The following is a 223920-nucleotide window of genomic DNA, read 5'->3' as shown; positions in this document are numbered from 1 at the left end:
TTATTTTTGGCTGCACTGGATCTTCGTTGCTGCGCGCGGGCTTTCTCTAGTTGTGGCGAGCGGGGGCTACTCTTCATTGTGGTGCGCAGGCTTTTCGTTGCGATGGCTTCTCTTGTTGCAGAGCAGGGGCTCTAGGCGTGTGGGCTTCAGTAGTTGCGGCACATGGGCTCAGTAGTTGCGGCTCGCGGGCTCTAGAGCACAGCTCAGTAGTTGTGGTGCGTGGGCTTTGTTGCTCTGTGGCATGTGGGATCTTCCCGGACCAGAGCTCGAACCCGTGTCCCCTGCATTGGCAGGCGGATTCTTAACCACTGAACCACCAGGGAAGTCCTCAAACTGTATACTTTAAATGTGTGTAGCTTATTTATTGTATGTCAATTGTACCTCAATAAAACTGTCTTATTTATTTTGGCTGCATTGGGTCTTCATTGCTGCGCGCAGGCTTTCTCTAGTTGCAGTGAGTGGGGGCTACTCTTTGTTGCGGTGCGCAGGCTTCTCATTGTGGTGGCTCCTCTTGTGGAGCACAGGCTCTCGGTGCGCGGGCTTCAGTTGTTGCAGCATGTGGGCTCAGTAGTTGTGGCATGCGGGCACTACAGCACGCAGGCTTCAGTAGCTGTGGTGCATGGGCTCAGTAGTTGTGGCGCATGGGTCTAGTTGCTCCATGCCATGTGGGATCTTCCCAGACCAGGGATCGAACCGTGTCTCCTGCATTGGCAGGTGGATTCTTAACCACTTTAACCACTGCGCCACCAGGGAAGTCCAAAGCTGTTTATTTTATTTTATTTTTTATTTTTTTGCCGTGGGGCTTGTGTGATCTTAGTTCCCCGACAGGGATCGAAGCCAGGCCCTCAGCAGTGTAAGTGCAGAGTGCTAACCACCGTATTGCCTGGGAATTCCCTAAAGCTGTTATGAAAGAAAGGAAGGAGAGAAGTAAGGGAGGGAGGGAGGAAGGGGAGAGAGACAGAGAGAGAGAGAGAGAGAGAGAGAGAGAGAAGAAATTTAGGGATGTTAATCTGGCAGAAAATATGGGGCAGATGGGGGTGGAGTGTCCCAATTATCTACTGCTGTGCAACAAATGACCCCAAAATTTAGTGGCTTATAACAACAAGCATTTTATTATATTTCACAATTTTGTGGGTCAGGAATTTAGACTGGCTCAGTTGCGTGAAGTCTTGTGGAACCAACTGGGTTATATTCAGGCTGGGATTGTCTAGGGGATCCAAGGTGGCTTCACCCACATGCCTGGTACCTTGATGGGGATGCCTGGGAGGCTGGGCTAAATTGGGCCCCTTTCCCTTTCCATATAGACTCAGGACCCCCCCACGGGGTCTCTCCAGAGGGAATGAGAAGCTGGTCGGGCTTAACGGTATGTACCGATTTATGTATCTTTTGATTTTCTGCTATATTTATTTAAAAACAACTTTTATAGTTTTTTTGCCCTTTATTATGAAAGATACACATTTCACTTTAGAAAATGTAGGCTGAGGGACTTCCCTGGCAGTCCAGAGGTTAAGACTCTGCACTTCCAATGCAGGGAGCACAGGTTCAATCCCTGGTAGGGGAACTAAGATCCCACATGCCACATGGTGAGGCCAAAAAAAAAAAAAATGTAGGCTGAGAGCTTAGCTTTAACGTGGCAGGCCACAGGCAGCCACTACGAGGTCTTGAGCTGTGAGTGACAGGAGATGAGACCACAACTCTCTATTATGGAGGGGAAAGAGGACATGATTGGTTGCCTGAAATGCTGAGGTCCAGGGGAGGGTAGTGATTAGGCAATGACAAATTTAAGGGGTAGGCAGGCAGTAAACCACTCTGCTGAATAACCATAACGAAAACAAAAAGCTAATATTTAACTGTGTGCTTGAGCACTTACACGTGATCTGTACTATATTAAGCCCTGTACATTTAGTAGCTCATTTAACCCTGATTGGCTAGGTACTTGCACCAGTCCCCTGCTATACGCATGAGAAATCGGAGGCACAGAGAGGTTAAGTAACTTGCCCAAGGTCACACAGTTAAGAGTGTTGAGCTGGGATATAAGCCTGGCTGAGCTCTGAACTAATTTAACTAACCAAGCTGGATGTTGACTTTTACCACTCCTATGTGCAATTCAAGCTTCTTTACTATAGTCTCTGAAGTTCTAGGTGACTAGAGCTTATATGATATCCTCTTACTTGTTGCTATTCTGAACTCTGGGTTGTTGAAAGCAGCTGACACACTTCTCATAATGACCCCAAGGCCGGAGTCAGGGCAGAGTTAAGAGTTGGCCTGGTGTGTCGAATGCCATTCCCCTTCAGCTGGCAGAATGCAGACAATGATTCACGGGTAGTCTATTCGGCTGGTACCCCCCCCCACCCCCGGCCCTAACCCCCACTGGTTTAAAAGAGTTATTGTGGTGTAATGTTTGTTTAATGTTTAAAAGGAATACTCTGGTGATTTATGTATTTAAAAATTATGTGAAAGCACCCTTAGGATGGTGGTGAAAGGTGCAACTTTGACATCAAAACAAGCGGGTGCATCAAATATTTAATTAAAGGATCAGATGCAAAAAGCAGATGCAGATTGACTTCGATGGAAATGTGGTGGAACCTCAACCCCAGGCCTGAGAGAGCAGCAGGGGCCAGTGTCATCTTTGAAAACAAAATATGGTTATGGATGAATTCGAGAAAGACTGCAAATTCACTGCCTACATCATTTTAGGGCTGGTTTCTTTTAATAAGTAGTTACTGATTAAAATACAAATGATTTATTTTCAGGATTAGGAAAGATATACACATACTCTCTTTCTAATGTTAGGGAAAACTGGACGGCTGCTTGCTCCTCCCTTTGCTAAAAATGGGTGTTTATTAGCTAGGATGGCAGTGAAAAATTTAATACTAGTTTACAGCAGGGGACTGTCTTTGGCCTTACATTTGGATATACGGCTCCTGTTCCTCTCATGGATAAGCTATAGTCTTATTGAAATCTCATCCTAATTTGTTCTTTATCACTATACCATATTTTAAAAAATCATAACTGTATTTCTATACAATTGGGATTAAATTAGTTGCTTTAAAAATTTCCCTCTTTCCCGCCTATGGTAAATTAAGTCTTAATGGAAATTAGAAAAGTGCTAATTTAACAATTTACACTGCAGCCCTGTTTCCTGGCAATGTCCTGTCAATTCAAGAAAGGAAGGGGAAGCTACTTCATGAATAGAAATCAAGAACTTTTTTTCTCCTCCTCTTTCTTTTTTTCTTTTCTTTTTGGCTTATTCTGAGCAATTGTCCCCAGGAAACTAACCCACCAACTGCTGTCGAGTTTGATTCCTCTTTCTGGAGTTACAGCCTTCCTGCTCCTCCACAATGTCTCAGCTGACTTTCCATCTCTGCCATCCACTTGCAAGATATTTAGAGTCATGGGACCAGGAGGACTGCTAATTCTCCCCTCCCCCTCTCTGGTCATCTTTTTTAAACCTTTTTAGATGCTGGTGGGTGGGGCCAACCATGAGGGAGACAGCAGGTCTGGCCCATCCCTTTTCTGACCCTCTGGGGCCATCTTCCTTCTGGCAATTCTCTTCCCCCATCTGTTTTCCTCTTGTTTTTGTTTAAAAAAAAAAAAAAAGAAAGAAAGAAAGAAAGAAAAGGAAAGAAATTAAAAACAATCAAAGAAAGGAAAAGAAACAAAACCAAAGAATACATACAACACCTCTGCTGAAGCAAGGCCAGCACCGTACAAAATTCTATAGGAAAATTCATGTGTGAGCATGTACCTGTTTACACGCTGGTCTCAAACTATGGAATAAACACAAACACATATTGGCAATAGATAGTTGCGTGAAAAGCTCCTAATATTTATTTAAATTTTAATTTTGGAGTACAGTTGACGTACAATGTTGTGTTAGTTCTAATATTTAAAGTATAAAGTGTTTACTTCTCTTTCATTGGTCAAAGAAGGAAATCTGTTCTTTTTCCCCCCAGTTTTATTGAGATACAATTGCCATGTTCTGGGTTTATTTGATAATAATTTTTGCACTCCTCACACATTTCGGTGAATGTTCACTGAGCTTAGATTTGCTCCAGGTGCTGAGGAGAGCCCTCCTGACAGCAGCTGAGGACTTTGGCTGCTAGCTTGTCCTAGAATTCTTCCCATCTCAGGACAGCACCGGGCCCCACAATGGCTTTCTCCCTTTAGGGTGGTGTTTCTGCAGCCTGCGGCCTTCAGCATGTTTGTCCAGCAGGTTGATCTAAGAGTTCTTTCCCGGTTGATATTTCCCCCAGAAACCTCCCTGAATTCTGGTGAGCAAGTTCAGAGAAGGAGCTGGAATTGTGTATAAAGTGTTTTTTCTTTTTTATTTCACTTTTATGATACAGGCATGATTATTAGGTTGGACACCAAATTATTTTTTTTTCAATTTAAGTATAATTTACATAGTGAAATTTTGCACAGCTCTTAAATGGCAGATCTATAAGTTTTGACAAATGTACACACAAACATATTTCTACTTCACGACCCTAGAAGATTCTCTCCTATTCCCCTTCCCAGTCAATACTCCCTCACCCGCAAGGGTTCTTTTCCTATCCTCAAAGCTTAGTTTTGCCTGTTCTAGAATTTCCTGTATCTGGAATCACACACTACGAACTTGTGTTTGGCTTCTTTCTTCTAACATGATGTTTTTGAGATTCATCCAGGTTGTTGCTTGTAGAAGTGGGACCCAAGATGTCAGTCACAGCTTGACGGTGTTAAGACAGGGACAATTGTTCCACCCGCTGGCCTCCACACCAAATACCCTCTAAATCCTGGTATGTGGCCCTTTCCACTCCTCCAAGTTAGTCTCTCTCCAGGGCCCAGCGAGTTCCTTTCCCAGAACCGCCCAGGCAGCCTCGGGCACCACCCAGATGGCCGCGGGGCCTTCACCGGGAACCTCCCCAGAACAGCTGCCCTCTGCCCCCCACTTCCCCCCAGTAAAACTCAAAAAAGAAACCGGCCCCTCCGCAGATCAAAATTCAGATTCGTTTAATTCCAACTGCGTGATGTTTTGGTGTTGATCACAGATATGCAGTCTTTAAGAAAACGTAAAAAGGAAAAAAAAAAAAAAAAAGGTCTTGGTGGGGGGACCCCAGATCTCACGGGCAGCCTCTGCAGAACCGGGATTCAGAATGAAATCTTTTCTTTTTTAAATAAACGGAAGAGTCGCTCTCCACTCCTCGCTCGGAAGGTTTCAAAGGTCGCCACACTGAAGCCCGGGGGCGTTCATCTCCCCTGCGGCCCGGAGAAGGGAGGAGGTTGGAGGGAGGAGGGAGGGAGCACACAAAAGCGAGCCGTGCCGAGAGGGCTAATGTTTCCTGTTTGCCTGGAACCCCCTCCCCTGTGTCCCCTCCCCCAGCCCCCTCCCAGCACTCGGGCGGAAGTGAGTTTGCTCCTTTGGAGATTAAAAGGATTCCGAATTCCGATCAGTCCCAATATCCAGCGTACTGAGAGGAGGAGGAGGAAGAGGCGGCAAAGCAGAGAAAGAGGGGGCACGCGCGCGCGTGCACGCAGGCAACCCGAATTGGGGAGTTGTTCAAAGCCCCAGGAGGCCAGGGCGCAAGGCGCGAGCAAAGCCCGGTAGGCGCAGCAGCGCTGCCGGGGCCACCCGAGTCTTGCTCGGCGACTCGTTTCAGAAAGAAGATGACGCGGGAGCGGGCCGGCGGCGTTGACCACGCGGCTCCCGAGCTCACCGCGCTGGGCCATTGCCGGTTCCACTGATTCCGGCGCGCCCCGGTGGAGGCTCCGTCCCCGCGGCTCGGGATCGGAGGGGGGGACCAACGCGAGGGCGAAATGGCCCGATGACAAAGGAAATGTGATCCCCCTTCGCTGCCAAGGTTTCAGAGAGGACGGACGCGAGGAGGAGGAGGGGCGCGGGGCGCGCGCGGAGCTCGGATAGCATTGCACGACGGCTCGCGCGGAGCGGGCAGCGGGTACATCTAATATCTTCCTGCCGATGAATAATTCACGACGGCCCGCGGGGACCTGTGGTCCCGCGTTACGGCGCGGCTAAACCGGAGAAGGAGCTCGCTGGAGGCGCCCAGGCCCGGCGAGGCGGGGGCAAGAGGGCCCAGGGCCGCGTGGGGCGCGCGTGCGTGTTAAGCGCCGGCAGCGCGGCCGGGCTCGGCGGGCGCGCGGGAGACTCGAGGCGCGTGGGGCGCGCGTGCGTACTACACGCGTGCGGCCGCAGCGGGCTCCCACTAGCTGCAGCTGCGGCGGGGCCGACCGCCCTGCAGGGAGGCCGCGCCGGGCCGTGCGCAAGCCCGGAGCGCCGCACGCCGGGCCACCCAGGAGCCCCTGGCCGCCGCGTCATGCGGCGGGGCGGTCGGCGTCGCGCGGGGGGACACGGGCTCGGCATCGCGCCGCTCCCGCCTTTACTAGTTTGGGGAGCTTTCCTGTCCCAAGAAGAGACTAAATCCGTTTAAAGAAAAGCCACGCACCAAATACTCGTCGAACCAAATTCTGCTTCTCCCGCCGGGACTGGGATTGTACAGCGGACTCGACTTGGGGGGGACTCCCCTCGGCTGGCGAGAAGCTAAGCTACAGCTGCTCCAGGGAGTCCTCTGACCTCCCTGCCCCCGCTCGCCCCTCGCGTGTCGGGACTTGTTCCGGCGCTCCCGCTTCGGGAAAGCACGCGGCCCCCGCGTCCTTTTCCGGGAGGAATCTGTGTCGCCTCCGGAGAGTGGCATTTAATGCCCGCAGCGTCGGGGGTGGCAGCGCGCGGGCCGGACGCGGCGAGGCCGAGCGGGCCGCGCCGCTCTGGTGCCGGCTCCTGGATCGCAGGCCTAATTGATGCCTTTTTCTGAGTGAGTCGGCGGCTCCCCCACCCTCCTTGTCCGCGCTCTCCTCTCCTCCTCCTCTTCCTCTCTGGTCTCCTCCCTCCTCCGGGCTTGGTTGCAAATGGCTTCGTTCTCCGAGACCGACTTCCAGATCTGCCTGCTGTGCAAGGAGATGTGCGGCTCGCCGGCGCCGCTCTCCTCCAACTCGTCGGCGTCGTCGTCGTCCTCGCAGACGTCCACGTCGTCGGGGGGCGGCGGCGGGGGCCCCGGGGCTGCGGCGCGCCGCCTACACGTCCTGCCCTGCCTGCACGCCTTTTGCCGCCCGTGCCTCGAGGCGCACCGGCTGCCGGCGGCGGGCGGCGGCGCGCCGGGAGAGCCGCTCAAGTTGCGCTGCCCTGTGTGCGACCAGAAGGTCGTGCTGGCCGAGGCGGCGGGCATGGACGCGCTGCCCTCGTCCGCCTTCCTGCTCAGTAACTTGCTCGACGCCGTGGTGGCCACGGCTGACGAGCCGCCGCCCAAGAACGGGCGGGCCGGCGCCGCGGCGGGCGCGGGCGGCCACAGCAACCACCGACACCACGCGCACCACGCGCACCCGCGCGCTTCTGCCTCGGCGCCGCCGCCGCTCCCGCCAGCGCCGCAGCCGCCCGCGCCGCCCCGCTCAGCGCCCGGCGGCCCCGCGGCCTCCCCGTCGGCGCTGCTGCTGCGCCGGCCTCACGGCTGCAGCTCCTGCGACGAGGGCAACGCGGCCTCGTCGCGCTGCCTCGACTGCCAGGAGCACCTGTGCGACAACTGCGTCCGCGCGCACCAGCGCGTGCGCCTTACCAAGGACCACTACATCGAACGCGGCCCGCCCGGCCCCACAGCCGCCGCCGCCGCCGCGGCGCAGCAGCTCGGGCTCGGGCCGCCCTTCCCCGGCGCGCCCTTCTCCATCCTCTCGGTCTTCCCCGAGCGCCTCGGCTTCTGCCAGCACCACGACGACGAGGTGAGTTCGGGGGCCGCTCCCGCGGGGGCTGCGGCCGGGCGGCGTGGGGCGCGGGTCTGGTACCCGGGGAGCCGCGTGGGTGCTCGTGCGGGCATCCGGGCAGGCCCCCCAGCAAGGGGAGGGGGTCCTCTCCCTTCCGGATTTCTCGTTTTTCTTTTGGCTACGCGGCAAGCGCTGCCCGAAGCAGATCCTGACCCGGAAAGTGTGTGTGGAGAAGACCTGGCCTCTGTGCGAGCTGCGAGGGGTCCCAAAACGCAGAGTCCCCCGCTTCCGTATCCAATTTTCTGTTCGGCAAAATGTGGCAGCCGCTGTCTCCAGTTAGGCATGAGCTGGGAAGAGGTAGTTGTGTGCGACTGTGTAGACCTGGCCTCCGTGTGCGAGGGTCCCTCCTCTGCCCTCCGACGGCTCCCGAGGTTGGAGACACCCCCTCTTCTTTAGGGACTTTGATTTCCTCATTCCTGTTTGACAAAGCGTGCAGGCTATTGTTTTAAGTAAGACATGAGATGGAAACGTGTGTATGTGTAGACGTGGTCTCCTTGTGCGGGCACACCAGAGGCCTCCCAGCATGCTGAGGGTTCTCCTTTAGTTTTTTTCCCCCAACCTTATTTTTGTTTGTAAAACTCGTCGATTGTTGCTTTTAAGTAGGGCATGAGCCAGGAGGAGATGGTCGTGTGGGTGAGTGTGGGGTGCGCTTGCGCGTGTAGACCTGGTTTCCACGTGCGCGCTTGTGAGGGGACGACTGTGCTTTTTGTTGGGACACCGTGGCAGTTGTTGCCTCCTTGTATGGAGTAAGAACAGCCTTCCGCGGTTCTATTCCCGCACCGTGGAAAAAGCGTGTTCTGGCCCCTGAACCTCCCTTGTATGGAATCGCCCTTCGGCCTCGTGGGCCCACCGCTGCACCGGGAGCAGCGGAATCGGGGGGCCTTGCCCATTGCCCTCACCCAGCTGGAAGTCCTTGGGCCGCCCCCGCCTGCCCCGGCTTCGATCTCTGCGGGAACCGGTTTCCCTGGTTGGGAGGTGTTCCCACCCCGTTCAACCTGGGGCTCGACTTTTCATGGAAAACAAGCCGACCCAAGCTGCACGCGGCTCGAACCGGGTGCGCAGAGTTCGCGGGCTGCACAGCAGCCTTTGAGCTTATTTGGCTCTTTTGGCTGTTTGTTGAATAAACCGTTCTTGATTATTTTTCACATCTTGTGCCACCTTCCACTCACCCGAACCCACTGGGGGACGGGGCCAGAAGCTTTGAGGCGCAGCCTCTGCTGAGAGGGTCGGTGACTTAATGCGATCTACCTGTAGCCCCTTTGTGAGACTTGGTGCTAGCCTTGCCCTGGGCGCGGGCAGGAGACGGCTCCTGGTGCGAGTTGGCTGCGTGCTAGGTGGAGTGGGCGTGCTGGTTCCGAACGCGGCTGAGGCTTGCCGAGCGCAGCCTTTTCCACGCCTAACCTGTTATTTGGGGAGGAGGGCGGAGCTATTGCCTGCTGGCCTTAAGCCGGCTTCTCCTATTGGAAAAAAGTTGAAATTCTAATCTACTTGTTGTGGACGCCTCATTTTAAAAGTTTCTTTCTCGGTATGAAGCCTAAGGGGCAGCTATTCTTTTCCTTCCTTTTTTAAGCTTTGAATGGACTCATCTTTAAAGTTTTCCCACATTCATGGCTGAATGTGTCTAGTAGGTTCTTTCAAAAATGGATTGAGTTAAATACTGATCCGAATCCCGGGGATGGAAAGAGGGAGCCAATTCGCCGGGAAGATTAGCGTCGAGGGGGAGGGGAAAGGGGGGAGGGAGAGGGCGGCTTGAATCCGCCACAATTTCCCTCCTGGCAGGGGCGTTGATTGAACCCTCCCTCCCAGCAGTTGAGTTTAAATGTCAGGTTTTATTTATATTCCCAGTTAAAGATCCACATACGTTTTATTTGGGTTAAAACAGTAGATGCTCAGTGTTGCCACACTTGTAAAAGGTTTATACACTTTTTAAATTATTAAACCATTCAAACGGTATGGGAGCGTGTGAAGTGTCGCACCCCTCACCCTGGGAGGTGCCTGGATGCCCTGAACATTTAGATTTTTTTTAACGTGTGCAATACTAGGTTGAAGTTGTTTGGCAAAGGCACTAAGATATTACACTGTTAGACCAACTATCCTTTTAAAACATGACATTTGCTCAGTTTTGAGCAAAATTCTACTTCCCCTTCTTGGTTTTTCATTAAAAGAAGAAAACTTGGAAAACAGTTGTTAGATCTCTTTAATCGTTCCTGCATTTGGAATGTTAGGGAATTTAAGTTTAAAGGGACAAACCAATGCTGTGAATGGAGAAGTCAGGTGTTGGGAGGGAAAGCACCAGGTTCACAGAAGTGATCCCACCCACGGCCTAAATTCTTCGTTTCCTTCCAAGGGAGTGATCCTTCACAGTTTAGTAATATTGTTCCTTTAAAAAACCATTCTTCGGATTGGGAAAAGGAGACTGAGGGCAATGTGGAGGACTATCGTCCTGTCCTCTATTCGATTGTGACGGACTGGATGCCTAAATCCATGTGTTTTACAGTAGGTACACTCTACTTCAGTTTTTGAAACGTGCTCCTTCACTGAGTTGCCTCCCGGGTCAACAGGCTCAATTAAATAATTCAGGGAGCCCTTGCCTGATGGTGACTAATGCCACCTGACCTTGGGAAGAGGGCCCCGACGCCTGGCTCTTCCCCTTTAATTTTAAGGAGGGTGCCTCCGACAGTTGGCCACCTAGGGGTGCGGGAAGCAGCCGGTAGGGTCTCTTCCCAGACTGCTTTCCTAAGCATTCCCCGCACCCCCCCGGAAATGGCCCCTCAGGACTGACAAGGTGGTGTTCTGAGCACTGGTTTAAAACTTAATTTTAAAATCTAAAAGGAGGGTTTTCCAACGGAATGGTGAGGGTTGTTTGCTGCCACTCTGTATTTGGTCCATTTAAAAAACAGAGTTTGGGTTTTTCGCTTTGGTGGTCAGTCCGAAAGGCCTGCAGGCGCCGAGGCCGGCGGTTAGCCAGGCCGGGAATTGGGGGCCCGCGCTCCTGACCGCTGGCCGCGCGCCTCCCGCGGGGCCTGGGAGAGGCGGACGGAGGCGCCGCGGCGGTGGGTCAGCCCCAGCCCGGCCGGCCCGGAGCCGGCCTCGGCGAGCGGGAGGCGGCGGGGCTGGGACGGGGTCTGCACGCATCTGGGGGGGAGAGTTAGGTAGTTGAGTGGGACTGGAGCGCGCTGCTCCCACCTTCACGATTTAATGTGTTAATTGCACGTGGGATGTGAGCCCTTGGCTGCCTTGGAGGCGACACTGGAAGCAGAAAGGGTGTGTGAGTGTGTTTAGAGGTCGGGCGGTAGGATTCTGTAAATGGCGAGAAGCCGAGTGGGGTCTGAGCCTGTTCCGGTCCCCGGGAAAGGCCCTGTCAACTGGCGGGGGTGGCCGAGGGGGGCGGTGGTGACCCAGTTGCCATCTTGAGCCGAGGGATATTTTGTAGCTCGAGGATGGCAGTATTGTTCCCCGTTATGAAGGCGGGGGTGGGGGTGGATTTTCCTGAGTGTCCTGTATGGAAAATGGGGTGTAGGTGCTGATACAATTTTCACTCCCTGGAAATATAGGTTCTAGAATTCCAATCCAGTGTGACCCTAAGTATTGAGCCATCCTAGGCTTGTGGGGGAGACTATCTTTCCCCAGAAAACCACTCTCAAAAAATCAGCCTCAAACCACTGAGGAAGACGGTTTGCTGCCTAAAATAATTGGTTGTGGAATGAATTCTTGTATCTTATTTTGAATAAGTTCCTGTAAATGGGGATTGTACCAGTATTGGCACCAATGTATTTTATTTTGCATTCCCAGAGTCTAAGCTTTTTCGGGCATGCATACTCAGTGTATGTTTTAAAATAATAGGTGTGTGTTTTGTACATTGTAAAATTTATAGCAAGAGCCTTTTTTTTTTTAAGGACAAGAGAGAAAAAGTGAGTAGAAATGTGCATTCTAGTTGTTTCTGTGCCGCATCTTCAACCCGTTCTATAGGACTAGGTAGATGTGTGTCTGCAAAGCACACACATCTCACCTATTCACCAGAAAACCAAATTTTCCATACCTTGGAAATAATTGGAGGTTCCTGCTTTGAATCTAGTTCAGCAGGTGGATGTTTGTAGATTGAAATCTGTTGAATTAAGAAAATGCTTGATGAATGGGGAATTCCCTGGCAGTCCAGTGGTTAGGACTCCATGCTCTCACTGTTGAGGGCCCAGGTTGAATCCCTGGTTGGGGAACTAAGATCCCACAAGCTGCGAGGCATAGCCAATTAAAAAAAAAGAAGAAAATGCACACGTATGTAATTTTAAAACGTATTTCAGGTCACTAAAACCAACATTAAAATGTGTAGTTTTCTAATTTCTCCTAACATGTAAAATTTTGAACACAGCTGTTTGGCTTTTTATGTTTTCATTTAAAAAATTCTGTGCATATATAGAAAGGGAGTTAGTTTTGGAGGAAGCCTTAAATGAGGAGGTGAAATGGTTAAAATGCTTTTGTTGTTGAGGTAGTTTGCCAGAAGAAAGGGTTTTATAAGTTTTTCTGATTATGAGGAATTTTAATTTACTTGATAATTCTATATAGCTCTGAAATTTAATCCCCTCCAAATTTTATTTCCTTTGGTGCTAACTGAAGTCACATGGGTTGCTTACTCGCCAGCTCCTCACACAGGGCAAGGTTTATTTCAGACGTATTCATTCTTAGCTAATAAAGGACCATTTCGATGTCATTCTTCTTGACACTTAAGCGAAAGGTTGAGAAGAATTCTACCATGCAGGCGGTTTCAAAGTAGCGTTTCCTCCCCCTTTTCCCCATAACACTGACAAAGAGTTGAAGGCTTGACTCACTAAGGCTGTTTGTGCCATCTCTCTTATTTTGGAAGAGAGCGGATGAAGAATTACAGTTGCCTGAAGGGAGCAAAAGGTGCCACCACTGCAGCCCACTCTGTTCCTCGTTCTTTGACCTTTCAAGCTTTGTGACTTACAGGATGAGGCTTGAGCCATCTTTCCTCTTCAGTTGATGTGACCTCCTGCTTCTTCAATACTAAATTATTCTTCTTCCTTTGAGGTTTTGTCTGTACCCACAAACCTAGTTGACTGAAACCAGATTGACTGTTTTGATTGACAAGACTCTGGCTTGTTAACAGAAAAATTGGGAGGGGTGGGGGGGTGAGCCTGGGCAATTTACATCTGAAACTTCGGCTTAAACCCTATTCCAGTGTAATTCCTTGCCTCTTCAGATTGCATCTCCAGTTTCCTTCATGTTTTAGATAGTTGGCTTACAGTTGGCTTTGAAGGTATGGTGGAATGAAACAGGGGAAGACCCCTAATGCCTGGGTTTAATCTCCCACTAACACCCACCTGAAATTTTGAGAGATTCATGTTTAATCCGAAGACATCAGGCCAATTTTTAAAAATTAATTAATTAATTTATTTTTGGCTGCGTTGGGTCTTCCGTGCTGCGAGTGGGCTTTTTCTAGTTGTGGTGAGCGGGGGCTACTCTGTTGCGGTGCGTGGGCTTCTCATTGCAGTGGCTTCTCTTGTTGCAAGCATGGGCTCTAGGTGCGTGGGCTTCAGTAGTTGTGTCATGTGGCCTCAGTAGTTGTGACTCGCGGGCTCTAGAGCGGCAGACTCAGTAGTTGTGGCGCACGGGTTTAGTTGCTCCGTGGCATTTGGGATCTTCCCGAACCAGGGCTTGAACCCGTGTCCCTGCATTGGCAGGCAGATTCTTAACCACTGCGCCACCAGGGAAGTCCCAAGGGTGCAATTCTTGATTGTGATTATTTATCTGACAGGCTTTTCTTGATTGTGATTGTTTATCCAACAGGCTTGTGCAAAATTGCACATTCTGTCATCGTTAATGGGATTTTTATATATATATATATATATATATTAATGGGATTTGAATGAAACCGAGCAGTGGGCACAAGACAGTGAAGTGGGTCAGGTCAGTTGTGTCAACTGAGGGCTCCCCTCATGGCTCCCACATCTTGTGAATTTTGAGGGTCCCTGTGTGGGCTTTGGAAACCCCCCTGCCCAGCCTCTGTCAAACATCTGTCAGCAACTGTATCCTTAGTTGTTATTGTTGCTTCTGGAAAGTTCGGGCAGCCATTTCCTTCTATCTAGCCTTGTTGAAATGCCAGTGGAGTTTGCAGATTTCTTTAATGTCTTTGGCTAATTGGGATAGTTATAAAGATGTTCTTCTACTAAAAAGTCTGCACATGGAGATTTTGCTGCTGAATATGGATCTGATAGAACATCTTCAGCACAGGTGTTTAAAAAATGAGAATTGTGAATAGGTTGTGTCAACACTCCTGATTATGGTGTGTTTATATAGAGCACATCCGCAGATTTTGTTCTGTGCCATCAGCCTCTCTTTGAGATCAATGTCAGAGGGAGATCTTTCTCTTAGGATCATCTGTAGGCTTGTACTGGGTAAGTGTTGAGCAGAAAAGTGGATATGGTAAAGGAAGTTTTAGTAGGAGTTGGGATAATGTTTTTGTGATATTTCTTATTAAAGCTGTCTGTTTATATAGCTTTATTTTTACTTAAGCATTTAGGCAGTGTGGTTTTAGGTTGAGATTTCTTGCTCTGCGTTAGTTTTCTCATCTGTAACACTTTGCATTGTTAAGGATTCCAGTTAACATATTTAAAGAGTCTGTAGCACAGTAGAAGCCAATTGTAAGCACTTATAATAGCTTTGCTTTGTTTTATTATAAATTTATTTATTTATCTTTGGCTGTGTTGGGCTCTCGTTGCATCGAGCAGGGGCTACTCTTTGTTGTGGTGTGCAATTTTCTCATTGCGGTGGCTTCTCTTGTTGCGGAGCACAGGCTCTAGGTGCACCGGCTTCAGTAGTTGTGGCGCACGGGCTTAGTTGCTCCGTGGCATGTGACATCTTCCGGGACCAGGTCTTGAACCCGTGTCTCCTACATTGGCAGGCGGATTCTTAACCACTGCGGCACCAGGGAAGTCCCAGGTTTTTTTTTTTTTTTAATTAAGAATTTTTAAAATTGAAGTATAGTTGATTTACAACGTGCTAATTTTTGCTGTACAGCCAAGTGATTCAGTTATACATATATATATTCTTTTTAAAATATATTTTCCATTATGGTTTATCATAGGATACTGAATATGGTTCTCTGTGCTATACAGTAGGACCTTGTGGTTTGTAATAGCTTTTATTAATAAACTGTTGAGTATTGCAGCAGACTCCTCACCCCACCCCTCTTCCCTCCAGAGGGGATGCTGTAGAAGAAAACTAATGTCAGTGTTGGAAATTGTGGCTTCTGTCAGTTTACTATGATCTAAACGGAAGGATGTAGTGATTCTTTCAGGTGATGCAAAGTGAACTGGAGAAACATGCATAAAACTTGTTTCACCTTAGAAAAACTGGACCTCAACTTTAACTTCTGGTCTAGACCATCTTAGGGTTATAGGGCTCCCCGAGCCTATGGGAAAAGATGGGCACAACTGTGTTTAGAGGCTACATCAATGCCCTCAGCTTTTTTTTTTTTTTTAGAGATGGAAGGCCACTGTTTCTGTTCACATTTTATATGATGTATTTGACAACCATTAATCTTTAAAGACTTGATCTTTTTTGGCACCATGACATTTCAAGGAAATGGATCAACTTGCTCAAGGGAACAGTCTGATTTCAGGGACTGGAATATTTTATAAGCTTTAATTTCACGGTGTTGTCAGGTGTGTGTTTAGGTGTTCCTGAAGAGGAAACTTCAGTTATCACAAGAAAGGCCTTAAATCATCATAGAAAAACTGCTACTTTACAAATGGGGAGACAGGCTGGGATGATGAAATGACTTAAGCAGGAACTTGCCTAGTCTAGCACTCTTTTCACACTGTTAGTTATTTTTTATTTTTTAAAATTTTTAATTAAAACAAAAAATTTTTTTTTGGCTGTGCTGTGCAGCTTGTGGAATCTCAGTTCCCCGACCAGGGATTGAACCCAGGCCATGGCAGTGAAAGCCTGGAATCCTAATCACTAGAGCACCAGGGAACTCCCCACACTACTATTTATGTACAATATTTGGCAAATTTATTATTTTTTTTGAAACTAGTTCATAGAAGTCTGATTTTAAAAAATTAATTAATTAATTTATTTATTTTTGGTTGCGTTGGGTCTTCCTTGCTGCACGCAGGCTTTCTCTAGTTGCGGCGAGTGGGGGCTACACTTCATTGCGGTGCGCGGGCTTCTCGTTGTGGAGCACGGACTCTAGTCACGCGGACTTCAGTAGTTGTGGTGCACAGGCTTTGTTGCTCTGCGGCATGTGGGAACTTCCCGGACCAGGGCTTGAAGCTGTGTCCCTTGCATTGGCAGGCAGATTCTTAACCACCGCGCCACCACGGAAGCCCAAGTCTGATGTTTAATATTAAATTTCTTGCTTGAATCTTTAGCTTCTTGTGTTTTATCTTGTTTTTGGTCTTTTTAAGTTATTAAGGAGAAAATTAAATAGCACACAGGTAATTACAAATGGACCACAGTATGGTCTCTTGGCAAAAGTGAGTGTGACCGTCATTACCGTGACTGCTTCTCCTTCCAGAATGAACTTAATGCGAAGTATTATCAGAACAATGATTTAGCAAGGAAGAGGCCTTGAGGTTTGTTTTTTTTTTTTTGGATATATATATATTTATTTATTTGGCTGCATTAGGTCTTTGTTGCTGCGTGCGGGCTTTCTCTGGTTGTGAGCAGGGGCTACTCTTTGTTGCGGTGCACGGGCTTCTTATTGTGGTGGCTTCTCTTGTTGCAGAGCATGGGCTCCCGGGGCGCTGGCTTCAGTAGTTGTGGCTCACGGGCTCTAGAGCACAGGCTCAGTAGTTGCGGCTCATGGGCTTAGTTGCTCCATGGCATGTGGGATCTTCCCGGACCAGGGCTTGAACCTGTGTCCCCTGCATCGGCAGGTGGATTCTTCACCACTGCGCCACCAGGGAGAAGTCCAAGGCTTTGAGTTTTAATTAGTCTCTTGAAATAATGTCTGTCTCATAGCAGATCCCTACAGTATCAAAGTGAGAAGGGTACTTCCTCTGTCAGCCAACCTCTAACGTAGGCCTGTTCTTCCGTGATCTCAGGCAGTGGAGACTCCCATCCGCCCTTGCCCCAGTACTCTTGCCCTGTGGCCCCAGCACTTCAGAGAAGCTACTCTGGCACTGGTGGGGCTCTTACACCAGATCTGGCCTTGGTTGATGTTAGTGGACTTAAGGACCAATTCGAGAAAGATGTTGCCAGGTTGCTGGTTCTCAGTGGTGAGGCAAGTTGGGTTTAATTAGAACATGCTCAGTGATGCTGCCTTGATCCCTTTGGCAGAAACAAAGGAGATCTCTTCCTTTTCGAGCCACAGAATGCCCCGAAAATGTTCTCTCTCACATTATGTAGTTGGGGGATTAAAAGGGGAACAGTAAGTGGGAAAATGCTTGTAGCTTCTTGATGTAAAGACAAGAGCATGAGCTTTAGAGTAAGAAGACCTGGGTTCACAGCCTGGTGTTACGCGGAAGTAGCTGTGTGACCTTGGACAAGTCACTTAACCTTTCAGGTGGAAATGGTAGGAGTAGTATTAGAGACCTATTTGTGGAGGGGAGTTATGATTTATACGAAGATGCTTGGAAGAAGGAGTTAGAAAAATTTGTTTCAATATACGTGTACATAACTGTGTGAGTCTCCTGAAAAAAAAATTTGGCTTCAATTTTTCCCGCAAGTTGCAGCCAAACGGGTAAAATTCCTTCTTCCTGAAATTAAATATGTTGCTTATCCTTCTTAAAAAAATACTTCCTGGTTGATGGCCAAGCGATATTTGATACCATGAAATAATTTGGGCGGTTTCTCATTGCTGACAGGACTTGATGTGTTAAGATTTGTCATCAAAATATTTGAATGTCTGTTTTCTGCTAGGAATTATGCTCCTTGCTGAGGATGCTGGAGCCTTGTGGTTAGCCTACTGGGAAGACAGAACTGGAAGAAAGTAGTTGATGGGGAAGGGGGATTCTTACCTTCCTGGGTGGCTACTTTATATATGGTCGCATTTACATTACCAGAGGAAATATAAGTGTTAAAAGCTTGTGGCATCTGAACAGAGGTTCTGACTGGGAGATGAGTTTGGGTTGAAAGAGAGGAGTTTAAGATGAATCTTGGAGAATGGTGGGATTTTAGGTAGAAGATGGAAGAAAGGCAGGAGTGGTTTCAAGGAGCCTGCATTGGATTGACTCTAGAGGAGGGTGTGCAGTCTTGATCTTTTATCTAGTTTTTCCTTTCAGCACCCCTAAGAAAGGTGTTAGGGTCCCCTCACCCCCTTTTAAATTGAAGGATAGTTGATTTACAATATTATATTAGTTTCAGGTGTATAGCATAGTGATTCAGTATTTTAGGTTATATTCCATTAAAAGTTATTGCAAAATAAAGGCTATAATTCTCTCTACTGTACAGTATATCCTTGTTGCTTATCTATTTTATACATAGTACTTTGTACCTCTTAATCCCATGCCCCTATCTTGCCCCTACCCACTTCCCTCTCCCCACAGGTAACCACTAGTTTGTGTTCTTTTTTTTTTTTTTTTTGCCTCACTGCTGTGGGAGGGATCTTAGTTGCCCCACCAGGGATCGAACTTGTGCCCCCTGCAGTGGAAGCATGAAGTCTCTAACCATTGGACTGGCCAGGGAAGTCCCTAGTTTGTGTTCTATGTCTGTAAGTCTGTTTCTGTTTTGCTATTCACTTGTTTTATATTTTAGATTCCACGAATAACGGATGTCTTTTACTTATTTCACTAAGCATAGTATTCTCTAGGTCCATCTACATTGCTGCAAGTGGCAAAATTTCCTTTTTTGCGGCAGAGTAGTATTCCATTGTATATTTATTCCACATCTTTATCCATTCATCTGTTCACAGACACTTAGGTTGCTTCCATATCTTGGGTATTGTAAATAGTGCTGCTGTGAACATAAGGGTGGACATATCTTTTCGAATTAGCATTTTCATTTTTTCCAAATATCTACCCAGGAGTGGAATTGCTGGGTCATTTCGTAGTTCTGTTTTTTAGGGATCCCCTTCTTTTTTATCCTCCTTAGCGGGGGTGGTTACTGATACATAGAAGAAATAAATATCAGTCTGGAGCCAGAGCCACTTTAGTTACTTTAACAGGTCATTTAATGTAAAGAATTGTCAGTGTTATTTGAGTTAACTGAGAAGCTGCAGTGCAAGGAGAGAGCAGAGCACTCGGGTACCTGGGAAGTAGCAGCTGTGGGAAGCGGCTACCACCCAAGGGCTGGGAGATCGGAAGAGAAAAGGTTGGAGTTGTTAAGACATAGGAGGGTACCTGTGGGTCTGGCCAGGGACCCATGACGCTGGAGTAAGAAGTCTGTTGAGGGTACCACCCAGGAAGCAGGACAGCAGAGAGCGAAGCCTTTCTCCCCCTCACATCCCCTATTGTCTGAGTCACAGGGATTCAGCGGGCAAAGCAGAGATGTGGTTTACTCGGGAGGGTGGGTTCGAGCTGAGAGACAATAAGAATTCAGTAAGCAGCACAGCTGGGAAGATGGAATCGCACTTGGGCCACTCCTCCGGCAGCACCACTTGGTGCTTGATTCCATTTGAAAATTTCATGAAAATACGGGGGGAGACCTCAGGCTAAGGAGGACCAGAACGTGTCCAAAGTTAGCAGTGCCGTTCCTGTCAGTGTGTTTCCAGTCTTCGACTAACCCAGCTTGCTGTTGACTTGCCAGCAGGCTGCACCAGCCATGGATAGCCCACGCCCTGCTTCCAGCTCTCTGAGTCATGTATGTGCTTACCAAGAGAGGCTGCTGCTTTTGTTCCCAGACCTATGTATGTTCTTCGTACTTGTTTGTGTAATTAACACAGTTTAAATAAAAATGAAACAAGTGCAGAGAATTTCTAGGTAAGCAGACCTGAATTTCTATGAAATCGGATTTGGTGTAAAGCAGGAGGCCCTGGGGAAAGAGCAGTGAGCAAAATAGCCCCGAATCCCTTTCTTTGTGGAGCTTACACAACCAGTTTGGGATTGGGGGATTCTCCTTGCCTTCCCCAAAGGCTGGTGCACCGGGGCATCCGTGGGTACCTCCCTGGTGTGAGCTAGACCCGTGCAGCCCATTATGGTTATAATCTTGAGTGAGGGGAGGAGCCTCGGCCCTGCAGGAAGGAGCTCCGTTCCCTGCTTCCCCTTCCTCTCCTCGGCCTTTGGGACGACCTGCCCCCACCCCACCCCCCTGGCTTTGTCCTGCAGTTCAGGGGGCAGTTTGTGCTGCAGAACCTTAGGCCGAGAGGGAAGGCCTCACTTCTTACTAAGTCTGGTGATTTCCTATTTTGATTTTTTGGTATTCGTTTTTGTGTATTGAGGTAGATAACGCACATTGTAAGATTCACCTTTTTCTCATGTACAATTCTGCACCTTTTGACAAGAGCATAGAGTGCAGTCACCACCATGCTCAGTACAGAGCATCCCATCACCTCAAATGCTCCGACCCCCAGCCTCAGGTAGCCCTCTACCTGTTCTCCAGCCCTATGGTTTTGTCTTCTCCAGAAGATCATGAATCTGACAGTGTTGACTCCTTGAGTCGGGCTTTTTCCACTTGCCAAGCTGCATTCGCTGGAATCAGTGGTGCCTCCCTATTTGTTGCTGAGTAGTTTTCCATTGTATAAATGTACAACAGTTTATACATTCGCCAGTTGGAGGGCACTCGTGTTTCCTGTTTTTGGCGATGGTGACTGTTTATGTTAATGCCTGGAATATGAGCAGTGCAGTGTTGAGTGTTGGCGGTCACTGTCTTCTGCTGGAGCCTCCATTTTGATCAGGAACATTTGTCAGCAAAAGTGTGTGGCTTTGTGCCTCCTGTTTCCTCATCACTCTATAGGATGGTAACATGTGCATTCATCTGCCTAGGGCTGTCTTTTTTTGAGAATCAAATGAGGTATTTTCTGATGAAAAATTGCAATGTGTGCTATATATAAATATAAGTGAACAAGGACCTACTGTATAGCACTCAATATTTTGTAATAACCTATAAGGGAAAAGAATCTGAAAAGGAGTATATATACATATATAACTGAATCCTTGCGCTGAATACCTGAAACTAACATGATACTGTAAATCAACTCCACTTCAATAAAAGAATTTCTAAAGTAATAAATATAAGTGAAGACAGAAATTCAAAGGGAAGGAATTGCTTTGGGGACAGTGCTGCAGGGGGCAGTGGAAGCACCTGCCAGCCACCCACCAGTCTTGCCCTTTATTTTTAATAACTTCTCAGAAAAATTCCCTTTGGTTTTTTCTTTCTTTTATAAATTTATTTATTGACATTTATTTTTGGCTGCGTTGGGTCTTCGTTGCTGCGCGTGGGCCTTCTCTAGTTGCGGTGAGGGGGGGCTCGTCTTCGTTGCGGTGCGCGGGCTTATTGCGGCAGCCTCCCCTGTTGCTGAGCATGGGCTCTAGGCGCACAGGCTTCAGTAGTTGTGGTGCGCAGACTCCGCAGTTGTGGCGCACGGGCTTAGTTGCTCCGCAGCATGTGGGATCCTTGCAGACCAGGGCTCGAAACCGTGTCCCCTGCACTGGCAGGTGGATTCTTAACCAACCACTGTGCCACCAAGGAAGCCCCCCTTTGGTTTTTATTTCCCTTTTTGTTGTTGTTGTTAGCTTTATCAGAGCTTTCAGAGATTTAGAGGAATATGCGAAGAGGAAAATTTATTTTACCAATTTAACCAGATTTTTAAAAAGCCACATGGGTGCAAATAAAAAAAGCATAGCTCTCATCAGCGATGGACCAACCCAAATATCTGGAACTTTGAGGGAATTTTGGAAAGAATCGCCTCCAGGGAGTGTAAATGAAGTTAGGTTTGTGTCTCCACTTTAAACTGAAGGTTAGTTGGGGAAAAGGGGGTTTTGTGTTTAAGTTTATATTTATGGTGATGAGTGGAAACCAAGTTATGAAGGCATAGCAAAATCCTCTCTTAGCAAGAGATAGCGGTTAATTGTGGACAACATTTGGGGTTCACAACATCTATTAATTTTGTAATCTTATTCATCCTTAAGTATATTGTGCAGTAAAAAGACAGACGTACCTTGAGATCCAAGAACTGAGGTATAGTTGTTAATTGTATTGAAATGTTAGTAACTAACATACAGAAACATGCAAAGAAAAGCACTGAATATATCTGGGCATCTCAGACTGTGAAAATGCTTCTAGTGCAGCTAGTTTTGAAGTTGGAGAGCAAACATTTTGCTTGCTCATAAAAGGACGGATGGTGTTTCACATTTGCTGTTTTCAGCATTCATATCAGTGGTCCTTTTTTTTTTTTTTCCTGTATTGGTTGTATCGTGTTTACTGCAGAACCAAGCACAGAATTTGTCTGAAGTTAATGTTCATCAGTGCCTATTTGTTCTAGCCCCACAGAATTTATTTTCAAGGTTTTTTCCATTTCTTTGCTTGTTGGGATGCAAAACCAATTCTCTTCTTCTCCACCAGAAACAAAACAAAACAACAACAACAAAAAAAAAAGCATGAAAAGCAATAGATAAATAAATGGGAATAAAATCTAAAAGCATGTAAGATCAGATGATGAAGATGAGGAGGGGATATTGGGCCTTAGTTTGGGAGAAAGGATTGAGTTTCAGGCTCTGTTGAGTCCTCGATGTTGGCTTGTATAACATGATGGAGGGGGTGTTGCATGGGGGGAGCCAGAGTATCCAAGGCATAACATTCTATGGTTTCAGCAGATGAGGGGGTGTTGCATGGGGGGAGCCCAGAGTATCCAGAGCATAACATTCTGTGGTTTCAGCAGATTAAGAAAAAAAAAATCTAAAAAACTAACTGGGGGAGGTATCCCTGTCCTGTCTGCCTGGTCCTTCTTATTTCAGCTCCTCGACTTTCAGTTGGCACTTGTAAATGTTGTCACTCACTGTGGGAGGGTCTCACCCCTTCTTGGTGCTAAATGCGGATAGGTTTGCCACAGTGAACACAAAAGAGGAACACGGATGAATGAGTGCTTAATACAAACCATAGAACATTTGCAAACACTTGACAGGGGCTATAAAGGGGGAAGAGGTAGCAATTTTGTTTTAAATTTGTGTTCTTTTAACAACATTGAGAAGTTTTTTTTTCCTTAACTGACTTTTGTTTTTTTCCTTAACTGACTTGTTTAGACTTCACAGCACTTGTCATTTTGGGTGGTAATTTTTCTGAATATGTATGTCTCTGTGACTTTATTTATTTGACCTTTCCTTCCTTCCTTCACCATCTTCAGTTTGTAGTTGCTGGATGAATGGAAAATTGAGATTTTTCTCAGGGCTACCTGTATTCCCTCCCAGGAAGTAACTTGGACCACTTAACTCTAATCCTTATTTAATTATGCAAGTAATAAATATCTTTGTTCAGATTATCTGTAAAAAGATTTTTAAAGTGTACCCCCAGTCCTACTTCTTCCCAAAGTGTGTGATCTGAGTGTGTTTTCTTCCAAACCATAACAGCCATTCACACACACACAGAGTATAGACATACAGTCTTTAAAAACATGTAGTACTTTTTCCTGTACTTACTTTGCTAGTCATTACTGCTGCAAACTTGGCATTCATGGTGTGAAATTAATTTAGCTGTTCCCTTATGTGGGATTTTCTCTACATCGGCCATTGCCATCAATTTGTGTACTTGTTGCTTCCGGAGGGAAGATCCCCCTGGCTCCCCCTTCTCCCCCCGCCGGGGACTTGCTAAGATGCTGGAGAGGCACATTTGAAATGTTAATTTGCCTCCTCGCCAGCCACATTTCCTCCCACCCCACCCGGCCTTGTTGCCATCAATCTAATGGGAGAAAAATGGCTCGTCCTGTTGGCTTACTTTGCATTTCTGCGATGACTGTGGGGTGGGCGTCTTTTTGTTTATTGACCATTTGGGTTTCCTCCTCAAATTGCCTTGGTTCCCGGGCCTCTCCCTCCTGGTTTTTATTTTTTTTTGCGGTACGCGGGCCTCTCACTGCTGTGGCCTCTCCCGTTGCAGAGCACAGGCTCCGGACGCGCAGGCTCAGCGGCCATGGCTCACGGGCCCAGCCGCTCTGCGGCATGTGGGATCCTCCCGGACAGGGGCACGAACCCGTGTCTCCTGCATCGGCAGGCAGACTCTCAACCACTGCGCCACCAGGGAAGCCCCCTCCTGGGTTTTTAAAAAATCAATTTGTAGGCATTTTATCCAAAATATTGAGTACTGGCTCTTTGTTGCAGTGGATTTCTAAGAGTCCTGGGCTTGCCTCAGTTTAGTTTAACTTGTTATACATTTTAAATTTTACTGCCACTTATGATCGTCTTCTACTGTCTCTACATATTTTGTCTTTAATCCTACCTTAGAATACATTCTTAGTGTATTATAGGAGGTGGGGTCTAATTTTATCTAGAACAAATGATGAGCCTGGTGTCCTGACTGTTAGTGAATGGTCTCATTTCCCCTTTTTCTCTGAACCCGTACAATTCTGGGAAACAGTTATGAATATAGCTGTTAGCTGGGGGTGAAGAGAAGGGTGTGTTAAGGCCTGTACTCAGTGAACGCCGACTGGGTTGCAGTTTAATGTATGTATATTGAGTGTTCATGCTTTGTGGTCGTATACCGGTGATCTCTGAAAAATCTCTTTGATGTTTGGTGGCTACTAAGGAAATAGATAACAGATAAGTGGCAATGCTTGATTTGGTGTAGGCCTGTTACACATCAGTCAGTGTTTAAGCATGTGTTGCTCTGTTGCCTACTGTGTACCAATTACTGGGCAGGGCCCTACAGACCTGCCGTTTCTCCGCTTGGTTTTTATCTTCATTGGGCTTTTTAACTGGAAGAGAAGTAAGTAGTCATTTTAACACAGGCAAGTGCTAAGTAGCTAAAAATACACAACTTGCTGATTCCACTCCCCAGATGTAACTACTGGTAAGAGGTTGGAGTGTATCATTGGTCTCATTTCCTATGCTTCTGCAACATTACCTTTATGACTGTATTTATCATTTAATAATCTTTTTTTTTACATTAAAAAAATATTTATTTGGCTGCACCAGGTCTTAGTTGTGGCACGTGGGGTCTTCATTGCTGCGTGCGGGATCTAGTTCCCTGACCAGGGATTGGACCCAGGTCCCCTGCATTGGGAGCGCGGAGTCTTAGCCACTGGACCACCAGGGAAGTCCCTATTATTTAATCTTTAATTGTGCACACACTGATGTTAATGAACTTGTTGGGAAAATATTTGTATACTGCATCTGTAGTTCTACATCTTGCTTTGTTTTTTTAGATCTAATAGTCTAGCACATCCTTGCATGACAATATACAGTTTGTTCATTCATTATCATCTTTATTGCAGTGTAGTGTAGGCACAACCAAATGCACTCATTTTTATGCATGCATTTTGATGGTGACTTCTGACAAAGTTATACATCTATACTACCACCATCATAATCAAGACACCCTAGAAAGTTCCCTTGCAGTAGTACCTTTCAGTGCTAATCTCTGGAGAATTTGGTCTGCTGCTCTGGTCATGGGTGTTGGGGAGGATTTATGGAAACTAGAGTGAGACATGGGCCTTTGGATGTGAATGAGTCTCTGATGACGGAAAGTTGCCATGTCTGATGTCCTGGTTTATTGCTGAGGTGGAGGTAGCTGTAAAACGCCCTAAAATCTTTACCTTTGAGGCATTTTGGCCTCTGCAAAGGCCCAGATTTCACCAGCCCCCCCCCCTTTCTTTTCCTGTTTTAAACATTTGCTGTTTCAGGGCCACAATGCAAATGGTCAGGGAACATTGTTTTCCAGCAAGCACTTGCCTGCTGGGAGGCAAATTCCTCAAGGATTGCTCGGAAAATGTGGAAGTGAATTCCGTTCAATCAACACACTTCTCATTGAACACCGGCCATGTGCCTGCTCTCTCCGGGTGTTTGAGGACACAAAGGACCAGAACAGAGGTTGCCTTCTGGGGACCCTTACATCACTATACAGGGAAATAGAGTGCCCGGGGATTTGGGGGTATTCTGGTGAATGATGTACATGTAAAGTACTAAATTGTTTTTGATTAGGTATTACATGCTTATGTGTAAAAAAAAAAAAAATTTCCAGGGCTCAGGAAAGGGTAACTCGGTAGAGGAGTGAAGTCCTACGAGCAGAGTGCCAGCGTCCTGGGTGTCCTTCAGAGGGTTCTTATCCTTGAGTCTAGGCTTGTGGTCCTGAGCGTTTCTGAGAAACTTCATAGCTTCCCAGGTCTGCCAACTCAACTGGAGGTGACAGGTTGGTGGCTTCCATTCCCAAAGACCCTTCCTTTTCAGAAAATTTTGGTTTTGAGCTTCTTAGAAACTTTTGAGTTGTTACCAGAGGATGCTTCACTTAGGGGTTAGGGGTGGGGGCAGTTCCTTGCCCTGAACCAGCTGTTTTAAGTGTCATTCAGAACCACCTTCCCCTGGTTTTAAGGCTGTATCCCGTGTGCAGAACTGTTGAGTCCTTTGATCATTGAGTGCTGCTGTGGGGGGAGGGGTCCTCAACTGCCCTGACTCTGTCAGGATCCAGAGTTGGTTTCTGCCCTCTTCCTCCTCTTTCCTGGTGTTTGGCGTCTGCCCCCAGTGAGAACTGGGCTGCTGAAGGAAGTAGTAGGTTGCCGAGCTGGGACGGAGTAAGGATAGGATACTGCGAGAACCGGCTACAAGGCGTGAAAATGATTTTTTTTTTCTTTTTTGCAGCGAGAGTGAAGTGAGGGTGGGGAGGGGACTCAGGTGGAGGGCAAGGACTGGTCGTGGTCTCCAGGAAGAAAGGCCTGGGAGCGTTTGAGGGCATCTGAAAAACTGGAAAGCACTTTGCTGAGGACCCCTTGGTGATTAGAACTTTATCTGCAAAGCAAATGTTCAACCAATGTTTACGGAGTTAATTCAGACAGGCTCCAGGGAGCTGTTGGGCCCCCTTTAAAACCTGTGGTTGGGGATGGTGAAAGGGGACTTCCACGGGAGCGGTGTCACCCTTGGAAAACCTCTGCCCTCAAAGCAAAAGAGAACCTCGCAGTCGTCAGTCTGTCCTCAGACTTCGTTACCGAGGCCCTGGAGTGCCCAAGTCTCTCATCTCCCCTCAAGCTGTTTGAAGATTCTGTCCACAGGGGTCCCCAGAGGTGGGTGCCCCCCGTACGTGGGTCAGAGACAAGGCTGATTCCCCCAGTTCTCACCCACACCTGCTCCCCTCCTTCCGAAGTTCCTTTGTGCTGGGGATCTGCGATTAGAATCTGCCTGGGAGATCATCTGTGGTGACGCGGGAGCTGTAGTTTAAAAAACAAGCCCGCGAATCCCACCCTCTCTGAAGGACAGTGAAATGTGCGCATTGGTTACTTTAAGTAAAAGCCAGCCGGTAGCAAGAATACAAAGAAGACCCTCAAGGTAAAGTTAATGATTAAATTCCGAACTTTTGGCCTGTTTCCTTTAGATTTTTTTCTCTCTTGAACTTTACTCCATCGCGGATAGAGACTTAGCCCCCAGATTGCATTTCGTGTTTGTAGGGCTGAATTTTAATATCCGTGCTGGAGGCTTTCCTTGGACCTTCTCATTCCTCTTGGAGGGAATGGGCTTCTTCCTAGCGCCTCTTGCTGGGGGTACTCTTTTCTGCCCAGTTTTCTTTGGATACTACCCCACCCCCATGCTTGGGGCAGCAGGAATTCCTCCCCAGGCCCTTTGTTCCTCCTGAAGGGCGGGAATGCTGCCTCCTGGAATGTTGATGCTTTGGCTGAGTGGCCAGCACCATTGAAGCCTCTGTCTCTGCTCTTGGGCGGGGGGTGGGGTGGGGTGAGGTTTGCATCTCCCAGCTTAGTCACCCCTGGGCTGGATTAAGTGCCCCAGCTTTAGTCCTGACCACAGTCACACTAAAGACCCCTCCCCTCATTAAAAAATAAAATAAAATAAAAACAAACCAACAAACCTTGTCACAAAGCCAATGAGGAGTAATCTCAAAAGTTCTGGCAAGAGATTTGCCTCACTCCACTGGAACCCCCCCCCCATAACTCAGCAGGAAGCCTCCTGACCAGGATTGCCAGCTCTAGCTCCCTCCTAGACCCCCCCACAGGATGCCTAGTTCATAAACAGTAAGCAATTTTTTAGTACAAGTATGTCTCATACAATATTTGGGACACACTTATACAAAAAATTGTCTGTTAGAATTTAAAATTTAACTGGGCTGTAGTGCTGTAGTATATATGGCAGTTCTCCTGCCACTCCTTAAAGCTATTGGACGGGCTGAAATCCCCAAGCTGAAAGGCTCCCCCCACCCCCTGCAGGATCCACCCCTCCCCCACTCTGCATTTGGGTCCTACAGACCCTTTTGTTGCAGAGTTCCTCGTAGGTGACTAGTTTTTCACAGGACAGAATACCTAGAACAGGACCCCTCTGACCTCCTCACCCCCACCCCAATCACTGCAGGTTCTGGCAAAGGAAGGGGGTCCTGGAGATGGAAAGTTAGCTTGGAAACCAAATGCCAGCTCAGAGGTGGGAAAAAGCTTAGCTCTTTCCCGCACTCCTGGTCCATTGCTGCCAAACACTCTGGGGTCAGTGACCGCCCCCCTAGGCCCTCATGGGGGTGGGGTAGATTGCACTGCTGTTTGAAGGGTTAGGGCAGTAGTTTGGGAAGAGTAGTTTTTGAGATTTCTAGAAGAGGATTTTTGGGGAAGCTCTCCTGTACCTACTTTTCTCTAGCAAGAAAAAGAAAGACTGTCCCTGGAGGATTTCAGCAGGGATTTCTGTAACTCGGGAAGGGAAGCCCAGAGAGCAGGTTACACGAGTGTGTTTCCAGCTGTGTATTTGTTTCACGTACAGACCTTAAAGTGTTTCCCAGAGGAGGGGATTTACAGGTTCGCTGCTGTGTCTGAATCTGCTGCCAGGAGAACTATTGGTCCTCTCAAGCGGATGGTTTGACAATGACATAGTTGTGGCGTATTGCCCGTTTTGCTCTGACTGCCAGGAAGCTCAGAGCCAAACTCCTGGTTTCAGTCCAGGACGGCTCATTGACATGCTTCTCCTTTGCTGACTCAAGCTTGGTTCTGCATGTTGTTGGCTTTCTTTGTAAGCTGCTCTTCTTAGATTTGGGTAAGAGCTGCTGAAATAAGTTTCAATAAAAATTGAGTGAAAGATGAGGGGGTTGTAAACTGCCCAGGATAGGGACAGTTTTCAACCCAATAAATCTGGCTGATGCGTATGTAAAAGAATTAAGCCATTGTACCAGCATAGTACTTGTCAAATAAACATGTAATCCTCGTGTACGCCCTGTCCCTCCCTGGACAGAGTCCAGACCCGTGCCAGGGGCGGTGAGGAGACTTGCTAGACTGTGCCCCACTGAACTGCAGGGGCAACAGGACCCCAGAAGCCCTCATCTGTAAAAATCAAAGCAACTTGAGAGACCCCAGGGTTAGTCGTGTCCCCTGGTAGAGGCCGTGGCCCGGGTATGGGATCTTTTGACCCACGTCCCCCGTTTCTCCTGCCCTGGGAACCCTTCTATTCTGCAATTTGGTAGAGCTTGGAACCCCTTCTTGAGGGGTGGGAGGAAGTGGTTAATCCCCACTTCCTCCCCTGGGAGTTTTATGGGCCTCTGGGAGCCTGCCTTACTCTGGGCTTAATGCTCATAAATGACCCTCTCCCAGGGCAGGGGCCAGGCTCCTGTGCATCTTTGCCCGGGCTTTAGGCAGTTAGGTGCTTAATTGATGGTGATGCCCTTGGTTTTCTGTAATTGGGAGGTGGAGTGGAGAACCTTTTAGGATTACTGGGGTGGTGGCTTGAGCCCTTCCCAGCGGGGCCTGGGCTGGAAAGTTTGTGACCGAGCAAGGGCCCCCTGGGTGCTGGAGCTAGGTGTGACTGGCCGGGACAGCAGGGGAATCCTGGTGGGCGGGACAGGGTGGGGCGGGGAGAGATGGGAAGGGCTGAGTGATTATTGCACTTGAGAGGATCCTTCCCCACCTAGTTTCCTCCCTTATTTTCATTCTTCCGCATTTTAAGATAAAGCAGTAAACTCCTCAGTAAGCTTCATTTTTAATGAAGAAGGCATTTGAGGTTGTCCAGCTCTTGGGACAGGCTTTACAGAGTGGCCCTTAAGTAAGGGATGCTGGGTCTTGTCAAATGGAGTGATGGCTGGTGGGGTGCACATTGGATCTTGATTAGGGAGAGAGCTCTGGGTAGGCAGGCATCACCTCTCCTGCTAGCAGGCCCCCCCCTTTCCCCCTACGAACTAATCCCCTGCCTCCCTAATCCCCTGCCTCCCATTCTGCAGGGTTTTAATTAACTGTGTTTAAACTTCCCCGGGAAGCAGGCTACCGCCTGCATGTTTATTCTGTTACCTGCTGGATTTTCTGTTCCAGCCTAGCCAAGGACAAGTAACATTCAGGGAAGGAGTCCTTTTTCCCAAGGGCGGTTAGAACCTCCCTGAAAACTGTCTTGCTCCCTCTTGGGAAGGTGCAGAGCCAAACCAGAAAGCAACCAGGGTGTGGGCTCTGCCCACAGAACACCAGCCCTCCTTTGTGGAGGAGCTCCTGAATTTAATGTTATGCAAATAACATCAGATAATGTACTTTTTCTGTTAAGGTGCCTGGAGGTGAAATAAAGTGTCCTAAACTATTGGAGCAGAAGAATTAAAATATTTTATGCAAAGAGCATTTTTAGTGAGTGCCTACTATGAGCTCGCTTATATTTTTCATTTCATTCTTGTTTAAATCAGCCTTTTCCAGTTTAACAACGACTGGAGTTGATTAACCCCAGGGCTCCCTACCTACCCCACAGAGATTCTGATTCTTTAAAACTGGGGTGGGGTTCCAATTTGCATTTTTAGCTAGCACCTTGGGGTTCTCATGCAGGTGGCCCCTTTGAGAGAGAGGTTTTAAGTGGTGCCCTAGGAGAGGAGATTTAAGGTCACAGCAGAGCCCCAGGTACACTTTTGTTTTTTGCATTAGCATTTTAACCCCAATTGTCAATACACCTGTTTATCAAAGGATGCCCTGATTTCAGCAGCCCTTGGTAAAAATGATGCTTTAACATACTATTTGGTGTTTCACTTCAAGCTATAACATTATTGTCCCCTCCTCTGAGCCACTTTTGAAAAGAGGGTCAAGGGGTCCATTACTTCATATCCCCAAAGTTCTCCAGTCTTACTGACACCGGGATGAAAATCCAATTTCAGCAGGTTAACGAAGTGCTTTGGCCTGTGTTGGAGTGAAATGCCCCACAGTTGCTGCCCGCGGAACTGCGGAACTGCTACGGACAAAAGCAGCTGGAACTAGGTTAGCCCCTCTGGGACGGGGCGCCAGGGCCAGAGTCCCGGTGTCCGCGCAGCTGTCCGGGGCGAGGCTGCGTCTGTTGCCAGGTCTTCAGCTGCTGCTCCTGCTGCCAGTTGGCACCTCCTCTGTCTAAATAGAGCCACATGGGAGCCACCTGGAGGCCTTCCAGGTACCTGTCTGACAGGCACGGGGCCCGCGGGGCCTGGCAGGCACTTAGGCTGCGAGGAGGCCGCAGGAGCATCTCAGGGTGGCTTGTCAGGGAGAGTAAGGGCCATCACACCATGCCCAGTCGGGGAGACCATGTAGCAGCCCCGAGGAAGCCCGGGCCTCCCCCCTCCCCGCCCCCCTTGGGGGGGGTGCTGCACATTCAGCTTTCATTTTGGGTTAAGAAATAATCATTCTTTTAGAGCTGCACTGCTCTTCCTTGGGAAATTGATCTGTTAATATTATACTATATCCCAATTTTTAAAAATTCCATGTTTCGTTGAAAGACTAAGTCAGTAAGTAAAGCTCTTTCTCTTTTTTCCCTCCTCTGTCTAGTTGTTTCATCCAGACTCTTTACAGTGGCGAAGGCCACCTTGAATTCATCCACTGCCGCCCACCCCCAGGAGAGGAGTCTTAGACGAATGCAGGGAGGAATGTGCCAAACAGGACACATCTTCCCCAAGTGTCCCTTTCATTTGAAGATTGTATTAAAGCAGCCACCGCTATGTCATGGAGGGGGTACAGTGATTTTTAAGGCAAGGCTGAAACAGTGAGCTTGTGGATGTGTCCCCCAGACCCGCCCCCAGGGCTGCCATTTATTGCCCACGGTGAATTCCACTGCTTGGGTGGAGACTCGGAGATAGTGGCCCATACCCTGCTCCTGATACAGAACTAGACCTACAAAGACCTTGCGAAAAACCTGGGATTCCCTAGGGGCACAGAGGATGGAAGAATGCAGCTGCTGGCTGCTCTGCTCACAGCTAGTTTTCCGTCCCCATGTCCTTCATCTGGCTGAGCAGCTCCTGCTACTACTCCAGGGGTGGCTCCCTCCCTCCCTCCCTCCTTCATTTCATCATTCCTTTCTTTTTAAGTCTTGCCTACAAAGCAGTTAGCTCTTTTATAAACCGATATTTGTGCCTCTGGCACACTCTAGCAGTGTTGTAGGCACTAGTTTAGGGATAGACATACAGACCTTGAAGCAGTGGGCACTAGGTAACTTGAGCTTTACATGCCATCACAAACGAGTTGTGCATGTTGTGGATTAATAATATTAACATGCCTAGCCCCGTGAGGGAATAAAAATAAAGCCCCTTGGTGTCTTTCATGCAATTTCTGGGTCACATTGCGTACCAGCCCTCTGACCCGGGCCAAACGTCAGTTTCCACCATCTGTAAAATGGAGATGGGGCTATGGCTCATGAGTTGTGCTTTTTTTTTTTTGAGTTGTGCTTTTTAAACCTGTTGAGGCAGGGCAGCATCCAGCCCACAGCCTGACTTATAATGTCCATCGAGTTGGCAAGTATCCACCGAGTATCTGTGCTCCGTTAAATGCAGCCCCTTCCTCATGTGGCAGAGGAATGTTTTAATAACCAGACAGATCTGACTTAGGGTCTGCCCCTTCCCCACAGCCTCTTGAGTCTCAGCTCAGGTGGCTCTCCATATGGGGCTCTGGTCTTTTCTTTTTCGTTGTGATAGGACACATTGTGAAAGGAATGTGTTGGGGTGTCCTTTATGCGCCACCTACAGCTGTGTGACCTTGTGCAGGGTCGTTCCTCTCTCCTCTTGCCCCGGTTTCCTTATTTGTTGAGTAGGGATCAGGGTAGGTGCATTCCTATATGCACACTCCGAAATGTTTGAGTTTTGACAGTTGTGCACCTCGGGGTAGGGTGCATTTCTCTCTGCCCTCTTGGTCTTACAGGGCGAGGAATCCTGCCAAGGGAGTTCCACAGGTCTGGCCCAAGTCAGCTGGTTTCCTCACTGCTATCCTGGTACTACCCCTCTGCCCCGGGGGGGGCATGGGGCCCTGAGTCATCGGGGCATCGGATTGTTGGAAATGTCTCTCTGAAGACACACGGAGGTGGTTTTTGCTGGTGCTTTGCCCCCTCTTCATCATTTCATATTCCTAAGGATTGCTTCTTTTCATGCTCCTTCTGGGAAATGAGGCTCAGGAATACACTACACTGCATCCGTGAACAGGAGTATGAGGTTACTTTCCCTTTGCCGGGCATTTAAACAATGCTGTGTGTTCTTCATTTTTACCCTTTGGCCACCAGTGTTGGCAGCTGGCTGAAGCCTGGGCCAGTAGCCAGGCTGCGGTGGAGCCAGTGGAGGAGCAGCTGGGACCCAAGGTGGCAGGAAGACCCAGGAAGCCAAGCAAAGCCTCCTGTGGCTGCAGCTCGCATTGGTGGATGGGTTGCTTTTCCTTCCCTGACCCTGGCCGACCTCCCTCCGGCCCCTGCCACCCGGGACCCACACCCCCCAACGCCCCCCACCTCCACCTCAGCCAGCGGGCTCCCTGCAGCCTCGGTGTCTGGGGTTGGGGGAGGGTTAAGACACTTTTAAAAATTTCAAGGATTCTCTTGTTTTAGGAAATGGGATCCTGGGGATCCTGGCCCTGGGAGGTCAGGGGGGACCTTAAGCAGAGAGCTGGGGGGATGGGCACAGTGACTGCAATTTAAAGTTAAAAGCTGTGCTTTGGGAAATGGGCCTCAGTTTGGACGGATAAGGTCAGAAGGGAGCAAGCAGATCTTTTCTTGTGGGGCTGAGGGAAGGTAGAGCTGAGTCCTCTGGTTGGCTTTGGACTATAAACCTGGCATTGGGATCCCCTACTAGGACGGATTTGTAAACATCCTGGCTAGAGAAAGGAGCCTGGATCGCGGGCCCTGGAGGACCGAGTTCTGATCCTTATTCCTATATTAGCCACGCTTGTTTACCTGGATAAACAAGCCTCCTTCCACTCCGCTCTTTTTGTCTCATGGAAGGGGCAGAGTTGAGCGCATTAACTGGATTCTTTACCTTTTTCTATAAATTTATTTATATTTTTGGCTGCATTGGCTCTTCGTTGCTGCGCACGGGCTTTCTCTAGTTGCAGCGAGCGGGGGCTACTCTTCATTGCGGTGCGCAGGCTTCTCATTGCGGTGGCTTCTCGTGTTGCGGAGCATGGGCTCTAGTAGTTGTGGCACGAGGGCTCAGTAGTTGTGGCTCGCAGGCTCAGTAGTTGTGGTGCACGGGCTTAGTTGCTCCGCTGCATATATGATCTTCCCAGATCAGGGCTCGAGTCTGTGCCCCCTGTGTTGGCAGGCCGATTCTTAATTAACCACTGCGCCACCAGGGGAATCCTACCTTTTTCTTTTTAATAGTCGAGGACTTCTGAGAATCTGACACCCATGCACCCTCACAATTGTGGATGCAAATTGAGGGCTCCTCTCCTGTAATGTGTAAGATTTTGTGGCTCAGGGACTTCCCTGGTGGTCCAGTGGTTAAGACTCTGTGCTGCCAATGCAGGGGGTGAGGGTTCGATCCCTAGTCGGGGAACTAAGATCCCACATGCCACGCGGCCAGAAACAAAACAAAACAAACCAAAAAAAAAAAAAAGATTTTGTGGCTCAAAGCATTCTTGGGGGATGTCTTGAGTGCCTTTCAATCGAGATAGTCATCTGTTATCATGAAATTTTAAAAGTGGAACAGAACCCCACCCAGCCTGGACAGTGTCAAGATTGAGCCCCTGAGGCCCTTGGTGAGGAAGCCTTCCAGTCTCTGGGTTCTTTGGGGGATGAGGTAGGTAAAGGGAGCAGAAGAGTGTTGAGGCCAGACTGAGCTTGTTTACAGTGCCAGCCCTGTGGCCAATCTGGGGTTTGTTTGAACAGGAGAATGTGGTGATTAGAGCGGGAAAATGTGCATCATTAATTAGAAATATGAATTTTTGCATGTGATGCTCTAAAAGCAAAAAAGCATTAGGGAGGGTGAAAAAAGCTAAGAGGAAAATTGTCTCCCAGAGGATTTTTGTAAGGCATTTCCCTCCCCACTCCTTGTGTTTGACCTATTTATGTACTTTCAGAGTGTTGATGTCATAGCATTTCAAAGGGATATTGTATGTCTGGACTGCTAACTTCTTTTAAGTAGGCCTGAAATATCCCCGTCTCCATTAATGACAGCATGGTTCTCTCCAGTAATGGAAATTGTCATAGAGTGTCTAGTCATCCAGATGACTGGGGTTATTCTCCCCCGATTCTGGACCCCCTTTGGCAACAGCTGGAATGTAATCAGCCAATAAAAATAACCCGAAGGAAAACTGGCTTGTGTCGACTAATGTTCTTTGGATTCTAGAAACTATTTTAGGATGAACTGCTGAGTCTGGGTTGGGGAGGAAACCTTGCTCACCAGAGGTTTTTTTTTTTTTTTTTTTTTAAATCTTTTGACCTATTTATTAGTGAGGCTTTTGTAGGGGAGCCATTCCCTGCCCCATCCGCCTGTTTCTCTTGTGGGATTAATCATTTCCTTTTGACCTTGTGCTCTGCCCCTAACATGTTGCATTGATCAAATCCCGAAATCTCAAGTCATTTCTCCACCCCCACCAGCAACCCCATTCACATTAGAAAACCTGAGGGGGAGAGAGGGGCAGGGGTTTGAGTAGAAAAAGTTACTTGTCAAAATACACAAGATGAGAAAAACATTATTAGTTTTTTAAAACAACCTTCTCCACCTTCCTGTTGTTTTAGGACTTTCATGAACGGGCCATTAAAAAAGCTCCCTTTCCCGAAATGTGACTGGAAAAGTCCCTAATTCAACTACTGCATTTTAAAACCTGTTTGACAGTGTTAATTCAGGGGAATTGGGAAAAGTGTGTTCTCTTTTTGATAGGCGTTGGTTTTAATTCCATCCCCACCCCCGCTCCTACTTTAAAAAAAATTCCCAAATCCTGAAATTTAAATTTCAGCCTACAGTGAGCAAAGAAAGTGAATTCAGTTGATAGGTGAACGCAGTCGGTACTAAGTTGAATGCAAACAATTAGCAGAAGAGCTGAGTCCATAAATAAGAAGCGTGTGCAGAGTTGACTTTGTAGGCCTTCCTCCTCCTCAACTGAATTCACTCGGCCAGCAGAGAGTTGTTTGAATTCTCTTAGTCGCTCTTACCTACACCTTTTCTTCTGACTGGTAATGATGTTAGAGCTGGCAGCTTTGAGAGGGATGGGGCGATTCGGGTTTAAAAGTAATTACCTCCTGTGGGACAATCCTAGAAATTCCCTTTTTGGAGCTTAACGATTTCAGGGTGGCAAGTACTGAAGTTGCAAAAGAGAAAGAAAGGAAACCTCGTTTCACCATCCAGGCATAAACAACTGTCTCTTGGGGGGGAGGTGGGGAAGGAATTTTCTGTCAACTTCCCTCTTGCAGGGCGGGAGGGAGATTGTGACGCGGAGGGAGTCGCTAGGAACAAAGGCTCCGTATTGGACCAGCCGCCATCTTGGACCCAGCTATTTTATGATTGGCCGTAAGCCTTGGACCAAATTGATCACAGATCCCCTTGGGGGCTGGGTAGCCTTTTGGATTGTGGGGCCTGAGTGAAATTAGGGGCAGTGTTGTGGCCTGAACTGGAGCCCTGGGGCACATCCTGGAGAAGGACGTTGAGCCGTGCTCCTTCCCTCGGACCACAGGGCTGTGAGGGCTGGGAGATAGATAAATAGGTTCTTCCAGCACTGCCGCCTGTTCACTAGGTTATGCGTGGCGGGGGGGGGGCGGTGTTGCGTAGCAATTTGATGAGTGGTTGGGATAAACCCTCTGTAGAGGGTAAGGGGCTCCATTACCCAGAGGCGAGCGGTTAGGAGCAGAGGCCAAAGCAAGACAAAAACCTGCCCAGAGAGGTTTCATCATCCTGAGTTCATTTTAGGGTGCCTGGGGAATATGCTCTTAAAGTAAGACGTGTTCAACTTGAGTTTATTCTTGACCCATAGGCAGTGTGGAGCCATCGAGGGTTTTGTTGAGTTGGGGATTCATGAAAAAAAAAAAAAATTGAGTCGGAGGATTGATGTTAGCAGTGGTTGTTGGCATGCAGGTTGCCTGTGCCACAGTATTACTAAACCCTAGATGGGTGGTGGGAGATTACAGAGGTGAGTTTTCCAAGGCTGTGGGGGAGGGAGTGTTGTCGCCGTTAATAGAGGTGGCAAACCCCTGTGGTTTCTACATTGACTCTGGAGCCAGGCTCTGCCACTTTCTACTTGTGTCCTTGGGCAAGTCACTATCTACGCCTCAGTTTCTTCATCTGTAAAATGGATACTAATAATACTCGCTAACCAATAAGGCTGTGATGAGGCTTAAACAAGTTTATGTGTGTACAGCATCTGGTCTAGGGACTGACCCCAGTAAGCACTTCGAGACGTGTTTGCCATTATTAAATTCCTTCTGGCTCTGACGGTGCTTGGGTAAATGAACCTCAGGGGAGGAGCCCTATGCTTCATTCGAGCCCCCTAATAGATGCCCTATGTGGAAACAAAAAAATATAGTAAACTAAGTGGCTGGTCATCCTAACCCATAGTTAGCAGTTTGGTTTATATCATTCTTTCTCTGCCATGCCGTGTGGCTTGTGGGATCTTAGTTCCCTGACCAGGGATTGAACCCGGGCCCACGGCGGTGACAGTACCGCGTCTTCACCACTGGACCACTAGGGAATTCCCTGGTTTATATCATTCTTGATTTCATGGCTTAAAAGAAAGTGGGCACCCTTCCATTCCCCTATGAAGATCATACTGTGCATACGATTTGTATTCTGTTTTTCACTTCACATTGTATCATGTTAATATCTGATATTGGTTATTTATTTAGTGTAAACAGTAATTAAACATGTAGCTTATCTCAGCAAATATTTTAGGAATGTGAGGGAATAGCAAAAAGTATTTACAATTTCATTAGGTTCTAAATAACTACATTGGGACTTCCCTGGTGGCACAGTGTAGTTAAGCGTCCACCTGCCAATGCAGGGGACACAGGTTCAAGCCCTGGTCCGGGAAGATCTCACATGCCGCTGAGCAACTAAGCCTGTGTGCCACAGCTAGTGACCCTGCATGCCACAGGCTACGGAAGCCTGCGTGCCTAGAGCCAGTGCTCTGCAACAAGAGAAGCCACTGCAATGCGAATCCTGTGCACTGCATCAAAGAGTAGCCCCCGCTCACGGCAACTAGAGAAAGCCCACGTGCAACAACGAGATCCAACGCAGCCAAAAATAAATAAATTAATTAAAAATAAATAACTACATCAACACACTGCAGTTGGGCGTGGGGTGAAAAATACTACACAATAGTATCCTATGGCATCTAAGCACATTCAGGTACTCCTGAATTCTTGAACCTATTTTCTACCTTTGCTCGAATAGTAGCACACTACTCCTTCCTTATTTTCTCCTCGGTAGTGTATTTTGGAGTTCATTCCATGGATCATATTCTTTTTCATGGTTGCCCCAGTAATCAGTCTATATAACAGTTGTTTAACTAGTCTCCTATTGGTGGACATTTAGCTTGCTTCCAATCACAAACATGGTGCTATAAATCATCTTTTTTTTCAAGGAAGTGCCGAATTCCTAGCTGGATGGCTTGAATATAAAGCTTGTAAAGGTTCTTATTGCTGGAGGGGTGATAAGTATGCCCTCTCTTTTTCCTGAGAAGAAATGGAGATTAAGGCTTTTCCTGAGATCCACAGTGGGCTGGGGTTGAGAAATAGGATTATAGATCTAGACCCACAGGAGTGTCAGATCTGGAGTTTGGTTTTGTCAGAAGTGTGTGGGAGACAGTGGCTTAGGGATGACCCCTGGAAAGACATCATTTTGGAAGCTTACTGGGGATTTACACTCTTCTTCCCCCCACTTTAATGGTTTTCTACCACGTTCTGGGTAGTTATTTCTGGAGAACGACCTGTTCATAGACCTGGTCTCGGACATGGAAAGATGCTTATGCGTGGGCTTAGTAGGCTGTTGTGGCTCTGAGAGGTTGTGACCAGCTCTTGGGGTTTTAAGAATCTGCATTTTCCTCAGGCTCTCCGTCTGTGGTTGCTGCCTGATCAGGGTCTGCGGTGGAACCCACGAATTGAATTTTGATGGAATTAGCTGTGGGCAGAGCTGGGAAAGAACCTTGACTATCTTATTCTAACCCTAGGCCTTACTCGAGAAGGGAAGAAGGCGTTATTTTCAGTGAAAAACTGTTCTATCTTTTCTCATGGATAAGATTGAAATGGTGTTTTGATTATTGATTGTTTCTCATGACTCCGCAGTGTGCCTTTTGGCCTTGTTATTGAAGGTGGAAAGTCAGCTGGTCTGAAAGGTCTGCGGGGGCTGGCTCCCCTGGCTGGTGGTCCGCTAGGGCTGGCAGCCTGGGGTGCCTGGGTTCTCTCTGTGGCCTGGGTTTCTCAGGGCACGGCTGCTGGGCTCTGAGAGTGAGTGCTCCAACCAAGCACATCAAGGCTTATAGCGTGACCACCACGCCTTTGACTGGGCAAGGGAAGTTGCAAGACCAGCTGCAATTCAAGCAGAGGGGAAGTAGATTTTATATTTTGATGAGAGGTATAGCAAAATATGTGCAACCATCTGCAGTTGCACACGAGTGGCTTTTCCTGGAAAAGTTCATAAATTCACCCAGATACTACCTGCTAGTGATGGGAGCTGGATTTCCCTATCATAACCTAGATTTCTGTTCACATTTTAGACCTGCACACCTTGGAACAAATCTCCCACCGTCTCCTTCCCCTTCCACTTTCCTTGTTTTTTGCTTTGTTTTTGTTTTGAAGTGGGGTGTTTTTCATCAGCAGTTAGTGAGATGGTTAAACAAGGTCAAACAGGTGGCCAGAACATCTCAGTTTATCTGGGGACCTGCTGCAGAAGTGCTGGCCGTCACCCCTTTTCTGTGTGTTCTGGTGGATATAGTGCCAACCCCTCACCTAAGTAGAGTTACTCGATTGTTCACTGAGCATCCATGTGCCAGACATGTAGGGACTGGGAAGGAAGTGTTGAACAAGACAGAATTCGCAGCGTTTGCAGTGCGTAAATTCCAGTGAGGAGACAGACCATGAACCAGTGAATAGATACTTTCAGGTAGTGAAAAGTGCTACAAAGAAAATTCAGCAGGGGAAGCCAGTGGTCAGGGGAAGTGTCTTCCTGAGGAAGTGATACTGAGACTTGAATGAACTGGGGAAGGGAACCTTATATGGATGGGCGGCGGGGTGGTGGTGGTGGGCACAGTTCTCAGGCAGAGGGAACAGCAGGTGGAGTCCAGGATAGGTGGCGTCCAGGATGACCCATCCAAACAGTGGCACGATGGGAGCCACTGGAGGGCTTCAAGGAGGGGGTGCTGTCTCTGACTTTAAAAGGTGCTCTCCCCGTGGAGAAGAGACTGTAGGGCAGCAACGGTGGAATCTCAGGCAGAGTGAGAAGGTGTCTTGCGTTTCCCTGCCAGAGTCTTCCTTGTCTGGACCTTTTATCCCACCCATTCCTGTTTGCACTTTTAGACTAAACTCGGGCTTCCCTTCCTCCAGGAAATGTGCTGAGATTTACATCGAAGCTCCAGTGTTAGCTTTCTTCCCTCAGCCCTGAACTTGTTGGCCTTACTCATCATCCTTCCTGGTGGACTGTCACCTCTTAGAGGGGAAGGGCCTGGTGCCCGGAGCGGGTGCAGTAAGGAAATGTGCCTGCCTCGGGGATTCATGTTGAACATATGACATCTGTTGGGAGGGCCTGAAAGGCTGATCTGACTGATGAGAGTGGAGGAGCAGGCAGGGTGGCTGCATAGGAAGTTGGAGACATGTGCAAGTCAGAGGTGGTCTTCCAGTATGCCTTTTCCAAGCGTATTTATGGAATCTCTCAACATTCCATTCAGTGGGCAAAGAAAGTCACAGCTCTGGTGAACAACGGCCCCAAAGGCCATTGGAGTGGCTTTACAGCCCTTATCAGTCCTGCCTTGCAAACATATCCAGCCCTGCAAACAGGTTCCTGGAGTTGATTTAACTTGCCTGGCCACTTACCAAGCTGGAGCCCTCACAGGCAGGCCGCCACCCTGCTCTTTGCTGCTGGAACTGCCGGTCAGCATTTGCATTTCACGCACTTCTCTTATGAATTCTTCACCACCGCCCACGAGATGGAGTGTATTCTCCCCATTTTATGGGTGGAAACAGCTCAGTGAGCCCACTTAACCAAAAGAGCTGGAGAAGGAAGGACCACATCAATATGTGAACCCAGGTTTTTTGACTTAACAAAAAAGGTGACCCCAGGCTGTGCCCTGGCCTCCTTCCATGTTGTCCCCGTGAGGCCACCTACCCCCAACTCCCTCACCCCCCCGCCCCACCCCCCCGCCCTTGAGCTCCCAGCTAACTTTCCCCTCCAGTCTACTCCAGATTCTTCCCTGCACTTGGACCAAGAACAGTGTGCTTCTCTGCTAGAGGTGTTCCTTTTGTTTGGACTTGTAAATCTTCCATCCCATCCTTTAAAAAAAAAAAAAAAAAATCCCGTTATCCCATTCTTTCTAAGAAGCCATTTCTAACTTGTCTGCCCCACCCCCAGGCCATGCAACCACAGTAAGTCCTATGAAGGGATTTGGTACTTCTCTGGGTGGCAGTTTTTCCTATCTGCCCTCATGTATTTTGGTTAGTTCCCCATTTGTCTTACTGATCCTGTCCAGTGGGTTTCCAAACTGGGTCATTTTTGAGAGTGAAGGAGGGTGTTGTTAATAATTATGCTTAGACAACACAAACAGACTGGACTTCCCCAAACTGACCACCCAAGACTTGTAGGAGATTGGAAACTTGAGTTGTTTTTTAAACCTCCCAAGGCTCTTAGCTGAAAGCCTTGAGTCCAGTGTAAATGGTTTAAAAAAAAATCAGCAAATGTTGCAATGTATCTTTACTAGGACAGCTTTCCCTCTATGTTGGTTTTTTTGTTGTTGAAGTGTGGTTGATGTACAGTTTTATGCTGATTTCTGCTGTGCAGCAAAGTGACTCGGTTATACACATATATACATTCTTTTTTTATATTCTTTTCCATTATGGTTTATTCTCTATGTTTTATCAATAGATCTACAAGTGCCTAAGGAAAACAAGTTTCTGAAAATAAAGGAAAATGTTGTTCAAAAAATCTGCAAACACCGCATACTTGTTAGGGACATCATGGCCTCAGAGACTACAACCTGTATTAAAGCTGTCTCTAAAATAGATGAAGTTAACATCCAGGAGGCAAAGGTTGGGAGAGCCAGGAGGGCCCCACGGCTGACCCAGAAGTGGACAGGCCAGCCGGAGACTCCCAGTGGGCCTCTTGTTTGGGGAAGGCCCTTGGAGTTCGAGGTGCAGTGGGTTCCTGTGTAGAGGGGCTGAGGAAGAGCCACCTGGGGCCAGAACTTCAAAATACAGCAATTTGAGGATCCATCACAGACAAACGTCTGCATCTCCCTGGCCTTGCATCTCACCATTCCTGGTTAGGTGCCAGCCAAAGTTAAGGGCGACTCCCCGCTCGCTCTCCCACAGAGAGCCAAACGAAGCAGGTCAGAAGTTAAAAAACCCAAGGAGAGACCAATTTAAGGGCTGTTCCTTTATCATCCGCCTTGAACTTTAGCTTACATAACACTCCACCTGATTGTTTCCCACCTGATTGTTTCCCAGCTCAGGTGGGGATTTTCTTTCCCCACCCAGTCAGGTCTAGCCTTTGAACTGGAGTTTATCCTTGAGTATCTGCTTGGGGGGTGCTGGGGAGGTTCTGCCCCTCCCCTCCTGTGTCTCCTGGTTGCATTACCTGCTGGGTCAGGGTCAGCGGGCTGTCAAGTTCTATTGAACAGCACGCAGGTGCAGTGCAAAGAGGTGAAGCTCAGGCTTCCTTCGTTGGAATGAAGTGGGATTTCTGACGAAGCTCCATCCGTATCTGAGACCTGAATTTTTTCTCATTACCATTATTTTCTCATTACAACTTCGTTCATGCATGATGAGTGGTCCTGGGAATTCAGGCTTCTCTAAACAGGAGTTTGACTCCAGTGGTTTTACCTGTAGTGTCCCCAGATGTTGATCTTTTTTCAGATTGTATCTTATTCCTGGTTAGTTGGCATTTCCCTGCCTGAAATCGCGCTGCTGGCCTGGTGTTGGGGTTCCCTGACTCCTTGCCAAATCCTGCTGTAATTAGTGCTTTAGGACCGCAGCTATCAGGATCTGTGCACACTGGTGGGAAGAGGGGTGGGTGAACTCCAAGGGTTCAGGGCTTCATTGCTAGCCTGAGGTCTCCACTGCTCGCTGCAGTTTGGATTTTTTCCCCTTGCGATGGGGGAGGGATTAAGACCCACCCTGTAGACTGCCTGGACCACAGAACCGGCCCCGGGGCTCCTATTCCTCCCCGTGTCGCCCAGCCCAGCATGGGTGACAGGTGACTCTTTAAATAAAGCTGGTCTCCCGGCCTGGCCTGGCTCTGTTTCATTTGTAGGGGTGTCCGAGGGATTAAGTTTCCTGTTGTTGGAGTTAAAGGAGGGTGTGATTTAAATTAATTGCCTAACAAAGTGCTAACTTGAAAAGGGTTTTAAAAAGAAATCCATTTCTTGATAAGACTGAGGCTTTTCCGTTCACCCTCAGCTGCTGCACTGGAGCTGTGGTTTGAGGCCCCTCTGCTCTTGGTCACAGAGGAAACTGTTGAGAAAGCCTCTGGTGATTCCTCAGGTGTCACAGGGGATAGAGGAGTGTGTCTGTCTGCTCTCTATTTGATGCTCTCCTTGATGGGAGCAGTTTTGAGGAGTGCCGCCAAAGAGCCTAGGCTTAGGGCTCCACAGACACACGGGGAGCCCTCGCCCCAGCCCCACGTCGAGGGGCGGCCCTTAATGGCATTGAGAGAATTCACAGAGTCCATCTACTGCTTTCTTGATGGGGCCCCCCTCCCCAATTTAAATCATTCCTGCCTGTGAATAAGATTCCTACAGCATTAAATATTCGGTTAACCTCCTGATTTTTTTTTTTTCCCCGGTACACGGGCCTCTCACTGTTGTGGCCTCTCCCGAGGAGCACAGGCTCCAGAAGTGCAGGCTCAGCGGCCATGGCTCACGGGTCTAGCCGCTCCGCGGCATGTGGGATCTTCCCAGACCGGGGCATGAACCCGTGTCTCCTGCATCGGCAGGCAGACTCTCAACCACTGCGCCACCAGGGAAGCCCTAACCTCCTGATTTGGAGGCAGTGCTTGGTGTGAAGTTAGCTGGCTCTTAAAATTGTCACCGGGGGTGACAGTGTCACACGGGGCCGTCGGGAAGACCAGTGTTGGACCTGTGTTGCCCAAGGCAGCGGACAACTGAGTAACAGGCGCCCAGCTACTCCGGATTATAGAACTTGCCGAATTGGGGAGAGAAAGGAACAGTTATATTGGGTTGTTATCCCTTATTGGAGGGATAAGATACGGCTAGTAATATTTCAAAACCTTTTTTGTTATGAATTTTCTTTTCTTACCTGAGTCTTTATTTCTGCTTCCCTTCTCGAGGTGAGTGCTTTCCTTTGCTTTACATCCACCTGTCCACATGATCTCAGCCATGCAGGCCATTGAGACCCTTTTTGCTACTTCAGGGGGGGTGGTGGTGAAAGGTTTCGGGTGCATGGCGTTGCCCACTGTTTAAGAGGTGAGGACTGAGTTACGTGGCCACCTACAGTCTGGCCATTTTTTACAGTCAGCCTCCCAGTACCACCGATTCTGGTCTAGAACAAAACAGATTAAAACTGGGCCTTGCTTTTGCGACAGGAAACAGGAAAACTGTGTATCTGTGTCAAAATCCATCTTTTCGTGCCTGATTTGAAAGTCTATAATTTACGTGGGCGGTGATCTCCGTGTTGGAACAAATCTCTTTTATTTGCTGCTGGAAGCTGCCTGGACCACTCATTAGTACATCAGAGGTCAGGTGCAAGCCTGGGCGGCAGCTGGCACACTAATGATTTCGTAGGGCTTTGTGTGACCGCTGGCCGCCTGTGGGGCTGTAAATCGGACTCGGGGTTCTAATTTTTATCAAAACCTCCAGGGAGTTAGTCCGACTTGCCTCTTGTGAGATTAAACTTAAGATAATATTTATAGTGGAGGGCAAAGGAAAAATAATACCTAATGGGAACATTGTGGGAAGAATGGTAGTGACCTATTAGAAGTAAATTATGTGGGGCCATTGGAGTAACTCATTTATGGGCTCAAAGAGTATTTATTAGGTCTTTAGCTGTGAGGAGCCCATGCTGAGGCTGGGCTCCAAGCTTCACCCCACCACCGCTAGGTGGTCGCTGGGAGGGTTTCCCCCTCACTTATTATTTTTTAGGTATAATTTACATAAATAAAAAGTATACATTTTGACAGTTCTTTTTAAATTTTTTGGTCACGCTGCACATCTTGCGGAATCTTAGTTCCCCCACCAGGGATCGAACCTGAGATCCCTGCTGCCGCCATGGAAGCGCTGAGTCTTAACCACTGGACCGCCAGGGAGTTCCCCATTTTAACAATTCTATACACCTGTGTACCTACTCCTTCTACCAAGACGACATAACGACACATCCATGGCTCCAGAACATCTCCCTTGAGTTCCTTCCAGTCACACCTGTTTCCACTTGCAACTTCTTTGATTTTTCTCACCTTAGTTTTCCCTTCATAGAAATAGAATTATGCAGTATATGTTTTTTTGATTCTTATTTTTCCATCAGGCATCTGTGTGATAGCACAAAATCAGTAATTAGTTCTCATTGCTAAAAGTATTCTACTGTGTGGACATATACCTGTCTGTTTCTCTGTTGATAGGGAAGTTTGGTTTTTATTTTTGAACTGGAAGAATCCCCACCCCCCCGTACGCGGGCCTCTCACTGTTGTGGCCTCTCCCGTCGCAGAGCACAGGCTCCAGAAGTGCAGGCTCCGGACGCGCAGGCTCAGTGGCCATGGCTCACAGGCCCAGCCGCTCCGCGGCATGTGGGATCTTCTTGGACCGGAGCATGAACCTGTGTCCCCTGCATCGGCAGGCGGACTCTCAACCACTGCGCGCCACCAAGGAAGCCCCCGGAAGAATTTTTAAACACCCACGTATTATTTAAGTCAACAAGTTTATCTGTGAAAAACCGTTTGGTAGGCAGTAACCCCAAACACAGTTCTGGTATGTTCCAGAGTGTCACTGAATGTCATGTAACTTGGATCTGTTGGAGGAAACCCCCCAGCACAGGGGTGTCACCTGCTCTTTTGTGTGGGCCATTGTTAAAGCCTTCCAGGAAGGAGAGAGACTGCAGGCTGTGGGCAGTCAACCCTGCTGGCCTTGGTGGTGGCGGCCAGCCATGACTGTGCCTCAGAGCTCTGTGGTTGGGCAAAGATACCAAGACTCCAGCCTGAAAACCAGAATCGGACCAGCAGGCAAATGAATAGTCCAAAGAGCGAAGGAGCTCTTGCAGGTTGGGTCCCCCCAGAGGTTTGGATGGAGAACTTGTTTATCAGCATCTGGGGAGGAAGCAGGATGGATACAGGCCCACGAGGAGGCTCTCAGTGATACCAGCGTGGCTGCCGGGGGCCTGAGTATAGCTGGGCTGGCATAGGGAGGGCACTCCGGGTACTCGAAGTGAAGGGACAGAGGCATAGCTTATCTCTGGAGTTCCCATGTGTATTGTCCCACACTGAGTATTTTGTGACATCCTGATTATACCTTTATAAAACATGCTTCTTTGGGGGACTTTACAAAGGCTCTAAGAAGTGCTGACTGTAGCTCCACGTGGGAAGCGCTGTCTTCTGCCTGCTTTTTTTCTTACCCTCCTTGTCACCTGGACCTCTGCCCTTAGAGCTCCCTTGGAGGATTCTCCTGCCCCGAAAACCCAGCTGCACAGTTCCCGAGTATCGTCAGGATCCCAGAAAAACACACACACCTCGGTTATATGTCCTTCTTCGCCTCCTAAAGGCCCTATTTGAGTCAGATTTACTGCTGCAGCCTCAGTTTTGGAAAGAGAGCTATGGTAAGAAATATTTGTAAGGCTCTTTTGTCTATGACTCTGGCAACACTGGAGGCAGGCGGTGTGTGTCATTGTTCTGTGGGGCTTCAGTGCTACAGGGGAAGTGGTTTCCTTTCTAGGATGAACTCATTTTCATACTTTTTAATAATTCTGACAGTTTTCTGAGCCAAAAATGGAGGTATTTTTTCTCTCTCTCTCTCTCTCTCTCTTTTTTTTTTTTTTACCAAATCTGCAAGTGAGCTCAGCCAAATTCAGTCATTTAACTGTAGAAACAGAACTTACTCCTTCAATTACCTGTGGCTTTTTATAAAAAGGCAATGGTTCTGCTTTTTGCACATGTTAATATTAGAAGCTGTGTGCCCAGGGAGGGTTCTTCCTGGAGGAGGGCCCTGAGACGGGGAATATAAAGTATAAGATATAAATACTGCTGAAATATAAAGTGGGGATCCCGTGTGCCTGGCTCTGGGGTGTTGGGACCTGGTCCCACAAGCAGGGGAGCAGGTGATAGGGAGGAACAGGAGCCTGGAGAAAGCCTCATGGGTTGAGGCACTGGAGGAGCTGGGTCTTGCTGGGTGGTACGTGGTGGTTGGTCGGTGTTGGGAAGCAGTGGTCATTGGGAGTGTGAAAATTTTCTTCTGAAAAATAGGAAAGGGATCATGATGTGGCTTTTGCAGTGGCACAAAAACCTCCGGGGAACAGCATGGGACGTTCAGTCATCATTGAACTATGCCTTCCCTTGGTACCAGCAACCACATTGAGTATAAAGTTGTTAAGAGCTGGGAGTTCCCTGGTGGTCCAGTGGTTAGGACTTGGCGCTGTCACTGCTGTGGCCCAGGGTCGATCCCTGGTCGGGGAACTAAAATCCTGCAAGCCGTGCGGTGCAGCGCAGCCAAAAACAAGAAAAGTTGTTCGAGCTGATGGCATTCCTGTTTCCAACCCTTCCTTTTCAAATTTGCCTTGTCCACAGGAGCCAAAAAATTTGGCCTAGAACTGCTCTGACCCCACTTGTACACCCCCATCCCACTCTACCACCTGGTAGTCTTAACTCCTTCTCTTGCCTGTTGAGCCCAGGAATGACTCTTGTTCAGCTAGCTGGCCTGGCAGGTCTTTTACCCTAGCCCTTGGGATTAGATGTGCCTTGACATTCAACATTTATGGTTTTGGAAAGTTTATACTGTGAAACAGCACCACAAAGTAATGAATATTAGCAGTTCTTCAGTGAAATATATGAGAACTCACACTAAATGGTATAGATAAAAATCTGAGATCATTTTCACACCAGTTCAGGTTTTGCTGCCAAACAGCTTGTGTAAAAACTTTTGCTTTCCAGATCTGTTGAATTTGGGGATTGCAGAAGGGGGTTCTGGGCTTGTATGGGGCTACCCATGTTTGTTTCACCGGGTGTTTGAATGATACCCACTGGGACTGCCCTCTTCCTTTACACTGCCTGAGACCACCCTCACTGCCCACCTCGGGAATCATCCCAACAAGCGGCCCCACTCGCCTCTACCCTTGTGTTTTGGAAAATCTAGCAGCCAATCCCGAGCACACAAAACACAAGCCTTGCTTTCTTGCTGCTCCTCTGGGGCTTCTTTTCAGTCTCAGCCTCCACCTTCCACCTTCCAGCCACGCAGAGTGGACCTGGACTCCCAGTCCCACATTGCCTGGCTCCCTGGTGTCCCCATGCCGGCCTTTCATGTAGGTCTGATCTTGTTTGGGAACAGAAATTGGCACTTGACAAACTTTGTTCTTCACATGAATGGAGGTTGACCTGACATCAAGTTATTAAATTTGAGAAGCCTTACTGTCCACACATGCAAGTAGATTTTTTTCTTCTGATTTGTCAAATGATGTAGCAGTTGAATATATTATCAAATTGACAATTCTGGGCTTTGTAAAGAACAATATAAAAGGATATTCACTGTGGCATTGCTTGTGAGTTTTCAAAAATCAGGAAACGACACTAAAATCCTGTCATCTGCAGGCGACATACCATGCAGCCATTCATAAAACAGGCAGCCCAACTCAAAACATTCTCCCAGTTAATATAATTAAGTGAAAAGGTCTAGTATAATGCTCTCCTATTTGTGTCTTTAAAAAGTTCACCTATGCATAGAATATAGCATTTTTTGGATGATTATGTAAAAAAGTAGAAACAACTGAAAAATTGGGTCAGATTTTTTAAAAATTTATTTATGGCTGTGTTGGGTGTTCGTTGCTGCACGCGGTCTTTGTCTAGTTGCAGCGAGTGGGGGCTACTCTTCCGCGGGCTTCTCATTGCCGTAGCCTCTCTCGTTGCGGAAAATGGGCTCTAGGCACAGGGGCTTCAGTAGTTGCAGCACCTGGGCTCAGTAGTTGTGGCGCACGGGCTTAGTTGATCCGAGGCATGTGGGATCTTTCTGGACCAGGGATAGAGCCTGTGTCCCCTGCATTGGCAGGCGGATTCTTGACCACTGTGCCACCAGGGAAGTCCCTGGGGCAGATTTTTAAAAAACGACTTGCACCTGTGTATCTTCTTGCATTAAAAATGCATATGTGTTCCCTAACTTGTCTTAAAAAGTTTCCGACTCCTTTCCCCCAGAAAGAAGTAACTTGTCCACAGCTGGACTCTGCTGTCTTGAGCTGGTGGTGATTGTGTAAGAAGGAGGGTCCAGATTCCTTTCTTTCACCTCTTCGCAGGCCCGCCAAGACCACAGCTCTGGCCAGAGATGTAGGAGGGCTTCTGCGAGTTTGAGAACACTGGCATTCAATGTATTTTCCCTAAATCAAGTAAAGCTTGGTTTTGGTGTTGTTGGATAGACTTAGTTGCGTGGCTGGACTTTACTCCTTGAATTTGGTTTACCATTTTTTCATAGGAGAGCCTGCCGAGTGTTACATACAGATAAGGCTTCTGGTTGTCACCAGCCCACCTCCCCTTCGTGTCTGTAGTGGTGGGTGGAGACCTCCTTGTGTCTAGGCCTGAGTTTGTGGGAGGCCGCATGTCCCCAGTCATTTTAAGGGATGTCAAAGAAACCTCAAAAAGTAAGTTTATAGCAGTTAATATTTATTATCTCAGTTGGGGGATCTTGACAATGAGAGGCCCCCTCCATACTTTTCTGTTTACACTTCTCACTGATGTGGATAGTTGTATTTTAACCTGGTGCTCCAACGTGAGTGAGTGTGTGTGTGTGTGTGTGTGTGTTCCTTGTTGGATCACATGTATCAGTAATATAAAATGTAGAACATTCTTGTTCGTTAACAGAGCACTTTATTTAAGCCCTGGCTAAGGTAAACCTGCCTGCTTGGTATTTTTTTTTATTTATTTATTTCCTCCAACCCCCGCCCCCCCACCCCCATTCCTCTCCTGCTGGGCTCACATTCCTAGGTCTTTGTCTCCGCTGGTATTTTAGAAATTTTGGGAGAGGAAGGCAGTGGGTGGGGCGTGTTCTGGAAGCTGGGGGCAGGGGAGAGGGTGGTCACTTGCAAGGTCAGAGGTCAGGCCTGCCGCATTCAGCTGGGCAGCCAGATTGTCGCCGTGTGGGGGGGGAGGGGGGGGCGTGTCCACACATCTGCCCGGGAAGCCCCGAACAGGCAGCCTCAGGCCTTGGAATTCCTGCCGCCAGAGGACCGCTCCTTCCCAGAGCCACAGTTCATGGCCTCTGCCACATTTCTTTCTGGCGGTGGGCCCTCTGAACAGTCATCCAGTTTATTCTTTTAAAGTAACCTTAAGTAAGCTGGTTCAGAGAGAGTTGCACCCATGCACACCCGTGTGCACCTTTGCCTATTCACTGAGTTTCATAAGCTATAAAATTGTAAGTTTTTGACCTTAGAAATTGCCAGGTGAGTGAGATGTGGAGCTTCTAAATGGAGTGTGACATCTTCCCAAAGTTTTACTCTGATATTTCACTAGAAAGTTTCCAAAATGTGGGACTTCCCTGGTGGTCCAGTGGTTAAAACTCCATGCTTCCACTGCAAGGGGCCCAGGTTTGATCCCTGGTCGGGGAAACTAAAGTCCCACGTGCTGAATGGTGTGGCCAAAAAAAAATTTTTACAAAATGTGATCGCATTTTCAGGTTTTAGACAGTGTGTTCTTTTTTAAAAAAAATCAACAGTTAATTAAAAGCACCACTGAGGCTCTACTTTTACCCGCTTATACTGTCACCCCCAGCCCCACCCCGTGGTCCTACAGTCAGCCTGGAACTGCAGAAGCAGTGGCGCTTCCAAGATCACAGGGTGTTCTAGGCGATTAGAGCTGTGTCAATCCCACGTGAAACACTGTCAGGTGGGGTCACATCCAAGCACCCCCGTTTGCCCATTTTAGAGGTACCTGGGCTCTCAAGCCTGGACATGCGGGGGCCTGCAGCCTAAGGTTCTTCCCCACTCGCAGGAGCCCCACAGACTCCTAAAGCAGGGGGACACTAGTCAGTCCACACAGTTGTCCAAGAAAAGGTAGCTCCTGAGCAGAGGTAAAGAGAAGATTGCTTAGCTGTTTGGTAAGAACAGGGAGCCTTGTGGCAGGAGATTTTCACACTTCACATTAGCAGGAGTGATCCCTTTATTCCCGTGACAAATGGAGGGAGCAGAGGGGAGGGATGTGGTTGAGTCGTGGAAACTGGCCGGAGAATTGCTTTAGCACCATGTCGTAAAATCCCCACATTTACCCAGTTTAGCATTTTTCGGTTAGTATCTAAGGCTGGCTTGGGAATTTTAGATTTATCAAACGAGAAAGATTAGATAGTCTCTAAATGGTGGACCTTCTTCAAAAAGTGATTAGCCTTCACAAAGGAAGGCAGATGCCTCCTGGGTTCCGTCTCCCACGGTACAGCACGGGACAAAAATCGGCACTAAAGTTACAAACCCGATCACGTTTCCCTCCTGTAAAAGAGGGTCCAGAAAACTTGCCGTATCACAGCCATTTCTTCAAAGTAGGAACGTGATATCCTAAGTCTTTACTTTTTCCATTCCTGGATCCCAGAGTTCCCAGAGAAGCAACCTAACCCCTGCTGGATCACACACCCCCGACGTGGAGCAGCCTGTTTGGCTGACTGTCATTTCCTCGTGGACACGCACTACGCCGAGACTTTGGTTGGAATAAAATAAATAACCTGGAGAATGAGAGGAGCCGCGTTCTCGCTCTGCCCCAGGCCCTTTCTGTGTGGGACTTGCAGCCTAATAGGAACTTTCTGGGTCTCTGTGCTTTGTGCTTTGGACAGGGTAACCATCTTCCGTGCGTTGGGACCAGCCCTTGTTCCCTGTGCAGCCTCCTCCCCTGGAGATTGAGTGCTTGTGTATGTGAAAGACACCCCCCCCCACACACACACACACATGGCCCCTTCCCTGCCTGTCGAGTGTTGGCTCGCTTTCCTTCACCCCAGGTGTACCAGAGGCAAACTGAAGCTCTGCTCTTGAAAGCAAGCCAGCAAACATTTATAGACAGCGGCCCTACGTGCCGGCTCTGGGGAGGGATGCAACGGGACTGGCCCCGTTCTGTGCCAAGGAGCTTTGGCTCCTGAGAGCTCGGCTCTCAGGCAGGTTTATCAGCAGGTGGAGGTGGTGCCAAGCCGCTCCCCCCCACCAGCACGCAGGGCCCCAGGGAGGCACAGAGCATCGTATAAACAGCGCTGTCAGCACCGGCTGCCTCCCAGGGTCAGCTCCTTGGAACAACTTGGCAGGAAGAAGAAAGACAAGAAGCTGGCTGACTTTACCATTAGCCTTTGGCCTCTGTTCCAGAAGCTTAAGCCCGCACCTTGCTTGAGTGCCTTGGGTGTGCTTGTGTCCTTGATGGGGGGACGGTGGCAGCCAACTGCCGTGTGAGGGGGATTGATCCTGGCCCCCAGCCTGGTTTCCACCCCAGAGCGTGGGGTGGCAAGAGGAACTTGTCGATTTATCCTTTCATTCCGGCCACCAATCTCAGACCAGGGAGACAATCTTGGAACCTTTCTGGGTAATTAATCTCAGATACAGGGAAATCTCTTATGGAGGATGATTGTTTTCTTTTGTTTTAAATAGTTTTATTCGTATGACTGTATAATTATTGTCATTTACTAAGGTCAATTGATGAGCAGCACATTTTATTTTTTTAATCTGTTTTTTTCCGGCCACACTGAGCGGCATGCGGAATCTTAGCTCCCCAAGCAGGGATCGAACCCATGCCCCCTGTAGTGGAAGCGCAGAGTCTTAAGCACTGGACCCCCAGGGAAGTCCTTGGAGGATCATTTTGTTTCATCTTTGCCTTTGCGGTGTCTCAGTTGTGGTTGTGAATGGAACTGGAGTAGAACGAGTGTGTTGGTTGTTTTTCTTTGGGTGGGGATGGGGGGAGCAAGTTGTCCTCACAGTCGCCTGCGGGTATCCTGCTCCCTATGCAGTGTGCTTGTTTATTGTGGGGTCCTGAGATCCAGAGCACCCCGCCACCCACCCCCTTGTCATTAACACCTGGCCCTCTCTGGTCCCCAGGTGCTGCACCTGTACTGTGACACGTGCTCAGTGCCCATCTGCCGAGAGTGTACTGTGGGCCGGCACGGCGGCCACAGCTTCGTCTACCTCCAGGAGGCGCTGCAGGACTCACGGGCGCTCACCATCCAGCTGCTGGCTGATGCCCAGCAGGGCCGCCAGGCCATCCAGGTCAGTCCCTCCCCACCCTTCACCTGTTTCCCTGGTTCTTTCTTGCGTATAAAACCTTTACCACTCCCTTTCAGATGGCATGTGTAGATTATTGGGCAGACTCCAGTGTCTGGAGGTCATGGGACAACGACCCACATGAGCTCATGTGACACCCATGCAGCAGCAGTCACATGGGGGTGGGCAGTGCACGGAGACCTCACAGTATGGTGAAGATGACAGTGATGTGGCTGGAGTTACTGGCCGGTCAGGGCTTCTTCCAGATACCCTGGCTGGACCCCTTCACATCAGCTGCCTGTTTGCCATCCAGTCGCCTCCCCAAATCCAAGTGGATATTAGGGTGTTCAGTCAGGACTCTAGAAAGACTGGGTGCTCACCTTGCTACTCAGATTTGTTTATAGGTGAGAAATAAGTGAGCTTGGGAAATTTTATTTAAGGTTGAATCTCAGACTCTTTCTTGGGTGATAAATAAAGGTCATGCCATGGTTATTTACTTATTTATTTTTAATTTAGTTTTATTGGAAGCATTAGCTATTGCTGTGCTATGCCATGCTATTTTATTCTATTCTATTGGAAGCATTAGACGTCCTGGTAATTTAGACCCTTGTTTCTGTTGAATTTCCATCACTTTGGGGCTAGGAAGGGACACGTGTAACTCTGAGATATAGTGAAGTTCTCTTACATAGGCAGGTAATAGTGTGCCTTAATTTTTGAATCTTCTTGCCTGATCCAGGTGACAAGGTTTTAGGAAGACAAAAAAATCATAGGTTGTTTCCCTCATCTGGTAGGATAAGCTTAAAAGTCAAGAAACATTGCTAGGACTTCCCTGGTGGCGCAATGGTTAAGAATCCACCTGCCAGTACAGGGGACACGGGTTCAAGCCCTGGTCCGGGAAGATCCCACATACCGCAGAACAGCTAAGCCCGTGCATCATAACTACTGAGCCTGCGCTCTAGAGCCTGCGAGCCACAACTACTGAAGTCTGCACACCTAGAGCCTGTGCTCTGCAACAAGAGAAGCCACTGCAATGAGAAGCCCGCACACCACAGTCAAGAGTAGCCCCTGCTCGCTGCAACTAGAGAAAGCCCGCGCGCAGCATTGAAAACCCACCACAGCCAATAATAAATAAATAAATTTATGGGGGAAGAAAAAGAAACATTGCTAATCTTCGAGTGGCAATTGAATAGGAGGACTTCCCTGGTGGTGCAGTAGTTAAGAATCCTCCTGCCAGTATAGGGGACACGGGTTCGATCCCTGGTCTGGGAAGATCCCACATGCTGTGGAGCAACTGAGCCCGCAAGCCATAAATACTGAGCCCACGTGCCACAACTGCTGAAGCCCGTGCTCTGCAAAAAGAGAAGCCACTGCAATGAGAAGCCTGCGCACTGCAATGAAGTATAGCCCCCACTCGCCGCAACTAGAGAAAGCCTGCGCACAGCAACGAAGATCCAACACAGCCATAAATAGATAGATAGATAGAAAAATATTTTAAAAAGTAATCGAGTAGGAAACTGTTTAGAACGAGTATTTGAATACATGAATTATTTTTAACATAAGACTTCTTGGAAATGGTAAAGAATCAATCGTGTGTTCTAGGGTGGGCAGGTGGTTTAGGATTTTAATAAGTTTCTCAGCAGCTATCAGCATTCCTATGTGTGATACTGAAGTGATCTTTCTGATGAGTCAAGTAATCTGATACCAAGTCACTTTCACTCTTGACGAAAATACAACATTTTGGTCACTTATGTAATTAGAGGATTTCATAAAGGTGCACAGATTCCCCGGGGGACATCCAGAGTTTGGGTCAGGAATATAGTTGCTCTCCATGTAAGACAGCCTTGATTCGTTACTTGTATTTCTTTCATCACATTTAAGATGCCATTAACTGTAAGATATGCACATTTATTTTATATACAGCTAACAAAGGGAAAAAGCCCACTGACAGTGTTAAGATGAATCACAGTTTCAAAGATATTAAATGTGATAAAAATTACATTTTAGAGTGAACTACAGTAATTCCCCCATCTGGTACCGGTATGGTGGCCTTTGAGCTTATGGGTGACACTTGCATTCTCTAGTATCTTCTATCAGGACACTTTAAATACCTGTCATCAGGCCACCACTGTTCTCCATGGCAGACATCACTAATCACTTTCTGCACCCTTCCCTGTGAAACCCAGATTTGGCCTCAGACTCCTCCTCAGTACTAAGTGGCCACCACTCAGCAGTCAAATGGCATCACTGACTTGCCTCAACTTCGAGTGTTTGATTGAATCTGTTAACATTTGAAGTTAACATTTTTTCTCAAGCCCCCATGCTTGTTAGGTGACCCACCCTCCCTTCCTCCCTTTTTGCTTCCTTTCTTTCCTTCTCCTTCTTTCTTGCAAATGTTTCTGTTTTCAGAGTTTCCCCAGCCCTTTTACCCACTGCCGTTTTCCCCCAACCCACCTGCCTCTTGGCGTCCTTCAAATGCCCTGCTTAGATAATGGGAACTAGTTAAGCAGGTCCTGGTCTGCATGTCTTGGAATGCAGTGCTTGCCGGGGTGTTGTGTAGGATTTGGAGAGGAAAGCTCCATTTGGTCTCTTCACATAGGACTTTTATGACTCTAGGAATGGGAATGACTCAAATTATAGCCAGAGCTTTGCTCCCCTTTGACCTATTTGGAAAATGGAAGAAATAGTTCCTGTCATAGGATGGGAGTTAACACAAGGGCCTGCTAGGGACCTAGGAGGAAACAGTAGGAGCAGCCTGGCTACGCCTGGCTAGGAGGGTAGGCGGCGAGCAGACACTGGCTATGCATGCAGAGGGGATGGTCATTGCTCTCCGGCCAGTTCTTGCCCTGTAGGAATGTGTACCTGTTATTTCCATATCTTCTGATTTTAATGGAAATTCAGTTTGGTCAAGTAATATGATGTTAATATAAATAGAAGGCAGTTTGTGGCCTTTGCTTTCCATCGAGGAAGCGTTAAAGAAATGTTGTGGACGTAGGCTTGGTTGCCTCAGTCAGGCACTGATGTGGATACCAGCTCTGTGCTAATTAATAACCAACACATCTGAAAACAGGGTGTACCGGTTAATAACCTACCAACCTACCCTTTCACAGTCGTGCAGTGTGAGGCTGGGGCTGCAGTGTTCATTTCAAACCACGTGCCTGGAAGTGGGGAGAAGGGACTTGCTTCTTCCTTTTGACTTCCTGTTCTTATCAGCAGTATTTTTTTACCCTGGCAGCAGAAGTTGGTTCCAGTTTCTAGCTTTTGCCACTCCCAGAATGAGCCGGGCCTGGGGTGCCCCTCCCCCATACTTCTGGGTCCTGGTAACCCCTACTTTCTTTGTTCTCTGAGCCCAAGGGGTAGTAGCTACTGACTGCAGTTATTGCAGTCTGTCTTAATCATCAGTGTGCCCTTTGCATTAGCAGTTCCCCGCTTCCCGTTTAACCAAATTCCCTGTATTAAATCGTCTCTGCTTAAATGTCTAGTGAGGTTTCTCTTCTTCTGAATTAATCCTGACAGACAGCCCGAGACACCCTGTTATGGTATCTGCTTACATGCACACTTATTTGATCCGTCAGTCTAACTTTTTTTTTTTTTTTTTTCCGGTACGCGGGCCTCTCACTGTCGTGGCCTCTCCCGTTGCGGAGCACAGGCTCTGGACGCACAGGCTCAGCGGCCATGGCTCACGGGCCCAGCCGCTCCGCGGCATGTGGGATCTTCCCGGACCGGGGCACGAACCCGTGTCCCCTGCATCGGCAGGCGGGCTTTCCACCACTGCGCCACCAGGGAAGCCCGTCAGTCTAACTTTTTTGTGTTTCGGGTAATTTGGATACAGCCATCTATTTCAACTTGTTGGCTACTGTATTAGTTTCCTAGGGCTGCTATAAACTGGGTAACTTAAAACAATAGGAATTTGTTTTCTCACGATTCTGGAGGATAGAAGTCAGAAATCAAGGTGTCAGCAGGGCTGTGCTCCACGTGAAGCCTCTAAGGAAGAACCTTTCCTCGCTTCTTCTTGCAGGTCGTGGTCTGCACGTCTTGGCTTGTACTTGCCTTACTTCCATTTTCTGCCTCCATCCTCACATGGCCCTATGGGATATCAGTCACTGCATTTAGGACTTACCCTAGTCCAATATGACCTCATCTTAACCACGTTCTGAAGTTGCAGGCACGCCTGAAGTTTGGCAGGACGATATTTAACCCAGTGCAGTTATGTAGTGCTTTGATAGGACACGGTTTATGGCCGTAGACACGAGCAAGTATAAAATGTATAGATTGTTCCTGTTAGAACCCAGTGCTAAGTACCGTGCACTGTGTACCTGGCCCACCTTAGTTCAGTCTGTAATGACACTTGGGACAGGATAGTAAAGATGGAACAGAAACACTGTGGATAGATGTCCTTTACTTCTGATTTTAGAGAAGAAGTGGCATCTGAGCTAGGTTTTGAGATTTTAGGGTGACTTTGGAAGAGAAAGCATCCCAGGCCAAACTGTGAGCCACCCAGATCGGCCAGGTGCCAGCTCCTATCCGCTCAGTGGATCCTTAGGCCTCACGGGGATGGGGGCAGGGAGTGCAGTGAGCAGGTGTCATCAGACTGAGAGCGAGAAAGGTGGTCAGTTAGGGGTCCCAGTTGTAAGTGACTGAATGAGTCATAGCTGATTAGCCGGGAGCATATTCATGAAAATAAGGCTGGTCGTGTATTGTTTGATTCCATTTGTGTGAAATATCCAGGATAGACACGTCTGTAGAGACTGTAGGTTATGCATGCCGTGGGGGAGAGGGAGGGGAGATGGAGAGTGACTGCTTCACAGGCGTGGGAAGCTTCGTTTTGGGTAGAGGTGTTCTGGAGCCAGATGGTGGTGACTGCACCACATTGCATGTGCTGAATGTCACTCATGGGACATTTTATGCTGCCTGTATTATATTACTACAATTTAAAAACAAAACAAGGTAGGAAGTGTGAATAGGCCTATCTGTATGATGCGAGCTAAGTAGGATGAGGGGAGAGGATGACCAGGGGCTGGACTCAGCTCTTCCCATATATTGTCCTGCATTTTTCTCACTTTCACTCCGAAGTTGGAGAAGGGCAGGAGCTTGTCTGAACTGGTAGGAGGTGGAGCTAGGATTTGAACCTGGGTTTCCTGAGCCCTAGGATGACCATCCGGCCTGGCTTGTCCAGGACTGTGCCCGCCTTAGATGTGTTTCGTGTCCCAGAAATCGTTCTCTGCAGGGCACACAGAAGACTGGTCACCTGTAGCTGATTCCTGAACCCAGGCAGGTTCTAAACCCTTGAGGCTTCCCTGGGTCCCTCCTGATCTGGGACACCTGCTCTGAAGCCTGTTGCAGCATTAGCAATCAGTTTGAACTCCCTGATTTAATACCTCAGTGTCTCCAATCCTTGTGGCTTTTCAAGGCACATCATGTAATATTCATGAAAACACCAGGCCTCTGTCTGGATTAATTTTTTATGAACAATCATACGTCTGATTAAACGGGCTGATTTACGGGGGCTGATGGTACAGGGTTGGGCCCTGGGGGTGCAGAGGTGGTCTCTGGCCATAGGCAGGGCTTCTCAGGTGCATCAGACACTGTTTCCCAGTTTGCACTTGGTGTTAGTTCTGAGCTGGGCTGCAGCCTGTTGCACACCTTCTCCCGAGGGATGTGCCCAGCCTGCGAGATTTCCCCCAGGTGGGGAGCCTGGCCGGAAAGTCTGTGGAAAGTTGCTCGTGCATCTGCAGTAGAACATTTCACATCTGATCCCCAGTCTGTTTTGGGCTGTGACCCAGCTACACTGGTTTCACTGTGTCAGACTATCTCTTAATAGTCCTGACATTCACTTTGTAGGTGCCATTTCTTATACAAAGAAATGCAGCCCTTGCCAAGCAGCTCCTTCAGTTACATGTCAAACAGATGCCCTTCTCTCCCCCAGTGCCTGCTTTCTTTCCAAGGACGTGGACCTCGAGGTCTGGGTTGGGGGCCTAAAGCGTTAGTTTTTCGGGGCTGAAGAAAGCAGCCTTAAGTGTTGCGTGTGAGGAGGGAAGGTACTTCTCTTGCTCTGAGATTGTTTTTGGTTTTCCAGCTGAGCATCGAGCAGGCCCAGACGGTGGCAGAGCAGGTGGAGATGAAGGCAAAAGTGGTACAGTCGGAGGTCAAAGCCGTGACTGCGAGACACAAGAAGGCCCTGGAGGAGCGGGAGTGTGAGCTGCTGTGGAAGGTAACGTGGGGGGGGGGTGTTGCACGCCCACCCCACCCTTGGGCTCCTCGGTGGCCGGCACGGCCTCTGAACTACAGCAGGGTGACAGCATGCTGATGTCACACCCTGGATCCCGGCTCTGAGTTTAGAACACTTGGTAGTTTTCTCCTAAGTTTGTCTGCAGAAAGATGCAGGGGTCCCCCTCCGAGCAGTAAGACGACAAGAAGCCTTTTCAGAAGCAGTCAGGTCCCCGAGACTGGACAGAGTCTCAAGTTTTCTATTGCAGGCACTCAGGTGGAAGCAGAAAGAAGGGAGTACAATGGAGACTGCTGTTAGGAAAGCAGACTGCTAACACACGTCCTTAGTTTTGGTGTCCCGGCTGTTTGGACTTCCTGACCCCTTGTGGAAAACCAGTTTTCCACTTGTGGGGGCAGTGAGCGAGTGCCCTTTCTTCCTGTTGGAGCCGGAAAGAGCGCTGAGCGCGCTGGTGTGCTGTTTAGATAAAATCAGCTGGAGGGATGACTCGCCCCGCCCACATCCCCCGCAGCATTTTCTTCTCTGATCTTGCGCTCTCACTCAGGTAGAAGAGGGCAGCGTGCCTAAGAGGGGCCAGTACCTCACGCCAGTTCAACTGGGATCACCTTCTCTGAACCCAGAAGCAAGACTATACAGAGCTGATGTGAACGGGTGTGTTTGAGTGTGTGGTGCTTGTTTGGCTCACTGCAAACTATATGATGGTGGGGACCGCATGTCGATTTCTGAAAGTGATCCTCGCCAATTTCCTGTCCCCTAAAAGAGTAAATTGTATTGGCCTTTGGGAAGGCTGTGTGGGCTTTTGCATTGCCTCTTCCTTTGAGTTAGCTCTGTATCTAGCTGCTTTCTGCTTCTTCTGACTCTCTACTGCCTTTTGACAGAAGAGAAGAGTCCTTGGATGGAAACAGTCCAAGATTTAATTCACATGATTTGTTCAGGCAGCTTTGTGGGCCTGACACAGTTTTCAGACCCTCCGATGTCCCCAAGGTCTGCCAGTCCCATGCCACCCACGAATGTTAATTATAACTGAAAGGGGCCCCCTCCTTGCAACCTGAGAGCTCTGTGGTGAACTCTGCCACAAACTTGCTCTGCTGGATCTGCTGATGAAAAGGCCTTTGTGTGCAGGGGTTTCTGCAGATCTCACCTTAGTTACCCTCCCTCCGGTGGGGCTGAGGACCTCTCTCAAGGCAGTTCTCTTTCAGGAGGAATAGAGAGCACGTTTTTTTTTTACCGTAGGAGAAGCAAATTGGGAAGGACAGTCAGTCTCTTATTCATGTTATCAATTTTGTTTTTACTTGCCTAAAAACTCATTCTTGGATAAATCCAAAATCAGCCTGCTCATTCTGGACACGCCTTAGTCCCATTTGTGCTTGCTTTTTTTGCTGGGGTACCACGCCCCAGATCCTGTGGGAGTCCCCCTTCTTCTTCACTAATCACTGATTTTTCTGCTCCCTCTTGCCTGGCTCTGTCTGGGCACCTCCTTGTTACACAGTGGCGTTGTTTTTTTTCTTGCATCCTGGTTATTGGAGATAACTTGAGTGCTGGGTGACCTAGTTATAGGTATCTGGATGCATGTCCTTTCTTGTAGCTTGTGCATTTCCAGTGGACATGGCTGCCTCTTGGCGGGTAGCTGCAACTATCCGGTTGAGGGATCAGAATCGAGGCCGAGAGGTTTGGCCCAGTGCAAAACCAAACGACAGAGCTTCTCTTTGATCTGTCCCCACACGGGCTTCTCTGCACACACACATCCTTCCAGAGTGGACAGATGAATACACATGAATCAGGTCCAGAATCATGTTATCCACCCGCCACGGGAAAATCGGATTAAAATCCAGCCCTTCCAACAGTGGACCCTTATTCTGAAGTAGACTTTCTGTGGCTTTCAGATCGGTCAAGGACTCAGAAGTCATGGTCCTCTCTGCAGAACAGCACGCACTGGCTGGGCGACTGATCTGTTCTTTTCAGAGGAAACCACTTAAACTTAGAGGACTGAGTTATTTCCTGCAAAAGAATGGAGAACTGACTGATCAGGCAGACAAAAATCCCACGTTCCCTAATAGTGTGATCTGAGTCCGAAGCAGGTCAGAACCCGTGTTTACACATCACGGTGTTTTGAATTTAGAGGCCCCTTTGGAAATAATACAGGCCAACAGTTGCTAAAAAGTTGGTATCTCCAAATTTGGGGTGTGGGACCTCTCAGGCTCCCTGATGAAGATTTCTAACCCCTGTGAAGAGAGAAAACGGGACAAGGAAAGAGCCAGGTTTGTGATCCTCGCCAAATCCTTCATTTTATTCTCTCCACACACAGGCTTTCTGTCTCTGATTACGTGTGTGTGTGTGTGTGTGTGTGTGTGTGTGTGTGTGTGTGTGTGTGTGTGTGTGTGTGTGTGTGTGTGTGTGTTATGCTGAGAGAGAGGCTGAAAGAGAAATATCCTTCAGGAGACTTTAGGCCCTCTGTACGTAGGAGCATTTTCGATTCAGTGTGTTGGGAGTGCATGACCAGCCTTGTAGTACAGTCCGTTGGTCTATCCTTCCTCTGGTCCCCTTTCTGCCACTTTTCTCTCCACGTTCAAGGCCACCTGTCCCTGACAACCCTCTGTCTAAATCAGGCCTCCCTCGTCACTGTCTGTCACACTCTTTTTCTACCCTCTAACCCCAGCACTGTCTGAAATTGTCTTGCAGTATTTCTTTGCTTGCTTAGTATCTGTTGCTTTAAACTCTAAGCTCAGTGGGGCGGGGCCCATGTTTTCTATGGGCCACATGTATCTCCAGCACCTGGCACAGTGTAGGTGCTCAGTAAACGTTTCTTTGTTACACAGCTGTTTCTAACTTCTATTTAATTTCTAACTGAGAGAAAATTTGCAGGAATAATAAAAGAGCCCCTTGTATCCTTTACCCAGATTCACTGATTATTTACATCTTGTCCCATTTTCATCATTCTCTTTCAATAGGTGAGTGTGTGTGTGTGTGATTTGACAGTAAGTTGGAGTGTTGGAGACACTGCCCCTTTACACCTAAATGTTTCAGTTTATTTCCTCTGAGCAAGGATATTCTCTTAATCACAGTTAATCAAAACCAGGAAGTCGAATCTTGATACAACACCAGTACCTAATCCTGAGTCTGTAGTCACATTTCACCAATAGTGGGTTGGTGTTTTTGTTTGTTTGGTTGGTTGGTTGGTTTGGTTTGCTTTGGTTTGGTTTGCTTTGAGTTTTTTTTGGCCATGCACGGCTTGTAAGATCTTAGTTCCCTGACCAGGGATCGAACCCACACCCCCTGCAGTGGAAGCACAGAGTCCTAACCACTGGACCATCAGGGACATCCCACCAATAGTGTGTTTAATGGCAGTGTCCTCCCAATCCAGGATCAGTTGTTGGCGTTTAGTTGTCAGGTCTCTGTAGTCATCTCCTGTGATCAGGGACAGTTCCCCAGCCTCCTCTGTCTTTGGATTTTGCCACTTTGGGGGAATGCAGACCAGACGTTTCTGCAGACCCTCCCTCGGTGTGAGGTTTCCCTCAGTTATGAGTATGTCAGCCGATGTGTTGTTTTCTGTCTTGGTTCTAAGCCTCTGTGTCCTCTCTCCTGGCTCTCACCTTTCCCTCCAGGTAGAGAAAATCCGCCAGGTGAAAGCCAAGTCCCTGTACCTGCAGGTGGAGAAGCTGCGGCAAAACCTCAACAAGCTGGAGAGCACCATCAGCGCCGTGCAGCAGGTCCTGGAGGAGGGGCGGGCGCTGGACATCCTGCTGGCCCGAGACCGCATGCTGGCGCAGGTGCAGGAGCTCAAGACCGTGCGCAGCCTCCTGCAGCCCCAGGAGGACGACCGGGTCATGTTCACACCCCCTGACCAGGCCCTCTACCTCGCCATCAAGTCCTTCGGCTTTGTCAGCAGCGGGGCCTTCGCGCCGCTCACCAAGGCCACGGGCGACGGCCTCAAGCGGGCCCTCCAGGGCAAGGTGGCCTCCTTCACTGTCATCGGCTACGACCATGACGGGGAGCCCCGCCTCTCAGGAGGCGACCTCATGTCGGCTGTGGTCCTGGGCCCTGATGGCAACCTGTTTGGTGCGGAGGTGAGCGACCAGCAGAACGGGACATACGTCGTGAGCTACCGGCCGCAGCTGGAGGGCGAGCACCTGGTATCGGTCACCCTGTGCAACCAGCACATCGAGAACAGCCCCTTCAAGGTGGTGGTCAAGTCCGGCCGCAGCTACGTGGGCATCGGGCTCCCGGGCCTGAGCTTCGGCAGTGAGGGCGACAGCGATGGCAAGCTGTGCCGGCCCTGGGGCGTGAGCGTGGACAAGGAGGGCTACATCGTGGTCGCTGACCGCAGCAACAATCGCATCCAGGTGTTCAAGCCCTGCGGCGCCTTCCACCACAAGTTCGGCACTCTGGGCTCCCGGCCCGGGCAGTTTGACCGGCCTGCCGGCGTAGCCTGTGACACCTCCCGCAGGATCGTGGTGGCCGACAAGGACAATCATCGCATCCAGATCTTCACCTTTGAGGGCCAGTTCCTCCTCAAGTTCGGTGAGAAGGGCACCAAAAACGGGCAATTTAACTACCCTTGGGATGTGGCGGTGAATTCCGAGGGCAAGATCCTGGTCTCCGACACGCGGAACCACCGGATCCAGCTGTTCGGGCCCGATGGGGTCTTCCTGAATAAGTATGGCTTCGAGGGGGCTCTCTGGAAGCACTTTGACTCCCCGAGGGGGGTGGCTTTCAACCACGAGGGCCACTTGGTGGTCACCGACTTCAACAACCACCGGCTCCTGGTCATTCACCCAGACTGCCAGTCGGCCCGCTTCCTGGGCTCAGAGGGCACTGCCAATGGGCAATTCCTGCGCCCACAGGGCGTGGCCGTGGACCAGGAGGGGCGCATCATCGTGGCCGATTCCAGGAACCACCGGGTGCAGATGTTCGAGTCCAACGGCAGCTTCCTGTGCAAGTTTGGCGCTCAGGGCAGTGGCTTTGGGCAGATGGACCGGCCCTCCGGCATCGCTGTCACGCCGGATGGGATGATTGTCGTGGTGGACTTTGGCAACAATCGAATCCTCATCTTCTAATCACATTCCTAGGCTTCTGTGTTTGGGGTGCGCGTGTGTACGTCTCTCTCTCTCTCCCCCTTTTGAAATTCAAAGAAGAAACCGTCTCAGGGAAATTCCTTTTTTTTTTTTTTTTTTTAATTTTGTTTAAAGACAACAAGAAAAGTACAACATTGCTTATGTCCTACCTCATCTTTATTTTTTTACAGATGAATGTACGTATCTTTTCTGCAGGGATTGAGCCTGTGAAGTGATGATCTCTATCTACCTCAGAAACCTTTACATTTCCTTCTCCAACAGGCCCTCTGCCCTCCCACCCTCGCTCAGTGGAGTTCACGTTTCCTCTCCCCTCCGTGGGGCGTGACATGCACAAGCCTAGCATCTCTGTGGCTGGGAGGGTGCTGGATGTGTGCGGTGGGTGCATTCTGTAGATTGAGCCAAGCAAACACGAGAAAACTACTAAGTTAAAAAGAAAAAAAACTATAAAACGTGGAAAAATGGGATTTAAGATGCTTAATTGTAGAGTATTTGTGTTCTTGAGAATACTGTGTTTATGGGGTTAGGCTGTGTGGTGATCTTGACCTTTTTGGGAAAAATCTTTTTTTTTTTTTTTTAATGCTGCAACAGTGAACTTCCTGTGTTCTTTTATACCTCAGTGTGTTTCTCAACCCGTTCAACATCAGCATCTTTTCTTATTCCTAGAAGAAGTGGCTGTGGCTTGCTAGCCAAGAAAAGCAGACCATTCCTATCTTAGGGTATGCAATCTTTGTTTCTTCTAAGGGAGTGTGTGTGTGTGTGTGCGCGTGTGTATGTATGTGTGGGTGTGAAGCCACCTTACACCAAAATAGTAAAAATGCTATACCACCTCCCAAAGAACTTTTTCTTTTCACACTTTGGTTTCTGAAAAATAAATGTAGTTCAGGATTTTTGATTAAAAGTATTCTCAGAAGTTGTGTTTTTAGTTTGCTGTTGGTTATAAAGAATTAAGTAGAAGAAGAAAATTACCCTCCTTCTCAGAAAGAGGATTTTCAGGCATGTGGCATGTGGACATTGAGTGGGTGGATGGGCACGCGTGTGCTGAGTTGGTCAGCAGAGAGCATGAGACACAGGCAAGGGACCCCCAGACTGCAGTTGAATGTTGTTCTCTTAATGTTAGGCATTTCTTTTCCTAAGAAGAGTAGGCAAAGGAATGAACTTTTGTTTTAAAAGCACAATTTTTTCCTGCTTTGGAAGTTCAGGGAAATAGAATGTTTTAAAGTCAAGTTTATGGGAACAGCCCATCCCCACACCCTCTTCTCGGGTCACTTTTACAGAGTGGTCTGCTCCCAAGCCACGGAGCACGGTAAACGTGAATTTTCCCCCTAAAGGCCTTTGAATGTAAAGGATTTGTAAACCACGTTGCCCCAACTGGAAAAACGTATAGGAACTGAAACCTCTTGTTCAACCTGTATCTTGGTACCAAAGAATGAAAATTTATTAAGCCAGGCTCCCACTGCAGAAACATGGGATGGCATCCGTCACTTTACAGGGTGGGTTTGTCGTAAGCTGGACTTGGGTGCAGAACCTTGTGCTTCTGGGTGTTAACTGTCTTTCAAATACTGAAATGAGAACCAAATTCCAGAGCACCACAGGAGAAAGAGGTGCTCTCAGATGGCAGTGGCTTCCAGGACACTTCTTGTTTAAACTGGAAGACTAACAGATCAGTTTCTATCCCTGTATTTAAGAGAAATTCCTCTTGCAATATGGATAGAGTTTTTAACGAACAGACTAACAAGTGGATAGATTGTTTTTGTCATCCCCCCCCCAAAAAAGAAGGAGATGATGGGGACCAGTGTAGCAAGCCAATCAAACTGCTTTTCCCATCCAGCTCTTTTGGACATTTAATTTACCACTTCATGGTCCCCTGTGTCTTCCCATTGCTTTAGTTCTGGGGTTTCTGATTGACCAAGATGGGGGAAACCTTGTTGCATAAAGGAGAACCACATGCAATAAAGGATCCAAAAACTGGAAAGTAGTTTCAAACTGCTGTTGCCCAGCTGCTGTGTTTCAGGGTGGGAAGGTGTCAGGGGATCTTGTTATGGAAAAGCATTTCTTCTTTTATTGAAGAATTTAATAGTCATTCCCTCTCTAATAGTGAAACCATCTCTAATTCCTATTCAGTTGCCTTTTATGTTGCCCCTAAGTTCGAAGTTCTTTGACTGGTAAAGAGATCACGTAATTAAACATTTTTAATTGTTTTTTATTTTGGAATAACTTGGTGCTGAACCTCCTCCTCTCAATCCCCCTGCCCCCTAAATAATCCCCCTTTAAACACCAAAGACAACTGGTTTTAAATGATTAAAAATTTTTTTAATTGAAAAAAAAAGTATCTTAAATTCTTTAAAATGTTCTCAGAAACTCAGGTCATGATTATGGCTAAGCTATTTCCAGTAGTCAATACCTTTGATTATTCTGTCTTCATTTTCATCACCTTCACTCTTAACCTTTCCTTCCCAGTTTCCCCATATGTGGGGAAATATTGGAACCTGAGTGAGAAATTTCCTTGGTGAGTAGCAGCAACCAGAGCTGCTTATTTAACATTTTTTTGTGGATCTGGTTGTAAAGCCAGGGTTTCCACATGTGGCTAAAATGATTAGGGCTTAATAGACTCTTCAATTTGCCTGCTTAAGGCAACCAGGTCCCCTCCTTGAAATGAACGTGTCTCTGGGTGATAACTGCCGCTTTACTCTCTGTAAAAGGTACGTCTCCTTACGTTTTCTGCACCCAAAGTTGTGCATCGCTGCCATTTGAGAAACATGGTCACACTTGGGAAGCTTTTGTTTTTAAAATATTGCCATCTGTGGCTGCCCCAGATTGACTCCTGACCCACAGGGATTGGTGCAAAGCACCTCCAGAGTGTGCTTCTTGTACAGTGTGGAAGAGAGATGAGAAAAGCCAGCATTTGGACCTCCCTAGTGTGAGAGATAACAAGTGTTTATCAATGCGTGTCTCCTGCCCATTATGGGGTGATGCTAGGGTAGCAGGAATTGGGTCAAAGAGGGTGTCTTTAACGTGGTGAAAAGATAAGGTCCTGGGTGCTGTGAGGGAGGAGGATAAAATGTTTCTCTTGAGGAAATGTGATATTGAGACAATAGTCCCCAGGTATGTCTGATCTGGTCAGGGGGTGGGGTGAGGTGTAAGGTCAGTATATGGTTTGAGATGCCAATTGGATTTGGATGTATAGGTTTGGATATTGAGATGGCTAAAGGGAATCTAAATAACCCACAGATACAAGCCACTTTTGGTTGATACCAACTTAACGTTTCAGAAGTGTTACTGTTTTTCGTTGTGGTGGTTTTGTTTTTGTTTTTGAAATAATTCCTCTGTGAAATTGGTCACGAGAAGCAATGCTGTCTGAGAACCTGTGCTGTGTGGTGGCTGGCAGGTGGCATGCAAGTTGGCTGGAGCCCAGTGGCCCAAACAGTACCCCCAAGTGCACTAACTCTTTGATTGATGGATGCCCTTTTAAGTCTAACTTATTTGGGGAGTCGGGGAAACACATACAAGGGTACCATAAACAGAATCTAAATTACACGCTGGGCCAAAAAAAAGTTGCCAGATGGAAGGCACTTTGTAATGGGGCTGTAAGAGAATAGCATGAGATTGGCTCAGTCTGCTTTATTCTAGTTAAGCCAAAGCTTAATGATCGGAGGCAGGAGGTCTTCTGGGCTTGAAGCAGCAGAATACTGTTGTATGTGTGTCGTCTTCCTCTTTGGAAGATTCTAAGATTGCTGTGTTCTGGTAGATAGTGAAAGATATGCCAAAGTTATAGGCTTGTTTTTCTGTTTAAAAAAAGAAGAAGAAGAAATCCAATGGTGCCAAAAAGTATTTATTTAAAACATCACTCTTACTGAGTTTCCAACAGTCTGGGGCTGTATAAAAGTCATAGTCTTGTACTTGCGTGTGATGGAATCGTGGAGCCTGGCCCTCTTGAGGCGCTCTGGCCTCCCTGGGCCGGGCTGCCTGTGGGCCAGGGCACAGGACACACACACCAACCACTCCATCCCACACCATCTGCTTTTGTTTAGTTTCTACCTCACTTTTGGTGAAAGTCATCTACCTCATGTTAGTATCTGACGGGTCTCTGAATAGTATTAATCCACCGGGGAGTGGGTAGGAGTGGAGAGCTACCTCGAGAAGAAAATGTTTTCATAAATCCAGAACTGACTTCTCACAGGAGAAGCGTCTGATTGACCTTGGAAAAGAAACTTTGAAACCAAATAGTCCTTTACAGACAAATGTAGTCATAAATCCAAGTATTTCTTACCAATCTGGCTTTTTTCCCCCACCAGGAGTTATGCACACCGTTACCACGTTGTTCAGTGTTCTGAAACCACGGGTTCATCTGACCTTTTTGAGGACTTATCTGCAAATGAAGACCTTTAGGTCTTTTTTTTTTTTTTCTCTTCAAGAGAAAAAATATCTGTATTTTGAATGTCTGAAAATACACCCTTTTAGGAGCAATTCTAAGGGTCTAGTTGGGAACATCACCTATTGGAAAGGAATGAACATCCTTGAGACCTCGTGATTGTATTTGTACCCTTTCTGGACCCAGCAGGATGTCCCTCACCATGGCATTGCAGCAATCACTGTCTTACTGAGCAGTGATGGTGAAGTGTGTGTGTTGCTCTTTTGTGTTTGATTTTTTTTTTCCCCCTACCAAAGGTAACATGTTCTTTGACGGGTTATTCTTTTCCTTTGCTTGTTTATTAAATACTTGATAAAGTTGAGAAGCACATTACCATGATATACTGTATTGCCTCTCCACCTCTCTTCCCCCCTCGCTTAATTTTTGTTTTGGTTGGAAGAGAGCATCCTTAAGACCACTGTCATTATTGTGAATTTGGTTTATAAATGTCATGGTGAAGAAATACCTCAATGATGCCTATTTTAAAAACCGATCTTACGGGTTAACAAGCCAGCCTGGTGGGATGTTTTCCATCATCATTTAACCAGTAATGGTTCTAAAAGTTTTGTGTATCCACATGGTCGTAGACCTCCTTTTAATGATTGTATTAACTTACAAGCTCAGGTAGTATTTTTCTTAAGACTCTATCTCAGAGCACACTGACTGAATGTTAATGTGTGTAGCAAAGTGTTTACTTTCTTTAAATAACCAGCTCTGGAATAGTTCTTTGTGTTTCTAGCAGTCTGTGTAGTTGTCTTTTCAGAGGAGGATTTTTCACATTTCTGGGGTGTTCTTGTTTCTAGGACAGTAAGATTTCTTTCTTTTCTTCTTTTCCCCTAAATTCAATGCAGGTGAGAGGGTGGGAGGGTAAGGGCTGTTGTTTTTAACTAGCATGTTAGGTATATTCGGGTGGGTGGGAAGGTCGTTTGTATTTTTTTAAATGAATCTTGCTTAATACTGTCCATTAGCTGTCATGCCCAGTCAGCAAAATGTTTTAATTTTAAAGCGTAGAATACATGGCTTGGTTGAGGGTTTTTTGTTTTTGTGAGAAAAGTAAATGCAAAAATTGGAGAAATTAACATGGGCATGTTGCCTTCATGTTAGAATGACTAAGGTCAGAGTTTTTTTTTTTTTTTAATTTGTCCAAGGCAGACATGTAAGGGATATGCACCACCAGACTAATTGCCCGGGCCACAGAAACCATGCTGCAAGCCCACCTGGGTGCTGACTGCCTCTTGACACTTTTAAAAATGGGCATCGCGGTGGTGGTGCGGATCCCGTCAATTAAGTGGAGAATGGGGAAACAAAGGTTTTTCCCCCAAACCTTTAAGGTAGGTTTTTGTTTGGGGTGGGTTTTTTTTTTTTTTTCTCCTACCCTCTGGATTTTTACTTTTAAATCTTAAGTGATATACTGCAGGCCTCAGGCATGACAGGCAATGAGCAGGTGAAGAACCAGTGGAAAAGTGTTCAAAAACTCCTGTGTTAGCTAACAGGCTTCTGAATGTATCGCTCTGGTCCACAGAGAAGGCTGGAGAAGGTAGCAAGGAGATGCTGTATCAGCTACTGCAGCCTTAAAACAAAGTTGGTGTCTCTTTGGACTTTAAAATTGTTCCTATGCAGCTTATTTTATTTTTGTTTAATCAAATAAACAAGAGGGTTTTTCCATGGAAAGAGTGTGTCTGTGTCATCCTTTAATTGAGAATAAATAAGGGTGTGTACACTGCCCATCATGAAAGGGAGTCTCTGATGCATGGCCTAGAGGTTGTACCCTGGTCAGTGGGTCAGATTGGGTCCATGCAGTGTTTTCAGAACAGGTGGATACCAGCATTTTAAACGAGGACGTGTTAGAGCTTAAATGCTTAAAATCTGGACTTTTGGATTCTTGGGAAGTTTCAGATCTGGCAGCCACAGGCCTGTCTTCTCCCAAGAAGCTGAGTAGCAGATGTCCCTTTAGAGGGACAAGTATGTGATTTCCCAATTACCACAGCCCCCCACCCTGTTTTCCCACAGATGCCACCCCCCAGGTGGGCACTGGCCTAATAACTATTACCCTGTCTGGGTTGGGAGGAACTACTTGGATGTGAACTCCAGCCAAGGGGACGTGAGCAACTTGCCCAAGTGCCTCTTTGCTGGCAGGGTACCATAGATGCCAGGAGGATGAAGAAGACTCTTCTCTTGCGCTCTATGTGTTCACAACTTACTAGGAGACCTCATTTTTCCCTGGAAAATTCATTTTTCACTGGGAAATTTTCCCCAACTTTGCTCATCTGCTTTCTGTGTCTGATCAGTCTTAGGTTTAACCTCTGAATGGAGCGTCTGGCAAGCCACCACACTGGATTCCACTCTCCACCCCCGGCACGTTTTCCCCTGTTGTATGTCCCTTCCCAGCTGTGATACCGTGTACAGAAGTTCCAGTGGTGGTAGGTCCTACCCCTGCTGTACAGGACCCTCCTTCCTAAAGTGCCAGGTGTCAGCACCTGGCATAGGGAACCTCTCCACTTCAGCCCATGTTGGCATTGAGCATTTAAAGTGCTTTGTGCCCACTGGTCGCTTCAGCTTCAAAATTGTGACCCATCCTGAGTAGCAGTTTCCTCAGAGACTCAAGATAGGGGTGTATGACTTAATGAACTCTGGACTCCATTCCCCATTTCCTTTTTCAGGCCTCTCGCTTTTATTTCCCTTTTACTCCTAGCTGAACACAATGGGAGACTTTTGAACATAGAAAGCTGGATGGACGCACTTTTGTGTTTTTTTTAACGGAAGAAATCTTTAATCCTCTGAAAGCCCCAGGAGAAGCTGCCAATAAAATGAGGCAGGGCTTCCCTGGTGGCACAATGGTTAAGAATCCGCCTGCCAATGCAGGGGACATGGGTTCGAGCCCTGGTCCGGGAAGATCCCACATGCCACGGAGCAACTCAGCCCATGCGCCACACCTACTGAGCCTGCGCTCTAGAGCCCACGTTCCACAACTACTGAAGCCCACATGCCTAGAGCCTGTGCTCTGCAACAAGAGAAGCCACCACAATGAGAAGCCCACGCACTGCAATAAAGAGTAGCCCCTGCTCACCGCAGCTGGAGAAGGCCTGTACACAGCAGCGAAGACCCAATACAGCCAAAAATAAAAACAAATTTAAAAAAAAAATGAGGCAGAACCCACTTAGGGAAGTGCAGAGAAGGAAAATTCTAGAAAGAATCGGTGCTTGATCTTCAGCCCTCCCTGGTTCCTCCAGTCTCTTCCAGGAGATTCAGGTGAGTTTTGAGGGACCTAAACCTTCTAAGGGTGACTACAGCCCTCTGCAGCTGGCCGTGGGGCTGCCAGTAATCAGAATATATGGAGTAACGGGAACCCTCATACATTGCTGGTACTACGAACACTTTGAAACACAATTTGGCAGTTCTTCAAGGCTCCTCAGGACACAGCAATGCCATTTCAAGGTATATATCCACAAAAACTGAAGACAGGAAAAAAAAAAAAAAAAAAAACTGAAGACATGTCCTCACAAAAACTAGTACAGGAATGTTCATAGTAACAATAATAGCCAAAAAGTGGAAACAACCCTTTAAATGTCCCTCAACTGATGACTAAACAAAATGAAATATTATTATTACTGTGGAATATTATTCAGCCTCAAAAAGGAATGGAATAGTGATACATGTGAACCTTGAAAACGTAAGTGAAAGAAGCCAGGTACCATACATGATTTCATATACATGAAAGATTCAAAGCAGGCAAATACATAGAGTCAGGAAGTTGTTGCCAAGGGCTGGGAGGTTGGGGGAAATTGGCAATGACTGCTATTAAGTTTACTTTTTCTGGTAAGACTTTTTGTTTTTGTTTTATTCTTGGCCGCACTGTGTGGCTTGCAGGATCTTAGTTCCCCAACCAGGGATCGAAACTGGGCCCCAGCAATGAGCGTGCTGAGTCCTAACCACTGGACCGCCACGGAATCCCCAAGAGTTTTTTTTCTTTTTAAGAGCAGTTTTAAGTTCACAGCAAAATTGAGAGGAAGGTACAGAGATTTCCCATAGGCCTCCTACCTCCACAGGCAAGCATAACCGTCCCCCGTGATCCACATCCTCCTGGGATTTCTTTTGGGGATGCTGGAAATGTTCTAGAATTAGGCAGTGGGGGGATGGTTTTACAACTATGTGGGTGAATTCTATGGTATATGAATAATCTCAATATGAAAAGGCACAGGAAACCAATCAATACATCTGACTACATTGAAAACCTGTTTAAGGCATTCCCTGGCGGTCCAGTGGTTAGGACTCAGTTCTTTCACTGCCAGGGACCGGGTTCTATCCCTGCTCTGGGAACTAAGGTACCACAAGATGCGCGGTGAGGCCAAAAAAAAAAAGAAAAAGAAAAGCTTAAAAAAAAAAAAAAAACAACCAAAAAAACCCTTCTGTTTAAATGAAAAGGTCTGATTGCCTTTTCTGTACTTGCATTGGGAAGGTCATGTGACTAGCCTGTCCCAAAGGTTGTGAGTGGCAGTGATATGGTGCCACTTCCTAAGGGGAGTATTTCGTCAGTAGGGTGAGCCCTTGCTGAGCTCTGGTCCCTCTCCCAGGGCCACAGGCAATATCCTAAGGAAGGCAGCATCACCAGCCAGTATCTGGGAGTGAGGCAGACACATCCAGTGAACAACCATGGATGTACATGTGATCAAAATGTGTACAGTTGTTATTTTAAAAATCTTTTTAAAAAATCTGTCCAGGATTGATCCCTGGTTGGGAACTGAAGATCCTACATACTGCATGGCACGCCCAAAAAAAAAAAAAAAAAAAAATCTATCCAATGAACAACATAAAAAATTGAAAGCATTTTCTTCTGGGAGAAGATATCTATAATGGTATAAGAGGGTATAGGACTTACCCGGTGGCACAGTGGTTAAGAATCCACCTGCCAATGCAGGGGACACACATTCGAATCCTGGTCCGGGAAGATCCCACATGCCGTGGAGCAACTAAGCCTGTGTGCCACAACTACTGAGCCTGCACTCTAGAGCCCATGTGCCACAACTACTGAGCCCACATGCAACAACTACTGAAGCCCATGTGCCTAGAGCCCGTGCTCTGCAATGAGAGACGCCACCACAATGAGAAGCCTGAGCACTGCAATAAAGAGTAGCCCCCGCTCGCTGCAACTAGAGAAAGCCAGCGTGCAGCAACAAAGACCCAACGCAGCCAAAAATAAATAATAATTAATTAATTAATTAATAAAAGAAGGTATAAGTAACAAATAATATCCAGAATATTTAAAGAACTACAATAAGGAAAATATAGCCCAATTAAAAAAAACAGGCAAAGGATGTGATTAAGTAATTAAGTAATGTACAGGGTTCAGGGACTTCCCTGGTGGTGCAGTGGTTAAGACTCTGCACTCCGAATGCAGAGGGCCACGGTTCAATCCCTGGTTAGGAAACTAGATCCCACATGTGTTCCGCAACTAAGAGTTTGCATGCCGCAGCTAAGGAGCCCACTTGCCAAACTAAGTCCCGGCAGAACCGAATAAATAAATAAATTTTTTTAAAAAAGTAATTTACAGAGTTCAACTGCAGTAGAGCTCAGACAAATAACAAACTAAACAAAAATAAGATACCATTTCACACCCATAACTTTGATAAAAATGTAAAAGTCTCATAGCAAGTGTTGGTGAGAAATAAGAACTACATAGCTGGTGGGAGTGTACAACCCTTACTTAGTAGGGGAATTTGTCAGTATCTAGTAAAATGGGAGATGTGGGTGTGCACTAAGACCCAGTACTTTCACCTGCAAGAGTGTGTTGTGGAGAGATTCTAGCACAGAACATGAGAAGAGTATATGCGATATATTTATTCAATGGAAGCCAAAATGAATGACCAGGAGCTAACTGTGGGTATGTTTAAAAGTCAAAGGAGCTAGTTCCAGGGTGACTTTACAGTACACCTTTTACATGTTTGAAAAAAGCTCAAAACAATACTGCATATTTGTTATAGATCTGGTTTTTGTTCAGGCAGCATTATGTGGCTTGGTGGGTTACAACAGGGGCCGCCAACCACCGGGTGTGGACCGGTACTGGTCTGCAGCCTGTTAGGAACCGGGCTGCACAGCAGGAAGTGAGTGGTGGGCGAGTGATCGAAGCTTCATCTGCTTCTCCCCATCTTTTGCATTACCGCCTGAACCACATCCCACCCCTCCCCCACCCCGGTCCCTGGAAAAGTTGTCTTCCACGAAACTGGTCCCTGGTGCCAAAAATATTGGAGACCGCTGGGTTACAAGATGGATTTCTTGCTGGATGAGCAAGTTGTAAAATTGAAAGCAACTAATCCGATGTAGGGGACACGGGTTCGTGCCCCGGTCTGGGAAGATCCCACATGCCACGGAGCGGCTGGGCCCGTGAGCCATGGCCGCTGAGCCTGCGCGTCAGAGCCTGTGCTCCGCAACGGGAGAGGCCACAACAGTGAGAGGCCCACGTACTGCAGAAAAAAAAAAAATTTAAGTTATGTTTCTCTAGAGCATCACATGACCCTTAGGGCCTAAAAATTAAAGAAAATCCTTTGAAATACTAAATTCACTTATTATTCTCTTAAAAGGTGCCTCTGTCCTGGGTCCCACACTTCAGCAGTCTCCACTCTGGCTCTCCTCCAGCTGTGTCCCACACCACTGGGCAAGGAGTCCCAGTGGCCAAGGGCTGTCCCTTCTAGACCATGCTGCAAGACCTGGGGCCGCAGCTCAAATTACCTTAATGCTGCTTCTAAGGCCTGCACAGGTCCCTTCCCTAGAACTGCCTTCCTAGGGCAGACGGAGCCAGGTGTGGCCAAGGCATGGCTGTTTGCAGGACTGGGGGATAGGGAGCTAGGATGTGGGCTGAAGCACCCATATATTGTAAGAATATGGCTCATTTAAAAAATATATTTATTTATTTGGCTGTGCTGGGTTTTAGTTGCGGCACGTAGGATCTTCGTTGTCACGTGTGGAATCTTTAGTTGTGGCATGAGGGATTTTTAGTTGCAGCATGTGGGATCTAGTTCCCTGACCAGGGATCCAACCCGGGCCCCCTGCATTGGGAGTGCAGAGTCTTAACCACTGGACCACAGGGCAGTCCCACAATATGGCTCACTATGGTGGGGACAGCCATTTCTCCAAGAAACCCTGGTTCCTTGTATTGCAAACTGGTATTTAGAAACAAAAATCTGGGTGCAGAGTGGACTCACTTCTGCTGGAGTGTCATTGCTCTTAGGCCTTCTCGGCAGACAGCACTAGGACATATATTTATGTACATAGATGCACCTACACACATATCTATCTGTAATATACTAAAAACCTTGAGTTCATACTGATACTTCTGATTCTAGCCCAACATCACAGGCTTTATTCCAGTCTCCTTCCTTTCATTATTTGTAAGTTTCTTCACAGAGAGAGACCTGGGACTCATTATCTAAAATATACTTACTTATTTGCCCAGTCCTAGAATACATATATACTAGTTTCAGAAATGCTTCACTCATAGTCTTATGTAAAACAAATTTGCTACCTAAAATACCATATTGGTGTACAATTCTTTTCATCTTTAGCCTTACAACTAAGGACCATGTTCCCTTCTACAAAAGGATTTGGGCTGTGTTGCCTCATTCCTTCTAATTCTTCATATCCAGGGAGTGGTCGTTTAGTTTGGGCATTGTCTAGGATGACTTAAAACCAGTTACAGGGAATTCCCTGGCGGTCCAGTGGTTAGGATTCCACTTCTACTGCAGGGGGCACAGTTTTGATCCCTGGTCGGGGAACTAAAATCCCGCAAGCTGTGTGGCGCAGCCAATAATAAATAAATTTTTTAAATGTGTTGTCTTAAAAAAAAATGACAGTCTTCTCAGTTAGCTCACCATTTCCATTGTTGATCTTTTTTTCCCCCCAACAAGACTGATTTTGGGACTTCCCTGGTGGTTCAGTGGTTAAGAATCCGCCTTCCAATGCAGGAGATGTGGGTTCGATCCCTGGTTGGGGAACTAAGATCCCATATGTCATGGGGCAACTAAGCCCATGCACCACAACTACTGAGCCCACACGCTCTGGAGCCCACGCACCACAACAAAAGATCCCGTGTGCCACAACTAAGACCCAACGCAGCCAAAAAAAAGAAAGAAAAAAAAAGACTTTTTTTTTCTTTTTTTGTTTTAAGGTTGTGTTATGACTTACACTTACTCTTGATCCCCCATGCCTAGTCTAGTGCTGGAATGAAGTCTTTCCTAGAAGAAATGAGGAGGTGGGGAATGTAACCCTTTGGTGGGGAAGAAGATGTGTGGGTTTTGGAACTGGGTTTGGAGGTGAATATTCCTGCAACACTGACTGACAAATGTGAACATGACCTTGTTAGTCCAGTCAGACAGATGCATGATTTTGGCTGGGTATTCACCCACTTTTACCTCGTGGGTTCCATGACGTGAATGTACTTTCTGCTCAACCAAGCCCTTCTAGGGACTGCTGGGACAGGTGGCCTGACAACAACTTTGTTTCCTTGGGTGGGGTAATTTCCTAGTGTTTTACTCAAAAGATGTCAACTTTGATTTTAGTGACTGGAGACTTATCTTGGCAAATTTTACAGTCAAGCATTCCCAACTTTTTTTAAAAAATGTTATTGAAGTGTAGTTGATAACATGTTTTAAGAAGGCTATCATATATAACACTCAGAATTCTATTTCTAGTAATATGTGCTATCCTTGCTACAAAAGGCTAAAGACAGAGTATTTTCCCTGGACCGAGCTAACTATCATTGAATTGGAAACTTTTAACTTTTTTTTTTTTTTTTTTGGCCGCGCCGCTCAGCATGTGGGATCTTATTCCCCGACCAAGGATCAAACCCGTGCCCCTTGCAGTGGAAGTGTGCAGTCCTAACAACTGGACCACCAGGGAATTCCCAAAACTTTTAATTTTTTACACTGTGTTCTCAGTTAGCTCACCATTTCCAGGGAGAGACCCTACTGCCTGAGGAGAGTTCAGCAGCAGCCTGGACCACCTTCTCCCAGATGAGCCAGGGTTATCTTCGAGGAGCTGGCACCAGGACAAATTCTTAGCAAGAATAGGGTGGGCTGGGGACTGCAATACAGTCTCTAATTGGACTGAGAGATCTCATCAGGTTTGGGAACTCAGTTTAGGAATGTGCCTGTAACATTAAGGTCTGGGATGAGAATGAGGAGAGAAAGGGGGAGGGATCCACCCAGAACACGCTGTCCCACTGCCCTCATGCGGGGAGGGCTGGGCAGGTGCCAGAATGTCAAGGTTCCCAGCCAAGTCCGGCAGAATCCCCAGGAAACAGGCTCTGTCGTGACTCCAGCACCACTAGTATTGCTGCACCTTCCACATAGCAACATACTCTCTCCCAACAAGATCTCCCTCCAGGACGTTTTTTCTAAAACAAGAGAGACCGAGATGCAGGCAGAAGCCTACTTTGGAGGAGTAGGAAACCACTGGAGACAGAGGAATGGCCTTTTCTGGGTGGGGCAGTTTGCCCATTTGTGACAGAGGCCAGGTAGCACTCTCCAGTGTTAAGGAGCCACTCCTTACTCATTTGGGTTCCTTTCTGCTTTAAATATTTTTATTCTTTTTTTCTTTGTATATATTTTTAAAATATTTTTATTCTTTCTTTTTTTCTTTATATGTATATATTTTTTTCTTAAATCTTTTTATTCTTGATCGTATCAGATATGCAGGTGTGTGTATGTGTGTGTGTGTGTGTGTGTATAGGTATGACTATGAACCGAAGAGTTCATTTTCATATTTGTCAGTTCTCCAGGAATCTCTGCCAACGCCACCCATAACAAGCTGTGAAACTGAGCCCATCTTGTGTCTTCCCTGCCAGCTGGCTTCCTTCACCAACTTCCTCACACCTGCCAGGAGGACCTCCGTTGTCACACTCTCAGACTAGAGTTCTGGCAATGCCCTTTCGTTTATTCATTAGTATATTCTATAGTCAAATATTCAAATATTTCAACTCTCTTTGTTTTCTTTCTCATTTTTTACTAGCATTTATGACTAGCTTATTTTACCTTGTTTATTTATTTATTTTTTTTTGCGGTACTTGGGCCTCTCACTGTTGTGGCCTCTGCCGTTGCGGATCACAGGCTCTGGACACACAGGCTCAGTGGCCATGGCTCACGGGCCCAGCTGCTCCGCGGCATGTGGGATCTTCCCGGACCGGGGCACAAACCCATGTCCCCTGCATCGGCAGGCGGACTCTCAACCACTATGCCACCAGGGAAGCCCTTACCTTGTTTATTGATTTGTCATTTTTATCCCCTCCCTATCTGTTTAGCTCACCTGCTGTTGTATTCCCAGGGCCTAGATAGTGTCCAGCATGGAATAAACACTCAATACATATTTGAAAAATGAATGGGGGACTTGCCTGGTGGCGCAGTGGTTAAGAGTCCGCCTGCCAATGCAGGGGACATGGGTTCGAGCCCTGGTCTGGGAAGATCCCACATGCCACGGAGCAACTAAGCCTGTGCACCACAACTACTGAGCCTGCGCTCTAGAGCCCGCGAGCCACAACTACTGAAGCCTGGGTGCCTAGAGCCCGTGCTCCTCAACGAGAGAAGCCAGGAGTGACGCCACTACAATGAGAAGCTCGTGCACCGCAACGAATAGTAGCCCCCACTCGCCACAACTAGAGAAAGCCTGCGCGCAGCAAAGAAGACCTAATACAGCCATAAATAAATAAATACATAAATACATTAAAAAAAAGAAAAAGAATGGGGACTTCCCTGGTGGTCCAGTGGTTAGGACTCCGTGCTCCCACTGCCAGGGGCCTGGGTTCGATCTCTGGTCAGGGAGCTAAGATCCCACAAGCCCTACGGTGCGGCAAAAAAAAAAAAAAAAAAAAGAATGACAGATCTATGTAAGGTATTTAGAATTTTGTAAGCAGTATTAATTCTAACTAATTATGTTTTTTGTTTCATCAGTCATCACTTCACTCTATGAATCATCTGCTCTGGAACACATATTTCTTGGACGCCTCTATGACCCAGGCACTGTTCCAGGTGCTGGGGATACTGCAGTGAACAATGTGGACCAAAGTCCTGCCCTCGTGCAGCTCACATACTGCATGCCCTGCTTCCAATCTCTCACTAGTTCCTGTCATTTCTCCTGAAATGATCCCATTCCTCTTTATTTCCTCTCTCACTGTGCTTCTCCCTTTATATGTAGAACCACAGCTTCTTTGCTCCCTGCTCTCTCTACTCTCCTGGCCTCACAGTCCCAGTGCCCACTTCCTCCTGTGTCCTATTGCCACACTGCCCAGAGGGGAGAGGGGCCTTGGAGCTCAGCTCGGTGGTTTGGCTTTGGTGGGCAGGATGATATGGGTGTAAGGATGGCTGAGACTTGGGGGGCTGGTTCTATGGCAGGTGCAGGAGGCCAGGGGGAGGGATGAGAAGCAAGAGACAAGCCCAGAGTGGGGACTGGAAATAGGTGGGAAGAGCTGAAGCGAAGAAAACTTGAGGGAAAACATGTTAGTGGAGACCTGGAAGGCTTGGTGACAGGTGGGATTGGAGGTTCATTCAGAGGTTCAGTGCCTTCTCCTGTGTCAGACAGGAGCCCAAACCCAGTGAGTGGTTCCAACCCCAGGCTCAAGACCTTTCTATATTTCGGTTCTGGTGAGTAAAGGGAGAGCTTCTCTCTCTTCTCCCCCAGATTTTGTCATCCAGACTTGGGGAAAGACCTTTGTGGGCACCAGACCAGAAATCCCAGATTTCAGAGGCCCCTAATTCAGGCACTGCTGCCTCCTCACAAGTGAAGCTGTCTTACCTTTGGGCTCACATTTCTCATCTCCTCCGTGCTAGGACACTGCACCTTCTTGATCTTTTTCTCCTCCAAATCTTTTTAGAACCAGGAGTGTTTGAGAAAGAGCAGCTGCTCTAGAGAACGTTAGAGAAAAATCAGTGTCCTCAGGGGACGACCAGATTTTAGTATTTAGTACTTAGTATGTTGAACGTGGAGGAAACACTGTGAGAGATGGTAGAGGATATTGGAGTGGTGTGGGAGAAGGCATTCCTGATGAAAGGCCATGAGGTCAAGGATGTACAGTGGAAGGGTTTGGGGGTGGTGGGCTTTTTTCCAAGGTTGAGCTGCCCTCCCTAACCCTAGAGATGTTCAGCCCAGTCCTCTCATTTTTAATTTATTTTAATTTATATTATTTATTTTTGGCTGTGTTGGGTCTTCGTTGCTGCGCACGGGCTTTCTCTAGTTGCTGTGAGCGGGGGCTACTCTTCATTGCGGTGCGCGGGCTTCTCATTGTGGTGGCTTCTCTAGTTGCGGAGCACGGGCTCTAGGTGCATGGGCTTCAGTAGTTGTGGCGCATGGGCTTCAGTAGTTTTGGCACATGGGCTCAGTAGTTGTGGCTCGCAGGCTCTAGATCACAGGCTCGGTAGTTGTGGCGCACAGGTTTGGTTGCTCCGCGGCATGTGGGATCCTCCCGGACCAGGGCTTGAACCATTGTCCCCTGCACTGGCAGGCGGATTCTTAACCACTCTCCACCAGGGAAGTCCCAGTCCTCTCATGTTAAAGGCAAGGAGGCTTGGGGTCCAGAGGGGAAAATGCTGCCAAACTTCTTCCTTTCTCAGTCATAGGTTCCAAGGCTGGGGTAAAGTTTGAGGGGTCTTTTGGTCCAGCTCCAGACACAGCCTCTTCCCTCTGGACCCCTCCTTGCAGGGGGACCTCACCCCTAGCCAAGCCATTTTCCTGGGGCTTCCAACTGTTGGACCCAGTTCTGCCGATGTCATCCTGAGGGGCCTCCAATCTAGAAATGCCTTTTCCTAAAGAAGCCTAAATTTAGATACCAGAAGGTGCTACTAATCCCCCTTCCACTCCTCAGCCCCTGAACTCCTCACATTCTTCAGACAACTAGTTAGGGAAATGACGAGAGCCTGCGCTAGGTTTATCTGTCCCTTTACTTACAGTTCTAGTCATCCAACAATTTAAAGGGAGGCTTTTCCATCTTCCTCCCTTTCGTAGATGAGAAAGCTGATCTCAGAGGGGTTAATTCCCTTCCCTGAGGCCACAAAGCTTGGCGGTTGTGAAACCTGCTGTGAGTGAAGTTTGGCCTCGGACTCAGCCCTTGCAAGTTGTTAGTATGCAATCTGCCTCCACTTCCCGGGGCGAGACAAGCTCCTAGTCTGATGGGGTGGGGTGCGGGGTGGGCGGCACAAAGGCAGGGCAGTCTCAGTGCAGGATGACCAGGGCTGGTCTGCCTGAGTAAGATTCTCCCAGGTTGGAGGAAGCTTAGAGGAGAAGATGGCATTGCGTCGGCCTCTGAAGGAAGAACCGGAGTCAACTGGGAAGGAAAGCGAGAAGGGCATTTATGGCAGAGGAACCAGTGTGAATTCAGGCTTGGATATGCAGTAGCTCTCAGTCTCCTATTACTCACAGCGCTGAGCCTTGACAGCGCAACAGTGAGACGTCTAGATGTTCCCGTGGATCTCGCCCCATAGGAACCCACAAGACATGAGTCCTTTTGTTTGCCTTGACTGGCCGAGAGGCAGCCTCCCCTAGATGGGTTACTCCTACCGGGCTCTTGAGGCCGCCTGGGCGTGGATACACTTTGAGCGTGGAAGGAAAGAACACACTCCTTGGAGCCACAGCCTCTGGGCTCATTTGGCTCTGATTGGCTGCGAGACTCGCGCCTCCAGGCTAGCCACTCAGAGGCGCCCGCCAGTTCCCCCTTGCCTCTGATTGGCTGGGAGAAGCGCATGCTCAGACACGCCCTGGGCCACAACCTCAGAGCTGGGGCGGCCGTTAACCGCTCTGCGCTGCCCTGTCGTTTCTTCACAGACTTGCTGGTCCCTGACAGGTAATTTGACTGGGGAGCGGGGGAGGGACCGGGCGCCAGGAAGTGGGGAAGGGGAGGCTGTGGAACCAGGGAAGCAGCTCCCACCCACCTTGGAGCACTGGAAGGCGGGGGAGCCGCCCAGGTGAGGGCCAGGCTGTGGGGTGACTGGGCCCCATCTCCCCACAAATCTGCCTCAGGGCATAGCAGTCCCCCTGGCCGGCGACCCTGGGCCGTTTCCTCCCCTCAGTGAGCCTCTGTGACATGGGGACAGACTGGGGGGTGAGGACAGGCCATTGGGGCCAAGGTCTTACTTGGTGTCGAAGGCTCGCGAGGGGCCGGGAGGACGAAAATGATTCATCAACTGTCAGTCCCCTTTGCAGTGACTGGATTTGCTCTTTGATGAACATGTTGGCCTCTTCTTGACTTCACGCTGATACATTTGTTCATAATTAGAAAATAATGCATACTTCGTTCTTTGGAGTTTTCAAAAAAGAGAAAACTAGCTGGTGGCTCCAATCCTCACTTGATTGGAAGGAAGAATTGTCAGGGCTAAGCCTTAGGAAGGAGCTATAGCAGTTGTAGTGAGCTTGAAAGAAAAGGAAGACTGGTCTTCGGGGTGCAAAACAAAGCAAGGAGATGGGAATTGACCACCTCATGGGGGTATTCCTAAGGTTTACCTATGAGATAAAGCCTTGCACCCAATACCTAGCAACCACTAATCTGTTCTCAATCTCTATAATTTTGTCGAGAATGTTATAAAAATGGAATCTTACAGTTTGTAACCTTTTGAGATTGCATTTTTCATTCAGCATAATTACCTTGCAATCCATCCAAGTTCTTTTTTTTTTTTTAATATTTATTTATTTGGCGGCACTGGGTCTTAGTTGCGGCACGTGGGATCTTCGTTGCCGCATGCAGGATCTTCGCTGTGGCATGCGGACTCTCAGTTGCAGCATGCATGTGGGATCTAGTTCCCTGACCAGGGACCAAACCCAGGCCCCCTGCATTGGGAGCACAGAGTCTTAGCCACTGGACCACCAGGGAAATCCCCATCCAAGTTCTTGTGTGTAGTTTGACACTTGTTTTTAGGAAAGGTTGGGGTTCTTGGTGGACCCATGAAGTGATATGGGCTGACTCCTCTTAGCCAGATCTAATGTCAAGAAAAGATGGCTCAGAGCTCTAACACTGGATGTTAATCTAGGCTCCATCACTTACCAACTTTATGATGTTGGCATGGCTACTAATGTGTGTGTATCTCAATTTCCTCATCCACATATGGAAGATAATGAAAAAACCTACTTCATAGAGTAATTGTGAGGATTTAAATGGATAGATATATATTCAGTAGAGTGTATATTACAAAGTAAACATTCAGTAGTTCATCTTTTAGAGTTCTCTTATTATCCATTTTACTCATGTCCATGTGAGAGAATAAGATTGATTGAATTATGGCTTTTCATATTTGAAAAGGCCCGTGATTACTTCAGCCTATGTCTAATATCCATTACCATTAATATTATGATCTACCACACTAAACCTTTTACCATCTTCAGACAGCTGGTGGTATAATCCTCCTAGACTTCAGACTATACTACTAAGGTACAGTAATCAAAACAGTGTGGTGCTGGCACAAAAACAGACTCATGGGTCAATGGAACAGAATAGAGAGTCCAGAAATGAACCCATACACCTATGTTCAATTGTCTATGACAAAGGAATCAAGAATATACAATGGAGAAAAGACAGTCTCTTCAAAAAGTGGTGCTGTGAAAACTGGATAGCTATATGTAAAACAATGAGATTAGAATAGTCCCTCATACCGTATACAAAAATAAACTCGAAATGATTTAAAGGCCTACATGTAAGACCAGAAACTATAAAACTCCTAGAAGAAAACATAGAACACTCTTTGACATAAGTCATAGCAATATTTTTTTGGATCAGTCTTCTAAGGCAAAAGAAATAAAAGCAAAAATAAATGAATGAGACCTGATTAAACTTAAAAGCTTTTGCACAGCAAAGGAAACCATTGACAAAACTAAAAAAAACCTACGGAATGGGAGAAAATATTTGCAAATGATGTAACAAGGGGTTAATATTCAAAATATATAAATAGCTCATACAACTCAATATCAAAAAACAAACAACCCAATCAAAAATGAACAGAAGACCTAAACAGACATTTTTCCAAAGAAGATGGCTAACGGGTACATGAAAAGGCACATGAAAAGATGCTCAACTTTGCTAATCATCAGAGAAATGCAAATCAAAACCACAACAAGATATCACCTCACATCTGTCAGACTGGCTGTCATCAAAAAGTCTACAAATAACAAATGTTGGAGAGGATGTGGTGAAAAGAGAACCCTTGTACAGTGTTGGTAGGAATGTAAATTGGCACAGTCACTGGAAAACAGTATGGAGGTTCCAAAAAAACTAAAAATTGCACTCTTGGCTATATATCCAGAAAAAACAAAAAGGCTAAATCAAAAAGATACATGCACCCCAATGTTCACAGCCACACTATTTACAATAGCCAAGACATGGAAGCAATCCAAGTGCCCATTAACAGACAATGGATTAGTAAGATGTGGCATATATACACAATGGAATATTATACAGCCATTAAAAAAGAATGAAATTCTGCCATTTGCAGCAATATGGATGGACCTGGAGAATATTATGCTTAGCAAAATGTCAGACAAAGACAAATACTGTATGATATCACTTATATGTGGAATCTAAAAAATAATACCAATGTTTTCAGACTCATAGAAAACAAACTTGTGGTTACCAAACGGGGGAGGAAGGGGAGAAGGGACAAATTAGGGGTACAGGATTAACAGATACGAACTACTATGTATAAAATAGATAAACAACAATGATATACTGTATAGCAAGGGAATTATAGCCATTATCTTATAATAACTTTTAATGGAGTATAATCTTGAAAAATGCTGAATCACTGTGCTGTACACCTGAAACTAATATAATATTGTAAATCAACTTTTGGAATAAAAAATAATAAAGATATAAGAAAAGAAACAAGAAAATAGAATATTTGTTATTTTAGGTAATAGGAAATGCTAGGGAGAAAAAAGCAGAATGGGGATTAAAAGAATATGTCAGAGAGTGTTGAAATTTTCATTTGGATAACAATTGAAGACCTCATTCAGAAAGCAATTTTTTTGGTAAAAACTTGGAAGGAATGGGAGAATTTACTGTACATATCTGAAAGAAGAATATTCGAAGCAGAGGAAAAACCAAATGTAAATGACCTGAGGTGGCAGCATGCCTGGTGGCATCTCTGAGGCAAAGGCTAGTGTTGAGGGAGAAAGGAAGAGATGGTAGGAAATGAGGTTAGAATATTAAGAATATTAAGATCATGTAGTGTCTTAAAGTCATAATAAGGGCACTGACTTATGTATACATGTAACAGTTTCATTTAGATATAATTCGCATACCATAAAATTCACCTTTTTAAAGGGTACAATCCAGTGGCTTTTTGTATATTCACAGAGTTTTGCAACCATTATCATAATCAATTTTAGAACATTTTCATCACCCCAAAAAGAAACCCCATACTCATTAGTAGTCACTCACCATTCCATTCTCTCATCCTCCTCTCCCCCAGCCCTATGTAACCATTAATCTACGTTCTATCTTTATAGATTTGCCTATTCAGAGCATCTCATGTAAATGAAATAATATCTGTTCTTTGTGACTGGTTTCTTTCACTTACCATAATGTTTCCTAGGTTTATACATGATGTAGCATGTACTAGTACTTCATTCCTTCTTATAGCTGAATAATAGTTCATTGTATGGCTATATTACATTTTACCCAGTCATCAGTCTTCCAAAGTGGCTGCACCACTTTGGAAAACTGTTTTCCAAAGTGGCTGCACCATTTTACATTCCCACAGTGATGTGTGAGGGTTCCAGTTTCTTTATGTTCCTGTCAACACTTGTTACTATCTGTCCTTTGGGTTATAGCCATCCTAGTGGATGTGAAGTTGTATATCATTGGGGTTTTGATTTACATTTCCCTGATAGTTAATGATGTTCACCATTTTTACATGTGCTTATTAGCTGTTTGTATCTCTTCTTTGAAGAAATGTCTATTCAGCTCCTTTCTTCATTTTAAATTTGGTTATTTGTCTTATTAAGTTGTAAGCGTTTTTATATATTCTGGATACAAGTCACTTATCAGATATATATATATTTTTCCCCCATTTTGTGGGTTGTCTTTTTACTTGATGGTATCCTTTGAAGCATAAAAGTTTTTGTAAGTCTAATTTACTTTTTTGGTTGTTGTTGTGCTTTTGTTATATATCTAAGAAGGCTTTGCCTAATCCTGGATTACATTTGATAACTCACAATATCTTAACTTGTGGCTAGGATTAATTTGAAGATACTAAACTATACCTTCTGTCACCTGTTGGCAAGATTCATTACCCTAATACTGCAGTTTTCAAAGTGTGGAATGTGGAGCCCTCTGGTGGAAACCAGAGATTCTTTTAGAGTGTTTGCAAGTCCAAAACTATTTTCATAATAATAAGATGTTATTTGCCTTTTTCACTGTGTTGATATTTGCACTAATGGTGCAAAAGCATTGGCAGGTAAAACCACTGGCAGCATCATGACATTGTAGCCTCTGGGAAATTTCATTGTACATTCTTTATTTATTTACAAAAAAGAAAAAAATATATATATATGTATTTATTTATTTGGTTGCACCGGGCCTTAGTTGTGGCACGTGGGCTCCTTAGTTGCAGCATACATGTGCGATCTAGTTCCCTGACCAGGGATCAAATCCGGGCCCCCTGCATTGGGAGTGCGGAGTCGTAACCAGTGTGCCACCAGGGAAGTCCCCTCTTTGTACATTCTTTAGGATATAGAAGAAAAAAGTTAAAAACAGATATATAGTTGACCCTTGAACAACATGGGTTTGAACTGCATGGGTCCACTTATAGGTGGATTTTTTTCAATAGTAAATACTACATCACTACACGATCTGATCCGTGGTTGGTTGAATCCACGGACATGGAACTGCATACTTGGAGGGCCAACTTAATTTATAGTCGGATTTTTGACCACATGGACGGTGGGTGTCTCTAACCTCGACGTTGTTCAAGGGTCAACTGTAATTCTAGAAATTCTTTAGAAGTTAAAATTATTTACTTTGGTATTAGTAGTAGTATTACAAAAATAGTTTTGACCTCATAGGCCCCTTGAAACAATCCTGAAGCCCCTTTAGGGGTCCAAGGACAACACTCCAAGAACCACTGTATTGCCATAATAGATCCTTTGATGGAAGAATTATTTGAAATGCACTTTAAATTTCTACCAGTATCACTTATATATTGAGGAATCTTTGATCTAATTAAATATTAATTTGGGGGGGGTTGGGGAGAAGGAAGGATTCTCCTTGCAGCAAGTAAGGAGAATACTGGGGATCTTTTCCCAAAGAGGTGTCTCCCCGAACTGCAAAACTGGGGAAGTTTTAAACTAAGGGTACATGCATATTCAGGAGGGGGCTTGAGCTGAGGAGAATTCAGCATAGAATTGGGGCAAAGGTCGACAGTCCAAGCTTTAGTTTGTTGAAGTCAGGAGGGTCAACATCATCATTCCATCCTCCACCTGAGTGGGGGTCTTATTAGTTCCTGCAGAACTGGTGTCAGGACTTACTGAAGCTCAGGTTCTTTATGCCTTGTCACAGAAAGAATCCACTGAGAGACAAAGTGATCGGTAAGAAGTGGCTTTATTTAGAGAGGTACACATTCCATAGACAGAATGCGGTCCATCTCAAAAAGTGAGAGCGGCCCTGGGAAAAACACACTCCACGGACAGAGTGTGGGCCATCTCAGAAAGCAAGAGTCTAAATATTAATATTTAATTTAGTTTTTGTATGTGACTGTAAGTATATTTTAAATTAGTGCATTATTTCTGTTCTTAACTTTTTTTTTCTAAATTCTGTGATGAAAAGGCTGCACATGCATATAATCAGATTGTGGCCCTTAAAATAACTGCCAAAATGAAGCATTGAATCCTAGTTTGGGTGCAAGAACAATAGTCAAGATCTGTCATATGACATAACAGCTGGGGTAATATCTTTATCATTAAACTAATTATGTGAATTTTTCTAGGTTTTAGCCTACAGTAATATTTCTCCCCAACTATTCCAAGCTCTGTAATAAACTATGACTGCTAAACCATAAGGTGGGTGGGAATGATATTGTTGATGATCGTCTTGAGCACATTCATAGGTAAGAGTTCTGAAACTTAACTCTCAATTTCTTGAGAAGGGATATTTTTTCACATGTAAATTTTCCACATGTTTAAGAATGATAATATTCTTTGGATCCTCCAAATTAATTCTGAGCTGAATTTAAATGTTAGCTGTAAAATTAGATTGAATTGAAAAGCTGGTTACATTACTTCATAGCACATGACCCATGAGAGACCCTAGTATGCAGATGAGGATGTGACAGTGAATTTGGAGTGGCATTCAACTCTGGAGGTAATAGAAGCATCAAGCAGAAACTCTTAGAGAAGCTGAAAGAAGCTAAAGCATTTAAAAACATACTAAATGGGTGAGTTTAAATACTATAGTTATTCCCTTAGTTGCAAAACTTAGTTGATTAGAAGATTTTGCTCATGAATAAATGATGTAAGTTACACTCAACATGGAAAATGCATTTCTTTGTTTCACTCTCATAATTCTAAAATCAGTTTTGTATGTTAAAATATGTTTAATGTAGCTTGGCTGACACTTTTGACCAAGTCAGTCCCACTTCTCAATTATATGCAAGAATGATCCTTTTCCAGCTCTCAGTTATTGATCACAACATCTCTTCCTTTTTTCCTTAAATAAACCAAGACATTCAAATAAATATATCTTGGAACTGCTAACAATGTGTGCCTGTCCCATAAAGTAAAATGAGCCCCGTTTCAAAAAAAGTATGAGGGAGGAGGGCTTTTGTAATGCAGATATACCATTGTACCGTGGATACATTTTAGTACATGAGCTTTTTATTACATCATGTCATTGTGTAGGTGTGAGTACTGCTTATATAATATTTGCACCCAAAAGTGTATGTATACAGGGACACACACACACAAGCTTACACACACACACATTCTTGTTTGATAACATATTCACAGTATCATTTTGTGTTTTATTATATAAACTTTAAATATTTTCAGAAAAGAGCAAAAGTTAATTTTCTCTACATGACATTTTTAAGTACCATAGATCATATATAAAAAATGTTTTCTGATTAAAAATACATTTTATTTTATATTAAGTATCACTTCTTATCTTGGAATGTTCTCAAATATCATAGCATGAGAGAATCACAATGGCTATGTGGATATAAGGTAAATATTCAGTCTTTCCTACTTGATCTCCCTCTCCACATTGACTTCTGGCACTTAGGAAGGCTTGGTATATCCCAGCTCTTTAACCCTTGGTGCTAATGTTTAAGCAGCTTCTGGGACTAAGTGTTGACGCGGGAGTGTCAGGGAAATGGCAGGGCCGGAGGAGGCCAGAGGAAAGAGAAGAGGGAGGATAGGGATATCTATTCCTAAGAGATGGGAGAGACAGTGTCTGACACCTGGGAACACTGAGGAGGGAGTAACCCCTAAGGGAATATGGCCCAGGGTTTCTCCCAACTGCTTCTAAGCAGTTTTGTTTTTCTTTGTTGAAAGCCCTGGGTCTTGCAGTCCATGGCTTCATTATTTAGCACATCATGGAGCCATCATTTTCCGAGAGATTTTTCTCCTCTTTTTACCCTAGACCAAAAAAAGATGGCAGCAACAGACCATGGTGTACCTCTGCAGTCTGTTTTCCAGTCTCCACAGCCACCTTCTGCCTCCACAGGTCCCACCCAAGGATTCTCAGAGCTGCAGGAATGAGATTTTTTTCCAACTTCTTTCCTCATGGTGACTCCTCATGTACCCTCTTGAGGGCTGTGGTAAACTGTTTCTCTGTAGTAAAAATGCCTGTGATACTCTTCTCTACTGCCTCTCTCACATATAAGATGGCAGTATTAAAATTCCTCATATTGAATGTACTGTCATATTTCCAAAATTATTTACATGGTAAAATAAAAATATATTCTTTGAATATGCAGAGCTGTATTTTATATTTTGTGTCTTCAACTGTGTTTAACAAGGAAGGAATAGAACCTTGGGTTAAGATGGGAGGAAGAACCTCACAGGGCTGATTTACAGGTAGAAAGTCAGGATTGGAGGCAGTTGGTTATTCCAGAGACAGGATCTGGTGGATTGTAGGTGTGTTGGGTGGTAGTTGCTCTGGAGGAGGAAAGGTGGTTGTTGCTCTGTGTGGAGTATATGTCCTGAAGAACTGATGGAACATGTTGGTATCTAGCAGTGTGGAAGGGACCTCTCTAGGGTCTAGGCGCTGTTCCCTGGAGACTCTGCTGCCCATCAACAGTCTCCGATTGTTTTTTTCATACTATTTCTCAGGGTCAAACAACTGCAATTTCACCAGTGGGCTATAGTTGCCGGGGGGTGGGGGGGTGGTAGACAATATTCGGGGGGCTTCCTAATAATGTAAAAAGTCTATCTCTGGAAGAAAGTCATTGAAATTGGCCTCCATAACTGAGGAATGATTCAGCAAATAAACTCATAAATCATATGGTTATGTATATGTTTCTTTTGATTAGGTACAGCAAAGATGAAAAGGCAGGAGTGTTGCCCCAGCCTGCCAGTGTTTGGCATTCTTTATTGTGTGAATTTGAGGAAAGAGATGAGCAAGGTTTTTAGATCAACCATACAGCTTCTTGCAGCCTCTCCCAAGCAGAAGTAAAGGGAATGGGTTGAGGAGCTGTGCTGCCGAAGCGGCTGCTGGGAGTGGCAGTAGGTGTTTGGTGTCTCCTGCTGGTCAGTGTTGAGCAGTTAGGGGGCAGGTAGCCATGACCAACTCCTCTGAAGCCATGCCCCCATGCTGCTCCCTTGGCTGGTAGGCTGTGAGGCACTACCCCTCCTTGTGCCCTACAGACAAGACCCTTGTGAGCCTGAGCCAGGCTGGAGCGAAGCCTTTCAGGCTTTATCCTCTGCCTACCATATTTCTCTCACTTTCTCCTCTCTGGGCCACTGGTGGGTTTTGTATAGGGGTAGGGGTGTCGGAAGTTAGGGTTCAGAAGCTCTGAGGTTGGTGGGAGGGCTGGGCCCCACTCTCCTCAGAGCACGAGGGCCCGCACTGGGGGGCAGGCTCTGAGGTGTCCGAGCCTCACCCAGAAAAAAATCCACCTCAGGGGATCGAAATACCCTCTGGCCAATGACCCTGAGCAGTTTTTTCCCCTCAGTGAGTAACTGTAACATGGGGACCGGCTGGGTGGGAATGAGGTCGTTGGACTCTGGGCTCCAGCTCCCTTCTGGCGTCAAGCATGACCCCTGGGAGGAGTAAGGTGTGTAATCAACCATCGATCTGTTTGAGATGATTGGATTTGTTCCTTCATGAACGCTGGCCTCCACTTGACTTCACACTAATACATTTGTTCATAAAAGGAGAATAATGCATATTTTATTATTCAGAATTTGGCAGTACTTGTGTGTTATATTTAGTTCCTTGGATGCAAAGAGGAAATTAGCTGTTGTCTCCTATCCTCACCTAATGGGAAGGAAAATTGTCAGGGTTAAATCCAAAGAAGGGGTGCTGCACACTGGATAAGCTGGCCCTGGTGTGCTTTGGGGCAGAAGAAAACGATCAGGAGCTCAAAAGAAAGCAAGGAAGTGGAAGGTGACTATCCCATGGGGTGTTCCCAAGAGCTACCTACTGGATGAAGCCTACGACACATCCGCATCACTGTGCTCAGAGGTAGAGCTAACGTTCGATTACAAAGAAGAGCATTGATGAGATTATGGTTTCTCTTATTTCAGAGAATGCTGATGCCAGTGATGACGTCAGCCTGTGTCTGATCTCAGTTACCATTAGTGTCCCTCCCTGCCTACTACACTGAGCATCACCATCCCAAACAGGTTTCCTGCCCTTTCTCTATTCCTTGCCTCTGACCCCACTATTTCCTTAGCCTTGCCAGTCAGTCCTTACATCATGCCTTCATTTGGCAAATATGGTTGGCAAGTATCAACTCTTCTTAGGAGCCTTCCTTCATTCTAACAAGCAGAGCCAGGTATGATTTCTGTTCTGTTATAGAATTGTGCTCATATCTCACTTACTCAATATTATACTTTATAAAATTATCTCTTTATTTTATTATACAGTTCTGTTCAATCTTATTTTACATAATATTCTATCATAACTATCTTCTTATATTGTCATCTCCTCCACTTGATTGTGAACTGGTGCCCTGAAACATGGACACTTCCTCCTGAAATCACCATTGTCCAGTATGTAGGAGATGTTCAGGAAATCTTGTTGAATCATTGAATTAATTTTCACCTAGGAGAATTGGTCACAACTTAAATTCTTAGGAAAAAGTCTCTTGCTTTTGTTGTTGTTGTTTGCTAGGAAGATTGCACATTATTCCATTATCATTTATTACTAATTGTATTTTCTATTTGGTGAATTGTTACTTTTATACTTTTTGCCCATTACTGAAGTCTTAAGTTTCTTGGTTATGTCATATAAAGTAATTTGTATAAGATATTCATTCAGTGAATAATTTTGAGCATATCCCATGTGTGACATTGTTTTAGGTGCTAGAGATATGTAGTTAGCAAAGAAACAAAAATTCTTGCATGGCAACCTAAATGTCCATCAACAGGGGAATAGATAAAGAAGATGTGGTACATATATACAATGGAATATTACACAGCCATAAAAAAGAATGAAAGAATGCTATTTTCAGCAACATGGATGGACCTAGAGGTTACCATACTAACTGAAGTAAGTCAGAGAAAAACAGATGTTATATATTAATGCATATATGTGAAATTTAGAAAAATGGTACAGATAGATCTACTTGCAAAGCAGAAATAGAGACACGTAGAGAACAAACGTATGGATACTAAGGGGGGAAAGGGGTGGGAGTGGGATGAATTGGGAGATTGGGGTTGACATATATACACTACTATGTATAAAATAGATAACTAATGAGAACCTAAAATAGATAACTAATGAGAACCTACTGTATAGCACAGGGAACTCTACTCAGTGCTCTGTGGTGACCTAAATGTAAAGGAAATCCAAAAAGGAGGGGATATATGTATGTGTGTAACTGATTCACCTTGCTGTACAGCAGAAACTAACACAACATTGTAAAGCAGCTATATGCCAATAAAAAAAAAAAATCCTTGCATGTTTGGTAGAATTTTCCTATAAAACCATTCTGAGGGTTTTTTTTTTTTTTAACTTTGTTTTTGTGCAAAGCATTTAAACTACTGATTCAAATTTTGAAAGATTATGTCAATTTTTATTTAATTTTTGACTGATTTATACTTCTTTTTGAGACAATTTTGGTAGGTAGATTTTTCTAGGAATTTATCCATTTCATTTAAGTTTTCAAATTCATTGTAATAAAATCATTCATAATATTTATTATCTTTTAAGTCTCTGCTCTGTATTTATTTCTCCCTTTACATTCCCAAGATTCTTTCCTATTTTTTCTTTACTTATCTTCCTAGAGGTTTGTGAATTTTGTTATTGTTTTCAAATACTTTTATGGGTCTATTTTACTTTCAATTTCTTTTTTTTTATACATTTATTAATTAATTTATTTATTTATGTTTGGCTGCATTGGGTCTTCGTCGCTGCCCTCGGGCTTTCTCTAGTTGCAACACGTGGGGGCTACTTTTTTTTTTTTTTCGGTACGCAGGCCTCTCACTGTTGTGGCCTCTCCCCTTGCGGAGCACAGGCTCTGGACGCACAGGCTCAGCAGCCATGGCTCACGGTCCTCGCCGCTCCGCGGCATGTGGGATCTTCCCGGACCGGGCACGAACCCGTGTCCCCTGCATCGGCAGGCGGATTCTTAACCACTGCGCCACCATGGAAGCCCCACTTTCAATTTCTGTTTAACTAATTTCTCTCTTATGTTTATTATTTTTTCCTTAAACTCTTTTTTTTCTTCTTCTTCTTCTTTTTTTTTTTTTTTTTTGCCACACCGCACAGCTTGCGGGATCTTCCCCGACCAGGGATTGAATCTGGGCCACCTCAGGGAAAGCCTGGAATCCTAACCACTAGGCCACCAGAAAAGTCCTTCCTTATACCCTTTTTGAGTTTCTTCTACTCTTCCTTTTTCTGCAGTTTCTTTTTCAAGTTAAACACTTCTTACCAATTTGTAGCCTTTCTTCTTTTCTGGTATAAACATTTAAGGTCTAAATTATCCTCTAAGAGCCTCTTTAGCTGCCGACCACAATTTTTGTTGTTGTTGTTGTTTGTTTTTTTCGGCCGCACTGCACAGCATGTTAGGATCTTAGTTCCCCCACCCACACTCCCTGTAGTGTAAGCTTGGAGTCTTAATCATTGGACTGCCAGAGAAGTCCCAGACCACAATATTGGATAAATGATATTTTATTATCATTCAGTTATAAGTGTTTTCTATTTTCTATAGTATTTTCTTTGACATCCAGGTTACATGAAAATGTGTTTTCTAGTTTTCAAATGTGCAGTAATTTTTAGTTATTGTCAAAAAACAAAACGAAACAGCCCATTTGTAATTTAACTGTTTGCAATCTTTTGTTTCCTTTCCAAAGTTTTTTCTGTTTCTTCAGACCTCCCCTGTAATATAGTTTGTTCAAATGCTTTCTTGACCCAGTTTTGAGGACCGGTCAGTTCCCCTTTTTGAGGAGTTAGGTCCATACCCCAGTCACTTCCCCCATTAGCCTCTTGTGTGTACTCTGGGATCACTAGGAACCAGCCCTAATTGTCCTGGGGACTGGGAATAGATGACTAGGGACAGCTCCTCTGCTCCAAGCCTACAAAGTTTTTCAACTTAGCCAATCAACAGAGAACTCTTGAAAACTAATTAACCCCACCCTGCTTGCCATACATAAGTTGCCCCCTACAGCTCTCGCTTGCTGTTACTGTCCTTGGGTGCAACCCCTGTGTGGCCTGCCTCACAGCCTTCTCTCATTTTAAGCTGTAAGTAACAGGTCTGACACCAAATTCTGGATGCTTTATCACCTCTGCTCTGCAGCAGAGGTCCATGGAGCTCCTCCTGTAGGCCTTGGGAGTTTTTGCCTTCCAGTGTCAGACACGCTGGGTGGCTACGGTACCTGTGGCCTGGGGATTGTATTTTGATGTCTTTGGTCGTGAAATAAGGTTTGGTCCACTAGGGGGCGCTGTAGGCTCACGCTATCGCTTTGTTTCTTGCTGAAGGTCTGTGCTGTGCAGCATATGACATACCACCTTGCTTTGGGGGTGGGTTTGCTCTGGGTATTTTTTTGTTGGTCACCTTCTCTCTGGTCAGGTTTCAGAAACTTAGCTCAATAAAAGATATTGTCCATGAAAATGTCAGGAGGGTAGGCGTTAGCCCTGACTGTGTCTCTGGCTGTGTCGCCTTGAGTGCACCACCTCCCTTCTCTGGATTCTTTTTTTTTTTTTTTAAACCACTGTTAATCTTTTAGTAGACACAGCTTTCCGAGTTTTTTCTGTACATGGATCACTAGGTAAGTATCTTTGTAGTTTTACAAAAATGGACTGATGCCGTATATATGGTTCTGAAAACTGGTTTTTAAAACATTTTACAATGCACCATAAACATTTTTCCATGCAATGGATGAAAATCTGCTACTGAAACACACAGGGCTGCAGTTGGATAAAGAGAGTGACACCTAAAGCATAGTATTAGCATAAGGTTAAATAAAGCATAGGGCCTTGCAAATGCCTGCCAGGGGCACTACACAAAAGGAATGTCTTCAAAGCCCCTTTGTGGGGCCCTGCAGCCACCCCTGAGTTCCCTTGGGCCCTTCGGGTGGAAGGGGTCCTGTAAACTTTTTTGCATCCAATTTCTGTCTGGTTTTCTACACCTCATCCTCCACCCTGGCCATCTCGTCAAATTCTCTTATCATCGCTTCATTGCTCAAATGCATATCATGTATGGCCTCCTTGTATTCCTTGAGACACTGAGCCAGCCCCTTGTTGGTTTTTCTTTTGGCCTTCCTGGGTACATCATCCCCAGCTGGGCACTTTCCTGCAGCCCTTGGTTTGCTGGCTGGCTTTTCTTCTTTTGGCTTTCCCTCGCTCACTGGCTTTCCCTCACTTACGGGCTTTCCCTCGCTCACTGGCTTTCCCTCACTCTCTGGATTTCCTTCTTTTGGCTTTGCCTCACTCTCTGGCTTTTCCTTATCCTTTAGTACTTCCTCATCTTCTGTCTTTCCCCTGAGATCTGCCCTTCCCTTGTTTTCTAACTTTTCCTTGTCTTCCACAGGACAAGCTACTCCCGGCTTTCCCGCAACCAGTGGCTGTTCTTTGTTTTCCATCTTGCCTTGGTTCTCAGGCTTTCCTTCATTTTCACTGCGAGGATTCAGGACAGGTTCCTCCTCTTTCTCTAGCCCAGTAGAGCACTGGGAACAACAGACACGTACACCTGAAAGAACCTGGAGCAACAATTAGGGGCTCCCAGACGGCGCTGGATCTGACAGCAGGCTTCTCTGGATTCTTAAAATTTCATCCTTTATTCTTTTTTTTTTTTTTTTTTGGTGGGTGGGGATATTGTTTAGTTTTGAATCCCTTACTGGAGGGAAAACCTATTTAGTGTTTCTCCAGGACACTATCATTATTACTTTGCAAACCTGAAGACTGACTTTCTCCAGGGCAGTAACCTTTGCAACTTGGAAATCTGAAACCTGCTTTTTTTTTAAAAAATTAATTAATTAATTTTTGGCTGTGTTGGGTCTTCGTTGCTGTGCACGAGCTTTCTTTAGTTGCAGTGAGCAGAGGTTACTCTTCGTTGCGGTGCGCCGGCTTCTCATTGTTGTGGCTTCTCTTGTTGCAGAGCACAGGCTCTAGGTGTGCGGGCTTCAGTAGTTGTGGCACGTGGGCTCAGTAGTTGTGGCTTGCGGGCTCTAGAGCTCAGGCTCAGTAGTTGTGGCTCACAGGCTTAGTTGCTCCACGGCATGTGTGATCTTCCTGGACCAGGGCTCGAACCCGTGTCCCCTGCATTGGCAGGCGGATTCTTAACCACTGCACCATCAGGGAAGCCCTGAAACCTGCTTTTAACCTGAACAGCAACTCAGAAATTGATTGTGGCCCGCTGCGTCTAAATCAAAATATTTCCTGGATTCCTAGTTATGGCTAAGGGCAACATACCAGGCTCACCCATTTCAAGAGAGAAAGCTATTCCTGTGTGTTTTATTTATCCTACTAATTTTCACAGCTGGTGCCATTTTGAGCACATATCTGTACCAGACACCATGCTAAGTGTTTTACAAACATTAGGTCATTAATCCTCCCACAATCCTCAGGCTTTATCACCCTTTTTTACAGATGAGAAAATTGAGGTTCGTATAGCTGGTACATGGTGGCCCTGAGATCCAAACCCAGACTGAGCAGGTCTCAAAAAGCAAGTGCCCTTAGCTAACATGGACCCTGGAGCTTGGGCTTATCCCCACTCATGGGGCCAGGTGTCTGTCACATGGCCAGTCAGTCAAGGGAGCACCAACTAGCTTTAAGGGACCATCTCCAGACCCACAATGACCAACTACCACTGATGACAATTTGGACATCCAGATATCATCTGTTCTAGACCTTACCACTTCTCCCCCCTCCATGGAGGGTCCATGGAGACTTACACAACATGCTCAGATGGCCTTGCCCAGGGTAACTGGTCCCTCAAGGCTTCTAATTCCACGGTGGAACCTTCCTCAGGCTCTGCATTTCTAAAAAATAAGTTACTCTGTACAATGGGCATGGATTTACTGGTCAAATTGTTACCGAATCAGGTCGTATGGACCCCTGCTCGGGCCCTAGCCCAGCCGAGGCCCCCTGCCTCAGCAGGGAAGTTTCAGGTTCGTGCAGCCAGAAACAAAAACGAAGCTGAGATTGATGCAGTGCAAGCTTTATTAAATGGCCTGAGAATGGAGAAGCGGGAACTTTGTTTACGGATGAGCTTCTCGCACACGTGGATCAACTTTGGGTCATAGCCTACAGCAGGGGTGTCATTTAGTAGCTGAAGTAGTGAAATCAGCATAGAATGAGGCTCAGGGGTTGCTGGAGGTCAGATTCATCTTGGTTCCAGCTGGTTCTATCTGGGCTTTTGTTTTTCTCTTCCTATAACTCTGCTTTTTTGTCTCCAGACCCTGTGACTTAAAGATACATGTTCCTGTCCAAGGGAGGGGTTGGCGGGTTTTGAGCAAGGATATGGTGTCAGCTCTGGCAACAAAATATATCTGGGACATTTTTACTCTACATCTGCTTCCAGAGTTCATGATACTATTAGCACTGGAAAGCACTGCAGTAAGGAACTGTATTTAACCTGAATCCAAGCCCAGCATTCCCTAGGGTTATTTGTCTATTTCCTTTTCACTGGATTTCTATGAATCTGGTTCCACAGTTCACAGGTGGGAATATTACTCTAGCTGAGGAGTCCTCAGCCTCAGCACTGCTGGCCTTCTGGGCTGGATGACTGTATTGTGGAGGGCTGGCCTGTGTGCGGTAGGATTTTAAGCAGCATTTCTGGTCTTTTCCCATTAGAAGCCAGAAGCAACTCCCCCCACCCTAAACAAACCTTACTCTTTTATATATATATAAAGCATATATATTTGCATATATATATGAAACATAAGCAGATTTGCTATTTATCTGTGGTATTATTATTATTATTAATTTGGCTGCACCGAGCAGCTTGTGGGATCTCAGTACCCAGACGAGAGATCGAACCCGGACCACTGAATCATAACCACTAGACCACCAGGGAACTTCCCTATTTATCTGTGGTATTAAAATATATCATGGGGAGGTGACTAGGAAAAAAAAATCCAAAAAGACTCCTTGGGAGGGGTGATAATGGGAAAAAAAAGGTTGATAAACACCACTCTAGCTCAATTTTTCAGTTCTTATTTATGCAAATTCCTCAGGAAAAATGACATTTGTGGCTCTTGTAAGCTGAACCAAAGAGCCGAGCAACTGTGGACACATAGAAGGAAATGGCTGGGAGCTGGCAGAAGCTGGCAGGATACCATATAGAAAAGACTCAGGACTGATGTCAGCTCCTTGGCTACGATGGGTACGTGAACCTGAAGAAGCTCTCAGCCAGGAGCACTGTCAGGGGAAGCTCTGCTGTTTCTCAGTGGAAGGGGCTTGGGGGAGGGCTCTTCCTGTTGGGAAAAGGGCTTAGAGCTTTGTTGTCATGTCACTTTACACCAGGCTGAGGATGTTTATTGAATGTGGTTGACTAGGGCCTCCACGTCACTGCCAGACATTTGGATACACTTTTCTCTCCTCCTGACTATCCTTATTCTTAAATAAATCTGGCCTCTCACTCCGACCTCCTCAGATCCCACTGTTTAGAGAACACTGAATATCTTGATTGCTGGCCACTGTACATCCATGATGGGGAAATAACAAACAGCCCACTGATCCAGAGTATAAAGATCACTTCTACAGCACATAGCCAGCTAAAATGAAAAAATTTAAATTAAAAATCCAACAAATAAATTTTAAAACATTTAAAAGTTTCTCTCTTGAAAAACTTAACTTCCCTCATCTTGCAGAGAGCAAACCTTCCCAGCTTTCAGTTTGGGGAAATGAGTGACTAAGAGTTTAACCTGAACCCAAGCTAAGAGTCACTCATTTTCTGCTTCTTACTTCTATCAAAAAACCCCACTTGAACTCAGCATAGATGGATGAGGAACAGAGCTGGTGCTCACAGGAAGCCACGAGCCCTTCAAAGGCTCCTGTCGTTCTTAGCGCCGTGCTTCTTGAGCAAACCAGGCACTGCCTCGCAGACCTGCCTTGGAGCTACTTTCAGAAACACAAGGTAAGGGGCCGGCGTGGCCGGGGTGGGGGGGGTAGGGGGGTGCGGGTGAGGGGACACGTTCCCAGGGCCTCAGGCCCTGCATTGCTTTGTCCACAAGTGTGTGGACTTTGGAAGCGCTGAAAGCTGCCCAGCCACACAGCTAACCCTATCACTCAGGCATCCTGGTCATCCTGCTGGTCGTTCTGTTGGCACCTGTCCTGCAGCTCACACACAACCCACCCTCCCAGCCCTCATCTGACTGGCTCTCACATACATACAGGGCTCTCCTCCTGCACACATGTGGCCTAAGCCACAGGCTCAGAACACACAGCTAATTTTCATTCAGCATATACACTTTTCCGCTTCTGGCTTCTATCAAGACTCCCAGGTCAAGAAACACCTGCCAAATAAGGCCTGCAGAATAATTCCAGACATTTACCAGCTGTGTTGACTTTCGTTTCTTCTCCTGATAATTTCCTAACACCTCAGTCTCTCTTACTCCTTTCATTTTCACTGGTAAAATTATGGAGGAAGGCTAGAATTGTTATTCATTTAACTAGACTTGATAATCATTTAACACAGTTTTTTTTTTTTTTTTTTGAGACCCTGAGATGCCCCAGGTCTTCAGCATCTGTTTGCAGGAATAAACCAAAACCTCTCTCTTGAGAAACACGTAGCTTGGGTGTTTGGGTGTGTGGAGGTCAGGGTGGGAGATGGGGAATAGATGTGAATTATCGAACAATGTGAAAGGGTTTTGATAAGGAATATCAGGGTGCCACTAAGAAGGATGCAAGAGGAGGTGGCCTTGAGTTGGAAAGCCTCCTGCATTGCTCCGATTCACATGTGGACGTGTGAATAACTTTAAGAAGGTAACCTCTTCATCTGCCAATTTAGATAAGAAATGAGGGTGGTTGGCGAGGTAGAGATTTTATTTCTGGCTATGATGTGCCTTTTCTAGATCTGTCCTGCTAATTCCCACTCTGATAGGATTCAGTGTGTAAGATTGATTTTTTTTTTTTTTTTTTTTTTTTTTTTGCGCTACGCGGGCCTCTCACTGCTGTGGCCTCTCCCGTTGGGGAGCACAGGCTCCGGACGCGCAGGCTCAGCGGCCATGGTGCACGGGCCCAGCCGCTCCGCGGCACGTGGGATCTTCCCGGACTGGGGAACGAACCCGTGTCCCCTGCATCGGCAGGCGGACTCTCAACCACTGCGCCACCAGGGAAGTCCCTAGAATTTTTAAAAAGAAATATTTTCTTGGTCCTTGCCCCCTTTTCTTTTATTCTTTTTTAAAAAAATATTTATTTATTTGGCTGCATTGGGTCTTAGTTGTAGCATGCAGGAGCTTCATTGTGGCATGTGGGCAATCTAGTTGTGGCGCACAGGCTCAGTTGCCCAGCGGCATATGGAATCTCAGTTCCCTGACCAGGGATCGAACCCACATCCCCTGCATCGGAAGGTGGATTCTTAACCACTGGACCACCAGGGAAGTCCCAGAATTTTTTTTTTTAAATAGATTTATTTATTAATTTATTTATTTTTGGCTGCGTTGGGTCTTCGTTGCTGCCCGCGGGCTTCCTCTAGTTGCAGCCAGCGGGGGCTGCTCTTCATTGCGGTGCGCGGGCTTCTCATTGCGGTGGCCTCTCGTTGCGGAGCACGGGCTGTAGGCGCGCGGGCTTCAGTAGCGGTGGCGCGTGGGCTCAGTAGTTGTGGCTCTTGGGCTCTAGAGCGCAGGCTCAGTAGTTGTGGCACACGGGCTTAGTTGCTCCGCGGCATGTGCGATCTTCCTGGACCAGGGCTCGTACCCGTGCCCCCTTTATTGGCAGGCGGATTCTTAACCACTGTGCCACCAGGGAAGCCCCCAGAATTTTTATATAAAGGCAAGAGGCCAACCTGGTTCCCTTCTAGCCTGATGATTTACCTAAGTCATCACTGAATTTTTGGTGTTACAGTCTGAAGGGGAAACATGCATAGATTTTTAAATCTTTTTTTAATTTTTTGTTTTTGGCTTTCATGTTAGAAAGGCCCTGGATAAAGTTCTGTTGGGCACGTCAGCTAGTCTTGTCATTCTTGCGAGTGATTTCAGTAATGCCAGACTAACTTTCAGAAATATATTTTTGAAAAACACCTCATCATTGGGACTTCCCTGGCAGTCCAGTGGTTAAGACTTCGCCTTCTGGTGCAGGGGATGCGGGTTCAATCTCTGGTCGGGGAGCTAATATCCCACATGCCTCACGGCCAAAAAACATAAAACAGAAGCAATATTGTAACAAAATTCAATAAAGACTTTAAAAATGGTCCCTGTATTGAAAAAAAAATCTTCAAAAAAAAAAAAAAGAAAAACCTCTTGTTGATAAAGAGGTTTTACTACCCCCGCTTACAAACAGGAGAACCAGAGCTCCCAGCAGAGGGGTAGAAAAAGTGGCAGAGCTGTAATTTGGAATCTGCCTCCAAAGGGCAGGATTATTTCACTTCGGCTGCACTGCCCTTCAGTTCAAGGACCTGAGCCCTTCAATGTGGGAAGATTGGGAAGAGTGTATGGTGATCTGGGCAAAATACGAAGCAGTTGTGCTCTGTACGCAGCACCGTTCTGATTTGCTTTTGTTCTGATAGAAATCTTGTTGGCTTTTCCACTCATTAGGTTCTTCTGGTTGGGCTCAGACCTGCCGTGAGAAGCCTGTAAATCTGAAAATGAACCCCACGGGTATAGCAGACAACACCCTGGATGAAAGCATCTATAACAATTATTATCTTGATGAAAGCATCCCCAAACCTTGCACCAAGGAAGGTATCAAGGCATTTGGGGAGCTCTTCCTGCCCCCCCTCTACTCCTTGGTCTTTCTGTTTGGTCTGCTTGGAAATTCTGTGGTGGTTCTGGTCCTGTTCAAGTACAAGCGGCTCAAGTCCATGACCGACGTGTACCTGCTCAACCTTGCCATCTCGGACCTGCTCTTTGTGCTCTCGCTCCCTTTCTGGGGCTACTATGCCGCAGACCAGTGGGTGTTCGGGCTCGGCCTCTGCAAGCTAGTTTCCTGGATGTACCTGGTGGGCTTCTACAGTGGCATATTCTTCATCACACTCATGAGCATCGACAGGTACCTGGCCATTGTGCACGCGGTCTTCTCCCTGAGAGCAAGGACCTTGACTTACGGGGTCATCACCAGCGTGGCCACGTGGGCAGTGGCTGTGCTCGCCTCCCTCCCAGGCCTTGTGTTCAGCACGTGTTATACTGAGCACAACCACACCTACTGCAAAACCAAGTATTCTTTCAACTCCACGAGGTGGAAGGTTCTGAGCTCCCTGGAGATCAACGTTCTAGGGCTGGTGATCCCCTTGGGGATCATGCTGTTCTGCTACTCCATGATCATTAGGACCTTGCAGCATTGCAAAAATGAGAAGAAGAACAAGGCAGTGAAGATGATCTTTGCCGTGGTGGTCCTCTTCCTGGGGTTCTGGACCCCTTACAACGTGGTGCTCTTCCTGGACACCCTGGTGGAGCTGGAGGTCCTTCAAGACTGCACCTTTGAGAGGCACCTAGACTATGCCATTCAGGCCACAGAGACATTGGCTTTTGTTCACTGCTGCCTTAATCCGGTCATCTACTTTTTCCTGGGGCAGAAATTTCGCAAGTACATCGTACAGCTCTTCAAAACCTGCCGGGGCACTTTGGTGCTCTGCCAGTACTGTAGGTTCCTCCCGATTTACCCCGACACCCCCAGCTCATCTTACACACAGTCCACGGTGGACCACGATCTCCACGATGCTCTGTAAAAGATGAAAATGCGAAAAGCAGAGTTAATAAGCTTCTCAAATTAAGAGCTTATTTAAAATTGTATTGTAGTAAGAGTTTCCTGAACAAGTACCGGGAAGAATTATATCCACTGCAAAAAGTAGGGCTTCTCACCCTGCAGTCAGCTTTTCTTCCTGCCAAGTACAAGTTCAGTGTGACCAGAGTTCACCCGGACCAAGGTGTCCTTCCTCGCACCAGGCTTTCCTGCAGGGATGAGTAAACCCGAGGAGGATTCTGAGCAGTGTTTCAATGAGGAATTGGATGATTTTGGAAAGGGAAGACCAGTCCCTTCTAACCTGAACTCATGGGATTCTCTAGAGGGGACTGTAGAGAATTGACTGGGGGAGTAAATCTCTACTTCTTGTTGTGAAAATGAGCCCTTTCATTAACTTCTAGCTTTTTGTGAAACAATATAGAAAACTTCAGCATGCTGTCCCAGTGTTTTCCTAAGAATATATCTGAAGCATGGTATACTCCATGTAGCCAGGTGTCTGCAGAAACGAATAGTAAAGTAATGAACTTAGATCTTGATTCTTTTATTGTAAAGGCTTATCTGTTAATGGAAGCCAAGCTTTCAATGCTGATTACAATCATAAGGAGAAAAAGGCATTAGCATGGTCTGATTTCCAAACATGAAATACAAGGCATTAACAAATCTAAACATACTTGTGGAAATCCAAACACAGCTTCATATGCTTGTGGACATGTTTTGTTTTAATTATAACAGATGAATATTCAAATTAAAAAAATAATACATAGGCCCAGACACATTTATTTGGGGTCTTTTACTCATTTACAAACATTTCCTTCAAAACCAAAAATGATGAGGACTAATCAAGTATGACAATTTTTCCTTAATCATTTTGAAGTGCCTGCCGTCAAGTGAGGCAAGAATAATCCACTAAAAGTTATCGCTGGTGTGGCATAAAAATGACTTTCCAAGATGTCATCCTCTCTTTTAAAATACTGGCCCTGCTTTTTAACTTTTGGATGACTCAAAAGTTCTTACAGGTCATTTTAATTATGTAATTAATCATTTTACACCATTAAGATAAATCTCTGTTCGTACAGCCTTAATCAGAATTAAGTAAAGACTTTAAGAAAGTCTAGGGATACCTGTACTATCTCCAGAAACAAAACCTATTTTACAGACTATTACCTGACTTAACCAGTTTAAAATGTTTCTGTAAATTTACACATTATTGCACGCTTTACATTTATAAAGAATGCATTTCCAGAAAATTTATTTTCAGAAGTGATTTTAACAGGGTAAGTTGATGTTGCCTTTGTAGAAATACAATAAAATAAACCTGTGTATGGTTTCTCCTTGGTATGTGTGTGTTTGGTCTCCCGATGGGGATGAGAATCTGAGCCACTAATATTCCAATTGTCTCGATTAATCATCTTTGCTACATGTCATAGATGAGATGGATGTCCCCGAGAGGAAGAATTAAAGGGTTCACTGTTAAAATCACCACTTGGGATGGGGAAAGGAGTCGCTACGTGTTGTCACAACAACGCTTGGAGGTTAGAATGGATAAGGAGTGGGGGTGGGCCGGGTTCCTAAGCAGTGTTTCCTTAGAAAACCTCTGCACCATATGGCAGGGTCTGCAAATCCTACCTCTGTGTTTCCTTGTGAGTCTGACCACATTACTTTCCTCTCTTAGCCTCAGTTTCCTCGCATCTGTAAAGCAGAATATAGTTCAGAGTGATTGAAAAAAAGAAATAAGATGATTACTGAAAGCATCTATGTTCCTTAGTCATAGATAAAGTGTGGTTTTGAACTTCCCCACCAGTGACTGCCTCCCCTTTCCTGAGGGAGCTTGTAATTTCATTCATTTAATCACAAGGAGACAGAAATTTAAGGACACCGAGGGAGTTCCCTGGCAGTCCAGTGGTTAAGACTCCGAGCTTTCACTGCAGGGGGCACGGGTTCGATCCCTGGTTGGGGAACTAAGATCCCACATGGCACACAGCATGGCCAAAACAAAAAAAACCCCAAAACCCCAGTAAGGACACCAAAAGACAAAGACTGGCCAAAGGGGTTTTACTGTCCCTTCCTTGTCCATCGCATACAATGCTAAGCAAGGCTGCGGTGCAGACCACACAGCTACCACCCCTCCACCTGAGGGTAGGGTCAATTATCACCCCCAGTCACTCAGGGCCTCCCTTGTTCCAAAGTTGGGGGGTGTCCCCTCAGGATGGGAATTTAAAACCTCTGGTGATACCCAAACATAATCCTCTCAGAACACTGAAAAGAAAGTTCCTTCTTCCCCTTCAGTAACAGAAACATAGAAAGCAAGCCAGCTTGATTTCTACACAAAGGTTTTTTTTTGAGGGCATCAGGACCAATGATCACCAGCTGCCCAAGTACCAAAAAATTATGCTTCCAAAATCTCTTGATGTCGATTCCGCACAAAGAACAAGCAAGCTGCCCTATGTGTGCCATTCACAACAGAAGCCCTTTTTAAGGTGGGTTTAACAATAAGTTTTCAGACGTTAGACCCATCCTTTTCTTGTTGCAATATGCCTCGCTTCTGGGGAACACAGGCTAGGTGTAATTTCTTTAAGAACAAAAGAAGCAGGTTTGCTTTGGAGGTGATGTAAATGTTTTGGAACTAGATAGAGGTGATGGCTGCACAGCATTGTGAATGTACTAAATGCTACTGAATTGCACATTTTTAAATGATTAGTTTTATAGTATGTGAATTTTACCTCAACAACAACAACAAAAAGAATAATAAGAAATAGCCCTGTCAGGATCTGTCCCGTAGTTGGTACTCAAATTCTATTAAATAGATGTGTTACCTGCTTCCCATGAGAAGGAAGAATACAGGGTGATGGCAAAAGGTCTTCAGATCTTTAGGTAGGTTATTCCTAAGAAACTCTCATAACACTTTGGGACATTTGATGCAATTAATTCCTATTTGTTGAGAGTCTGTTTTGTGCCAAACCGGAGGCTAGGTAATGGATAGAATATAGGATAAAGGAGTGAGCTCTGTATGTATGGAATTTATAATCTGAGAAGGGAAAACACAAGCACAAGATCGACTATAGTGCAAGCAGGACAGATAGGATAACAAAGTCACAAACAAAATGCTTCAGGACCCCAAATGAAGGAGAAATCGATTCAATGTCAAATTTTATAATACAAGTAGCTTTTGAAGTCGGCTTTATAAGAAGAGCATGATTTGGATGAATGGAAGGGAGGAAGGACATTCTATGCTGATGAAATCACACATGAAAAGGCAGGTGTGGTGTCAAGAGCACACTGTGTGGTCAGGTAGTGGTGGGGAGGTTTTTGTAGTTACAGTGAACGTTGCAGGTGGGGGAGAGGAGCAAAGTAGGAAAAGATGAGACAAAAGAAAAATTATAGACCTAAGAGGCAGCAGTTTTGAGCTCCTGAGCCAGTGGCCATCCTGCATTGGGCTGGAGGAGACTGTTAGTGGGTGCTGTGGGATGCCGTCCACACACCCCATGCAGGACGGAGGGCCGCTCACTGCACCATCTACCAGGAGGCCGGACATCTGGGGCTCTCAGCTGGTCTCCTTTCAGGACTGTCCTTCCTGGGCCAGCTCATATCCAGCGCCTGGATACTGAGGAGAAAGAAACACTTGCCCCCTTGCTTTAATTTGGGACAACGCTGATAGGCCATTACAACTGCAGAGCTCCCCATAAGATTAGCTGGGGCCTCTGCTGCAGCTACATTGTGGACCAACTTTTCCTACTGCCCACTCCTGCTTCCTTCATGCCCTTACAGGTGTTGTTCCCAAGAGGACTCCCCATTAAGTCTCCTGTATGCTAATCTTAGGATTTCAGAGTCTGTTTCCAGGAACTCAGGTCTAAAATGGGGACTTCTGGATCAGCACCTAATATAAATGGAAATTGACCCCATTTCCACTGTGGGAAAATGAGGAAGCACTGAGTTTGCATCAGGGCTGTCCATTCATTGCCTTCCGGCCCTCATTTGACTCTTGGTTCATGCAATTCCATTAGTCAACCTCACCTTTGCTGCCATAATTTGCCTGCCTTAAGCCCTGAGGCATTGTCCCTACACTCTGTTTCTATTATAGTCATAGGCCAACTCTACCCTTGGCCGTGTTGCGGCCACCTGACGTCCTGTGTTCTGTACCGGTCAGTGGCTTCCTGCGCTCAAAGGAACCAGACACAAGCTCCACCCATTTCTGTGATCACAATACTTTACTCCTGAATGGCCATCATCAAAAAGTCTACAAATAATAAATGCTGAAGGGAATTCCCTGGAGGTCCAGTGGTTAGGACTCCATGCTTTCACTGCCAAGGACCTGGGTTCAATCCCTGGTCAAGGAACTAAGATCCCACAAGCCATGTGGCCCAGCCAACAGCAACAACAAATCAAAAACAAACAAAAAAAAATGCTAGGGAGGTCGTGGAGAAAAGGGAACCCTCCTACACTGTTGGTGGGAATGTAAATTGGTGCAGCCACTATGGAAAATAGTATGGAGGTTCTTTGAAAAACTAAAAATAGAGCTACCATATGATCCAGCAATCCCACTCCTGAGCATATATCTGGAGAAAACTCTAACTCAAAAAGACACATGCAGCCCAATGTTCACAGCAGCACTATTTACAATAGCCAAGACATGGAAGCAACCTAAGTGTCCATCAACAGATGAATGGATAAAGAAGGTGTGGTACATATGTACAATGGAATATTAATCAGCCACCAAAAAAAAAAAAAAAAAAGAAAGAATGCCATCGGCAGCAACATGGATGGACCTAGAGATTATCTTATTAAGTGAAGTAGGTCAGACAGAGAAAGACAAATATCATATGATATCACTTACACGTGGAATCTAAAAAAAATGATACAAATGAACTTATTTATAGAACAGAAATAGACTCACAGACATAGAAGACAAACTTACGTTTACCAAAGAGGAAGGGTGGAAGGGATAAATTAGGAGCTTGGGATCAAAATATACACACTACTATATATAAAATAGATAACCAACAAGGACCTACTCTGTAGCACAGGGAACTATGTTCAATACCTTGTAATAACCTATAATGGAAAAGAATCAGAACAAGTATAGATACATATATGTATAACTGAATCACTTTGCTGTACACCAGAAACCAGGACAACATTGTAAACCAACTAATTTCAATAAAAATAAAATACTTCACTCCTTAAAAGCTTATAATGGCTCCAAATTCCCCTTTCAGTATACCAGAACTCCACCAACTGTTTTCACATATTGAAACTCATTTCAGCCTCTTCTTAAAGTAGATAAGGTTGGTTTTATTATCCCCAAGCAACTGAGTTCAGGGGAAACAATATTCTAATAATGAATTAGACAAACCCTACCAACAATAATCATCACCTCACTGCTTAGTAAAATGCCTAGCGCAGAACAGTTGTTCGATTATTTTTTCGTGAATGAGTGAGTTTCCTTATCTCTTAATTAAGTACTCTATGCTGGCAATTCAAGTTTCTATTTCACTACACAAAGGTCACCAGTCCTCTCTCCAAAATCCCCATTATGTTTCTAATAAAACTTTGTGTGACAGAGCTCAAAGGTTGATTGAATTGCCTCCTAGTTCCAGAAATTGTGGTCCTTGGGTCAAAAATGACTTCATTAAGACTTCTGGTATGAACAGAGCTGCAGAAGTCTGCATTTTCATCTTCTCTGGGAAATTGTAAAATAACAGCAAGAAGAAAGACTGAAAAAACCCACGAACTCCATTTTCTATCAAACTTGGAGAGAGAGATACTTTTCAGACTCCAAAATATATGAAAGGTCTGCTAAAAGCAGCCAACGTCAGGCGCAAATTGTGGGGAAAGGTGAAGAGAAGGGTGGGGAGAGGGTGCAGCAGTGACGGACCTCACAAAGCACTGAAAGAATCCACTTCCCAAAGGGAGGGGCACACCTCCAGGAGAAAGGCTTCAGTCAGAAGCCCTCCAAGTCCCAGTTCGGTTCAGAAGAGCAGACGAGGCAGATTTGTTAAATTTCAGATTTGCAGGAGGCAATCTCTCTCTGAGGCAGTAGAAGAGAGTCACTGGGTTGTGAAAACAGCTTGCCTCCTGGAAAATTACCGACACCCTGCCCCAAACACACACACAGACACACACAAATACAAATATAATCATATTTAACAATTCAAAGATAGGGTTTTCCTGGTGGCGCAGTGGTTAAGAATCCGCCGGCCAATGAAGGGGACACAGGTTCAAGGCCTGGTCCGGGAAGATCCCACATGCCGCGGAGTAACTCAGTCCGTGCGCCACAACTACTGAGCCTGTACTCAAGAGCCCGCAAGCCACAAATACTGAGCCCACGTGCCACAACTACTGAAGCCTGCGCTCCGCAACAAGAGAAGCCACAACGATGAGAAGCTCAACCCAAAACAGCTCAAAATAAAAACAAACAATAAACTAATCAATTGAAAAAAAAAACAATTCAAAGATAGACACCAAGAAAAATAATATTGACTATAACCAGGATAGGAATATGACAGAAGTATAGGAATATAATATTTTATTATCATGATCAAATATATTTATCTCAGTTCAAAATGCTTAACAGGGCACTCTTGAGGTATTTTGGCTAAAAGCAAAAGACGACAAGAATGCCTGCTATCATCACTGCTACACGCCCTCGTGCTGGAGATACTAGTTCCTTGCTGTAAGCGGAATAAACTAGAGCTATAAAAACTGGAAAAGAGGGACATTCTACAAAGTATCTGACCAGTACCTCTCAAAACTGTGAACATCAGCAAAAACAAGGAAAGTCTGAGAAACTGTCCCAGGAGGAGCCTGAGGAGACATGACAATTAAATGTAGTTAGTTGTGGAACAGAAAAGGACATTAGCTAAAAACTAAGGTCATCTGAATAAAATGTGGACATTAGTTGATAATAATGCATCAATATTGGTTCATCAAGTATAACAAATGCATCATGCTAAGGTAAGATATTAGTAATAGGGGAAATGGAATATATAGGAACTCTCTGTACTTTCTTCATAATTTTATTTTTTTTCCTCTTCCAGTTTTATTGACGTATAATTGGCATATAGCACTGTATAAGTTTAAGGTGTACAGCATAATGATTTGACTTATATACATCATGAAATGATCATCACGTAAGTTTAGTGAACATCCATCATCTCATATAGATATGAAATAAAAGAAAAAGAAAAAATGTCACCAAAGATATTACATAATTATTGGATATATTTCCCACCCTGTACATTTCATACCTGTTACTCATTTATTTTGTAACTAGAAAGATGTACCTCTTAAACTCCCTCACCTATGTTACTCATCCGCCACCCCCTCCCTTCTGATACCCACCTGTTTGCTCTCTGTATCTATGACTGTTTCTGTTTTTCTTTTTACGTTTGTTCATTTATTTTGTTTTTTAGATTCCACATATAAGTGATAACATGCAGTATTTGTCCTTCTATGTCTGACTTATTTCACTTAGCATAATGCCTTCTAGCTTCATCCATGTTGTCACAAATGACAAGATTTCATTCTTTTTTGTGGCTAATATCACATTATATATATATAATACATATATACCACGTCTTCTAAAAAAGAATGCTTATATATATATAACTGAATCACTTTGCTGTACACCTGAAACTAACAATATCAACTATACTTCAATTAAAAAAATAAAGATGGCATCTTAAATCAAAGGAGGGACACAATGAATTGTTTATTGAAGGAGGAGACCAAAATGGACCATCATCTGGGAAAAAAATGAAGTTTGATTCATACCTCACACCATACATGGTTAAATTACAAATAGATAAAATATTTAAATGTAAAAGTTGGAGCAATCAAAATTCTAAATGGAAACATGGGAGAATTTCTTCAGAATTTTGGCACAGGCAAGAACATTCTCAAAATTCAGAAGCCATAAAAGAAATGAGTAATAAATTCATCTATGTGAATACAAAAATATGCATGATGAAACATCACCAAAAGAAAAATCAGAAGACAAATGACAAACTGGAGAAAATATGTATACATGACTGAACTTTTTTTCTGATGATTAAATGGCACATGGATGTTTATTACATTATTCTTAGTACTCTTCTGTATGGTTAAAACATTTAATAATAAAAATTAATTAATGTATATCCATATTATGGAATATGCCATTAAAAAGAATCATGTCCAGCTATAAACTTACTACCATGCAGAAATGTTCATGATGTATATTAAGTGCTTCTATTTTTTTGTTGTTGTTTTTGGCTGCATGGCTTGCGGGATGGAACCTGGGCCCCGGCAGGGATAGCTTTGAGTCCTAACCACTAACTACTGGACCACCAGGGAATTCCCTTAAGTGCATTTTAAAAACCTGGAAAGATAAACCTCAAACTTCAACCCCAAACTATTAGTCATTTAAAATGTTTCCAGATTTATTGAGATATTATTGATGTTAGCCATTTTTATAGAGGGAAGAATTATGCTTTATAATTTCAGGGCTTCTTTATTTCTTTAAACAAACATGCATTATTTTCATATTCTGCCAAAACAATCAATATCCTCCATTTTAGAAAAATAAAAAGAGGGAGACCTTGTGATTAAGGAAAACTGACTAATGAACCGCAGAGAGAGAATCTAAAAAGCAGGGCTCGCAAGTGAGGTGAGCAGGTGATTGCTCATCCTGATATACCTGCCTATGGAGATGCGCGGTGCTTTGAAGAAGATGCTGTCAGTCCTGGGATGGGAAGCAGAGTTTGCGGTATGAGATGGTTACAAGATAGCATGTGGGAGCCTGCAGAATGTTTGCATTCTTTTGATCACACAGGAGATAAGACAAGCCTATAACTGGAGCCCTGCCAGGCAGGAAAAAGATCTGCACCAAGACTGGACTGTACAACCACCTCTCCATGGTTGCCTTGGTTAGAGGGATTCCTCCTAATTGTAATGACATTGCCACAAAAACATCACATGCAAATAAAGTGAATGGTGGTTCAAGCGGCAGGTTTTGTGGTCTAGCTGGGCTTCTCTTGGGGGAATGACTAAGGAGGAGTTTGAGAGGGTTTGTACAGTCGACAAAGAGTGAGCTTATGAGGGAATGGATTTAAGTTGAAAATAAAAGAACTGTCCTTAAAGTTTATTTATTTATTTGTTTTTGGCTGCGTTGGGTCTTCGTTGTTGCATGCAGCCTTCTTCTAGTTGAGGCGAGCAGGGGCTACTCTTTGCTGAGGTACGTGGGCTTCTCATTGCGGTGGCTTCTCTTGTTGTGGAGCACGGGCTCTAGGCGCGTGGGCTTCAGTAGTTGTGGCTCATGGGCTCTAGAGCTCAGGCTCAATAGTTGTGGCACATGGGCTTAGTTGCTCCGTGGCATGTTGGATCTTCCCGGACCAGGGCTCGAATACGTGTCCCCTGCATTGGCAGGTGGATTCTTAACCACTGCGCCACCAGGGAAGTCCCCCCTTGGAAACTTCTTGAGGGTTGCAGATGTGTTGAGTCTATCACTGAGAAGACTTCCAATTAAGGTGCAACAAGAAGCCCACAGTTTGGGGGCCTTCCTGTTTTCCAAAACTCACTGAGATGATACATAACATGTAACAAGAAAAATTTAAAAGATGGTTGGATACAGGGCTTCCCTGGTGGTACAGTGGTTGACAGTCCGCCTGCCGATGCAGGGGACACGGGTTCATGCCCCGGTCCGGGAAGATCCCACATGCCGCGGAGCGGCTGGGCCCGTGGGCCATGGCCGATGAGCCTGCGCGACTGGAGCCTGTGCTCCGCAACGGGAGAGGCCACAACAGTGAGAGGCCTGCGTACCGCCAAAAAAGCAAACAAGAAACCCCAAACCTATTCTTTGTAAAAAAAAAAAAAAAAAGATGGTTGGATACAAAAGCCACTTTGGAAAATAGCTTGACAATTCTTTGTAAAGTTGAATGTATACGTACCCTGTGATCCAGGAGTTCTAGTCCGAGGTATTTACTCAATACAAATGAAGACCTCAGTTCTTAAAAAACTTGTTCAAGAATGTTCACCACATCATACTTGATGGTGAAAGACTGAATGCTTTCCCCTTAAGATCAGGAACAAGACAAGGATGTCTGCTCTCGCCATTTCTATCATAGTGGAGGTTCTGGTCAGGAAAAAATAAAAAAGGCAAGAAAAAGAAATAAAATGCATCCAGATTCAGATTGGAAAGGAACAAGTAAAACTACATCTCTCTGCAGACAATATGATCTTTTATGTGGAAAATTCTAAGGAATCCATAAGGAACACTCTTAGAGCTAATAAATGAGTTCAGCAGATTACAGGATACAAGATCAATATAAAGAAATCAGTTATATTTCTATTCAAATTTAATCTCATCCAGAAACCCTCACGGACACACCCAGAATAATGTTTAACCAAATGTCTGTGGCTTAGCCAAGTTGACACATAAAATTAACCATTACAAGTTGGCTGCATTGGCTTGATTTCACAGGGGCTCTGGGGCATGAATTGTTTCACAGAATTAAGCCCATTTTGAGGCAAAGAGTATGGCCTTTTGTATTCTCACGTTAGTGAGGCATCTTCCTAATTAAGCCAGGAGTAGTTCTCTGGGGTAAAGAACAACCAGGGCTTCCCTGGTGGCGCAGTGGTTGAGGGTCCACCTGCCGATGCAGGGGACGCGGGTTTGTGCCCCGGTCCGGGAGAATCCCACGTGCCGCGGAGCGGCTGGGCCCGTGAGCCATGGCCGCTGAGCCTGCGCGTCCGGAGCCTGTGCTCCGCAACGGGAGAGGCCACAACAGTGAGAGGCCCGCATACTGCAAAAAAACAAACAAACAAACAAAAACAAAAAACAAAAAAAAAGAACAACCAACGCTCACAGCAGGTAAAGGAGGGGTGCAGCAGTGGGCAAAGGCTTCTGGGTAGGGTACCAACAGCCTCCAATACAGAGGCAACCTCAAAATTCCTATATAGGGATGGAGGAGCAGAGAGAGAGAGAGAAACAAATCTTTATAAACAAATAGGAAATCTCCCATTCAAAATGAGCCTGCAATCCAACACCCCTTAGTCCAAGGAAGAAATATAATTCTACAACAATGAACAAGATCAACAATCCAAACGAGCTCACTTGAGATGAACTCAATATAATAAAGTAGAGGAGGAAATACTTCTAAATAAATATGCTGATCCATTCTGAGGAAGTAATAACACCTACTAACAAAGAACAAACGATTCTAAAACATTTACCGGCACCAGATAGGGCTGATCCTACCCAAAGGTGTTAGGAGAGATGTATGTGGGTGTCAACACTAAACTTCCATCTATAACTGAACTTAACTTCTGTTTTGAGACCCCTGTTCCTCCAAAAGGCGGAGACTTAATCTTAGTCAATTCAGCATTTAACCCACCCCCCCTTCCTTCAGTGGCATTCAGTGTCAACAATTTTGGGAAAGGGACTCTGGTCTTTGTCATCTGTTGCTGTCAGCACCCGCTGAAATGCACCTCATCCTGTCTGGGCCTCAACCATCAACCCATGAACTGACCTCCTGAGTTGATCCACTGATCCTTTGGCATTCCTCTTGCAACACTGGAAATGCTCCATTTTCTCCTTTATTCCTCTGTGGCCTCAGAAGACTTAGCAGGGATTTCTGGAGGCTTTGCTACTTCATGCTGCTCTGGCTGGCATGAGACCATCCTTCTGCTCTCCACTGCATGTCTTGCTCATAGGAACCCTTGAAGGGGCCTTGGTCCACGTGCAGACACCCATGCCATGCTGCCTCCACACTTGAGCCATGATGGGGAGCTCAGGGATCTTGCTTCCTCCCCGCAAAGCCCCATTTGCTCAGATCTCAAAACTTTGGTGGGGCTTCTCTTGTGGTTTCCAACTCCAAGGGCTTGGCCATGGGAGGTGGCCATGCCAGAACCCTTCCCGGGAATGCTCCCTGGCATCTGACTTGGCTTTCCTTTTGACTCCTCTCTCTTAGTGCATGGAAGCCTTCTCAGGGGCCCTACCTAAGAAACTGGACCTGAAGGAGAAAGGTGAGAATGTGTCATTTCAGGAATACAGATGGGACATGTGTAATTTTTAAGTTATTAGAAACTCAGAGGTGGGAGTGGACAGAGAAGAGAAGCGAAGATAAACAAGGATGGCCAAGGAATATGGAGCATGGTAGAATGTCTTGTAAAAACTGGAGTGTCTGATATTCAGTACTATCAAGCTTATGCTGTTGCTCTGTAGACTGTCCCTCACCCACATCTCTTAAAACTTCTGTAAAGTTCTAAAGATGAAAGGCCCAATGTGGGTGAGGTTTTGGTGAAACTCAAGGGACTCAGTTCCACATTTGAGTCAAGATACTGCAAAAGACTGTGTGGGATGATGAGCTCGTTCATGAATTGAACTAATTCAGTGGAAGCACAATGTGTAGCCAGAGGAAACCATGAGAAAGGAAGCTCTCCTGGGGTTCACAGAAATCTTGGGAAGGTTTTAAAGACAAATCTCATCTAAATTTTTTAAAGAGAAGGACACCTCAGCTAGCATCTGTGTTAGACACGGCTAAAGGAACACTGAAAACACATGGACTCACTCCCAGTCTGTGAATGTAGACACAGAAGTATTTTTTCACCCAGGAAGCATTGATTGAGGGCTAGATGTGCTGTACTGGGTACCAAGGATACAAGAATGAAAGTCACATGGTACTTGTCATGAAGGCTCTCGGGTCAGCAGTAAACAAATAACAATATTATGAGCTAAGTCCCACAGAAGGAGATGTAACCTGAGCAAGGATTAACAGTCCCTCCACTAATAATTATCAGGGCAACCTAGCTCTTCCATTTCCTTGTCTGCCCCCAAGGCTCACAGAATGTTTGCCAGCCTGGTCCTAATCCGCAAGTCTGAATTTCTGACACAGTGCCCAGGATATTTACTTATGTGTCCTTTGCCTAATTAAATGATGGAAATTCCTCTTCTTCTGTGATTGTTTTTATCATTGGCTATTGCTTCATGAGCATAAGACTACTCTGCAGAAGCTCCATGATAACCACATATTGCAGTTAAGGTGATGGGAGAGTACAGTATTAACAGCAAGTGTCAACAAAACAGGAAATCGCCCATTATCTCAAAAACCTTTGGGTGAGATAATTGCCTCAATGTCCATACTTAGCACGGAAAACAAAAGGCTCTTTTTGGAGGTGGGCATTTGTCCCAAAGAGACAGATGAGATTCTTAGCACATTTAGTGTGAAGATAGATTTTACGAGACATGATGGAGACGGAGGGATTGTGTGGGACATGTTTTCTTCAAGTGTGAGTCGAAAAGAAAAATTCTCCCCTACCATTTTCCATAATAACAGCAATCAAGAAAAGAAAGAAGAAAGAAAGAAAACAAATTATCTAAGTTTCAAGAGTTGAGGAGGAAAATAAGTTCTTGTACTGCAGACTCCTGCAACAGAAGAATTCACCGGACCATGAACCAAGAGCTTTAACCAAAATTTTTAGAAACTGAGACCCGACTGAAATAAAAAGGTGTTTATTTGGGGGTTGTTAGGACTGTAGCCTGGGAGACACAGACTCAAGAAGCACCTGAATTTGTTCCGCCGGACTACAAAATGGGGGAGGCTGATAAAGGCAAAACCCACAAGGTTACCGTCAGTTACGAGAGTTGTTTATCGAGAATTAGAATTGGAGCTAGTGAGAAGTAAGGGTGCTTGTTAAGATTGGTTGGGGTCTGAATATTTCTGGAATTCTCTATTGTCTGTCTAGACGTTGGATCTTTGTAGTTGCTGCTTCCCCCCTGAAGTACCTTCTGTTCTCTTCATTTCTATTCCTTTCTCCTTCTCTTATTCTCCACATGGCTCCACTCCAGGAGGCTTACCCTGACCAATCCCAGCTCCGCAACAGGTCCAGGACTAGATCCGGAATGTTCACAGCACGCTTGTCTTGTCCTTCGAATTGTCTTCCCCACAAACACTGCATCGTCCATTCACACATCTGTGTGCTCCTTGAGGGGCAAGAAATACGTCCTACTCAGTAGCATGGGGTTCAGAGTAAGTACTGAATGAACATTTATTGTATAAATGAAAACACTCCACTCATAGTTAAAGGTGAAGGGCACACCCACCCTAAAAGGGACACGACCTGAACCCCCGGGGAGTCCTCCCTGACACTTCTTGGGACACTTCATGACTTCAAAGGCCATGGAAAAGAGGACAGATGATCCAGAACGGCCCAATTACCTAGATAAAAATCCCATTGCTTAGTAAAAATTAAAGCCAAAGTGAAGTAAATTGGACAGAGTGCACGTCTTGCTCAGGAATCTAAATCCAAAGATAACAAAGAAGGAAACCAGACTTTAAGTGCAGTATACACTCCCATCACCTCACCCTGCCATATACTCTTGCCGGTGGAGGGTCCCACAGTGGATTTCTAGTCTATGTTCAGAGTCACAATTCCCCTTTCGGTAATACCTGGTGGGACCCCTAAAGGCCAGTAATCTGCAAAAGAGACAAAAGAATCCAACTCATGAACACAGGCTAAACATACCCACTCTGGAGCAAGCACAGTGCTTTGCCAACGGGACCTCGGACCAAGGGTGAAGGGATTCAATTCATGCTCACCGGCTTCTCAGACTTTAGTGGGATGGACGTAAATCCACAAAAAGGACGCTCTAGAATTCCTTCCTGGAACACGCCCTCTCGGAACCTGGCTACTGAAGGCATAGAGAAGGCCATGGATGGAAGCTTTGGTTGACAATCCTAGCTGAGCTCAGCCTTCAGACATCCCAGCCCAAATGCCGTCTGGAGTGAAGGAACCTCCAGACGATTCCAGGACCCAGCAGAGGTCGCAGATGTCATGGAAGAGACAAGCCATCCTGCTGTGCCTGTCCCAATTCCTGATCCATGGAATCATGTACATCACAAAATAGTTTTTTATGCCACTTATGCAAATGTATTGAAGCAGTTTGATGTGTAGCAACAGACCACGACCAGTGTGGCATGCAGTGATGGGAAATGCCCTTTGGATTAGGAATTCAAGGTGTTGGCACCAGAAAGTTGCTTAAGTTTTGAGAACAGGTGAACAGAGGCCTTAAGGAAGTGGAGGACCCTGAGGTCTACACTGAGGTTTCTGAAGTCCATGCTGGATTTCAAGTGTTTTCTGTAGGCACAGGCTTCTCCCAGCAAGGCCAGGCTAGTGCTGGAGGGTCCTGATGGATGAAGCACCTTCATCCTTTCTGTGGAGCCTCCCCCCTCTTTTCTGGTCTGGGTCCATGTTTGATACTAGACTGTCTCCTTGGCTTTGCGTCCTTCAGCCAAGCACGGCGCCCGGTCAGAAGAGCCAAGCTGTTGAACTGAACACAAGGAGCTCCAGGGAAAGGATGGTGTCTCCTGGTGGCTTTTCTTCCCTGCCCATCCCTCAGGTTTCCAGATGATCGGTTACCTGCTTCTGTGGAGGAATGTGGTGGCAAAGAATGCAATTAGCCTTCAGGAAGCCCCTGCTCCATGGCAAGTGCCCTATGAGGCGCTTTTATGATTATTGCCTTTGATGTAAAAACTCCACAAGTGGGGACCCCACATAGGAGGTGAGGAAATGGGGGCTTAATAAGCGAATCACTTCCTTGAGACCACGTCGATGGTGAGTGATGGCGCGGGCGCACGCACCTGCGTTTCTGCCCCCAGCCTGTCCTGTTTCACTGGGGCGGGGGTGGGGTGGGACAGTGCTGCCGGCCTGAGGGCTCAGAGGCCTGGGCTTCTGGGCGGTTCCTCACATGTGGAAAACCCCTGGGGGTACAGAGCAGCTGTCTGCTGAGGAATCAGTTGAGAATCTTCCCTGGGCTTTTATAGACAACAGAGGGCTGCAGGGTGTCTAGTTAGCAAAACTCAGGACCCGAAGGCTGAAGGGCAGGGGACAACCTGGGAGGTTCCCTCCTGGGAACGTGCTCAGTCAGACCAAGAGCAGAGGCTGGGCTTAACCCAGAACTGCCTCAGCCTGTATCTGGACACCGACTGGACTTTCCTCACAGCCCACGAGCTACTAGGCCACCCGAGCCGTCTCTTCTGCCACAGACCAGACAGACTCCCTCAGAGCATTGACTGAAAAAGTGATTTCAGGAAATGACTTTTATGCTCATAAGGCAAGAAACAAAGACCACACAAGATCATTTCCTATGTGTGTCATCTGACAGAAGACCTATCGCTTGTTGGGGAAACAATGAAAAAAACCCAAACCCGGATGAACACGAAACAATTTCATTCTGAATAAACTGGATTTGCTGAGAAATAACAATGGACTGACTGAAAGACAAAAAGAGAGAGACACTGAGTAGCCTGACACAGAGCAGGATAAAGAGACAGAGGGCACAAACTCCAGTGCCACAGCGCTCCACCCAGGGGGACTCTGTCCCTTCTTCATCCCTTCCTTGCCTCAGACGAGATCTTCTGAAATTGTTTAGCAGTTTCTTAAAAAGTTGGACATACATTTATCATGTGACTAAACAATTCTACCCCTAGGTGCCTACCCAAGGGAAAGGAAAACAGTTGACCACACGAAGAGCTGTGCATGGAAGCTCAGGTCAGCATTATTCATGAGAGCCCCGAACTGGAAACAATCCAAATGCCCATAACCGACAAATGGATGTCCATACATGGAATGCTCCTCAGCAGAAAAAAGGAAGAAATTTCTGATCACGCTACAACATGGGCAAACCTCAAACACATCATGCTGAGGGAAAGGAGTCAGACGCGGAAGACTTCATATTGTGATCCCAGTTCCATGAAATCCTGACAAACGGCAAAATGACAGTGATGGAAAACAGATTCGCGGTTCCCTGAAGTAGGGTGGAAATGAAGATCTTCTGCACTAGAGAACCTTCTGGGGTGAAAGAAGTGTTCTAAAACTGGATTGTGATGGTGGTTTACACCTGTGTAAGTTTAGTAAAACTCATCAAACTGAGTGAATTTTACGGTATGTAAATCACACTTCAATAACTCTGTTCAAAACAAGAGGTTCTGCAGGTTGTGCAGATCGGGGGAACATCTAAGCCAGGGGTACCAAGGAAAAGGCCACGATGTTCACAAGGATGGCTGAAAATATGGTAACGTTCCAGGAACGTCAGTGTTATGGTTGGGTTAGCTCAGGCCTGCTCAGAAAGCTTTGACATATTAAAACCAGCTTAAGATACATTTAATATAAAAGGTTTACACAGCAGGCAATAAAGGTGCTGCCCTTATTATTTTCAGAGGTAGCACCCTTCCACAGAGTTAAGAAATCAGGAATGATGGAAGGGGCATTGTATTTTAAGAACAACATTATAGAAGATGAAATGTATGCCCCTGAGAGGCAGTACAGAGAGTCGGATAGGTTTGGGTAAGAGTCCACGGTGGGACCATTTGTGTGTATCAAGATTCTGTTTTCTAGAACATGACATCCCGGACAAGGGTGAGAACCCTAAAAGATTCCCTCACATGAACCAGACAAAACACTCTGGCTTTGGACAGAGACAGACCAGATTGGAATCCAACTCCAGCTCTCGCTGACGTTTAAATGTTTTCATCTGTGAAGCGGGTTTACCGCTGCCTATCGTAGGGTGCAGTTCTGAATATCGGATGAGAGAATGGAAGGGAAATGTACGCTCTGACGCGGTGGTTTCACTCCACTGCCTGAGCCTCTGGAGACTCCACGACAGGGAATCTCTGGGAAGGGGACGTGAAATGTACCAATGTACGTAAGGCTTTAAAAGGAATGGTCTCACATCTTCCCAAAACGTGTCACTAGGCACAGTTCTTGAGTATCGTTTTCTAAGTTTTCAGTAACTTAGTAGTGGAAGAAAGAGTGATGCAGTGAGGCTGTGTGTGCAGGTAGCAACCCCTTCACCCTGTGGTCTGCCCAGTATCCAAAGGATGCAGGACATCCAGCAGAAGATGCTATGGAAGACAGTCCTGAGTTAAGTTCTGGTCTGTCTCAACTCATACTTGCCTCTGGCAGTGGCTCAACCAGAGTTTCCAAACTCCCTGTTGAATCCCAGACAGTCATCACTGATGTCTAGGAGACCGAGAAAAACACACTCCCGTAAAAGGTGTTGTAGATGAGCATCAGAAATTTTTCCTTTCTTCCTCCCTTCAAAAAATGTACATCTTCTCTGTACAGGATTTAAAATACAGGTAAGCAAAAAAGAAAAGGTAAACAATCTCTCAAACACCCACCACCCAGATATGCTCATACTGACAATTCTGTTTATGTTGCTGTGGTCCTCTCCTGTGGGAACATGAGCATGTGTCGATATATGACGAATGCAATGTGTGTCTAGACACCAGAGCCAGACCACCGGGGTTCAAACCGTATCTCTACCACTTGTAGACGTGTGACCTGGTAAATCGGGGAAGAGGACAATACGTTCCTCTGAGTCCTTGTGGGGGAGGAGTGGATTGAATATACAGTATGCTCAGAACTGGGCGTAGTGGAGGACAGTGACCAAGGACTGAGAGCAGGATGCCCCGGGCAGGACATGCATCTCACACAACGCCTGGTCTCTGCATGTCCACGTGTGTTCACGTGTCTACTGACGTTGAACAGGCCTGGGCTGAATGTGTGCATACATGCAGCTCTTATGTCTAAACACACAAAATGGGATCCAACTGAAGGCAACCTGCTTTTTTAACACCACTTACCATGATCTGCATCACCACTTTAGTGGCTCTGGGGTCTCCTACTGTACAGATGCACCATCCTATCTACGCTCTCCAACTGTCAATCCTTTGCATAATTATTTGGAGTTGTGTTTAAAGGCTCACCTAGTAGATATCACAGAGATTTGAAAGGAAGTCAAATAAAGATCAGAAAAGCAACAGTCCACTAGATCAAAACAAGACTATTTTCTACTCCTTTGAACCAACCTCAAGTTAGTGAAGTGGCTTATTCAGCCCACTCAAGTCTAGTTATGATTTAAATCAGAACCTATAATTTAATACCTGCTCAACATTAAAAACAGTAAGATCATTTGAATACAAATTTTATTTAATAAAAAGACTACATGATTTGTACAAAATAAAAATCGGGAACACCTTGAACGCTTCCATTCCAACTCTGCAAATGCCTCTGTGTGTTGCTGGGCTACCACCCTCACCCTACGTCCACGCAGCCAGACAGGGGTGCGTCAGGCACCGCCAGGCTGTAGGGAAACCTCAGGTGAGAACACACCTAACCTATTTTCCAGTCAAACTCTCCAGTGAATGCTGACCTTCCAAGGGGCATGTGAGGTATGAGCAAGGCTAGAATTCCGAAGGGTCACAGTCCTTATCATCACACATGGTCCAGTCACGAGTCTTAGTGTTGGTCTGCAGGGACACGGCTGTGGGTCTTGGCTGCCCCGAGCACCGGCCTGTCCACGAACTCCACAGTGCACAGTTCTGGGCCACCGTCCCCACAGGGCGCACGCTCTAGCTCCAGCACGATGACGGTGTTTGGGGCCGAGGTCACCAGGATGTGCTGCGGCACGAACAAGGTCATCTGGGGGCCCCGTGCTGGCCAGTAGCGGCCAAGGTTAAAGCCATTAATCCACACCTGACCCTGGAGAGAGAGAAAACCATCAACCCAGCTGCACTGACCACCCTGGGGAGTGCGAGAGCCTTGGTGCGAGGGGGCCAGGGCGGGGAGGCAGGCAGTGTCCCCAGAAAGGAATTCTCCTGCCACAGGTCAGGCCCAGAGCCAGGCCAGGCCAGCGTGGGGTCCAGCATCCTGCTGAGATGTCCAGCCAAGTCGGGCAGGGGCTGGGTGGGAGAAGCCACAAAAGCTGCCCCTGGTACCCACCCTGCTTCAGGAAGAGATGTGTCTGGTCTCTTTGACTGGCTTCAGCACCACACATGTCATCACTGGATGACACTGGATGACAAATCCAAGTTACTGGATTTCGTCCTGGGTCCAGGGCGGGGTAGGGGTCAGGTGCCTGTCGGCACACACCAGCCTCTGCCTGGCGCCTCTGTAGGCAGCTGCCTCCCTGCCTCCTCAAGGAGACGAGCTTTCTCTCTTTATTCTCCCCTCCTCCAGGCAGGTGGTGACCTCGCTGCCTCTGTGCACGAGATAAGCACGGGGCCTGCAGCCTGGGACACACAGGTCCTCTAGAAGGATGTGAAGGTCGCGGAGGGAGAGATGGGGGCCGCCCAGGCGGGTGTCTGTGTTCCTGCTGTGTTTTGGCAGTTTTCACACCAGCATCAGAGTGAGAGTGGGGACTTGCTTCAAGGAGCAGAGGGGATCCTACATGCTGCAAAGACGACTTCCGTGAGTAGGAGAAGCTGCTTCCACCACAAAACTGAGAGGGAGGAGAAAGTCCTCAGGAATAGGGACCAGGCGCAGGTGTGTCTGCACAGCCTCTAGGCAGGAGCTAGGATTTGCTCACAGGTGGGACTTAGCAGTTGGATGAATAGATGGCACCTTCTGTTACACAGAAAGAGAGCAAAGGAGGGGAGATCTCACACACACGACAGAGCAAGTGGGGAGAGACAGAATACGTGGGAGAGGATGGGAGAGGGAAGGAAGAAGGAAGGGAGGGAGGGAGAAGTATAAAAATCGCTCCCACGGTGGCCCACATGTATTGGGGGACACCCTGGAGGAGGCCCAGTCCTGGCTGCCACCTGCAGCCCCGACCCAGCTGCAGAGCTACTCAGTTCTCACCTGGTTAACCCCAGGTGTCCCCTCAATGTCAGCTTCCTACCTGGGTTCAAACCTTACTCCTGCCACTTGCTGGCTGTGTGACATTGGGCGGGTCCCCACTCTGGTACTCGGGGACAGTGAGGGTGGGAGGAGGCAGTGCCTGGCCCGTGGTCAGCGTGGCATGGCAGCACCCCTCACACCAGCACAGTGAAAAGACCTTGGCCTCCACAGGTCCACGAAAGGAGGCCAGTGATGGAAAGCCACCTGTCTGTTGGGATAAGTCATTTAGAAAAAAGGGTGACAGATTCACAATTCTCAGAATTATTTTACTCTTGTTTTTACCACGGGATATGCTATCTCGATCCATCCTGAAGGTACACGCAACGACAGCCTCACCAGGTTTTATCAGTTGAAGATCTGGCAGCGCCCTGTTTCCGCAGTATTAGAGAACAGCAGAACTTGACTTTTGCGGTCGAGGGGGAACGATGGGCTCCAAGGGGGAGTGCGAGAGGGCTCGGTGAGTAGCACACAAGGGCTGGCCTGGACGACAGGGGCTCCACACTGCATCCCAGCCACGGCCATGCTGAGGGTCAGTCCCTTCTAAGATGCTACCCCCTCACATCCCTCGTGCTGCACCGGGCATGTCCACCTGGAAGCTGGGGACCGGGTCCCGAGTCCCCTGTGTCGGTTATTGGGACCTGGGAGCGCAGGGTGGAAATAGGCTCCCCTGGCTCCCTCCAGGGTTAGGGGATGCAACTCACCCGGGCAAGGAGACAGGGTGCAGCGAGCAGGGGCCCTGGGAGCAGAACGCTCCCCGAGCAAGGAGTAACTTGCTTGACACTGGAAGGTGGAAGGGAGCCGGGACACTGCTGGGGGTTTGCACGGTTAAACGAGGAACTGACAGAACCAGGCACCTGTGGGCTCAGCTCACCCTTGGTCCAGGTCCAGCTCATCCTCCTAAACGCTGCCCTGCCAACCAACAGTGCAGTAACTGCACAGACAACAGCCCCAAAGGCCTCCCGTGAGCTTCCCAGGGTACCACTTGCTTCTGGGAGTCCCCAGAGAAGCCGACTGGACCAAATCGGGAGGGTGATGAGCGTTTCTGCCTTTGATTGTCTGGTCCTTCTTCCAACTTTCACTTCTCCAGCTACCCCCATGTTTCTGGAAGGTTCAACTCCCACTAGCGAACACTCGTGGTGGCCCCACTTCCCAGACTACTCTGTGACCGAGGGATGTAACCCGCAATTGTCACTCCTAGCTGCACATCAAAGGTGATACAATTTTTCTCCTGATTCTCCTTCATTTGCGCGATCTGTTCTAGTTATTCTTTTTTTTTTTTTTTTTTTGCGGTATACGGTCCTCTCACTGTTGTGGCCTCTCCCGTTGCGGAGCGGGCGCGCAGGCTCAGCGGCCATGGCTCACGGGCCCAGCCGCTCTGTGGCATGTGGGATCCCCCCGGACCGGGGCACGAACCCGCGTCCCCTGCATCGGCAGGCGGACTCTCAACCACGGCGCCACCAGGGAAGCCCTGTTCTAGTTATTCTTTTCTCCAGCAAATTATCACCTGTGGCCTATTTTAAGCCTTCAGCTCCCACGTGGACTCTTTTATTGGCTGCGTGCCACACCGTGTGGGATCTTAGTTCCCTGACCAGGGATCAATTTCGTGCCCTCTGCAGTGAAAGCGTGGAGTCTTAATCACTGGACTGCCAGGGAAGTCCCTGGACTCTGTCTTTTAACTTGCCCAAGTGACTCCAACACGTAGGCATCCTGCCTGGCACCTTCCCCCCAACTTTCCCAAAACCCAGGGTTACACTGTCTTTGGTTTTGGTTAATTCTCCAAAGCTATGAAAGTCTTCAGGACAAACTTCCCCTCTACTCTCAGTCCTTAACAGAATGGACATTCGATGAAGCCTGTGATGGCTTGGTTGCCCTTCCAAGAGAGAGGAATGAAGGATTGGGAAAGCACAGGTCGTGGTACACAGCTCCGAGGCATCGCTGGTCAACGGAACTGTCTGCAGAGATGGAGAGCTCGGCGACGCCGTGTGCCCTGACAGCGGCTCCTGAGCACCTGCGGTGTGGCTGGTGTAAGGAACTGAACCTTCACTTTGCATTAATTCAAATGTAAGCGTAAAAGAGCCACACGTGGTCAGTGGCTGCCGTGCTGGGCAGCACAGCTGAGCTGAGCGAACGGCCGTCACTCCATCATCAGTCCGGTGTCCCCGCTCCTCTCCACCCTCATGGCCAGAGCTCCAGAGCACGTCCCAGGCAGCGCTGACCCAGCCTCCTGCAGCTGCCCCCCCAGGTTGGCCCCCGGACTTCCTCTAACTCTAGATACCAGGCTGCACACAGCAGCCACATAAAAATAAGACAATTTTCACATGTTTCTGCTTCTAATCTCCTGAGTGGCCAACAGGCACATCCTCTCACCCTTGCTCCCAGCTCCCCACTTCCCCACTCCGCACGCCAAGCTTGCTCACCTGTGCACCAAGCATCCCCTGCGCCTGCAAGAGTGTCCCTCACACCTGAAGCCTTCAGATCCCTCAAGTCTCCACCCCATCATCACCTCCTCGGAGAGAAGGAGCATGTCATCCCCTCCTCGATTCTGGGCCTTCCATTCCATCACTCACTCTCCCTTTAATTTCTTTCTTCTAGTTACTGTCAGTGTTTGAAATTTTGGTCATTTGTCTCATTACTGGTTTATCAGCTATTTCCAGCAGAGACTCTATGAAGGAAAAGGTTGAGTCTGTCTTGTTCAGAGAGAGCTTCTCAGCACCTAGCAGAGAGACATTCAATATACACCAGTGTTGACTCAGTAAATAACACTGGAGGATAATTCTGCCTGGGGAGAGACTCAGCCCTACTCAAAGATACTTCATGCCCCTCCACTCTCAGCTTAAGAATTTTAGAGAATACCGCTTACTGGAAGAACAATGCAATATTTGCTTTCCCCTTGATTAACACTTTAAAAGAGTCAAACTTAAAAAAAATCGATTTTAAAAAACATATACACTCTGGGACTTCCCTGGTGGCACAGTGGTTAAGAATCCACCTACCAATGTAGAGGACACGGGTTTGAGCCCTGGTCCAGGAAGATCCCACATGCCCCGGAACAACTAAGTCCGTGTGCCACAACTCCTGAGCCTGCGCTCTACAGCCCACAAGCCACAACTACTGAGCCCACATGCCTAGAGCCCATGCTCCGCAACAAGAGAAGCCACTGCAATGAGAAGCCAGTGCACCGCAATGAAGTGTACCCCTGCTCGCATAACTAGAGAAAGCCGTGCACATCAACGAAGACCCAACGCAGCCAAAAACAAATAAATGAAATAAATGAACTTATAAAACAAACAAACAAACATATACACTCTGATATTTATTTATTTATTTTTTGCAGTATGCGGGCCTCTCACTGTTGTGGCCTCTCCCATTGTGGAGCACAGGCTCCGGACACGCAGGCTCAGCGACCACGGTTCACGGGCCCAGCCACTCCGCGGCATGTGGGATCTTCCCGGACTGGGGCACGAACTCATGTCCCCTGCATTGGTAGGTGGACTCTCAACCACTGAGCCACCAGAGAAGCCCTACACTCTGATTTTTGTTTCTCTTTTAAAAGTAATGCTGAAATTATTGGTGGAGGGGAGAGTAGGCACATGTGATCTAGAAGTAGACACACTCTTTTTTTTTTTTTCTTTTGGCCGCTCCGTGCAGCTTGTAGGATCCTAGTTCCCCGACCAGGGATCAAATCCATGCCCCCTGCAGTGGACGCACGGAGTCCTAACCACTGGACTGCCAGGGGAGTCCCTAAAAGTAGACATACTCTTAATTAATACAGGGAGCCTCACTGAGGTGGAGCATCTGTAGAGTGAACCCAGTGGCTTCTGGGGCTTCCTGTGGTTGTCCCAGCCGAAATATCTCCATGACAAAGGCTGACTTTCTCTGACCACGGCTTGACCCCTGGCTGACTCCAGCTCTCTGCTATTATCACCAAGGTGGTAATAGTTCCAATGACGGATAGGAAGTGCCTGACCTACTCTGTGTTGTCAGACAGACATGTGTCTGCTTGTCTGTTTTAAATTCTCTAGATTAATAGAACCCTTTGATAAGAACGCAAAGCAAAAGAGTCAATCCTGGGGCTTCCCTGGTGGCGCAGTGGTTGAGAATCTGCCTGCCAATGCAGGGGACACGGGTGTGAGCCCTGGTCTGGGAGGATCCCACATGCCGCGGACCAACCAGGCCCGTGCGCCACAGCTGCTGAGCCTGCGTGTCTGGAGCCTGGGCTCCGCAACAGGGGGCCGCGACAGTGAGAGGCCCGTGCACCGCGATGAAGAATGGCCCCCGCTCACCGCAACTAGAGAAAGCCCTCGCACAGAAACGAAGACCCAACACAGCCAAAAATAAATAAATAAATAAAAGAGTCAATCCTGGTTTAAGTCATAGCTTTAAAGTTTTCAGATGTGGTCAGGAGTTCCTTTAGCAACACCAAACTTGGGTTGAATGTCGACTCTGTCCTACTCTGGAAAAAGATATTTAGACACTTGGAGGACTTAACATGGAAAAGACAAAGTTTCATTTCTCAAGGTTAGAAGGCTCTCACCACACACAATTCATGAGTATTTATGGTGCCAACTTGGGAGGGAAAAAAAACGGGAAAAAAAGGGTAAAATAGTGAGAGATAAGACATTAAATAAACCTCCATGAAGTACACAGGGGAAAAACAAAATCTCCCCTTCCTTCAGACCCCAAGGGGGTCTGTAGTTGATGCAAATCCTTTGCTTCCTCCTTGGTCTTAAGAGTAAAAATGTTAAAGAACTTTATGGTTTCTCTGTATTTTGGGACGGACCCAGATAGAATCGAAGCCATGAAAACACAGAATATTAGCCTAAAAGATGAGTCACTTCCTCCTCTCAGCAAACCCCAGAGATAAATTCCTTCCTTCTCAACTCCCCCAGAGTGCCACCATTGCTTGATCTTTTTACGGAGCATCTCACCTAACGACAGTCATCACGCGTTCTCACGCGCCTGGAATGAGGCTAGGAACTGGGGAGTGAAAACCACCTCCAGGCAGCCGTATACTATTTGTCACAAAGTCCATGCACTAAAATTTGTAGGAGACCCTCCTTCACTCAGAGCCTATTTACTCCTGTTTACACACAATTCTTACAAGTTTTGTTACTAAATTAATATATATTTGTGCAAAGGAGTCTGATTATGTAGTTTCCAAGTTCACAGGACTTGTGACTAGAAACAACGAATGAGGTGGAAATAGTAGATTTTGTCGGGGGTAAGAATAACTGTAAATCAGGCCAAAAAAAGTTGGAAAAAATCATCAAATTCAGAATGAAAGTAGGGTCAAACCTTGCTAAGACTTTACGGCAGACTGCAGAAATAGCCACAATTCTGTGCAGCTTCTCCTATCAGGAGGTAGAGTCTGTTTCTCCATCCCTTGGATGGGGCTGGCCTAGTGACTTGTTCTGGGCAAAGAACATGGAAGAAGTGACATGTGAATTCTGACTTGGGTCTTAAGAAACCCTGCACATCTGCCTTCTTTCTTTGAACCCTGCCAGTCACCGTATGAACAAGCCAGGGCTGGCTTGGTGGGTGATGAGAGAGATGTGGACCAATCTCTGTGGCCTCAGCAGACGGCCAGCCAGCCCCCAGGAGGAGGGCCTCCTCCCTGACTAGAAGGCCCTGCCCATCTGAGACCAGCAGAAGAACCACCACCCAGTCTACCAACACTCCAAATCAGGACCTAAATAAATGGTTTTGGTTTGAAACCACTAAGTTTGGGGTGGTTTGTTAAGCAGCAAAAGCTAACTGATACACAGCTCCACGGCCTCAAGGTACAGTAGCATGCTGCTTTTTAGTAAAGTAAATGATGTCACTGAACCCGATTTAGCAAGAGTAGGATCATCCTCTACTAGTCAGTTCCTCTTTCACTGATCAGTCACCAAATCCCGTTAGGGCTACCTCTGTCGTGTCCGTGCCTCTCTCAGGGTTGTTGTTAAGTCATAGTGAGAGGACACAGGTGAGCACTCAGCACAGTGGCTGGTGTGCAGGGAGTGCTCCACGATGAGTCGGCTGGTATTATTTCCCACAGCTGGGCCCCCTCTCCATCCCCCCCCGCCACCCACCACTGCTGCACTAAAGTCCAGCTTCCTTCCTTGTCCTTGGACCACTTCTCCTGCAGAAGAGTAGGTTTCAGGGGAATGAGGAGGAAGGGTCTGTCTTATATGTATCGGGTGGGAGGTGCCTCTGAGGCCTCCGGTAGCTGGTCCACCCTGGTGCTTGGATGTGGTGTTCCCGGTCCTCAAAAGTGGTGAGTTGGAGCTGAAAATTTGGGTGTTACCAGCACATCTGAGGATGACCTCCCACGAAAATGTAAGAAGAGGGCTCAGGATCAAGTCCTGAGAACTGAAACACAAACACAGAAAGAGAAGCCTGAGGAGGAATGAAGATGGGGAGGGAAACCAGAAGTTTGGTCACAGACGTCAGGATAGCTTCAAGGGAGGGAGTGGTTACCTATGTCAGATGTTACTTGCCAAGATGTTAAGTGAGAAATGTCTGGGGTGTCACCATGTGCGTGTTGGTGGCCTCGGCGGGGACAGTTTCCGAGGAGTGTGGGAGCAGAGTTCCTCCCCATCGTCCTCCACTCAGAGTCAGTTCTACAGGTTGGGTCCTTTCCTAACAGCCCCAAGCCTGGGACAGGCACCAAAAGCACACCTTTAACTTACATTGTACCCCACCTCCCCATCTGTACAGAATTATCCGTATAGACTCAAGACTGACAGGTCTTCTAGAGTATGGCCATCGGGTCTGGAAACAGAGATGACAATATTGCATTGTACTGAGTGAAGCTTTCCTTTTTGCTGTGTTGCGGGCTTTGGTGGCCAAGAGCAGACAGCTCCTCTTGGATGAACAGGAAGTACTTGAGACTGAACATGCTCAACATAGGGCCTCCGGTCCCCACCTGTGCTGCTCAGTCACCCCTCTCAGAGGCTGACAGCTCCATCCCTCCAGTTGTGTAGGCTCCAAACTCTGGAATCCTGCTTCTGAACAACCAGCTGTAAGCTGGGGGTTCCCACGCACCCCTCCTCAGGTTCAATAGTTTGCTAGAATGGCTCACAGAACACAGAAAAACATTTTACAGATATTTATGGGCTTATTATAAAGGCTACAACTCAGGAATGGCCAGATGGAAAAGATTCATAGGGCAAGGTAGGAGGGTGGCTGAGCTCCCAGCCCTCTCCAGGTGCACCTCCTGTCCAGGTGTACCTCCCACCCAGGTGTACCAACCAGCACTTGAATGTTTTCACCAACCAAGGAGCTCCCCGAATCTTGTTGTTCTAGAGTTTTTATAGAATTCCATCTCCAGTCCCCCATGTTGGCTTTAGAGATTGGGGGTGGGGCTGAAAGTTCCAACCCTCTAATCACATCATCTTTCTGGTGACCAGGCCTCCGGATAGGCCTGGTCACCAGAAAGACCAATTGATTAGAGAGCTGGAAATTTCAAAGGCAAGATGCAAAAAAAGAGTCTCAAAATAGAAGGGATTTCTGTCAGCTCTTTGTTATAAATTCTTTTATTTCGTGATTTTTTTTTACATCTTCAAAGAGGGAATGTTTGCCTTTAAAGAATAAAATTGCTTTTTGTCCGTATTCTATGTTGATTCTTAACATTCAAAGTTTAATTCTGGTAGAGGAAAAGCGGGAAGTTATCCCACCCCTCTCATTGCCAGGCTTTGCTAGGCACCCAGATGTACTGCGAGTGGTAAAAAAATGCAGGAAGGCTACACAGGATATTCACGTGAGATTATCCACACGCATCTGAAGGAGAGATAAACAGCACACACGTCACTGCAGCGGCAGAGCATGACATCTTAGGTCTGGCACATCTGACCCAGCTGGAGCACTGAAGAACAGTGCCTACTGTGGGGAGTTTGCATCAGACGAGAGCTCTGTGCGGACAAAGCGCTGGCCTGTGTCTCTGGGATGGAGCAAAACATGCCTGACCGCTTCCCACTGAAATCCCAGTTGACATTCGGGCATTTAACGAGAAAGCCACATCTGACTTAAGAAAGGCTGAGTAATCAGAAGTGATTTTTTTAATCTCCTGAATCACCCTTATCAGTGACTTCATTCACTCCACCAAGGTAGTTTCTCTACAGCAAGTGAATAGCAAAGTCAAGAGGCTGGGACAGGGGCCTGACAGGGCCTCCCTGCTGGAGATGGATGGAGCGGGGTTAGTGCCTGGAGGCAGAGCCTTGGAAACGGCCCAGGGTTCAGGCAGTCCATCCCCAACGCACCCCCAGATCTGCCAAAGTGCTCATTCTCCCCAAGTCAGAACTCTATGCCCTGTCGGGAGTGGGATCTGTCTGCTCTGCATCTGCTGATCATTCAGAACCTCAGGAGCTGGTCCAGGACTGTCCTTGGCAACAGGGACCACTGCTCGCTGGAAAATAACAGAAAACACACATGCTCTGTCCTATGTATGATACACGTATGTCCTCTGACCTTCAGACCCGTGCAACCCAGGTCCACAAAGCCTGTGGATGGGCCTTTTTGCAGGTGTGTGTGTAAAGCTTTATTGAGTTATAATTCACATATCATACAATTCCCTCATTTCAAGTGTACAATTCAGTGGTTATTAGCTTACTACAGAGCTACGCAACTATCACTCCGAAGAGAAATGCTGCACTCTTTAGTATTTACTCCCCATCTCCCCCCAATACCCCCTTCTCCCTGCTCTAGGCAACCACTGATCTTCCCATATCTAGAGATCTGCCTGTTCTGGACATTTCTTTTTTTCTTTTCTTTTTTTTTTTGGCTGTGTTGTGCGGCATGCAGGATCTTAGTTCTGCGACCAGGGATGGAACCTGTGCCCCCTGCCATGGAAGCGTGGAGTCCTGACCACTGAACCTCCAGGAAAGTCCCTGTTCTGGACATTTCATATACATGCAATTATACTGTATGTATGGTTTGTGACTAGCTTTTTTCACTGCACATGTTTTCAAGGCTCATCCATGTTGTAACATCAATAAGTATTTTATTTATTTATTTTCATTGCCAAATAATTTTCCATTATGTGAGTAGACCAGATTTTGTTTATGCATTCATTAGCTGATGGGCATTTGGGTTTTTTGACCTTTTGGTTGATTTTGGATAATTTTGGATACTACTGCTGCGAACATTTGTGTACTCATTTTTTTTTTTTTTTGCGGTACGCGGGCCTCTCACTGCTGTGGCCTCTCCCGCTGCAGGGCGCAGGCTCCGGACACTCAGGCTCAGCGGCCATGACTCACGGGCCCAGCCGCTCTGCGGCATGTGGGATCTTCCCGGACCGGGGCACGAACCCGCGTCCCCGGCATCGGCAGGCGGACCCTCAACCACTGTGCCACCAGGGAAGCCCTGTGTACTCATTTTTGATCGGACATATAAATTAGATGGGCTTCTGGGGTTCCAAACCCCTTGACACATTCATAAATATTGTGTGTACACGTACTTTTCAAGCATGACGGTGCAGAAAATCCATCAGACTGACTAAGTAAGTAAAGAGCTTCTGCCTGGATAATTAGCACAATCTCCCAGCTGGCCCTCGAGGCCCCGTACATGCTGCCTACCTTTTCGTGTGGGCCTTCAGGTCAGACAGACCTGGGGCTGGGGAGCCTTTCCACCACCATGTCTGTACCTCACACACGATACTGAGGTCTCTGAGGCTCTACCTGCTCATCTGCAAACTGGAGACACTATCAGGACATCCTACCACAGGGGCCTCCTTTGATGATTAGGAAGATAGTGTCTCTTAAGTGCCGAGCAAAACTCCTGGGTCAGTAACTCCTGGGTGTGACACTTCTATGACCTGGCCAAGGCAAAAGCCCTTGACCTCAAAAACATCCTATGCTTCTCCATTTCTTCATTTTTAAATTTTTTTAATTAAAAATTTTTTTTTTTTTTTGTGGTATGTGGGCCTCTCACCGCTGTGGCCTCTCCTGCTGCGGAGCACAGGCTCCGGATGTGCAGGCCCAGCGGCCATGGCGCGCAGGCCCAGCGGCCATGGCTCACGGGCCCAGCCGCTCCGCGGCACGTGGGATCCTCCCAGACCGGGGCACGAACCCGTGTCCCCTGCATCGGCAGGTGGACTCTCAACCATTGTGCCACCAGGGAGGCCCCATTTCTTCATTTTTGCATCTACTATTCTTTCACCTGAAATTCCCTCCTTGACAAAGCCTCCCATTCCGATGAAGGACCATCCATCCTTCAGGTGTGTTTCAAGCTCCATCTGAGCCCCCTAGCCCTGTTCATAACCCCTGTGACAGATAATGTTCTCTTTCTACTTTGCATCTCCTGAAGGTTGTTTCTCTTAAGGCACTAAACTGACACCACCTGGTGAGCAATGGTTTGTGCTGGGTCTTCTCATTGGCCTTGGCCCTGTACCCAGAGCGCCAGCCAAGCCCCTCTTCACCAACAGGACCACCCAAGGGCCTACACTCCTCTCACGTGCTTTCTTTCAAGGGACCCAGCAACACAGGCAATTCCCCCTTTCCACCTGAAAGCAGTTACAGAGCAGCCAGGCCCAGGGAGGACACAGAATAAACTGGGCACTTAAAGAAATGCCCCTCGTGAAACTTATGACTCAGTGGGTGAAACCAGGGTGCCAGTCTGAGTGACGAAACGTCACGGAGCTGAGTCCAGGCGGGGCACGAGGTGGATCAAGGGGGACTAAGGGTCTAGGAAGGTTTCAGAGAGGAGTTAATGCCAGTCCTGACGTTGTGAAGACCCGGTGGGCAGAGGGAGGGAATGAAAAAGCGTGAACAGAGGACACCAAGAGGAAAAGGGGGGAAGGACCGGGGGTGGGCAGGGAGCAAGAGAACAGGAACGAGCCTGCTTGTGCTCCAGTGGGAAGATCCGGGGAGGGCTTTGTGTTGTTTCTGGGTCGCAGAGCCCTGGATATCGCTTCTGGGCTGCAACACGAGAGTTGGCAGAGAAGACAGAAAGGCTGACAAAATGCAGCAGGAGAAAGAGAACAGGACCTCGGCTTGGAGGAAAGAGGTGGGAGGGGGATTTGGAGCTTAGACTTCCTCCTAGAGGCCACTGGGCAGGAAGCGAGGGTGGAGGCAGAGAGGTAAGTCTGACAGGAAGCTGAGGAACAAAGGAGCCCCACCTGATAGTGTCAAGGAGGGTGAGTCCTCAGCGGAGGGGGTGGGGAAGAGGAAGGTGGTTTAAGGGGGATGATGAGGGTCATAAAGGCCAGCTGGGGACAGGGAAGAGAGAGGCCCAGGACTGCTGGGCAACTTGGGACCTCCAGAGTTTGGAGAGAGTGAGGGGAACGTGGCCCTGGCAAATGTGCCAGAGTGGCTCCCCCAGGGCTGCTCAGTTACTGGTGAACCAGCGGAGGCCAATGGTGGACCCACTCCCAGTGGAGGATGATCAAGGAGACAGAGTGGAAGGGCAAGGGGGTCAGTGCATTGATGGCCCTTAAAAAAATGGTGGTTGGGCTTCCCTGGTGGCGCAGTGGTTAAGAATCCGCCTGCCAATGCAGGGGACGCGGGTTCGAGCCCTGGTCCGGGAAGATCCCACATGCCATGGAGCAACTAAGCCCGTGTGCCACAACTACTGAGCCTGCGCTCTAGAGCCCGTGAGCCACAACTACTGAGCCTGTGTGCCACAGCTACTGAAGCCCACGCTCCTAGAGCCTGTGCTCTGCAACAAGAGAAGCCACCGCAGTGAGAAGCCGGCACACTGCAATGAAGAGTAGCCCCCGCTCACCGCAACTAGAGAAAGCCCGTGCACAGCAACAAAGACCCAACACAGCCATAAATAAATAAATTAATTAAAAAAAAAAAAAAAGAAATACAATATGCTTCAGCCATAAACCAAGTCTCAATAAACTTAAGAAGATTTTGCAACCATCACCACAATTTAATTTTGGGACATTTCCATCACCCCAAAAAGAAATCCCATACCCATCTGCAGTCATTCTCTATTCCCACCCTCAGTCGTAGGTGACCATTCACTTACTTTCTGTCTCTACAGATTTGCCTTTTCTGAACCGATTCATGCAAATGGGATCATACAATATGTGGCCTTCTATGATGACTTCTTTTACTTAGCATAATGTTTTTCAGATTCATCCATGTTGTAGCCTGTATCAGTAGTCTGCTCCTTGTTACTGTGGAATACCATTCCATTGTATGAATATTGCACAGTTTATTTATCCATTCATCGGTTGATGGACATTTTGAATTATTTCCAATTCTTGGTTATTTTGATAATGCTACTATGAATATTTGCATGTAAGTCTTTGTGTGCACATATGTTTTATGTCTCTACCTAGGAGCAGAATTGATGAATCCTATGGTAGTTTTATATTTAACCCTTGAAGAAGCTGTCACACTGTGTTCCAAAGTGTTTGTACCATTTTACATTTCCACTAGCAATGTAGGAGGTTTCCCATTTCTCTACATCCTTGTCAACATTTGTTCTTGTCCATCTTTCATTATTATAGCAATTCTAGTGGGTATAAAGTGGTATTTCATTGTGGTTGATTTGTACTTCCTTAATGATGTTGAATATTAAGCATCTTTTCATGTACTTATCAGCCATTTGTATATCTTCTTTGTTGAACTATCCATGCAAGTCCTTTGCCCATTTTTTGATTGGGTTGGTTGTCTTCCTATTATTGAGTTATACGAATTTTTATATATTCTAAAATCAAGTCCTTTGTCAGATATATGATTTGAAAACATTTTCTGCCAGTCTGTGGCTTGGATTTTCATTTTCTTAATAATGTTTTTTGAAGGCAAAACATTTTCAATTTTTTTTTTTTTTTGCGGTACGCAGGCCTCTCACTGTTGTGGCCTCTCCCGTTGCGGAGCACAGGCTCCGGACGCGCAGGCTCAGCGGCCATGGCTCAGGAGCCCAGCCGCTCCGTGGCATGTGGGATCTTCCCGGACCAGGGCACGAAACCGCGTCCTCTGCATCGGCAGGCGGACTCTCAACCACTGCGCCACCAGGGAAGCCCAACATTTTCAATTTTGATGAAGTCCAATTTATCCATTTTTTCCTTTAAGGATCATGTATTAGGTGTCAAATATAAGACATCTTTGCCTCACCCAAGATCATGAAGATTTTCCTCCTTCTTCCAGAAGTTTTATAGAGGAATTAAATTAGAAATCAAAAATAAGATATGCTTTAAAAAATGCACAAATATATGAAAATTAAACAACACACTTCTAAATAATCCATGGTTCAAAGAGATAATAAGGGAAATTAGAAAATATTTCAAACATAATGAAAATATATGTCCATAAACATGTAAAAAGCAAACATTATAAAAGGGCATTTATTAAACACATGCCATGTGCCTCGTCTCTTCCAGCTTTTTTTCCAGTATTTTTTTCTTCTTCTCCTTCAGAGTTAAACTTCTCAAGAAGAATGTTTATCTTCAAGTATCCGTATTTATTCATGTGTTCATGTCCTCCCCCTACACTCCTCAGTAGAAGGCCATCTGGCTTGCAATGCTTCACTCTGCTGGCTTAGCCCTTACTGAGGGTCCCCATGACCCCCTGGTGCTAAATCCAGCAGAGATGCTTCTGTCTTCATCTCACTTGTCCTCTTGGCAGCATAAATGTTGTTCTCCTCTCATTTTTTGGTCTCTCCTCCTCACTTCCTGTCATGCTTGTGTCTCTCAAAGATCAGTCTGAGGTCTTGCTTTCTTCCTTCTTCATCCTCTCTCCTTATTCCATGTCTTCAACAACCATCCATACACAAATGATCTCATATGTATGTTCCCAGCCCAGATCCCTCCTCTGAATCCCCACCCATAAATCCAACAGCCTCCTTGTGTACCTTCTCTCCACTGTTCTCCAAGGCATCTCTAACTCAGCTGTCCACATCCAGACTCATGATTTTGCTCTTCCAGCCCAAGTCCTCTTCTGAAATTTCTTCTTTCAGTAAATGGTACCATCTGCCCAGCTGCAAGCCTAGAACCTCAGAGTCATCTGATACATCCTTCTTTTTAAATCCCTATATCCGATCTGTCATTACATCTTATTGATTTAACTTTAGTCTCTCAATGAAACTATGGTCCAGCCTCCTAGACAGTTTCCCTGAATCCACATGCACCCTCAACCAACCTATCCTGGGGTCACAGAGGCTCATCACATCACAATCGTGCCATGTCTCTCTGCTGCTTCAGTGATTCTCAACAGAAAGACCAAACCTTAATATGGTTTAATTGGCCTGTCCTGATCTGGTCTCTACCCGCTTTCTAGCCTCTTCTCTGAACCACACTCCCTTTTCTCTGTGTTCCATACATTTCAGTCTTTATCAGTTCCTCACACTGGCCACTTTCCCCTCTAACCACATGGCCTTTGCACATGCTGTCTCCTCTGCCTGGAGCATGTTTCCCTCCCCTTTCTGCCACGTTAATTCCTATTCAACACTCCTACCTCTGTCAAGCATCATGATCCCAGGTAAGGCTTCCCTGACCTCCCTGACAAGGTCAAATGCCCAATTATTATCAACCTCCATATTTCTTCTTAGCACCCATTGCAGCTGCAGTTCTATCATTTAATTTGGGTGATTATATGATTTGGGTTGGCTGCCCCAACAAGACTTTAAGTTCCATGAGGGCAAGAACCATATCTGGTTCTATTCATTATTGTATAATTAGCACCTGGCACAAAGTTTGGGCACACAGTAGTGAAATGGAGCAAGACCCTATGGTCCTTCCCCACCATGTCCTCAGCCTGCCTTTTGTCTCTAGAAAAATTTTAGCCAAAGGATAAGGTTAATCAGAGAAGTGAGAAAAATACAGAAGCAAAGGAAAACAATCAAATAGGACAAAACAATAATAGTTTAGTCATTAAGCAAAATCAAGGACCTTTAGTTTGGGACTTCCCTGGTGGTCTAACGGTAAAGAATCCGCCTTACAATGCAGGGGAAGCGGGTTCGATATCTGTCAGGGAACTAAAATCCCACATGCCACAGGGCAAATAAGCCCACGCGCCACAACTACTGAGCTCACTTGCCTCAACTAGAGAGCCTGTGTGCCACAAACTACAGAGCCCACGTGCCTTGGAGCCTGCGCGCCACAACTAGACAGAAGCCCACGTGCAGCAAGGAAGAGCCTGTGCACTGCAACTAAGACCCAACACAAGCCAAAAATAAATTAAAAAATAATAAATAAATCTTAAAAAAATGTTAAAAAAAGGACCTTTAGTTCCTCCTCAAGGGCTATAGATAATATTCTAAGCCATGTCCTGTGAGCTGTCTTATAGATACTGAAATCTCCACCAGGTGGAAGAGGTTAACTACACGAGGACCAGACTGTAGCCATCACATAAGCTGCCACAATTCAGAGAATTGGCCTCAAGGAAATGGTTACAAACCGACCCTGGAGCTGAAGATTAACTGTACTTAAAACAATCAAGATGATGGTGGTCAGACCACCACAGGACCAATTTCAAGACAACTGTCAGAGCTGACTGTGCTGTTTCTATATGTAGCCCCCTCCGTCCACCTATAAAAGCTCTTGCCCCCTGATTGTCAGTTGGAGTGTGGGGGAAGTCGGCTTTGGACAGGAGTCTGCCCTCCCCACCACTTGCCAGCCTTGGAAATAAAGTAAACTTTCCTTTCCACCAACCTTGCCTCTTTATTGGCTTTTGAGCAGTGAGCAGCTGGGCCCACCTTTGCTAACAGATTTTGGCTCCCAATGTGAAGCTGCACTCTCACAATATCTGGCTCCTTGGAGTTTTCTCCAGCACAGCTGCCACCATGACGATGCACTGGGATGGCTGCAAGGAGCCCACTGCTCATGGTTCGCTGGCCCTGAGAGGGGGATTTCGGGGTGTTCCTAGCAGCTGCCAAAACCATTTGTTTCGGGGCTCCTCCCTGTTTCTCCCCTGCTCGCCGCTGGCTGCCAACGTACGCTTTTCCTTGGTGGAACAGAAAGATGCCTCTGGACAAGCTGACGAGCTCCAAGACCAAGGTAAGTTCACTGGTGTGCACCTGGGCAAACTTCTCTTTTGAGCATGAGGTGCTATTTGGGCATTTTGCCAATTGGTTCTGATGTGTGTCTGATGTTGAGAACCATATGTGAGCACTGAGTGTCATTTGGGCATTTTGTCAATTGGTTCTGATGTGTGTCTACCATTGAAGACCGTTTGTGTTGGAAAGTGTTTGTTTGGGACTCCGTATTGGGCATTCTCTCAGAGGATCTGTGACAGTTCTGTCTTCTGGTGTGTGAGTGTGTATTCCATTTGTGTCTTTGGTATTCTTGTTGCCTTTTGTAAAATGAGAAATTCAGGTTCAGTTCATTAGAAAGATTTTAGCTATGACACTGTGACTAAATAAAAAGAAAGATGATTTCTTAAAACACCGTGTGGCCACCAACAGTATTCTTCAAACTCCGAAAAAAATTGGTTAAGATGAAATTCTTTTGAAATTCCAAAACTGGTTATTTTTGTATATGTAGTTAGAGAAAGCTAGCTTGATAAATACTTTTTTTTTTTCTCAGAATTCTGACCCTGAGAGAACAAAAATATGCTTAGGAGAAAGTTTGAAGTTAACTCTTAACACATCCTTGAAATACAAACACAGCTCACTTTGCCTGAGACTTCAGCCTTGGGTTAATTAATAGAACTTCAAGCCAAAAAAGAAAAAAAAAAGGAGAGGAAAGAGGACTTAGGTGTATTAAACATACATCTGGTACCACATTAAAGAGAAATTGTGCATGAAAAAAATGTATGTTTTTAGAGGTTATGGAATACGTTCTTAAGTTTGCCAATCAGAAAATGCTGGTATAACAGTTCAATTACTTGTTTCTTAGTTTTATTAAGGTTTTAAAGGGTTAAAAATTGTAATATGTAAAAATGATAAGGGAAACATTTCAGTATGTAAAGCAAGTAGGATGTGTGTTGTTGGCAAGAGAAAATATAAAAAATGGAGATATTTTTGTTTTCTGTTTTTTTTTTTCCTTTGGCCATGCCATGTGGCACGCAGGATCTTAGTTCCCCAACCAGGGATCGAACCTATGCCCCCCGCAGTGGAAGTGTGGAGTCCTAATCACTGGACTGCCAGGGAATTCCCTGGAGATATCTTTGTTGAGGGATAAGAGGAGAATAATTTTGTCCTAAAGCTGGTTGCTTCTGGATGGGAAAAAAATAAGGGACAAATTAATATGGATACAGAAAGTATCCTGTTTTTGTAAAAGAAGGTATTTTGAGAAAAGAATTTTGTACGTTGTTAAGATCGATTAAGATTAGATTGAATTTAATTATGTAAATGAATTTTGTTATTAACAGTAAGCTGGTACAAGGTGGGAATCTGGTTTTCTCTCTGTTAAGAGAACAAAGTTTTCCTGGAATATTGAGCTGCTTTTGAAAACAGATTGTAAGTTTCTTTATCTATCTAATTTTGAGTTTTCCAGAGGGCCCCTGAGGAAACTCAGAGAGAAATATTGATAAGGAATTTGAAGAATTCTAATGGAAAGCTACTGTTTTTCTTCTAACTATACTTCTGACCCCAATGTTCAGGATGGAAAAAAAAGTTTAATGAAGTTGTCACAGAGTATAACTACTAACGATGTGTATCACTGCTGGCTTTAAGTTTACTGCTTAAAGCACGTGTACAATGTTTGTGTGACGACTGGGTATAACTGACAAAATGTATAGCCTATAAACTGTTTCCCCATCAACAGACTTTTCTGTACTTGTTTGTTATGTCTGATTAGTTTTCCCCCAATGTAGATGACTAGACAAATATATAAACAAAAAGTGGGTCTAGCACTGAGGGACATGAATGGACCCAGAGTAGGCAACTGAGCCACTATGGCAACTGAGCCACTATGGCAACTTGGAAAAATACATTGATTATCAATGTTTTCTATTTACAATTGAAAGGGGAAAATGATAGAAGAAATTTCACATATTGAGGTATGGGGAAGTCATTCTGTCTTATACCTGATTTAATTTGAACTTCAGGCTAACCAAACAGCCTGTTTATGGCCTATTAAACATACACTGTACATCCACTTTAACCATTAAGGAAAAAAATACATTCAGAGAATAGTACAAAAATACGTTTTGGGGCTTCCCTGGTGGTGCAGTGGTTAAGAATCTGCCTGCCAATGCAGGGGACACAGGTTCGAGCCCTGGTCTGGGAAGATCCCACATGCCGCGGAGCAACTAAGCCCGTGGGTCACAACTACTGAGCCTGTGCTCTGGAGCCTGTGAGCCACAACTACTGAGCCCGCATGCCACAACTACTGAAGCCTGCACGCTTAGAGCCCGTGCTCTGCCACAAGAGAAGCCACCGCAATAAGAAACCTGCGCACCGCAACGAAGAGCAGCCCCCACTTGCTGCAACTAGAGAAAGCCGTGCACAGCAACAAAGAACCAAAGCAGCCAAAAGTAAATAAATAAAATGAATAAATTTATTTAAAAAGCTGATCTTTAAAAAAAAAACATTTTGATTATTATCCTCATTGCAATATGTCTACTAATTTTCAAATGTTTGTCCAGGTACTATGACAAGGCAATCAAAGACAGAGGCAATGTTTTCATAATACAAAATATTGATGCTAAGCTTGGAACACGAAATTATTTCCAACTCTGTGTCCACTCCCCAAATTAGGCAGGGCTAGGCCCCATTTCAGCAGGAAGTAGCCAGAACAGTTGTCACCCCATTCCCTCAAAGATTTGGGGGAAATTGGAACAGAAATGGAACTAAAACCAAGTTCCTCTGCCAAGTTTATGATTAATCTCTCTATCCAAAACTTTATTCCCTTTCTTGTTCTATACCTGTCCCTCATCAAGATTGGGGAGTATCAAAGGAAAGGGAGGATTGAAATGGAGCAGGACCCTATTGTCCTTTCCCACCCCCTCCCATGTCCTCCACCTGCCTTTTGTCTTGTAGAAAAACTTTAGCCAAAGGATAGGTTTAACGAGAGAAGTGGGAAAATACAGAAGCAAAGGAAAACAATCAAATAGAACAAAACATTAATAGTTTAGTCATTAAGCAAAGTCAAGGACTTTAATTCCTCCTCAAGGGCTATAGATAATATTCTGAGCCGTGTTCTGTGAGCTGTCTTATAGATACTGAAACCCCCACCAGGTGGAAGAAGTTAACTACACGAGGACCAGACTGTAGCCATCACATAAGCTGCCACAATTCAGAGAATTGGCCTCAAGGAAATGGTAACAAACTGACCCTGGAGCTGAAGATTAACTGTACTTAAAACAATCAAGATGAAGGTGGTCAGACCACCGCAGGACCAATTTCAATATGACTGTCAGGCTGACTGTGCTGTTTCTATATGTAGCCCCCTCCGTCCACCTATAAAAGCTCTTGCCTGCCGATTGGGGGCAGGGGGGAGTCAGCCTTTGGGCAGGAGTCTGTCCTCCCCACCCCCAATTGCTGGCAACCAAAATAAAGCAAACTATCCTTTCCACCAACCTTGCCTCTTTATTTGGCTTTAGAGCAGCAAGCAACTGGACCCACTCTTGGTAACAGTGGCCACTAGATATTTGTTGAACGAATAACTGAGTCATGATAAGGGCATCTAGGATGAAAACAGGACTTGGAAGTGGAGAAGACAATGGTGAAAGAAGACATGCTGATGTCTTCAAAGAATAAAGGAGAGTGAGCAGGCAGTAAAGTGGCCAAGGGAGAGCTGAGGATCGTACAAACAGTGGTGGATGCCCCCAGGGCACAGGGGCACTTTCACACGGAGGTGGGGGTGTTCTGAGAGTATAGAGTTAGGCATGAACAAGAGAAAGCAGGTGCCCCAGATATTCACCCCTTTGCCTGGGCCAGATTTTCTTCAGGATAAAGAAGAAGGGCTCCTCCTAGGCACTTTCCAAGGGGACTATGATTTTTCTTAGAGGAAGGAGGAAGTTTCTAAAGGAAGTTGTCAGTCAATGAAAATGGGGTAGATGGTGTACCTTCATGCTGACCATTGCATCTTCAAAGATCTGCCATGGTCCTGCTCCTGAGAAATGGGTAAACTTCCAAAGAAAACCCTCTACTCTCAGACTCACACAGCATCCCATTAGCAGCTCTTTTTGATTCTCAATCAGAGACTGAAAAGCAGATGTCTGAGGCCTGAATTCAAACACTTCCCATGAAGACACATACCTTGGTCCATCCGGAAAACTGGATAAAGGTGTCCTGGGGCAAGTCTGGGATCCCACTGGGAATAGAGAAATTAGCCACATAAAAGGCCGGGAGTGTGTAGTCAGATGGGCTGTGGGCACAGCCGCTGTCATGGCCATTCCAGGTCCCCAGGTGGCTGCGTACTGCATCCTCCATGTCCAGTGGGAAGATCTCCCAGTTGGTGAGGATATTGGAATCAAGAGTCAGGTTAGAAATAAGACCCTGTAAAGGAGAAACAGAGCAATGAGCTGGGGGTGGGGGTGGAGGTTGGCTTGAAGTGACTCTGTGTTCCAGCCCTGAATTCCTGGGAAAAGCAAACTGGGATATGAAACACAAACAGTATATGCAGACTCAAACGGTGTGTACATCAAAGGGACAGATCTGGCTTGAGGTCAGAGCTTTTGATCCCAAATCCCCAATCTTCAGTGTTTGGTTCAGAGACACTGCTAGAATGGAGGAAATGATGGAATTTGAGGATGAGAGAGTGAGTGGAGGGGGGGATGCAAAAGAACATCCAGCCCACTGTAAAAGGATAGAAAGGGCCGTGATGATGATAGGGAGCCTCAGACTCACATTCTGAAGTTGCTCTATTTGTCCAGCAGGGGCAGGGGCCTGGGGTGTCCAAGACACCAGCCACTGCATCGAAGCCTTTGCTCATGGTTTATCTGGCTTTCTCTTCCCAGCCTTTTAAAAAATTAATTAATTATTGGCTGTGTTGGGTCTTCATTGCTGTGCACAGGCTCTCTCTAGTTGCAGGGAGCGGGGGCTACTTTTCATTGTGGTGTGCAGGCTTCTCACTGTGGTGGCTTCTCTTATTGCGAAGCACGGGCCCTAGGTGCACGGGCTTCAGTAGTTGTGGCACGTGGGCTCAGTAGTTGTGGCACGTGGGCTCAGTAGTTGTGGCTCGCGGGCTCTAGAGCGCAGGCTCAGCAGTTGTGGTGCACGGGTAAGTTGGTCCACAGCATGTGGGATCTTCCCGGATCAGGGCTCGAACCTGTGTCCTCTGCATTGGCAGGCAGGTTCTTAAACACTGTGCCACCAGGGAAGTCCCTCTTCCCAGCCTTTTATGAGGGGAACTTCTCCAACCCAGTGGGATCCCAAATTAGTCCCAGGACACTTCTCAATATCAAGCCTCAATTGTCCAATTAGTAATTCAATAGGTATTAACAAGGCAGCTGGGTGCCAGGTCCTGGGGACTTAGACACCTCATAAGAGTCCCCATCACTCTATAGGTCAGCATGGCCTGTGACAGCCAAGCAGGAAGGCCACTAATTACAGCCTGAGCACAAGGACTGTAACAGGGACATTTCTACTGGAGACAAAAGTGGCCCCTGTATAGCTATTCCCTAAGAGTGTCACTGCCTTGCCTCCGAGGTGTCACCAGGAGGGTCAGGAAATAGCCCCAGACACCTGTCCTCTCCTAGAGTGGGTGGTACCATCATTCCCTCAGTGAAGACTTCCCTCCTCTAGCAGATGGTGAGCTACCCACGGGGTCGTCCATATCTCAACATCCTTGCATCCCCCAAAGCGCCTCACGGAGCATGTGCACAGACTATGAACTGCACAAATGTTTGCTGAATAATGCTCTCAAAATGTACATTAGAAAAATGTATTTGCACTAGACACCTAGGCACAGACTAACCAACAGAAGTGAGAGGCAGTGCACCAAGGGGAAGGTTCTCTGCAATTCAAGAGTTTGTCCTGGTTCATCCACATCCATAAAACAGAGCAGACCGAATGCTAAGCTGGCTTTGTTGGCAAGGGAGTGCCTTTTGCGACCTCAGTGGGTTTTTTAAGCAAAGGAAAAGCATGGTGCAGTGGCTTTCTCCTCCTGTTTCTTACTAAAGGATGACTGAATTCAAACGCAAAGGAAGGCTTCTGTTTGCAAAGCTCAACTTTCTCATCACCTGCAGAGGAAAACAGTTCTTCAAAATAACCCAACTTCTAGGTTGCAAAACAAATCAGGGTAGGTTCACTCATCAAATACGGAAAGGTGGGTGTGCTTTTAAAAATTACTTCTATGTGAACAGGGCTGGAGGTAAAGAGTGTATGTGGGAGAGTTTTTAAATGCATTTACAGAAACTTCCCTAGTGGCTTAGGCACAGGTCAACCTTTGAACCTCACTCCTACAGGGAAGCTACGCCTACCTTAAAATCGTTGATAGAATTGCCGTAGTTCACACGCCCCATGTTCTCCACCAGGAGGTCCAGGGTGGCTCCAGCTTTCCCTGTTATGTTCAGGGTGATCACAATATTTCGCTCAAGGACTCCGTGGGGGACCTGTCAGTTCAATGCCAAATGAGAGTTAACTAGGGTGGGAGGGTCAGCAGAGAGGCAGCCCGCTCAGTTAGTTCAGCACTCGTTTTCCTGCCTGGAAGTGTCACCAGACTTGGGAGGAAATGCTCTGATGGCTCCTTTGCCCAAGTTACTGGCCAGATGCCCACGTTCCAGAAATCACTGCTTTCTACACAAGAAGGTCAGCAGACTCAGCTCCCAGCAAGGAAGGGGCAAGGCTGGTTTCCTTAGCTCTGGGATGTTTTGTTGTGCATCTATTTCTATTTTTAAATTTTGTATTTATTATTATTTTTTATTTTTATCTTATTATTATTTTTTTAATATTTTGGCCCCACTGCACGGCATGTGGGATCTTGGTTCCCTGACCAGGGATCGAACCTGCGCCCGCTGCAGTGGAAGCTCGGAGTCCTAACCACTGGACCACCAGGAAAGTCCTTTATTTTTTAAATTAAATTTTTATTTTGTATTGGGGTGTAGTTGATTTACAACATTGTGTTCGTTTTAGGTGTACAGCAAAGTGGTTCAGTTATACATACAAACGTATGTATTCTTTTTCATATTCTTTTCCCATATAGGTTATAACAGAGTGTTGAGTAGCCCGTGTATGTATTTTTAACAGAAAGGGGATAGAGGTAAAAATTCCAGGGGAAGATTCCTAGTACAGGAACCTCTTCACGTTCTCACAGCAAAAAGGCAGTCACAAAAAGTAGCTTCTAAACAACATGGAGAGAGGAGACAAAATCAGACAAACGAGATAAAATCAGTGAGTTAGGTGGAATAGTCTCACTTCAAAATACCTGACATGATGCATTAACCACAAAGATGAAATAATAAAATGAGGGGAAACAACAGGTATTTTAGCAGCAACATATTCCTAGTTTTGTTAAATGCAAGATTAAAAAAAAAAAAATGACCGTAATTCACTAAGACAACCCCCAGATTGAAATTTTAGGAACTGCTGCCAGTATACACATAATGTCTTAGACACTTGCTGCCGCTGAAATTAAAGCCGCGAATGACAACAGAATGGAAATACTTTCATTTAAAATTTTCTGAACAAGTTTTCTTGGTTAGGAAAAATCTCTTCGTGTGTTTTTTTTCACATGATTGTTTCAGTGAGAGGAAGGGAAATCCTAAAATGTTATCTTTACTTTGCTACAAAATCAAAGCCTTTGTGTCTTTTTGCTCTAATTATCAGGAACAAGCCGACAGAATATAATTTCTCATGTAATGAAGACCCACAGTTACATGAGTCATCCGGGGTGTACAAACGGACCCTGCCCTCCAGGAGCAAAGAAGACATGGGTGACACACATGGTCAATCAGAGGGGATGGCCCTGGATTTGGGGCAACCAGGAAGCTTTCCGAGGAGGTGGGGCCTTAAGCACAGTCCTGCGGTTCGGATGGGTGAGGGGGTGTATCTCAGGTAGACAGAGCACAGGTGAGGCTACCTCAGCAAGCAAGGGGCGGAGCTAAGGGGCATCACGAGGAGGGGTAGAGCCTGAGGATGGAAAGGCAGCAACGGCCTTGACTGTCATGTTACCAAGTGCAACCCACAAACCCCCTCTCCCGTGGGGGCAGACCCACAAGTACAGAGAGAATTCTTACCCCATCCACAGAGACGTAGGCCCGATCATGGACGCCATTGAAGGGCGAAGAGAGGGGTGTTGGGTCGCTGCAGTCTTGAGGAAGTGTTGTTCGGTACAGCACAAACCCAAAGTACTGGTTAGAGAAGGATGCAAGAAAAAGACATCACTCTTGCCATTCACGTTAGGAGAACTTGGTCACCCTCGATCTGTGTGAAAGTGACATTTCTAAAACCAGAGGAATGAAATGCTTCCCCAGCCTCGGCAAAAATTCCATCTGAGAGAAGGGAACCGGCTTCATCTTCGGGTCATAGAATAAAACTATCACAGCAGCGAACTGCAAGGAAGCCTGAAGAGTGTTTTGTCAAACGTCACCTCCCCTCCCACAAGAGGGAACTGGGCCCTGGAATGTGTTAAGTGATTTGCCCAGAATCACTCAGGGGGATCCCATCCTATATATCCCAAAGTTATTTCTGTTACCTCAAAAACCAGAACCGCGGGCTTCCCTGGTGGCGCAGTGGTTGAGAGTCCGCCTGCCGATGCAGGGGACACGGGTTCGCGCCCCGGTCTGGGCCGCGGAGCGGCTGGGCCCGTGAGCCATGGCTGCTGAGCCTGCGCGTCCGGAGCCTGTGCTCCGCAACGGGAGAGGCCACAACAGTGAGAGGCCCGCGTACCGCAAAAAAAAAAAAAACAAAAAAACCAGAACCAAAGACAACAACAACAAAAGGCAAATGGCAACAGAATGCTCGGTAAAACATTCTCCAGATCCTTGGGCCAAATCCGCTCTAACATACAAAACAAGAGTCAATCAGAAACTGTTTAAAGTGGAGGCACGAGGGAAACAGACAGGGATGGGGGTGTAACCTGTCGCTAAGTCAGTAAGTACTTTGAGAGCTGGGATCCCTGGTCCGAAAGGAAGGCCCCAACCGTCAGCCTCGGTTCGTGGCTTCCTGCTGTGGCCATTAGCTGGGGGAGGTGGATAAATCCTGAGTCATACAAGAGAGCCCAAATGGAAATCCAGCAGGGAACAGAGACAAAGTTCCCTACTCCTCGGGCCCCAAAAGAAAGTGCACCCCAGGTAAGTGGAGAGATGCCTTGCAGGAGTGGAAGGAAAACGCTAACACACGTTCCTGTGTTGCAGGAAAGTGCTGAACTCAAGAAATGCTATTGCTGTCGCCAGCCAAACCTTCAAGTGCAAGGATGCCTCCCTCCCAGACTCCAAATCTCCATCTCTCTCTTGTTTTTATCTTTTGAAAGTACCAAAGTGGTGAGTCCTAACTCAGAGGCCGAGGAAGACTTAGCCAGGGGTTTCCAGGAGGGGAGCAGAAGCTGAGATGCTCCCTGCAAAGGCAAAGCTGAGGCCTCTGGGGATGGGGTGGGGGGCAGCTGCAGGGGTACCAGGGCTGCACCCCAATCCCTGCAGCTGTGCCCGCCAAAGGGTTTGCTGGAAATAAATCTTCTATGGGCTTGTCTCAGATCTGAAACAGCCAGGGCCCAGGAGCCCCACCCGATCTGAGAGCACTGCCTTGGCCAAAGATGAGAGAGCAGAAGGGGTCTGAGGAAGAACAAGGGCTGCCGGTGTCTACACGTGAACCTGGGATTCACTTCCCAGGTTCCTACTGCTCTGTGTCGTGTCTTGTCTGATGTGCTCAGACCCTACTAGGTGGAGAAGACAGGTAGATGAAGACGTGGACGTACAGTCAGTGTGTGTTAGAACCAGAGAAAGAACCTACCCAACCCTAATGAAAAAGTGTGGGGTGCGGAGCTTAATTATTCATTTTTATTTATCACAAAGCAGTGCAGTTGGAGTGAAATCACAAGTATAACAATAGTAACTGGAGGCAAAATACGTTAAAGTGAGATCAGATGTGCTATTATTCCCTCGAGAAGGTGATCTCTCCGGGAAGTCAGAAAGGAGGGCCGAGATAACTTTCCATTTCAAAAAACAGGGCTGAGATCCTAAGTGATCAAACTGAACATTGAACCAAAGGCAAATGGGCATGGGCATCCTGAAATGGTGCCCTGAGAAGAACACATCACCGCTGTCACATTTGCGCCAAAAATGTTTCACTGAATCTAACCAGTGAGGGGCCGTATACAAAACTGGGCTGACCTCTTCAGACATGTCCATGTCATGAGAGAAAGAAAAAAAGACTCAGGAACCGTTTCAGATGAAAGAAGACAATGTGTGATCATGAACTGGAAACTGGACTGAAAGAAGACAATGTGTGATCATGAACTGGAAACTGGACTGAAAAAAAGTTAAGCTATAAAGGACACCATTGTAATGACCAGGGCTACCTGACTTTGGAATGTGTATTAGATAATAAGATTGTATCAATGCTCAATTTCTTTCTTTTTTTAAAAATAAATTTATTTATTTATTTATTTAAAAATTTTGGCTGCGTTGGGTCTTCGTTGCTGCACGGGCTTTCTCTAGTTGTGGTGAGCTGGGGCTACTCTCTGTTGCAGTGCGCGGACTTCTCGTTGCGGTGGCTTCTCGTTGCGGAGCACAGGCTCTAGACACACGGGCTCAGTAGTTGTGGCTCACGGGCTTAGTTGCTCCGTGGCACGTGGGATCTTCCCGGACCAGGGCTAGAACCCGTGTCCCCTGCATTGGCAGGCGGATTCTTAACCGCTGTGCCACCAGGGAAGTCCCAATGTTAAATTTCTTAAGGGTGATCATTATTTATGGTCGTGTAGGATAATGTCCTTTTTAAAAATATATGCTGTAATATTTAAAGGTGAAGTGTCATGATGTTGACAACTACCTCAAACTGCTGAAAAAAAAAAGCAGTTGACTGCGTATACACACAGAGAAAGATAAAGCAAGTGAAGTAACTGTTAACACTTGGTGAATCCAGGTGAAAGCTCTACGGGTGTTGTACTATTCTGGCAAGTTTTCCAAAATAAAAAGTTGGGGAAAACTTTTACAATAAAGATGGGGCTGTGGCCTGGAGATTAAACACACACACAGACACACACACACACACGATGTACTGTTCTTGTTCTCTTCAAAAGCAGGAAAAAGAATCTCTAATAACCTAATCTATTAAGAACACAGTCCTTCTACCTTTGAGCTAAGGACAAATAATTGTCTTTTTTGAGTAATAAAATAGTGGTTTTCCTCTGATACCTTATACGAAAGATTAATTATGTCCTAAATATACTCAATTTATAGCTTGTACAGAATTATGCTGAAGCAGGTTGAGCTACGACCTATCTGATAATAAGAAATGGGGGGAAAACACAGGAAAGATCAGCTCACCATGTAGTACTTAGAACTAAAGAGAGCGTGGAGATCCATGGTTAATTTATGTGGGGTCTGATTTATCTACTTACCGTTTTGGTCTCTGTGTTCAGAACAGGCAGTGCAGAAAGCACATTTTTGCAAGTAGAAAAAAGGTGAAGCATTACCTTTGAAGGCCTACCTGTTTCACCTGGATAAATGTCAAGGGATAAACGCTTTTTACGGGTCCAGAGGGACACAGAATGTCGAGAGCTTCCTCCACTGTCTTTAACTGAAAAGAAACAAAAGCGGCATTCACTCACTGTCACCCCTCCCTGGTAATCACAGTAGAGAATAACGTCATCGACCAACCCCTAAATAAATTGAAATGGTTCAAATTCTACTTAGTGCTGTCCCCCAGTCACCTTCAATCAATTCCATCTATTCCTTAACTCTGGATGAAAATTAACAGATGATAAACTTAAAAATGGTTTCAAACATACCTATCTGCAAACACAACCTCCTGTATATGAAAGGCCCTTAAAATGCATGAAAACCAAAGCTCCGTAAAGCCTTCCCACCACTCCCAATGAAGTAGCTCCGACTGTGCCCTCCTCTGAATTGGTCTGCAGCATGTTTCCCACGCCTGTATCACTTTCCAGTTGTTTTTACCACTGCTGTCCTTGCTGACCGTCAGCTCCTTAAGGGCAGGGTCTGTACTGAGCTTACCTCCAATGCCAGCACAAGGTAGACACTCAATTCATACTTATGATTGTGTATTCTTGCAGCTCATGGTGTTTATTCTGATGCAATAACAACAATGATAATGGCTATAAGCTCTGGCTGCCTCACCAAACTCCAAGGGAGAGACATCACTTTACCCGCATACCTCACTGAATCCTCACAACACCGGGAAAAGCAGGCATTATGGTCCCCTTTTAGTAAAGAAGAAATGGGGCTCAGAGCAGCTCACTTGAATCAAGGCGCAGACAGGATTTGCAGTTAGGTTTGGCTCCAAACCCAGGGCTTTCCCTAATACGATACTGGTCAGGAATTTTTTTTTTTTTTTTGCGGTACGCAGGCCTCTCACTGTTGTGGCCTCTCCCGTCGCGGAGCACAGGCTCTTGACGTGCAGGCTCAGCGGCCGTGGCTCAAGGACCCAGCCGCTCCGCAGCATGTGGGATCTTCCCAGACCGGGGCACGAACCCACGTCCCCTGCATCGACAGGCGGACTCTCAACCACTGCGCCACCAGGGAAGGCCTCGTCAGGAATCCATCAATTCAGCTGAGTGGGTGCTCTCCCACTTGGACAACTAAAGGAACTCAACTCATGGTGAAAGCTTTTATCCTATATAACTATGTTCTACTTAAACTTCATTTAGTTATATGCCGATTTGCTATCTTCAATTGTATATATTTAGTTTCTGGTCTCACAATTTTCCTTCCTGGTAAATAAAATGTGCTCTGGTACTAAGGTAGCTATGTTTTAGCAATGTTGTTGTTTGAAACATTTGCAGTTATTTTCTGTTGCATAAAAATAAAATTTTCACAGCTCTGTAAAGACATAAACTGGGACTTCCCTGGTGGCACAGTGGTTAAGAATCACCTGCCACGGGCTTCCCTGGTGGCGCAGTGGTTGAGAGTCCACCTGCCGATGCAGGGGACACGGGTTCGTGCCCCAGTCTGGGAAGATCCCACGTGCTGCAGAGCGGTTAGGCCCGTGAGCCATGGCCGCTGAGCCTGCGCGTCCGGAGCCTGTGCTCTGCAACGGGAGAGGCCACAACAGTGAGAGGCCCGCGTACCTCAAAAAAAAAAAAAAGAATCGCCTGCTAATGCAGGGGACACAGGTCTGATCCCTGGTCCGGGAAGATCCCACATGCCGCAGAGCAACTAAGCCCATGCGCCACAACTACTGAAGCCCATGCACCCTAGAGCCCGTGCTCCGCAACAAAAGAAGCCACCACAATGAGAAGGTCATGCTCCGCAACGAAGAGTAGCCCCTGCTCGCCACAACTAGAGAAAGCTCACGCGCATCAATGAAGACCCAGCACAGCCAAAAATTAAAAAAATTTTTAAAAAGACTCAAACCAACCCTTTCCTTAAGTAGTAGTAGCAATGAAGAAGTAGAAGATACTCCCTTTACAAGTGTGATTAAAGTTTGGTTAATCTAAAGCAAGATTCCTATCAGGCAGAGAGACCACATTCTTTGTAGATCATAACACACCTATCCGACACTAGGTGGAAAATGTTACAAGAGCTCAACCAACCAATGATACATCAAAGGGCTTCATGAATGGAAAAATTATACAATCATGTTTGGTATTTTGCTTAAAGATAAAAACTTATGATGCTATTTTAGAATTATCAAGATTCTTAAGAAATATGTAACTTTTTTTTCCTTGTGAGTTAACCCATGTAGGAGTTAGGGATTATCAGAGGGGAAAACCTGAAGACACAGATGGTCAAAACAAATTGATTTGGGCTACGTCACTCCTATCAAATGAAACCTCGCTTCTTTGTCTCTTTCCCTAGAATAAAATGGTCTTCACTCATATTTATGATTCATTTCTAGCTTTCCCCCCTGATGTCCCAATTACCATATAAGCCACAAGCCACGAGGACATAATTTTGAGATGGAGGGGAGTGTATAATTGAGGGTTAATGCCTGTGCCTTTTGAGAACCCCCTTTGAGAAAGGTGAATTATAGAAAAGAACATCACCAGCCATAACAATAAGGTGCACGTTATTCCCACAAGGGCTCCTAGTACTGCTTTTGACATGGATAATGGAACCAAAATGATCTAAGAATGCCCGCTCGTGCCCCATGTGCTCACCCTGTCAACATGCACACAGAGTCTCTCACCTCCCGTGTCCCTGTTTTCCCAGAAACATCATCCACCCCATCAGTCTCACAGAAAACAAGTTCACAGAAAAATAACGAACCGATTCCCCAGCATAACACTTTCACTCACGATTGCTGAATTCCACTTCCTCACTCTCAATGTTTCTGTCATTTTGTTTTTCCTTACCTTTTTCAGACCAACTTTTCCATACGCAAACTTCGGTGTGGATGGAGGGATAGGGCCTTCCGGTACTTTTTCAAACTATAAACCAGAGTGGAAAAAGACAGAAAAGAAAAACAGCTGTTAAACTCTCAGAAACATATCTATACAATTCATGTTTCAAAAGGAGGGTCAAAGAGTCAAACAACAGTGCCAGTGATTTTTGGAAAGGCAAAGGAACCAAAAACTCTCCCCAAAACAGAATCTAAGTGTATATCTTTGTCCGTTCTTTAAGCTCCAGGAATCATTCAAATAATTATAGAACAAAAGACTTCAAACCGAAAGCAAAAACAAGTAGAGAGAATATAGGTGACAGCAGAAGATTGAAGTGGAGGAGAAAAGGAAAAAGGTACATGGTAAAACGGACTCTGAAGGGAGGGAGTTTACAGTAGGAAAAGATGGTATTTGCAGATTAAATCTCATTGGTAGATTAAAGTTTTGTGCCAATGTTAAATTTGCTGTGGTTATATAAGAGCATATTCCTGCCTATTCTTACAAAATACACACTCAAGTATTTAGGTGTAAAGGGTCCGGATGTCTGCAACCCTCCAGAGGTTTAGGGAACACACGGGCTTGGCGAGGGGCAAATGAAGACGCAAATAGAGTGAAATGTTGACAGGGGTGAATCTGGGTGTGGAATATACAAGTGTTCTTTGTAATATTCTTAGTCTTGAAACTTTTCTGTAAGCTTGAAATTATTTTTCAATAAAAAATTTAGAAAATAAAAATATTTTATTTTCTAAATAAAATATTAAATATGTACACACACAGAGTCACACACACAATTTATATTAACATCAGAAGGTATGGGTGTAATTCCCAGGTCTTAAAAACGTCTATGTCCATCTGGAATCTCCCAGTAGGTTGTATTATGATCTGTCAGGATCCTTACAGTTCTTTCTTTCCTCCTTTCTCCCTTCTTTCCTTCCTTCCTTCTTCTCTCTTGCTCTCTCTGCTTCCCTTTTTAAAAGTAATAAAAAAGAAGAGGATAAAACACTGCTATAGTAAAAAGCAATAGTCTCCTGACTCACTATTCTCTTAGTTCTGTTCTTCAGAGGAAACCATTTTAAAATCATTTAATTCTTCCAATTTTTTGCTTCTTTTAGTCTCTAAATAATATACTCATCTGCTATTTCTTGTTCAATCAATTTAAAGCATGATTATTGATTTCTTTAATACATGGGATTTAGCTCAGCTGTACTCTTCTGGGTATCTCCCTTTCTTACCAATGTGGTTATACCATTTTCACTTTCTCTACTGGTTAAATTTGTAGCTTTAAATAATATCATATACTTATATCTCAGTTCTAACCAACTAAGACATTCCTTGTGTCCACACATTTAAAGATAAGGCTATTTGCACGCTTTGCTGAGCTCTCCTCTCCACTCCCACCTCCAAACCATCAACTTTACTTTTTACATTGTCAAGGTTAAAGGTCTAGTCTATAGCCATAAGTCCTCCCTTCAAGTGTACATTGACTCTAAATTAAAAATCAGGGCTTCCCTGGCGGTGCAGTGTTAAGAATCCGCCTGCCAATGCAGGGGACACGGGTTCAAGCCCTGGTCCAGGAAGATCCCACATGCCGCGGAGCAACTAAGCTCATGTGCCACAACTACTGAGCCTGTGCTCTAGAGCCCGCGAGCCACAACTACTGAGCCCATGGGCCACAACTACTGAAGCCCTCGCACCTAGAGCCTGTGCTCTGAAACAAGAGAAGCCACCTTAATGAGAGGCCTGTGCACCACAACAAAGAGTAGCCCCCACTCGCTGCAACTAAAAAGAAAGCCTGCATGTAGCAACGAAGACCCAACACAGCCAAAAAAAAAAAAAATCACCAATGCTCACATTATTACAATTATATAAATATTGCTCTCTGCACAGCTAAGTGGCGGATATGTACTGGGATGGCATGTTCTCTCTCCTTGTAGATGATTTTTTTGTCTTCTTTTCCCTGGGGTTTCTAATTGCTTTCTTTTTTCTTGTCTGCCGTTAGGTTAACACCTCTTTAGGTTGTTCCAAATTTCCAGAGATGGTATCAAGTTTCTCCCACCACTCTTTTCCCCCCCTAGAAAACTTCCTACTGGAACCCTCAGTCTTCCTGCTCCAAGGCTTGACAGTCAAGGATTTTTTTTAAACTTTTATATTTTATTTATTTATTTATTGTCCCGCCGCATGGCTTGTGGTATCTTGATTCCCTGACCAGGGATTGAACCTGGGCCCACAGCAGTGAAAGCGCCGAGTCCTAACCACTGGACCACCAGCAAATTCCCTGAGAGTCCAGGATTCACCCTCATTATTCTTCTGGCTTTTCCCTCCTGTTTCTAGACTCTCATGACTTCCTCATTTCACTAGAGAAATCTCAAGTAACTTCCTAAGGACTGGTACATGGGAGGTAAACTTCCTGAATCTTTGCAATGTCTGAATATGTCACATTTAATTAATAATTTGGATGAGTATAGAATTCTATATTGAAAATCATTTTCCCTTAGAATGACAAGGGTACTGTTCTGTGTCCTCACCTGCTGTGGCTCATGCCAGGCTCATTCCTGAGAAAGGTGACCAGCTTTTTCTCTCTAGAAGCTTGTAGGCTGTTTATCCTCGATGTCTTACATTTTTATAAGGATGTGTCTGGATACATATATTTTTTACATTCATTATGCTAGGCAACTCAGATATCCTTTTCTGTTTTGGAAAAAAATTCTGTACTGTTTCTTTGATGTTTTCTTTTTCTCCATTTTTTTCCCCTTCCTTGTAAGTAACCTGCACATCCTAGATTCTTCCTCTGTATGTCTCATATATTCTCTCTTGTTTCCATCTCTGTCTTCTGGTTCTAATTTCTAGGATATCATTTTTAATTTCCAATAACTTTTTCTTGGTCTCCTTTATCCAAGTATCCTGTTCTTATTTTATGGATGCAATATCTTCTCAAATCTCTCTAAAGGATATAAATTTGAGAAAGTTTGCTTTGTTTTGTTTAAGATCTCTCCTGTCTCCTGAATTCTCTGTTGCCTTTAGGGTTATTTTTCTGTTTATTTCATCTTGGTCTTTCTCTTTCCCTTTGCAGGTTTTACGGATGTGCTCAAACGTCTGGCCATCATCCTTCGTTGTCTATTCATATTTAACGGTAATGCAGATGAATGCGCTAGCATTTGCACACTCAGCTTCTCTCTGCCAGTCTTGCTCTGGGTACAGGAGCCAGGCTTGTGCAGTTGGGAGCTTTGTTTTAGGGTGACTTGGCAGGGAGTCAGACATAATATATGGGGTCTTTGCTCTGGGGCTGTTTTTTTTTTTTTTTTTTTCAAAAAAAAAAATCCTCTGATTTTCTAACTGATAGAAAGATGCTTCCCTGATGGATAGTCTATTTCAAAGTGGGGTGAAGAAATGAAGGACATGACAGGAACTATGTAGAGTTTCATCAGCCGTCCCATTTTCAGCTTTCATTTTCATCCTTTTCATTTCCATGCCTGCATTTCCAGGGCCCTGGCTCTCCAGGGTTCTTTAGGGCCGATCTCTCCCTGTTCCCTGTTCCTATAACCAACTCCCTTTCCATCATCACTGGGAACCTAGATTTTCTCATCCTACTTCTTCAGTCACCATTGCTCCACCTATTTTTGTTTCCCAGAAATCCGCTGAAATCTCTCATGCATGGACAGCTCCCCTCTTGTTGGCTTCATCAGAAAAAAAAAAAAATCCTTTTTTATCATTTTGGAAGGGAGAAGAGACAAATATGTAGACAGACAGCCATCTTGAACTGGGAACCCTTTGTAGTTCTAATATTCTATGAGTCTATATTTCTGTGAAAAATTTTTTGAAAGATCATATTAAAAATGATCTTCATGACTCATAGTAACACGAATGTGAGGCCAGAGTTACTGCTAATCTTAGAGTAAGATGTAAGATCTCTCTTCCCAGCTTTCCCTGAAGTCTAGACCATATTCTTTCTTCTTTGTAAGCTGACCCACTCCATTCCCCCCCACCCCCATTCTGGTCAGTAAAATAAGTAAATACAAATCCACAGAGGAGACCTGACAGCTGTACAATTCGTTTTCTGAGGTCCCCTATTCACTGCACATGGGAGTGACCATGGCACATCTAACTCCTGAGCCAGGACTGCAATCCCTCTACCACATTGGAAGAAAGAGTCACCGCACAGACACCTTTATTCAACCTACATTCAGCCAGTTCTCTCATCTTATTTACTACTCACAAAGACCTTCATGGCTAGTTATTATATTTCCTTTTTAGAGCTGAGACTGAGGAACTTGCTCAAGATTTTAAAGAGGGCAAGGGAGGGAGCTGGGACTTTGACTCCAAGTCTAGTGTTGTTTCTACAGCTCCATCTTGACTCCTTTTTTGCTGAACAATAATAGAGTAGAAAGTGTCTTACCCCATAATTCCAAAACCAAAAAATCCCACAAAACCTTCCCTCTTCTAGTTTTCCTCCTACACCCCCTCCCCACTTAAGCACACATAAAGATAGGACGTAATTTTGTAATTTGCTACTGCCACTTACCAAAAGCACTTTTTTTTTTTTTTTGGCGGTACGCGGGCCTCTCGCTGTTGTGGCCTCTCCCGTTGCGGAGCACAGGCTCCGGACGCGCAGACTCAGCGGCCATGGCTCACGGGCCTAGCCGCCCCGCGGCACGTGGGATCTTCCCGGACCGGGACATGAACCCGTGTCCTCTGCATCGGCAGGAGGACTCTCAACCACAGCGCCACCAGGGAAGCCCCCAAAGCACTTTTGACATGACCAAATAGTAACAATAATTTTATTTACTTGCATATTACAGTCAAACGAATATGACAGAATTTACCTATGGTTATGTATGGTTTACATAACCATAACCTTTCAATATTAGGAGTTGAATTATTTCCAATTTTTGATGTTATAAATAATATTGCAATGAACAACTTCATGTCTATAGCATTTTCCATGTTCAGAATGTTTTTTAATAAAGTTCCAAGTGAGGGGTCATTAGGTCAAATGATATAAGCATTTTATATGATTCTTTTTTTTTTTTTTTGCGGTACGCGGGCCTCTCATTGTTGTGGCCTCTCCCGTTGTGGAGCACAGGCTCCAGACACGCAGGCTCAGAGGCCATGGCTCACGGGCCCAGCCGCTCCGCGGCATGTGGGATCCTCCTAGACCGGGGCACGAACCCGTGTCCCTTGCATCGGCAGGCGGACCCCCAACCACTGCGCCACCAGGGAAAGCCCTATATGATTCTTAATATAGTGTATGCCAAAGCTTTCACCAAATGTCTATACTTGTTTATGTCTTTTGCCCAATTATCTAATTGGATCTTGAATTTTTAATCAGTGGTATGAGCTCATTATATTCTCATTATTAAGCCTCCATGTGACTATTCCACTTGCCACAATCTTCTGTCTTTAAAAAAAAAATTATAGTGAATTTTCATTGATTATCATACAGTAAAATTCTAATCTTCTGTCCAACTAATTAATATGTCAGAAAAGAAATAGACAAATATGCCAAAATATTATACTTCTGAACCTTTATTTCTCCATAGTAATCTGTACTTTAATCATAGTTTTAAGAGCAGTCATAAATACTGCTTCTTATCCTACCTGTTTAGATGGACCAATTCAACATGGGAAGCAGCTCTTTTCCCAGTGTAATCCAATAGATTCAATGGTGACCAACTTTTCTTTTCCCAAGATCTCTAATGTTTTCATTCATTCATCTAACAAGCTCTTAGGAAGTACTTTGGGAAATTCCCTGGCCAGAGTTTAGGACTCCATGCTTTTACTGCCAGGGCCCGGGTTCAGTCCCTGGTCAGGGAACTAAGATCCCACAAGCCGTGGCAAAAAAAAGGAAAGTACTTTGTGTCCGGTTTTACACTTGGTACTAAGGATAATAACAGCCCCTAGTCCAGAGTGAGAATGTATAAACAAGTTATATTAGCAAACTAGGAGAAGTTGTGTCTTCAAGATTTCCACAGTATAATGTGGTGACAGAAAACAAAGTGTGACTAAATCTTTAGAGAGATGAATCAAAGACAAACCCCAGAGAAGGTAAAGAAATGTGTCCTCATTTTCCAGATGGATAAGGGCAGAGGGACCAGTTTGTGCAGAGGCCAGGAGCTGTAAACTGCACCTCCTGTAAAATTCTAGAATTTTATGTACCTTCATTTTAAGGCTAGAGACTCACATATAAGAAAGTGAGAACTGAATAGCACAGGGAACTATATTCAATATCTTGTAATAACCTATAATGGAAAAGAATCTGAAAAAGAATGAAAAAGTACTGAATCACTTTGCTGTACACCCCGAACCTGACACAACATTGTAAATTAACCACACTTCAATATTTTTAAAGTGGTACCAAAAAAAAAGGGGGAGAATTGAAAGATGAGGCTTGATGAAAACAGGGGCAGAGTCATGGAAGGCATCCTGACCAGATCAGCATTTCAGAGAAACCACTCTGGAAGACAGACTAGAAAAGCCAGGTCTGTAGGAAATGAATAGACTAATGCCACAAGAGTACAGGTGACGCTTTAAAAGACTATCTATTTGGATTAGCAGATGCAAACTATTATATATAGGAAGGATAAACAACAAGGTCCTACTGTATAGCACAGGGAACTATATTCAATATCTTGTGATAAACCGTAATGGAAAAGAATATGAAAAAGAATATATATATATATATGTATAACCGAGCCACTTCTGCTGTAGCAGAAATTAACACAACGTTGTAAATCAACTATACTTCAATAAATTTTTTTAAAAAAGACTAACATTCATTAAGTAATATTCACATCGAAATCCTTAATTATCAGACGTAAACACTGTGTCCACCAGCAACATGGATCATCAAGAGACAGCTGTGTCTACCCATTGAGCTAATGTCATTCCAGCCATAAATCAAGAAGGACTATCAATCAGCCAGTGTAGACTGGTCCTGGGTCAAGTTTCAAACTTCATTAAGCTTCTGAGGTACTGAAAATCACTATGGCCATTCTCTCATGTCCAGTCCCCGCCCAGCTTCACTACCACCCTCATGGAATTCTGAGATCCCCTCCAGTCATCAAGGTCCTCAACTACAACTTAATTTCTGCAGAATGACCCAACTTCAGAAAGTCAGCTGGACTCATCTTTGATGGAATCCCTATAAAGAATTGGAACAAAACTCTTTAAAAAATCGGTCTGAAATTCATTCAAAAGCATACAAAAATAAACTCACCACTGCCCCTCTCAGGAATTGCTACCAAGGAGGAGGTCGCTACCCTATAGTATTACGCTTCATCCTCGAGGTCAAGGTGTTAACCACGTTTGGTTGAGTTTTACCCACACCAAAGAGAATACATTTAAAAATGCAAATGTCACGAACTTTGTCACGCCTTGAAGAGTCCTGTGTAAGGGCTGCCTGGAGTCTTCACCGCTGAGCACAAGCTTATGCAGTCTGCTGGGAAATTCCCATCTCTGGGAGTCCATGTCAGTGAAAGAGACTGTCCATCTCCACCCAGCTTACTCTTGAGATGAACTAAAGAAGAGACCCATTCGACTTTTTAAGTCTTTGGTGAAGGAAAGAGGCAGGAAGAGCTATATATGGGAGTATTTATGATCCCATTTCTTTTCCTCGATGCAGACAAATACTTTGAATACCATCTAACAAACCATCGAAGTGAACATCTACAAAGGCTCATAAGAAAGAGCTCACTTTTAAAGTCGTTCATTTCTCTCTTCCAAACCTGAAATATCAAAAAAGAGAAGTGGGGAAAGATGACCACATCTTAAGCTGCAATGTATCATAAGCTACTGAATTACATTAATTTCTGAAGACTCTGTCTCCTTCATGGGTTCATTTTACTGTGGCCACTGGTTAAATGCTTGGGATCCTCTGGGTTTGTCTTTTGCTTGGCCCGCTGCCCTTCTCACTCAGCTTCTGCGTGCAATCTCAACCTCTCCTGGACTTCAGCCTCCACCTCCACAATGAGTGCAGAATCCGTGCCAAACGGATTCTTCCTGGAGCTTCTCATTCTTAAGTGAGGTGCTTGCCAGACAGACACCTCCACCTGGATGTCCTCAGAGGCATCCTGAGCTCAACTTGCTTCTCCCTCCCCCTTCCCACCTGTGCCTTCTCTGCAACCCTCAATGTTAGCTGCTGACCCCAATACCAATCTAGCTATCCAACCAAGGTTGTAACCTGGACAAATCAATGACTCCTCATTCTTCCTCACACCGGCATTCAGCCAGTTGCCAAATTCCACCAGTTTTACCTCCTGAATATTTTTCAAATCAACTGCTTCCTCTCCACTCCCCGTTGGCCCTGCCATCATCTAACTCCTAGGTTACTGCAGCAGCTGCTGAACTCATCTTCTGCATCCAGAAGTGCCCCAAGGGAGGGTCCTAGCAGTGCGTTCTCATGGTCATAGGTTTTTGTAAAATTTGCAGAAGTAATGCAATTTAACCACAAAAGGCTAAGACCCTCGCCTCTTTCTGCTCCAGCTTTCCTGTGTTAAACATCCTCTTGGGTCAGGAGGCTTTAGAGTGGCTACAGGCATCTTTGAGATTCAACCAAAGGAGAGCTGAGGTGGGGATTTATTTAATTTGGGCACAGAATATATTTACAAGGTTCACTGTCACTCCTATGAGGAGGTAAATTATTGCTAACAGATTATGCTGACTCGCAATATGATTGTGCTCTAAGGCATCCAGCTCCAGAAATATGTGGGTTGTGGAGGGGAAACAGGGTTTAAAATGTTATGGGGCCAGATCATCAAAAAATCTACAAACAATAAATGCTGGAAAGAGTGTGGAGAAAAGGGAACCCTCTTGCACTGTTGGTGGGAATGTAAATTGATACAGCCACTATGGAGAACAGTATGGAGGTTCCTTCAAAAACTAAAAATAGGACTACCATACGACCCAGCAATCCCACTACTGGGCATATACCCTGAGAAAACCATAATTCAAAAAGAGTCATGTACCACAATGTTCACTGCAGCTCTATTTACCATAGCCAGGTCATGGAAGCAACCTAAGTGTCCATCGACAGATGAATGGATAAAGAAGATGTGGCACATATATACAATGGAATATTACTCAGCCATAAAAAGAAACGAAATTGAGTTATTTGTAGTGAGGTGGATGGACCTAGAGTCTGTCATACAGAGTGAAGTAAGTTAGAAAGAGAAAAACAAATACCGTATGCTAACACATATATATGGAATCTAAAAAACAAACAAACAAAAATGGTCATGAAGAACCTAGGGGCAAGACGGGAATAAAGACGCAGACCTACTAGAGAATGGACTTGAGGACATGGGGAGGGGGAAGGGTAAGATGGGACAAAGTGAGAGAGTGGCATGGACATATATACACTACCAAATGTAAAATAGATAGCTAGTGGGAAGCAGCCGCATAGCACAGGGTGATCAGCTCGGTGCTTTGTGACCACCTAGAGGGGTGGGATAGGGAGGGTGGGAGGGAGGGAGATGCAAGAGGGAAGAGATATGGGGATATATATATATATGTATAACTGATTCACTTTGTTATAAAGCAGAAACTAACACACCATTGTAAAGCAGTTATACTCCAATAAAGATGTTAAAAAAAAAATGTTATGGGGCCAGGACCTGTCTACAGAAATTTCTTCCAAATATTACAGCTCACGCATGAAAGAATTGAGAGAGATCTCCCCAGTTTAGATAACAATCCTAAATATTCATATAACGCTATCAGTAACAAAATGTGAAGCTTTCCTGTTTTTCTAAACTATCAATACTAAAAAACAAATTTCAATCAGTCACATTTGAGAGAGATTGCCAGTCTCTCTAGAGAAGAAGATTACAAACATTGTTATCATCCGAAGAGACAATAAAACAGCATGCAGCCAAAAGAATATAAGGGAAGAAGGATGGCAGAGGTGTTTCAGTTAATAAAGCCAAAATATGTTCTTAAGTTTTGTGATGTTTGCAATTATTTTAATTTAAAAAATTTAAAACTTGTAATGATTTTTAAACAATTTTTGTTGGGGTATAGTTGATTAATATTGTGTTAATTTCAGGTGTACAGCAAAGTGAATCAGTTATACATATACATATATCCACTCTTTTTTCTTTTTAGATTCTTTTCCCATATAGGCCATTACAGAGTATTGAGTAGAGCTCCCTGTGCCATACAGCAGGTTCTTATTAGTTACCTATTTTATATACAGTAGTGTGTATATGTCAATCCCAATCTCCCAATTTATCCCTCCCCTCACTTATCCCCTGGTAACGGTAAGTTTGTAATGATTTTTTTTTTTTACTCATTTAAATATACATTCGCTTTTGGTGCCTCACTCAGTATCCTTTCTGAAATGTATATCTGACTATGTCACATGGTGTATTCAGCAGCATTAATGTTCTTGGTGAAGGAGGAGATAGCATCACCTATACGTTAAGGAGAAAGCATGGCAGTGCTGGTTCCCACTAGATGGGGAGAAGAGACCAGGATGTAAATAGAGAAGTGCAGATAATTAAAGGTCCAGTTGAGGTTGGAAGTACAAATCCCTGTTCCAGCCAGTCCACACTGAAGTTCACAGTCCTCCTGCCTGGTTTCAGGGCCAGAGTGTGACAGCAGAATGGTCCAGGCCGGTGGATTGTGGAGCAGGCGCCCTTGAACAGCAGCAGAGAGGGCTATGGAGGGTGATGGTGAAAGACTCTAACAGCCATCAATCCTAAGAGCCAGGGAAGATCAAGAAGATGTGAGGGGTTGCAGGGGTTGGGGGAGGGGGCAGAAAGAAGTAGCTAAATATATGGGAGAATAAAAACGTGAGGTTATGATGAGGCCAAAGATTAGATGATGTTTTGTGCAAGAAAAGCACATTATCTGCTTTTAAATTTGACTTGGATTGTTTTTCTATGTTAAGCATAGAAAAGCTCATTATTTCAGAAGGCAAATGATTCTAAAAATAAACCTGCCACGGGCTTCCCTGGTGGCGCAGTGGTTGAGAGTCCGCCTGCCGATGCAGGGGACACGGGTTCGTGCCCCGGTCCGGGAAGATCCCACATGCCGCGGAGCGGCTGGGCCCGTGAGCCACGGCCGCTGAGCCTGCGCGTCCGGAGCCTGTGCTCCGCAACGGGAGAGGCCACAACAGTGAGAGGCCGGCGTAGCGCAAAAAATAAAAAAAATTAAAAAAATAAACCTGCCAGCAACACCACTGAGAGGTATATACCCAAAGGAATCGAAAGCAGGGACTTGAACAGATACTTGTGCCCCAATGTTCAATGTAGTATCATTCAAAATAGCCAAAAGATGGAAACAACCCAAGTGTTCATCAAGAGATGAATGGGGTGGATAAACAAACTGTGGTATACAAGTCATCCCTCTGTATCTGCAGAGTATTGATTTCAGGACCCCCACAGATACCAACATTCCAGGAAGCTCAAGGGACTTGAGTACATCTGCATATGTTCCGTGCACATTCTCTCATATATTTCACATCAGCTCTGCATTACTTATAATACCTAATACAGTGTAAATGCTATGTAAATAGTCGTAAATACAATGTAAATGTTATGTGAAAAATTGCCCGCGTGCAACAGACTCAAGTTTTGCTTTTTGGAACTTCCTGTAATTTTTTTTTTTTTTAAATATTTTCAATCTGTAGTGGGTTGAGTCTGCGGATGTGGGATCCACAGATATGGAGGGCTGTCTGTATGTATACAATGAAGTATTATTCACCCATGAAAAGAAATGAACTTCTGATACATGCTATAACATGAACCTTGAAAACATTATGCTAAGTGAAATAAGTCAGACACAAAAGGAAAATATTGTATGGTTCCACTTTTGTGAAACATCTACAATATGCAAATTCACAGAGGCAGAAAGTAGACTAGCGCTTTCCGGTGGCTGAAAGGAGGGGGAAATGGGGAGTTATTGCATAATAGTTAGCGTTTCTGTCTGGGTGGATGAAAAGATTTTGTAAATAGATAATGGCGACGGTTACACAACATTATGAATGTAATTAATGCCACTGAATTGTACACTTAAAAATGGTTAAAATGACAAATTTTGTTATATATATTTTATCACAATTTAAAAAAATTAACATACAAAACCCACTGAATTGTGTACTTTAAATGGATGAAGTCTATGGTATGTGATTTATATCTAAATAAATCTGTTTAAAAATAAACAAACCTGAAGTGGTTTGTGAGATGAGGCAACAGACTGTAAAAGAAATAAGTCCACAGGCACTACAATAAAATCAAAGAAATCAGTAACTTAAAAAGGGAAGTACAATGGAATATTCATGTACAATTTAAAGAGACAAAAAAATTAAATATAGTGTATGTGGATGCATGCATTTGTGGTAAAAAAATCCCAAAAATGTGTGTGAAAGATAAATACTATTCCTCCTCCTCCCTCTGAGGAGGGAGGAGAAGAAACAGGAAATAAACCCAGCTTTATCTGTGATGTATTATTTTCTTAAAAAATCAGAAGCAAAGATTTCATAATAACCTGTGTTAAATCTAGGTACCAGGTACATGGATGTGTGTGACTTTATTTTATATATTTAACATTTTTTAAGTAGGTTATATTTTAAAGACAAATATATATCATAATATTTCTCACAAGAAAATAAAAGACTCCTTTTATAATGATATTAGTATTAGAAACATAGAATATTTGGGAATAAACATATTAAGAAATGGACAGGGACTATTTTAATAAAACTTTAAAACAAGAAGGACATCAGAGAAGACTTGAATAGATAGAAAGGCATTTTCTTAGCTAAGACTCAATATTGTAAATATCACCCCTAATTTGATGTATAAACTTAAAACATCAACAGGTATCTCGAGTTTTTGTTTTGTTTTGAAATTGATAGAATAATATGGAAGTTTACATAGAAAAGTAAACTTGCAGGAATAGCCGGGGAAATACTGAAAGACTAAAGATGGAAGACTAATCCTACCAGATAATAAAACATTGTAAAGGTAACAATTAAAACAGTTTGGTATTAATAAAAGAGAAAAAAACCCAATAACGTTGGGCATCCCTGGTGGCGCAGTGGCTGGGAGTCTGCCTGCCGATGCAGGGGACACGGGTTCGTGCCCCGGTCTGGGAGGATCCCACATGCCGCGGAGCGGCTGGGCCCGTGAGCCATGGCCACTGAGCCTGCGCGTCAGGAGCCTGTGCTCCGCAACGGGAGAGGCCACAACAGTGAGAGCCCCGCATACCGCAAAAAAAGAACAAGCACAGCTAACCTATGGTGATAGGGGTCAATGGGAGGTCAATGACCAGAAGGAGCATGAGGGGAGCTTCTGGGGGGCTGTGTGTTGGTTCCAGGGGTTCACATTGTTCTATACTGAGTTGTATTTTTCGGGGGGTACATATTTCACACTTCAATAGGTAACCACTAAAAGAATAAAAATATAGTGAATAACATCCAAACTAGGGTGGGAGGGAGATGAAATAAGGAAACAAAAATAAACAGTTCAAAAGAAAGTAATAAGGGAAGACAAAACAGAAGAGCTGGACAAATAGATTATTATAAGATGGTTGAAATGAACTGATGTGTATCAAGAATTATAATGAATGACAATGAACAAGTGCACCAGTTAAAAGACAAAAATGTTCAAACTAGATTTTTTAAAAATCCAGCTATATCCTGTTTACAAGGGACATGTTTTTAATTTTTTTTTAATTGAAGTAACGTTGATTTACAATGTAGTGTTAAGTTCTGCTGTACAGCAAAGTGATTCAGTTATACATATACATTCTTTTTTATATTCATTTCCATTATGGATTATCACAGGATATTGAATACAGTTCCCCGTGCTATACAGCAGGACCTTGTTGTTTATCCATTCTGTATATAACAGTTTGCATCTGCTAATCTCAAACTCCCAATCTATCCCTCCCTCCCCCTTGGCAACCATAAGTCTGTTCTCTACGTCCGTTGAGTCTGTTTCGGGACACGTGTTTTTCTAAAAAGGATATAAAAAGGTTGAAATTAAAGCATTGTGAAAGGTATACGAGATAAATACTAACCAAAAGAATGCAGGTAGTATTAGTATCAGACAAAACAGACTTTAAGGCAAAAAGCATTATCAGAGATAGATGACTTCCATATAATGATACTAAAAGACCTAATTCTCAATCTACATACTAATAACATGGCCTCAAAAACTGACAGAACTACAAGAAGAAATACATAAACACAACTCTCTCAATAACTAATACAATAAACTGACCAAAAAATTTAGGAAGGATATCAAAGATATCAGCAGAACCATTAATAAGCTTAATCTAATGAACACATATACAGATTATAGCCAACAATTATAAAACATGAAGTCTTTTCGAGAATACACAGTATATTTGTTCATATTGGTATAGGCCAGGCTCTACCGAGAGGTTCAAGAAACTTCAAGGGATTGGTATCATGCACACTACATTCTCCAACCACAATGCAAATATGTGAGAAACCAACAGACTAGAAAAATATTTATGTTTAATAATTTAAAAACTCACTTCTGAACGTCTGAAGGGTCAAAGAGAAATCAAAATAGGCATGTTTAAAAGCAAACAATAATAAATATATTACATATCAAAACTTATGATATGGTACCATAGCAGTACTTGAAGGAAATGTATAGACTTGAGTATTTATATTAGAAAAGAAAAGAAAGCCCAGTTTAAAAAGCTAAGCTTCAAATAAAGGAAGGAAATAATAAAGATAGGAATAGAGAGCTCTGAAACAGAGAACAAACATACAAGACAGAACTTGGGAGTCATCGCTCTAAATTCTACAGAGATTAAACCCACAATAAAAATCGCATGCGCAACATTTTAACCACACATCTGGAAACGTAGATCAAAGGGACAAACTCTAAGAGTAGTTAAGTATAGATCATATTTTTCAATATGTTTAAAATTTTTCATAATATAACTAACACTTAGGCTTAAACGGAGACTACAGCATACTTAAAACTAACAGAAAAAAAAAAGTCCATACCATTTATAGGCAGAAAATCTTTGTTTTTTAACTTCAAAACTCAGGTGACTGAGCAGAAAAACTGTGGGTTTTTTTTTAAAGCCACACAGAGACAGGAAACCCCACCTGGGTGCGTTAGATGCCTCAAAGGTCACAACGTTAGCAAGGACTAAGCATTCAGGTGTCAGGCCCGGAGGAAACAGCAATCACTTGCCCCAAATAGAAAAATGAAGCATTGCTGACAGCTCACATTTGTACTGTGTTCAGAATGCCCACAGATTTTCTTTCCTGCGTACTTCAGCTACTTATGTGGACACACATTTTCTTCTGTTTAGTATGAATAATAGTATAAATGGCCACCGCTTACTGGACAACAGATGTGTCAGGGCTGTACCGGAGGCCTTACCTGTGTTCTTTTTAATCCTTACAACGTACTGTGGAGCACCTTGCTGACAGGCTCACTTTTTTTTTTTTTTTTTTTGCCATACGCGGGCCTCTCACTGTTGTGGCCTCTCCCGTTGCAGAGCACAGGCTCCAGAAGTGCAGGCTCAGTGGCCATGGCTCACGGGCCCAGCCGCTCCGCGGCATGTGGGATCCTCCCGGACCAGGGCACGAACCCGTGTCCCCTGCGTCGGCAGGCGGCCTCTCAACCACTGCGCCACCGGGGAAGCCCTCAGGCTCACTCTTAATCGGGTGGGACAAAGACTCAAGGCCAAGTCTTGCTCATGCTTCCCTTCATCCGTCCTTTTAAACACAAAGGCTCCAGGAAGTTGTCTACAGCGCACTGTGAGTCCCGGGCAGGCTCTGGCCCAGGCCAGCCCCTGCAGCCCGTACAAAGTACTCACCTGCTGAATAACATCCCGCACAGCAAAATACTTCTCACTGAGGTCCCCGGCCTCGCTCAGGGGGGCATCGTAGTCGTAGCTGGTGGGCTGTGCTTGGTAGGGCGTGTTGGCCCCTGCAAGACAAAACCGTGCCACTAACTACTACGGAAGGCCTTCCCCTGGGAAAAGTTCTTTGGGATTCATGGCTTGGCATTGTGTAGGGAGAAAATAAGGAACACATTAGAGTCAACTGTTAAGTGACACAGAGGTGGCCCTCAGGAGGCAAGGTTTAGAGAAACGAGTTTCTTCCTGCAAGTGGCCCTCGCCAAGCTCTTAGAGCCTACAGAGCACCTTCCCCATCCACTCTCTCAGCGACCCCAGCAGACAGCCCTGTCACTGGACAAGCAGGGCCTCTGAAGCTCCCCACAACCCCCCTGGACATCTCACAACCAGCAACAGCAAGACTTATGGCATGACTCACACGTCTGACCGTTAACCCTGCAGCCGTGATCTTGTTCATCACCTCACGTGTGGCTGAGAAAAGGTCCATGGTGGACACACAGTTTTCTGGGCCCAGGATCAGCAGCAAACAACTAAGGGGCTATCAGACCAAACAAACTGGGAGATGACTGCAGACACACATCAGCCCACTGAAAGTCAAGTGTAACCTTGGGCGTTTGTAATGTCTGCAAAGAGTTGGGGGGGTGCTGTGGTGTGCCTCTCACATTGACTCACTCATTCCCCCAGTTACCGGGAGTGCTTGCTGAAGACGGCTCTCAGATGTGCCCCTCTCTGGTCCTTGACATCTGCTGGGCCGCCTTGCCCAAGATTACACCCCTTCTGGGATTGCCCACATCCAAAGATTGACCAGTGCAGGGATATAAAAGCCCAGTCCCCTTGCCTCAAAGGGCCATCCCAGATCCAGAGCTTCCTCTAGCATCAGCTGAGCCACTTTTGAGACTGCATCACTGCCCAGCTTCTCCTTCTGCCCAATCCTGACTCTGGTGTTGCCGCTGGGAGCACACCCCAATAAACTTGTGCCAGGCAGTCTCAGAGTCCGTTTCCCAGGGAACGTGACCCGCCACAGAGACTAATAAATAATGGCAATACTGTGGATGCAAAAAGCAAACAGCGTTGCAATTATTGTCCAAGGGGCACAGTCTAGACCAGTGGGCCCCAGCCTTGTCACAGGTGATATTCACAGATAGGAGACTCTGCAAATTTGGGCAGTGACCCTGTGTCAGTACAACTTGCCCTGGCCTGAGAGTCACGTGGAGAGCTCGTTAAAACACACTCCTTAGCCCAACCTGGGATTCTGACTCAGTAGGGATAGGGTCAGACCTGAGACTCTGCATTTCTAAGCAAGCCTCCCAGGTGAAACTGACGCTGCCTTTTGCAGACCAGCAAGGCTCCATGCCACCCCTTTCTCTTCTACTCCAGAGAGCGTTTTGCAGTGCAAGTGTGTGAAAGAATAAAGTTATTTTAGGATAATCTTACATCCAATCTAATTTTTAAGTAAATGAGGCACAAAATCTGACAGTTCACTATGATTTAGTTAACAAATTCCTTGGAGTGATCCCACAGCTCACGAATGATGGAGCCGCCCTGGGTGATCCTACTGGTGGCGGGGTTGACAGATGAGGGAGGCCAAGGATCAGGTCATCCCCCAAAGACTGTCTAATCTGTTCAATGCACAGAATCTACATTTTGAAAGACCTGGGCCACTCCACCAATTGAATTGATCCAGTCATATTACTTTTACTCTCCTGCCTCTGGGAACACCTATGTTAAAACACATCCTTTGCTGTGAGATGCAAAGAAAAGAAAAACCACATCCCTTGCTGCAAGGAGCTCACCTTCTCCTTTATGGTCCCTCCTCTCGCTCAGTGTGGCAGCGACCTCGCTCGACTAGACCAAGGGCATCCTAGTGGTAGGCATGGCCTTGTTTACCCAAGGCCCCTGCAGAGCCATGCATGAGAAGGAGCTCTGTGAAAGAGTGTCAACAAGCGTGAACACCCAGAAACATACTTTACGGGCCAAGGGAACCCAGGCTGGGAAGTTGGCCAACGGGTTACAGGACAGACTGGAAAACTAAGTGTGTGCAGTTCTACCAGCAGAATCTTCCTCTGGATGTTTCAGATCCCCACAGGGCAGTGTCCTAGGGAAACAGTGCTGACTTCAGCCTCCTCTGGCCACGCTGGGGAGTGTGAGGTAGGAAGACAAGAGAACTGGCAGGATGTACCGCTCCTCAGCTTTGCAGGGTGTGTGAGGAGGAGAGGACAGCCTGGCTCCCGTGCGGATACATGAGCACAGAGTGGGCGCCTATCTGCACAGCATGGGCAGCTATTGTGGGCAGGAACGCAGTGAGCACCTAAGCCAGAAAACCTGAAGTTTTCTCCCATGCTGTCCTCTGGGAAGCTGGCCCGAAGAACTGCAGCCAAAAGCACAGACTGCTCACCCCCTCGCCCAACTCCTGCAAAGAGACCGGGCAACAGGGCAGGAGAGAGAGGCCGGCAAACACAGAGGGACTGGTTTGGGGGTTGGAAACACAGGCTTCAGGCTGCAAGGAGTTATCCAAAGAGCAGTGACCAGCTTTCCAAGGCCTGAGTTTGAGCCTAGGCTCTACTCTCTGCCAACTGAATGGGAATCTTGTGGACTTTTTTGGTACCCTGCTTTTCTTATCTGTAAAGTGGGTCCATAATCCCCAGCCCAGATGAGACTGCTATGAGGACTAAATGGGAAAACAGAGGCAGAAAAGAGCCTTGTATTGTTTATGGCAGGGTCAGGGGCAAGGGACAGGATTAAGGACAACTTCTCAGTGGTAGTTTTATACATGTAAATTTTATTTATTTATTTTAAAAATTTTTATTGGAGTATAGTTGATTTACAATGTTGTATTAGCTTCAGGTGTACAGCAAAGTGAATCAGTTATTATACGTAAATTTTAAAAAAGAATGTATTGGGACTTCCCTGGTGGCGCAGTGGTTGAGAATCTGCCTGCCAATGCAGGGGACACCGGTTTGATCCCTGGTCTGGGAAGATCCCACATGCCGTGGAGCAACTAAGCTAGTGTGCCACAACTACTGGACCTGCGCCCTACAGCCCACGAGCCACAACTACTGAGTCTGCATGCCACAACTACTGAAGCCCACACGCCTAGAGCTCAAGGTCTGCAGCGGGAGAGGCCACCACAATGAGAAGTCCGTGCACCGCAACAAAGAGTAGGCCCCGCTTGCCGCAACTGGGGAAAGCCCGTGCGCAGCAACTAAGACCCAACGACGAAGACCCAATGCAGCCAAAAATAAATAAATAAATATAAAAAAAAAGAATGTATTGTTTTCAATAAAATAATAGGATACAGAAAATTGTTTCATGAACTGTAAAGTTTCAAACAATATCAGCCTTTATTCCTGGATTGGTGACTGGTCTTGGTTCCATGGATGGAAGCTAGGAGGAATCCCTACTTTCTGAATGCAAAAGGCATCACAAAATCTGAAGTGTTTCTAAGGGGAAGACAGACACAGGGCTGATCTAACTTCAATTACCAACCTTGGCACTCTACTATCTTTTAAGAAATGACATTTGAACTTTGCATTATCTCCATTTTTTGGCTCTAAAAATAATATTAATAATACTTTAACCAAAGTCTTCTCCTTGACCATCCTGCCCTGCACAAAAGATAGCAGTTTGAAGAAGAAACTTCATTAAGAGCTGATAGTGTCCAATTACTAACACCAGGAGACTGAGGTCCAATTAGGCTTCCAAAACTCAACTGTAAAGCATCCTCAATGACTCCTAGAGGAAAATGCAGATGTGGAGAGATGTGGGGAATGAGGTTTAGAGAAAAGCAATATAGGATGGTTTGTCTTGGCAAAAGTCAATGGCAATGAAGAGAATTTTACCATAATTTTTCCTACTAAAAAAAAAATGACCATATAGACCATATAGGAATGTAAAATGGTGCAGCTGCTTTAGAAAACACTGTGGCAGTTCCTCTAACTCTAAGTATAGAGTTAGTTACCATATGAACCAGCAATCCCACTCCTAGGTGTACAGCCAAAAGAACTGAAACAGGGGTTCAAACAAATACTTACACATAGGTAATATTACACATAGGTAATAACGTTCACAGGAACATTATGCATAATGGCCCAAAAGAGGGAACATCCCAAATGTCCATCAGTTGATGAATGGATAAACAAAATGTGGTATATCCACACAATAGAATATTATTCAGCAATAAAAAGGAACGAAGTCCTTATACACAGTACAATATAGATGAACCTTGAGAAGAGTATGTTGAATGAAAGAAGTCAAACACAAAACACCACAAACTGTATGGTTCCCTTTGTATGAAATGTCCAGAATAAGCAAATCCACAAAGACAGAGAGTAGACTAGTGGTTGCCAGGGGCTGGGAGGAGGGAGAGTGGGGCGTTTCTTGGGTACGAGGTTTCTTTTCGGGGTAATGAAAATGTTCTGGAATTAGACGGTGATAATGGTTGCACAAGTTTGTGATAAACTAAACACCACTGAATCGTGTACTTTAAAATCATGAATTTATTTATTTTTTTTTTGGGCCACACCATGTGGCTTGTGGGGTCTTAGTTTCCCGACCAAGGATCAAACCCAGGCCTTAGGCAGTGAAAGCGCGGAGTCCTAACCACTGGACAGCCAGGAAATTCCCCAAATCATGAATCTTATGGTATGTGAATGATATCTCAACAAAACAAAGTGTTTTTTTTAAAAAAAAAGAGAAGAAAAAGACCAGAATATACGAACAAGTAAGTTATAGCCAGAGACTATGACCTGCCCGACTAGCTTGATTTAAAACAATAGCTTCTAAATGTACAAGTTATGTCTCTTAAATTTTTTTTTAAGGAAGAATGATTTTTTGACCTACTGTATAGCCAGAGAACTATACTCAATATTTTACAATAACCTATTAGGGAAAAGAATCTGAAAAACAATACATATCTATATATTTATATCTATCTATATCTGAATCACTTTGCTGTACATCTGAAACTACCACAACACTGTAAATCAACTATACTTCAATAAAATAAAAAAAGAAAACTTTGAAAGATTCGTATTTACATAAGAAAAATATTCCATTTCTATGATTCTATAACACTTTTGTAAATTAAATGAAAATTCTGAATTAAATTTTAAAAGAACAAGTAATTTGTGAGCATCTCAAACAAGTATAGAAGGGTAATTTATAATCATCAAATGCAGTTCCTCATTTATATAACATTGATTATTTCATAACACCTGGATACTCAATTTTTTTAAATCAGTTCTCAATAGAAAAGTAAATTCAACATTTCTCTCTTCTTCTTAATAAATAAAAGAAAAATTATTTTTTAAATTATATACGCAATTCTTATATATTAGAAAATTTGGGAGAAAGCAAGCAAAAATAGAAAATAACAATTGTCCATAGGCACACCCCTCCAAAAATCAAGCACCAAAAACATTTTAGGATTAGATTCTACAAACAGATGTTAAATTGCTCTTACCATTCCAATAGGCAAAATTCGTGCCACCTATAAACATGTACCTACAAGGAAACAAGAGAACAGACAGTACTTCACCATGAGCCCACAGCTACGGAGAACAGCCTCCCCTCTGAAAAGTAACACTCACATGTTCACACTGGCCCCTCGGGAAAGAATATCGTGAAGGGAGGAAGCCACCGTTTTAGTCTTGACTGTTGAGTGAGGTTGGCCCCAATGGTCTAACCAGCCAGTGTAGAATTCAGAATTGACCTGAAAAGAGAAGGGAATATGGAGCTTAGGATAGACTTAAGACCTTTACATGCTGGGCTTCTCAGTAACTACTGCCCTAGGTTCTCTACCGAGGAACAGGTGGGGAGAGGAGCTGACATTCACTCCTTTACCTGGAGCTGGAGGACCAATGAGGACATCCCATATAGCATTGCCTAAACTCAGGTCTCAGGTGTGGACAATACAGGTGTCCCTGAAAAGCTGTACCTGCATCAAAATCTTGTTTACCAATCCTCAGTTTGAATATGGTAGGGAAGTTTGTTGGGCAAAAGAATCAGATGACAAAATGTTTATAAAATAACTAGCTCCAAATTCACCCTTTGTGTGAATCTAGATTTTCAGATCTCAGGTTGACTTAAAGTGAGGTAGACTTGTCCAAATATTCTGCCAGGCAGGCCCCAAGCGCTTCATGTTTCTGTTGGACATGACCCTGCCAAGCCCTTGATCTACAGAAGGAAAGAGAAATCTGGACGTGTTCTGGGGACTTCTTGTCTCAGACTCCAGGAAATAGCTCCACCCGGAGTCTGGGAACTCGGGTTCTGCATGGCTCACGAAGCAGAGACCAGGTTCAGAAAAGGCTGCTTTGTACAAAGGTGGGTACACAGGCGGGGCAGCCTGACTTGCTGCACGGAAGGCACAGGATATTCCCCCTTACACGGGGCCAAGTGACAAGGACAACTGCCACAACTGCAAGGAGAAGGGAAGCACAGAGAGGGCTGCATCACTGATGGGCTGAGCACACCTGCCAGGACCTGGCCTCTGTCTCCACCTCCCAGGTGCCTACACAGCATGTCACAGAGCCCTGCGGCTCCCAGAGTGGTCAGCAACCCTACCTCCCCGAGTCACCTGGTTGCTTGTCAGAAATGCAGAATCTCAATCCCCTCCCAGACCCAACAGATCAACGTTTGCGTTTTAGCAAGAGTCCCACGTGATTTGTAAGCACACTAAAGGTGGAGAAGCTCTGTCACAAAGAGCTTTCAAGAAACACAGACCTGAACACAGATCCTGGCCCTGCCACTCACCAGCTGTACGACCCTGGGCAAGTGACATGGCCTCTGAGTTTCACTGAAAATGGAGACAATGATACTACCTATGAGAGCTGGCACGATGACCAAATACGATGAGGTATGCAAAAGCGCAGAGCCTGATGGAGGCGGGATGTTCACTTCGGTCCCCATTCTGCCCCCCTCCAGTGCAGGGCCTCAGTGTCAAGTAGCAGCACTGCTTCTGCTGTTTCCCATGTGTCCAGAAGGGGGTCTCTACACTCCCATCAGCTGCTGACCTCAGACTCAGAGAAACCAAGGATCCATTCCCACCCTCCGCAGCAGTTAATCGCTCTCTCCCAGCAGCGGTAATGAAGTTAGTACAAGCAAACAGTCTCCCCAGGCCTCACGCCTGATTCTTACCAAGGGTCCTTTGGGTTCACTCTTCCTCTGGATTAGGAAAGCAGCTGTGACGTTGACACCTGAAAAATGAGAGGGAGAAGAACGGTCAGCCATGGGAATGACAAGAAGTTAAATAAAAAGATTCCTTCGTAGGACTTGCACCTGAGGCCCCCGCCCTTCCCCACACCCCCAGGGGCTTGCACACCTCCAAGCTAGCTTTAGGTGGGGACTCAGGCCATCCATTTGACGGACCATGGGGACCACAGAATGATGCTTCCTCTGTGAACAGTGCTAGGGCCTCTCCTGACTGCTTTCCTTTGGGAGATCACGGCACAGGCTTTGAGCTTTCTCTGTGTCCCCGGCACCTGGACACACGGCTGGTCTCTCTCTCTCTCTCTCTCTCTCTGTCATTCCAGACCACTCGTAAACTCAATTTTTTCTTCTGAAATATTCCATTAGGATGCCTGTATCTCATCTGGCTTCCCATGACTCTGTTCTCCCCTCCACCTCTAAAGAGAGAAGGGGTTTCTCCCCAGAGAGGTAATGGGCTGCTTTACATCAGTGAACACGCACAGTGCTTCCCAGCCAGAGCAGAGGACACCCTGACCCCACACTGCACAGTCCAGTTCCCTCAGTCGGTGTCCCAGCGTGAAAGGGACACCAGCCAAGTCTCCAAAACCCCCCTGCTCTTGGACAAGCCTTGGGCTTCTCTGTAAGGCCAGCTTTCAGGAGGGAATGTGCTGATCAAGAAAGAATGGAATCTCATTTATTTTATGGCTGTAAATTTCTCACTATTAAGCATTCAGTAGCTTCCAGATCTTTAAATGCTGCTCTCAGGCGCCTCTCCTGGGATCTGACCCCAGGCACTGCCCCTCTTGCACACAAATGAATAAAGCTACCACAGCCCCACCTGCCTCAGGCACACTGGTCTTGAGTGTCTGTCCTTGAACCCACAGAAGAAGCATTATTTGTATGTGCTGTCACCCTACATACAAATAATGCTTACAACTAACTCATAATAATCTTCAATTTGTTCCTCCCAACAGAAGAATACTGTGCTTTTTCATCACTGTGTTGGGAAGTGTGCCAAAGCAGGACGAAACCAGCATGCCACTTCCTGTGCAGCTCTTTGTAGATGAGTTATTTCATCGCCAAATGCTCTGAGCAACGTACCATGTTTCTAGAAACACTCAATTCACTCAGAGCCAGTTACTTCCTTGTTGGTAGGGTAGAAGAATCTTTTTAAAAATGCAACTTCAGTTTTCTGTACATCCTTCTCAAAAGAAGGCAACGCTGGGTATGTGTCTCATCCGTCAGATGGGAGAACAGCGGGATCCTTATGCTACTTGAAGAGCTGGTCTTTTTGGGCGGGGCAGTAACTTTTCATTTTGAAATAATTTCAAATTTACAGAAAAGCTGTGAGAATAGTACAAAGAACTCATCTTCCCTTCACCCAGGTTCCCCAATTGTTAACATTTTCCCACATTCATCAGGTTTTCCCTCTCTATATGAATATACATTTTTTTTTTCTGAGCCGTTTGAGAATAATTTGCAGACAGAATGGCCCCTTACCCCTAGATACTTCAGTGTGTATCCCCTAAGGGCAAGGGCATTCTTTAAATAAACAGAATACAATGATAAAAAACAGGAAATTAACATGGATAGAATACTATTATCTAATCTAAAGGCTTTATTCAAAGACTTCAATTGTCTCAATAATGTCCTTCGTAACAACAACAAAGGAAAAAAAAAAAACCACGAAAAAAAAAGTCCAGGATCACACACTGCATTTAGCTGCCATGCCTTTTATGAAAGCTGCTCTCAACCTACATGAAGATTTCTTAATGTCATACAGCCCGAAGCATCCCAGCCCTCCTTTCATGTGTGGAACCTCAGCAGCTTACACAGCACTAATGCATCAGGAAGACAATTTTTCGTAGCATCCGCCAAACCACCTCCGGCCCATCACAGTTCCCAGCCTTATGAGTTTATGTAGAAAGAAAACGGAAGTACCAGGTAAGTTCCCCGAAACCCAGGACCGGCCTCAGAGTTCACGATGGCCACGACCCAGCCTGAGCATCCAGCCACAACTCGGGGGACAGGGGGAGCAGGGAAGAGCAGCACATCCCAGACAGAGCCTGAAAGGTGGAGCTCCTCAACCTGGAACTGCTCCTGGCAGGCAGCCCCTAAGAGAACAGGACTCCAGGCTGCAGCCAGCTCTGCCAGGGCTGGAAATGGAGCTCCTGACCTAAGGGCCAGCTCAGCTGACACAAAATGATCTCTGCAATGGAGGGGTGCAATATCAGGTGTTCTATTTTACCCGTTACCAGATACAGGAAAATCTGGGAAATCTCACTCGATATGCCCTTGCCACTTGAACAACAGCTGTCTAGAATGACCGATGGAGTAAAAAGCCCGAACCTGCCTGCTCAGCTGGGTTTCTGTGACTGTAGACACCAACCTGCTCCGAAGTCCACGGTGGCATAGAGCCCCTGCAGTGCCCCGCACTGCAGGAAGCTCTCATGCGCCCCGTCGGTGGTGAACAGAAGCACGTCCTCACCCAAGTGGTAGTGGAAACGCTTCTGCAGGAAACGCAGGTAGTTGTAATCACAGGTATAGTAGCTGCCATATTCATTTTCAACCTGCAAATTTAAAAAGAGGAGGGGAAAGAAATCAGGAGACTCCAACGTCCGAAGGCAAGCTTTTGTTTAGAGAAACTACCTGCACATCTCTGAGATGACAAGGCTTAGTAATATCCCCAAATATCTCCTACACTCAGTCCTCAAAACTCATCTTCCAAAAAGCAACTCAGCATAAAAACCTACCTTCTAATACCTCCCAGAAATAAGGAAAACAACCAATGTGTTAGTTTTCAGATTGTAGTGATATTGTCCCCTATAATACGTAACCGATACTTTACACATTACATAAATAATAATTTTCCATGGCAGAAATATTAAAAAATGAAGAAAAATCATCTGTTAATTCAGTGGGTAGAGGCCAAAGGATGTTGCTAGAGATCCTGCATTGTCAGCCTCCACAACAAAGAATTACTGGGTACAATGACAATAGTGCTGAAGTGTCCATTCTCAATGAGGTGGAGAGCATCCCCAAGGAGGTGGGAGCTGATTTTTATAGGATTTTAAAAAAAAAAAACCTTATTTTTCATATAAAGTATAGATATATGTACAATTACACAGTATATCTCAGGTATTAAAATTTCATGGGGGGCAATTAGAAAAATATGTCTAGAGAGGATCTTTAATGGGCAACAATGAAAAAAAGGTTAAGCAACATTGCTCTAAAGCAATAAAATGAATGACCTTCATTTATTTCCAATACACCAGATACACCAGAAAATCCAATACACCAAAGAATCTTAGAGGTATAGAGGTTGGTGAAAGAAGCATGACACTGAAAAATACACACGATACAATTTCCCGAATAGAAAATCGAAATCAGTCAAAACCAAACTATCAAGTCTTGGTGTGCACATAATTGGTAAAAGTGTAAAGAAAAGCAAGAAGCTGATGGCTACGAAAGTCAGAACAGTGAGAAGAAGTGGGGTGTGATGAAGAAGGACACCTGGGAAGCTTCCAGGGTCCTGGCCACGTACCATTTTCCATCTTGGGTGGTCATTCTGTAGCTGTTTTCATCATAATGCTTCATTATTGCACATTAATGTGTGTGTGGTATACGTCACAATTTTACAAAAATTTAAAAATTTCCCACACATAACAATTTCTACCTGCACACAACGCAAAACAAATTTTTGTGATCCTAGGGATACGTGGCCTTTGAACATGAGCATAAGAAACTGTGAGCCTCCAGAAAAGAGGTGCCCAGTCTGAGAGTGGTTGGAAGAGATGGTTAAGGAAGCTTCCCCACAGGGATTGCCCGAGGCAGCTCTAGAAAGAAAGGCACTCGCTGGTCAGGGAAGCGGGAGAGGTAGAGAGTATTCCTGCAAGGAGTATGCTGTTGGCAAAATTGCTAGTAGCTCCATGAAGCCTATGGACAGAGTCGGGGAGTGGGAAGGGAGTAGGGAGTGATGTAGAAGAACTAGACACCACCATCATCATCTGCAAAGCACCTCCTCCCAAATGGTTTAACGCACAATGGTTTTCTCAGCGAGAATCCCTCTGACTATACTCTCATGTTATGGGTTCAAGAAGCAAAACAGGGCTTCCCTGGTGGCGCGGTGGTTAAGAATCTGCCTGCCAATGCAGGGGACACGGGTTCAAGCCCTGGTCCGGGAAGATCCCACATGTCGCGGAGCAACTAAGCCCATGTGCCTGTACTGAGCCTGTGCTCTAGAACCCGCAAGCCACAACTACTGAAGCCTGTGCACCTAGAGCCTATGCTCTGCAACGAAGGGTAGCCCCTGCTCGCCGCAACTAGACAAAGCCTATGTGCAGCAACAAAGACCCAATGCAGCCAAAAATAAATAAATAAATAAATAATTTTAAAAAGAAGCAAAACAAGGACTTCCCTGGAGGTGCAGGGATTAAGACTGCGCTTCCAGTGCAGGGGACGCGGGTTCCATCCCTGGTCGGGGAACTAGGATCCCATATGCCGCGAGGTGCAGCCAAAAAAATACTAATAATAAATTAAATTTTAAAAAAAAAGAAGCAGCAAAACAGGTAGTGGTAGGCCAGTATCAAGGGCTTCACAGGTCATGAAGCCATCCTGCAATAGAAGGTGTTTGCCACTCACACAGAGCAGGAAACTCCCCTTGGATGACTGATCCTGATACTCTGATTAGTGCCTCAGAAGTCCCTTTGGAAATAATTGAAATAAATCTTAAGAAAAGCTTTGCAAATACTGGCAAGGTACTGTCCCCCTCGTTTTCTTTTTTCTCCTCTTTAATTAAGAGCTACTTAAATGGCTGTGTCTTCCTTCATCATCTGGCTGCCAAGAAGTTCAGAGCTAAATTTAAGGGTCGGCTTTAGCAACTAAGAGGGCCCAGAGCCTCTGCACCTCTCGTTCTTTTCTGGCCACGCCCCAAGCCAATGTCATTGATTTTCACTTACTCTTTCAAATCTTATTTATCCATTATCATCATTGTATTAAGATAAAATACAGGACTGTAGTTTAAACAGGATTGTAATAAATGCATATACCTAATTTGGTTAGGTTTTTCGAGAAAGAGAAAAGCTCAACATTCGCAAGACAGCTTCGTGCTGCGGTCACAGGCATCAGAGGCCCAAGAGTCCCTGTGCAAACCTCAGCTCTGCCTCTTCTTATCCAGGTGGCTCCACCCGTCAAATGTCTCTTTGCCTGTAAGAGGTGAGTGTACCTACCTCACTGGGTTGTATGAGGATTCACTGAGCCAATACATGAATAGGGCTTTTGCACAATACCTGGCACCTGGTAAGTGCTCAGAAAGCTGGCAATAAAGCATACAGTCAAGTTCTCTATCATTGCCAACGAGAGGAAAGCAGAGGTGTGTGTGGAGGCGGGGGAGGTAAGAGGAGAAACACACAGAAAAGGGCTTGAGACTCATAGACGAAGTTGCAGTTAGCCTCAGAGGAAAGCTGATTTTTCTAGAGTAGGAGTTTGCCAACTTTTTCTATAAAGGGCCAGAGAGTAAATATTTGGGGCTTTTTGGCCATATGTCTCTGTCTCAACTACTGAACCATGCTATTGTGGTTCACAAGCAGCCCCAGACAATATATAAATGGTCGGGCATGGTCATGTGCCAGTGGCCTTTATGTACAAAAACAGGCAGAGGGCCAGGTTTGCAGGTTGCAGGTCTTTGTTCTAGAATAATTATCTCACCCTGTAAGCTCCTTGATAAAGCAACAAAACACTGCAGACGTTTTCACTGCAGACTGAAAACTGAAACCTCTTCCCAAACAGCAGGTATAAACAGGGCTAATCCCTCATGATGAGTACCTCACAAATTGGATGAAGCAAATTTGTGGGTGGAAGGCCCCCACTCCTAATTATCAAGGGGCAAAAGGATTAGGTGGGATTTTAGCGGGTGGAGATGTGACGGGGGGAAGGGAGAGGAAGGAAGCTGAGTCCTCCGGCAGGATCCACGGTCAAGTTCAAGTCATCTGAGGTTGCCAGGGATGGACATGGGAGGAAATTCCCCCCAAGACAGCCAACTTTGCTCTCCCTTGCACAGTTCATATTTGTTGACATTGTGGTGCATTTCAATAACCAAAAGGTACAGAAAAGCCCTCAGCAAAAATTGAAAGTGATTTCGGCAGAAGCAGAGACTAAAAAGCAAGGGAAATTGAGGAAAACCTGAGATCAAGAGAAAGGAAGAAGACCCAGCTATGCAGATACACCCAGTTTCAGCCTTGAAATCTTCATACAGGAAAATGGGCTCCTGTAAGCTTAACTGGTACAGACTCAGGACAGGTGAGGGGCAGTGAGTGCTATCAGTACACCCCTCTGGGAGTAGCAGCCTGGCCTCTCTCCACCACGCAGGGCACCCTGGCCAGCCCAGCCCTCTCATATCTGAAGGGCATGGAAATAGCCAGGCTCCCTCCCCACAATGACCGTCCCTGCAAACACTCCACGGTGCTGTTCACAAGAAGGAAATCTGGCCCACGCTCCCCTAGGGAGCACCGCACGCACCCCCTTGCTGGTCCGGGATGCAGCCAGTTTTACATAACGTATTCTTTGCAATCAGAGCATCCTTGGTAAATGACCAACAGACATGGTTTTGTTTTACCTAAGTATTTTTACAAACATCAAAAATCATCGCAGGTCAAGTGTACCTATTTTTCACTTGAAAAGTTCTTGCCACGTGATATACCTCACAATCTACCAGTCACTGCAAAGTGAAAAACACATGGAAGAAGGAAAGTGAGGGCAGGAAGTGGGAGAGAAAACACAGTGGCCCCAATTCACTGCATCCTCTTTCCACACCCATGGAAACTGACGGCCTAGGCAGTGCAGACGCCAAAGTGGGTCAGTCCATGCTGCATCCCTGTGGCCAGAAGGCAACGTGGCACCGGAGAGGAGCCAGGCTGCAACACCTGCCAGCTGCGTGACCTTGGCCAAGTCACTTAACCTCTTTGAAGATGGTGGTTGGAATAACTGAATAGCATTTGTAGGGTATCCAGCAGAGAGTCTCACACAGTAAGCATTCAAAAATGGTAATGCCTCCCCAGAATGCAATTTAAATCAAAGCACCATCTGTGGCATTGCCTCTTAAAGAAACAGACATATGAAGATAAACAGCAAGGACCTACTGTATAGCACAGGGAACTATATTCAATATCTTGTAATAACTTAGAGTGGAAAAGAATCTGGAAGAGAATATATATACGTATATATGTATATGACTGAATCACTTTGCTGTACACCTGAAACTAACACAACATAGCAAATCAACTATACTTCAATTTTAAAAATTAAAAAGAAAAACAAAAAGAAAGAAATAGACATATGAGGTTCATGTCTGCTTCGTTCCCATATATAATGTGGATGGATGGAAACCTCCCCTGACCCGGCCAGGCTCCTCCCTGCAGTTACCTGCATTGTTATAATCGGCCCTCCATTCTGATAGAGGAGGGGCCTCATCTTGGGCAGAAGGATTCCCAACCACTTGTCCACAGCTGCAAGGTAATCTGGAAGACAACCAGGTTTAACACCATCACACGCCTTTTTCTACAAAGAGACACAACACAGCCTATTACCCTGGGGCTGGCAGCAGAGATTGAACAGACTGGATTCAACAACCACTTTCTGAAATGGGTGGCGCTACATGCACTAAAAGTCTGCTAAAAGTTGTCCTGCTGGGCTTCCCTGGTGGCGCAGTGGTTGAGAGTCCGCCTGCCGATGCAGGGGACACGGGTTCGTGCCCCGGTCCGGGAAGATCCCGCATGCCACGGAGCGGCTGGGCCTGTGAGCCATGGCCGCTGAGCCTGCGCGTCTGCAACGGGAGAGGCCACAACAGTGAGAGGCCCGCATACCGCAAAAAAAAAAAAAAAAAAAAAAAAGTTGTCCTGCCGAGAGTTGTCTCCTCAGTGGAGCTCTGAGAGGACAAGGACCAGTATGCCTGGTATCTGCCCCTGCCATTAGGACAAAAAGCCTGCAGCACAGGAGGCATCCACCAATGTTTGTTGAATGACTGAGTGATGTGTCCTCTCTGTCACAGTTGAGTTTTTTTAAAATTAAGTTCTAATCAATTATACATTTACATTGTCAAATGGGGATAACAGAGTACATAGGTCATAAAGTTGTTGTAAGGATTAACTGAGATAAAATGTGGAAAAACACTAATATACTAAGAGCGTAAAATGTGAGGGTAGTACACTAAGAAGGAAATGCATATAGAACATAATATACTAGCCTTTTACACAGCAAATTTAATCAGTGTTAGCTGCTCTTATGACCAGCTTCATCACCAAGAGAAACTGAAGCCTTCAGAAGACAGAAATGCAGCTAAGAACTCTACTCAATTCTCTGTAATGACCTATATGGGAAATGAATCTAAAAAAGAGTTGAGATATGTATATGTATAGCTGATTCACTTTGCTGTACAGCAGAAAGTAACACAACATTGTAAATCAACTATACTCCAATAAAAATTAAAAAAAAAAAAAAGAACAGCAGCTAAATGGGACCTGCAGATCGATCAGGGTTTACAGCTAGACAAGAAAAAAACCTATCATTTTATCTATCATTTAGTTATCTAACTCTGTAAAAGTAGACAAAGGAACTGAAGACACCGCAGCTACTGAGAAATCCAGTGACACCACCGCAGAAACTACATCTGCCATTCTGATTAGCTGGGAGTCGGCACCAGCCATGTCGTATTCTAAGAACAGAGGCAGAGAAAGCATTAAACTCAGCCAGTGAACCGCAAACAGGGCCCAGTGCCAACTCAAAGAGTTCCCAGGGTATCAGCGAGATCTGGTCAAGTTGTTCGAATAATCCTTCTTTCCTAAAACATTCAGTACCTGGAGGAGCATGATGAACGCTCACACTTTTGCTAAACTTTCAGAAGCATTCGCCCAGGAGTACCCCAGCCTTCGAAATACCTGACTCTTTTGATATAAATTATCTAAGCTTTCTTAAATTCTCTTACGACATCTGTAACAACTTACCTGGATCACTAGAACGGAGAACAATAGATTCGTTCTCTAGTAGCCAAGCAGGTAATCCTCCCTAGGAGAGGGGGAAAAAAAAAAAAAAAAAAGGAAGAAGAGGCCATGATAAGGTCTTAGGGGAGACAGAAATTACTATTAGCAGTGAGGGGAAAGAAGAAAAATGTCATGGAGAAGGGGTATTTGAGCTGGGCTTTCTGGGTTGTAACTTTCAGGGCAATTAGAAATTGTAAACATAATAAAAATAAGATCACTGGGCATGAATGCAATGTTTTGAGAATCAAAGCCTTTTCTACAGATTCCTCCACTTAACCTCACAACTACCCTGTGAGGCAGACAGAGGCCACACCATGAACTTGTTTTTACAGATGAGGAAACTGACTTCTGTACGTGACCACCAAGAGGAGGACCCATGCCTTGTGACCCCTCCCTGCTCCTCTCTGCCTGGGCACTGCTCAAGGTAAAAGACAACTGGGTTTGCTCAGTCACAGGCCCATGTTACCTGGAATTAGAGACTTACCAACGCTGCTTTAGTTCACTTGCCTCCAGATCCCTGCCTGACCGCACACCAGGCAGGCAGGGCAGGCCCAGCCGCACTCACCATGTCCCACTCTGCACAGATGTAAGGTCCAGGCCTCAGGATGACCAGCAGTCCCAGCTCATGTGCCAGCTGAATAAAATGCTCCACGTCGTGGTCCCCAGTGAACTCGTACTGTCCTGGCTGGGGCTCGTGGAAGTTCCAGGCCACGTACCTGCCAAGACACACACAGCCCCTTCCTGGAAATAGCTCAAAAATCCAGGTGTCCTACATGAATTTCTGAACAGTCTGCAGAACTATAAACCCGCAGGACACACAGACATCTTCCTAAGGCAGACGCGCAGAAAAGAAGCCTTCTTTTGAGCTTTCACAGCAGCTACCAAGAGAATCAAACTTGTGGGGAACACTTTTAAGTGTATGACCCTCAAAGAACGCCCATTCCTATTTAATGCTTGACTTAAAAAAAAAGACAGAGTTCATGGACACAAATTACTGCTATGGAAAAATTACTTATGCCTATGTAAGGGCTTAGGAAAAATGAAAATATCTGTGCTAAAGTAATAAGAGGCATACTTATTATTTTTTTTTTTTTTGCGGTACGCGGGCCTCTCACTGCCATGGCCTCTCCCATCGCGGAGCACAGGCTCCGGACGCGCAGGCTCAGCGGCCACGGACCATGGGCCCAGCCACCCCGCGGCACGCGGGATCCTCCCAGACCGGGGCACGAACCTGCGTCCCCCGCATCGGCAGGCGGACTCCCAACCACTGCGCCACCAGGGAAGCCCCATACTTATTTTTTGAAAAATATTTTTCAATAAAAATGGGAAAACCTCCAAGCCCTGCGTCCTCCTAACAAAAGATTTTGTCAGGAATAGTCCAAAGGAGGTAAAATAACAAAAATTCTGGGACTTCCCTGGTGGCGCCACAACTACTGAGCCTGCGCTCTAGAGCTTGCGTTCCACAATTACTGAGCCCGCATGCCACAACTACTGAAGCCCGCGTGCCTAAAGCCCATGCTCCACAACAAGAGAAGCCACCGCAATGAGAAGGAGCCCGCACATCACAATGAAGAGTAGCCCCCGCTCGCCACAACTAGAGAAAGCCTGTGTGCACCAATGAAGACCCAATGCAGCCAAAAATGAATAAATAAATTTATAAAAAATAAAATTCCGACCAGCTCCTTGGGCTGCCTGCAGCATGGGACACAAACTTATTTATTTATTTATTTTTAACAGTTTATTTTTTTGAATTAAATTTTTGGCTGCGTTGGGTCTTCATTGCTGCGTGCGGGCTTTCTCTAGTTGCAGCGAGTGGGGCCTACTCTTCGTTGTGGTGCACGGGCTTCTGCTTGCGGCGGCTTCTCTTGTTGCGGAGCACGGGCTCTAGGCGCGCAGGCTTCACTAGTTGTGGTTCGTGGGCTCTGGAGCGCAGGCTCAGTAGTTGTGGCACATGGGCTTAGTTGCTCCGCGGCATGTGGGATCTTCCCGGACCAGGGCTCGAACCTATATCCCCTGCATTGGCAGGTGGATTCTTAACCACTGTGCCACCAGGGAAGCCCTGGGACACAACTTTAAATATGAAGCCACCCACTGCCATCACAAAGGTGTCTTTGATGACCCCTGGCTTGTGTTTTTTTCCCACAATCCCATGGTTTCAGGGTTCCCTGGAACAGTCTTGGTCCCCCAGAACTTAGTGTTGAAACTACAGACATGTCCCAGTGGCCCTAGAACCAGAATAACAAGTGGGATTCTTCCTAACTATCTGTCCCAGGAATCTGCCGCTGGGTTTTCTCACCCTTTATCTTTGAAGAGTTATCAGCAATCCACATCACCAGTGCAGAAACCAAAGTGGCCAGCCACCCCAACCTCCTTCTCAATTAGTCACTTTACAACAGCAGAAGAGATAAGGAGAGATAGTTTTGGGGTAAAATTCTGTAACCTTGGGCCATGGAATCACCCCAGCAGAACCACAAAGACAAACTAGGTTTCAGGAATCTACCCAGCAAGGCATATCCCTCTAGGAGCTGAGAGGAGCTATGGTTGCCTACCAACACCCTTATCTTCAAATCTCAGCGGAACCTCTGTCCAAACACATGTGCCTGGGCAAATTTCAGTTTCGCCAGCTGCAAACAAGAAGGGTGACCTTGGAGAAATGGCATCATCCATGTAACGTGCCCTGCACACAGTAAACACTCAACCATTGTTACTTCCCTTTGCCCTTTCAAGATGATATCCATTGTATGATTTCTGGTGACAAAGTTCAAGGTTGGAAGAAGTAGTTAACTGTCTAAAGAAGGGACACTCAAGCCCATGACTAGCCTCTCCCGGGACCCCAGACCAGGCTATTCCCCGTTCTGAGCAATGAAACAGCTGCACCGAGAGATGCAGCTGGACCCTCCCTCCAGGGGTGGGTGTCCAGGCCCAGGTGAGAGCCCAGTGCCCTCCTACTTACGTCTGGATGGCATTCAGTCCAGCCATCTTCATCTTCAGCAGCCGATCCTTCCAGTAGAAACGGGGCACGCGGAAATAGTGAATGCTTCCCGAGATGTAGCGGAAGGGCTGGCCATCCTTGAGGAAGCAGTTGTGGCCGTAATCGATCTCGAAAGTCCTCTGGGAGGCGTTCTACAGAGCAAGGACGGAACCACATGAGAACTTCCACCCTCCGCATCTCAGAAGCAGACGCTTCAACAGTGGCAACTGACTCCCTACCCTCTTAGTTTGTGTACGTTCTTGATTCTGGGCTATAAAGCAACCCACTGCTAAGTCAGGGCATGGAGGAGCCACGTGCAGGATTCCAGAGGCCGGCACCAATGTGACAATCAGTGGGTGAGCTGCAGAATTTACATGCCCAAAGAGAAAACCCTGCTGCAGGGGACTCTTCGCAAGGTGTGGCGAAGCTCAGTGTGCTGGGGCTGGAACACACACACACATATCCTGGACTCCATGGCTGTGACCTGCCAGAGCTCTGGGTGTCCCTCAACAGGAATGTCGTTGTGCTGAAAGCAACAGATCAGAAGTCCGAAGCCCTGAAGCCTTATCCTAGGTGCTGCGCTGAGTCCCACAATGACTGAGCATCCCTCTCTAACCCTGCATCTCTTCATCCATAAGTATGCAGGATGCCAGACTAAATGAACTCTAAGGCAATATGTGCGACCCAATTTGTAGGTTGTGAACTCAATTTGGTGATGATTGGCACTTTTTTTAATGGAAGAGAATAGAAATATCAGTGTATTGCACATAGTAAAGACAAGTGTTTTTTTAAAAATTTATTTTATTGAAGTACAGTCGATTTACAATGTTGTCTTAATTTCTGCTGTACAGAAAAGTGATTGTTATACACATATATACATTCTTTTTCATATTCTTTTCCATTATGGTTTACACAGGATATTGAATATAGTTCCCTGTGTTACACAGTAGGACCTTGTTGTTTATCCATTCTATATATAATAGTTTGCATCTGTTAATCCCAAACTCCCACTCCATCCCTCTCCCAACCCCCTCCCCCTTGGCAACCACAGGTCTGTTCTCTATGAAAACAAGTGTCATTTTATGAAATTTTGTTATATATACATATATAGAGTTGCATATGGTTGTACGTCTCTGTGGGGTTGAGATGTAAGATGTATTTCTATTAGCAACTAATCAAGATGCTTTTTTTTTTTTTTTTTTTTGCGGTACTGGGGCCTCTCACTGTTGTGGCCTCTCCCGTTGCGGAGCACAGGCTCCGGACGCGCAGGCTCAGCGGCCATGGCTCACGGGCCCAGCCGCTCTGCGGCATGTGGGATCTTCCCGGACCGCGGCATGAACCCGTGTCCCCTGCATCGGCAGGTGGACTCTCAACCACTGCGCCACCAGGGACGCCCAAGATGTATTTCTAGAAGTCAAATCAAAGTTTGAGAAACACAGTTTGGGGATCACTTCAGGAGCTGAAATGCTAGGATTTGAAAGGGAAGATCTCTGGGACTTCCCTGGCGGTCCAGTGGTTAAGACTCTGTACTTCCAGTGCAGGGGCTTGGGTTGGATCCCTGGTCAGGGAACTAAAATCCCACATGCCATGCAGCGTGGCCAAAAAAAATTTTTTAATTGAAAAAAAAAAAGAAAAAGAAAAGAAAGGGGAGACCTCAAAGGGGAGGCGGACTGTGAGGTAGAATAGAACACTGCCCTCTGGTGGATATAAAAAGGCAGCAATAGACCTCAGGTTCCAACAGGACAAGGACTAGAAGAGACCATTTAATTAGTGTCCTCCATTGTTGGTAAGATTCCTTGTGCATCTTTAGGCTTTTTTTTTTTAAATCTCTTTTTCATAGCAGCATCACAGTCCATGAGAGCTTTGGGGGTTGCTCTTGAAGCCATACCTGGAAACATCAATGAGAGCAAGGGTCCTAGATCACACTTGGCCTGAAATCCAAATATAAAGTATTGTGACTGTGGGAATTCCCTGGCGGTCCAGTGGTTAGGACTCCAAGCTTCCACTGCAGGCGGCCCGGGTTCAGTCCCTGGTCGGGGAACTAAAGATCTTGCATGCCGCCAGGAGACTGCTTAGGGGCAACTGGAAAGCTTTACTGTATGTGAGTTACTAAAGCTAACCAAAAATAAACAAATAATTTAAGAATCATTTTTTAGAAGGTCAGAGTGTCAATTTAGTATCTCCAAACAACGCTTTAATTGCTACTCAAAAGCAAGAAACTCACATGATTTCTTATACTAGGTGCCCCAATGGATGACTTTGAAAACATCTCACAGCATGTATATGATTAAATGTCAAATAAGGGTTTCCCACAAGTTCTTTGAGTTCAAAGGTGGCCCATATGTTGGGGAAATTGTTTGTACAGGTAGAAAGGGAGTGAGCAACTTCGGGCAGAACTGGGAAAAGGAAAGGGCTGTTTGGAGTTCGCTTGTCTAAGGGAAGAGATTTGGAGAAGCAGATGAGGTTGGAGAGAAACGATCTGGGCAGATGGTGGAATATGGCCTTTGTCCCACAGAGCAGAGCACCCCTGCATTCAAACAACCTCAAAATCCAGCCCAAACATCAACCTAACAAGCACTTGCAAATATTACAAACACCTACTATGTGCTGGGTAATAACAGAGGGGAACCAATAGATGCAGCCACAGACCACATGAAGCTTCTGTCTAGCAAGGAAGAAACCCAAGATTCGACATAGTGAGGCCTACAGAGTAAAATGAGGATAAAACCACCAGGTTGGGGCTTCCCTGGTGGCGCAGTGGTTGGGAGTCCGCCTACAGATGCAGGGGACACGGGTTCGTGCCCCGGTCCGGGAAGATTCCACATGCCGCAGAGCAGCTGGGCCCATGAGCCATGGCTGCTAAGCCTGTGCGTCCGGAGCCTGTGCTCCGCAACAAGAGAGGCCGCGATAGTGAGAGGCCCGCACACCGCGATGAAGAGTGGCCCCCGCTTGCCACAACTAGAGAAAGCCCTCGCACAGAAACGAAGACCCAACACAGCAAAAATAAATAAATTAAAAACTCCTACCCCCGACATCTAAAAAAAAAAAAAAAGAAGAAGAATGGGTCTAAGCTGAGCCCCAGGATGAGGAAGAGTTAGCCAAGGGGATGGGCGACACAGGCAGAGGAAACTGTAAGCCCTGGTGGAGGGGGCTCCACCCTCCTGAATTTTTTCCTAGTAAAATGTTGACACAAATTAAAAAGTCAGGGGCAGGGAGAATTGGAGAAAGGTGGTCAAAAGGCACAAACTTCCAGGGACTTCCCTGACAGTCTAGTGGTTAAGACTCTGCACTCCCACTGCAGGGGGTGCAGGTTCAATCCCTGGTGGGGGCACTATGATCCCACATGCTGCGTGGCACAGCCAAAAAAATAAAGAGGTACAAACTTCCGGTTATCATAAATAAATACCAGGGATGTAAGGTACAACATGATGACTATAGCTAACACTGCTGTAGGATATACAGGAAAGCTGTTAAGAGAGTAGATCCTAAGAGTTCTCATCATAAGGAGAAGAAAATTTTTTCCTTTCTTCTTTCTTTCTTTCCTTTTTATTTTATCTGTATGAGAAGATGGGTGTTAGCTGAACCTATTGTGGTAATCATTTCACAACATGTAAATAAATCACGCTGTTCGCCTTAAACTTATCCAGTGATGTATGCCAATTATTTCTCAATAAAACTGGAAAAAGGTTAAACTTAAAAAGTGGATGGAGGGCTTCCCTGGTGGCGCTGTGGTTGAGAGTCCGCCTGCCGATGCAGGGGACACGGGTTCGTGCCCCGGTCCGGGAAGATCCCACATGCCGCGGAGCGGCTGGGCCCGTGAGCCATGGCCGCTGAGGCTGCGCGTCCGGAGCCTGTGCTCCGCGACGGGAGAGGCCACAACAGTGAGAGGCCCGCGTACCGCAAAAAAAAAAAAAAAAAACTGGATGGAATAAATTACGGTTTCTATGGTACGTGTATTGCATATGAATGTACATACACACACATGATGAAATATTATATACATTCTGAGAGTACTGACTTATTCTTGCCACTGTGGTAAGATCTCTGAGACAGAATAAAGAGAAGGTCAAGAGGTGTTTTTTAAAACACACCTGGGGACTTCCTGGCGGTCCAATGGTTAAGACTCCGCACTTCCACTGCAGTGGGGGCGGGTTCCATCCCTGGTCGGGGAACTAAGATCCCGCATGCCCCAAGGTGCGGCCAAAAAATTAAAAAAACAAAAAAACGAAACTTCAAAAAAACACACCTATGTCAGGGCTGTGGATAGTCCCGCGCGAGTTCAGTGTACAGTGTGCTGACAGTGTCTCATCTCAAGCTCACAGTCAAGTCTTTGTGTCTTCCCACCCACACGCCACGGGCACCTGCTCACCCAGAAGCCCAGGTGTCGGGGGGAGTCCACGCACCTCGGAGCAGCCCTCAACCACTGGGAGTGGATAACTGCACTCTCCTCTTTTTTTTTTTTTTTTTTTTTTTTTGCGGTACGCGGTCCTCTCACTGTTATGGCCTCTCCCGTTGCGGAGCACAGGCTCCGGACGCGCAGGCTCAGCGGCCATGGCTCACGGATCCAGCCGCTCCGCGGCATGTGGGATCTTCCCGGACCGGGGCACGAACCCGTGTCCCCTGCATCGGCAGGCGGACTCCCAGCCACTGCGCCACCAGGGAAGCCCCACCCTCCTCTTTTAGGCAGGCAATTCGGGAGACGTTCCGTCTGCTCTCCAGGAGGCCTTGGCAGAATCACGGTCCTGTTGCCCAGAGTGAGAATCTGTCCCTCTTGGGCCGCTTCCCAGATCACCTGCACTCCAGCCCTGGTTTCATGTTTTACTTCTAGAGGAACCCAAATTAAGACACTTGGTACCAGAACTGTCCTAAACAGCAGATCCTCAGGATGTGAGTCAATACCTGGATTTCTCATTTCCTGTGCGTCAAACAGCAGGAAGAACCCTACAGCTGGTGCTAAGTGGGTGGCGACGGCCCATGGTATGCAAACACACACGATAAGGCCCTCACCTGTGCAGGACTGGGAGGGGGCACGGGCAGAGGGGGGGAGTGGGCATCTGCATTAGCTCTACCCGTGGAATGGGGCTGAGGGGTGGGTGCTGGTAATTATAAGGATTGTGAGGTTGGCTGGTTTTTACTAACAGATTGGAAGCTTTGAAGAAAGAGACCGGTTGACAGGCTCAAATCAGCCATCCACTCAGGGCATTCTGTGAATGCCAGAGGCTTCCATGGCAATGTTTAAAGAGACCTACATCTCCTGCCAGAAAGATAAGGCCAGGACTTAATTGCGGAGGGGGAGGGGGGACACTGGGAGGGGATCTTGAGGGGGCAGAACACAAGGCAGATAGAGGGGAGTGTATGGACATGGTGCGTTCTCCCATGTGTGAGCTGTCATCTTGGTAAAGGTGCCCAACCCAGTCCCTGTGCTGTTGGAACCCAGTTCCTTGGAACTTGGACATGATATTGACTCACAGGAAATGAGGTGGAGGTGCCTGGACTGCCATGGAATCCTGAGGAAGGTATGAGATGGTTCCAAGAAGTGAGAAAGTAAAAACGGTGACCAGACACCCCAACATCTGACTATACTCCCCAGAACTGGCCAGAGAACACACCCTTCAGTAAGGAACACAGCAGTGAGGAGGGTCCTGGTGTCCTCCGGAAGTTCCCTGAGGGCTGTGCTCTGTGAGCAGGGGGTGACAGAAGATGCTCCCTCGTGTCTTCGAGGGTGATGAGATCCTGGCATAACCAAAGAGGTACCCCTTAACCGCCAGATGCAGATGGACATAATCACCACCACAAACAGCTAGGCCAGAGTGGCAGCTGGGGCGTGTTGACAGAGGTGACTTCAGGCAAGAGGGCGAGATGGTTGGCCAACCAGTGAGGGCGCTGCTTGATGTATCTCGCAAGAAAAAAATCAATCACTTGTGAGCAAAAGGCTGAGGTCAGCCCCTGCAGTGGAAAATCATGACTCCTTCATCTGGTTCCCAGCTCTGAGGTGGTTCTACAACAAACAGCTGATGGAAGGAAGGATTGGATGGATCCCCTTGAGGAAGGGCCCTGTGATGCCACCCTAAGTACACACAATAAATATTCCTTCCCCAGCGGGACTTAGGACACCTGTGTCCTAAGGAAAGTGCACCCCCAGACCTCATGAGGACTGTTGGATGCAGTCTGGGCTGGTATGTATATACCAGGGCTCCTGAATGCCACCACCCCCACCTTGTTGCCACGGGAAAGGGCCCACGTCCTTCTCACTAGTCAGAGGACCTACCCTATGGCGATGTCCCTGGTTCTGAGTGCAAACTGGGATGGTTCTACTTAACAGCCCCCAGAAGCCTCCCCATGAGTAACAGCCGCTGTGGAGGGAAGGGCCAAACAGATGTCCTGGAACTGCCCACTGCCCACCTCCACCCAAGGTAATTCTGAACAAGCCCACAGTTCTCCTGGAATTGCAGACACTGATGCCTCTACCACAAAGACTCAGTGGACATCCTCATCACATCCCCATTCAGATCACCGGGGAGCCCCTGCCAAAAACAGATCGTGCTGGATGGTGGTGGACCACTTGTTTAACCAAGTGGTAGCCCCAGTGGCAGCTGTGGGACAGTCAACACAGCCTCTGGCATTTGGTCTGTGGCTAATCTTTTCAAAACTATCAATAAAAAGGGTCAAAAGTGGTTGGTTTTTAAGTGGGCAGGACAGCAGGACACATTCTTTGTCTTGCTCCAGGGACCTGGTAACTGCCCCGCTCTCTCCCATGAGACACCTCGACTGTCAGGACACTCCCTGAGCTGTCACACTGGTCTGATATACAAACAACAGCATGTTATTTGGACCTGGGGAGCAGTGACAAGTCTCTGAAACGGAAGCTTAGAAAAGCAGCAGAGGGGATGATACAGACAGATGCAGAAGCAGCTCACCTAAGAGACAGCCTCTAACTGGTGACTGTCAGGGCCAAGGTAAACAGGGAAAATCCACTTCATGGCTCCAAAGTGACCCCTTTCAATGTTGAAGGACCTGAGAGGACCCAGCCTAAAAGAGCCAGCTTCCTTAATCTCTGAGCTGTGGCACCACTGATGGAAGTAGGGCCATCGAGAAATGTGGGGGGAGGAGAAAAGAGGGAAAGCTGCCTTCAGAGTTTATTCCCCCCAAATACATATAATGGAAAATATTCCCTGTGTGCAAATTCCACCCCCTTTTTTTTGGCTGCGCTGGGTCTTCGCTGCTGCACGCGGGCTTTCTCCAGTTGCGGCGAGTGGGGGCTACTCTCCATTGCAGTGTGCGGGCTTCTCATTGAGGTGGCTTCTCTTGTTGTGCAGTGCAGGCTCTAGGCACACGGGTTTCAGTATTTGTGGCACACGGGCTCAGTAACTGTGGCTCGCAGGCTCAGTAGTTGTGGCTCGCGGGCTCTAGGGCACAGTCTCAGTAATTGTGGTGCACAGGCTTAGTTGCTCCATGGCATGTGGGATCTTCCCCAACCAGGGATGGAACCCGTGTCCTCTGCATTGGCAGGCGGATTCTTAACTACTGGACACCAACTTCCCCAACCCCTTTTTAATTAATTCGCATTGGAACCAAATACTGAAGAGCCACAGTTTTATTTCACATGTGCTCGGGTGTGGTAGCATCAATATTTACAGTGCATGAGGTCACAGAACTTACAGAATAAAAAGCAATTCCAAGCAAGTCAAAGCCCACACCTTTCCAAGCCATGCCCCCACCCCCAACCAATGTATTATACATAATGCATATAACACTGGAGAAAAAAGACCGCAGTACAAATGAAATAACCCCAGACCAAATACATATCAGGTAACTAATACTGTCCGATACAACATGTTTAAAGTTAATGATGCTGTTGAGATTATTTCAGTGGTGAATAAGCCTTTCTTTAAAAAAAATTCAATGTAACATTGGTATTTACATCACCAGGTAATGTGAACATGCCTCAAGTTGCCTAATCCTCAGACCTAAAATTAATTATATTTGCATTATTTGTGCACATTCCTCAACCTGAATAAAGAAATAAAAGGAGCTCAGTGCTATCACAGGTTATGTGTCATGCCGATTACGTGAAGATGCTAATGTCTTCAAGTCTCTCATAATAACTCAGGTAAGCACCTAGTCCATGGATCTCCATCCCCAGCACCCTACATACCTTCTCAACTCACCCCAGAGGCCCAAGAGCCTGGAGAATTCCTGACATGAGCTGCTCAGCTCCAGGGTGACAGAGGCCCAACCATCCCAGGCTGCTAGCACCCTAGTGTTAAGGGAAAAGGGATTAAGAGAAGGGGAGAAGACAGGGGTGGAGGGGTGTTTACACACATGGGCTTCCCAGATCCCTCAGTTCACAGAGCAAAGAGAAAGAGAAGGAATATTGCAGACGACTATAAAACACACATTGATAATGCCAGAGCTAGAGCCTTTCAAACATCAAATGTCATGGAAGCACCATTACATCAGACAGGCTGTAGAAGAAAAACCACCCCACGGAATGAATGGTGATAATCAATATGGATCTGGAGGAATCTGTGATTGATCTGCCATGGCTTATAGATTTATTAATTTTATTTACTTATTCCTGTCTTGTTCCAAGAAGATTTTTGTTCAGCATTCCAAAAGACTGTGGATAAAGAGTGCAAATTTCAATGGAAGAGGAAGGGGAAATGGCAGAATGGAGGAGAAATGAGCACAGTTGAGGATCAGTTCCCTATCCTCCAGGACTCACAGACATTTACAGATTTAATTCTGCTCCATCATCTCAGAGAAAAGGTAAGTACACCGTTTTAAAAAAATAAATTTAAAAATATAAAATAATTCTTAAAAGTGAAAAACAGACTTAACTGTCCACAGAGAAAGGAATCATTTCAAGTGAATTTGAAATAGTATTTTGACTCTATTTAGACTAAGGATAAAAATACATCTTGAACTGCATTAAAACAAATAAACCTGCATCCGGTAGATTTCATCCTATTAATAATATTTCATTACTATTCTGAATCTATAAAATACATAATAGGATAAATAAGCAATTACATCGGGTTGTCAGGAACCAAACATTTCAGTATAAAATAGAAACAAACATAAAATCAAAGAAAGTTAAGTAAAAGTCCTGCAATCAGGAAATCTCTGTACCGTCCACTCAATTTTGCTATGAACCTAAAACTGCTCTAAAAACTAATGTAACTTAAAATTTTTTCTCTTTCTAAAAAAATATTTATTTCCCAGCAATAGCCACAGAAACAGCTAAGAAATGACACTAGCCAGTAGCACTTAGCTCCTCTAGCACTTAAATTATGGTCTCTAAATATTTCCCACAAAAAGGAACCAGGGCTCCTTAAGAAATCACTTAATCCAAGTCTGGGGAAGAATATATACAAAATAAGCCTAAAACAATCAACAACTATTAGGGCCACACAAAATGACATAGAAGCCAATTTGAAGGAGCTCCAACTGGCTGAAAATGGGATATTTTGAGCATTAAAAGATTTATCATTTCGTTAGATTGAAACATGTCAGAGATGCAAAAATAGCCAAATTCATAATACTCCCTCCCACCTAAAAGAAAAGCTTATTGGTCATCCCTGAAGTCTGCTGGGGTATCAACTAATTATTCTGAAAACTAATGAATAAAGAGGAAGAATCCAGCATCCGTCTTGCCTTTGGTACAGACTTTTTCAGAATAACCAAACAATTGATGAAGAGAATTCTTTGTAGAAGAACCACAGCTAGTAAATGCAGAAGAAATGAGATTAAAAATCATCGTTTTGGGGGCTGAAGGCAGAATTACACTTCTTTTTCATTTTTTTTTTTGGCCGCACCATGCGGCTTGTGGGATCTTAGCTCCCTGACCAGGGATTGAACCCAGGCCCTTGGCAGCAAGAGTGCAGAGTCTTAACCACTAGACCACCAGTGAATTCCCAGGATTATACTTCTAAGCTCCACAAAAACTCCTTCAAAATTCAGAACTGAGGTAAAAGAAGTTTCCATTGTCTCTTGAATAGATAAAAGCCAACTAAATACTCCCAGAAGGTCTATTTAGTACTCTGGCCTACTAAATTCTGTATTAAATGTAACAAACTTAAAAAAAAATCACCATTTTACAATCCCTACTGGACTAATGACTTTAGGCAACAATCATCAATGACTGCTGAAACATTAGATGAAAAGATGATGTGGAACCTTCTAGTGGAGGAGCCAAGCTGACAACACCTGGTCAATCTCAGCATCACTGAAAGCAATGAAGTCTTCCTACCAAAAAAGGAGAAAAGTTGAACGTGAATCTGTCTAGCTTCTAGTTCTAACTTTAATAGATGTCCACCTCTACCAGTTTACAGAAAATATGAAGGATAGTACATGTCAAACACCACCACAAATCCAAAATGTAGGAAATACCAAGATATAATATCCAGATAACTTGAACAAATAAATGGCACAAAAAGAAGAGAGGGTATCGTATAGACTTAGAGAGACTTAAGAAATATATCACATACAATATATGGACCTTGTTTTTAGAGCCTGATTCAAACAAAAGAACTGTAAAGTGACACAATTCCTCAAGAAATCAAAGAAAAAAACTAAAGCTAGCAGAAGGGAGGAAATAATGAAAATTAGAGCAGGGATTAAGTGAAATAGAGAATAGAAAAAAAAAATCAATGAAAGTAGGAGTTCTTTTTTTTTTTTTTTTTTTTTGCGGTAATGCGGGTCTCTCACTGTTGTGGCCTCTCCCTTTGCGGACGGAGCACAGGCTCCGGACGCGCAGGCTCAGCGGTCATGGCTCACGGGCCCAGCCGCTCCGCGGCATGTGGGATCTTCCTGGACCGGGGCATGAACCCATGTCCCCTGCATCGGCAGGAGAACTCTCAACCACTGCGCCACCATGGAATCCCAAGAGTTCATTTTTTGAAAAGATCAACAAAACTGATAAATCTTTAGCTAGATTAACTAAGAAAAAAAGAAAGAAGCCTCAAAATCAGAAATGAAAGAGAAGATACTACAACTGATGGCACACACACACACAAAAAGGATTATGAGACTACTATGAACAATTGTATACCTATAAATTGCGAAACCTAAAGAAAGATAAATGTCTAGAAACATACAACCTACCAAGACCGAATCATGAAAAAATAGAAAATTGCACAAACCAATAACTAGTAAGAAGATAGAATCAGTCATTGAAAATCTCAAAGAAAAACAAAGGATCAGATGGTTTCAGCTAGAGAATTCTACCAAACATTTAAAGAAGAATTAACACCAATCCTCCTGAAACTCTTCCAAAAAATTAAAAAGGAGGGAACACTTGTAAGCTCATCCTATGAGAACAACATAACCCTAACACCAACACCAGACAGGACATAACAAAAAAAGAAAACTGCAAGCCAATATCAATATTCCTGATTAATATTGATGCAGAAATCCTCAACAAATATCAGCAAACTAAATTCAACAACTTTTTTTTTTTTTTTTTTGGCCACGCTACATGGCTTGTGGGATCTTAGTTCCCTGACAAGGGATGGAATCCGCGCCCTTGGCAGTAAAAGCACCGAGTCCTAACCACTAGAGCACCAGGGAATTCCCTCAAGAGCTCTTTAAGAGGATTATACATCATGACCAAGTGAGATTCAGAATGCAAGAATGATTCAACATATGAAAATCAATCAATGGAACGCACATTAACAGAATGAAGGACAAAAACATGATCATTTCAATTGAGGCAGAAATTTATTTGGTAAGATTCCACAACTTTTTACGATAAAACACTTAACAAACTATGAATTGAAGAAAATTACCTCAACACAATGAAGGCCGTATAGGAAAACCAATAGTTAACATCATACTCGATGTGAAAGATTGCAAGCTTTTCTTCCATGATCAGGAACAAGGCAAGGATGCTCGCTCTCACCACTTCTATTCAACATACTGTTGGGAGTCCTAGCCAGAGCAACAAGCAAAGAAAAGACATTCAATTTGAAAGGAAGAAGTAAAATTATCTCTATTCACAGACATGATCTTATATGTAGAACACCCTAAAGATTTCACACATACACACACACGCAAAATTGTTAGAACTGATAAATGAATTCAACAAAGTTGCAGGATACAAAATCAACATACAAAAATCAGCTGCATTTCTATACACTGACAATGAACAATCCAAAAAGGGAATTAAGCAATTCCAATTATAATAGCATCAAAGAGAATAAAATACTTGGGAATAAACCTAACCGAGGAGGTTAAAGACTCATACACTGAAAACTACAAAACACTGCTGAGATTTTAAAAGACACAGATAAATGGAAAGACATCCCATGTTAATGGATCGAAATACTTAGTATTGTGAAGATGTCCATATTACCCAATATGATCTATAGAGTCAGTGTAATCTCTATCAGAAACCCAACAGCATTCTTTGCAGAAACAGAAAAATTCATCCTAAAATTCATACAGAATTTCAAGGAACCCCCAATAGCTAAAACAATTTTGGAAAAGAAGAACAAAGTTGGGAGACTCACACTTCCTGATTTCAAAACTACTGTAATAAAAAACAACGAGTTCCTGATATAAAGACAGACAAATACACCAATAGAATAGAATAGAGGGGCCTCAAAATAAACTGTCACACAAATGTTCACATGGTCATCAGTAAGGGTGCCAAGACCACTCAATGGGGAAAGGACAGTCTCTTAAACAAAAAGCGTTGGGAAAGCTGGATATCCACATGCAGAAGAATGAAGTTGGATCCTTAATTTACACCATATACAAAAATAACTCAAAATGGATCAAAGACCGAAACATAAAACCCCAAATTTAAAACTCCTCGAAGAAAACATAGGGGGAAAGCTTTATGATATTGGGCTTGGTTGGCAGTGACTGCTTGGTTATGACACCAAAAGCACTGGCAACAAAAGCAAAAATAGACAAATGGAACATCAAACTTAACTTTTTCGCATCAAGGGATACAATCAATACAGTGAAAAGTCAATCTATGGAATGGGAGATAATAATTGCAAATCATATATCTGATAAGCGGTTAATATCCAGAATAATAAAGACCTACAACTCAACAACAAAAAAATCAAATATGATTTTAAAATGGGCAAAAGACCTGAATAGACATTCTTCCAAAGATGGTATACAAATAGCCAACAAGCCTATGAAAAGATGCTCAACATTACCAATCATCAGAGAAATGCAAATCAACACCACAATAAGTTATCATCTCACACCACTATCAAAAACAAACAAACAGGGACTTCCCTGGTGGCGCAGTGGTTAAGAATCTGCCTGCCAACGCAGGGGACATGGGTTCAAGCCCCAGTCTGGGAAGATCCCACATGCCGCGGAGCAACTAAGCCCATGCGCCACAACTACTAAGCCTGTGCTGTAGAGCCTGGGAACCACAACTACTGAGCCCGCGTGCCACAACTACTGAAGCCTGAGCGCCTAGAGCCCATGCTCCGCAACAAGAGAAGCCCCACTCGCCTCAACTAGAGAAAGCCCGCGCACAGCAACAAAGACCCAATGCAGCCAAAAATAAATTTAAAAAAAAGAAAAAGAATCTGCCTGTCAATACAGGGGACACGGGTTCGATCCCCGGTCCAGGAAGATCCCACATGCCACGGAGCAACTAAGCCTGTGCACCAGAACTACTGAGCCTGTGCTCTACAGCCCGCGAGCCACAACTACTGAGCTGCGTGCCTAGAGCCCATGCTCGCAACAAGAGAAGCCACTGCAATGAGAAGCCCGTGCACCGCAACGAAGAGTAGCCACCGCTCGCCACAACGAGAGAAAGCCCGCGCAGAGCAGCGACCCAGTGTAGCCATAAATAAATAAATAAATAAATAAATAAATAAATATATTAAAACAAACAAAAAAATGGAAGATAAGATTTGGTGAGGATATAGAGAAACTGGAACACTTGTGTACTGCTGATGGGATTATAAAGTGGTCCAACTGCTATGGAAAACAGTATAGAGTTTCCTCAAAAAATGAAAAATAGAACTACTATATGATCCAGCAATCCCACTTCTGGGTATATATCCAAAAGAATAGAAAGCAGGGTCTCAAAGAGATATTTGCACACCCATGTTCACAGCAGCACTATTCACAACAGGCAAGAGGTGAAAGCAACCCAAATGTCCACTGATGAATGAATAAACTGTGGTATATACATGCAATGGAATATTATTCATCCTTAAAAAGGAAGTCTTGTCACATGCTACAGTGGGGATGAACACTGAGGACATTATGCTAAGTGAAATAATCCAGCCACGAAAGACAAATGATATATAATTCCACTTATATGAAGTACCCAGAGTAGTCAGATTCATAGAAACAGAATGTAAAGTAGTGGTTACCAGAGGCTGGGGGTGGGTAGGGGAGTTGTTGTTTAATGGGTATAGAGTTTTACATTTGCAAGATGAAAAAGCTCTGGAGATCTGTTGTACATCAATGTGAATACACTTAACGCCATTGAACTGTACACTTAAAAATCACTAAGATGATAAATTCCACACTATGTGTTTTTCTATCACACACACACAAAAGACAATTGAGATAATCGGAAAAACTGAAAACTAACTCTTTACACAGTTAACTGCATTTGAATCCTAAAATTACTTGTAATAGATACAGCCACCTAATCCTCAGACAGTGGAAAAAATACTTTTATTAAGAGGTAGAAAACCTAACTTCTAACCCCAAGTCTCCTAACTAGGTATAAGAAGATATTAAAGAATTACTGTGAATTTCATCAGCTATAACAGCATTATGGATATGCTTTTTTAAAAAGGATTCATACTGAAGCATTTGGGGGTGAAATTATATTTTCTAAGATTTGCCTTAATATACTCCTGACAAAAAAGAAAGAGTGAAGGGCTGGGGTAGATGAGAAGGAACAGTAGAATAGTCACAAATGTTGAAGCTGGGTGATGGGGATTCTGTTGCTGCTCTCCCTAGTTTGTGAATACTTCCAAGTTTTCACAATAAAAAGCTTTTAAAAAGAACAAACAAGGGGTAAAAAGGATGGTCGGACAGATGGATGTTTGGAATGAATGGCAGTAGGATTAATGTATTGAGGTTTTATAACAATAGTATCCCAGGGCTTCCCTGGTGGTGCAGTGGTTGAGAATCTGCCTGCCAATGCAGGGGACACGGGTTTGAGCCCTGGTCTGGGAAGATCCCACATGCCGCGGAGCAACTAGGCCCGTGAGCCACAACTACTGAGCCTGCGCTCCGCAACAAGAGAGGCTGCGATAGTGAGAGGCCAGTGCACCGCGATGAAGAGTGGCCCCCGCTTGCCGCAACTAGAGAAAGCCCTCACACAGAAACGAAGACCCAACACAGCCAAAAATAAATAAATAAAAATTAAAAAAAAAAAGTATATATATTATCCCAGTACACAGGCTATAGTTAATTTTTTTTTTTTTTTTTGTGCTACGCGGGCCTCTCACTGTTGTGGCCTCTCCCGTTGCGGAGCACAGGCTCCGGACGCGCAGGCTCAGCGGCCATGGCTCACGGGCCCAGCCGCTCCGCGGCATGTGGGATCTTCCCGGACCGGGGCACGAACCCGTGTCCCCTGCATCGGCAGGTGGACTCTCAACCACTGCGCCACCAGGGAAGCCCTATAGTTAATTTTTAGAAAGCTTTATGTTTCATTTTAACTTGCATTTAACAGATTTTTAAAAAGAAACTAGAATGAAATTGAAAGCATTTTCAAGCTTCAAGTAAATGTTTCTCACCACCTCCCCCGGCAATAAATAAACAAATCAAAGAAGGTAAATGAGTGAAGAACAGGGAACAGAGGTACCAAGGGGGCCGTGGAGAGCAGCCCACCAGGACCATATCTGGACACAATTGGAGAAATTTGTGCTGGGAAAACTTCCACCACGTCATGGGACACAAACCAAGTGTGAGAAGGTGCTGCTGACTATTCCTTGGGCACAGAAGATGGACCTGTCTTGTTTCTGTTAAGAGAGGAATCAGTCAAGCAAGGACTTCAGAGCAGGGATGACAGACAGGTGCTCAAGACTGAAAAATGCTGGCACTCAGGGAAAGAGAAGAGACAAGAAGGTGCAAGATGAAAAGCAGGACTGATGGAAGTGAATTCCATCCAGCTCAGGGCACTGATGAGAAAGATCCCAAATCAAGAAACCAGTGAAATAATACTTGGTAGAGCAGGAGACACACAAGGTGGAAGACAAATGGCAGAACTAGTGTAGACTGGGGGTGATCCCAACTGGGGTCAGGGCACGAGAATGTGAGAGGGTCTGGAAGAGTTCCTGAGATGGCGAGGTTGAGTGATGCCACCAAGAACGCAGTCAGGAAACTTGAGCTGAGCTGGGCGCTGCCCTTGGCAAAGCACTTCCCCCTCCTATAACCCCACCACCCGCAAAATGTGTTAAAAGAAAGCCTCTCCAGGGTCCTTTCCTTGGTTCTGGATAAGTTTTTCTCCAAACTTATTCCTGGCTGTAAGGATGATTAAACACGAGGGGGTAAATAATAAGGAAACCACTGAAATCTCAACTCAGATACATTTTAAACTCGACTGGAAGACCCGCTGTCAATACTTTGGTTCCCTGGAAACAAGAAAGGTGGTCTCCAGGAGCCCCCAGGGTTCCGCTAACCAAGAGGACAAGGGGGAAAATGGAGAGACTTGCCCTGGCCAGGCTGAGTGTGCACAGGGAGACAATAACACAGGCAAGAGACAGAGGAAAGCAACCCCAGCAGTTGCTGCTGTGACAAATCACTGGGCCCCAGCAGCAGGCAGCATGGGACCCACTCCTGTTTCCCAGGACTGGCTGCTCCATAAATTCTCTGTGCACCTGTGACCAACACAGCCCCTTTGCAGGCCCCATGGGATGTTTAAAAATTAGCAACATCAACTGCTTCCTTGTGACTGAGCTACAAGAAACTTCTGCGCCATGTCTTAATACCCTCCCTGCAAAACAATCTTGAGGTAGATACGATAATTATCCCCATTTCAGGGTGAGGGAAACCGAGGCTCAGTGAGGTCATTTGCCCGATGCTGCCTGACAAGAAAGCAGGAGGGTGAGCCCCTCCAGTCAGAGTTCCCTGTCGCAGAAAGATTCTCAGTGAGGCCTTGTCTATCAGGCCTTATTGCTACCCCAGGGTCAAAGGGTATCCTACCTCTGGCACAGAGGCCAGCCAGCGAGGCTGGGGCTGCTCCAGACACGGTAACCCCTGCCTCTTTTTCTGAGGGTCCAGCTTAGGGATGGCCGTCTGGTTCTGTGGCCAGAGCGCTAGGACAGCTCTGATGGGGTCAGGCAGGTGGGGGGGAAGGGGGCAGTGAGCCACCAGCAGGAAGGACAGCCCAGCATCCCAGAGCCAGGGGTCCCACGAAGGGAAGGCCTTGGGGCCCGCAGGAGCTCAGTGCCCTGCCACTCCCCATGCAAGCCTCAACCTCCCTACCGGTAGAGAGCGAACCTCCGTTTCTGACCCAAACCTGGGGTAGAGGGTGTGCACTCCAGTTTCCTGACTGTCCCTCCAGTGTAACAGCCACCCTACACTGAAACTGGCCGACCCCCTTCCGGGTCCTGCTCACGTAGTTACCATGAACTGAAATCGGCCTCAAGCAGACCACTTCGAAAGGGCATCAGGTTATAGGCCCTTGCTTGTTCTCGTTACAATGTTACTTGTGTTTGAACCCTATCCTCACCTGTAAGGGTACAGCTACTTACCATCAGGCAGTGGGAAGAACACTGGTCTTGGGAGGCAGAAAACCTGGCTTCCAGCCAGAATCTCCCATAACCCTTGTGCTGCCGCCAGTGCTCTACCTCCCTTTGCCTCGGTTCCCTCATCTCTCAGTTGGGGAAAGTCGCCTGTCCCTAATCACCTCATCCAGGTGTTGTATAAAAGGAGCCAAGTTTGGCAAACACCCTCTGAATTCCTAGGCAGCAGCACTCTGACCTTCATTCACGGACCAGTGTTCCCATCCTTCTGCCCCACCCCCAACCCCAAAGGCCCAGGAGCACAGCCAATGAGACAGCATCACTCAAGGCCCGGAACAGGATGAGCCTATATTCCAGCCGACTTGGCTGATGCTCTCAGTAAAGGTGACTCTGATAGAACCAAGGGGGAAAAGAAAAGCTTCTTCTCCAGCAGCCAGAGGGGCCTCCATCTCGCCAGTTCTCCCAGATTACCTAGCCACACTGCCCCTTCCCCAGAAAGCTCTGGATCAATGATTTTGAAAACTGCTTAAGTCCTAAAGAGGCTTTTAAAATACGAAGAGTCCCCTCCCTACTCCACTTTCCACAGGCATCCCCTTCAAGCAACCCCCTGATTCAGTTCATCCCCATGAGTTCTGCAGAGGAGGAGGGCTTACTCCACATCATCTGGAAAATAGATGCCTGTTCCTACACATGTGACTTTAGTGGCCTCACAAATGCACAGAAAGAAGCAGATGGCCACCTACAGAGTTAACAGGCAGCCCCACCACTGATCACGGTGCAAGCCAGTCTTGTGACAAGCGTGTGCTGGCAGGAGAGACTGGAGGGGATAAAGCAGGCAGCCTGGTCTGCAGAGGGTCGGGGATGGAGGGCAAGGGCAATGAGGAGGCGCACGGGGCAGGGGTGGGTTCAGGGAACCCGCTGCAGGACGAGCTCTGTAATCTCCGCCCTGCTGCCCAGTCGCATGGGTATCCCATAGTAGGCCGTGCCTGGGCTCACATAAACAAATGTAGTCTGGGCCACTTGGTACAGACCAGCAAAGAAGGGGTTCAGGAGATAGGCTGCCACATTCAAGGGAAAGATCTGCCCAGCGTGAGTGTGCCCAGAAAGGATCAAGTTGATATCTGGCCGAGCCTGGAGAGCTCTCTTGGCAGCCAGGGGCTGATGAGCTAGCAAGATGGTGGTGTGGTCCGGGCTGCAGCCCCCCAGAGCCTTCTTGAGATCCATGCCGTGGCCAGAGTAGTGCAGGATGTCTGCTTCGATGTCGTCCACCCCGGCCAAGCAGATCCAGTCATCATCCTCACCCCCGCCAGGCTGGACCCGGGTGGCAGAAATCTTCACGTTCTGATTGTGAAGGGGCGTGACGTTCAGGGATTCCAGCAGCGCAAACCAGTTGCTGACATCTGATGTGTAGTACTCGTGATTCCCCGTGACGAAGTAGGTGCCGAGGCGTGAGCGAAGCTGGCCCAGAGGAGCGACGGCTGTCCGGAGGACAGAGGCTTCGGCATCACACAGGTCACCCACAATCACTGTGACATCCGGTTCCAGCGTGTTCACCATCTTCACGAACATCTCCATCTTGGTCCTGCCCACCGTGGGGCCCAAGTGGATGTCGGAGAGCAGCGCGATCTTGAGGTTGTCCATGGAGGCGGGCAGCCAATGGATGGGCACCTCCACAGTTTTCACAGCCGGGGGCTGGGCAGCGTTCAGCAGCCCTACCACACTGAGCACGGCGGACACCAGCACCGCCAGCGCTGGCCTGAGTGCCAGCTTCCTTGTCTTGTCAAGGCTGCCCACCACCCTGCCGGCACGCAAGGCCAGGAGCTGGTAGGCCTGCTCCATGCCACTGAGGGTACAGAGGAAGCAGACCATGATGATGTATGCCCCAAGGCAGGAGTAGGCCGTCAGGGAAAAGAGATAGGGCTCCTCGGCCACTAGAAAGATCATGGTGAAGAAACTGGAATGGGCCAGGGCCAGGAAGGCCACAACGGCCAACTTCCAAAGCTGGAAACAGGCCGACTCTGCAGCAGGGGAGTGGCTGAGGTTGCTGACGGTGCTTCGCCAGATGTAGAGGGAACCGAGGAGCATGAGCGAGTTGGCAAACAGGGCGAGCTGCAGGCGGAACAGCCACCGCCAGGCCCTGAGCTCGAGGCTCTCCGCCAGGTAGGAGCGGGAGATGACCATGGACACGAAGACAGTGCCGGCTGCCAGGGCGGCCTTTGCGCCCAGGGACAGCTGCCTGAAGATCGCCATCACCTCTGCTCCTAAGAGGGTCCCCTGCCAGTTCTGTGCAGGCGGGCTCTGGAAGGTGAGCTCCTTAGATAGGACAGTGGCCAAGGACAGGTTTCCAGGTCAGCTCCGCCTGCAACCAGGAACCGGCGTCAGCTTTGTGGGATATGAGAGCTTCCTTGTCCCCAGTCAAAACCTGAAGGCCACTTACACCTGCCCAACCCATCCTGAATCCAAGCCACTCAAATACCAGTCAGTTGCTACATTTTATTATTGAAATACAAACACGCTGGATTATAACAGGATGGGCAGTTTCATTTTCTTACCGTTTTCTGTATGTTTCAGGTATTTCCATAATGCGTGTGAACTTTTATAATAACAAAAACATTATTCTAAACCAGCGGTTCTCAAAGTGTGGTCCAGGGAGACCCTTTCGGGGGGTCCATTAAGTCAAAACTATTTTCAAAAACAGTACTAAGGGGCTTCCCTGGTGGCGCAGTGGTTGGGAGTCTGCCTGCCGATGCAGGGGACGCGGGTTCGAGCCCCGGTCTGGGAGGATCCCACATGCCGCGGAGCGGCTGGGCCCGTGAGCCATGGCCGCTGAGCCTGCGCTTCCGGAGCCTGTGCTCCGCAGCGGGAGAGGCCACGGCAGTGAGAGGCCCGGGTACCGCAAAAAAAACCAAAACAAAACAGGACTAAGCCATAACCATTCTCTCATGAGTGTACAGTGAAGTTTTCCAGAGGCTACATGACATGTGATATAGCGAGAATGAATGCAGAAGTAGCTATGAGAATCCAACTATCATCTATTAAGACAGACATGAAAGAGATTTGCAAAAATGTACAATGTCACTCTTCGCCCTACAATTTGGGAAGAAATTATTATTTTTCAAGAAATATATAAAGTTTATTAACATATAACGATTTTACGATTTCTTAAGTAAGTTAATAAATACTTTTAAATGTTTGGTTTTAACTTCTAGGACAGTTAATGTTTGAGAACCGCTGTTGTAAATAAATGTAAGAAGGAAATCATGGAAAGCTAGTTGGCTGGTATCTTTTCCAGCTCTAGGCCCAGGAGGGACACCTAGACACCTAACATAAGGATTCCTGGGGTGAAGACGGCCTCCTGGCAGTCACAGGGCAGCCCCTGTGAATGATGCTGCACAAGGATAATGAGCGACCACGACATGGCAGGCTGCCCTGTCCCCCAGCTCCTCCTCCATAAATCCTTATCCCTCCCGTCTCACAACCCTCCTAGACATCGGTTAAGATCTGCCATCTCCCCATCTTTCTCTGCCACTGAATCCTTGAACTGTTCTCTTGTGGCTCTCATGGCTGGCTAGTTCCCACTCCAGGGCTCCCAGACAAAAAACTGGGGCAGGGGAAGCACAGACCCAGGTAGACAAAGGTTAGCAAATAGTCATTTGAGGTGACCTTTTCCCAAGAAGAATCCAAAATGAAAATATTTTCAGCAGTTGTTTTCCAAATAAGATTCTCAACCTCGGTTTAAGATAGATAAATTAAAATAAAAATATATATATATATATTTTTTTTTTCCCCTGCCCTACGTACTTTACTGAAAGCCTTTTATCAAAGGTGTAATTTGCAAGTCAAAGTTCACCATTTTCCACTTATAAAACAAGTCCCAGACTCAGCCCACCCGAACTCTGGAGAAACCAAAGTTGGTTCCCTGAACGTGCAGAGAGACAGGCGCCCGTTTAAATCCCCCGGTCCCTCTCCCCTCAGATCCACCCCACCTTTCCAAGGCCGTGATGCTGACCTTCCCAGGAGCGATTCGGAGTTCCCTCGGCCCCTGCCTTAGCTCTGCCGGGTGGACTGAGGCTGTAGTTCTCCCGCAATCGTGCACGCCCCGCACCGCCCAGCACCTCGTCCCGCCAGACCTCCCTCCAGCAACGCTGGCGGCTACCTGCAGCCTGCCTCTTGCCCACCGCCAAACCCTAAAGGTTTGGAAAATCCAAGCCTTAAAAAGTAGGCGGCGGGAAGGGCCGAGAAGGACACGAGATGTCCGAAAAGAGACCACCTCGAAGGTAATTAATCCAATGTTCCCATTGCGGGGGCCTCTCTTGACCCCATTTTTCTCCTTCCGGAGCGCTCCGCAGAGCGCTGGCAAGGAAGGGCGCGCCAAGCAGACAGAGCCCAAGGCGCCCTCCAAGAACGCGCGCTACTTGGAATCCCCCTGCCGGAAACCCGCAAAGCTGGAAAGCACCTCATCTCAGCCCCTCATTGCACCAATAAGGAAGTAGGTCCCAGCGAAAAGAGGCGGCAGGGGCGGAACACACGAGCGACAGAGCTACCGGTAAGGAAGCTCGCCCCGCCCGGCCGGCCCTCTGCCGGCTCAGCCCACTGCCTGAGCTCCCCCCGTTGCCTTGCGGGCCCGGGCGCGCCTTGGGGTCCCAGGACCTCCGCCCTTTGGGACCCCAGGTGGCCGCAGCACCAGCCCGGTCCCCCGCCAGCCTGTCCCCTATCCATCATTCCTGCGCGGGGGTCCTGTGGACTTACGTGCAAGCCACGCGCAGAGCCCAGCAGCAGCGGCACCAGCAGCAGGGAGAGGATGCGAACGACCCCCGGCATATCCACCCTCCGGCCTCCTGGCTCCACTGTCAGCGCCCGGGCAGCCGCCGGGTGTCACTTGACTGAGGACCCGCGGCCTGGCACCGCCCCGCGCCGGCTCCGCCCCGCGCCCCGCCCAGCGGCCGCCGAGCCAGGAACCCAGGGAGGCGGGAGCCTGGGGCCAAGCGCTGCCGCGTGACAGCAGGATGGTGTTATTTGGCACTGACTGGCAGGGCTCCGCGGAGGGAGGGGCCTTTTGCAAAGGCCCTCAGGAGGCCTGGCTGTCAACAGCTTGATAACGCGCCTCGGGGTTGGACTTTAACAGGGGTCTCCTTGCTCCCTGGCTCCCTTGACAGGACAGAAGAGGGAAGTTGAGGCCAGATAAACCTAAGTGGACTAGATGGACTCTCAGCCCTGCCCACGGGGCTGTCCGGAAGACTAAACCAGGGGCCTGCAAAGTGTGGTTCCCTAGACCAATCCTGTATCTGGTACGTGTTAGAAATGGAAATAGCAGGTCCTGGCCCAAGAAATTCTAGGGGTGGGATCCAGAAACCTGTATTTTTACAAACCCTCCAGGTAGTTCCGATGCACGCTAAAGTTTGAGAACCACTGTTCCAGGTTATTGATACATTTAGAAGTGTGTTTCAACTGTGGCGAAATCTTTCCGAATGCCAACCCTCAAAGCACCAGGGGCTGCAGAATTTTTATTTCATCGTTGGGTTTTGAGAGACAAGAGTAGCAACACCTCCCATCTTTCAATTTTGCCCTTGAGCCCCTCAACATCCCTGCGATACCGCAGATCTATCAACTGGGCATAAAATACAAGTTTTATCCAAGTTTTCCACTCGTGAAAACGAAGTCTCTACTGTTTGAGTTAACGTGTCCAGGACCGCTGGTTAACCACTAGATATGAGTCTGAAGTTGTCTTTCCTACCTAGTTCCCCGAACTCTCTGAAAATCCCCCCTTTCTCAGAGGAAGGAGCCTTTAGGGAAATCGATTTCAAATATATGTATTTTTCCAGCTTTATTGAGTTATAATTAACATTCCACAAAATTCACTCATTTTAAATATTTTTGACTTTTATATTGTTAACTTAGTTTTGAAAAATAAAAATGTAGGTTGGGGGTTCCCTGGTGGTCCAGTGGTTAGGACTCGGCGCTTTCACTGCGGTGGCCTGGGTTTGATCCCTGGTGGGGGAACTAAGGTCCCACAAGTCTCAGGGCGCAGCCAAAAACAAAACAAAAAAACAAATTACGGTTTAATTATGCGGTCTATTGACAGACTCCTAGACTAAACTTTAATTAGGCTCCTCTGACTAGAGACTCTTTTAAGCTCTTCTAGACCTGGACCTCGGCCTTCTGTGCCTGTCCTGTCCTTGCCTGCCCTGCATTGTGCAGTCTTAGCAAAGAATCCTGCTAAGTCAGTTTAGGAACAATCCCCCAATTCTTGTTATCTGATCAAGGTCCTCATCCCCACCCCACCTCCCTTTGACATCTAAGTCCTTGACCTCCCCTTAGCAAGAATCCCTTGAGATCTCCTCTTACAATTTTTCACCAACAAGCCCTTCTCTCTGCTGGCTGTAAATCCCCAGCTATCTTTGCTGTACTTAGAATTGAGACCCATCCCTCCCCACCTATGGCAGTAGAGTTGACCCTTATTACAAAAAAGTCTTGAAGGAAATCTTCCTTACCATTTTATCAAGTGTCAGAATAATTCTTTTCTTTAACACTATTTTTTACAACTTGTGCATCTTTTTAAAACTTAGTCTGGTTTTTAACACTGTGAGCGATGATTATAAAAGTCAAGAATAGTGGTTACTTGTGGGGGTGAGGGCTTGAGATTGGGAGGGGCCCCATGGAAGGGCAACAAAGTTTTGTTTCTTGAACTAGAGGGTGGTTACAAGGGTATTCGCCATTTAGTCCTTTTTTTGTTTTGTGTTGCTTTCTGGGTTTTTTTTGGCCTTGCCGTGCAGCCTGCAGGATCTTAGTTCCCCGACCAGGGATCAAACCGGAGGCCCCTGCACTGGTAGCACGGAGTGTTAACCACTGGACAGCCAGGGAAGTCCCTCATTGCCTGACTTTAGAGCCCGAATTATTTTTTATTTTTATTTTTTAATTGAACTATAGTTGATTTATAATGTTGTGTTAGTTTCCGGTGTACAGCAAAATATATTCTTTTTCATACTCTTTTCCACTATAGTTTATTAGAGCCTGAGTTACTTTTGCAAGGCCATGCTTCTGTGCCTACTTTACTTATAGTTCCTGTCCAAGTGTGCATATAGAGTGTGTGCTGGTGTGTAAACCTCCTGCTCCAGGTTGTGGGGAATATGAAGTGATCTTGAGAAGGCTATCACCCCATAGGGAATCATTTTCAGTAGAAAGATGTCCACATACACAACTATATATGGGGCATGCTCTGATATAGACCAGTGCTACTCTAAGTGTGGTCCGAGGACCAGTGACATAAGGTAAGTACAGAAATTCAGAGTAGGTATTTGGAAACTTACAGCAATTTGAGAAAGCTTGTCTGTTGCATCTAATAATAAAAAAATTAGATGTGAATTTTATGTCTATTTTTATTTCTTTTTTCTAGTAATTTATTGTTATAGATTTGTACAACCAGATCAGTCCTTGAAGGATGGGAAAGAGCACTGATAATCACAGAAGCAAAAGTGATCCTTCACCAAAGGTAGCTTGAGAAGCACAGAGGCCTCATCAGTAGCCTAAGAACAATGAAGGGAAGAGACATATGCGACCCAATAACAGGTAAAAACTTTGTTTTTCTATCCTAACAGGGCTTTGCACAAGTTAGGATAAATTGGGAGATTGGGATTGACATATGCACACTACTATATATAAAATAGATAACTAATAAGGACCTACTGTATAGCACAGGGAGCTCTACTCAATACTGTTATTACCTATATGGGAATAGAATCTAAAAAAAGAGTGGATATATGTGTATGTATAACTGATTCACTTTGCTGTACAGCAGAAACTAACAGAACATTGTACATCAACTATACTCGAACAAAAATTAAAAATAAATAAATAAAGTTTTAGAACAAGAATCAATCTCCCTTTGAATGACCTGTTTTCCATTGTGGTCCTACAGAGCTTTCCTCAGGTTCCAGTGTCAGTTCTTTTCTTTTCTTTCTTTTTTTTATTTTTCTGGCCTGCACCGCTTGGCATGTGGGATCTTAGTTCCCTGACCACGGAACGAACCTGAGCCTTCTGCCCTGGAAGCTCAGAGTCTTAACCACTGGACCGCCAGGTAAGTCCCCCAGTGTCAGTTATGATCTGTATTTCCGTGTAAAAATTTAGCTAACTTTACATTTCTAATATTTTTAAAGTTCTATTAAAATGATTGTAATTTGCAATAGGTTTTAGGAATACTAAATGATAGATGTTAAAAGCAAGGAAAAAACAAGGCCTCCACTAAAAAGAAGTGACAAGTAAATGCAGTGCATGATCCCAGATTGGATCGTGAACCAGGAAAAAAAGTTGCTACAAGAGACATTATTGGGACAATTAAGTTGAATATAGACTATGGATTAGAAAATAATATTGTATCAAGATTAAATTTTCTAATTTTGATAACAATACAGTGGTTATGTTCTTAGGAAATACACTCTGGGACTTCCCTGGTGGTGCAATGGTTAAGAATCTGCCTGCCAATGCAGGGGACACGAGTTCGATCCCTGGTCCAGGAAGATCCCACATGTCGCGGAGCAACTAAGCCCGTGCACCACAACTACTGAAGCCTGCGTGCCTAGAACCTGTGCTCCGCAACAAGAGAAGCCACTGCAATGAGAAGCCTGTGCACCACAACGAAGACTAGCCCCTGCTCACTGCAACTAGAGAAAGACCACGTGCAGCAACTAAGACCCAACACAGCCAAAAATAAAAATAAATAAATAAATAAAATTGTTAAAAAAAATCACACACACACAAAAAGGTAATACACTCTGAAACATTTAGGGGTAAAGGGGTATAATGTCTGCAACTTCCTCCCCAATGATCATATGTATATGTTTATATATATAATTATACATAATATACATATTATTACACGTACGTGATTATGGAGCAAATAAGGGCAAATAAGGCAAAATGTTAACAATTGATGAATTAGGTAAAGGACATATAGCAATTCTTATATGAAAATAAAAAGTTATTTAAAAATAAATAATAAAGCCTACTGCCAACAGATGTGGACAATTCTGATGTGCAGCAATTCCTCATGCTTCTCACGAGTCTTTGAGTTTTCTGTTACAATAAGTCCCAAGACCTGTATCCTGGGGTTAAATTGTGCAACCAACTGATGGATATGGTTATGAAACAATAAAAATATAAAATTGTGAAATCATTGGCAACAGTTTCCCCACAATCCCAATAAAAGTTAGCAGCTGTGTCCCAGGACTGGCCCATCGCTCTTGATAGTCATGAGCACTAGGATGCCCTTGTCACCATGTCCTCGAACTCCCTTTCAGGAGTCTGAGATCTAAAAACAAATGCCCCAAGTGAGGCCGGCCTTAGTGGGGGGGAAAAATGACTTTGTTTTAAACACTCTCTCTCCTATCTTCTTTTGCCTTCACTATCTGGCAAAAGCATCTGCTTCCCTAGGGTCTCCCAGCTGCTTCTTTGCAGTGTTGTTTTTTTCCCCTTCGTGTTTGATCTAGGCCTGTTGTTTCTTCTTTGTCTGGGCCCCCGGATTTAGCCCTCTCTGTCTTTATATCCACATCTGCAGCCGTGGTTCATGTCTCTGAACGATCACAGTAGTTTTCTGGCTCAATCGAAGGTTACAACTAGATATGGCCAAAGGGCTATTTGTTTTGACAGTTACCATGTTGGCCCATTGGTGTCTTAAATTTTATATAATCAATGGAATTGTCAATATTTAATCAGGGGAATTTACATAATCTGGATTTCCAGTTTCTCTTCAAAGATCAGAAGGTCTGGCTATACCAGGGTAACAGTAGATCAGAGATATGCACTGGGACATTCTTTAGGCAGGTAGGTTCTTCCAGTTGGCAACAATCTCCATCTGGTCCACTGCTCTTTTGACATGGCCTGCAGGCCCCATGAGAGATTTAAGTTTGCAGCTTCTGGGTCAGAGAGTTTCTGTGGTAATTTGATCACAACCTCTCTGACTGCTCTATCAAACATTATTTGTGTGATGCCTCAGATTCCCTAGTCACCTGTCTCCAGAGCTCTAGTCTTCCTGTTTCACCGAGCTGCCCTGGCAGCACATCTGCTGCCCCAAACCAACTATCTGGAGTTTCTGGCTCCTCTACACGCCTCTGCACTCACTGGAACAAACCACCATGCTTCCTACGTGGCTGCCAGAGGCTGGGTGGTGCAACCCAGAGGGGCAGGAAAGTTCACTCCCCCGTAGAGAACCATAGTGCAACAGAGATCAGAGGAGGAAAAGAGCCAGTGAATAAATGGCCTCTCCTTCTTCCCTTGGATCAACTATTTCAAGGAGTGGTTTCTCTGTATATAGCCTGTTCAGAGACATTCCACGTAGTCTAGCGGGTCCACCTGCCAAGGCGGCTCTGAAGCCGTAGCCAGTGTGGTAACACATTACTTTGTGTTGCATCTCATCCTTCCTTTCCCTCTTTGCCTCTCCTGTCTCTCCCACTGTCATGGGTTTACCTCCCAAATAAAGAATGAGAACTTAGTCCTTGCCTCAGCCTCTATTTTCTAGCCCAGGATAAGATAATTATTTGTTGAACATGAAGAAATTACTCTGCAGCTTACCGTTGCCTGTACGTATTTCTTGAATTTTCTCTAACCGTGGGTTTTGGGGAGGTCCTCTTAGATTTTGCTTTTAGGACCATAGGTCACAACTCATTCCCAATTCAAGTCCCAGATTTAATACCTCTTTTGTAATGAAGTAATCAGTGCTTGCACTAGCTGAAGGAGTTTTTTCCTTCTAACAGTTTCCACACCGCTCTACCTACATCTAACTTATGACATTTATCTTTCTCTGTGTTATGACCCTTTATGGTCTGTGCCTTAACTCAGGCCCTCATATTTCTTTATTTTATTTAATTAATTAATTAATTTTATTTTTTTGTAGGGGGCATGCCATACAGCTTGTGGGATCTTAGTTCCCTGACCAGGGATTGAACCCAGGCCCCCAGCAGTGGCAGCATGGAGTCATAACCACTGGACCGCCAGGGAATTCCCAGGCTCTCATTTTTCTTGTGGAGATCACACTGAGGGGTCTCCTATGCTGTTATTTGGCCTCCAGTCCCATCACTTGTCTTCTCCTTTGTAGTGTTTTCTTCGCCCAGAATCTTCTTCCTTTGTTCATTTTTGCCCCCAGCAAACTTCTATTCCATTTTTTCAGGCCCTTTAAAGGAGTTCAACAATGGCCTCTTGGGGCTTCCGTGGTGGCGCAGTGGTTGAGAATCCACCCGCCAATGCAGGGGACACGGGTTCGAGCCCTGGTCCGGGAAGATCCCACATGCCGCAGAGCAAATAAGCCCGTGCACTACAACTACTGAGCCTGTGCTGTAGAGCCTGCGAGCCACAACTATTGAGTCTGTGTGTTGCAACTACTGAAGCCTGCGTGCCTAGAGCCCCTGCTCCACAACAAGAGAAGCCACCGCAAGGAAGAGTAGCCCCTGCTCTCCTCAACTAGAGAAAGCCTGCGCGCAGCAGTGAAGACCCAACACAGCCAAAAATAAATAAATTTAATAAATTTAAAAAAAAGAAAAAAAGAGTGGCCTCTTGCAAGAAACTTTCCCAGACTCAGACTAGATTAGTGCTATAGACTGAATGCTTATGTCCCACCCCCAGCCCCCACCAAATTCATATGTTGAAACTTAATCCCCAAAGTGATGGTGTTTGGAGGTGAGGTCTTTGAGGTCTTTGGGGTGATTAGTTCATTAGGACGGGGCCTTCACGAATGGGATTAGTGCCTTTAAAAAAGAGACCCCTGGGACTTCCCTGGCGGTCCAGTGGTTAGGACTCTGCTCTACAACTGCAGGGGCCCAGGTATGATTCCTGGTTGGGGAACTAAGATCCCTCATGATGTGTGGCCAAAAAGAGACTTCAGGGAATTCCCTGGTGGTCCAGTGGTTAGGACTTGGTGTTTTCACTGCCGTGGCCTGGGTTCAATCCCTGGTCAGGAAACTAAGATCTCGCAAGCTACCCAGCCAAAGAAAAAAGGAAGAGAGAGACTCCAGAAAACTTCCTTGCCCCTTCTATCCTGTGAGGACCCAGTGAGAAGACGGCCATCCATGAACCAGAGAGCAGGTTCTCACCAGACACAAATCTGCCAGCACCTTGATCTTGGGCTTCTCAGCCTCCAGAACTGTGACAGATAAATTTCTGTTTATAAGTTATCCAGTCTATGGTAATTTTGTTATAGCAGCCTGAACCCACTAAGACAGTTACCCAGCTCTCTTTGGGGCCCACACAGCACTCTTTCCAGCTCTGGTGGTGGGTTATTGAAAGTTTACTTACGTCTTCTCCAGACTTTGAGTTCCCTTAGGAAAGAGGTGATATTTATTTAAAACAGTGCCTATAGGTTCACTATAGGTTAATGGAACAAATGAAAAAACTACAGATGTCTTATCTCTACTTGACTGGAAGTTCCTTTCAGTCGAGGATATATGTCTGATTCATGTTTGCATTCCAGTGTCAAGGGCAGGACCTGGTATAAGGTAGATGCTGAACAGTGTATTGAAAGAATGAATAAATTCATGAAAGAGAATTTGTCATTAAAGTCACCTGGGGGACGCTGGCTCCTTTAGGGAGGAGACACTCTTGGACACAGCTCTAGTGAAGCAGAACAGACCCCCGCAGCAAGGGTCAGCCACCGTAGACATTGTCTGGTTTCACTTCCATTTATAAATTTTGTTGAATTATCACAGGAAGCAACTGTTCCCTCCACCTCCACCTGCCCACCCACGACCGTCTCCTCAAAGGCAATTCCAGTTAACCTTTGCTGCCCCACACTCTCTCCCCAATTCTTTTTTTTTTTTTTTGGTACGCGGGCCTCTCACTGTTGTGGCCTCTCCCGTTGCGAACACAGGCTCCAGACGCGCAGGCTCAGCGGCCATGGCTCATGGGCCCAGCCGCTCCGCAGCATGTGGGATCTTCCCGGACCGGGGCACGAACCCGTGTCCCCTGCATCGGCAGGCGGACTCTCAACCACTGCGCCACCAGGGAAGCCCTAAAATAATATCTTTAAAATATATGTATGGCATAAAAAAAATGATGCAGTGAATGTTCCCATATTCACTTGCATCCCCTCTCCCTCCTGCGACCCTCTTCCAATTCCATGTCCTTCTTTCCGCCTTACAGGAAACCACTCTCCAAAGTTTTTGTTTATGGCTCGTTTTTCATTACAGTTTTACCCTGCGTGTTTGTATGAAATAAGACTGTATTACTTGCATTCCTAAATAATATTTTGTGTACTTTAGCATATTTTTAAACTTTTAGACAAGTGGAATCATTCTTTTTTTCTTTTTAAGGTTGAACTGTGTTGTTATGTGTAGCTGTAATTCTTTCATTATCCTCTGCTGTAAAATATTTTCCTCTGCACACATCCTCTCTCTCTAAAAAAAAAAAATCCACTCTTCTGTTTTTAGACAGGTTATTTCTGCTTTCTGCTATTAGGAACTGTGCTGCTGTGTCATAGCCAAAACACTTATTAATTACGAAAGAAAAAAAATGAAGTGGAGAAAATGGATACGAACTTAACAAGGTAAACAAAATTAATGTCACTGATAAGGTGATAAGGTAAGACAGTGTGTTCCTCCTGTGACAGCCGAGAAGGATGGTATTCTAGTCCAAAGAGCTTAATCTGAATCTAATCATGAGGAAACATCAGAGAAGCCCAAGTGAAGGGCTTTTTATAAAATAACTGGACTGTGTTATTTTTTAAAATAGACTTTAATTTTTAAAGCAGTTTTAGGTTTGCAGCAAGACTGAGTGAAAGGTACAGAGATTTTCCACATATCTCCCATCACTACATACACACAGCCTCCCCGCTATCAGAATCCCATACCAGAGTGGTATACTGAGTACAACAAATGAGGCTACTTTGACACATCATAATCACCCAAAATCCATGGCTTACATTAGGGTTCACTCTTGGTATTTCACATTCTGTGGGTTTTGACAAATGTATAATGACATCTATCCACCATTATAGTATCACACGGAATAGTCTCACTGCCCTAAAAATCCTCTGTGCTGTGCCTGTTTATTCCTCTCTCCCCCCAACACCTGGCAGCCACTGATCCTTTTACTGTCTTCAAAATTTTGCCTTTTCCAGAATGCCATATAGTTGGAATCATACAGTAAGTATATAGCCTTTTTATATTGGCTTCTTTTAGTTAGTAAAATGCGTTTGTTTCCTCTATGTCTTTTTTGCGGCTTGATAGCTCATTTATTTTTAGTGCTGAGTAATATTCCATTGTCTGGATGTACCACCGTTTATTTATTCATTCGCCTATTGAAGGACATCTTGTTTCCTTCCAAGTTTTGGCAATTATGTAAAAAGCTGCTATCAATATTTGTGTGCAGGTTTCTGTGTGGACATAAGTTTTCAATTTATTTCAGTAAATATCAATGAAGGTAACTGCTGGATGGTATGGCAGAGTGTGCTTAGTTTGGTAAGAAACTGCCACGCTGTCTTCCAAAGTGGCTGCACCATTTTGTATTCCCACCAGCAACGAATGAAGAGTTCCTGTTGTTCTACATCCTTGTCAGCATCTGGTGTTGTCAGTATTTTGAATTTTGGCCATTCTAATAGGTGTGTAGTGGATCTCATTGTTGTTTTGGCCTGTATTCTTATACAGTGTCAATAGTATGACAAGAAAAGCTGAAGGTTCAGATTCCAGAACACTAAGTAGAAGAGACAGCTAGATTCAACACAGGATATTGGATCGCATCCTGCCCAGGGGAATAAAGTGCTGTAAAAGACATTATTATGGGGCTTCCCTGGTGGCGCAGTGGTTGAGAGTCCGCCTGCCGATGCAGGGGACACGGGTTCGTGCCCCGGTCCGGGAAGATCCCAAATGCCGTGGAGTGGCTAGGTCCGTGAGCCATGGCCACTGAGCCTGCGCGTCCGGAGCCTGTGCTCCGCAACAGGAGAGGCCACACCAGTGAGAAGCCCGCGTACCGCAAAAAAAAAAAAAAAAAAAAAAGACATTATTAGGACAGTTGACAAAACAGGAATAGGGAATATAGATTAGTCCTCCATCAATGCTAAGTTTCCTGAATTTGATCATTGTCTGTAGTTTAGTTCTTAGGACATACATATCAATACTAAAAGATTAAGGGGGAAGTGACCTCATGTATGCAATGTACTCTCAAATGATTCAGAAAAAAGCATAGAGATAAATACAGAGAAAGTAAATGTGGCATAACTTAGCAATTTGCGAATGTGGATGAGGGCTATATAGGAATTGTTTCTACTATCCTTTTAATTTTTCTGTAAATTATTTATTTGTTTTAAAAATATTAATTTATTTATTTGGCTGCACCGGGTCTTAGTTGCGGCCCACAGGATCTTCGTTGCAGCATGCAGGATCTTAAGTTGCAGCATGCGAACTCTCAGTCGCAGCATATGGGATCTAGCTCCTTGACCAGGGATGGAACCCAGGCTCCCTACATTGGGCGCACGGAGTCTTAGCCACTGGACCACCGGGGAGGCCCCTCTATCCGCATCTTTTTTTTTTTTGCGGTACGCGGGCCTCTCACTGTTGTGGCCTCTCCCGTCGCGGAGCACAGGCTCCGGACGCGCA

General features: G+C 45.8%; 6 protein-coding genes, 2 long non-coding RNA genes and 2 other non-coding genes across 11 annotated transcripts; 3 read left to right on the top strand and 7 right to left on the bottom strand.

Annotated features, from left to right (window-relative positions):
• Window positions 1-5429: 5429 nt before the first annotated feature.
• On the bottom strand, window positions 5430-6361 carry LOC115838826 (uncharacterized). The gene is given in 5 exon segments (XM_030830002.2): window positions 5430-5533; window positions 5536-5560; window positions 5563-5778; window positions 5780-5953; window positions 6035-6361. Coding segments are annotated over 5 exon segments (846 nt in total).
• A 482-nt stretch (window positions 6362-6843) lies between these two features.
• TRIM71 (tripartite motif containing 71) lies at window positions 6844-64817 on the top strand. The gene is made up of 4 exons (XM_030829997.2): window positions 6844-7764; window positions 53379-53546; window positions 59614-59748; window positions 63366-64817. The coding sequence occupies exons 1-4, from the start codon at window positions 6904-6906 to the stop codon at window positions 64815-64817; spliced, it is 2616 nt and encodes an 871-aa protein (XP_030685857.1). The 5' UTR covers window positions 6844-6903.
• On the bottom strand, window positions 37606-37678 carry TRNAD-GUC (transfer RNA aspartic acid (anticodon GUC)). Its single transcript has one exon. It is a non-coding gene; the product is annotated as a tRNA-Asp (tRNA).
• A 30799-nt stretch (window positions 64818-95616) lies between the features above and the next one.
• On the bottom strand, window positions 95617-97625 carry LOC115838828 (transcription elongation factor A protein-like 4). Its single transcript, XM_060307974.1, has one exon. It carries the CDS (start codon window positions 97444-97446, stop codon window positions 96988-96990), a length of 459 nt encoding a protein of 152 aa, XP_060163957.1. The 5' UTR covers window positions 97447-97625; the 3' UTR covers window positions 95617-96987.
• Window positions 97626-103530: 5905 nt separating this feature from the next.
• Window positions 103531-104690, top strand: CCR4 (C-C motif chemokine receptor 4). The gene has a single exon (XM_030830058.2). It carries the CDS (start codon window positions 103611-103613, stop codon window positions 104688-104690), a length of 1080 nt encoding a protein of 359 aa, XP_030685918.1. The 5' UTR covers window positions 103531-103610.
• A 328-nt stretch (window positions 104691-105018) lies between these two features.
• LOC132598150 (uncharacterized) lies at window positions 105019-118089 on the bottom strand. The gene is made up of 3 exons (XR_009565901.2): window positions 116209-118089; window positions 114628-114812; window positions 105019-106393 (listed from the first exon to the last, which is right to left on the bottom strand). It is a non-coding gene; the product is annotated as an uncharacterized lncRNA (long non-coding RNA).
• Window positions 107045-107178, bottom strand: LOC115838957 (U11 spliceosomal RNA). Its single transcript, XR_004033838.1, has one exon. It is a non-coding gene; the product is annotated as a U11 spliceosomal RNA (small nuclear RNA).
• A 5560-nt stretch (window positions 118090-123649) lies between the features above and the next one.
• On the bottom strand, window positions 123650-213254 carry GLB1 (galactosidase beta 1). 2 transcript variants are annotated; one of them, XM_030830059.2, is made up of 16 exons: window positions 213098-213254; window positions 190641-190810; window positions 188253-188403; window positions 187652-187712; window positions 186075-186169; window positions 181045-181225; window positions 178605-178663; window positions 177059-177180; window positions 176932-176972; window positions 171429-171541; window positions 155592-155666; window positions 152765-152854; window positions 149356-149469; window positions 147601-147732; window positions 145436-145675; window positions 123650-124222 (listed from the first exon to the last, which is right to left on the bottom strand). In XM_030830059.2, the coding sequence occupies exons 1-16, from the start codon at window positions 213167-213169 to the stop codon at window positions 123980-123982; spliced, it is 1959 nt and encodes a 652-aa protein (XP_030685919.1). In that variant the 5' UTR covers window positions 213170-213254; the 3' UTR covers window positions 123650-123979. The 2 variants fall into 2 exon arrangements, with proteins under 2 accessions (XP_030685919.1, XP_060163427.1); XM_060307444.1 differs by lacking the exon at window positions 171429-171541 and adding an exon at window positions 156517-156584.
• TMPPE (transmembrane protein with metallophosphoesterase domain) lies at window positions 206275-210598 on the bottom strand. The gene has a single exon (XM_060307881.1). The coding sequence runs from the start codon at window positions 210596-210598 to the stop codon at window positions 209255-209257; it is 1344 nt and encodes a 447-aa protein (XP_060163864.1). The 3' UTR covers window positions 206275-209254.
• Window positions 212696-217597, top strand: LOC115838868 (uncharacterized). The gene is made up of 4 exons (XR_009565719.1): window positions 212696-212894; window positions 215742-215914; window positions 216353-216422; window positions 216772-217597. It is a non-coding gene; the product is annotated as an uncharacterized lncRNA (long non-coding RNA).
• Window positions 217598-223920: the final 6323 nt, after the last annotated feature.

The sequence above is a fragment of the Globicephala melas genome, chromosome 11, assembly GCF_963455315.2.
Source record: "Globicephala melas chromosome 11, mGloMel1.2, whole genome shotgun sequence".
Taxonomy (NCBI): domain Eukaryota; kingdom Metazoa; phylum Chordata; class Mammalia; order Artiodactyla; family Delphinidae; genus Globicephala; species Globicephala melas.
This window is presented reverse-complemented; position numbering and strand designations above follow the sequence as displayed.

Coding starts and splice junctions, on each gene's coding strand:
- LOC115838828 (XM_060307974.1), bottom strand. CDS start 97,446: ATGGAAAACAAAGAACAGCCACTGGTTGCGGGAAAGCCGGGAGTAGCT.
- TMPPE (XM_060307881.1), bottom strand. CDS start 210,598: ATGGCGATCTTCAGGCAGCTGTCCCTGGGCGCAAAGGCCGCCCTGGCA.
- CCR4 (XM_030830058.2), top strand. CDS start 103,611: ATGAACCCCACGGGTATAGCAGACAACACCCTGGATGAAAGCATCTAT.
- GLB1 (XM_030830059.2), bottom strand. CDS start 213,169: ATGCCGGGGGTCGTTCGCATCCTCTCCCTGCTGCTGGTGCCGCTGCTG. Junction 187,713..188,252: donor TCTGTGCAGAGTGGGACATG/GTGAGTGCGGCT, acceptor CCCCTCTCCTAG/GGAGGATTACCTGCTTGGCT. Junction 178,664..181,044: donor CACCGTGGACTTCGGAGCAG/GTTGGTGTCTAC, acceptor CTCATTTTTCAG/GTGTCAACGTCACAGCTGCT.
- TRIM71 (XM_030829997.2), top strand. CDS start 6,904: ATGGCTTCGTTCTCCGAGACCGACTTCCAGATCTGCCTGCTGTGCAAG. Junction 53,547..59,613: donor AGGGCCGCCAGGCCATCCAG/GTCAGTCCCTCC, acceptor TTGGTTTTCCAG/CTGAGCATCGAGCAGGCCCA. Junction 59,749..63,365: donor AGTGTGAGCTGCTGTGGAAG/GTAACGTGGGGG, acceptor CTTTCCCTCCAG/GTAGAGAAAATCCGCCAGGT.